The following is a 288,358-nucleotide window of genomic DNA, read 5'->3' on the forward strand; positions in this document are numbered from 1 at the left end:
TGATAAAGAACCTCAATCAGCTGCTCACACTTGTTGGAGGTGAGGATGGAGGAGACAGGGGAGTGGCAGAGCCCTTCAAAAGGACCTAATTGTGTTCGAGATAACATCGAGACTCAAGTGTCCGTCCAGCATGATGCTGACTTATTTGATTTTGAGGCAGAATATTTGAGGCAGACCACCAGTCAGGATCAGCAGAAACAGATCCCAATGATAAAGGTTCAGTCCTGGATGTGATTAGCAGGGAAATCCTCGTGAAATTTCTGGTGTGTCAGCAGGGTGGATGAATCACTGAAACCCATCCCACACTCAGATCAGAAGAACGGCCTTTCTCCAGTTTCAACTTACTGGTGTCTCAGTCGTTCAGATAACTGAATGTATCCCCTTCCCACACTTGGAGCAGGCGAATGTCTCTCTCCAGAGTGAACCAGTGGTGTATCACCAGGTTGGATAACTGAATGTCTCCCTTCGCACACTTGGAACAGGTGTATGGCCTCTCCCTGGTGTGAACTGACTGGTTTGTCATTCCTTCCCACACTGGGTCTCTCTCCACTGTGGCATCACCGATGAATTTCTATCACCATAAGACCATAAGACATAGGAGCGGAAGTAAGGCCATTCGGCCCATCGAGTCCACTCCACCATTCAATCATGGTTGATTTCAACTCCATTTACCCGCTCTCTCCCCATAGCCCTTAATTCCTCGAGAAATCAAGAATTTATCAATTTCTGTCTTGAAGACGCTTAACGTCTCGGCCTCCACAGCCCTCTGTGGCAATGAATTCCACAGATCTACCACTCTCTGGCTGAAGAAATTTCTCCTCATCTCTGTTCTAAATTGACTCCCTTTTATTCTAAGGCTGTGCCCCCGCGTCCTAGTCTCCCCTGCTAATGGAAACAACTTCCTACGTCCATCCTATCTCAGCCGTTCATTATCTTGTAAGTTTCTATTCGATCTCCCCTCAACCTCCTAAACTCCAATGAATACAATCCCACGATCCTCAGACGTTCATCGTATGTCAGGCCTACCATTCCCGGGATCATCCGTGTGAATCTCCGCTGGACCCGCTCCAGTGCCAGTATGTCCTTCCTGAGGTGTGGGGCCCAAAATTGCTCACAGCACTCCAAATGGGGCCTAACCAGTGCTTTATAAAGCCTCAGAAGTACATCCCTGCTTTTGTATTCCAAGCCTCTTGAGATAAATGACAACATTACATTTGCTTCCTTAATTACGGACTCAACCTGCAAGTTTACCTTTAGAGAATCCTGGACTAGGACTCCCAAGTCCCTTTGCACTTTAGCATTATGAATTTTGTCACCGTTTAGAAAATAGTCCATGCCTCTATTCTTTTTTCCAAAGTGCAAGACCTCGCACTTGCCCACGTTGAATTTCATCAGCCACTTCTTGAACCACTCTCCTAAACTGTCTAAATCTTTCTGCAGCCTCCCCACCTCCTCAATACTACCTGCCCCTCCACCTATCTTTGTATCATCGGCAAACTTGGCCAGAATGCCCCCAGTCCCGTCATCTCGATCGTTAATATATGAAGAGAACAGCTGTGGCCCCAACACTGAACCCTGCGGGACACCACTTGTCACCGGTTGCCATTCTGAGAAAGAACCTTTTATCCCAACTCTCTGCCTTCTGTCTGACAGCCAATCGTCAATCCATGTTAGTACCTTGCCTCGAATACCATGGGTCCTTATTTTACTCAGCAGTCTCCCGTGAGGCACCTTGTCAAAGGCCTTTTGGAAGTCAAGATAGATAACATCCATTGGCTCTCCTTGGTCTAACCTATTTGTTATCTCTTCAAAGAACTCTAACAGGTTTGTCAGGCACGACCTCCCCTTACTAAATCCATGCTGACTTGTCCTAATCCGACCCTGCACTTCCAAGAATTTAGAAATCTCATCCTTAACGATGGATTCTAGAATTTTGCCAACAACTGAGGTTAGGCTAATTGGCCTATAATTTTCCATCTTTTTTCTTGTTCCCTTCTTGAACAGTGGGGTTACAACAGCGATTTTCCAATCCTCTGGGACTTTCTCTGACTCCAGTGACTTTTGAAAGATCATAACTAACGCCTCCACTATTTCTTCAGCTATCTCCTTTAGAACTCTAGGATGTAGCCCATCTGGGCCCGGAGATTTATCAATTTTCAGACCTTTTAGTTTCTCTAGCACTTTCTCCTTTGTGATGGCAACCATATTCAACTCTGCCCCCTGACTTTCCTGAATTGTTGGGATATTACTTGTGTCTTCTACTGTGAAGACTGACGCAAAGTACTTATTAAGTTCCTCAGTTATTTCCTTGTCTCCCATCACTAGATTACCAGCGTCATTTTAGAGCGGTCCAATGTCTACTTTTGCCTCCCGTTTGTTTTTAATGTATTTAAAGAAACTTTTACTATCATTCCTAATGTTACTGGCTAGCCTACCTTCATATTTGATCCTCTCCTTCCTTATTTCTCTCTTTGTTATCCTCTGTTTGTTTTTATAGCCTTCCCAATCTTCTGACTTCCCACTACTCTTTGTCACATTATAGGCTCTCTCTTTTGCCTTGATGCATTCCCTGACTTCCTTTGTCAGCCATGGCTGCCTAATCCCCCCTCTGATAACCTTTCTTTTGTTTGGGATGAACCTCTGCACTGTGTCCTCAATTACTCCCAAAAACTCCTGCCATTGCTGTTCTACTGTCTTTCCCACTCGGCTCTGCTTCCAGTCGATTTTTGTCAGTTCCTCCCTCATGCGCCTGTAATTACCTTTATTTAACCGTAGAACCTTCACATCTGATTCTGCCTTCCTTCTTTCAAATTGCAGACTGAATTCTACCATATTATGATCACTGTTTCCTAAGTGTTCCCTTACTTTAAGATCTTTTATCACGTCTGGCTCATTACATAACACTAAGTCCAGAATAGCCTGTTCCCTCGTGGGCTCCATCACAAGCTGTTCCAGAAAGCCATCCTGTAAACATTCAATGAATTCCCTTTCTTTGGGTCCACTGGCAACATTGTTTACCCAGTCCACCTGCATATTGAAATCCCCCATGATCACTGTGACCTTGCCTTTCTGACATGCCCTTTCTATTTCGTGGTGCATTTTGTGCCCCTATCACTGATAGACAATGGTATCCCTTCCCATAATCCTCACGTTTCCATTGTTTATACCAGTTATAGAGGTCTACAGCATTGTAACAGGCCCTTCGGCCCAACTTGTCCATTCTGCCGTTTTTTTAAACCCCGAAACTAATCCCAAATGCCCGCATACCCATGTAACTATCTAAATGCTTTTTAAAAGATAAAATTGTTCCTGCAGCTTCTACTTGCTCTGGCAGCTCGCTCCGGACACTCACCACCCTCTGTGTGAGAACATTGCCCCTCTGGATACTTTGGTATCTCTCCCCTCTCACCTTAAACCTATGCCCTCTCGTTTTAGACTCCTCTACATTTGGTAAAATATATTGACTATCGACCTTGTCTATGCCCCTCACTATTTTATACACCTCGATAAGATCACCCCTCAGCCTCCTACGCTCCAGAGAAAACAGTCCCAGTCTATCCAGCCTCTCCATATTACTCAACCCATGAAGTCCCGGTAGCATCCGAGTAAATCTTTTCTGCACTCTTTCTAGTTTAACAATAGAGTTATAGAGGATAAAGTTGTGGCTGTATTTATCTCCTGAATGGTCAAATAATTGGCTGAATCCTCCTCCACACACACAACACGTGTACGCTTTCTCCCCAATGTGAATAGTGTTTTTTCCTTCCACGTTCAAAATCCAATGATATTCAGGTTACGATAAAGTGAGTGGCTCTGTCAGAACTTGATGTGACGCTGGGTTTCAGTTACCAACTGCAAATCCTCCCCTCCTAATACCCTGTGAAATTGATTGGAAACAGAAAAAAAAGGTGTGAGAGAGAACCCACAAAACCACACAGGCAGGATGTGAAATTGAGCTGAATGAATCTGGTCATTTGTGTGCGGCCAGCACGAGGAATAAATGGACATGCAAGCTGCTGGATTATTGTAAAACCCCAAGTGGGTCAGTAATGTCCTTCAGGGAAGGAAACCTGTGACCCGCTCTGAACCTACACAAGACTGGGACTTCAATGGGAGGATGGAGCAAGTGGGTGCGTTAAGAGAGGTGGGAGGAAAAGAGATGAAAAGAGGAATTTTATGTGTGTGCAACCAGATAGAATCTCTCAAAACCTCAACTTCCCCCATCCAGAACGACTAGGTTCGCATGTCTATGTGAACATCATTACCTCCAAGTCAGAAACCATCCTAACTGGACTGAGATGCAGTCCTGCATTTAGATATACTTCATCCATTTAAACAGTGAGAAACATGAAGTCAATATCTTCAGTCCGCGCTCCAAACTCTACCAACACCAGCTCACTCTTTGCCAACTGTCTGAGGCTGAATCAGAATGTTCACAACAATAGTGAAATATTTTTTTCGAAATCTGACTTTGGAGGGTATACAGGCTCGAGAGGTCAGATCACCGACGACTGCTCCTAGTTTTTATGATCCTGTGTTCTTAAGACCTTTTAGTAACTTTGTCGCTGTTTCAAACATCAGAGGGGATTTTAAATTCAACCAGATTGCTGTAGATCTGGAGATCAAAGTGGGCCAGGCCAGGGGAGGACAGCATTTTGTTTCGTCAACCGCATTAGTCAACCAGATGTGTTTTTGTCAATAACATCAACATTTAATCTTTCTCATCATTAGGCTTTCAATTTCAGACTGATATTAACTTCAAATTCCAACACATCCCGTGGCAGGATTTGAACCTGCGTCTCCAGAGCATTGTCCTGGGTCTCACCCCAAGATGGCTTTCCAACCCACACATCTGTGCCATCTCCAAGAATGGGTTTCCACTGTTGACGGGGCTGAGACCTCGCACCATAAAATACAATTGATATTGATAATGGATATTGGTGAAATCTTCAAAACTGGACAAAGACCTTTTTAATATCCTGAATTCATCTCTGTCTGTGATTTCTGAACGAGGGGAAATATCTGGCAGGAACAAGGACACACACTTCATTATCACTGAAGAGACATTTCCACACTGGATTGTGGAACCATGTGGAACACAATTCTTTTCTGTGATCTCTGCTCTGTAAATCTTTCCTTTGTCTGTCCAACATTTGTGTATGAATACAAAGCGACAATGCTGAAACCCTCTTGCTGCGTTTTCATTGCATGTAAATAAACACAGCCTTTGAGTTCACGCTATCTCAAGGGGTTGGGAAATATGCCCCCACTTATACAGGAGTCCTGAAATCAAAAAAATATTTCTGTTCACGGAGAGATTGCGATCGGAATAATCAATGTCGTTTAAATTAACTCCCCTCCTGTTCCTAACAAATCCCAGTAACATCCCACAACATGACCCTGCCCCAGCTCCTGTTTCTGAAACTTTCATTCATTCCTTTATTTCCTTGAGATTTGACTGGCCAGCCTCCCACATTCAACCTACGATGAATTTGAATCTATCTAAATTCCTGTACTCACTGACCTACACAGGCGCTCGTTAAAGAGCAAATCAATTTAAAATTTACATCCTTAATTTCAAATCCCTTCATGACACACTTACATTCGGGTTCTGATTAATTGAGTGAAGCCGTCAGGTTCCAATCTGATGTTTGGTTTGATTTTTAGTACTGATCTTCTAATAGCCTATTAAAAAAAAGAAGTCAACAACGTCAGTCCAAGATTGAAATTGAGAAGAGACGTAGAAATCTCTTGGTGTGAGTTTTGTATGTGTAAATGCTCCCCTTCTAATCGCCTTTAAAAATAGTTTACAAAAGCCATCAGTGAGAGTCAATAGTTTTATTTATCAAAGAGTTTACAAATACAAAATACATTACAATTTCAATTTACAAAACAGAACACAATATCAATCCACGATAATAAATTACAGAGATAACACACAATATAACACAATAATAAGCATGTCATTTTTATACAATAGCACAAACAACATAGCACAGCAACAAAGTGCTGGTGTGCATTGCGAGTATCCACAATGGGCCTTCCAAGGTTGCAAACACCTCATAACGACTCTAAACCAGCAAGCTATAATATGGACACAATAGTGACAGCGAACACACCGCCCCTCAACAAATAACAACCAACTCTGTTACGATAAGAAAGGGGATCATTGGAACTAATCTGCCACTTTCCAGGGCATTGCCCTCCATATTTTCCTCCTCCAAGGATTTCACCTCTGGGGGACTTCTCTCGGGATTGCACTTTCCAAGGCTGCACCTTCCAGGGGTTATATCATGAAATACTAAACCAGCAAACTTATATCAACACGATACAGCAAGTAATATTCCCCTCTTAACACAAGCACAACACCTCTTGTTACATAAAATGACCTTTGTGAGTTATCTGCAACCCTCCAGGGTTTCACCCTCCGGAGTTTCAGGTTCCGGATTTTCACCTGCTGGATTAGCTTGCATCTAACGAAGGCGTTACGCTGTCCAGGGGTTACTTTATCAGAGGGGTACACCGTCCGGGCTACAATCCACAATGATAAATCATAAAACAACACCTAATATTAACACACTGCGGACAAAATAATATACCTTCCTTGATGCAGTAACAAATAACTCTATTACACTGAAAAGTAACATTATTAATCATCTGCAACCCTCCAGGGCCTACCCTTTAGGGCTTTCCCCTTTAGCGAGGAGCAACCGATCAGAAGTACTCTGTCCGAGGGTCACACCTTACTGTACCTTATGAATCTTTGGCTGGGGTGGGGTGGTGGAGGGCCTCTGGATATCTCTGTCTGGGTGCAAACTTTGGGAGTTTTAACCGTGGGGGGGGGGGAGGGATTTCTGAGGTTACTCTATCTGGGGCTTCGCCTTCCTGATTTTTGCCTTGATGGAGGTTACACCCTCTGGGGTCATACTGTCTGAGGAGGGGGAGAGGCGGGGGTGAGACAGGGGGAAGGGGGGGCACAAATAATACAGAAATGAGAAAGTAAGAAACAACAAACTAATACAATACCAAAATGTAATAATGCAATAACAAACAATTACTTTTGCAACAATAGAGTCCATTATAATTAACAATCGAATCCATTCTCTGTTACAATGGAGTCCACTGTAAGTTACAAGAGAGTCCATTGTAATTGACACTCGAGTCCATTGTAAGCTACAATCGAGTCCACTGTAAGTTACAATAGAGTCCATTGTAAGTGACAATCGAGTGCATTGTTAGTTCCAATAGAGTCCATTGTTTGCTACAGTAGAGCCCATTGTAAGTTACAATAGAGTTCATTGTCAGTTACAATCGAGTCCATTGCAAGTTACAATAAAGTCCATCGTAACTTATCTTACAACCATCCGGAAGCTTCACCTTGCAGGACATTCGACTTCAGGGCTACTCCTGAGTTGCACCATTCCAGGATTGAACCTTCCTAACTTCCATTTTCCTGGGTACACCTTCCTGGGTTAAGTCTTCCGGAGTTGAACCATCCTGCGTTGCACCTTCTAGGACACACGGGTCTCTACTGAAACATCATTTCTCACACAAGTCCCAGCTGGGACGAAAGTTATTTCATGTGTCCCAAACAAGACAGCGGAAGATACCAGCAGCAGCCAGTCTTGTCGCATCACTCCTGCTTGTGCTGTCGAGCATGGTCTGGCAAAGAGCAAGTGAGCAGTAGTAATCAGGGAGTCGCTAGTTAGAGGCACAGACTGGCGTTTCTATTGCCGTGATCGAGACTCCAGGATGGTGTGTTGACTCCCTGGTGCCAGGGTCAAGGACGTCTCTGAGCAATTATAGGACATTCTGAAGGGAGAGGGTGAGCAGCCAGAGGTAGTATTTCACATTGGTGCCAACGGCATAGTTAGGAGAAGGTGAGGTCCTGAAGAGTGCAGGGAATAGAGGGATATGGGCCAAATGCGGGCAATTGGGATTAGCTTAGGGATTTAAAAAACAACGGGCAGCATGGACAAGTTGGGCCGATGGGCCTGTTTCCATGCTGTGAAAACCTATGACTCTATGAGTGAATATAGAGTGTTAGGCCGAAGGCTAAATTGCAGGACCTCGAAGGTAATCATTTCTGGACGACTGCCAGTACCACGTGCAAGTGAAAATAGGAATAGGAAGATTAGGCAGATGAATGCCTCGCTTGGCAGCTGGTGCAGGGGGCATCTTTTTCAGATTTGTGGATCATTGGGATCTATTCGGGGGAAGGAATGACTGTTCAAGAGGGAGGGCTTACACATGAAATGGAGGGGGACTAATATCTTGGCTGGGAGATTTGCGAGAGCCTCTCGGGTGTGTTCAAACTATGTTGGCAGGAGGGTGGGGCCCAGACCAGTAGGAAGACAGAAGATAAGGTAGAGGACAGCACAGAGGTTAAAGGGAGCACATTAAGTCGCAAAGACAGTGTAAGTAATCCGAGTACCAGTAAAATCAGGCAAAAGCAGGACTGAGAACAAGGGAAATCCAGAGCAAAACGGCATTCAATTTAATGCAAGAGGCCTGACGTCAAGGCACATAATCTCAGGGCGTGGATGGGTACATGGGACAGGGGTATTATTGCTAAGACTGAAACATGACTAAGGGAGGGACAGAACTAGCAGCTCAATGTTCTAGGGTAGAGGTGCTACGGGAAAGGTAGAGCAGAAGGCTAGAGAGAACGGGGAATTGCATTTTTGCTTCACCAAAACATCACGGCAGTATTGAGAGACGTTATATTTTCCTCCTACAGTCCAAAGATGTGCGGGTTAGGTTGAATGGCCAGGTTAAAAATTGTCCCTTAGAATCCTGAGATGCGTAGGTTAGAGGGATGAGCGAGTAAATATGTGGGGATAGGGCCTGGGTGAGATTGTGGTCGGTGCAGACTCGATGGGCCGAATGACCTCCTTCTGCACTGTAGGGTTCTATGATTTCTACGATTTCTATGATTATGAGCTTGTGCAATTCATAAGATATTTCAAGAATGTTTTTCACAGATGTTGCATCTGAATCAGAGAATCATAGAACCCCCACAGCGCAGATTGGGCCCATGAGGCCTATCGAGCCTGCAACAACGCTAAATCCCCACTCAGTCGCTGCTATTAGAACACACGTATTTTACCCTTCCAATCTCCCTGACAATAAAAGGCAAGTTACTTTGAGCAATCAGCCCCATACAGTGAGTCAAGGCAGGAATCGAACCCAGGTACTTGGCGCTCTGATGCAGCTGTTCAAACAACTGTGTCACTGTGGCGCCTCAGGTTTCTGTCTGTGCCTGATATCAGGAGCATAAAAATGAGACGTTAGCTCATAATTAGTTCTTTTACATGTGATGAGCGAACAAGAAGACTTAAAGGTCGAAGAAAAATGGCAGAACAATATTGGTCGCCACGAAGTGTTGTGCTCAAAATTGGGTCAACCCAGTTCAGATCGAACACATAGTTCCGTGGTGCACCTGGTATTTTCTTGTTTTTTTGTGTTAAGGAAGATTCTAAAGCGGCTGCCTAATTTTGTTCTCAAATATTTCTGGCACTTGAAACAGGATTCACAGGGTTAAACAGCTTTTTTTTTGTTTTCCATTCAGTTTTCGGTTGAGTGGAAGAACGCAAAGCGAGGGGCAGAATGAACGAAAGGCTGGTCGGTTGCAAAGAGAAGTTAGTGCTGATTCGATATAAAATGTGGACAACCAAAAATGTCCTTTAGTGTATTTACCGACGTCAGAATGTTCTGCACTCAATCCCCTGCATGTTAGTGGCAGAAATAGAAGAATTATTGTTTATTGCATGATTCCATTGCATGATTGACCTGCGCTGAGGTATTGGGCCGGAATATCTGAATTCATGAAGAATTCTTGGCGTTCCATCACGAGAACCAGAATATATCTTCTGGCTGAGGGGGTGATCTTATAGAGGTCTATAAAATAGTGAGGGCACAGATCAGCTGGATAGTTAATATATTTTCCAAAAGGTAGGGGAGTCTAAACGAGAGGGCATAGGTTTAAGATGAGAGGGGAGAAATACAAATGTGTCCAGAGGGGCAACGTTTTTAGACAGAGAGTATTATGTGTGTCTGGAACAAGCTGCCAGAGGTAGTAGTAGAGGCGGGTACAATTTTGTCTTTTTGAAAGCATTTAGACAGTTACATGGCTACGATGGGCAGAGAGAGATATGGGCCAAATGCGGGCAATTGGGATTAGCGTCGGGGTTAAAAAAAGGGCGGCATGGACAAGTTGGGCCGAAGGGCCTGTTTCCATGCTGTAAACCTCTATGACTCTAAATCAATTCGCCCTCTCAAAATCAGATCATGCAAATGATAGATTATTTTTCTTGTATGATGTCTGTCAGAAATTGTTGCAAATTAGCAGCAGATTCTGTTTCATCCCTTCATCTTGCTGCTAGTTAAGTTTACCCCCACAGTGAATCCGGCCTTCCCTGCCACTTGCGACTCTCCTCCCTCCAAGACACAACGACCACCTTTCTTTATAAATGCATGAGCCAAGGGAATATAATGAAGAAAAGGCAAACCTCAGCGTAGTATTACAAATAAATCAAAACGTGCTTCTGCAGTATGTGGGCAAAGAATAAATTTTCATTAGAAACATTGAAACAAAGAAAAACTACAGCACAAAAACAGGCCCTTCGGCCCCACAAGTTGTGCCGAACATATCCCTAACTTTTAGGCCTACATATAACCCTCCATCCTACTAAGTCCCATGTACTAAGTCCTGCGGAAAGGCACTTCGAGGGGGATCTGCACACTGAGGTAATATGGGCTGAGGTTAGGAATAGGAAAGGAGCGGTCACGTTGTTAGGAGTTTACTATAGGCCCCCAAATAGTAATAGAGATCTGGAGGAAGAAATTGCTAAGCAGATTATGGATATGTGTGGGGGTCACAGGGTAGTTGTCATGGGGGACTTTAAATTTCCAAATATTGATTGGAACCTTTGTAGGTCAAATAGTTCGGATGGGGCAGTTTTTGTGCAGTGTGTGCAGGAGGGTTTCCTGACACAATATGTGGCTAGGCTGACAAGAGGTGAGGCCACATTGGATTTGGTACTGGGAAATGAACCGGGCCAAGTGTTAGATTTGGTTGTGGGAGAGCACTTTGGAGATAGTGACCACAATTCGGTGTCTTTTGTTATGGAATGGAGAGGGATAGGGCCGTACGGCAGGGCAAGGTTTACAATTGGGGGAGAGGTAATTATGCTGCGATTAGGCAAGAATTAGGGGGCATAAGTTGGGAACAGAAACTGTCAGGGAAAGGAACGAATGAAAAGTGGAACTTTTTCAAGGAACAAATACTGGGTGTCCATGATAGGTATGTCGCTGTCAGGCAGGGAGGAAATGGCCGAGTGAGGGAACCATGGTTCACGAAAGAGGTGGAATGTCTTGTGAAAAGGAAGAGGGAAGCTTATGTAGGGATGAGGAAACAAGGTTCAGATGGCTTGCTTGAGGGTCACACGTTAGCAAGGAATGAGCTGAAAAAGGGGCTGAGGAGAGCTAGGAGGGGACATGAGAAGTCCTTGGCGGGTCGGATCAAGGAAAACCCCAAGGCTTTTTATTCTTATGTGAGGAATAAAAGAATGACCAGGGTGAGGTTAGGGCCGGTCAAGGACAGCAGTGGGAACTTGTGTACGGAGTCAGTAGAGATAGGCAAGGTGATGAACGTATACTTTTCTTCAGTGTTCACCAAGGAGAGAGGCCATGTTTTTGAGGAAGAGAAGGTGTTACAGGCTGGAGGAAATAGATGTTCGGAGGGAGGATGTCCTGGCAGTTTTGAATAAACTGAAGGTCGTTAAGTCCCCTGGGCCTGATGAAATGTATCCTAGGATTCTTTGGGAGGCAAGGGATGAGGTTGCAGAGCCTTTGGCTTTGATTTTTGGGTCCTCGCTGTCGACGGGGATAGTCATGATGTGGAGATGCCGGCGTTGGACTGGGGTAAACACAGTAAGAAGTTTAACAACACCAGGTTAAAGTCCAACAGGTTTATTTGGTAGCAAAAGCCAGATGGTAGCAAAAGCCAGGGGATAGTGCCAGAGGACTGGAGAATGGCGAATGTTGTTCCTCTGTTTAAGAAAGAGAATGGAAATGACCCTGGTAATTATAGACTGGTTAGTCTTACTTCGGTGGTTTGTAAATTGATGGAAAAGGTCCTTAGGGATGGGATTTACGACCATTTCGAACGATGCGGATTAATCCGGGATAGTCAGCACGGATTCGTGAAGGGCAAGTCGTGCCTCACGAATTAAATGGAATTTTTTGAGGAGGTAACTAAGTGTGTTGATGAAGGTAGGGCAGTTGATGTCATATACATGGATTTTAGGAAGGCGTTTGATATGGTCCCCCATGGTCGGCTTATGATGAAAGTGAGGAGGTGTGGGATAGAGGGAAAGTTGGCCGATTGGATAGGTAACTGGCTGTCTGATCGAAGACAGAGGGTTGTGGTCGACGGAAAACTTTCAGATTGGAGGCAGGTTGCCAGCGGAGTGCCACAGGGATCAATGCTTGGTCCTCTGCTCTTTGTGATTTTTATTAATGACTTAGAGGGGGGGGGGGGGCTGAAGGGTGGATCAGTAAATTTGCTGATGACACCAAGATTGGTGGAGTAGTGGATGAGGTGGAGGGCTGTTGTAGGCTGCAAAGAGACATAGAGAGGATGCAAAGCTGGGCTGAAAAATGGCAAATGGAGTTTAACCCTGATAAATGTGAGGTGATTCATTTTGGTAGGACCTATTTAAATGTGGACTACAGGGTCAAAGGTAGGGTTCTGAAGACTGTGGAGGAACAGAGAGATCTTGGGGTCCGTATCCACAGATCTCGAAATGATGCTAATCAAGTGGATAGAGCTGTGAAGAAGGCCTATCGTGCGTTTGCTTTTATTAACAGGGGGTTGGAGTTTAAGAGCCGTGGGGTTATGCTGCAACTGTACAGGCCCTTGGTGAGATCACATTTGGAATATTGTGTGCAGTTCTGGTCAGCTCACTGTAAGAAGGATGTGGAAGCTCTGGAAAGAGTGCAGAGGACATTTACCAGGATGCTGCCGAGTTTGGAGGGTAGGTCTTATGAGGGAGCTGGGGCAGTTCTCTCTGGTGCGGAGGAGGCTGAGGGGAGACTTAATAGAGGTTTATAAAATGATGAAGGGGATAGATAGAGTGAATGTTCAAAGACTATTTCCTCGGGTGGATGGAGCTATTACAAGGGGGCATAACTATAGGGTTCATGGTGGGAGATATAGGAAGGATATCAGAGGTAGGTTCTTTACGCAGAGAGTGGTTGGGGTGTGGAATGGGCTGCCTGCAGTGATAGTGGAGTCAGACACTTTAGGAAAATTTAAGCGGTTATTGGATAGGCACATGGAGCACACCAGGATGATAGGGAGTGGGATAGCTTGATCTTGGTTTCAGATAAAGCTCGGCACAACATCGTGGGCCGAAGGGCCTGTTCTGTGCTGTACTGTTCTATGTTACATGTTCTACTCATCCAGGAGTCTCTTAAAATACCCTATTGAGTTTGCCTCCACCACCACTGACGGCAGCCGATTCCACTCGCCCACCACCCTCTGTGTGAAAAACCTACCCCTAACTTTTCCCCTGTACCTACCCCGCCCCCAGCACCTTAAACCTGTGTCCTCTCTTAGCAGCCATTTCCACCCGGGGAAATGGCTGCAACGATCCATGCCGCTCAACATCTTATATACCTCTATTAGGTCTCCTCTCATCCTACGTCTCTCCAAGGAGAAAAGACCGAGCTCCCTCAGCCTATCCTCATAAGGCATGCCACTCAATCCAGGCAACGTCCTTGTAAATCTGCTCTGCACACTTTCAATCTTTTCCACATCCTTCCTGTAATGCCAGTGGCAGCATTCAGCCGTGTGATTGCATGTGTGTGTGTCATGGAAACGCACGAAATCCTACAGTGCAGAATGAGGTCATTCGGCTCGTCGGGTCTGCACTAACAACAATCCCACCCCAGGCGTTTTCCCCGGAACCCCATAAATTTACCCCGCTAATTCCTCTAACCTACTAATCCCGGGATATGTGTGTGCGTGTGTGTGTGTGTTGTGTGTGCGTGCGTGCGTGCGCGCGCGCGCGTGTTTGTTTGTCAGCAACCTTCCGGACTTTCATTGGGTACAAACAGCGCTAGATACCACACACAATCGACATTAGGCTTTTAATGACTTCTGCACAAGGAGAAACAAACGCACAGCCCTCTGCCAGTGTTTTGAAGTAACAAACAAGCAACTTGGCAAATATATTCAATTACAGCAAATTAGAAACAAGCAATTTTCCAATCCTTCATTTGCATACATATTCACCAATTAAATCCTAGCTTTTCGCATGTTTTCATTCGATCAAGAACTATCTGCTGCTAATCCTTCACTTGCATATCATATCCCCATTTCTTGACTTTGGTATTTGCTATGGAAACTCTGATATTGCTCATCCTTTGTTGAAGGCCAAAGAACAGAATGTTATGTGGCTAATGCAGATGAAGAACAGCCAGTAGATGCTGAATAGCAGACACTGGCCCCTTTCCAAGGTCTGTAAACTGATAAACATTTTCCAAACTGGACAGAGAAAGCATGAAACTTTACTTTGAACAATTTAACTGCCACACAAATTAACTTCCACACTATAAGACATCAATCTGAACAAGTTAACTTCTTCACTTGTGCGTGTGTACATTGTTCTGCATAATCCCACACGGAATTTCCACGTGAAATTTTAGCCAGGGGTTATCCTGCTGGGCCATGGCCCCTGGAGAATTATGGTGGGCTGGGAATCATCCAACACAGCGATTAAGTCGCTAACCTGTGTTGTTTCTGCCGGTTTGAGACTCATAGAATAGAATGAATGATTCACTACAGTGAAAAATGAGGCCTTTCGCCCCATAGTGTCCGCGCTGGCTGTAACTCGCCCTATCCCCGTAACCGCACGGGTTTTGCGCCCTATTCGCCTTAGCTATGTAGGTCTTTAGACAGTAAGAGGCAATTTTGCATGGCTAATGCACATAACCTGCATATTTTTGGACATCTGTGGTTAAGGGTGACACGATGGCAGACCGCGCAAACCCCACACAGACAGAACTGCTGCCTCAGCGCCATTTAAACCATAGAAGCCCGACACTGCAGAAAGAGGCCATTCAGCAAATCGAGTCTGCACCAAGAATTATCCCATCAAGCTTTGTCCCCGTAACGCCACATATTTACCCTGATAATCCCTCTAACCTACGCATGCAAGGACAGTAAGGGGAATTTAGCATGGCCAATGCAACTCATCCACACATCTTTGGACTGTGGGAGGAAACCAGTGCACCCGGAGAAAATACATGCAAACACGCCGAGAACGTGGGTATAACCTCACACCTATCCATACTGCATGTCATTTCCCACGGATTAGCCCATCTGAACAGCACATCCAAATCCTCCTGCATTCCAAGGCTTTCCTGCTCACCATTTGCCATGCTACAAAATTACTGATCAACCCTCCTGTCTTTAAATCCAAACTGTATATATAAATTACAGGCCGGAAGGGCCCATAATCACACCCACAATCCTGGGTGGGATTGTGGTCGGTGCAGACTCGATGGGCCAAATGGCCTCCCTCTGCACTGTAGGGTTTCTATGATTCTATAAATTGTAATACCCCAGAGTTGTCGAAGGTCGGTTTTCAAGGTGACACATGAGGTTCCAGTATGAGGCCATTTAGGAGTCGAGGAGACTCCAGCAAATATAAAGAATACAATTAAATTGGCCTGGAATGCATATGGATGTGTTTGTATTTTGCCGGATATGTCACATATGTCAGGCAACAGGAAAACCTGAAGCAGTAATCAAAGCAGCACCCTTCATACACATTCTGGACTGCGATAATCCTTTCAGTTTTGGCCTTGCCAAGGGTGCAAGGAGATATAACAATATGTGATGTATTTTAGCTCAGTAACATGTGAGAAATATCGAACAAATTAATCAACATAACAGAATTGAAGAAATGGCGTCATACACGGATTACGTAAAGAAATAAAGGATCTCCCATCCTTCATAAACACAGCATGACTCGAACCCACGGCACACCCAGCAAGCAAGGAGGGATTAGAACCTATAATGTTCCACTCGTGCTGCAAGCATAGCTTGGATTCTACAAAAATGCAGCATTGTGGGCGCTGATGCTTGTTCTGTCAGTGGGACATTTTGTTTGTGGAATAAATTGAGAATTCAAAGAGACTCGGAATTTCAAGGAGCGGTGAATTTGCAATTGAGTAATTACACTCAAATGCACAAATACTTCAAGGCATGCACCTTAAGCAAATTGCATCACTGACTACTTTTCTACAGAAACGTGACTTGTCACTGGATCAAATACACACCAATTACACAAATTCAAAGCTTATTTACACTGACCAGGAAAGCCTATAACTGCCAGAAATGTGTAAAATATTCTGTTAACCATTTCAATTGATTCAATTATTTTCAGGGTGAAGAGACGTGTTCTTCGTGCTGCACTTAACTGCTTTGTAGCACAGACTGAGGTGACACATTGTCAAATCCATTTATTTATAACCACATTAGCACTTCTGGGAGATTGCGGTTTCAACATCGCTCATATTTTTTTAGAGAAAGTACGATGATAATAAAGTAGACAGACGAAGATAACAAAAAATATTCAGCTCCTTCATGAAAGAGATTCGGAATATCATATGTGGGAGTGTTTGCTAATCAATGCACAACATTCAACCACATTCACTCTTCCTCACACACATAAGAATTCCATGTCGCAATGAAGCAAGACCTGGGTACTATCCAGGACTTCGGTGAAAAATGACACGGTCGGCAAGTTGGCACAGTGGTTTGAAGTTCTGCCTCACAGCGCCAGGGACCCGGGTTAACGTGCAGGTTCAGTCGGCATTTATTAAGGCAAATGCAAAGTTAGCATTCATGTTGAGAGGGCCAGAATACAAGCGCAGGGATATACTTCCGAGATTGTATAAGGCTCTGGTCAGACCCCTTTTGGAGGATTGAGAGCAGTTTTGGGTCCGTATCTAAGGAAGGATGTTCTGGACTTCGAAAGGGTCCAGAGGAGGTTCACGAGAATCATCCCTGGAATGGAGAGTTTGTCGTATGAGGAACGGTTGAGGACTCTGGGTCAGTATTCGTTGGAGTTTAGATGGATGAGGAGGAGAGCTTATTGAAACTTACAGGATACTGCGAGGCCTCGAAAGTGTGGACGTGGAGAGGATGTTTCCACGAGGCAAGAATTACTCTTCACGAATCCATTTTGACTATCCCGGATTAAGCTGCATCTTTCCAAATGTTCATAAATCTATTCCCTCTGGACCTTTTCCATTAACTTACCGACCACCAAAGTAATACTAACCAGCCTATAATTACCAGGGTCATTCGTGTTTCCTTTCTTCAAAAGCACAACAATATTCGCCACTCTCCGGTCCTCTGGCACTATCCCTGTGGGCAGTGAGGGCCCAAAAATCAAAGCCAAAGGCTCTGCAATCTCATCCCTTGCCGCCCAAAGAATGCTAGAATATATCCCACCTGGCCCAGGGGACTTATCGATCCTTTGATTTTTCAAAATTGATAATACATCTTCCCTCAGAACATCAGCCTTCTCCAGCCTATCAGTCTGTATCACACTCTCATCCTCAAAAATATGGCCCCTCTCCTGGGTGAACACTGAAGAAAAGTACTCATTCATCTCCTCTCCTATCTCTTGTCACTCCAAGCACATGTTCCCACTACTGTCCTTGACCGGCCCTAACCTCACCCTGGTCATTCTTTTACTTCTCACATTAGAGTAAAAAGCCTTGGGGTTTTCTTTTATCCGACCCGGCAAGGACTTCTCATGCCCCCTCCTAGCTCTCCTAAGCCCTTTTTTTTAGCTCATTCCTTGCTATCTTGTTACCCTCAAGTGAACCAATTGAACCTTGTTCCCTATTACTTACATGCGCTTCCCTTCTCCTCTTGACAAGACATTCAAACTCTTTTGTGAACCATGGTTACATCATTCGTCCATTTCCTCCCTCCCTGACAGGGACATACCTATCAATGACACGCAGTATTTTCTTCCTTGAACAAGCTCCTCTTTTCATTTGTGCCTTTCCCTGACAGTTTCTGATCCCATCTTATGCTCCCTAATTCCCGCCTAATCGCATCATAATTACCCCTCCCCCAATTATAAACCTTGCCCTGCCGTATGGCCCTACCCCTCTCCATTGCATTCGTTAAAGACACCGAATTGTGGTCACGATCTCCAAAGTGCTCTCCCACAATCAAATCTAACACTTGGCCCGGTTCATTACCCAGTACCAAATCCCAAGTAGCCCCACCTCTTGTTGGCCTATCCACATATTGTGCAGGACACCCCCCTGCACACACTGTACAAAAGCTGCCCCATCCGAACTATTCGACCTATAAAGTTACAATCAATATTTGGAAAGTTAAGGTCACCCATGACAACTACCCTGTACCCTCCACAACAATCAATAATCTGTTTTGCAATTTCTTCCTCCACATCTCTATTACTAGTTGGGGGCCTATAGAAAACTCCTAACAACGTGACCGCTCCTTTCCTATTTCTAACTTCAGCCCATATTACCTCAGTAGGCAAATCCCCTTTGAACTGCCTTTCTGCAGCCGTTAAACTATCCTTGATTAACAATGCTACCCCTCCACCTATTTTACCACCTTCCCTCATCTTACTGAAACATCTATACCCTGGAACTTCCAACAACCATTCCTGTCCCTGTTCAAACCATGTCTCCGTAATGGCCACAACATCGTAGTCCCAAGTACCAATCCAGGCTCCAAGTTCAGCTCCCTTATTCTGGATGCTCCTTGCATTGAAGTAGACACAATTCAACCCACCTTCCTGTCTGCCGGTACACTCCTGCGACTCTGATTCTCTCCTCAGTACCTCACTACACTCAACAGTGGCTTCTGTACTACAGCTCGTTTTCCCACCCCCCTGACAAATTCGTTTAAACCACCCCTCCTTCTCCCCCCCTCCCCCCGGCGAGCCGTAGCATTTTCCCTCCCAGAATGTTTGTGCCCCTCTGATTAAGATGCATCCCGTCCTGTTTGCACGGGTCCCACCTTCCCCAGAATGTGCTCCAATTATCCACGTAAATGAAACCCTCCCTCCTACTCCATATGATAAACCAAGTATTTGTATTTTGTCTGTGTTAGCTTCCCCAATTATCATTTTACTCCACTGATTCCTTGTTTTCTGAAAGAGGCATTTTTTCCTATCAATTTATAAGCTGCTTACAAGTCTCCTTCCACAATCCCGACATGTGGGTTGAACTAGCCCAAGTCGAGGCCAGAAAATACTAACTTTAACCCTTTAAAGTGATTACTTTCTTAATTTCACCAAACTCATCCTGGTTATCATCATTGCTTCCGCAGGTGCAATTGCATCTGAGTCTTCATTTTCATTGATGCGAACAATCAAAAGGAAAATGAATGTCATCTCATGTATATCATTAAATGGATGCATGGCAATACATATTCTCATATGCAGGAGAAGTGTTTGACAATTTAGTCATCTCCTTGTACTCCCGGATCGATGCCACCGCTTCTGCATTCCTCATTGACTTTGTGGCTAAGTCGCAACAGCAGTTGGACATCGGCACAAAGATGACCAGAATGAAAATGAAGAAAATTACTGTCCCCTGAGCTATACTCCTCACAGGTGAACCCATCCAGCCACTTGCCCAATCCCACAGGGGAGAAGGAATTGGTTGTTTAAGTTTCTTGACCTCCTTCTGAATGTGTGTGGCCAGATTAGTTATGTTCTCCAAAGTGTCTGGTATGTTTGTGCAATATTTGTTTCCAGTCAATGTTGATGTTCCACCCCGAGCTGCCAGGGTGAATTCTCATTCCATCCGATTCTGTCACACAGTAGTTTGCATTGCAACCATCACATGACTGATCTCCGTGAGGGCTGCAGCAGAATCGTTGGCAACTCGTTGCAAAATTGGGGCAATAGCTTCAATCGCAATTCATAGCCTGATGTATGAATTATTATTATACCAAGGAAATAGTCAAACTCCAAAGGCAAACCGCTGTCTCACAGTTGGTAGCTGGTAAATGATAAACATATGGAACTACATCGATCGTTACTGTGTGAATTCTGACAAATTTGTTTGGTTACATCGACTGTGTCTTGAAGCCTACGTTCCTAAGGGCGGCACGGTAGCACAGTGGTTAGCACTGCTGCTTCACAGCTCCAGGGACCTGGGTTCGATTCCCGGCTTGGGTCACTGTCTGTGTGGAGTTTGCACATTCTCCTCGTGTCTGCGTGGGTTTCCTCCGGGTGCTCCGGTTTCCCCCCACAGTCCAAAGATGTGCGGGTTAGGTTGATTGGCCATGCTAAAATTGCCCCTTAGTGTCCTGGGATGTGTAGATTAGAGGGATTAGTGGGTAAGATATGTAGGGATATGGGAGTAGGGCCTGGGTGGGATTGTGGTCGGTGCAGACTCGATGGGCCGAATGGCCTCTTTCTGTACTGTAGGGTTTCTATGATTCTATGATTCCATCCAGCGCCTCTTCCATGTTCAACACACAATATTCCTGGCGATTCCGATTCCGCTCCATTTAAAATGAAGAAGGGGAATGGGCCAGATTTGTTGAAGATCGGTGTGTTCCTCTTCATATGACCTGGCTGAACCGTACAGAATCTATTTCGATAGAGGTCTACTTTGTTTAGATTCCCGAGGAAATCCTGCTGAACTCGCCCCAGTATCTCGAAATAACTGAGAAATACGATCCAAAACAACCATATCTGCCAACGACATCGACACTGGCTGTTAAAGTATTCCTCCGTCAGCATATATATGAATTTGCAAACATACCCAACAAATAGATCTATAAAATAACAGCTTAAGCATATGTGCATACGATATACAGATACGTATTAAAATAGATCTTGTTAGAACAAAGAACAAAGAACAGTACAGCACAGGAAACAGGCCCTTCGGCCCTCCAAGCCTGTGCCGCTCCTTTGTCCAACTAGACCAATCGTTTGTATCCCTCCATTCCCAGACTGCTCATGTGATTATGCAGGTAAGTCTTAAACGATGTCAGTGTGCCTACCTCCACCACCCTAATTGGCGGCGCATTCCAGGCCCCCACCACCCTCTGTGTAAAAAACATCCCTCTAATATCTGAGTTATACTTCGCCCCTCTCACCTTGAGGCCGTGACCCCTCGTGAACGTCCCTTCTGATCTGGGAAAAAGCTTCCCACCGTTCACCCTATCTATCCCCTTCATAATCTTTTGCACCTCTATTAAATCTTCCCTCATTCTCCGTCTTTCCAGGGAGAACAACCCCAGTCTACCCAATCTCTCCTCATAGCTAAGACCCTGCATACCAGGCAACATCCTGGTAAACCTTCTCTGCACTCTCTCTAACGCCTCCACGTCCTTCTGGTAGTGCGGCGACCAGAACGGGACGCAGTACTGCAAATGTGGTCTAACCAGCGTTCTAGACAGCTGCATCATCAGACTCCAGGTTTTATACTCAATACCCCGTCCTATAAAGACAAGCATACCATATGCCTTCTTCACCACCTTCTCCACCTGTGTTGCCACCTTCAAGGATTTGTGGACTTGCACACCGAGGTCCCTCTGTGTTTCTGTACTCCTGATGACTCTGCCATTTATTGTATAACTCCTCCCTACATTTTTTCTTCCAAAATGCATCACTTCGCATTTATCCGGATTAAACTCCATCTGCCACCTCTCCGCCCAATTTTTCAGCCTATCTATATCCTGCTGCATTGCCCGACAATGCTCTTTGCTATCCGCAAGTCCAGCCATCTCCGTGTCATCCGCAAACTTGCTGATTACACGAGTTACACCTTCTTCCAAATCATTTATATATATATCACAAATAGCAGAGGTCCGACTACAGAGTTCTGCGGAACACCAATGGTCACTGATCTCCAGCCGGAAAAAGACCCTTCGACCACTACCTCTGTCTCCTATGGCCAAGCCAGTTCTCCACCAATCTAGCCACTTCTCCTTGTATCCCATGAGCCTTAACCTTCTTAACCAACCTGCCATGTGGGACTTCGTCAAATGCCTTACTGAAATCCATATAGACGACATCCACGGCCCTTCCTTCATCAACCGTTTTTGTCACTTCCTCAAAATACTCCACCAAATTTGTAAGGCACGACCTCACTCTTACAAAGCCATGCTGTCTGTCACTAATGAGATTGTTCCGTTCTAAATGCACATACATCCTGTCTCTTAGAATCCTCTCCAACAACTCCCCTACCAGGAACGTCAAGCTCACCGGCTTATAATTTACTGGGTTATTCCTGCTACCCTTCTTAAACAACGGGACCACATTCGCTATCCTCCAATCCTCAGGGACCTCACCCATGTCCAAAGAAGAGACAAAGATTTCCGTCAGAGGCCCAGCAATTTCATCTCTCGTCTCCCTAAGCAGTCGAGGATAGATGCCATCAGGCCCTGGGGCTTTGTCAGTTTTAATGTTCCCTAAAAAACCTAACTCTTCCTCTCTTGTAATGGAGATTTTCTCTAACGGGCCAACACCTCCCTCCGAGACACTCCCGGTTAACACGCCACTCTCCTTCGTGAATACCGATGCAAAGTATTCATTAAGGATCTCCCCTACTCCCTTGGGTTCTAAGCATAATTCCCCTCCTGTGTCCCTGAGAGGTCCAATTTTCTCCCTGACAACTCTTTTGTTCCTAACGTATGAATAGAATGCCTTAGGATTCTCTTTAATCCTGCCTGCCAAGAACATCTCGTGACCTCTTTTGCCCTTCTAACTCCCCTACTCTCCTACTCTCTCTGTATTCCTCCAGAGCTCCATCTGTTTTCTGTTCCCTGGCCTTAACGTACGCCTCCCTTTCCATTTTAATCAGATCCTCAATTTCCCTGGTTATCCACGGTTCTCGAATCCTACCTTTCCTATCTTTCCCTTTTACAGGCACATGCCTATCCTGCAGCCTCATCAATAGTTCCTTGAAAGACTCCCACATGCCAGACGCGGACTTAGCCTCGAACATCCTCTCCCAATCAACATCCACCAATTCCTGCCTAATCCGGCTATAGTCAGCCTTCCCCCAATTTAGCACCCTGCCCGTAGGACAGCACTCATCCTTGTCCATTCCTATCCTAAAGTTAACAGAGTTGTGGTCACTATTTGCCACATGTTTCCCTACCGAAACTTTGACGACCTGACCGGGCTCATTTCCCAGAACTAGGTCCAGTATAGCCCCCTCTCTAGTCGGGCTATCTACATCCAGTTCCAAAGAACATTCTCGTACGCATTTTACAAATTCCTCCCCGTCCGGACCCCCAGCTCTAAGCACTTTCCAGTCTATGCCAGGGAAATTAAAGTCCCCCACTACAACAACCCTATTTTCTCTGCACCTATCCAGAATCTCCTGACATATCCTTTCCTCCACTTCCCGTGGGCTGTTGGGTGGTCTGTAGTACACCCCCAGCATAGTGACTGCACCCTTCCTGTTTCTGAGTTCCACCCAGAGCGACTCAGTACATGACCCCTCTAAGTTGTCTACCCTCTGCACCGCGGTAATATGCTCCTCAACTAACATCGCTACTCCCCCACCTTTTTTAGCCCCTCCTCTGTCTCGCCTAAAACCCTTATACCCCGGAATATTCAGCTGCCAGTCCTGTCCTTCTTTTAACCAAGTTTCCGTCACCGCAACCACATCCAAATTCCGCATAAGCATTAAGACCCTAAGGACACGGATAATGCTCCCCGCATTGAAGCAGATGCACTCCAGACCTCCAGGCCCACTCAGGTCATCCTCCTCCAGAGTGCTCCTCTTCTTAGCTAGCCTTGCCCTGGCCCCCAGCTCGACCCCAGCCTCAGTATTTACTGACCTACTGTTTTGTTCCCCACCCCCCTGCCACACTAGTTTAAATCCTGCCGAAACACTCTAGCAAAACTCCCAGCCAGGATATTTGCTCCCTTCCAGTTAAGGTGTAACCCATCCTTTCTGTACCATCCTGTACCATCCTGTTGCCATCCTGACTTGAAGATTTCCCAGTTATCTACGAATTTAAAACCCTCCCTCTTGCACCAGTCCTTTAGCCGCGCGTTTAACTGTAGAATCTCCCTGTTCCGAGTCTCACTTGCACTAGACACCGGGAGCAGTCCAGGGATTGCTACACTGGAGGCCATACCTTTTAGCCTAGCACCCAACTCCCTGAATTTCTCTCGTATGACCGCCTTACTCTTCCTACCTACATCATTTTCACCAATGTGTATAATCACATCCGTTTGCTTCCTACCCTCTCGGAGACATCCAGTACCCCGGCACCAGGGAGGCAGACTACCATCCTGGATTCTCGTTCACTCTCACAGAACCGCCTGCCGTGCCTCTAACCATTGCGTCCCCCACAACTATCGCTCTCCTAAACCCCTTCCTTCCTTTCCGGACGCCTGAGACTGTCTCCGTGGAGGCGATCTGGTCCTCGTGTCTTACCCCTGGAGGGTCATCCCCCTCCACTGAATCCAAAACAATATACCTATTTTGGAGGGGGACAACCACAGTGGAGCCCTCCACAGACTGCTCACTCCCTTCCCTTCTCCCATCTGTTGCCCATCCCTTTCTTTTATGGGAGACTGCCACTGGGGTACTTTCTGGCACATCACCCTTCTGACTATTACCCCTCCTAACTGTGACCCACGTGTCTTCCTTCCGAGACCCTGGTGTCACTACCTGACTATAACTTTTTATCTATTAATCTCTCATTTCCCCTAACTAAACTGAGTTAATCGAGCCTCAGCTTCAGCACCCTTACACGATCCTTCAGGAGTTGCAATTCCACGCATCTGGCACAGATATGGACTTCCGGGAGGCAGGTTGTCTCCAGGAACTCCCACATCCCACACCGAATGCAGTATACTGGCCTCCCACTCATACCAGCCATGTCCTTTTTCGTTTTTCGGAGACAAAACAAAAAATGGGGTGTAACAGAAGAACAACAGACAACCTTCCTCGCCTTCGCAGAAGCCCTGTGAGCCAAAGCCCTTACAGCTCACACTCTGCACCCTGCTCACTCCACTGCCCGCTCCAGACGCTGCCCGCTCAAAAGTGCGGCCTGCTTTTAAACCCTCCAAAAAACCTCCCCAGGCTGCTCCTGGGCCGACTTCCTGTTTTGAAAAAAACCTCCGATTTTTAAGCCAAATGTAACTGAAAAATAAATAAATAAATAAAATGCAGACACAATCTCTCTTACCCTCAGCCTGCTCCTGTGGAACAATGAGGCTGAAACCTCCAAGGTCAGCCCTTTTTAAACCTTCCCCAGGCTGCTCCTGCGCCTACTTCCTGTTTTGAAAAAAACCTCCTTTTTAAATTAGCCCTTTTTAAACCTTCCCCAGGCTGCTCCTGTCTTTATTAAACATAGTAAACTCAACTTTAAATGAACATTGCGGTTTACAATCACTTTGATCAATCTCAATTGATAATATTAATAATCTCTCTTTTTAACTAACAATTGCTTGTCAAAATTGAAGAATACTCACACAACCACGTTGTAACTTTGTTGCCTTCAACCTTGAGTCTTCGACCATGGCAATAACCCGGGGGGTTGATTGTTGGCAGTCACTGTTCTTTCATCCTTCAGATTAACTTCGAGATAAATATCCTGCAGGTGAAAAAGTGGCCCTCAGGCCCTGAAATTAGTAATATAGTAGTTAAATTGTTTACGTTCACATATTCCAACATTCATTTGATAACAAACCCAGCATTCGACTGAATCTAATAATTTGAGAAAATACAATTAACCCTTTCATGAGTCGCGTGGCGACTGAAGCCATATTGATTCTCTATCAGTAAGATTATCCATTCTCTGAATCTGCATCATTACTGCAGGCGTCCTCACGAGGACATGGTTTTAGCTGTGTCTCGTATTTCCATCTTGGACCAGATTTCCCATCCACCAAGGCACATGTCTGCCCTGTCACAACAACATCTAAAGCCCCTCCTATCGTTTTCCTAACCCTTCCTATCGGTCATGAGTTGCATCATTACCTTATCGCCAGGTATCGGTAGTTTATGTGGACTTTCATTTGCCAATTCCATTCTCTCACTATGCTGCAGTTGAGCAATCACCAGTCATTTAAGAGAGCGCAAATGATCCACCAAGTTTCTCATACTGCCACCCGACCAATCTCAAGTTCTCAACCTCCTACTATCACATCATTTGGGAGGTGCACTGCACTACCAGTCATCAGTTTAAAAGGGGCTAATCCTGTTCCTCGGGAAAGAGCGGCGCTCTGCCCCATCGTGTTGCATGCGAGGCCTGTACCCAATTACTTCCATCACTCACAATGCTTTGTCCACGCTATTCTCCAGTGTTCCATTCATTCTTTCGACCGATTCACTAGCTCTGGGTGTGGAATCCTCGTGTGATCCCTAACTGTCTGCACGCTTCTCTGAGATCAGTCCCTGTGACGTGAGTACCCTATCTGAGTCTAGCTGAAGGGGGCATTCCCCACTTTGGTCTTGTCTCACTTGCCAATGTCAAACCTACACATTTGGCTTTGGCATCTTTATATGGGAATGCTTCAGCCCCTCTTGTAAACTCATCAATGATGACTTTGCTCTCTCACTCTTGTTAGTGGTTCTGTGAAATCCATTTCCAAATTTTCCCAAGCTCCTTTGTACCTAGGCTGGTTCCCCATCTTTACTTCACAGTGGCGATCTTGTTCCACTATGCACACAACATAGTCCTTTGACAGAATTATGCTGCTATTTCCCCCATTCCTTTCCAATACCAAAAACGTCCAGTTCGCTTGGTCATTTCGTCCCTGCTTGTGTGTGCTGCCCCTTGATCCATCTTTAACAAGGTATTTGGTACTACTTCAGGTGTTATTATCTCCACTTCTGTTCTCCATACACCATCTTGCCCTTTCTGCCCGCCTTATCTTTCCCATCTCTGCCTCTCCACCCCTGAAGCCTCCTGTTCTACTTTCTGACAAAAATGCCTGGATTACCTTGATCTTGTAGTGCTGCTACACCTGCTGATCGTGCTCCTTCCCAAGTTTTTCGCAGAATAAAAAACTTTGTCTGCGTCATCTGCTTTGCTGTCTCCTTCTTTGACCATACTTGTGAATTTCTTGTATGCCTGTGTTTTGATTACTGCTGCTGCTGAAGGAATGTGTGCTCTTTGGATTAAATCTTTTATCAAGTTTTCAAACTGTTTATGCTCCCCGTTCCTGGTAACAAAGCCTCGCCTTTTCCAAGCTGTCACGCAATCGTGAATTACCACAGCAGCATATTTGCTGTCTGTGTAAATGTTAAGACGTTTTCCTGCACCCCATTCCTAAATTTTAGATAAAGCCAATAACTCTGCTACCTATGCTGATTTACTTCTGGAAGCTGCTCTACTTCAATAACTGTTCTTTAACTGTTTACCTCTGTCCATGCGGTGTGGGGTTCGCCATTGATGTGTGCTCTCGCTCCATCCATATATTTATTGATCTCCCTTTCACCTGTGAGTGGTTCTTCTGATAACCCATCCCTCATTTATTTATTGACAGCTGCAACACATTCATGTTCAATTCTTACCACTGTCCACCTTCCTGCAGGATTTTCCCTTCTGTCTCTGCTGAATTCTACATGCCCGCCTCCAGGTGAGAGAATTTCCTCCCACTTTGAACTTCTATCATCAGACACCCGTTTCATTCTCCCTGCTTCTGAATGCTGCAAAATGGCATGTCGGCTGTGAAGAATTATTAAAGTGAGTGGTTCTGACACATTGACTGCCCACGATGGACATGCTCGGGCCCTCACACATTGATGCATACCTGTAGCAACTGACTTTAGTTGGGCTGAATAATACCATACTGATCTTAATCAGTCTCCATGTATTTGTGTTACCACTTTGGCTTGCATTCCATCAAATTCCTGACAGAAAATGTGAAATGGTTTAGTGCGATCTCATAAACAAATAGCTGAGCATCTACCCATAGCCTGTTTCAAATCTGAATAGGCCTGGTCTTTCTTTTTTTCTCTCCCCATTATACCCTGTCTCTGCTGGTCCTGCCTCCTTTGATTAAACCCTGTAAGTGTTTTGGATGCACGGGATAGAGTTCCGCAAAATTCCTGTAATCGTATAAAAATGCCTTCAACACTTGTCTGCGCACTTTTTTGGTGAAAAGACTTTATACAGAATGCATAACCTTCTTCTGGTCCTTTGGGATTTCTTTCTTACTGATTTCTACATCATAATAACTTCTTTGAAAGAAAAAACAAACATTTCAATTGGATTCCAGAATATAACTTTTTTCAGTTGCTCGTTCTTTATCTTAAATGCTGCGTTATGGTAGCTTGCTTGCAGCATATTTTCTTATGTCATATTTCTCCCAAACTCAGAAAATAATGTTTTAGGCTTTCAGATCTTTATCATGTCTATCTTATCACCCTAGTCACTTCCATCAATTTCCATTTATTCTGCTGGATTATTTCCCATTGAGCACGCCTTGAATCTGATACAATTTCCAACTTTCCCATTTTCAAAATTTGCAGTTAGGCGTTTCTTGTGCTCTGGGTTACTTCTCTCATTCTTGTGGCTGGTTCATGACATTGAAACATCCACCCCCCACAATCCAACCAGAATGCTGTTAGGTCACGATCATTGTCCAATCTTTAAAAGACGAAGGTGCATCCCATCTGGAAAAGAATGGGTCAACTCTCTTCTTGTTTCAAAAAGGAGCGGAGTAAATGTCCTCAGATGAGCGTCATGCCATCAATTGTTTTGGCTGTCATCCAATATCTCAGCTTTCTCAGAATCTAAATCTCAATTTTAACTTTTCATTGTCATTCTTTGTCAGGAAAGTTTTTTTTTAACTTAGCAGAAGATTTTAATCCAAATTAATCCAAAGCAAGATTTAAATTATATTTTCCGATTCTAAACTTTACATTTTTATGTTCAGTTGTGCTCCCAAATTCTGGACGACACAAAATCAAGTCAGCTGTTTCCTAAAATAGTTAAGTCCCCATGCAGCTTTTCAAACAGAACGGTATTAAATTTTGAAATTGATGCAGTTAATAAATTTCATTTTCCAACAGGTCAGAGTTCAAATCTCTGGCAAACGCTTATCCTCTCTGTTGAATATAATCGTGACCACCAACCATTTGCAAAATCAAGGAAGTTGAAGAATTCAACATTGTTCTCTTTAATTTGCGCATCAATTACACAAGACAACTCTCCGTTCTGATTTCATTGAAGCCACACCCGAGGAAACCACATGATAGCGCGGTTAACTATAAAATCTCACCCAGGCTTATGTTTTATTTTTTAACCCTTTCGCTTCCCTCTCTCTCTGTCTCTCTCCCTCTGTCCCTCTCTCTCTCTCTCTCTCTGTCTCTCAAAAGCAGCTTTTGAGGTTTTCTGCTGTTTCCCTGCTGTTAGTTTTCCCACTTCCCAATTTCCCAGACCTCACTTTTGGAAATGTACCAAGTCAAAACGTTCTGCCGGCGAAAAGTATAACTTTCTCTCTAACATCTTTTACAATTACTCTCCCTTCCCCGCCCCCTCCCCGACCTCACCCCCGCCCTCACACCCCCCCCCCCCCCCCTCCCCGCCCACCCTCTCAGGGTAACTAAACTTGTTCACTACTTGCAATGAAGGCTCCACAATGTAGCCTTATGTTACAGTCTCGCGGCAATCTTGGCGCTGCTTCCCCAGATGTTATCAAGATTGCATCCTTGATCCTGCGGATTAGTACACCCCAAAAACATTATGCCATAGCATACCGCACGGCACTTCGTGGCTCCACTAAATGGACTGTTAGTACCTCTTCCCACATTAAATGATAATTCTCAAACAGGTATATTGCCTCTGCCACCCCAAATGACTGGATAGGTCAATTCATGGATGCGATAACTTGACATGTTTATTCCTCTAAATAAATGGGTGAATCCTGAACTACCTTCACCCTCTAGGAGGCGTGTCGCATCCTCAGAGCCCGATGACTCTATCCCACCCTTGTTGACAAAAATAGACTGCTGACGGGAAATTTCAAAAGGTTGCCAAATTGTGTCTTAAAACTAAGACAATTGAAAATTCGCAAGGCAAATATCTCTGTGCAAAAAGACGTTACATTTTTAAATCATGAAACATAAGACAGAACAATACAAATGTACAGCCGACAGATGTCTTCTTGAAGGGTAAAACAGCTCTACCTAAAGAGCTACAGAACCTCTCTGGAAGAACTGAATTACAGCCCAAGTACACCACAATTATTATTTTTTTCATAATCAATAATTTCACCGTCCATGAGCTTAGAATCAATTCCCATTGAACTGTGAAACATCAATGCACTCGCTGGCCAATCACAAGAATGGCATGGTGACATTTTATTCATTCAACTCCCCTTGGCACTCCCAAATTTCCTGTTGCTAAGTAACAGCGATGCTACCACAATCGATTTTCTCACCAGCTCACTGCTGAGTTGAATAGCCACGTCTTTCTGCACTCAGGTTCCACATCTGTTTTGTGTCTTGGCAACAGATTCATTGAATCATAGAATCCCTACAGTGGCGAAGGAGGTTGTTCGGCCCATCGAGTTTACACTGACCACAATCCCACCCAGGATATATTCCCATAACCCGTCATACTTACCGAAGCTAGGTTAAATTAGCATGCCCAATCAACTTAACCCGCATCATTTGACTGTGGGATGAAACCGGAGCACCTGGAGGAAACCCACGCAGACACGGGGAGAATTTGCAAACTCCACACAGAGTCACCCGAGGATGGAATTGAACTGGTTCCCTGACGCTGTGAGGCAGCAGTGCTTACCACTGTGCCAACAATTGGAACGATTCTCAATGTTCCAAAATTCATTCCCTCTAAAGAATGCCCCCTGATTAATCTTTCTGACTGGTTTGTTCACAGACCTTTTGGCTTTGTACTATTGACTCCGACCGCCATGCCTTTCGGCATCCCATCTTGGCAAAAGTGCACATTCATATTTAAATACAGTTAAAATATCAGCATATATGTTTTAAAAGTATAATTACTTGTTTATTTGATTCATGTTCTGCATTCACAAATGTGTAAACTGTTCGTGTTAGCTTGCTCAATTAACATTTAACTCTTTACTGATTCCTTATGATCTGAAAGGCTGCATTCTGCCTATTAGCTCGTTATAAATCCACTTCCACATGCCCAAGACTGATACCTGCAGTACACCACTGGACACAGTGTTCCCGTCACAAACGAAATGTAATACGAGACAGAAGACCCCCAATCTACTCCTGGTATGCAAGCCTGGAAGCGAAAATGGAGCTAAGGAGTGCGGTGAAGAAGGGATGGAGGTCAAAAGAATTAAAGGTTCGTGGAAAAGGTTGAAGCAACTTTTCAATTTCTCTCCGACTATCGAAAATGCAGGAGGAAAGCCAGTGTACTGCGATTATTCCAAAAGGGAAGAAGTAATCAACCAGGAAGCTACGGGCCATGGTCAAACCTCAGTGGTGGGGAAAATATTGGAAGAAATTTGTATTTAAATTGAATTATCTGAAGGAACATTACAAATATTTCAAAACAGCCTTCTCACTAATTGCAATACTATTCAGGTTCTCGACAAACATTATCTTGCACTCTTGAGATACGTTAACAGTCAAAGAAACGTTATATATATATATATATATATATATATATATATATATATATATATATATATATATATATATATATAACGTTTCTTTGAAGAATATACATAGATACATATAATATATATATTACAAAAGGCCAAACCAAAGTGTGAAAAGGTATTTATTCCATCTGCATAGATCAAGTTTCACTCTGAAGTGCTTCAGTACATTTGTGATACATGTAATATTCACTGCATATATTCAATCTGAGTCATGCAAGCATTGTACAATTCCCTCCTTTCAGTTTTCCACTGACTGAAAGGTCTTCGAGAGACATTTTCCTCCATTGCGCCTTTGGGGCAGCTGTCCGAAGTTTTAGCTTGTCCCTAAGCACGTAGTCCCGGGCTTTTGAATGTTCCAGCCTGCAACATTCGTTTGAAGACAGGGGGCAGCAAGGGCTGAGAGTTCTTATCGCTAAACCATTAATCCAGGAACTCAGCTATTATTCAGAAGGCCCAGGTTCGAATTCCGCCATGGCATGTGCTGGCATTTGATTTCAATAAGAAAAAGTCTGGAATTCCGAATCTACTGGTGATAATGAAACCATTGTTGTTTCCTGGAAAACCCATCTGGTTCACTAATGTCCTTTCGGGAACGAAATCTGCCTTCGTTATCTGCTCTGAACCACATGTGACTCCAGAGCCACAGCAAACGTTGTTCACTCTCAACTGCCCTCAGCAACTAGGGATATGCAATAAAAGCTGGCCAACCATGTCCCATGAATGAGTGAACAAAAAAAAATCACTTGGAATGGAAGACACGATTTTGCAACAAAGTCAAGAGCTTCTATCACAGAAAATCCCCTTTGGCCCTTCGAATGTGCGCTGGTTAAAGACAAACCACCTATCTATTCTGATACCATTTTCCAACAATTGGTCCATAGGCTTTTAACATCTTTGCATCACAAGTGCTGGCTTCGCATCACAGGTGAATATCTCAATTCTCTTAAAGTGTTCCGAGGGACTCTGCCTCAACCATGATTTCATGCAATGTGTTTCAAACTCCCAACAACCTTTCGGTCAAAACGATTTCCTCCACGTCCCCTCTGAACTTCCTGTTCCTGCAATTAAATCTCTGCCCTCTGTTCATTGATCCTTCCACCATTTGCAAATGTTTCACCCATTGTGCTCTATCTATGATCCTCATAATGTTATATATGTCAATTATGTCCCCTCTCAGTTTCTTCTGCTCCAGCGAAATCAACCCCAGTGGACAAAATCTCCCTTCATAACTCAAACTCTCTATCCCAGGGAATATCCTGGTAAAAATCGTTTGCACCTTTTCCAGTTTGATCACACCCCTCCGATAATGTGGATTCCAAGACTGCAGACAATACTGTTGCTGTGGCTTAACCAATGATGTATATTCTTCCAGCGTAACATTCCTGCTCTCATGTCTCGGCAAATAAAGGCAATAACACATATTTTAGCTTCTTAACCCCTTTTCCCACCTGTCCAATAACCTAAAGCGGCCCGTGTACATGCACACTAAGGTCCATCTGATCCCCCGTCTTTGCCAATCATCATGTATTCCCTTGTCTTGTCTGTCCTGCCCAAAGGACAGGACTCACACCTATCCACACTGCATGTCATTTGCCACTGATTAGCCCATCTGAACAGCGCATCCATATCCTCCTGCATTCCAATGCTATCCTGCTCACTATTTACCACGCTACCAATTTTTGTATCATCCACAAAATTACTGATCAACTCTCCTGCATTTAAATCTAAACCGTATGTATGAATCACAGACAGGAAGGGCCTCAACACTGATCCATGTTCCAAGCCACTAGATGAAGTCCTCCGGTTAGCAACATACCACTGGACCATCACCATTTGCTTCCTGCCACTCAGCCAATTCTCGATCCAATTTGAAAATTTTCTTTGGAACCACTGGACTCTTCATTTTACTCTCAGTCTCCCACTTGGGATCTTGTCAACAACCTTGATGAAGACGAAGTACACACTTTCAAATGCATTTTCCTCAATTCACCTCTTGGACTGAATTACCCAGTAAGTCAGACATGACCGCCCCTGAGCAACACAATGCTAACTGTTCTTGATTCAGTCCTGCCTCTCCAAATGCAGTTTGATTCTATTTTTTTCACAAAAGCTTGTTAGGGAGAATGAAATTGAAGTACTCATTCTTAGAATGGCTTTTGTTCGGGAGAATGAACTTGAAAGGCTGCATGTCATTTGTGAAAGCATCACTCAAGCCTGATGCTTTCGACAAACGGTTTATTCAGCGATGCCAACGGGGAGAAGCCATGTGGGCTGACCACTTTCAACTCCACCAAACAAAGAAAATCATTTATTATTATACAGTTACTCAGTCCATTCCGACTGGAGACAATCCAATCATGACCGTTATTGATTCCATCCAATGCATATCGGCTCCAATTAAATCAGTATCATGGCTACACGATCAGCTCCTGGATCGTTATGGACAATTCCAAAATATTTAGCCGACCTACTATCAGCCGTCCCTGAATCTTCACAATGAATTTCTCATCTCAGGACATTCTTACCGCTGGCTTGTCCATACAGCCAGCAGTCTCACAAAGTAGCTGCCCATCTGCTCATACCAGAGGACCTGCTGGGCAAGTTGCGTCTTGACTTTGTCTTAAATGACTGACTAGCTATAGAAATGTTGTCAAGTCAGCTAATCCCAATTATGCTTCACAATGTAGTTAGTAATACACTATTTTGTTAACATAGAACAAACGGATATATGAATAGACATAACGCAGGTATGTCAGCCTTGGACCATTCTAACAAAGCCTATTGACTAGCATTCTTTTCACGGATTGGAAAGGCTGAGACCTCTCTTGATGCTCCTGTCAGTTATTTTTATTAGTAAAGGCAAGAACTGACATAACTGAATGTTTCACCGCGAACTTGAACTGTTCTCTGAACCTGGACTGAGTCGCCCCATAAATAAATGTGTTTGTGCAACAGTTTAAATTGAGCAGCATATATCCAACTTGCTGAAAGATATATTCAGAATTATTGTAACTTTCAGGATATCGTCCTGTAATACTGTAATATAAGAATTCCATAACAAAAATCAGCCACAAAAGAATGAAGCTGCCAGATATGCTGAAGAGTAAAACCACAGATTTTCTTCTGCTCTCCATCTCTGGGTCAGACTGATTATCTCTCTTGCTCTGACCCCTCAGTCCCTTACGGACTCGGTTGGCCACTAATATGAATCTGACTGTCAGAGCGTTGAGCAACAAAATTAAACTGAACGGGAGCAAAGGAGTTACAAGCTTATCAAACCAACCAAGTGCCACCCAAAATGGATCAGTGAAAATATGTGGCTTCACAACACAAAACCACGGTATGTTGTTGACTATCAACCGAGGTTTGTATATGAAATATAAAGGGACATTTTTTAAGCACAGCAAAATGCCAGTTGTTGCGAGAACGATAGCCGCAGTTTTCGGGGTGCAATATTTCCTCTTCAGATTCTGGCAGCAAATGGCCACAAATCGATCAAAGGAGAAAGTGACAGTGAACCAGACAGAACAATTTGCCGTTGCGCGAACCAGGACACTGATAATACTACACAGATACGTGATGTTCAGGTAAGAACCCGGGAAATAGTAATAATTGATTCGGCTGAGGATCACCTCTATGACAATGACAAGTAGATCGCTTATTGCCATGGCCACCAGGTAGCAAGTGGTGCATTGAGAGAGGCCGCACTTTCCCCGAGATAGGATCACAATCGCCACAAAATTAACTGTAGGGGAAAATGAAAAGTGAGAATGAAAATTACTGTTGGAACAAGATTTTATGACAGGTACTCAGATAATTTTAACCCACAGTGTCAAAACGTCACTGGTTCAGTGTCCCCACTAATCCCGAGAAGAGAAACAGCCTGTGAGAGTCTTTGTTCGCTCCTATTTATCATTTCCTATTGACCCTTCGTGCTTCCCATATCTGAACCATTTCGGAATGCCAAGACTTCAGCAGGTAATTTGGGTTTTTCAGTAAATTCTAAAAATTAACCCACATCATTAACCAGTCTCCAATCCCCACCCATCCTCCCAGTCCCTCTTTCTCAGACTCACCACCCCATGTAGGTTAGATTTGCAGTGCCTGGCCATGTTGCGGGTGTTTCCCACGGGCTTGATCTTTAAGATTAGTGTGGGTGACGGTGTAAGGGTGCCGTTTGGGCAATGGAGCTGTGTTCCAGGTACCTCCCCGGTTATGAGGTTTTGGATTAGTATGGGTGATGGTGCTCGGCTGTGGGGTTAGGTCTGCTGTTCCTGGTCGGGTTGCAGATATCTTCCACCGGCTTGAGGTTTCAGATTAGGGTGGGTGACGGTGGTATTGTGTGGGCCGGATCTGCAGCCGGGTTCCAAATGTCCTCCCGGGGCTCGAACATTCAGATTAGTGTGGTTGATCGTGATGGCCGAGGGGTCAGATTTGCACAATATCCCCTTACTCCCACCCATAGTCATTGAAGATCCAGAAACCATACGAAGGATAGAACATGACTAAGATTGGAACAAAGAATCATCCACACGCACATTGCAAAGACAAAATTAGGAGTTATACAAAATCAAATTGTGCCAGATTGTGAGATGTATTTAATGAATTTTTGTTTATCATGAATGCACTGATATCCACCAGTTATCTCATGCTGTATTAATCTGTTTTCTTTTTACCGAACTGATTCAAAATAATGAAGCAATTATTAAATGTTCATATCATGTCTCCAGAGTTATCTCCTGTTTATCCCTTATTTTAGATAGAGGCATTGGATTCCTTTGCTCTTCCCTTCCTATAGAATATAGTAATGTGTTTTCTATTCCTTGATTATTTGAGTTCATAGGTGCGCTCTGGAATCTTAATCTTTAATTGGTCTCTCTACTTTTTTTTGTATTTTTGTTGAGCGTGCACTCCCATATAAAAAATTACTTTACCCTCAATTTGTCTCCGTCCATTTTAATGAATCTCTGGATGCTTAATAATTGTTTCATTTCAATGGAACATATTGGCCTTGTATATTGATGAACGCTGTTTTAAATATTCGCCATTGTCGGTCTATATCATGGTGTGCCCATCGTGCCACCCATTTTGTTTTCCGAAGCTCTTCCTTGACTTTTTAATGTCTCCTACCTCCGCATCTGCATTTTTTGTGACAGGGTGTAATTCTTTCTCTCATCGCCTTGAAACTTGCTATGTTATTGTCAGTGTTGACGAAAGGATCCCTCCGTTTGGCTTTTCATACCTGTTGTGGTCCACTCCCCATGAATAGATCCAATAGTGAATATTGAATTGTTGCCTTTTCCCTTTCCCTTCACATTCTACGTCTTCATTAATCAGTAGATTATGAATTAACTTAAAGAAAGACTTCGGGATATATATTTAAATGACATTTGCAGCATGTCTATTTTCTTCTCTTTGACTGACCTCAACATTCCAAATCAGTAGTCGAAGCTTTTTTATTGCCCTATCATTGTAGAAAGACGTCAGCACATTTTTGTATAGTCTGCACATTGCAAAGAAATTACGAAGACAGAATGGCGAATGAACGATTATGTAAAATCTTTGGGAGATCAAAACTGAGAGCTGTACCATATTCGTTCAATGACTGAGAAAGGAATCACGCTATTATTTCCCTTCTTTTAATCTGTGATAAAAAAACCTCTTCCTCAAGTTTTACATTCCAAATTTAATACAGGAAAGTATACCTCTGATCTGGTGTTTCTATAAGAGAGACCTCTGGAACAACATGTAGCTGCAACATTCACCGAGCAAAGCTGAAGATCAGCGCACACACAGAATTCCACACCTTGAATAGTTGCAGTCACTCACCCGGTAAACCAATGATGGCCAGGATCGGGTAATATATTTTCTTGACGATATAAAATGTTTCAATCATTTCCATGTGAAGTGATTGGCTGCGTTGTGCTGCAGAGAATCTCTTGGTCTTCACCTGCCAGGCGATGCATTTGCAACGCCTTCAATTTATTCCAAGTTCCATCTCCCCAAGCGGGACATGGAGATTGCAACATTCTGACTTGTTTTTAACATGAACAAAAATATTGCCACATCGAGTTAAGTCAGTGACAAAAGAAAGCTCGTTGAGAGATTGAATCGGATAACTGGGCAATTCAATGCAGTATTGGAAATGGAAGCTACGTTCTCCAACATTCTACTCTCTGGCTTTGATTTTCATTCAGTGATGCCCTTCATTCAGTCATAAACTTCAACATATCAGAGTTTCTCTCTCAGCAATGTCATCCTGTACACTGTGATCTGGCTGTTCTCTTTAACTGTGGATAATTGCTGCACTGATTGATGTGATTGTGCACAATCGTGTTCAACCAGAAAGCAGCTGAAATTAATACATCAACAGAAACAGAAATTGTGTTTCATCTGGTTGAGCAGCTCAAACTAAAGAAACGCATAAAACAGGTCGCAGACATTCAGTTAAATACCTCCATTCAGTAGAGGCTAGTCGTATTGCCACTGGACAAGTAATGCAGAGACCCAGTGTTCGAATCCAACCACGGTACATTGTCAAATTTGATTTTTTTTTTTAAATCTGGAATGAAATGTCTAATGACGACCATGACGCCTTTACTAATTGTCATAAAAACCCCTCTGGTTGACTGATATCCTTCAGGCAGGGACATTTGTCGCCCTTCCATGGTGTGGCCTGCATGTGACCCCAGGCCACAATGTGGGTGATTCCTAACTGCCTCTCTGAAATGGCCTAAATAACCCCTCAGACAAATATCGACTGACCAAAAAATATAAACTCTCAAGTTGAAACTGATTCCAATCAATATACCCCTCAAACTGATACACAAACCAATTTTACAGCTCAAACTGATACAGACTCTAATCAATACAACCCCTCAAACTGATACAAACTCCAATCAATATAACCCCTCAAACTGATACATACTCGAACCAATATAAACCCTCAAATTAATACAGAGCCTCCAATCATCGCGGCACAACTTCAACTCCTACCCACCCTCCTCATCCCCGCACCAACATCAGCGCACCTGCAATTGCTCACTTGGCTTCTCCTACACGGTCACAAGCAAATTGCATTTAATTGGCTGGAATGCTTACCGAAGCTGCCTGCAACTGATAAGCCCTAACAAAGTTAAATCTCCATAAAGCCCCAAGGACGGACAGACAGACAGGTAGTTCAGCCAGCAATGGCAATGAGAAAGGGAGATCCGAGATTTTGCGAATCTAACCTGGCCAGGATGCTGGACGCAGTGCAGGCAAGGGCGGACAAACTCATCCATCCAGGAGGACATTGTGCCTGCGGAAGAGATGGAAAAACAGCCTGGGAGGCAATGGCCCCATCGGGCCAGGACAACCTGCTTGCAGTGTCAAAAGCTAATAAATAACCTCATCCGGGCAGTGGGAGTGAATGCTTTCTCCCATCTAGAATCTTCCCCCAAATGACCTCAAGTCCCCCCCCCCCCACCCCCAGCACCCCCATGCTTCCAGCCACTGACCCCACGCACATTCATCCTCCCACCCGCCCCTAGAGTATTACAGCACTTGTCCTCTGAAGCCCAAATCCTGGTACTCTTGTGATGATATAAACAGGGCCTAGTTTTAAGCCTGCTAAAATTGGATATCCAAATTAAAGAATTGGGCATATTAAAATCAAACACAGTCAAACCTCAGGCAGGCCAATTGTACAAATACACAAACATGCCTGGGCCTGACCCATCAACCACCCATCAGAGGTCGTTGCACTCTACTGATACTTAGCAGGAGATGATTGTGCCTCATTGAAACCGGCCTACTGTTAGAAGCCCAGATCGGGCCAGCCTTTCTGTCACCACACGCTCCTGCAGTTACATGTAAGCAACAACATGGAGATGGACACCTGGAGGGCGGACCCTGGTGTCCTTTCAGGCAGACATCAAGAAACACACTGGGTATTGGAACCCCCTCCTGGGACCTCATTGGCCAGAGAGGTTTCAGGAAAGGCAAGCAGCCAGGGGGATAAAGGAACACATTTTTAGACAGACGAGCAGCGACGACTCGACGGGAGAGAGGACGTTGACCATTCGGAATACTGACCAGAGAAGGAAGAAGCTGCCATCGAGACTCCCCTTCGTGACGACGGACCAGAGGGACTCAGAGAATCAAGCCTGCAGTATAACCAAACCATCTTGCGGGTAGTATACTTGAATCTAGGGTATCCTCTTGATTTTGTGGGTAATTTAAGGGTTAATAGTGCTGTTATTAATAAACTTGTCGAACCATTACTTGTGTTTTTGTCCTTTGTCCATCTTGCAAATAAGGGCACCGGGGTCAAACCTTATAGTAAGCAAACTGGTCGAAAGTATTTGAGAATTAACAGGTACAATATTCTGAAGGACTAATGCCATCAGTTTTTTATTTTCCATGGGTCCTTCTGTCCCCACAGGAAAATAATGTCCATAAGCGCCGGGAGAGGGAAAATACGGATTGGTGAGCCTGGCCTTCGAGCCCTCACATTCTTTGAGAGCGTGCGCTGGAGCTTGTGGGAGAGGCGGACATCCGGTTCATCAGTTACAACATTGTCGGACTGCAGTCGTGAAGAGAAAACTTGTCAAACCTCCACTCAATGGATAAATATCAAGTAAGCTCTCTGCAAACTAAATTACTCTCCCTCCCTTGCCGGGGGCAGAGAATCCTCACCACCAGTGGCAGGGTCCAAGCGATGGCCCAGTCATAGCAGGCCACAGCACGAGTCCCAGAGGTCTGCGGCTGAGTTACAGCAGGCCACAGCTGAGGGCCTCAAACAGGCTTCTTGATATTGTGTGCCCCTTGGCTGAAAGGCTCGTGATCTTGCAGTAGGTCCAGCGGGATAATATTGAGACACAGCGGGCTATGGCAAAAGTCCTTCAGAATGTGGCCCAGTAGCAGAGGGTCATGGCTAAGGGGCTGAACAGTGTTGCTCAGTTTCAAAGGGCACTTGCTGCTGCCATTGGCACGTGGCCCACAACTCAGTGCGTCATCGCAGAGGGCTTGAACACCATGTCCAGAACGCAGGTGGTCCACCAGGATTGGAAGGGCCAGATGACGCCGAAGCTCCTGGAGCTCACTGCAGAATGATCACCGTCCCATGGAGTGATTCGGGGGCCACAGGAACCCCAAGGGTGGGGGAAGAGCGGCAGCCCATGCTGGGGCCTTCCAAGCAGGAAACAGCGACTCTGGCGTGATCTTGACTCCCCACTTCCTGACACCGGGGCATATCAGGGACAATGGGATGAAGAGGGTGCCATGGAAACGTCGACACGTGTAAGTTGGCCAGAGTCTCCAATGTCCAAGTCCTTCAGAGCACGATCGCCAAGGGCATCACAGGCCATGGGGCATGGTAGGCAACTGGCTACCTCCATCTCCGATGTACATCCTGAGGAGACATCGAGATGTAGTGGTGTGCCATGTAAAGTTTGGAAATTGCAGCTGCACCAAATTTGCACGGTTGAAGGGCGGCACTAGTTAGATAGAATAGTTATGCACATTTTAGTCTCATGTTCACATGTTTGCATGTTATTATTTATCGATAAGACACTTTTAACAGCACGAGCAAATGTCATTTCAGCACCCACTTCTGACTATTTGTCTCAGATTCGTCTTGAACTGGGCTGTCCTTACCCCAGAGGGAACCTGCATGTTTATGACGTGGGGTAGGGAAGCCCACCAATTCTCTGTCGCTGAGAAAATCGAGGCACTCAAACAAATCACTGGCTGCGGTGGATGGCATGCACTGGCAGCAACGTGTACCATCTGCCATTGCATGTCCCGCACACGCTAGAGGTTCCTCCCCAACAGACATGCCCTGCGGGCTTCCAGGGGATGTAGTAATCCCTTACCCACTGCCCATCTATCTATCTATCGATCTATCTATCTAGCTATCTATCTATCTATCTATCTACCTACCTATCTATCTATCTATCTATCTATCTATCTATCTATCTATCTATCTATCTATCTATCTACCTATCTATCTATCTATCTATCTATCTATCTATCTATCTATCTATCTATCTATCTATCTATCTATCTATCTATCTATCTATCTATCTATCTATCTATCTGTCTGTCTGTCTGTCTGTCAGTCTGTCTGTCTATCTATCTATCGATCTATCTACCTACCTATCTATCTATCTATCTATCTATCTATCTATCTATCTATCTATCTATCTATCTATCTATCTATCTATCTATCTATCTATCTATCTATCTATCTATCTATCTATCTATCTATCTGTCTGTCTGTCTATCTTTCTATCTATCGATCTATCGATCTATCTATCTATCTATCTTTCTATCCATCCATCTATCTATCTACCCCTCTGTTTATCCGTCCAACTCATTTTCTTTCAGCCTCCCTGTTGTGCTCATGTGTAACTCCCAGGTACTTCTCATCTGCGGGTCTCTCTCTCTCTCTCTCTTGCTCTCTGAATATGTTTGTCGGTGTCCGTCCGACTGTACTGCCTGAGTAACTGGAATCATAGAGCATAAATGAACGATGTATCATAATGGAAGTGGAAGGAGCTGTTAAGGGAAACAGTGCAGAAATCACTAGCCGGATAGATGTTTTGTTTATACTGTCTGTTCGTCAGAGAGAAATGGACACAAAATCAAAATTTCAAAATGTGACAATTCAGATGTTTCATGGCCCCTGATCTTTGAAGAGGATTGTTGTGAACTTCAGGTAGACTTGGGCAGACTGAATGAATATGTGAAGAACCCGAAAGAAAATTGTGTATTTTAGCGGCAGCACGGTGGCACAGCGTCAGGGACATGGGTTTGATTCCAGCTTTGGGTTTCTGTCGATGTGGAGTATGCACTTTCTCCCCTTCACTCATCTGGGTAATTTAATGCCGTCGCACAGTCCATTGGTGCAGGTGTTACGTTGATTGGAGATGCTAAATTGCCCACGACTCACCTAAGATATATTGATCATCGTGATTACCACGTATTTACTTGCGTTAAAGAGATAGGGCAGAGGAAGAGGGTCTGGGAAATATAAGCTCTGAGAGAGTGGGTGAAGAGTCCCTGGGCCAAATGGTCTCTTCTGCGCTGTCGGCTTGAGACGATTCTATGAAATACTCTCAATCCGATGGTGTCTGCACAAAGCAGGTACAGAGGAATGGATTGTGTTGGTTAAACAATTGAGGAACAATGAAAATTCGTCGAAGCTTCTTGAAAATTGACATGAGGAAATTCTGTTACATTACATTGCGGAAGAATAGCTTGTTTATATTTCTGGCTAATGTTGTAGTGCAGGAAGATTCCATCGATGACATGAAAAGAAAATGGGATTGTTATGCAAAAGTAAACTAATTTTCAGTGTTGAGGAGAAAATACAATGGAATTAAATCGGTTGATCTATATTACCACAGCCTTGGCACGGACATGTCCAGTAAAAAGTGTCTTTGCTGTGCTCAATTTTACTATATTATGTGATTGCAATCAATGGAGCCACAGACTTTGAGACGGCGAACAGCATATAAACGTCAAAGAAGAAAACTCAGTTCAGTCGCCATACTTTTAAACCACATCAGATCGACGAGGGAAAGAAAACAATATCATAACAGTGATATGGTCTCCATAAATTACAGTCTAACAAAAGAGCAAATTACAAAGAAAGGTACAGCACAGGCACAGGCCCTTCGGCCCTGAAAGCCTGCGCCCATAATGCTGCCTGCCGTAACTAAAGCCATATGCACTTATGAAGTCCGGACCATTCCATTGCCAACCTATTCATGTATTTATCTGGTTGCCCCGCAAAAATGCCACTATCGTACCTGCTCATACCACCTCCCCGGCAGTCCATTCCAGACATTCACCAACCTCTGTCTAAAAAGCATGCCTCGCACATCTTAAAAATTTTTCTCACGCACCTGAAACCTCTGTCCCCTAGTACTTGACCAATCTGCCCCAGGGAAGAGCTTCTGACTATCCACTCTGCCCATGCCATGCATAATCTCGTAAAAATCTATCAGGTCATCCCTCAACATCCGGCGCTCCAGTGCGAACAACCCGAGTTGATCCAGCCTCTCCTCATAGCCAATAATCTCCAGACATGGAAAAATCCTGGTAACCCTCTTCTGTACCCTCTCCAACGCATCCATATCCTTCTGGCAGTGTGGCGACCAGAATTGTACACAATATTCTAAACGTGGCCTCAGTAAGGCTCTGTACAGCTGCAGCATGACCCACTAATTTGTAGACACAATTCTCCGACCGATGACGGCAAGCAGGCCGTGTGCTTTCGTGACTACCTTATCCACCTGCGTTGCTACTTTTTAGTGATCAGTGGACATGTACGCCCAGACTTCACTGCCTGTCTATATTCCAAATGGTACTCCCCTTTATTGCATAATTGCTACAGGCATTGGACCTTCCAAAATACATTATCTCACACTTGTCCGGATTAAATACCATTTGCCAATTTTCCGTTCAAGTCTCGAACCTGTCTCTATCTTCCTGGACACTCTGACAACCCTCTTCACCATCAGCAACTCCACCAAGTTTTATGTCGCCTGCAAACTTATTAGTCAGACCAGCTACATTTTCCTCAAAGTCAATTAGATATGCCACGAACAACAAAGGTCCAAGAATTGATCCCTGCGGAAGGCCGCTAGTCAGAGCCTACCATTTCGAAAATCACCCTTCTGCTGCGACCTTCTGTCTTCTCTGGCTGAGCCAGTTCTGTATCCATCTTGCCAGCTCTCCTCTGAACCCGGGTCACTTCTACTTTCGTACCAGTCGACCATAAAGAAAACAGGCGATGATCTCCAGGAGAAGAAGGATCTTGCTGTCTGCTCACAGCATTGAAGTGATGCACTGACTCATTACAACCCTCTGAACACAGACTGAGACAAACGGAAGTAAACATTCTCCAGGCTGATGCAAAGTGAATTTTTTGTTTCAAGAAAACAGCCCAGAATCGAAACGAGTCTCAACGTAATTACTTGCATACATCAACTCGCAGAGACGGCCAGGTACCTTATGAGGAAAATGGCAGTGCGATGTTCTGTCAAGCAGGTTCGAACTGTACACATCTGTTTTTGTCATTAACCGACATGATAGCGTACCAAGAACTCCAACAACTCCAATAAAAATGTCATAAACATGTTCCATTTGAATGATGACTGGCTCACTCATTTCTGTGAGTAGTACTGATTGCCCTTGATCGGCAAAACACACTGTCAGTTGTCACATACAATGGACGCTGATTTGTACAGGGGATATGTCTCCTCAGACACGACTCTGCCTCTGGTAAGTCTGGTCAGTTACACTCAGCAAAACAAACATTTGATGTTGACAGATTTGCCAAATATTCAATCAACTTTTGATAGTTTGGCAGATATATTAAGTGGACCTGGATGATATTTTACCCAGGTATTGATCTAGGTTGGGGGAGCAGTGTGGAAGTGGGTGGTGGGGTTGCGGGGGGGGGGGGGGGGTGGCGTGTTCACAGTTGGAGACTGGATTCACATGAAGTGATAAAAAATGATATGCGGGTTGTTTTTTCAGTATTAAATTAAATATGTTGATCTCTACTATAGAGTTTACTATAGGCCCCCAAATAGTAATAGAGATGTGGAGGAAGAAATTGCTAAGCAGATTATGGATACGTGTGGGGGTCACAGGGTAGTTGTCATGGGGGACTTTAACTTTCCAAATATTGATTGGAACCTTTGTAGGTCAAATAGTTTGGATGGGGCACTTTTTGTGCAGTGTGTGCAGGAGGGTTTCCTGACACAATATGTGGATAGGCCGACAAGGGGTGAGGCCACATTGGATTTGGTACTGGGAAATGAACCGGGCCAAGTGTTAGATTTGGTTGTGGGAGAGAACTTTGGAGATAGTGACCACAATTCGGTGTCTTTTGTTATTGCATTGGAGAGGGATAGGGCCGGACGGCAGGGCAAGGCTTACAATTGGGGGAGAGGTAATTATGATGCGATTAGGCAAGAATTAGGGGGCATAAGATGGGAACAGAAACTGTCAGGGAAAGGCACTGATGAAAAGTGGAACTTTTTCAAGGAACAAATACTGGGTGTCCTTGATAGGTATGTCCCTGTCAGGCAGGGAGGAAATGGCCGAGTGAGGGAAACGTGGTTCACAAAAGAGGTGGAATGTTTTGTGAAAAGGAAGAGGGAAGCTTATGTAGGGATGAGGAAACAAGGTTCAGATGGCTCGATTGAGGGTTACAAGTTAGCAAGGAAAGAGCTGAAAAAGGGGCTGAGGAGAGCTAGGAGGGGACATGAGAAGTCCTTGGCGGGTCGGATCAAGGAAAACCCCAAGGCTTTTTACTCTTATGTGAGGAATAAAAGAATGACCAGGGTGAGGTTAGGGCCGGTCAAGGACAGTGGTGGGAACTTGTGTATGGAATCAGTAGAGATAGGCGAGGTGATGAATGAATACTTTTCTTCAATGTTCACCAAGGAGAGGGGCCATATTTTTCAGGAAGAGAAGGTGTTACAGGGTAATAGGCTGGAGGAAATAGATGTTCGGAGGGAGGATGTATTGGCAGTTTTGAATAAACTGAAGGTCGATAAGTCCCCTGGGCCTGATGAAATGTATCCTAGGATTCTTTGGGAGGCGAGGGATGAGATTGCAGAGCCTTTGGCTTTGATCTTTGGGTCCTCGCTGTCCACGGGGATGGTGCCAGAGGACTGGAGAGTGGCCAATGTTGTTCCTCTGTTTAAGAAAGGGAATAGAAATGACCCTGGTAATTATAGACCGGTTAGTCTGACTTCGGTGGTTGGTAAATTGATGGAAAAGGTCCTTAGGGATGGGATTTACGACCATTTAGAAAGATGCGGATTAATCCGGGATAGTCAGCACGGATTTGTGAAGGGCAAATCGTGCTTCACAAATTTGATAGAATTTTTTGAGGAGGTAACTAGGTGTGTTGATGAAGGTAGGGCGGTTGATGTCATATACATGGATTTTAGTAAGGCGTTTGATAAGGTCCCCCATGGTCGGCTTATGATGAAAGTAAGGAGGTGTGGGATAGAGGGAAAGTTGGCCGATTGGATAGGTAACTGGCTGTCTGATCGAAGACAGAGGGTGGTGGTGGATGGAAAATTTTCGGACTGGAGGCAGGTTGCTAGCGGAGTGCCGCAGGGATCGGTGCTTGGTCCTCTGCTCTTTGTGATTTTTATTAATGACTTAGAGGAGGGGGCTGAAGGGTGGATCAGTAAATTTGCTGATGACACCAAGATTGGTGGAGTAGTGGATGAGGTGGAGGGGTGTTGTAGGCTGCAAAGAGACATAGATACGATGCAAAGCTGGGCTGAAAAATGGCAAATGGAGTTTAACCCTGATAAATGTGAGGTGATTCATTTTGGTAGGACAAGTTTAAATGTGGATTACAGGGTCAAAGGGAGGGTTCTGAAGACTGTGGAGGAACAGAGAGATCTTGGGGTCCATATCCACAGATCTCTAAAGGTTGCCACTCAAGTGGAGAGAGCTGTGAAGAAGGCATATAGTGTGTTAGCTTTAATTAACAGAGAGTTGGAGTTTAAGAGCCGTGGGGTTATGCTGCAATTGTACAGGACCTTGGTGAGACCGCATTTGGAATATTGCGTGCAGTTCTGGTCACCTCACTATAAGAAGGATGTGGAAGCGCTGGAAAGAGTGCAGAGGAGATTTACCAGGATGCTGCCTGGTTTGGAGTGTCGGTCTTATGAGGAAAGGTTGAGGGTGCTGGGGCTGTTCTCTCTGGAGCGGAGGAGATTGAGGGGAGACTTAATAGAGGTTTATAAAATGATGAAGGGGATAGATCGAGTGAACGTTCAAAGACTATTTCCTCGGGTGGATGGAGCTATTACAAGGGGGCATAACTATAGGGTTCATGGTGGGAGATATAGGAAGGATATCAGAGGTAGGTTCTTTACGCAGAGAGTGGTTGGGGTGTGGAATGGACTGCCTGCAGTGATAGTGGAGTCAGACACTTTAGGAACATTTAAGCGGTTATTGGATAGGCACATGGAGCACACCAGGATGGTAGGGAGTGGGATAGCTTGATCTTGGTTTCAGATGAAGGTCGGCACAACATCGTGGGCCGAAGGGCCTGTTCTGTGCTGTACTGTTCTATGTTCTATGTTCTATTTCTCTGGTCGGCATCTTGATAAATGTTCTTCTCAAGCCGCTCCACCCACACCAACTCCCGCTCCATTGCACACAGCAGATTGCGGTCCAACAATACATTGTTTACAATGTATCTTCCATTCCCCATTTAAACCAAGACAATATAAATGCACCAAGAACGTAACTATACCAGAGTCACTAGCCGCTGTAAGTGCACCTGGACTGGATTGTTTCATTTCAAGAAATCGATTTAACTCTAACAAGAGAATGACAAACACAAAGTCACCCTCGCCTCCAATGAAAACTTTCTTCTTGACAACGTAAATATGCAATATGTATCTCCCCAATGTATATGATAATCCATGGGATATTTACATTCTGGCAAATCACCAGATATTATTGGATTCAGATTATGCCATTTCCATCTCTCCTGGCAATGATCCACATTATCCAAATTATTGACATTTTGTCAGATTAATTTTATAACAGCTACTTTGAAGAAGGCAACATTAAATCCAAACAACCAAGAAACAAATGATGTTAGTTTTCTGAAATACTCATCCAAACAAGGAAACAACATTCCCCGAAACAAATTAAGATATTTTTAAAAATCAGATACAATTTGCTTCAAAACTGAATATCCACAAGCCAGGGTAATAGAGAACTCGAAAAAATGCCACGTCATTAATAATTCTGAGAAGTTGTAGATTTGCTGCACCTGAACCTGAGACAGTGAACGCTCTTCCTGGAATCCCACACTACCAGACGCATGAACTCCACGGTCCCGAATTTCCCGTCACGTTGAGCCGGTTTTCGGGCGTGAAAACTTGGTAAAGCCGGGCTCTCTGGTGGAGGGGAAGGGAGACAGGTCAGATGGTTCTCTGGTGTGGGGGAGGGAGAGGGGTCAGATGGCTCTCTAATTGGAGGGGCAGCGGCGGGGTCCACTGCTACTCTGAGTGTGAGCAGTGTGGGGAAAGTGGGGGTTCGCTGCAACTTGTGTGCGATCAGTAGGGAGGGTGGGACGCTGACACTCTGCGCACGATCGGTGGGGGGAAGGGGGAGGGGATCGCGATTGCTCTCTGTCGTGGGGGGGGGGGGGTGGAGGATATCGGGATCAGTTATGTTGTGGTGCTTGGGGCAATGTTTGTGGGGGCCAGGTGGAGGCAATATCCGGCCCGTGTGCGACGGCAGGGCAGCTTTTATTTTTATTTTTTACTGTGAATGTGCAGTTGAAGGCTCCGATCGGAGCTGCAGCGTTTTGGGCGCGATAAGCCACGCCCACGGGCTTTTGCAGCGCGAATCAGAAGAGCTGATTTTTTTATTGAGGCTGAGTGCATTTGGGGTCGCTGGAGAACGGTTCAAAATATAGGATCTGAAACACTCCCAGATTCAAGCCCGGCCAGCACGTCGAATCAAAATGAAAAATCGGGCTGTACGAATATTTTATCCATACCTTTTATCATCTTGTACACCTCAGTTTGACCTCCCCTCATTCTTCTAAATACCAGTGGGTACAAGCCTAAACTGTTAAATTTCTCTTCATGCAAAAAAACCCTCATCTCTGGAATCAATCTCTTGAAGCTCATCTGAACTGCCCCCAATGTCATGACATCTTTCCTCAAACAAGAGGACCAAAACTGTGCACAATACTCCATTTGCGGTCTCACCGATGCCTTGCATAATTTCAACAGTGCTTCATGACTTGTTGATCATTCTCTGCACCCTAGCTATGACTGCAACACTATGTTTTGAACTTTCTCCTTTCCTTCCCTATGCACGTTATATTTTGTTTGTTTAACACGCAAGAAACAATACTTTTGATTGCATACTGACATAAGTGACAATAATAAATCAAATCATATTAAATATTAGATGTGATATCCAGGACGCGCGGCATAACTTCCAACTTTGGTTTGGAAATTCCGGATATATCGCTTCACTCTGTAAAGCTTTTATCTCCTTGCTGTCAACGGGTGACTTGAATGTAGGCACGGTGTCATAGCCCTTGGCACTGTTCTCTCACAGGGCGAGGGATCTCAGTTTGATTGCCGGCTTGGGTCACTGTCTGTGGAGGAGTCAGCACTTTCTCATCATGTCTGGATGGGTTTCCTCTGGGTGCTCAGTTTTCCTCTCGCAGTCCAAAGGATATGCTGGTTAGGTGTATTGGTCACGCAAAAATCTTCCTCAGTGTACCCGAGCAGGTGCCGGAGTCTAACAATTATGGTATTTTCACAGTGTTAATGTGAGCTTACTTGTGACTAATAAATCAATTTTATTTTAAACTTAACTTTACTTTTATTGATAACTACTCAGTTCCAATGCAGAATGTTCTACATTCAGGCCCAGATGCCTTTTAACCAGGCACAATTTGAAATCTGAAACTCTGTCTTCCTATTTTTATCCATGCACTTAATGTACCTTTGTATGTTACCAGAAATTCTGTGTCATTCGCACGATTTCCTTCTGAGCAATTTTGTACTGTCAGCAACAAATCATGTATACTCACTTTCGCCAATTGTTTCTTACATATAGTTTGAAATATACGTACTGATCCATATGCACTCCCGTAAGTTATTTTCGAGATGGGAAGAGTGACCCATTTCCGCCTCATTTTGTTTTATTCCAATCTGTATCCATTATCACTCATTCCTCAGAGAGACGATGAGATGTTCTCTTCTGCAGTAACTCTGCCTTTCATTTAGAAACTAATCTGAATCATTTGAGAGATCAAATTGCAGTATATACATTGGTTTCCCTTGATCTGTCCTTGCCTGTTACGTATTCAACACACTTTCTTTCACACAACACGCCATTTTAAGATAACAATATTGACTAAGTAGTGTTTTACTGTGATTTTCTGAATATCCTGTCATGTCTTCCGTGGTGATCCATTCCAGAGGTGCCTGAGTGCAAGATAATAATCGAGCTAGCCTGTGGATTCCTGCTTCCACATTTTTCTTTCCTCAGGGAATGATTCATATTCGAAATTTCCCCATCACTGGTTATTTCCCAGAGTCAACATACAATTCTGGGGGAAAGCTACAATTCTGAAATCCAAATTTTCAGTATTTCTGGAGCCATTTCTTTGTGTCGTTGTTGAAGAATCCTTCTGGTTTGCAGAGACCTTCATCCATGAATCCCATTTTCGCAAGTACATATTTTGTGGTGACCGTTCTGTTTCGCTTATGCATTGACGTTTCTATCATTCATGACAAGAAGCACGTTCATTCAACAGTGAAAAAGATTTATTATTATTTCTCAAGTCTGTACATTGCAATTTGTCAGATTATTAATTTCTAATCTGATCCTGGAAGAGAGAAAAAATATTTTTACCATCTTCCCTCCATTTCCTGACACGCTAATGGAATATGTTACATTTACTTCTACTCTTTTTTTTTTGTTTCGCTCTCATAGTCGAATTCTGCACAGCCTTAATATAACATTTAGAGGTTTCTGAAGTATATATAATCTTCTGACCTCAGATTAATCTTTGTAGCAGGGTCAGCCTATTTGTTAAATCTGACAAGGGTCTGCTATGTGACCAATTTTCCCAGTTTGGTTTAGCCGACTCTCCATTCATACCACTGTCCACCATTGACTTTGCTTTACATGAGTGACTAAATTCATGCCCAGGACAGGTTTAGCTCCGATTTGGTCCGTATAATACTCACAATTCACTCGAGTATTTTTCACTGTGAGATCAGTAATGACTCAGGTGGGCAATTGCACATTCCCACTGAATTCAAAAACAGCCTGTTCCAGGGTAGATTCCAGAACAGAAAGTGCTGGAAACTGAACAGTTCTGGCAGCATATGTAGAGAGATACAATAGAGTCATAGTTTTCTTCAGATTGGCTTCTTTAGAGCTCTATAGAAAAATTAAAACAGTTAATATAATGGCTCTGAGATGTTTGTCACATCTATGAGAATCTGTGTATGGGACCACGTCTATGATCATTCTATTGTTCAACGGTTCATTTTTTTCCCTTGAAATTGAATAATTACTCGTCAAATTACTCATCTGTGTGTAGTTTATGAAGTCAATTTTGTAAAAAAAAATCAGAATTGAAATAATATCAATTTATAAATTGAATTTATAGTTATTACTCAGTTTTTGTGCAGTTCATCAATTTACTGTGACGTTATTGTCAATATAATGGTTAAGCAGACAATTTGAACTCACGCCGTTATTTATATGTAACAGCACATGGACTTATTCTCCAGTTTAGCAATTAAAGTTAGCTTCATAATATTGGACAGTTGTTGTCATTTCAATTTAATGTTTCACAAAATGGAATTATATGTGTTCTTGTAATTTTTTGAGCAGGGGAAATCCAAGATTAATGTATTCCACTTTGCAGTTTTATGAGCACAACCGAATAATGGAATGAAAATTTATCCCGCTGTACATTTTTACGTCGCATAATATCAAAATAACCACGAACATTATGCCCCAGACATTGATGTAAAGCTTATTTAAGTAACTATTTTTTACTTTATACACTTTGTCTTATTAAGCATGCTCAATGTAACAAGAAACTGAAAGTTCATTCAACAGTGTGCTGAGCAAGGTCATTATCACTTCATTGACCCGTGTAGAATTTCACATCTTCAAGTTAACATTGAAATACAAACCTCTTGAAGTGTAAATTGGCTATGAACCTTGTTTGGAATTCATTGCAACTAAAAACAAATGTCCGCACCTAATGTGTCCTTCACCGTAGGCAATTTTACAATTACTTGCAACTTGATGTTGTCATTTTCTGCCACAGAATTACACAAATTAACTGAAAGGTTGTGCGTCTGGAAGTGAGGACAACTGCCAAGCAATTTCAATCTGCTGTCTTCTGACGGAATACACCACTCGGTCTTTGATTCTAGACCGAGTGGAAGTCATAACCATTTGCTTAATTGCGAAAAAAAATCTTCGCATCGATCCATATGTCGATTTACCTGTCCTTTCCTCTTCAAGAAAAGCTAATATCACAATTACATCTAATTCATAACCTCCATGTCAGTAATAAAGACATATGCGAATTATGTACTGCATTACATCGTGTATATTAGTTTGTTTGAAACTAAGAATTAACTGAAAAGTAATTTGTCTATGGCTCACTTGTCAACGTGTATTTTATAATTCAATAATTGCATCAACAGTTGCATTTGTCACCTGCACAGAGCAATTACTCTTCGAATTATTTACCTATGTATAGTTCATGAGGTCCAACTTGAAAAATATCCAGCTTAAACATGCTTAATTTCAAAAGTTGACTGTACATTTAGTGGCCATTTTTGTCAACATGGATGAAGAATAAACAGTGCATATCAACCTCTGTCTTAGGTTTCAAGGCAAATATTTGTATTTAGTCATGAATCAGGAAGTGTAGTTTATTAATCAACCGTAACTTTATTTTCGGTAGCACTCGTTAAGCAGAAAAGAATAGCAAGTACCTCTCATTGCATGCAACAAATTATTAATTTTAATCCCCTATTTAACAAATACATATAACTTCGTAATATTGGACATTTCTTGCCATTTCAATTTTGTTCTTCAGCGTAACAATAAGTATATTTCTTGTGCAATTTCTTATGAGTACGATAGCATTTTACGAACAATATATCCCCGCCTGATTTTATATGAGAATACCTCAGCAATTCAATGCACATTTATCACTTTGCGTATTATCATGCACTATATCAAACAAAAACTAATAGAAGGTCTAATGTATTAGTATGAATCCCAATACAACAATTAATTGCTACGTTAACCTCGCGTATCTTATTAATCATGCACAATGTAACAATAAACTGAAAGTTTATTCAATTGTGTATAGTTAGCAAGATTATTATATCGCGTTAATTATCAGTTCATTGTTCCGTGGAGAACTGTGCATTCCCATGTCATCTTTGGAATGCAACTACTTCCACCTACATAATGTCTATTCAAGCTGGTTTGAAATTAACTGCAGTAAAGAAAAACAAATAAAGCAGTGTTACCATAGAACCATAGAAAATTACAGCTCAGAAACAGGCCTTTTGGCCCTTCTTGTCTGTGCCAAACCATTTTATGCCTAGTCCCACTGACCTGCACTTGGACCATATCCCTCCACACCCCTCTCATCCATGAACCCGTCCAAGTTTTTCTTAAATGTTAAAAGTGACCCCGCATTTACCACTTTATCCGCAGCTCATTCCACACTCCCACCACTCTCTGCGTGAAGAAGCCCCCCCCTTATATTCCCTTTAAACTTTTCTCCTTTCACCCTTAACCCATGCCCTCTAGTTTTTTTCTCCCCTCGCCTCAGCGGAAAAAGCCTGCTTGCATTCACTCTATCTATACCCATCAAAATCTTATACACCTCTATCAAATCTCCCCTCAATCTTCTACGATCCAGGGAATAAAATCCCAACCGATTCAATCTCTCTCTGTAACTCAGCTTCTCAAGTCCCGGCAACATCCTTGTGAACCTTCTCTGCACTCTTTCAATCTTATTTACATCCTTCCTGTAACTAGGTGACCAAAACTGTACACAATACTCCAAATTCGGCCTCAGCAATGCCTTATATAACCTTACCATAACACTCCAACTTTTATACTCGATACTCCGATTTATAAAGGCCAATGTACCAAAGGCACTCTTTACGACCCTATCCACCTGTGACGTCACTTTTAGGGAATTTTGTAACTGTATTCCCAGATCCCTCTGTTCAACTGCACTCTTCAGAGTCCTACCATTTACCCTGTACGTTCTACTTTGATTTGTCCTTCCAAAGTGCAATATCTCACACTTGCCTGCGTTAAATTCCATTTGCCATTTTTCAGCCCATTTTTCTAGTTGGTCCAAATCCCTCTGCAAGCTTTGAAAACCTTCCTCACTGTCCACTACACCTCCAATCTTTGTATCATCAGGAAACTTGCTGATCCAATTTACCACATTATCATCCAGATCATTGATATAGATAACAAACAACAATGGACCGAACACCAATCCCTGCGGCACACCACTAGTCACAGGCCTCCACTCAGAGAAGCAATCCTCCACAACCACTCTCTGGCTTCTTCCATTGAGCCAGTGCCTTATCCAATTTACTACCTCCCCATGTATACCTCGCGACTGAACCTTCCTAACTAACCTCTCATGAGGGACGTTGTCAAAGGCATTGCTGAAATCCAGGTAGACAACATCCACCGCCTTCCCTTCATCCACTTTCCTGGTAACATCCTCGAAAAACTCTAATAGATTGGTCAAACATTACCTACCACGCCATACAGAATTTAGGATTCGCACATAAGCTCAAGCCGAGTTTATCTGTTATCATATCCAGTGTTACAATTAATTGCAAATTGATCTTAGAATGTGTTCTCTCAACACGACGTGAATTAACTGAAATGCATGCCTGTCAGGAAGATCACCATTCCACAATTTCAGTCTTCTTCCACCGGAAAGAATACAACATTGGATCTATGAGTCTGTCTCAAGAATCAGGGGAAACCAGAACTACTTTGTGTTTTCGTTATTTCGTTCTTGCCCAGGACCCCTGTCTTTCACGGATCCATCAAGAAACGCCGGAGTAATTATGAAAACACCCACTATTTTTGCCCAAATACAGTGGGTGTTTTCATAATTACTCCGGCGTTTCCTGATCTTGAAAACTGAACAAATCCTCTTATTTTCTCTTATGTGGAGTGCGCTGTGAGGTTTTTGATAGAAAATTAGATCACTGCAAACTGATTGCTTGTGGGTAATACGCGACACAATATACAGAGAGAATGCAAAGAGTAAGGGAAACAGATCGTCTGGTGAAATGGTGCGACACAATAATCTCTCCCTCAAAGTTTGTCAAACGATGGAGATCTTCATCGACTTTAGGAAGCGGAGTGGAGGACAGGTTCTTATCTGCACCAACTCGGCTGAAGTGGAAATGGTCTGGACCTTCACGTTTCTAGGTCTCCGGATCATCAACAACCTGTCCTGGTCACTGCACGCTGATGCTATAGTTCACAAAGCTCACCTTTCCCTTGCATTCCCAGGGGTCTAAGAAAAACTGGTATGTCCGCTACGACCCTCACCAATTTTTATAGATGCAGGATGTAATACACCCGTTTAGGATGTGTCACAGCTTGACCTGGCTGCTCCTCGAACCAAGCCTGCAAGAAACTACCAAGGTTTGTGAATGAAACCCCGCCCATCATGCCAACCATCCTCCCATCCATTGACTTTGTCTGCACTTCCCGCTGACTTCGAAAACCAGTCTGCAAAATGAAAGACTCCACGCCACCCGCACGTACTCCGTTCCACCTTCTTCCTGCGGTCATAAAAAAACTGCGAAATTCTGATGTCATGTGCCAACCGACTCAAGAACATACACTTCTCTTTGATTGAGATCTCAGAGCACACACCACAGTCTATCGTCTCTCTTTTTAATATTCTCCTCTTTGATGTTCCTCTCTATTGCTGTACAATAGTTTATACGTTACATTTCGCACATTTGATTAACAATTTTCCCATTACTTATAGCTACTGTTATGAGACCGCTGATGTTCAATGCGAGCACATCCAAAATTGGTTTGGGGAAACGTGGAACACAGGTACAAAACTTTATGATTGCGAATTGGCAGAAATGTGACAAAGCACATCACACCCGTTGAGGAAAAGAGAACGGACCTTTTGTAAGTTATTCAAATAACCCAATGAATATTGAGCATTAAAACATACAACAAGAACGACACAGTGCTGATCAACATTTACAATTAACAGTAACTTACATTTACTATTCGCAATAAAGGGCGGCAAGATGGCACAATGGATAGCAATGGAGCCACACAGCATCAGAGAAAAGGGTCCGTTTCCGGTCTCAGTTGACTCTCTGTTTGGAGTTTACACATTCTCCCCGGACGTGCATGCGATTCTTCTGGGTGCTCTGGTTTCCGCTCCACAGCCTAACATACGCGAGTAAGGTGCAATGTCCATAATAATTTGCCCCTCACTGTCAGGGAAAAAAGCGAATTAATTAAGTTAAAGGCACTGGACCTGGGAGAGACTGTTTTCAGTGCCCTTCGGGCCTTCTTCACCATTCAATTTCATTATGGCTGATCATCACATTCAATATTCTGACCCGTCTTCCGTGTGTGTCCCTTGATCCCTTTCGCTGCAAGAGCTAAAATCTAACATCTAATTTATGTGTTGGCCTCAACTACTTTCTGTCGTATTGAATTCCACCAATTGACCACTCTCCAGGTGAAGAAATTTCTCCTTATCTCAGTCCGAAAAAAAACCCTTAACCTCAAACTATGACCACAAGTTATTGATACCGCCACCATCTGATCCGTTATTTGTGAATTTAAACTGTCTAAACCTTTTAGAATTGTATAAGCTTCTTTGATGACCCCTCCCTTCTTCTAAAATGCAATGATTATAATCCCAATGGATTTAGCCTCTCCTTATATGACAGAGCTGCCTTCCCAGTAACCAGCCTGATAAACATTTGCTGCACTTCTTCTATTTTATCAATCACGGACACCAAACCTGCACACAATATTCCAGCTGTGGTCTCATCAAAGTCCTGTACAATTGAAGCCCTGGACAACAGGGCTTTGTGAATTTATATTATCAGAGTTTGTTATAAATTAAACATCATTGATGATGGGGCCTTCACAGGGAGGGCTGTGCATGTACCTCACAGCCCTCCCTCCCACTCATCTTTGTACCATCTGCAATATTTGAAGATGGTACATTAGCTTTGCTCTTCTGCCTGCCAATCGTAAAACATCCCATTCATGGCAAACATGTGCTTCATATATGCTATCCAGCTTTCTATCCATCTCAAGAGCCGACTCACAATCCCATGTGCTTTAACGTTACACAGTACTCTCTTATGTAAGACGTTGTTCAAAGTCTTCTGAAAGTCAAAATAAACTACATCCATCCGTTATCCCTGGTCAACTCTGATAGTAATTACATCCTCCAAGAATTCGAATCGATTCGTCAAACATAATTTTCTCCTGGAATGCATGCTGACTTTATCTGATCATGCCATTTCGAAGATAGCATTTACAATTAACAGCAAATAACAACATTACAATTAATAATGAACAGCGTTTACAATTATGGCAAAAAGCAACACTTACAATTACCAAAAAAAGTGAACAGTTACATATAACAGTAAAGAACGCCATTTCAATTCACAATACGCAACGCCACTTACTCCATAGTACAATAATGTTTGCCCAGTCATTATATTTAAGTTACTTCCGCCCCACACTCCGAATTATGAATCTATCCACTGCGTGAAACTTTAAGAATACACCTTCCCCAAAACAGCATCTTAATAGGTTTTAACAAACGCACGAAATTAGTGCCACAAAGTGCAAGTGCTGTCCTTTGCAATCTTTCATCTGATCAAGAGTGTGGTCTCGGGGTTCAGATAGAGACAGATTATGTTATGTTTGCTTTTCTGTTAATCAAGCCTACGTTAACAATATGATATCCTTTTTCCGACATGATATGTGTTTATCTAATCAGTTGTTGTACTATCAAATTACGTTTGGCTGATTCTTGTATGAGGGCACCCAGAACCGCCTGTAACTCCGACTCCTGTAATAACAAACAATTTCATTCACAAATGCAGTATTTTCTAAATGTTTTCGAAATTGACCCGAAGCCTCACTAATTCGCCGGAGGTATTGCTTCAATATGTTTGGGAGAGCGTCCTGAGGAAGTTATCACTGAGCTCTTGGCTTGGTTGCGGAAACTTACTGCGAATTTGGAACATCTCTGCATGAACTGTTGTGGGAGAGATTGGTATGTGGTTTAAATGACTTAACAATTCACATAAAGCTGTTGGAAAAACCCAATGTAGACTTCGAAAAGTCGTTGAGTTCGTCTTATCAGTTGAGAACACAGAAAAAAAAAGGTTCAGCAGCTATAACGGCATCCGGCTGCGATGTATGAGTCCTTAATGCAGAGTGCTCGTGTTAGTCAGGTGGCAAAGGGCTCCATTCGATATTAAAACTCTCATATCAGCATCATGAATTGGTAATGCCGGCTCCAACATCCTTCGTAAAATTCTCCAGAAAAGCATTGTCGTTGCCTGATGCCAGATCATTGCAAGCACTGTCAAAGCATGCCGCTCAAATAATGGTGAAAAGTATGAGCACCATTCATGCCTTGAAGACGGAAGTGGACACAGTATATATATATATGTATTTAACACTGATGCGACATCTGAGTACTTCAAAGCCAGACTAGTCCCTTATTCCATGCTGGAGAAGGTGAGATCGGAACAAGGCGCATTGATAGCTTGGGTACCCTTGGGCTTGTGTCGTTTGCAGTATCCGCCGCCGTAGTCCCTGTTCTTATGCCTGAAAAATCAGCTTTTCCTTGTGAGAACTAGAAACTGACAGTCAATCAGGTCTCCAAACTCAATAGGTAAACATGCCCATGTTTGGAGATTTGTACGCTAAGTGAACAAGCGTCAGAACTCTGTCGAATTTGTAGATGAATCACGCCTAACGTCAGCTTGAATTGGACATGTCCAATTATATGTGACAATCATATATGTGACACTCAGCACACATAAGGGACTCTACAACTATATGTGTCTGCCCTTCGGGGTCTCATCAGTGTATGCCATCGGACTCGTCAGCATGTGCCATTTTCCGACAAGTTATGGAGAACACCTATCAGGGGCTACGAAAGTAGCGGCACACTAGTAGATGACGCCTTGGCCAAGGGAGCTTCTGAACAGGAACATCTGGCTAAAGGATTGTCAGAGATTGTCCAGAGCGGGAGGACACTTGATGAGGACACTTGATGAGGGAGGACATTTGATGAGGGAGACATGTATTTTCTAAGCGGCCAAAACAGCACTTTTAGTCTCCCAAGTAGATGATAAGTGGATATATCCAGTAGAAGATGAAATAAGGATTGTTAAGGAAGGACTGACCCCAAAGAATAGCACGGAGTTAAAATCCTTCCTGAGGTTTGGCAATAAATACGGAAAATTTGTCCCAAAGGTGACTTCCATGTTGGTCCCTTTGCACACTGGAGTACGGAAAAAAGCAAAGGTGGTCCTGAGAATCTTCGCAGGGAGAGGATGTTTCTAATGGTAAAAGTGAGTTCCTGGCAGCAATTTCTGACATTTTTTCGATCGTAAGAAATATTTTATTACAACTTGAGATGGCGGAGCGTTGTCACATCACTGGAAAGACAGGATGACAAATGGACGGTCATTCACACCATCAACAAGCAACAAGCGCCATTCATGGAGGTTAATCTGGCGTGACTTCTGTTTGATTCCAAGACCACACCACAGGCCACAATAAGTGTGGCTCCAGCAGAACTGTTAATGGGAATTTGACTTAGTACCTGACAGAACCGACTGTTCCAGAACTTGGGAGAGAGGGTGGAGTCTCGAAAGGAAATCCAAAAATATACGTCGATTCTGCAAGGGCAGAAAATAAACTTTTGCAATAGGCCATTTGATCCATAGAAGGAACTTCAGGGATGCTCCCTGATATTTACTGTTACTTAGAAGAGAGGACCCATATCTGACGAGGTCAAAGTTAAGGATAAAACTAACTAACGGGAGTGCCTGCATGAACAGTCCCACCTACCCGCCATATAGGGAGCTGCTGGCAGTGCCAGCCCTCAACTTGAAGCTGATCCAATTTGTCTGTTCCGATATTGAAGGTACGGACACCAAGGCGGAAGTGAAACCTGAGGCAGGACATGGCTTGGTAAATCTGCGATGCTGCCTCAATAAGAGAATGTCGGCTCCTTGCTTAGCACTGCCTTACCCAGTCCCTCCTTAAATGGACCTCTTTCCAAGCGGCAAATGACGGATGTGACCACCTCCCAATGGGGGTGCTGAAAGCGACACGAATTAAGGGAAAGGGGTTACAGCATTAATAACCACTTTGTTAGATATGTTCAAGAGGGAGATGGACGTGGTCCAAGCAGGTAAGTTATCAAGGTGTATGGAGAGAAAGCGGGAGTGGTTTCCTGAAAGTGTATAATCAGCCAGGATCTTACTGAATGTTAGTGCAGGCTCGAAGGCACGAGTAATTTACTCCTGCAGCTATTTTCTATGTTTCTGTCTTTCTAACAACCACCGAAACCACGAGGAACATCTTGGACTTCGGGGAGGCTCCCGCAATGTGACACACCCAGCGGACGTTGTTCAACCTATATCGTTACTTGTACCGGAGTTGCCAGTGCCACGATGAAGGCGACCTGAAAATAATCCACAGGAGGGGCCATTTCGCTCAGTGCACAATAAAGCGTGTTGGTGGCGTGAAACTGGAGGTTGCTGACTTAATGCAGTAACATCCCACCATGTGTTTTTCAGTTTCTTTATGACCTCACTCCATCTGACACTTCACTTCATCCAGTGTCATCAGCCACAAACACTATTCCTGATGTTCTCTAATAGTATCTTCGATTGCTTTGGGAAGGTTTCCTTTTTTATAATCCGTTCCTTGTGAAACAAAGGTCAACTGTTGACATCTCTATTACTTGTTGAACTTGTATGTTAGCTTTTTGTGATTCTGACGTGAGCACTCTAAATCTCTCTGTGCCGCAGCTTCCTGCAGGGTTCTCCATTTTATTATACCAACTGCCAATATTCCAACAGACTTCTCCAGTTTTACATTCCAAATACCAAGGTTTTATCTCCTCAATTAACCTGTATATATCCCTGCGTGAACACTTTGCGGCATCCTCACAACTTGACTTTCCAGCTATTGTGAAGTCAGCAGGGCAGAGCAGTAAAGAGATATGGAGAGTCAGAACCACAGACAAACCGCAGAGACGTGAAGAATGGAGGGAAGTTCAAGAAAGCAGGGATGACATTGGTTTCATATAGAAATGTAGAACAATCGAAAAAATAGAGTGCAGAATGAGGCCAATCGGCCCACCAATCCCTGCCAGACCAAGGACAACAAGGTTCTCGTTCCAGTCCAACATTTATGTGCCTGTCCCAGAGCTCCGTATCCTTCAGAGCCGAAGGTGCACATCACAATACTTTTAATAAAAACTCGAGTTTGGCGCCGCTGTCTCCAGCACCAACTGCGGCAGCAAATTCCAAACGCGCACAACTCCCGTCATAAAAAAAATTATTCATCATGTCTCTTCCACTCCTTTTGCCTATTGTCTTGAATCTCTGCCCTTTTAATCTAGAATTCTCCAACAGGGAAACAATTTTATTCCCACCACTCGATTTCTGCCCCTCATAAATATGAATATGTACATATGTATCATTTCACCCCTCAGCCTTCTTTGTTCCAAGACCAATAACCTCATCCTATCCAAACCCTCCTCATGACTACACTTTTACAGGCCAGGCAATGCTGTTGTAAAACTCTTCTGAAATCTCTCCAGAGCAATTACGTCCTTCTCAAGAGTATTGATAGGCAGAGGGATCTGGGTGTTCAGGTGCACATGTTACTGAAAGTGGCAACGCAGGCGGAGAAGGCAGCCAAGAAGACGTATGCATGCTTCCCTTCATCTTCCCGGGCATCGAGTTTAAATTTTGGCAAGTTATCAATCATGCAATATCATGGTGAAGTTGTACAACACATTGGTAAGGCCACAATTGGAATACTGTGCAATTCTGGTCACCCTATTATAGAAAGGATATTATTAAACTAGAAAGAGTGCAGAAAAGGTTGACTAGGATGCTACCGGGACTTGATGGATTGGGTTCTAAGGAGTGGTTGGATAGACGAGGACTTTTTTTCTCTGGGGCGTAGAAGGCTGAGGGGCGATTTTGTAGAGGTCCATAAAATAATGAGGGGCATAGATCAGCGAGATAGTCAATATCTTTTCCCACAGGTAGAGGAGTCTAAAACTAGAGGACATAGGTTTCAGGTGAGAGGGGAGAGATACAAAAGTATCCAGAGGGGCAATTTGTTCACACAGAGGGTGGTGAGTGTCTGGAACAAGCTGCCAGAGACAGTAGTAGAGGCGGGACAATTTTGTCCTTTCGAAAGCATTTAGATAGTTAAATGAGTACGATGGTATAGAGGGATATGGACCAAATGCGGGCAATTGGGATGCCCTTAGGGGGTTCAAAAAAAGGGCGGCAAGGAGAAGTTGTGCCGAAGGGCCTGTTTCCATGCTGTACACTCTATGACTCTATGAAGGGCAGAACGAGTCCATTTGGCCCGTCGAGACGGCACCGCCCATGACCCACCCAGGCGTTTTCTCCGTAAACCAACATGTTTGCACTGCTAATCCCCTGAAACTATCATCAATTTTGCATGGCCAATCAACCTAATACTCACACCTTTGGATTGTGGGAGGAAACCGGAGTACCCGGAGGAAACCCAGGCAGACAAGGGAGAACGTGCAAACTCGACACAGACAGTGACCCGAGGCATGAATTGAACCCGAGACCCTGGCGCTGTGAGGCAGCAGTGCTAATCACTCTTCCACTGTGCTGCCCAAGTTGTACATTATATGAACTTGGTTCGGCTGCACTTGAAGTATACTGTTCAATTCTGGTCGCCACACTGCCAGAAAAATTTGGAGGCTTTCCAGAGGGTACAAAAATATTCACCAGGAACTTTCCTGGTATGGAGGGCATTTGCTACGAAGAGAGATTAGAGAGATTTTGTCTGTTCTCACTGGATCCATGGAGGTTGAGGGTCGACCTGAAATAAGTTTCCAAGGTTATGAGGCGCATGGACAGAGTGGATAGTAAGAAGTTTTTTTTTCCCCAGGTTGGAAGAGTCAATTAGGAGGGGACATAGATTTATGGTGCGAGGGGAAATGTTTAAAGGAGACAAAATTTTCACATAGAGGGTGGTGGGTGCCTGGAACTCGCTGCTTGGGGAGAGAGTGGAAGCACATACGATAATGACTTTTAAGGGGCGTCTGGAACAATGCATGAATAGGATGGGAATAGAAGTATATGCTCTCCGGCAGACTGGGGATGTTTTGTTCAAACGGAGAGCATGTTCGTTGCAGGTCCAAAGGGCCTCTTTCTGTGCTGCTATTTTCTTTGTTATTTGTTCCTGTAATGTGGTGATCATAACTGCACACAACACTCCAGTTATTTCATAGCCAGTATTTTATATAATTCCAACATTATCCTTTACACTATCCACTGCTCAGCCAATCTTTGCGGCAACTGCAAGTTTCCCAAACGTGGAAGCGAGGCAGAATAAGAGGAAACATTATTTGGGAAGCAAGGATGGAGGTGGAAAGGAGAAAGGGTAATTGGGAAAATTGAATAATTCGACAGAAGGGAACTTTAATTTGAATACCGAATATGACATGGAGATTGTGAGAGAAGGGACGATGCAAACGAAAGCAGTGTCCAGTTCTCAAATGCATAAAACAGTGTTGATAGGCGAGGATTTGAAATGATCAACATCATACAGTTAATACAGAGTCAGCATGCAATCTAATCCCAAAAGGTTTATCTATTGTCTTAAAATCCCCGATGAGATCTACGGTGAGAGAGCAGGTGGTGTCAGCAGTGTGTTTGTGAATCAACGTGTAAGTAATAGCATTTGGGATGTACATATTTAACACGAAAGACCATCTACATAAATATAAAACACCACTTATTTTGCTTCACTGTCTCAGAGTGCAGTGGGATAGATCTTCTTCAACACCAGCACTTGTTCTCAACACTCAGAAGATGCGTCGTTCATCAATCACCCAGACAGCGGCTGTCTATTATCCAACACTCGCAGTCGTCGGAGTACCTGGTAAGTCACCTTGATGTCTCGAACTTTGGACTTCCTGGTTTACTTTCTCTGCTGGCTGAATATTACATTGGCCCCAATTTTGAGTGAAAAGTCGTTCTTTTACCTTCTACAATTGAATATTACGTATTCATCTGGTCTCGATTGTAATCTAATCTTGTCGGTTGTGACTGCATTATCGTTCTGATGTTGTCCTCGATCCTTACACTTTAACACATTGACATTGACGTTTGCTTCTGACAATTTCTATTTTTTTATATTATTTGAAACATTACTTGCGCCTCGCTTCTCATTTTCCTATCACCTAAAAAATTCATTTTTCATCATATATTGTCTTTTATGTAGAAATGCTTATTCGTTCTGCCCCTTTTACCTCATTTTTTATCGTACCTCCAGGGCCATTTATCCTGATTGCTCCGTGCTTTCCTGCTACTTGTATCATTCTTGTGTTGTTCTGTAGAGTTATGTTCATCATTGGTATTGCCTGCTCTCTCTTTAGCCGATCGTCCTGGACATTTCTTCGCAAATCCAATTCTCCATTTCGAAAAATATTCATTTTTCCACAAAATGCTGTGCTTGTCACAAAACATATTTTCACTTATTTATTCTCATCATTTGGACACCAATCTGGGACAGAATCCTTGAACTGCATACGAGCATCATCTGTTGTGCTCAGAAGAAGTGGTTCATTTGCAATGGCCATTCGATCAATGGCTGTCCATCTTTTGGCGCTTGGACAGATTTCCGTTTAAGGGCGGACTGGGTCAGCCGGTGCAAATCATTCGACCTTTATGGGGTCTGAGCCTTCGAACTCATTTTCTGGATTCAGACATAATTCTGTCTTTCCGGAAACATTGCCAGCCGCCAAATGGTGTCCAATTGGGTTGGTATCAGCCTTTTATTAATCAAACCTATGTAGTGAGTCCGAACCGTTATGTCTTGTCGAATGCAATAGCCTGTGGTTAATCCGAACCTATTCATGAAGGCCAGGATGGATTCCAGAGGTATTGCTTGTCCGGGTGGAAGGCCCTTCATACAATCAGCAATTTCGACCTTATACCGATATCTAAGATAGTCTTGGATAACTCCTAGATGACCAGCTGGGACAATATTTTAATGTGTTGTAAATCGCGTTCAACACCGGGCGCCATCCCGTAACATCACTCACGTGTCCCAGGAGTGCACCGCCAGATCATTTGCGTTTACTTCGAATACACTGTCAAGTTTGGTTGACTGCATGAGTTGGTGTATTGACCATAGCGGGAGTTCTGGAGAAGGTGATATGTCGACTTTCATTCTGATTTCATAAACTTCCAAGTGCTTCTGTACAGCATCCAGCAGCGTTGCGTCACATTTCTGCAGAATGTTTGGCTCTTCGTCTTGGCTTTATTGCCACCTCTGTTGGAGAGACGTAGGATGAGAGGAGACCTAATTGAAAAGAGGAGACCTAATTGTGGTATATAAGATATTGAGAGGCATAGATCGGGTGGACTCTCAGAGGCTTTTTCCCAGAGTGGAAATGGCTGCGACGAGAGGACACAGATTTAAGGTGCTGGGGGGTAGGTACAGGGGAAATGTTAGGGGGAAGTGTTTCACACAGAGGGTGGTGGGCGAGTGGAATCGACTGCCGTCAGTGATTGTGGACGCAAACTCAATAGGGTTTTTTAAGAGACTCCTGGATGAGTACATGCTACTTAATAGGATGGAGGGTAATAGGTAGGCCTAAATGGTAGGGATATGTTCGGCACAACTTGTGGGGCCGAAGGGCCTGTTTTGTGCTGTGGCATTCTACGTTTCTATGTTTCTATCACATCGAACATGGTTCTCGACTGCAACTTGAGCAGGTGACAGCAAATCAAATCCAGGTGTGCGCTCAACCCAACCTCCACGTGGCTAATGACCAGATACCGGAGAAAGGCGCTGCTGTCGCGCCGTGCAGATGCAGAAGAGGCCATTGCCTCATCCCGTAGCAGCGGTACCCACCAGCAGCATCAGTGCTGCCACCACGCCGACACTTCCCTGTGGCAGGGAGCCAAGGACCGGCCAGCTGTAGCCAGAGATAGAGACCCAGTGCGAAGTGACAACCGGGTGGAAGCCTGAGCGGCAGCAGCATAGCATTTGACCCATAGTTCACTCCAACTGTTGCTTAGGGAGCCGGGGACGCTGCCGACATTCTCTCCTCTTCTGCTCAGCTTTATGCTCAATTTTCATTTATTCATTTCGCATTTGCAAATCGCGCCACCTGAAGTTCACACATAACATGACAGCTGCATGTTGAGACACCACATCGTATCACCAACAGTGTGTACTGCATATTCAGGAGATTTATGCTGAATGCCAGGTATGTGAATTTCAGTATTTTGAACAGCATATAAAATGATTCTCTACTTTTAGTTTTGACCAGTTATTGCACTATTATTTCAGCATTTTTATCGCCTGATTGATTCACATTATTTTATTCTATTGCTCACAGTGAACATCCTGACAATCGCAATCATGTCTTTCAAAAATTGTGGCCTCTCCAAATCCATTACCCGTTACCTGGTTGCTATGGCCACAGTGGATCTCCTGGTTATTGTATTTAATGTAATCTTACGTCGCATTGCTGTAATTTATTGGCGTGAAACGTTTGTGCTCTACACTCCCGTGTGCAGATTCATCCTCTACATGTCTCCGGCAGCCATCGACATTTCTGTTTGGTTGACGGTCTCTTTTACGTTTGATCGCCTGGTGGCCATTTGCTGTCCAAAGATGAAAACAAAATACTGCACCGAGAAAAGTGCTACTGTGGTAATCAGCATTGTGAGCTCGCTGTTCTGTTTAAAGAACATTCCCTGGCCCTTCCTATATTCTTCTTATTACAACAATGCACGGTTTGGTTGCGTGTTATCAATATATGTTTATATGTTACCCACTTGGATAGCATTTTCTTGGATTGATCAGCTGTTCACCCCAGTGATTCCATTCTTTCTGATTTTACTTTTTAACATTGTTACGATAAAACGCATTTTTAGAGCCAATCGCTGTAGAATGAGCCTCCGGCAGCACAGCAATGATGGGAAGAAAAAGGATACTGAGCTGATGAACCGCAGAAGATCCATTGTGTTGCTATTTACAATATCTGCTAGTTTTATACTGCTCTGGGTGACAGCAGTGATTTATTTCTTATATAACAGAATTACAGCCGTTTTCAAACGCAGATCTACATTTATCAGCAATCCTGTTTTCCAAGAGGCTGGAATTATGCTGCTGCTTCTGAGCTCCTGCACCAACACAGCCATTTACACAATAACCCAGCGACAATTCAGAAATCAGCTGATCGAGGTGGTCAAGTATCCCCTTAATGTAATTAGGAAATTAGTGAAAAGTGGGATCAAACAGCAGTGAAGATGGAACTCCCAATCTCAGGCACATGATTCAACACAATTAAAATCAACTCCTCATTTCAACACATCGAAACAGCAGAGTATCTAAATATTTGTAATGTACGATAAAAATTCATTGGCTGTCAAGAGTTAGTTCAGTACGAAGTTCATTGGCACCAACAATTATATAGCTGGAAATCAGATTCTATGAAAATATAAAAACAGAGTAATTTATTCTGATCGTTTTTCAAATGAGAGATTAAAAGACTGAGGGAAATTTAATCGTCCGTATGGACTGCTGCATAGAGGCAGGATGTTAATTTCCAGGAAACCTGTCGAATCATGTAACCCAGCTTCCATCATGTTGTTCCTTAATCCTCTTCATTTCTGTGAGGCCTCCTTAACACATAATTCGCTGCCCATGATGATGTAACAATCGCTAGTCCACTGTAAACATTAAATGTATTATATTAATCAGACTGAGAACAGACAACCACTTTCAGCACAATGTTATTTCGGTATTGATAATCATTAATTACAGTTGAAGTTCATTTAAATGACAGAGGCAAGGAGTGGAAGGAGGAGTTTTCTCGGAGCTGCTTCAACTGGAATGCAGCAGTGTGTGTGTGTTTATTTTCAACATGAGTCGAGGAAACACAATGCGTACAACTCGAACAGTGTAAGGCCAGCTTGGCTGGAAACTTGGCCGCAGAGAGAGAGAATCATCAATTGATGAGGACTGGAGGGGGAAAGCATGAGGGAAATCAAAATGTGGGAGGTTGCTGGACTTTCACATGGCAAACAGTGGAGATCATCATCTGCAATACGGGATATAAATGAGCGAGAGGGCAGGGAGATAGTGAAGTGGAAAGGTGGGAGTGCCCCAACAGAAAAGAGAATTCTGGTCAAATACATAATTGCGAGGTGTTAACTGTTAGATGAGGTTTGATTAGAAAGTTTGAGAAAGGGTATCACAGAGAGTTGGAAACGGGATGGGTTTTGGTTGGTGAGGTGATTGGAGCTGGCTCCAGAGGCGGGAAAGTGAACAATAAAGTCATTGAAACGTTTCTGACACGATGGAAAATGTATCGGACTCGGGTATTTATTAGTGCAAAGGGAGATGCTTAAAGATTTGATGGATTGAAGTGGTGCAGGAATGGATGAGGGGAGGAGAGTGACAAGCGTAGCTTTGAGTGAAAGGTTGCTGTAGAGGAGATGGTTAGGGTGTGCTCAATAGTGTGGTTGATACGGGTGATTATATGGAGGGGTTAATGGAAAAAGTTGAAATTATAGAGGCAATGTGAACAGGTAGGCATGTCGTCTGACAGGGCTGATAAATGTGCTGGCTGCAGGCTTTGATTTGATTAGATTTATTATTGTCACATATATGATTTTACAGTGAAAAGCGTTGCTTCTTGAAAGCTATACAGAGATGGCATACCGTTCCTTGGGGAGGAAAATGTAGTGTTAAAACCATAGCTAAGTGTAGAGGAAGATCAACTTAGTGCGAGGTCGGTACATTAAACATCCGAAGATACTGTTCTTGACTCGTTTTGTACGCCACCTCAGATTGCTGTGTCTTTCTTCTGATGGAAGAAGTTGGAAGAGATTACGTCCAAGGTGCGTGTGGTCGTTAATCATGCTGTTTGCTTTGCCGAGGCAGCAGGAAATGCAGAAGGTATCAAGGGATGTGAGGCTGTTTTGTGTGAGGGACTGGGCTTCATTCACAGCGCTTTGCAGTTAGTTGCGGTGTTGGGCAGGGCAGGAGCCATATCAAGCCGTGATACAATTGGAAATAATGCTTGCTCTGGTGCATCTGTAAACTTTAGTGGAAGTCATAGCGCACATGCCAAACTTCCTTAGGGAGTGGAGGCTTTGCTGTGTTTTCTTAACTACACTGTTGGCAAAGGGGATGGGAGCACAACATGTTATTGGTGGTATGGAAACTGACAACGTGAAGCTGTCGACCATTTGAACTTTGTCCCCATTCATGTTAAATGGAGCATGTTCTCCACGATGCTCCCTGAAGTCGATGAATCGCTCCTTCGTTTTGTTGACACTGAGGAAGAGCTTTTTTCTGTCGCACCAGTTCACCAGATTCTCTATCTCACCCTTGTACTCGGTCTCATTACTGTTTCAGATCCGACTCACTCCGGCGGTGTCATCAGAAAATTTGAAAATTAAGTTGGAGGGGAATCTGGCCACACAGTCATTGGCGTAAAAAATAGAAGGGAAGATATTTTATTTGAGAGGTCTAGAATTGTGAGGCCATTGAGAAGCATGCGTGCTGGGACAGATCTGAAGGATTAAACTTGAGAATGACTGGGTGATAGTGGACTTATGGAGAAGGGAATAAAGGCGATGGAAGGGACGGGAGTATTGGACATGGAAGCACGGAGATGGTACTGAAATGATTGAAAATGTTTTGGAGCAGGAGCGTGCAGGTGCACATGGGGAAATAAGCAGCCCTGAACTGGAGTTGGGTTGGGCGGTGGTACAGGTCTGGAATTGTTTTTGAGGACCAGTAAAGTGGCGGCAATGTGAGACGTTCCCGTACAGGGTGTAGAAACGGAAGTCTCTTCAGCACTTTTCATAGAAATCATAGAAACCCTACAGTGCAGAAGGAGGCCATTCGGCCCATTGAGTCTGCACCGACCACAATCCCACCCAGGCCCTACCCCCACATATTTACCCGCTATTCCCTCTAACCTACGCATTTTAGGATTCCAAGGGGCAATTTTCAACCTTGCCAATCAACCTAACCTGCACATCTTTGGACTGTGGGAGGAAACCGGAGCACCCGGAGGAAACCCACGCAGACACGAGGAGAATGCACAAACTCCACACAGACAGTGACCCGAGCCGGGAATCGAACCCGGGACCCTGGAGCTGTGAAGCAGCAGTGGTAACCACTGCGCTACCGTGCCACAGGTGTTAGGAATATTTGGAAGCACAAGGTTGGGCACATGGTACAGAGAGTTAATGAAGATTGGGAGAAATGGAAAACACATACATGAAAGGTGAAGCGGTTGAAGAGGTGCTTTAAGTGACTGGCGCAGAGAGGAATTTGGTCGGGGAGGTGACTGAGATTTTAGGGAGGGCGTTTTTGTTGAAGTGTCACGGGATTAGATGTGACCTTTCAAATGTTTCAGTGGGTCTGGAATATGTTGTGACATCTATCAATCACATAATGTTGGAAAATAAGAGGGCGCTCTGACAGGAATGTCAAAAGTATTTGAGGAGACTAGATTGAGTGACTTAATTGTCAAGGAGGTTAATGATATTGGGAAACAAGCAGCAATTTGGAGCTAATGTCACAAAATGATCAGTAACGATCTGTTCGAATGATTGAGCTGGCTAGACCGGCTGATTGGCAGCGCCCTGCTCATATTCCTTCTCAAAGTGTGACAAGCAAGAAGTTAGATTGTTTGTCCCATTCTCCAGCTGAGACTGCAGATGAGAGTTTTTTTTATTACGCCAAAAGAAGCAAGAGTTGCAGTGAAGCCGGTCAGCTTATCAAAGGAATAGGCATTATACAAAGAATTGATGTCAGATGGGAAAATGTGCCCCAGTGAAAGTGTTTTTTTCGTGACATAAAGTTACCAAATCTTCCCCTCCGTCATGCGAGTTTCTCCCCAGATAGATACCAGACTCTGGAAATTTCTTTCCCGTCCAAAGGTATTGGCAAAGAAAGACTGAGGACATAAATATTTTTGGACACGATTGGCAAAATAGGAATCTGAATATGAGAAAAAAGAAACGCTAAATTCACAATCCCAATAATCTTCAAAGTGTGACAAGTCGAGTTCCACGGGTTATTCCGCCCGGATGCATTTCTTCTCCAAAGTGCTCAGCAAAGCGATCAACCAGTCGAGGTCTGGTTTCTCCGTTATTGTGCAGCCGCACAGGGAGCAAGAAACTCACCTTAAAATCGCTGATTATATTTTACTAAATTTCCTATACAGCTTTTCATAGAAACATAGAAAAACGACAGCACAAACAGGCCCTTCGGCCCACAAGTTGTGCCGAACACATCCCTACCTTCTAGACCTACCTCTTACCCTCCATCCTATTAAGCTCCATGTACTCATCCAGGAGTCTCTTAAAAGACCCTATTGAGTTCGCGTCCACCACCACTGATGGCAGCCGATACCACTCGCCCACCACCCTCTGTGTGAAAAACTTACTCCTAACATCTCCCCTGTACCTACCCCCCAGCACCTTAAACCTGTGTCCTCTCGTAGCAGACATTTCCACCCTGGGAAAAAGCCTCTGAGAGTCCACCCGATCTATGCCTCTCATCCTTCGTCTCTCCAAGGAGAACATTTCATTAACAAAATAAATAATAAGTTCCAAGTCGATTTGTCTTGCTGCATTATTTCCTAACAGGTATTTTCAGCATTTCTTCACTTTTTCATTCGGTAAGTTCAATGCAATATCCGACAAAAGTTGACATTGACACATTGGTACTCAGGGATATTGTTAAAATTTCCCTGTTTAAAAGACGTTCTCCGATAATTGGGTTTAACATATTAATCAGTAAATGAAACAGTGAAATGATTTTGCAATATTGTTGAAACAAACTAAAGATCAAATATTCTCCTGCACTAATGACAGATATCTTAACGTTTGAATTAACATTATTTTGCAGTTTTATTCGAGCTCAGTTATCACAGCTTTCTCTTCCTATCCGCCTGTGTCTTTGGGAAAGTTGAACGCACTGTCATGTTGTAACAGCTCTTATTACCGTTCTGTTGGGCCGATCCTGTCCTTGAAGATCACATGCCTATTTATTGAATTTCTTTCAAAAAGTCTCTATCAATTACTTTTATTCCTGTTCTTCACCTTTTCGTTTGGCAATCCCAAAGATTTTCTTTCTTTCAAGTAGACATCATTTTTGTACACATCCTGTCACGGGCAGAAGGGAGACAAGTTATCTTCATTATATTCTCAACATCAGAAGGTCTTTGTTCGAGTCCTACGATGTGGAGATGCCGGCGTACTTCCAGTCCTACCCCAGGAATTGATGGCCAACGAAACTGTTTCCATAATCCGGCCGAACAGTCTGAGTGCCAAACAGGAAAATATTTTAAACTGGCCATTAAGTGTGGGAGAGACTCATCAGGCTTGATATGGAGTGACCCTCATTCTATAATCCTCTGGAGGCAGTGTAGCAACCTGTTCCAGGAACAAATAGTTCTGGAAACAGATGGATGTCTGCCATAGAACATCACAAATGGCAGGAAGAGAATGGGATTGGAATGTTGGAAGTAATACACACCAAACTCTGCTCATTATTACATAGGAAGTCTAATCTCCATCAAACTCGGAACTGTGGAATTTTGGGTGATGTCTCAGACACAGTTTCCGTAAGGGCAGGGTTGCGGGGAGCGGGTGCGGGGAGAGACAAGAAATTTGGGGAGAGATAAGAAACCTGCAGATTTTACAACTATGGAACCAATGAATGAAATAAACACAGAAATGTATATTACTTCGAGTCATTTCAAAGTGTGACACGTTGAATTCCTGGGGTTATTCTGTCAGAATAAATTTCCTCTCCAAAATGCTCAGCAAAGCGATCAACTAGTCTTGGTTTTGTCTCTCCTATACTGAGTGGACCACACAGGAAGCAGCGAATGCAATAGATCAACTTGAAAGAAGTGAAACTGAAACGTTGATTAACCTGGAATGTGTGTTTGGGATCTTGGATGGTAAGCATGGAAGAGTTACAGGGGCAGGTGTTTCAAACTCTGCGATTGCATGGGACATTGCCAGGGGTGATGGGAGAGATGTTGGGTATAATACAGGAGTGAACTAGGTTATCTCAGAGGGAGCAGTCTATGTGGAATGCTGACAGAGGTAATGAAGGGAAGGTGTGTTTCGTTGTGTTTCGTTTATCCCTTCTTTCTCTCCTTACAGGTGCTGCCAGACCTGTTGAGATCATACAGCATTTTCTCATTTGGTTTCATATTCCATCATCCGCAGTCATTTGCTTTTATAATATTCCCTCTGCCTGTCGACCAATACCTGGGAGTCTGCGATTCAAAGTCATTGAGGAACGATATTGGTAGGACGGGAGCAAATACATCATTCACACTCAGAGTAATTGGGTATTGAATCGCCTTCAAGAGAACACAAATGGGAGACATTAATTTCATGAATAATTTGATCTGGAAATTTTAAATGAATTTGAGTCTGAGAATCTTATACACGCTGAATAAAATTGAACAACATGGACAATGAAGATAAACAAGGCTGTAAGGTACAAGCACACAATCTCACACAATGATGCTGAAGTAAGTACGCACAGACAGGCACAATACAACTATAATGAGACAAAAAGACTCTTGAAATTTACAGAAAATAAAAGAGTTAGAAAGAAGTCTGCCAATAATTTAGCGATTTAACATGTTTTTCTTCACTGATTAATGTCACAAGTAGGCGCACATTGACAGTCCAATGATGTTACTTTGAAAATCCCCTCGGCATCTCACTGTGGTGTCTGTTCGGGTCACATGAGGGAGAATTTAGCATGGACAATGCACCTAACGAGCACGTCCTTTGGACTGCGGGTGGAAACTGGCCTCCCCGGTGGAAACCAATGCGGACACAGAGAACGTGCAGACTCCGGACAGACAGTGAATCGACCTGTGAATCGTATCCGGCTCTCTGGCTCTGAGATTTGCTGTATTGATAGCAGCAATTTTGTGAATAACAATGATAAATGCTGCTGCTGAAAAGTGGGGTATATCATTCTACCTGAGACATGATTCGGTCCAAAAGGACGAGGTGAAAATTGAAAGTGAAATGAGAAATGCGAAATATGCAGTTGGCACCTTCGCAGGAAAACCCCACTGGATTTCGAGTCCACCGCCTTAGCAGGTGGCCACGAGTACACATGTGTGGACAAGTCAATTCACACTGATCTCCACTCAAGATATATTTTAAAAACAGCATCTGCTTGTTGTGGTCATGGCTTCTTGTGCTGGATATAAATGAATTTAATCCCTCCGCTGATTGTATGTATCTGTATTAATTCCCCATTTCAGCTCAATTTGATCTGTCCTGCAAATTTGATTTTATTCACAAGCAACAGAATGATAGAAAAATAGCAGAAAATCTATTGGCTGGCATCACACTGTTACCCATATATGTTGATACATTCAGCACCTGATATAACGCGAACTTGAGATTCCAAAATACCTCCGTTAACTGTGCAAACGGAAAGCCCGTTTTTATTTTGGAAATATGCTGCAGTAGTAGAGGATGTATGGATCAGGAATTCACTCCGGCTCTCCCACATGATTAGTTTCATTTGTTGCTCCTGAGCCAACAATGTCCGATTTTGAATTGAATTCACAATTTTCCAAACTCCACTTTTTCTTCCTTTAATTTGATCAGGGCAACAATTCACCAATGGAAATAAAGAAAAAACACAAACTGCTGTTCGTGCTGGATGTTGAATCATTCAGAAAATGCTGGAGACATACTACAGGTCCGTCATTATAGAGACAGAGGCAAACGCCAAGATATGATTTAAGGTAAGAACGGCTAAACCAACTGGAGAAACTCAGTTGCAGCAGCAAGAGGTGGCGGTGGGGGGGGGGGGGGGGGGGGGGGGGGAGGGGGGGGGATGAGAGAGAAATAGCGTTCAGGTTCCGTTTCGTGACGTGCAAACATTCTTCCTCTCGAATGCAGGGTCATAAAACTAATTCAAAAGTAAAAATAAAGCACTCACGATTAAAACCACGTAAGAGGCAATAAAAGGATTCCAACTGACACCACCCTGCCACAATGAGAGCTGAGAGCTACAGAGAACATGATTATTTAAAAAATCTCTTAAAGACACATTAACGTTACACTCGTAAATTCAGCATTTATTAAGAACGTGAAAGCAAACAATTTTGAAGAGGCTGTAGACCCTTTGATCCTCAGGGACTGTGGGCAACGGTATTCCATTGCTTTCATGAAGAAAAACGAATTGCATTTATAACGCAGCTTTGCTACTTGTTGGAAAAGTGAAGGAGCAACTGCCAGTGTTAAGAGAACACGGCACAGTCGCACAGTGGTTAGCACTGCTACTTCACAGCTCCAGGGTCCTGGGTTCGATTCCCGGCTTGGGTCACTGTCTGTGTGGAGGTTGCACATTCTCCCCGTGTCTGCGTGGGTTTCCTCCGGGTGCTCTGGTTTCCCCCCACAGTCCAAAGATGTGCGGGTTAGGTTGATTGTCCATGCTAAAATTGCCCCTTGGTGTCCTGAGATGCTGAGGTTAGAAGGATTAGTGGTAAAATATGTAGGGATATGGGGGTAGGGCCTGGGTGGGATTGTGGTCGGTGCAGACTCGATGGGCCGAATGGCCTCTTTCTGTACTGTAGGGTTTCTATGATTTCTATGATGAACACAACCGTTCTGAATTCCAGATCCAGTGCACAACCGGAAGTGAATGTAATTTTGTTGAAAGTGTGTCTTACGTGTTGGGATTGAGCAGCTGCAAATGCTAATGCTGTCAGTCAGAAAAGCAAGGTAAAAGTGAAAGAGTGGTTCACCTTGCATGATCAGGTGTACTGGCCAGACGCCTTTTCCAAGGTACTGCCCTCCTTCTCTTCATTTGACCCACTGTCAAAATGAGCCAGGTACAATTCTTGTATGTCTTTGTCGTTGAGTATGAAATCGGGAACCACGCTGGAATAAATTGTACGCATTCATTTATTATGATGTATGTCAGAAATCATTGTCTTTCTAATCAACAAGACCAGCTTTATGCAATAGTAATAAATTGTTTCAATTGCCAGAAGTTTGGTGAAGCTTTCCTTTATTCTGTTTAACAGTTACAAAGATAGACAATTGCTGATGGAATCACAAATTTCCACATTTGAAGCGCCCTGTGGAGTAGTGGGCCGGGATCAGCAGCACGTTCCTCACATCCCGGTAATACCAGTGGCCAACTCAATCTGTGGTCAATTGCAACAACCACATATGTGTCTGCCGTGAAATGGCCACGCCATTTAATATGATGGGCTCGGTTGTCTCTGTTTGAAATGTTCGTTGCTTGACACCTGTCGGGCCAGTGTGGTAATGTTAAAGTTCATTTAAACGTCAAAAGTAAGGCTTTCATTAACACTGCAATGAAGCCACTGCAAGAAATTCCCCTTGTCGCCGCAGCCTGGAGCCTGTTCGGTTCAATTTGCCTATCAAGCACGTTTTTATAGATGCACTGTAATGCAGAAGGAGGCAATTTGGCCCATCGAGCCTGCACTGACCACAAGCACACCAAAACCTTTCCCGTAACCCCACATATTTACCCTGCTAATCCCCCTGACATTAGGGTCAATTTGGCATTACCAGTCAGGTTAACCCGTACATCTTTGGATTGTGGGAGGAAACCGGAGCGCGCGGAGGAAACCCACGCCACGCAGACACGGGGGGAATGTGTAAACTCCACACAGACAGTGACCCGAGGCCGGAATTTAATCCGGTTCCCTCGTGCTGTGAGGCAGCAGTGCTAACCACTGTGCCGCCGTGCCTCACCAACGTCTTTCACAACGTGGGAGGAAACCGGAGCATCCGGAGAAAATGCACACAGATACGGGGAAAACGTGCAGATTCCGCACAGTGAGTGACCCAAGCCAGGAATTGAACCCATAAGACCGTATGACTATAAGACCAAGAAGCCGAATTAGGCCACTTGGCCCACCGTGGCCGCTCCACCATTCAATCATGGCTGATATTTTTCACATCCTTATTCTCCTGCATTCTTCCCATACCCACTGATTCTCTTATTAATAAAGAACCTATCCAGCTCTGTCTTAAGGACACTCAATGGCCTGAACTCCACAGCCTTCTGCGGCAAAGAGATCCACAGATTTCTCATCTCTCTGGCTGAAGAAATTCTTCCTCATCTCTGTTTTATAGGATCGATCTTTTAGCCTGTTGTTTTGCCCTCTGGTTCTAGTTGTTCCTATTAGTGGAAACATCCTCTCCACGTCCACACTGTTCAGGCCTCGCAGTATCCTCTAAGTTTCAACAAGATCTCCCCTCATCCAGCTAGACTCCAACGAATACAGACACAGAGTCCTCAACCGTTCCTCATACGACAACCTCTCCATTCCAGGGATCATTCTCGTGAGCCTCCTCTGGAACCATTCAAAGGCCGGAACATCCTTCCTTAGATACGAAACGCAAAACGGCTTGCAATGCTCCAAATGGGGTCTGACCAGAACCTGAGACAATCTCAGAAGTACATCCCTGCTCTTGTATTCTACCCCTCTCAACATGAATGCTAACTTTGCATTTGCCTTCCGAAATGCCGACTAAACCTGCACGTTAACCCTAACGAGCACGTTAACCCGGGTACCTGGCGCTCTGCGGCAGCATTGCTAACCCCTGTGCCACGGTGCAGACCGTGTCATTTTGCATCGAAATCCTGGATAGTTCCCAGGTCTTGTCTCATTCGGACATGGACTGCTTATGCGTGTGAGGAAGAGTGAATGTCGTTGAATGTTGTCCAATCATTAGCAACCAACCCCACTTATGATATTCCGAATCTTTTTCATGAAGGAGCTGAATATGTTTTTATTATCATCGTCTGTCTGTTTACTTTCTCTTAAAAAGTGAGCGAAGTTGAAACCGCAATCTCCCAGAGGTGCTAATGTGGATTGGAAAACGGCTAATGTTACGCCGCTGTTTAAAAAAGGAAATAGACAAAAGGCGGGTAACTGCAGGCCGGTTAGCTTAACGTCTGTAGTTGGGAAAATGCTGGAATCCATCATTCAAGAAGAAATAGCAGGCCATCTGGATAAGGATGGTTCGATTAAGCAGACGCAGCATGGGTTCATGAGGGGAAAGTCGTGCTTGACGAACTTGTTGGTTTTTATGAAGATGTGACTAGTGTGGTTGATGGAGGGGAACCGGCGGATGCGGTGTTTTTGGATTTCCAAAAGGCCTTTGATAAGGTGCCTCACAAAAGGGTGCTGAAGAGGATTGGGTTACACGAAGATGGGGGGAGGGCGTTTGCGTGGATTGGGGATTAGCTATCCGAAAGGAAGCAGAGAGTCGGAATAAATGGGTGCTTTTCTGGTTGGCAGATGGTAACCAGTGGCATGCCGCAGGGAGCGGTACTGCGGCCTCAACTATTTACCATTTATATAGACGATCTGGAGGAGGGGACTGAGTGTGGGTTAACAAAGTTTGCAGACGACACAAAGATAAGTAGAAACATGAATCGTGTGGAGGGCGTAGAAGGTCTGCAGAGAGATTTAGACAGGCTGAGTGAGTGGGCGAGGATCTGGCAGATGGAGTATAACGTTAACAAATGCGAGATTATTCACTTTGGAAGAAACAATAGCTAATTGGATTATTAGCGAAATGGAAAGAAATTACAACATGCTGCTGTGCAGAGGGACCTGGGGGTCCTTGTGCATGAGACGCAAAAACCCAGTCTTCAGGTGCAACAGGTGATCAAGAAGGCAAATGGGATGTTGGCCTATATCGCAAAGGGGATATACTATAAAAGCAGAGTTGTCTTGCTGCATTTGGACAGGTCATTGGTGAGGCCGCAGCTGGAATACTGTGTGCAGTATTGGTCCCCTTATTTGCGGAAGGATATATTGGCCTTGGAGGGAGTACAGAGAAGGTTCACGAGGTTGATACCAGGGATGAGGGGTGTTGAGTATGAGGAGAGACTGAGCAGATTGGGTTTGAACTCGTTGGAATTTAGAAGGCTGAGGGGGGATCTTGTTGAGACCTATAAGATAATGAAGGGGCTGGCTAGGGTAGAGGTGGAGAGATTCTTTCCACTTAGAAAGGAAACTAGAACTGGAGGGCACAGCCTCAAAATAAAGGCGGGGCCGGTTTAGGACAGAGTTGAGGAGGAACGTCTTCTCTCAGAGGGTGGTGAATCTCTGGAATTCTCTGTCCACTGAAGTGGTGGAGGCTTCCTCGTTGAATATGTTTAAATCACGGATAGATGGATTCCTGATCGGTAAGGGAATTAGGGGTTATAGGGATCAGGCGGGTAAGTGGAACTGATCCACTTCAGATCAGCCATGATCTTATTGAATGGCGGGGCAGCCTCGAGGGGCTTGATGGCCTACTCCTGCTCCTATTTCTGATGTTGTTATGTTCTCATGTGGTAATAAATTAATGGATTTGACAATGAGGCACCTCAGTCTGTGCTACAAAGCAGTTAAGTGTAGCACGAAGAACACATCTCTTCACACTGAAAATAACGGAAGCATTTGAAATGGTTCAGAGAATATTTAACACATTTCTGGCAGTTCTAGGCGTTCCTGGTTCGTGAAAATAAGCATTGAATTTGTGCAATTAGTGTGTGTTTGATTCAGTGACAAGTCACGTTGCTGCAGAAAAGTAGTCAGTGATGCAATTTGCTTAAGGCGCATGCCTTGAAGTATTTCTGCGTTTGAGTGTAATTACTCATTTCCAATTTATAACTCGTTTTAATTCCGAGTCTCTTTGACTTCTCAATTTATTCCACAAACAAATGTTCCACTGACAGAACAACCATCAGCGCCCACAATACTGCATCTTTGCAGAATCCAAGCGATGCTTGGCGGCACGAATGGAACAATATATGTTCTAATCCCTCCGTGCTTGCTGGGTCTGCCGCGCGTTGTCGTCATGCTGTGTCTATGCAGTATGGGAGATCCGTTTTTTTCTTTTAATAATCCGTGTATTCTGGGTACATGTATGACTCTGCTTCTTTCATTCTGTGATTTTGATTAATTTGTTCGACATTTTTTAAATTTTGCTTTGAGCTATAATATATCACATATTGCTATATACCCTTGCACCCTTGGCAAGGAAAAAAACTGAAAGGATCATCACATTCCAGAATGTGTATTAAGGTGCTGCTTTGATTACTGTTTGAGGTATTCCTGTGACCTGACATATGTGACATATCCGGCAACATTTAAAGACATCCATATGGATTCCCGGACAATTTAATTGTAATCTTCATATTTGGTTGAGTGTTCCTGACTCCGAAATGGCCTCATACTGGAACCTCATGTGTCACCTTCATAACATCCCTTCCACAACTCTGGGGTATTACAATTCGATGAACTTCTGCCCATTGTTCATCTCTCCGAATATGTAAATATCTCCCCTCCTGATTAAGGCATTATATATAATACAATAACAATCGGGTATAAATTCAAATTATTCTCATGCGCATTCTTTCTGATATAGATCTCTGTATTTTTCTGTTGAAATTCTACCAATTTTTCTGAATTAAAGATATCAACTGGTCCAGAATCGAGGAGCATCCAATTCATTTGAGATGCCTGTTCTGGAGCGCGCCCCATGTACGTCCTCAGGGATCTTTGATAGGGAATGATGTCTGGTATTGAGGGCAACTCAATTTTGTTTTTGTCAATTTTGATGGAGAAATGCAACCGAGCTTAGGAAGATCAGACATGTGGATTCGATCACCCTTTGGGCGGTGTCAGAGCACGTTTTCTCCTATTGTGCACGGTTCAGATAATGAACAGAATCAATCATGGCGCGGTTTGGAATTTTTACGATGTTTCTAATGCTGGCACTGGTACTTTTGGGGAAAAGAGCACTTTTCTCTGCAGGTTCGAACTCTGGAGATGTTCTATTCCTATGAGTTACACCCGCTGGGAATATCTGAACCTGCTCAATGACGAGACATGTGGAAAGCGTGTCTTGCTTTGTGTCGGTATCTCTATCATGGTAACAGATCTGACCTCACGATGAGTTTGCCAATCCATGGGGACTGCAATAAACGTGATGTGTGTTCAGCCCTCCAAAACGTCCAGTCGCAATATGAGTCCAAAACACAACAGGTTTAATCTAATTGGGTGGGGGGATATTCTGATGCCATTCTTGAGTGTCGTACGGAAGTTTGTGGGTGGCTATAGAGACAGGAGGCCGTTCAAAGACAAACAAATTAGCAATATGCTCTTCTTATTAAAATATTTGCAATCGCAAACAACTCCTGGGAGTGGCAGTATGTCTGATCCCAGTGCAAAGAGCGGCGTGGTGGCACAATGGTTAGCACAGCTGCCTCTCTGTGCCAGGGACACAAGTTCAAATCCGGTCTCGGGTTGCTGTCCGTGTGGAGTTAGCACATTGTCCCCGTGTTTGCGTGGTTTTCCTCCGGGTGGCTGTTTTCTTCCCACAATCCAAAGATGTGGGGATTTGGTTGATCGGCCATGTTAAGTTGATGGTGGTGGCAGGGGGATGAGCTGGATAAATATGCGGGGTTACGGTAATAGTGTCTGGGTGGGATTGTGGTCAGTCCAGATTCGATCGAACGAATGGTCTCCTTCTGTACTGCAGCGATTCCAGTCAACCTGGAACTTGTGTGGAATGGACGTGGGTTTTACCGGGATTCAGGTTTTTTTTCAGGATAATTTGGACCATACACACCGTTTGCTGTGAAAATATTCCCTGTGTACCCTGGAAATGTTAGGAGAATATTAAATCAATAATCCTGAATGTTTCGTCCCATCTGCGTGTTACAGTTTATTTACTCGGTATTATTATCCTGCCTCGGAGAAAATCTGGCCTCTCCATCTGCGCCACTCGTTATTTGGTGGCCATGGCATCGGCGGATCTACTGGTGGCAATCGTTGTGCTCATACTGAACGACACGAATCGTTATTACTTCCCAGTCACCTTCCTGTACATCACTCATGTGTGTAGCATTCGCATTGTCCTGATCGTTGCAGCAAGAGATTGTTCTGTCTGGTTCCATGTCGCGTTTGCCATCGATCGACCTGTTGCAATTTGTTGCTCGAAGGTGAAACCAAAATATTGCACAGCGAAAGTTTCTGCTGTGGTTCTGGCAATAACAGATATTCTACACTGTTTGAAAAATGTACCTGTCTACTTTACACAGCAGTATTTATTCATATTCTAGAATGTGCCCTGGGGTTGTCTAACAAGGGTAAGCCTGTTCACTGAGCTTGGATGGATTGCATTTGCATGGTTCGATCGTGTTTTCACCCCATTGATCCCATTTGGTTCAATTATTTTGCTAAACGCCCTGACAGTGAGCCACATCTTAATAACCAGTCGAATCCGGAAGGGACTGCGAGGTCAGATTAACACAGAGAGACAGAATGATCCAGAGATGCAGAGCAGCCGAAGGTCTATGATTCTCCTCTTTACTATGTCCGGCCCCTTCATTCTCCTTTGGTTAGTCAATGTGGTAGAATTTATATATGTTAAAATTATAGGAGTATTTTCCATCACCGTGTCTGCCTCTACATTGCAATATGTCGGATTTATGCTGATTAATTTAACTGCTGCACAAACACATTTATTTATGGGGTGACACAGTCCACGTTCAGACAGGAAATCAAATTGGTGGTGAAATATCCGCTTCAGACAATTGGTCGGAGACTCAGGCAATCAGGTGGTTCCGGCCACAGATGGAAAGCAAAATGCGCCAATAGATAGCAACATGAGCTCACTCATGGCCCATTCAGACAACGAGCAACATTTACCCTGTCACTCTTCATGTATCTGTCCCACAATCCCACGAATCGCTCTTGTAAGCCTTCTCTGCACTCTATTTATGGCAAGAACACCCTTACATGTCTAACGAAACCCGAACTGCACGCAATATTGCAGGTACGGCCTCACCAAGATCCTGCATAATAGCATCAAGGTACCACGACACGTATCCTGTCGCTTTAAAGACTAACATACCATTGGTTCGCTTTGATGCTTGTGACACTTGCAGGATTATACATCGAAATAATATGCAGGAAAGAGATCTCCCAAAGGGCGAAAGCAAATTCAGTCGACTCTATCCATTGGAGAGATTGGAAAGTAAGTTCAGAGCTGGGGAAAATAGAGGAACAAGTTTCAAATGCATATTGGATATGGAAACTGGGAACGGGAAGATTCTTGTGTGAGAAACTTACAGGCAAAGGTTCCGACACAAGATTGAGGTGTATTATTGCTATTCGGAGAGGGGACACATGTTGCTGCCAGAACAAACGTGCCAGCCTTGAGTCACAAACGGAAGTTGGTGCAGGGAGAGGACAGTGAGTGGCCTCAAAAAAGAGGACGTGAATAGAATTCAATGGACACCTGAACATGCAGAGATCCCGAAGTGGGAATAGATCAGGCGAGGTTCGAAAGGGAAGTGGCCACGTGATGCACATGGACAAGAACTGTTTAAACGGAGAGAGGAAGCAGTGAGCCACCAAAGTCGGCGTGGAAATATCAAGGAAAGGTTAGAATCCATAAGGGCGAAAGAACAGGGAGGGCTTCAGAGCTCATGTCATGAGAGCGAGAAGCGACCCAAAAGTACTACCATCCATCGAGAACAGGGAACAGTGCACTGTACGGATTCGATGAAAGACCTTTGCATGTTCCTGCCCTGACCCATTACGAGTGGGATGGGAAAATTCCGCAGTCGGTGTCAACTTAACACAACCAATCCATCTAACCTATTTATCTTTGGACACTAAATGGTAATGTAGCATGGTCAATTCATCAAATCTTCACATTTGTGGACACAAAGGAACAATTTAACATGGCCAATCCAACCAACATGCACATCGTTGCATACTAAGGAGCAATTTCGCATGGCCAAACCACCTAACATGCAGATATTTGGACATTAAGAGGCAATTTAGCATGGCCAATTCGCCAAATCTTCACATTTTTGGAATCTCCGGGGCAATTTAGCATGGCAATCCACCTAACCTACATATTATCTTCTGTTTCTCTCTCTCTCTCTTTGTACGTGTATGTGTGTGTGTGTATATATATATATATATATATATATATATATATATATATATATATATATATATATATATATATTTATATATATAATGTACATTTATGTGTCTCTATCTGCTTCTCTCGCACTCTCTCTGAATCGATTTGTTTGTGTCTCTCTGTCACTCACTCTCTCTCTGAATATATCTGTGCATGTGTTTTGCAGTCTCTCTCCTTTCGTCACTTTCCCTCTCCCTCCCTCTGTCTCTCTCTCTTCTCTCCTCACCCTCCACCACCCATCTCGCTATATGTTGGTCTATACATCTCTATATGTGTGTGAGTCTTTGTGTGTACCTATCTGTCTTACTGTCTTTCTCTCTCTCTCCCTGTATATTTGTGTGCGCCTGTCTGTGTGTTTTACTACATATTGCTGAGTATCGAAGAATATCTGTCGCTGCATATATCGCAGCATACCTCTGTGTGTGTCTCCATATGTCGATGTGTCTGTATGTATAGATGGAAGCATAGTGGTTCGCATGACTGCTGCACAGCGCCAGGTATCTGGGTTTAATCCCTGGCTTGGGTAGCCGTCTGTGCAGAGTCTGTACGTTCTCCCAATATCGGTTTGGGTTTCCTCCGAGTGTTCCGCTTTCCTCACGCAATCCTGAAGGCATTGGCTGTGCGACATTCTCCCTCAGTGTACGTGAGCAGGCACCGGAGTGTGGCGAATAGGGGATTTTCACAGTCACTTCATTGCAGTGTTAATATAAGCCTTCTTGTGATACTAATGAATAAACTTGAGAGAAAATAAACTTTATATATTTGATAGAGAGGTTAAGATCATTCCATTTCATATTTTCCTGCTTTGGGGAAATGGGAGTTATCTTCGCTTTTACAAGGAGATGGGGAGGAAGATGTTTGAATGGACATTCAGCTTTTTGGTTGATTGAAGTGTCAATTTATTTACAGGAGCTGTTTACAGTGATTGTCCCGAGAGATTGAATTGTTTCAGTAAGGTCTACGTCTGCAATACTTCAGTCAGAGGAAGGAAGCAATATACAAAAGGAAAGATTGAGGGAATCACTACATTGAAGGTGTGAGGCCTCATCACATACTGTCTGATGTTGTTTTGTAATCTTCACATTTTTAAACACTGAAACCTCTTGACCTTATTGGGAATATCACTGCGGTTTGAGAAAATCGAACACTGATCCCACACTAAACACCCCCCGCCAACACAGGACTGAGCCGAGAGTGTGAAATGGAATTGCTCTCAGAGTGGATGATTTTTATATATGGATAAGAAACACTCCTCCATTTTCAAACCTGTCTCCTGTTTCAGGAGCATTGCGGGCTCCCCGGTGTCCCTATCTCTCCATGTCTGGGGCAACTTAGCATGGCGAATCCTCCACTCTACACAGGGATCGACAGAAAGAGACACATACACACAGACATACGGTGAGAGAGAGACAGACAGACAGAGAGAAATCGAGAGACAGACAGACGGAGAGAAATAGAGACACAAACAGACACACAGACAGAGAGAGAGAGAGAGACACACACAGACACACAGAGGGAGACAGAGACAGACACAGAGAGACAGACACACACACACACAGACGCAGAGAGAGAGACAGAGTGAGAGATCCAGAGACAGACAGACAGAGAGAGAGACACAGAGAGAGAGAGACAGAGAGAGAGACACACACACAGCGAGAGAGCCACACAGAGAGAGAGAGAGCCACACAGAGAGAGAGCCACACACGGAGAGAGAGAGAGCCACAGAGAGAGAGAGAGAGACAGAGACAGAGAGAGAGAGAGCCACAGAGAGAGAAAGAGAGCCACACACAAAGAGAGAACCACACACAAAGAGCGAGAGAGCGAGAGCCACACAGTATGTAAATAGACCAACAAGAGGAGAGGCCACATTGGATTTGGTTCTGGGTAATGAACCAGGCCAGGTGTTAGATTTGGAGGTAGTTGAGCACTTTGGTGACAGTGACCACAATTCGATTACATTTACCTGAGCTATGGAAAAGGATAGGTATATACCAAAGGGCAAGAGTTATAGAACAAAGAACAAAGAACAGTACAGCACAGGAAACAGGCCCTTCGGCCCTCCAAGCCTTTGCCGCTCCTTGGTCCAACGAGACCAATCGTTTGTATCCCTCCATTCCCAGGCTGCTCATGTGACTATCCAAGTAAGTCTGAAACGATGTCAGCGTGCCTGCCTCCACCACCCTACTTGGCAGCGCATTCCAGCACCCCACCACCCTCTGTGTAAAAAACGTCCCTCTGATATCTGAGTTATACTTCGCCCCTCTCACCTTGAGCCCGTGACCCCTCGTGATCGTCACCTCCGACCTGGGAAAAAGCTTCCCACTGTTCACCCTATCTATACCCTTCATAATCTTGTACACCTCTATTAGATCTCCCCTCATTCTCCGTCTTTCCAGGGAGAACAACGCCAGTTTACCCAATCTCTCCTCATAGCTCCATACCAGGCAACATCCTGGTAAACCTTCTCTGCGCTCTCTCTAACGCCTCCACGTCCTTCTGGTAGTGCGGCGACCCGAACTGGACGCAGTACTCCAAATGTGGCCTGACCAGCGTTCTATACAGCTGCAACACCAGACTCCGGCTTTTATACTCTATACCCCGTCCTATAAAGGCAAGCATACCATATGCCTTCTTCTCCACCTTCTCCACCTGTGTTGCCACCTTCAAGGATTTGTGGACTTGCACACCTAGTGCCCCTCTGTGTTTCTATACTCCTGATGACTCTGCCATTTATTGTATAACTCCTCCCTACATTACTTCTTCCAAAATGCATCACTTCGCATTCATCCGGATTAAACTCCATCTGCCACCTCTCCGCCCAATTTTCCAGCCTATCCATATCATGCTGTATTGCCCGAAAATGCTCTTCGCTATCCGCAAGTCCAGCCATCTTCGTGTCATCCGCAAACTTGCTGATTACACCAGTTACACCTTCTTCCAAATCATTTATATATATCACAAATTGCAGAGGCCCCAGTAGAGAGCCCTGCGGAACACCACTGGTCACAGACCTCCAGCCGGAAATAGACCCTTCGACCACTACCCTCTGTCTCCTATGGCCAAGCCAGTTCTCCACCTATCGAGCCACTTCTCCTTGTATCCCATGAGCCTTAACCTTCTTAACCAACCTGCCATGTGGGACTTTGTCAAATGCCTTACTGAAATCCATATAGACGACATCCACGGCCCTTCCTTCATCAACCGTTTTTGTCACTTCCTCAAAAAACTCACCAAATTTGTAAGGCACGACCTCCCTCTTACAAAACCATGCTGTCTGTCACTGATGAGATTGTTCCGTTCTAAATGCACATACATCCTGTCTCTAAGAATCCTCTCCAACAACTTCCCTCCCACGGACGTCAAGCTCACCGGTCTATAATTTCCTGGGTTATCCCTGCTACCCTTCTTAAACAACGGGACCACATTCGCTATCCTCCAATCCTCAGAGACCTCACCCGTGTCCAAAGAAGCGACAAAGATTTCTGTCAGAGGCCCAGCAATTTCATCTCTCGTCTCCCTGAGCAGACGAGGATTGATGCCATCAGGCCCTGGGGTTTTGTCAGTTTTAATGTTCCCTAAAAAACCTAACACTTCCTCTCTTGTAATGGAGATTTTCTCTCACGGGTCAACACCTCCCTCCGAGACACTCCCAGTTAACGCGCCCCTCTCCTTCGTGAATACCGATGCAAAGTATTCATTTAGGATCTCCCCTATTCCCTTGGGTTCTAAGCATAATTCTCCTCCTTTGTCCCTGAGAGGTCCGATTTTCTCCCTGACAACTCTTTTCTTCCGAACGTATGAATAGAATGCCTTAGGATTCTCCTTAATCCTGCCTGCCAAGAACATTTCCTGACCTCTTTTTGCCCTTCTAACTCCCCGTTTGAGTTCTTTCCTACTCTCTCTGTATTCCTCCAGAGCTCCATCTGTTTTCAGCTGCCTGGACTTAACGTACGCCTCCCTTTTCATTTTAATCAGATCCTCAATTTCCCTTGTTATCCACGGCTCTCGAAGCCTACCTTTTCTATCTTTCCTTTTAACAGGCACATGCCTATCCTCCAAACTTATCAATTGTTTCTTAAAAGACTCCCACATGCCAGACGCGGACTTACCCTCGAACATCCTCTCCCAATCAACATCCACCAATTCCTGCCTAATCCGGCTATAGTTAGCCTTCCCCCAATTTAGCACCCTGCCCGTAGGACCGCACTCATCCTTGTCCATTACTATCCTAAAGTTAACAGAGTTTGGTCACTAATTGCCACATGTTCCCCAACCGAAACTTTGACGACCTGACCGGGCTCATTTCACAGAACTAGGTCCAGTATAGCCCCCCTCCAGTCGGGCTATCTACATACTGTTCCAAAGAAACTTCCACTACGCATTTTACAAATTCCTCCCCGTCCGGACCCCCAGCTCTAAGCACTTTCCAGTCTGCGCCAGGGAAATTAAAGTCCCCCACGACAACAACCCTATTTTTTCTGCACCTATCCAGAATCTCCTAACATATCCTTTCCTCCACTTCCCGTGGGCTGTTGGGTGGTCTGTAGTACTGGGGGAAAGGAAATTATGATGCAATTAGGCGAGATGTAGCTGGCATAGGTTGGGGAAGGAAACTGCAGGGGATGGGCACAATTGAAATGTGGAACTTGTTCAAGGAACAGCTACTACGCATCCTTGATAAATATGTACCTGTCAGGCAGGGAGGAAGCAGACGTGTGAGGGAACCGTGTTTTACTAAGGAAGTTGAATCTCTTGTGAAGAGGAAGAAGGAGACTTATGTAAGGATGAGACATGAATGCTCAGTTAGGGCGCTTGAAAGTTACAAGTTAGCCAGGAAGGACCTAAAGAAAGAGTTAAGAAGAGCCAGGAGGGGACATGAGAAGTCTTTGGCAGGTAGGATCAAGGAAAACCCTGAAGCTTTCTATAGGTATGTCAGGAGTAAAATAATGACTAGGGTAAGATTAGGGCCAGTCAAGGACAGGAGTGGGAAGTTGTGCGCGGAGTCTGAAGAGATAGGAGAGGCACTAAATGAATATTTTTCGTCTGTATTCTCATTGGAGAGGGACAGTGTTGTCGAGGGGAGTACTGAGATGCAGGCTGTTGGACTGGATGGGATTGATGTTCATAAGGAGGAGGTGTTTGCAATTCTGGAAAGGGTAAGAATAGATAAGTTCCTTGGGCCGGATGGGATTTATCCTAGGATTCACTGGTAGGCTAGAGAGGAGATTGCAGAGGCTTTGGCTTTGATCTTTGGGTCGTCATTGTCTACTGGAACTGTGCCAGAAGACTGGAGGATAGCAAATGTTGTCCCCTTGTTCAAAAAGGGGAGTAGGGACAACCCTGGTAAATATAGACCGGTGAGCCTTACTTCTGTTGTCGGCAAAGTATTGGAAAGGATTATATGAGATAGGATTTATAATCACCTGGAAAGGAATAATTTGATTAGGGATCGTCAGCACGTTTTTATGAAGGGTGGGTCATGCCTCACAAACCTTATTGAGTTCTTTGAGAAGGTGACCAACGAGGTGGATGAGGGTAAAGCGGTTGATGTGGTCTATATGGATTAGAGCAAAGCATTTGATAATGTTCCCATAATACACAGCAGGTACTCCTGCCTGAGTACTGTTGTGGGGGGCAGCCCATCTAGGGGAAGCAGCAGTGGCCGTGTCTCCGGGGTGGAGTCCGGCCGTATAACTCAGAGGGCTAAGGAAAAGAGGATGAAGGCAGCATTAATCCGGGACTCGACAGTCAGGGGGACGGACAGGCGATTTTGCGGAGGCAGGCGGCAGTCTCGCATGGTGATCTTTCTCCGTGGGGCTGGGATCCAGGATGTCGCTGGGCGAGTCCCAGAAATCCTGAGGGGGGAGGTAGGGGAGCCAGAGGTAGCGGCACATATTGGTAGCGCTGATGTGGGTAGGAAGGGGGAAGGGGTCATGAAAAGAGAGTACAGGGAATTATGGAGGCAGCTGAGGAGGAGGAAAGCAAAGGTAGTAATCTCAGGATTGCTGCCTGTGCCACGGGAAGGTGAGGACAGGAATGGAGTGAGGTGGAGGATGAACGTGTGGCTGACGGACTGGTGCAGGGGGCAGGGATTCAGGTTCCTGGACCATTGGGACCTCTTCTGGGGCAGGTGCGACCTGTGCACAAAAAACGGGTGGCACTTGAATCCCAGGGGGGCCAATATATTGGCAGGAAGGTCGGCTCAGGCGACTGGGGAGAGTTTAAACTAGATAGGTTGGGGGGAGGGGATCAAAATGTGGTGACTGAGAGTGAGGAAGGTAGCTCGCAAACAGAGAAGGGTTATAGGTAGTGCAAGAGGGCGGATGGACAGGGAATAGAGAAAGGGAGAGATCAGACCAAAGGATTGAGATGTGTTTACTTTAATGCCAGGAGTAGAGTGAATAAAGGGGATGAGCTCAGAGCGTGGATCGATGCCTGGAAGTGTGATGTGGTGGCCATTGCGGAGACTTGGATGCCTCAGGGACAGGACTGGATACTCCAGGTGCCGGGATTCAGATGTTTCAGGAAGGACAGGGAGGGAAGCAAGAGAGGGGGTGGAATGGCACTGCTGATCAGGGATAGTGTCACAGCTGTAGAGAAGGTGTATGCTGTGGAGGGATTGTCCACCGAGTCTCTGTGGGTGGAAGTTCAGAGTGGGAATGGGCCGGTCACTTTGCTGGGAGTTTTCTATCAGCCGCCCAATAGTAACAGGGAGCAGATTGGGAAACAGATCCTGTAGAGATGCAGTATTAGCAGAGTTGTGGTGATGGGAGACTTTAATTTCCCAAACATAGATTGGAATATCCCTCGGGTAAGGGGTTTGGATGGGGAAGAGTTTGTTAGGTGGGTTCAGGAGGTTTTCCTGACACAGCATGTGGACAAGCCGACAAGAGAAGAGGCTGTACTTGATCTGATACTGACCAATGAACCTGGACAGGTGTCAGATCTCTCAGTGGGAGAGCATCTTGGGGATAGCGATCATAACTCTATCTCCTTTAGGCTTGCATTGGAAAAGAGGATCAGGCAAGCTAGGAAAGTGTTTACAAGGAGTAAGAGGAAATATGAAGACATTGTATGGCAAATTAGAGGAGTAAATTGGAAGGAGGTATTCTCGGGGAAATGTACTGGAGAGAGGTGGCAGTTTTTCAAGGAATGTCTGTCTAGTGTTCTACAGGACAACGTTTCGAGCAGACAGGGAGGTGTTGGTCGGTTAAAGGAACTGTGGTGCACGAAAACTGTGCGGGACCGAGTCGAGAAGAAAAGGAAAGAGTACAAAAGGCTCAGGGAGCTTGGCGAAGATAGGGATTTCGAAGAGTATACGGCTTGTAGGAAGGGACTAAAGAAGGAAATTAGGAGAGCCAGAAGGGGTCACGAGAAGGCCCTGGCAGGTAGGATGAAGGAGAACCCTAAGGCGTTCTATAAATATGTGAAGAGTAAAAGGGTGAGACGTGACGGAATAGGGCCTAAAAAGGTGAAGGCGGGAAAGTCTGTACGGAACCAGTAGAAATGGCAGAGGTGCTCAATGAGTATTTTGCCTCGGTTCTCACAGAGGAGAAGGACCTGGGTGGATGTACTGCGGTCGTGTGGTGGACTGAAAGGATTGAGTATGTGGACTTTCAGAAAGAGGTTCTGCTGGAATCTTTGAATGGCATTAAGATAGATAAGTCGCCGGGTCCGGATGGGATGTACCCCACGTTACTGTGGGAGGCGAGCGAAGAGATTGCAGAGCCTCTGGCGATGATCTTTGCGTCGTTGATGGAGACGGAAGAGGTGCCGGAGGATTGGAGGATTGCAAATGTGGTTCCTATTTTCAAGAAGGGGAATCGGGACAGCCCAGGTAATTACCGACCGGTGAGTCTAACCTCAGTGGTTGGTAAACTGATGGAGAAGATCCTGAGGGACATGATATATGAGCATTTAGAGAGGTTTAGTATGCTCAAGAATACGCAGCATGGCTTTGTCAGGGGCAGATCGTGCTTTACGAGCCTGGTGGAGTTCTTCGAAAATATGACTAAACACATTGACGAAGGGAACGCGGTCGATGTGGTTTATATCGATTTTAGCAAGGCGTTCGAAAAGGTCCCCCATGCAAGTCTTCTAGAAAAAGTGAGAGGGCATGGGATCCAAGGAGCTGCTGCCCGGTGGACCGGCGTATAGATGGGTCTTTTTCTAAATGGAGGTCGGTCACCAGTGGTGTGCCCCGGGGATCTGTTCTGGGACCCTTGCTGTGTGTCATTTTCATAAATGACCCAGATGAGGAAGCGGAGAGATGGGTTGGTAAGTTTGCTGATGACACGAAGGTTGGTGGGGTTGTGGATAATCTGGAGGGATGTCAGAAGTTACAGAGGGACATAGATAGGATGCAAGACTGGGCGGACAAGTGGCAGATGGAGTTCAACCCAGATAAATGCGTCGTGGTCCATTTTGGCAGGACAAATGGGATGGAGGAATGCAATATAAAGGGAAGGACTCTTAGTCCGTTAGAGGATCAGAAGGACCTTGGGGTTCGGGTCCATAGGACACTGAAATCAGCCCCGCAGGTGGAGGAGGTGGTTAAGAAGGCGTATGGTGTGCTGGCCTTTATCAATCGATGGATTGAATTTAGGAGTCCGGGGATAATGATGCAGCTATGTAAGACCCTCGTCAGAACCCATTTGGAGTACTGTGCTCAGTTCTGGTCGCCTCACTAGAGGAAAGATGTGGAAAAGATTGGAAGGATGCAGAGGAGATTTACAAGGATGTTGCCTGGATTGAGTGGCATGCCTGATGAGGATAGGCTGAGGGAGCTCGGTCTTTTCTCCTTGTAGAGACGAAGGATGAGAGGAGACCTAATAGAGGGGTATCAGATGTTGAGAGGCATAGATCGGGTGGATTCTCAGAGGCTTTTGCCCAGGGTGGAAATGTCTGCTACGAGAGGACACAGGTTTAAGGTGCTGGGGGGGTAGGTACAGGGGAGATGTTGGGGATAAGTTTTTCATACAGAGGGTGGTGGGCGAGTGGAATCGGCTGCAGTCAGGGGTGGTGGAGGCGAACTCAAGAGGGTATTTTAAGAAACTCCGGGATGAGTACATGGAGTTTAATAAGATGGATGGTTATAGGTAGGTCCAGAAGGTAGGGATGTGTTCGGCACAACTTGTGGGCCGATGGGCCTGTTTGTGCTGTAGTTTTTCTATGTTTCTATGTTTCTAACGTCACATTTAAGGTATTGAATACCATTGTTACAAAGTTTCTATCCTCTGTAAAATGATTTATTCTTTCTCTGAGTATAGTTGCAAGAAGCGTATTATATGTTTCCCCGTTGATTAATCCCGTTCCCCCAACTACAGTCCTGAGAAGCATGATTCCTAAGTGTTGCGTTTTAGCATCGGTATTTTTCTCCACTTTTTGGTGTCCAACTTACACAAGGTTTGTGATTGCTCTTCTATAACTGACAAAGTGTTTCAACATTGTTCATGTTAATGTGCCACAGGGATTCAACAGATAAAATTTACTAATGTCTGACCGGATCTTCGTGAGTTTTGTCCCTGTGAATTGAGATATTTCGAAATGAGGTAGAAGCGCGCAGGTCCTTATAATTCAGGTAAACATGCAAGTAATGACTGATATTAATCAACGGTTAATAATGAATGAACAGTTGATCCACCTCAGCTCTGTAGTCATGTGGCCTTAACAGATTACACAGTGGAATCATATAATCCCTACAGTACGGAAGGAGGCCATTCAGCCCATCGAGTCTGCACCAAACACAATCCAACCCAGGCCCGACTCCCGCGACCTCATGCTTTTGATCCCCCTGACACTCGGGACAATTTAGCACAACAATTCCACCTAAACCGCATATCTCTGGCTTTGGACTGTGGGACGAAATTGGAGTACCCGAAGGGAACGCACGCAGACAAGGGGAGAATGTGCAGACTCCACACAGACAGTGACTGAGGCTGGAATTGAACCCGATAACCTAGCGCTGAGAGGCTGCAGTGCTAACCACTGTGCCACAGTGCCACCCACTAGCGCAGTTCTATTAATAGCTGTTTTGTTGCACAGGCAAGGAATTGCATCCAGTATCCTATGGGTTCTAATCTTGGACCTGTCCGGTTCAATCTCACCTCTTTGTGTCAATCTCCAATTCCGCTCATGTTGAAATGAATCCCAGTGCTTCAGATAGAACATAGAACATCGAACAGTACAGCACAGAACAGGCCCTTCGCCCCACGATGTTGTGCCGAGCTTTATCTGAAACCAAGATCAAGCTATCCCGTTCCCTATCATCCTGGTGTGCTCCATGTGCCTATCCAATAACCGCTTAAATGTTCCTAAAGTGTCTGACTCCACTGTCACTGCAGACAGTCCATTCCACACCCCAACCACTCTCTGCGTAAACAACCTACCTCTGATATCCTTCCTATATCTCCCACCACGAACCCTATAGTTATGCCCCCTTGTAATAGCTCCATCCACCCGAGGGAATAGTCATTGAACGGTCACTCTATCTATCCCCTTCATCATTTTGTAAACCTCTATTAAGTCTCCCCTCAGCCTCCTCCGCTCCAGAGAGAACAGCCCTAGCTCCCTCAACCTTTCCTCATAAGACCTACCCTCCAAAGCAGGCAGCATCTTGGTAAATCTCCTCTGCACTCTTTCCAGCGCTTCTACATCCTTCTTATAGTGAGGTGACCAGAACTGCACACAGTATTCCAAATGTGGTCCTACCAAGGTCCTGTACAGCTGCCACTTGAGTGGCAACCTTTAGAGATCTGTGGATATGGTCCCCGAGATCTCTCTGTTCCTCCACATTCTTCGGAACCCTACCTTTGACCCTGTAATCCACATTTAAATTACTCCTACCAAAATGAATCACCTCACATTTATTAGGGTTAAACTTCATTTGCCATTTTTCAGCCCAGCTTTGCATCCTACCTATGTCTCTCTGCAGCCTAGAACAGCCTGCAACAGCCCTCCATAGTTATGATTTGCGAAAAGTGTTAACGTTTTTATCCTTTCAGCATCAGTTCCTATGAACCAGTAAACCCCTCACAACAAAGGATAATTCGAAATATTAGTGATCAGATCAAAATCAACAATGTGGCGGTTTGCTTCAGCGGCAGTATTTGATCATTAAAATTGTCACTGCACAGGCAAAGTAGTTTTGTTCTGCCCATTCGAGAGATCTCACCTTCACTTGCTCAGCTAGCCTTTAATGTCCATCCCTTATTACCCCTTGAGGAAGTGCAGAGATCCCTTCTTCACGCATTGCAGTTGCGGAGGCTGCTGCTAATGCTTTCAGTTATTGTCTTTTAATCTTTCCCTGCATTCAATGCCCTCTCAATTTGTACATGTCTGCAATGTTTGAAATTGTGTTTTTGGCTCCCAGTTCCACATCTTTGTTGTAAACGTTGAAGGACAGTAATCCCATCACTCATTCTTCTGGAATATAACGACTCAATGGTCAACAATCTGAGTCAAACGACCAGTTGCCTGTTTTCTGTATTTGCAAGCAAATCTTGTCCATTCTTTTGTTTGCCTTCGGGCCCCACTTACACCCAAATAATAAAGCTTCTGCGTTGTCCAGCCTTCTCAAGAAAACATTGAAAATTCTCATTGTCTTAATATTCTGATGTAAAATGTCTGATGGTTCATCAACAAGAAAATAAGATCGGTCAAGTGTCACCTCGTTGTTGAATTACATGCTTCCAAGCGGGCTATATTCTCTATTCCTAAAGTCATTTCCTTGGGTACCTCCGGGTGCTCAGGTTTACTCCCACGGTCCAATGATGTGCGGGTTAGTTGCATTAGCCATGCTAAATTGCCCCTTAGTGTCTAAGGATGTGGAGGTTAGGTGGATTGTTCAAGCTAAATTGCACCTTCGTGTCCAAAGATGTGTGGGTTAGGCGGATTGGCCGTGTTAAATTGCCCTTCGTCTCAAAAGATGTGCCGGTTGGGTAGATTGACCATGCTAAATGGTCCCTTAGTGTCCAAAGCTGTGTGGGTTAAGTGGATTGGACATGGTAATTTACCCCTTCGTGTCATTGGGATTGACTACGTTGATGCATGGGGTTGTGGGGATAGCGCCTGTGTGGGATTGTGGTCGGTGCAGATTTGATGGATCGAATGTCCTTCTTCTGCACTGTATCATTCTCTGGTTCTATGATTTCGACCGCAAATGTTTTCGTTTTATACCTTTTCATCCATTGCTGATAAGCTAATTGGCCTGTAGTAATTTGAGGTTGCTTTATCTTCCATTTTGAGTGAAGGAATGTCACTGTCTGCCTATCAGTCCTTTGGTAGTATTCTGATCATGTATATTCAGTGCATTAATCGTCAATCCTTCCTTTTGCATGTTTGGATCCAATCCTCCTCAGCCAGGAGTTTGCAGCTCGCTTTGCTGTATTTACAAAATGTTTTTTTCTTGTGTTGAAGCTATTGTTTGGTTTTATTCACTATTTCATGACAGGGAAGTCCCTTCCCTCAGATACTCATCCCCCTCTTCCAGACTCAGGCTTCGCATCTGCTTGTTCATTCCAGCCCGACGATGCCACAGGTCGAATGTTTTATTTATTTTATCTTTTCAGTTCGGTGGAGTACACCACAACTCGATTTTGTTTGCTGTCCTCTCCGTTCACTGAGTCAGCAGACCCCAGCTTGGCCGGCCTTTCCAGTGGTTGCGAGTTTTCTCTGATGGGCAGCATGAGTCTGTTTTCTGATCGGTGCTTTGATCAGGACGGTATGGTGGCACTGCGGGTTAGCACTGCTGCTTCATTCCGCCAGAGATCCGAGTTCGATCCCTGCTTTGCGTCTGTGCAGAATGTGCATGTTCTCCCCATGCCTGCATGGGCATTTTTCTGGATGCTCCAATTTCCTTCCACAGTCCGAAGAACGTGCTGGTTCAGTGCGTTGGGTATGCTAAATTCTCCCTCAAAGTCGCCGAACAGGTGCCGGAGTGTGGCGATTTGGGGATTTTCACAGTAACTTCATTGCAGTGTTAATGTAAACCTACTTGAGACTTATAAGTAAATAACCTTTTATAAGACTCTCCTTTCTGAGTGGATTTGTTTAGTTTGATTCATGCTCCAACTGAACCTACCCACTTCCGAATTGGCAGAGTTCCAGGAGTGGAACCCACACTTATTCCTTATGATTATCCTTGCCAAGAACCGTGTTGAAAATAATGTGTGTTGTTAACATTCAGATATTCCACTCACAAACTGCGAGCTTGTATGTACCACACTTATATTTGAGCTGTGTAGATGGCATGGAATATTCTCTCCTGTAATGATATCCCTGTCCCCTTAAGCAGGTCGTTGTTTCCTGTACTTTAACCACTGTGCAATTTCCTTGCTTTGCCATGAGGCGCTTTTGTCTTCACATGGTCCTTCACTGGCACTTCACTTCACTTCCTCGGATTATCTAACCCCATGATGGAGAATTCGGTGACCAGCGATATCTACCCTGAGCTCACCATCTCCCACATCTTCTGATTCGTTTCCTATAAACACACTGTTCCAATCAATGCTACTTTATCCATCGCTGTTCAATCTGCTGTGCCGGTGCATTCACAAACAGCATTTCTTCAGAAAAACTTCAAATATTTTTGAGCGAAAGTTACCCCCTCTCCCGTAGCTCAGCTTTGAACGTGTTCACACAATTTCACACGTTATGTTTTCACTCCTTCTGCAAGGAATATGATAAAATTTCCCTTGTCCTCACTGTCAAGCCAGAAGGCTCTATTTTGCGAGCATCATTCTCCAATGTATCTGTCAAATGCAGCTAAGTGCAGGCAGTAAATCCAGCCAGCCAGCCAATCTGCCAGCCAACTTAATAATCCCTGTTCATTCCTCAAGCGTGCACAACCTCCCCTTATCTCCATATCCGTCTACACTTGCAGATGTAAACCATATGAAGAAGAATAACAAAGAAAATAACAGCACAGGAACAGGGCTTTCGGCCCTGCAAGCCTGCACCTTCGACGCTGCCCGACTGTACTAAAACCCCCGACCCTTCCAGAGACCGTATTCCTCCATTCTCATCCTATTCATGTATTTGTCCAAACGCCCCTTAAAAGCCACCATTTGCTTCCACTACCTCCACCGGCAGCAATTCCAGGCACCCACTACCCTCTGTGTAAAAATCTTGACTCGTAAATTTCCTTCATACCTTGCCCCTCACACCTTAAACCTATGCCCCCTCGTAATTCACCCTTCTACCCTGGAAGAAAGCTTCTGACTATCCACTCTGTCCATGCCCCTCATAATATTGGAGACTTCTATCAGGTTACCCCTCATCGTTCCAATGGGAACAAACCACATTTCTCCAACCGCTCCTAATAGTTCGTGCCCTCCATAGCAGACAACATGCTGGTAACTTTTTTTCGGTACCCTCTGCAAAGTTTCCATCTCCTTCTGGTCGGGTGGCGACCAGAGTTTCCCTCTGTGCGCTTTTGGAACCTGCAAAAGGCATAGACCTCACCTCGCAATCTTAAGTAAGTGTGTGTGAGGTAGTAGGAAGCTACTGGCATTGGTAAATTGAAGCAGGATTTGACACTTTCTATCTTGAACAATTAACAGGCCTTTATTTTAGCACTGTTGACAAAATGATTTACAGAATTAACAAACTGAATAAACTCCCCAATAGAATGCTGTTCCAATTGCAAGACTCATTCAAGAATACTGAAAGAATTCATACAGAATATCGTCACTCTCAATAATAACATAGCACCAGGTGTCTGTTGGAAGTATCAACTTTCTTCCGATGCTTCGTTCTGGAATACGTTCTGAGTTGGTTTCTCCTTCTATTTAGATGGTGATTTGATGAAGCTATACATATTACTGCAAAATAACAAATGAGAGACTCGGCGCTCCCTCCTTCAATCTAATGAGCTGGCAAGGTTGCTCCAACTGTCACCTCCCCTTGTCCGTGCTTAAGTACCTGGAATTATCTCACATTATTGCTGCACTTTTAGTTGTTCGAGGCTGTCAAACACACTCAAATTTGAATTCAATTGGTTCTATGTTCTTGAATGCTTGCTTGAAACTCATTGCTTCGATTCAACAACTTATTTTGCTTTGCTGGAACTCTGGCTGCTACTTCAGACAAAAATGTTGCAAAGTTGGCTTCTGCTGCCTGCTTTCTGCAGTTCAAAATCCCAATCACAAAGCCACGTGTTTTTAAAGAGAAAATGCTATTATGATTTAGTTTGGTTTTCTCAGTATTTCTTTTCAATATTTTCACTTTTCAAACACGACATTTTTAACCTTATCAATGCTTCGTAACGATATCCTTCAAATTTGACAACTGCATTCACTGCTCAGGATGAAGGCTCTTGTGCATTGGAAGGGAACCACATGCAGATCATCGACCGTAGAAACGCTGCAGTACAGAAAGAGGCCATCCGGCCCATCGAGTCTGCACCGCAAACACAATCCCAACGAGGCCCGACATATTTACCCAGTAATCCCTCTGACCGACACATGTTAGGACAATTTGGTTTTTTTTAGCATGGCCAATCAACCTAACCCGCACATCTTTGGACTGTGGGAGGAAGCCGGAGCACCCGGAGGAAACTCACGCAGACACGAGGAAAATGTGCAACCTCCACACAGACAGTGGCCCAAGCCGGGAATCGAACCCAGGTCCCGGGTGCTGTGAAGCAGCAATGCTAACCACTGTGCTACCGTGCCGCCCTTGATTGTGTGATAATGTGCTGACATTCTCAGTTCAGTCTGAGAGGGTGACCCTGAGCTTCCAATCACACTTGAGTGAAAGTCGACATTTCACCCACACTCTGAAATATCAGACATCGAACCGCTGAATGTCAAACAGCAGCTACACTTTACTTTTTGATTCTACTTTTCATTTCCTATCAGGTTCAGCTCTGATATGAACAGCTTCCGGTTTTCTATGTCCTTGTTTTCATCTTATGGGGTGGCACAGTGACACAGTGGTTAGCATTGCTGCCTCATAGCGCCTGCGACCCGGGTGCGATTTCCGGCTTGGGTCACTGTCTGTGTGGGTTTGCACGTTCTCTCAGTGTCTGCGTGGGTTTCCTCCGGCGCTCCGGTTTCTGAAAAGCTTGCTGGTTAGGTGCATTGCCCGTGTTAAATTCTCCCTCTGTGCACCCGAATAGGCGTCGGAGCGTGGCAACTCGGGGATTTTCACAGTAACTTCATTGCAGTGTTAATGGAAGCCTGACCTGTGACTAATAAATTGTGACCTCCCCGCTTTTCCATGCTTGCTTACCCCTTCCGGCTTTAGTACCCTCCTGTAAACTTTCACAATTTCCCCAAAGAGTGTCCGATTCCCAATCAGAAATATAGTCTCCGACATTTGGGTGACCCGTATGTCCTGTGTTGGGGTTAGCTAACTGGCTGATCCAAGGGAAATGACTGCCCTTGTTCCTGAATGTTTACTCCTGAAAGTGTATCATTTTGGGATATGGCAGCGAGAATTCCCCTGACCTCTGTCCAATCCTGGAGAGAGTCTGCAGCTGATGGATGCCTGCTCCCGGGCTATGGGTCTAATTCTGAGGGCAGCCTGATTATGGAAATTGCTGTCGTCCTAACGGAGGTTCTGGTACTGATGGAAAACTGGTTTCAGAGTATTAGAGTCTGACCCTAAGGGAGTCTGATCCTGCGTGGCATGATATCACGGGTAACTGGCCTGGTTCCTTGTACTCTCTTATATCGGGGAGTGAGAATTGCAAGGAAGATGTGTTTGATTTAGGTGGCTGTTGGGTCTGACAGAAAGAGCAATCTGGTGCTGGAGATGTGAGTCTGATCTGATTCAGGTGTAATCAATGTTCTGTTGTATAAATCTGCGTTCTGCCAAGCCAAAGAAAATATCCCAGCTGAGGAGAGCTGCACAAATCCTGGGCAGCGTTGAATCCCAGCCCAGTTCAGAAAATGGGATTTTCATGATCATTTAAGGAAAGGGGGTGGCACAGTGGCACAATGGTTAGCTCCGCTGTCTCACGGCGCCAGGGACCCGGGTTCATTTCAATAGTCAGTTCACCATCTCCGTGTCGTTTGCACATCCTCCCCGTGTCTGCATGGGTTTCCTCCGGGTGCTCCGGTTTCCTCCCACAGTCCAAAGATGTGCGGTTTACGGGGATTGGTTATGATAAATCGCCCCTGAGTCTCAGGGGCTTCAACAGGGTAAATGAATGGGGTCACAGGGACAGGGCCTGGGTGGGATTGTAATCGGTGAATGCTCAATGAGCCAAATGGCCTTCAGAAGGGATTATTTGACTCTATAAAAGCAACACTGCGCCAGAAATGTTGAATGCTGGAAATGGTCAGTCCTTGAGATGTGGCCGAGCCGGTAGAATTATCTGAACATGGAGCGGGGCCGTCCCTGAGCTGTGCTCGAAAATGGAGAGGGGCTAAATATCAGCTGCACCTGACCCGAGGATTGAGCAGATCATGAGTTCTGTCTCAATCCTGAAGGGTCCGAATCCTGGGAGGCGAAAGTTACTTGAGTATATATTGAATATAAAAATTGGCAGGTCATGCTGCAGCTGTACATAATCTTAGTTAGGCCTCTTTTAGAATATTGTGTTGAATTATGGTCGCCACATACAAGAAGGATGTGGATGCTTTGGAGAGGAGAGGGCAGAAGTTTCCCAGGATGTTGCCTGGTCTGGAGAGTATTAGCTATGAGGAGAGTTTGGCTCAACTCGGTTTGTTCTCACTGCAAAGATGAAGCCTGAGAGGCGACCTGATAGAAGTCCACAAAGTTAGAAATGGCATGGGCTGAATGGAGGGTCAGATGCTCTTTCCTCGGGTAGAAAAGTCATGTACTATGGGGACATAGTTTTATGGTATGTGGAGAAAGGTTCAGAGGTGATGTGCAAGGCATTTATTTTTCAAACAGAGGGTGGTGAATATCTGGAACACGCTGTCCAGTGAGGTGGTGGGAGAAGGTACAATAGTGGCATTTAAAGGGCAACCAGACAAATACATGGAAAGTGTGGGAATGGCAGGATTTGGACTGTGTAATTGCATACAGTTTTCTACTAGGCAGGCATCATGATTGGCGCAGGCTTGGAGGGCTGAAGGGCGTGTTCCTGTGCTGCACTTTCCTTTGTCCTTTATTCATTGACTCCGTAAGTGCATACAGTTTTAGTTTAGTTAGGGGATCATGATCGGCGCAGGCTTGGGGGGCCGAAGAGCCACTTCCTACGCTGTATTTTTCTTTATTCTTAGTTCTTTGAGTGTTTCCAATTACTGGTTCAATCAGCCTCCCGGGAGCTGTTGTTTTCTCGATTCCTTGCTCCGGTTCATGTCAGTGCTGAAATGAACGGGTTGAAGCTCGGTTGCGAAGATTCCTGAGTTTTACAAGAGCGGGCCTCTGGTTTGATCCAACTGTTTTTGATGGTAAACACACTTTCCTTACTTTTTGTACATGGAAACTAAAACGTTTGATCGGTATATTTATTTTCCATTTCTTCTCTTATATTTAATTTACTGGCAATTGTGATCCTCTGCCAGGGAAAATGTGCCCTCTCTGAATGCACCACTCGATATCTGGTTCCCATGGCCTCCGCGGATCTGCTGGTCATTATCACTGAGGTAATTTTGAATCAAATCAGTTATTATTTCCCAATATCTGCCCTGGACATCACGCCTGTCTGCAGCTTTAACGTGGTCCTGCGAGCTGCAGCGATGGACTGTTCTGTCTGATTCACCATCAATTTCTCCTTTGATCGAGATGTGGCCATTTGTTGCCAGAATCTAAAAATAAAGTATTGCACTGGCAAATCCCCTTCTGTGGTGCTCGCTACAACTTGCATTCGAATGTGTTTGAAAAATGTCCCCTACAACTTTACATATCAACTGTGACAGATAATAAACAATGTACCCTGGGGCTGTTATTATAAGCCGAGTTATTATGCTGAGCCTGGATGGGTGGGATTTGCCCGGTTTGACAGGGTTTTAACACCAGTTCTCCCATTTGTTTTAATTCTGTTGTTCAATGTTCTAACAGTCAGACACGTTTTAGTTGTGAGTCGAGTCCGGAAGGGGCTCAGGGCTCAGAACAAGGGAGAGAATCGCAGTGACCCAGAGATGGAGAGCAGAAGGAAGTCTACAATTTTACTCTTCACCATATCTGGCAGATTCATACTTCTGTGGTTGGTATATGTCGCAGATGTTTCATCTTATATGGGTATCGGTAGAAGTCCCTGGGATTCAAATGATTCTGCATTTATATTTGAACAAGTCGTATCTGTGCTTCTCAATTTAAGTTGCTGTACAAACACATTCATCTAGACAGTAAATCAGTCCATGTTCAGACAGAGGCTGAAGGACGCAGTGAACTGTCTCTTTTTTATGAATTATTAAATCAATGAACAAACAACACAACTGAGGATAAAGTTTAAACGGCTCCCAATGCTTCCAGTCCCCGATGGAATCGTTATCCTTAAACTCACAAAGGACACAAACGAATAGGAATACATCAACAGAAAGAGTCAACAAATGGCTGAGCGGGCAGAAAGTGGGCAGGGCTGCAGTCAGAGCGCACCCTGAAGTGGACATGAGTGGAAAACAAAAGCCAGAATCGCTCCTCCAAATCCGTGGCTTTGAATTTGAACTCTGCAGCTCAGGAAAATCAACTTTTATTTGTACAAAAGTCAATATTTCAGTGATCCTGAAAATCCTCTTCTGTGAAAAGGTTACTTGTCGTGGATTTTTTTCTTGGATATACAACAACGCGTCCACATCATTCGGTCTCTCAACCCCTGGCTGCTGCTATGTATCAAAATCGCGTTTTTACCTGAAAGTAAAAATTTATTGATTCATCACAAAGTAGATTTACATAAACACTACAATGAAGTTTCTATGAAAATCCCCTCGTCGCTCCACTCCGACGCCTGTTCGGATACGGAACAGAATTTAGCACGGCCAATCCACCTCACCAGCACCACTTTCGGAACGTGGGAGGAAACAGGAGCACCAGGAGGAAACCCACTCAGACACGGGGAGAACGTGCAGACTCCGCACAGACAGTGACCCAACCTGTTAATCGAACCTGTGTTCCTGATGGTTTGAGGCAGCTGTGCTAACCACTGCACCACCATTCCACCCATGAATTAGCGTAGATTGATAGTAGGGGAGCTTGGGTGGCATATTTGGTGCTGCCAGAATGGAGGGGGATAGTTTGGAATTGAGAGAAGCCCTGTTGAAGTTCTCGGTCGGAAAGAGGATTTTTGGGGTGGGAGGAGGTCACAATTAGACATTTAGTTCCAGAGTTTATAAATGAATTATTATTGAGTTCAAGTTTCACCATCCACATGGTTAATTATAAGTAAGAAGTCTCACAAAACCAGGTTAAAGTCCAACAGGTTTATTTGGTACCACGAGATTTCAGAGCGCTGCTCCTTCATCAACTGATTATAACAAGCGTAATTCATCGAATAATTCCATCAGCATACCCTTGGCTTCTTTTTTTGTAAATGAGCAGATTTAAGCCTTTCATCTGTAAATAGAGCAGGGCATGCGTTGTTGCAATTCCATAGAAATCATAGAAACCCTACAGTACACAAAGAGATTATTCGGCCCAACGAGTCTGCACCGACCACACTCCCACCCAGGCCCTACCCCCATATCCCTACATATTTTACCCACTAATCCCTCTAACCTACACATCTCAGGACACTATGGGGCAATTTAAGCATGGCCAATCAACCTAACCCGCACATCTTTGGAATGTGGGAGGAAGCCGGAGCACCCGGAGGAAACCCACGCAGACACGAGGAAAATGTGCAAACTCCACACAGACGGTGATCTAAGCCGGGAATCGAACCCAGGTTCCTGGAGCTGTGAAGCAGCAGTGCTAACCATTGTGCTAACGTGCCGTCCGTTGATCAGCGCATTGGTGAGCTCACACCTGGAATATTGTGTGCAGTTTTGTTCTCCTTTTCTGAGGAAGGAAGTTCTTGCTCTCAAGGGTGTGCAGCGAAGGTTTCCAAGGCTGATTCCAGCGATGCTGGGAAGGATGTATGTGGAGATATTGACTAGGTTAAAGTTGTCTTTGCTGGGGATGAGACGAATGAGGGGGATGGAATCTCACAGAGACTTATAACATTCTGACAGGCGTTGGCAAGGTCGATGCAGGGAGGATATTCCTGATGGTGGCGGAAATACAGAACCAGAGGTCACAGTCTGAGGTTTCAGGGTAGACCATTTAGAATGGAGAAGGGGAAACATTTATTCCCCCAAAGATTGGTGAGCCTGTGGAATTTATTACCACAGTAAGTAGCTGATGCCAAAACATTGAATGTATTCAAGAGGCAGCTGCATATCGCACCTGGAGCGAATGGGATCAAATGTTCTGGGGAGAAAGCAAGATTAGGCTTTTGATTTGATGATTAGCCATGATCGTAATGAATGGCGGAGGAGGCGCGAAGAGCCAAATGGCCTCCTCCTGCTCCTATCTCCTCTGTGTCCTCGTTTCAATGTAGCAAGGCTCAGCTCCGTTCAACGACAATTTGGCACATTGATTTATAGCAATCCAATTCTGTACTTCTACCAATTTTATTCGGCGTCCAGTGACCTGTTCTCCACCTGACAAACTATCTCGGGTGAGCCGTCACCTTTGTGACGACACCAGCTGATCTTACTACTGAATGAGTCTGATGACAAGCTGGAACCCGACATGTTAGATCCCAACCTTTAGCTTATCTCCTAAAATGTGGATGGCGGCTGGGAGTGATCTGATAGATTATAACAAAATAATAAAGGTTCAGTCTAAATCAAAATATGAATGGTTGTACATATCTCCTTCCCCCACTGTACATGTTTGGATATATACAAAATACAAAGTACGACAGAAGTTCCAAAATATATCTGTGAGCCTAATGTTCAAAATGAAGTTAATTCATTAGTGTCACAAGTAAGCTGAGAGGAAGACTGCAATTTAATGAAAATCATCGAGTCTCCACACTTGGGCGCCTGTTCGGGTACACTGAAGAACAATTTCGCAAAACCGATGCACCTAACCAGCACCACTTTCGCTGTGTGGGAGGAAACACTTGCAGACACGGGGAGAACGTGCACACAGACAGTGTCCCAAGCCGAAAATCGAACCCGTGTCACTGGCGCTGTGAAGCAGCAACTCTAACCAGAGTTCATGTCAACAAATTGTTGACCAGAGAGAACCAGCACAATCTGAAATCAGGTCCCGCAGGCTACCCAAAGCAACTTCGATGGATAGTGTGTCAACTCCCCACAGCACCTTCTCACATTGTGATTCATCTGAAGTCACGACAGCTCTGTCATTCGCAAACCACCTCCTTCCCTTCCATATTCCTCCTCCTCCCCTTCCTGTCTCTCTGCCTATCTCTCCTCCTCTCCGACACCTCACCACTCGCTCCCCTCTCTTCACTCCCCTTCCCCTGCCTTCCCTCCTCTCCCTGCCGCTCCTTCCTCTCTTTTCCCTGACCCACCCCTCCGTATCTCTCTTCCTTCCTCTCTGCTTTCCGTCGTTGTTTATGGAGTTCTGTCAAAGTTAAAAAAAGATCGTTCTGTAAAAGAGAAACATTTCATTTTAGTATCAGTGACTTGAGAAAAAAATCAATGAATTAAACGTAGTATCATGCACTGCTAAATTTCTGTTTAGTTAAATGTTAACACTGTATCAGGTTTTTGTTCTGAGATATGGGTTTTATGAAGAAATGTTTTGCATTAAACTTCACAAAATGCTTCAAATGCATTGTTGAAAAAGATTCACCCATCGTACAAGGGCCTCGGATATGCTTCATGCGCTTTTAATATCATGAATATTCAAAAAAGAAGTAACTTATGACATTGTAGAGTTAAGCATTTTCTCTCCTTTCACAACTTCACACTCGATGCTGTATCATGACAAAAATTACGTTTTGATTTGATTTGTTTTGACTTGATTTATAATTCTCGTATGTGTGAACACAGTGAAAAGAATTGCTTCTTGCGCGCTCTACAGACAAAGCATACCGTTCATAGAGTACAGAGGGGAGAAAGAAAATGATTCGTTTTGATTTATTATTGTCACGTGCATTCGGATACAGTGAAAAAATATTGTTCATTCTGCGCTCTACAGACGAATCATACCATTCATAGAGTACAGAGGGGAGAAGGAAAAGTATTTGATTTGATTTATTATTGCCATATATATTGGGATACGGAGAAAAATGTATTTTCTTGCGCGCTATACAGACAAAGCATACCATTCATAAAGAAGGAAATTAGGGACGGCAGAATGTAGTGTTACAATCATAGCAAGAGTGCAGAGAAATTTCAACCTAATGCAAGGTAGTACCATTCAAAAGTCTGACGGCAGCAGGGAAGAAGCTGTTCTTGAGTCGGTTGGTACGTGACCTCAAACCTTTGTATCATTTCCCAATGGAACACGGTGGAGGAGAGAATGTCCGGGGTGCGTGGTGTCTTAATTCTGCTGGCTGCTTTGCCGAGGCAGCGGGAAGTGTAGACAGAGTCAATGGATGGGAGGCTGGTTTGCGTGATCTATTGGGCTATATTCACGACATTTTACAGTTTCTTACGTACTTGGGCAGAACAGGAGCCATACGAAGCTGTGATTCATCCAGAAAGGAAGCTTCCTACGGTAAATCTGTAAAGTTTGGGGAGAGTCGTAGCCGACATGCCAAATGTTCTGAGTCTCTTAGAACGTACAGTAAGAAGTCTCACAACACCAGGTTAAAGTCCAACAGGTTTATGTTGTCGCAAGAAAAGGACTTCTTACTGCATCCCAAAACGTGTGACAATAGTACCAAATCAAATCCCTTTCCTTCCCCCCTCTGTACTCTATGAACGGTATGCTCTGACTGTACAGCGAGCAAGAAACAATACTTTTCATTGTATCCCAATATATGTGACAATAATAAATCAAAACAAATCAAACCAAAATTCGGATTAATTATGAATGATACCAAGAAACAACACCAGACAAAGCTACAGTTACAGGCTTGTGATACGGTCACCCGCCAGTAATGGCAAGGTCGCTAAGACATAACAGGCTACAAGATGAAGGCATGTTTAATCGCCACCAACAATACACTCTTCCCAGATGAGCTCAAAGCATTCTATGTCCGTTTGAGGATGAGGTCGGTGATAGGACGTCTTTCACTCTTCAAGCCTCGGCCGAACATGTATCTGAAACCACCATCGCACATAATGGATCAGCCCTCTTCAAAACTAAACGAAGGAAACCGACTCACAAGGATAGCGTGCCGGGACGATCACGAAGCTCCTGCTTGAACCAGCTGGTGCGGGTAATCGCAGACATCGTTAAACTCTTGGTGCATTGATATGAGATGCGTATCTGCTTCAAGAATACGGCCACCATCCCTGCACGAAATAAAAGCCAGGCAGCGTGCCTTATTTATTATCACCCGATGGTTGACATCCATCATTATGACGGGCTTCGAAAGTTGAGTGATGGCACGGATCAATTCCGGCCTCCTGGACTGCCTGGATCCACTACAGATCGCCTACCCGCCACAACATGTCCACAACAGATGCCATCCCCCTGGCCCTGCACTCAACCCTGTATCACCTGGATAACAAAGGCACTTGTGTCAGGCTCCCACTAAGTGACTGCAGCTCAGCTTCCAACACCATCATCCCTGAAGAAACTCATTTCGAAACACAGTGGGCTCGGGTTCAGCTTCCCCCGGTGTTACTGGATCCTAGAGTTCCCAACGTAGAGACCACACACAGTAAGCATTGACAATGACACCTCCTCCACGATTCTCCTCAACACGGGTGCCACACAAGACAGTGTCCTGAACCCCTTACTGTTCTCTTCACAAAATTATGACTATGGTTCAACAACTGGTCCAACTCCATTTCCACGTTGGCTGATGACATCGCTTCAGTGGGCCAGATCTCAGAAAATGGCGAGATGGCTATTCGGAAACAGGGAGAGAATGTGGTGAAATGGTGCGACGAAAATAATCTCTCCCTCAATGTCAGTAAAATGAAGGCGATTACCATGGACTTCAGAAAGTAAAGTGAAGGATGTGGTCCTTTCCATATCTATCGGGATCATGTGAAAATAGACGACAGCATTAGGTTTCTAGTTGTACGGATCATTAACAAACTGCTGTGTTATCTCCTCGTCCCACGAGAGTTTAGAACGCTCACCAAATAACTTACATTCTCAGGAGGCTAAGAAAATTGGGCATGCCCACTTGGGCTCTCACCATTTCTCGACATATCCATCATAGAAAGCATCCTTTCTGCATCCATCACAGCTCACATCTTGGTTCGGCTCCTGCCCTGACCAAGGCTCCAATAAACTACAAAGTGTTATGAATGTATCCCAGTCCATCATGCATACTAGCCTCCCATCCTTTGACTCCTTCCACGCTTCCCGCTGCCTCGGGAAAAAAGAACAGCCAGCATAATCAAGACATCCATACACCCATACACTCTTCTACTTTCTTCTGTTGGGAGAAAGATAGAAAAATATGAGGATAAGTATTAACTGAATCAATAACAGCTTCTTCGCTGCTGCCATCAGATATTTGAATGTACCTACGTTATATTAAGTTGACCTTTCTCGCCACCCTAACTGTGAATATGTACTCTATGAACGATACTCTTTGTATAGGGCGCAAGAAAAAATAATTTTCCATGTATCCCAATACATGTGGCAAGAATAAATCAAATCAAATCCTTTTCTTTCTCCTGTCGCAGGTAAAGATACCTCTGTGTCTATTCGTAGATCAAAATACTTTGGTTTATTTGCACAAATGTGGGAGACCGGCCGATGCCTCACATGGCCTCAGATGTCTCAGCAAATACAGGCTAAACACATACATCTTTACCCCACCTTGCATGCACGCAGTTTCCCAGTCTCACAGGTTTCCAGGCGGTTTCACATCTTCCTGTGTGAACATTGCTGCCTTGGCGTTTTCTTCACGGCTATCGCAAGGCCTTGAGTGTTGTTGTTCTCTGTGAACACAGGTGGGGTATCTTTCTAACGTACAAAGTTACAGTCTTCGCACAAACAAGTTAATTGGCATACAACAATTTATATACGTTCGTAGGTATTTGTTCACTGTTTATCGGTAAGGTATCATCAAACGTCACAAAAGAGCTAGATATAGGCTTCCATTGTTACACAGCAACACATAATTAAAGAATACAAAATGGCGGATTAGCCACATTCTTGAACAGAAAAAACATACAACAGCTGTGCTCGTATCTGTTCTGGAATCATGAGCATGAAAACACCCTAAATTAAACATGAGTTCTACAGTATTTCTCACATAAGCTCTGAATATCACAGAGATCATTGTGACACTTCGAGTATTGGAGTTCATTCACCCATTCCCGACTTCCCTCCCCCCTTTTGGTCGGGTGCCAGGTGGTCCACACATGGCCCTATGACCAATTCTATCGGCGAATGGGCCTCGCTCTAGCTCCTTTGTCGGGGGGCCTGCCCCCTATGCCTGCACACTTGGAACTAGCATAATCCGCGCTGTTAAAGTTTTGCAACCGGCGTTCAATACTGCCATACAAACACAGCAAGTAATTACAATTACAATTACTACAAACAATCCATGCACCAGGTACGCACCCCACGACCCGAACCATTGCCCTAGCCATCCCGGAGGGTAATAATTGTGATATTGGTTCCCCTCATCCTGTATTGTTTTCGACACGTGTTTAAAAGGAGCTGCTCAGCGAGTTATAGTCTCCGAAGCATCGGGAATATACATACAGCATTCTGAGCCAATTATGGCACATGTTCCACCTTGGGAGGCTAGCACATAATCGAGTGCCAATCCCTTCTGTAACGCCACAGTCCGAGTAGCTACGACCTCTGCTGATATTTCAGAGATGGCCGTGCTCACCTCCTCGAACCCATCCTTAGTCTCGTTCGCAATTCACTCTCGGGTCGAGGCCATCCGTATAAGTTCCTGTGCTGCCTTTGCTGTCCCATGAAGTGGGTAGGTTATCATGAAGAACCGTTCTGTCTCACTAATGGCTCGCTTAGCCCTACGCAGTTATATCTCGGGGTGGTACCGTAAATCAGTGTGATGGTGAATATAAGGCACCACATATGCCAAATAACACGATCATTCCCAATTCCATGGAAGCCACGGATAGGCATTGCTTCCACAGAAAAAATAGGTACTATTATCTGCAGTCATCTCGCTACATAAGCAGAGGAGAGGCTAACCGGGACGGTGACCTGTATCATGGCCCAAACGTCTTTCGTGATATCAATCTGCTGTACACAGTAGCTACGGCTAACAGGTATTGTTCCATTTTTAATCAGGCAGATAGATCCCCTCTGCGTATTTTTCACAACGATTTAGGGTGGGGATCCTGATCTGTCGTAGCTGGGCTGGTGATGTTTCTTAAAGGACGAGAAAGTGCACCCTCCGCCCCCTAGCTTTCATGCAGCATCATTGTTGCTGATATTAAGCGTACCCTTCATAGTGGTACACAATGGGGTTTTGAATGTCAGTTGCCTTGACCCTTTCTGGGTTCCATTCTGTTTAAAACCCATTCAATTACTTCCGGAGCTGATAGAGGGATAGCGAATAAGGGAATCCCTCCCTTTCCTCCGTGCATGGGAATGTGTGAACAGACCCAGCACATGCTCAGATTCGATTGTGATGCACACAGATAAGACATACACACAAAGGTGTTCATACAATAGACAGAATCATCGTTACAGAGATGATCACTGTACTTCACCCCTAACTCCTCATAATTCAATTTACACTTTCCCCCGATGGCTAACAGGGCCATGGTCGTGAGTATCAGCATGAGAAACATCTTATCACTTACTAATAACCCGCGCGACCGTTATACAATGGTCCAAAGGTTATACCGCCCACGCGCAACAGCGCGCACCCGTTCAGCTTGCTTGGAGGTCAGTCGTTGTCTGTACATTCCTGCAATGGGAGTATATTACATATTTGCCCAATTAGTTTCAGTATATTCTTTCAACTGAGTTTCATGACCTTTCCCCCTGATGTCTATACAGGCACAGGTATCTTCACTAATTATGACTTCATACGGCCCATCCCATTTTAGTACAAACCCTGATTTGTCAGATCGTGTTTTCACTTGGATGTCCCGCTGTTGGGATGTCAGGGAGCATTTCAGGCTCTCTCTCTGCGTCTCTTATCTCCTAATTGTCTTTTACCAATTTACGCATCCCTTTTAGTTGGGTGCTTAGTTCCAAAACATATCTCCTGATTTTATCTTTTAGTGGACCTACATCGGTCCCACCTGTTATGATGCTTTCTCGTAATGCATCACCCGTCTTGTCATTAGCTCATAAGGGGTTAATCCGGTTGTTCGGTTTGTGGCAACCCTTAATCTTATTAGTATGGTGGGCAATACCTTTGGCCACAAAAGCCAATGCATTATATATTTAACTACATACCCCCTTCCATAGAAAGCTTCGTATAAATCAAAAACACTTTGCATATCCATTCATTTGGATATAATCTTATCAAAAGCCATCGCTTTCCTGAGTTAAATCACATACCTTCCAGCACCGATCTTTGTATGATCTATTCTTACATTATATCTAATTTGATCATTTGTTTGAGCAGAAATGACTCTTCTATAGACAGATTGTTTCCGTGGTCACAGCTGCCAATATTTAATGCTGCCAGACACAGCTCTTTAAAAACACAGATAACCGAATGAGCTATCTGTTGTGTTCAGTTGAATGCTGCAAGATTTTAAAGTCTGGTTGTAAGGCCAGTCACCAACCCTTTATTTATCTCTCTCTCTCTGAAGTAATCCGGTTTCCCCTCCTGTCGTGTTAATGTTAATTGTGCAAGTTATCACAAATTATGGCAAAGAATGGTTAAATGTTTGGAATAAATAGCCTTTTCTTTCACAGTATACATCAGTATATAAAATTAGTTCAGGCTCTCCAGGATTTGATTCTCTCGGGTATATCCAAACCCTCTTAATTTAAGTCATTTTTATTTTAAAACAGCTCCAGGTCAGAATCCCTGCATTTTTAGAACAATAAACAAGCACAATATATATAACAATAACAATAGTTACTTGATTAGAAATGTTTTGGTTTGATTCCTTGCTGGATAGGTTTTAAGCTTTGCAGTGTTTTTACTTCTGGAAAACCTTGAACAATAGATGGCACATGCAATTCCAACGGCAGCATAAAATTTTACAGAGCTATCAACAATGTTAGATGATTTAAATGATGTAATTTGTTGCATGTTATCGGAATATCACACAAGTCCTTAATTTCATGTTATTATCACGTTATTTAAAAATAACTAACTGGTAACACAAGTTGCAACAATTCATGATGTTCGATGGTTGGCATCAAATGCAGGTTAAAAATACTCAAAGGCAACATCTTTATTTGTATTCACAACTTGGGGTAATCAGAACTATGATTCATTTCACGAATTCTATACACTTTAAACTGACACAGATACAGTATGTTCATCTTATTATTTTGTTCCTGCTTTTTTGCTTTCACAAAATTACCTTTTTTTAACTTTTCAACTACCCTCTTATAATTTCAACTTCAAGACAAGGAAAGAGTACCTGGTCCTTCCAAGGTTTAACTCCACTCTCAGCATTGAAACATTAAAGTGAACAACAACAAAACATTCACGCAATCCCGTTGTTAAACACAGAGATACACATGGAAGCTTCCAACATTTATTCAGACTTAACATCTTAAATTTGGGATGAAAGTAAAACACTTGAGAATACAGACCGTTGATTAACACTTTCATTCTGCTGTTTTCCAAACAGTAATTCAACTGAAAACAGAAGTAAATTCAATAAATCTGATCACTTTAGTTTCGAACAGTTTGTAACAAACACTTTCCCAGCATTTTCTGAACTCAATTATATGGATTTGTCAATTTGGTAATATAGGCGGGCACTCCCTTTTTGCCTGTCTGGCATTCAATACAGTTTCATGGTTGATCCATGTAACACATTTTAATTAGAATGCATTATGGCCATATAATGATTCCCAGCATTACACACACACACCCATTCTACCTTATGTAACTCCCTTCTCTGTTAAGTTTTGATTCTATATCTTAAGATTACTGCAAGTCTTATAACACAAATTTCCTGTCCCGGAAAGGATGGATCAGTTCTTTGCTCGTTTCAGCAGAGAGGTGGAGGGGTAAGTTCACTCAGCTAAACATAAACAAGTGATTAATCATCACTTCAAATACGCAGGAATGATTCTTTCCATTTATCTTTCATTGTCAATTCTACCAAGAGTACATTTTGTAACAAAAGCCTGTTCGGAAAAAATCCAATCATTTTCATCACTATTAAATATATCCATTAATTACGACGTGTATACTTTCTCACAGACTCTGTGGTTTAAGCTCAAGATGCGCGCATAATTAATCATTTCTCTTAAATGGTTAACTCTCCTTACAACTCTTCAGCTGCAATGTAATGCACGATTGTAAACTTTCAACTGGGGAGAATAGTTGATTAAACTTTTATCTGCTACACCCGATTCCAACACAGGTGACTCTCGACCGCACACCTTCACCCCTCTCTCTCTCTTTCCCTTGTCAAGAGAGAGAGAGAGAATCGTACAGCCTGTCGGTGTTTAACCCTTTACTATCCCGCTTCAAATTAACCAAGTAAGCCTAATTTGAGTTCCTTCTGTCGTTGCAGTGACACCGGCGCTAGTGTCTGTCATATTTATCGGGGCAATGATGGCTACGTTAGATTGCTGGTCATTATCTACACCACCTCGAGTCCACCACTCCTCTTCCTGTTCACCCGTGTCGGGATTTTGGAAGAACATTGGCAAGCCAGATACCTCGTTACCTTTCCTTTGATTCTCCCATACACTGATCCTTTTTCTGTGTGCATTCTTCCCCCTCTTAATTGTTTTGTTGTGGTATTTCTGCTCCCATAAGTGGGGGCATTCCCTAATACTCTCTGAATCTCCCCTCTGAATCTCCGTTTTACATTGGGTGAGCGGTTTAGAACTAGCTTTTGGCCACGCACCAGTTCCCCTCCGGGTTACTGGCGCTAAGTTGCTTTCCAGCGCTTCCCACACCTCTGGACGAGCGGTTGGTCCCTGTGTGGACTCACGAGGAGGGAGAGGAACAGTTTCCTCTCTCCACTGTTTTTCTTCTAAGACTTGGTTTCGTTTCTCCAATTTTCTTATTCTGGATTCGAACTCTCTAAATTTTTCTTGACCTTGCTCAATTAGTCCAGCGAACTGATCAAAGATCAAAGAACAAAGAACAGTACAGCACAGGACACAGGCCCTTCGGCCCTCCAAGCCTGTGCCGCTCCTTGGTCCAACTAGACCAATCGTTTGTATCCCTCCATTCCCAGGCTGCTCATGTGACTATCCAGGTAAGTCTTAAACGATGTCAGCGTGCCTGCCTCCACCACCCTACTTGGCAGCGCATTCCAGGCCCCCACCACCTTCTGTGTAAAAAACGTCCCTCTGATATCTGAGTTATACTTCACCCCACTCAGCTTGAGTCCGTGACCCCTCGTGATCGTCACCTCCGACCTGGGAAAAAGCTTCCCACTCTTCACCCTATCTATACCCTTCATAATCTTGTACGCCTCGATTAGATCTCCCCTCATTTTCCGTCTTTCCAAGGAGAACAACCCCAGTCTACCCAATCTCTCCTCATAGCTAAGACCCTCCATACCAGGCAACATCCTGGTAAACCTTCTCTGCACTCTCTCTAAAGCCTCCACGTCCTTCTGGCAGTGCGGCGACCAGAACTGGACGCAGTACTCCAAATGTGGCCTAACCAGCGTTCTATACAGCTGCATCATCAGACTCCAGCTTTTATACTCTATACCCCGTCCTATAATGTATTAATACCACTCCTACCTTCGTTGTATTGTTTCTCTTTTCTTCATCTCTCCACGTTTTCTGCTGCTCTATGGTCTGGGACGTATCCCAGCCATCCTTTTGCATCCTCTATATTAATGTTTTTTTCTTTGACATGTACAGTTTAATGAGCGATTCAGCAGATTCCCCAATTGCTTCATTATCTGCCATTTTGCAGACTTCACGATCCCCGTTCGGAGCCCTGCAATCTCGGGCGAAGTGACCTGGTGTCTAGTGGCCAATTGGTGAACTAACAGAACTGCAATTTTCTTAGTTCTGTCTTTCTTTTCTTTTACCAACAAATGTCTTTGTTGGTCGAGTCGGTGGTCTAAATTCCATCCCCCTTTGTTCATCTGTTTAATAGGTTTGTCTCTCTTAACCATATATACATTTATCAGGGACCCCGGGACCCACCGTCTTTGTCCCGCCATATCATTGACAAGGTTATACTCAACACCTTGGAGTCTTCCAATCTCCTTTCTCGCTCTCCCCCTCCTAGGTTTCTCTTATCCGAGTGCGGTGATACCTATCAGGGGTGATCAGATCCCTCCATACCACCACTTACACAATATTTTTAATAAGCCGGCTTTCACATGAAGGCTTTTCCTCCAACTCTGGGACTACTCAGACAGTCTCTATCTATTGCACATCACTGAGGTCTGAACATCACACTTCAGGCTGCCCTGACAACCATTTCAAATCCGGACATCAGCGTGGGAGATTCCTCCCTTAACAGTCAGTTTACGGCAGCGTATCAGAGGCAATTGCCTCCTCGTCCATAAGTGCTCAGTTCAGACGTTTTCCATCAGTTCAGACACTCTCGCATCACAGATGGTCAGGCAATGCATCTTGATCCACTTCATCAAGTTCAGTAACCATTCCGGTGTCCCAGGCATGGCCATTCGACTGGACCCGTAAACAGTCCCGGGTTTTCGCAGGTAAAGATACCTCTGAGTCCATTCGTAGGTCAAAATACTTTGTGGTTTATTTGCACAATTGTGGGAGACCGCCCGATGCCTAACATGGCCTCAGATGTCTCAGCAAATACAGGGTAAACACGTTTATTTATACCCACCTTGAATGTACGCAGTTTCCCAGGCTCACAGTTTCCCAGGCAGTTGCACATCTTCCTGTGTGAACCTTGCTGCCTTGGCGTTTTCTTCACGGATATCCCATGGCCGTGAGTGTTGTTGTTCTCTGTGAGCACAGGTGGAGTATCTTACTAACGTACGAAGTTACAGTCTTCACACAAACAAGTTAATTGGCATACAACAATTTATATACGTTTGTCGGGATTTGTTTAATTTACATCGGAAAGGTATTATTATATGTCACAAAATACATAGATATCGGCTTCCATTGTTACACAGCAATACATAACTAAAGAATACAAAATGGCGGATTAGCCAAATTCTTGAACAGAAAAACATACAACAGCTGTGCTCGTATCTGTTCTGGAAACATGAGCATGAAAACACCCGAACATAAACATGAGTTCTACAGTATTTCTCACACAAGCTCTAAATATCACAGAGGTCACTGTGACACTTCGAGTATTGAAGTTCATTAACCCATTCCCGACTTCACTCCCCTCTGTACTCTATGAACGGTATGCTTTGTCTGTATAGTGTGCAACAAACAATACTTTTCACTGCGTACCAATACATGTGGCAATAATAAATCAAATGAAGTAATTTTCCTTCTCCCCTTTGTACTGTGTGAACGGTATGCTTTGTCTGTATAGCGCGCAGGAAACAATACTTTTCACTGTATCCTAATACATGTGACAATAATAACACAAATCAATGTTTTTTAAGTCAAAACTTAAATTCAGCATCGTTTCTCTCTTATCAGCCTCGTCCTTTTCATTACATGCAGCAGAATTTCATTCCGAAATCCTTTTCATATCGTAACCTGAAGTTGAGATTTAGCAAACTGAAAATCGCACTTTTGAGAATTGACCTTTCATTTTATTTTTGGCACAGTGGTTAGCACTGCTGTCTCACCGCACCAGGGATCTGAGTTCGATTTGTGGCTTGAGTCACTGCCTGTGTGGTGTCTACTCGGTCTCCCCGTGAGTGCATTCGTTTCCTCTGGGTGCTCCGGTTTCCTCCCAAGGTTCGACGATGTGTGGGCTAGGTTATTGGCCATTGTAAATTGCCCCTTAGTGTCAGGGGAAGTAGTTAGATTAAATGCATGGAGTTACGGGGATAGAGCCTTGTTGGGATCGTTGTCAATGCAGACTTGATGGCCCGAATGGCCTTCCTTCTGCACTGTCGAATTCTATGATACTATGTTTTCTCCCTCAGTCAATGTCTTTGTCTTTTTTGAACATGGTTTCTCACGTTGATGTCAGATTGTTAAAGGTGTGTGAATAACACCCAGTTGAAAATGCTCCCAGAATATAACTTTGCCTAATACAGGCGAACTATGTTTCTGAATTAAGTACGCATGTGGCTCAGTTGATTCACAAATTTACGAGAGAATGCAGGGTATTCTTTAACACAAATCACAAAACGTTAATTTTATAAACATCAAACAATGATCGATATTACACGAGACAACCAGGCTGATACTATATGCAGAATGCATTGGAACTCTGTACTGACCCACCCAAAGTCAGACAACCCTCATAACATGGTTGTTACAGGAGGCAGTGGCTCAGTGTTCAGCACTGCCGCCTCACAGAGCCAGCGATCCGGTTTAACTTACTGACGTGCGTGACCGTCTCTGAGAAATTTGTACGTTCTTCCCGTGGCTGCATGGGTTTCCTCCCGGTGCTCCGGTTTCCTACCACACTCCAAGGATATGTGGATCAGGTGGAAGAGCAATGCTGAATTGTTCCTTGGTATCCAAAACATGGGTATGTCATGTAGATTAGGCATGGTAAACTTGCAGGTTTAGGATCATGTCGGAATGGCCGGCATGGGCCAGATGCTCTTTCTGAGAACTGGTGCAGCCTCTATTGGTCCGAATGGCCTCCTCCTGCCGGATTCTGCGGATTTACGCTTCTACATCTGACACACTGAACGTGCGAGACTCTCCCAATGTTGAGCCTTCGACAGTGCAGCACTCTCTCAGGACTATACCAAGGGCCCCACAGAAGGTAAATGCGAAGGTGTTGCAAACCCCAGCAGTTCTAAGTGGTGTCCCAATCCATTTGAGTGGAATGTGAGAAAACATATAGAAAATAGGACTGAACATTTCAGTTCTTGTGAGATCAATTAATAAAGAATGTTTATTCACGTAAAACAAGAAGGACTAGAATACAGTTCATTGTTGATTCCATGGAATATGACATGAAATTACAGATTAGAGTCAGAGTCATACAGCGCCACCGTCATGTTTCGGCCCATTGAGTCTTCCATCACTAACGTCGTGCTAATCCCATTTTCCGGCGCTTGTCCATATTCCTTGACTGTTATGCTGTTGCAATTTCTCATCCAGAAACCTATGTTATAGGTTGTCTGGCTTCCGACATCCTTTAACTTCCGAGGCAGTGCATTGCACACTCCCACCACCCTCTGAGAGAAATTAGTTTTTCTCAAATCTTCTCTGAATCTGCTGCCCCTTACCATAAAAATATGACCACGAGTGATTGTGTCTTCAAGCAAGGGAAACAGTTGCTGACTATTCACCTTGCCCATGCCACTCATAATCGTATAAACCTCAATAATGCCCACCACCCAACCCTACCCCCCTCACTCCACCCCCCTCCCCCACCACCAACTCAGTCTTCTCTCTTCCAAAAAAGAATTACAAGTCTATCCAGCCTCTCATTTTCGCTGTTTTTTTCCATCCCAGACAACATCCTGGTGAATCTCATCTATCCCCCTCCCGTACAACCTGGTGAGGCGACCAGAAGTGCACCCAGCACTCCAGGTGTGGCCCATACAATGATCTGTACAGCTGCACCATTATGCCCTTGCTCTTATATTTTGCCCCACGACTGACAAAGCATGTGTCTCACTTGCCGTCTTGACTGTCCTATTCAGCTGCTTTGCCCGCATTCCGGGCTGTGTGCACAAGCACTCCAAGGTTCATCTGTTCCTCTGAGCTTCCTCGTGTTCTGCTATTCATTACGTACTCCCCTGCCTTGCTTTTTCTTCGACATTACATCGCCTTGCACTTGTCCAGGTTAAATGTCATCTTTCACTCATCATTCCATCTGCCCAACACGTCTGTATTTAACCGATGACCTCCTTCTTCACTCTTAACCACCCTACTAACCTTAGTGCCATCTGCAAATCTGCATATTAATCCACCACCCCTTCCCGCCTCCCCATCCCACCACCGATCCCCCTCCCCCCCACCCTCCCCCCGCCCCCCCTCCCCGCCCCCTCCGCGCCATCCGGACTTTCTCATTGTCCTCTATATCAATTATGTGTATAACATGGAATAAGCGTCCAAGCACTGAAGCGTCTGATGCTTCACTGGATACCGTCCCCAAGTCAGTCAAAAGCCACCTAGCACGAGTCTTTGTGACCTATTGCTAAACGAGTTATGGATCCTTCTCCTCAAGATTCCTGAATTCCATGTGCTTCAACCCGCTCAATCAGTCTCCAATATTAGACCTTGTCAACTTCTTTGCTGAACTCCATATAAACAACATCAACTGTACTTCACTCATCCACACACTCGATCAAATTTTCGAAAAAAAATCTATCCAATTTAATATGCATTACCTCCGTCTGACAAAGATATTTCCAATTTCGCTCATTAACACATGCCTTTCCAAGGAGATTAACTATCTCCTTGAGAATGTTCTCCCGTTGTTACCCCACCAATGTCATGATGCACAATGGTATCCTTGTGTAACATTGGTTGTCAGTAAGCATACAGGTACAACAGGCAATAAAGAAGGACAATGGCATGTTGGGTTTCAGCGCGACAGGTTCCGGGGATTGGAGCAGGGATGTACTGTTGCAATTATACTGGGCCTTGGTGGGGCCACACCGAGAATATTATGTGCTGTTTTTGTCTAAATTTTCTGAGGAAGGATGCTCCTGCTCTCAAGGGAGTGCAGCGAAGCTTTACCAGGCTGATTCCGGGGATGACGGGACTGATGTATGCGGAGTCATTGACTAGGTTAGGATTGTATTCGCTACAGTTCAGATGAATGAGGAAGATCTCATAGAGAATAATAAAATTCTGACAGGGCGAAACAGGGTCGATGCAGGGAGGATGTTCCCAATGGTGGGGAGTCAAGAACCATGGGTCACAGCCTGAGAATTCGGGGTAGACCACTTCGGATGGATGTGAGGAGACATTTCTTCACCCAAAGAGTTGTGAGCCTGTGGAATTCATTACTACAGGAAGTAGTTGATGCTAAAAAAATGAATGTATTCAAGAGGCGGCTGGATATAGCACTTGGGAGCCAAAGGGATCAAAGGTTATGAAGAGAAAGCAAGGTTACGCTATTATGTTGGATGATCAGCCATGATGGTGATGAATGTTGGAAGAGGCTCGAAGGGCCATGTGCCCTCCTCCTACTCCTATCTTCTATGGTTCTTTGTTTCAAGCAACGACGATTTGGGGGCCTTGTTGTAGCGTCTTTAAATTTCGCAAGAAGCTCATTCATTTTGAATCATTGTCATGTATCTTTCTTTTTTAGCAGGACATAACATTTGCGAGACTCGTGCTGCCTACAAACACACGTATAGTAAAGGAGGGCTGAACAACTGTGCCCACTGTCTGTGCTGTGGCGGAAATTCCTTCCCTGAGTCACACTCATAAACCCTGTCCAGAGCGTGTTGATGTTTATCTTCATAATTGTGCAGAAGGTTCTGGAAGTACAGAATCATACCATGCAGAAGGAGGACATCCGGCCCATCGCGTCTGCCCCACCACCGTCCCTCCCTTTCCACATAACTCAATGCATTTTCACCAGCAACACGCCCTGGCAGTCTAGCATGGCCAATCCACCTAACCCGCACATCATTAGACAATACGCAATAAATTAGCATGGCCAGTCCGCCTAACCACGCATCTTAAGACACTCAGGGGCAATTTAGCATGACCAATCCATCTAACCGACACATAATTAGATAGAAAGGAGCAATTTGGCATTGCATATCCACCTAACACGCACATCATTGTACACAAGAGGCAATTTAGCATGGCCACTCCACCAAGCCTGCACATCATCAGAGAGTAAGAGGCAAGTTCACCTGGCCATTCCACCTAACCCGCACATCTTTAGACACGGAGGGGCAATTTAGCATGGTCATTCCACATAACCCGCACATCGTTAGGCGCAAAGTGCCAATTTAGCATAGCCAATCCGCCTAACGTGTCCATCTTTAGACAAGAAGGGTCAATTTAGCATTGCTAAACCATCTAAGCCGCACATCTTTAGACTGTGGGAGGAAACTGGAGCACACGGAGGAAAGCCACGCGGACACGTGGAGAACGTACCACTCCACACAGACAGTGGCCCAAGCCAGGAATTGAACCTCGGCCCCTGGCACTGTGAGGCAGCACTGCTAAACGTGTCACCCATTAGTAGTTGTGACATTAGGAGAATGAAACGGGTTAACACAGCATGTTTGTTCAGCGGTGCCAAATAATGTCAGTCTATGTGGATTTTAGTTGTCCCTCTAGAGAGTGTCCCTCTTCTATTAATAATGGATTCATAACAAAGTGTGTCAGTGTGAGTCTAAGCACTAACACTCTCATGATCAGCGGCAGCAGAGAGAGCGAGGGGTTAGCTTGTAATTAGAGGGACAGAGAGTGGAGGAGAATTGGAGAGCGATGCATTCGAATGTTAGAACAATGGCTCCGGACCTGGAAGCAATAGATTGGAATGTCACAGCAATGCACAGGAGTTTCTTGGCGACAATTTACGCTGTTGCTGCATATTATGATGTTTTAACAACAGAAGATAGGATTTTCTTTATAATCTTCGTAATTCAAAAGCTTTACTGTCCCATCCTGGCGGCTGTTGCTGTCCCTGGTAAGTCGTTTAACAAATATATTTAATGTACTACTGTTTCTGTTAGAAAAAGATGTGCTGTCTGAATGCATTGATTGGTGTTTCGGGAAAACGGCTCTCAGTACGTAGTGATGACAACATCTCTTCCAGGCCATTTTCTCAGCTGTCCGGGACTATTATCAGCACGCATGATCGATTCGATCTTGAGCCTACTTCTGACCCCATACTATTCTCCTTCTAAGCCTGCCACTATTTAAAGTATTTAAAAATTTGACTTACTAGTTTCAGGAGCAGGATTGCGTGAACACTGCAATGAGGTTATTGTGAAAACTCCCTCGTCGCCACACACCAACGCCAATTCGGGTACACTGCGCCAATGCACCTAACCAGCACATATTTGTACACTACAGGACAATTTCGCTTGGCAATTCCCTAACTTACACATAATTGGACGCTAAGAGACAATTTAGCATGGCCAATCCGCCTAACCTCCACATCTTTGGACACGAAGGGGCAATTTGGCATGGCGAATCCACCCAACCCGCCCATCTTTGGACATTAAGCGGCAAATTAGAACAGCTAATGCACCTAATCAGCACGTCTTTCAGACTGTGGGAGGAAACCCGAGCACCCGGAGGAAGTCCACGCAGACACGGGGAGTCTGTGCAAACTCGACACAGGGAATGACCCAAGCTGGGACTCGAACCCGTGTCCCTGTGTCTATGTGGCCGCAGTGTTCAAAACTGTGCCACCGTGCCACCCCAAATTGTTTATGCAGATGTGGTTACTTTAGCATCACCTATAATTTCAAAATAAGCTCGTTTCCTTTGGATTCAAAACTGTTATTTCCGTTTGCTGGATTAAAAAAGCATTGGCTGGTCATCGAATCTGAGCCGAGTAGCTCATCGAGATGTCTGTCATTTGTAAAGAGGACTGTTGATCGATTTCGGTTTAGATTATTGGAATTAATTTGATTTGATTTATTATTGCCAAACGTATTGGATACAGTGAAAAGTACTATTTATTGCGCACTACACAGGCACACCATACCGTTCATAGAGTACAGCGGGGAGAAGATAAAGGATTTGATTGGATTAACTATTGTCACGTGTATTGGGACACAACGAAAACTATTGTTTCTGACACACTATACAGACAAAGCATAACACTGGTCTGGAAGGAAAGGCGACATTGCAGAATGCAGTGTTACAGCCATGGCGAGGTTGTAGAGAAAGATCAACACAAACCAAGGCAGGTCTATTCAAAAGTCTGATGGCAGCAGGGAAGAAAGTATTCTTGAGTCGATTGGTACGTGACCTCAGACTTGTCTATGCTTTTCCTGACGGAAGACGGTGGAAGGGAGAATGTCCGGGGTGTGCGGGGTCCTTAATTATGCTGGCTGCTTTTCCTGAGGTTGCCTCAGGAGGTGGAGACAGAGTCAATGGTTTTGGGAGGCTGTTTTGTGTGGTGGGACTGAGCTATGTTCACGACCCTTTGTAGTGTCTTGCGGTCTCCGGTAGAACAGGAGTCATACCAAGCTATGACACAGCAGAAATAATGCTTTTTATGGTGCATTTTTGAAAAGTTGGTGAGAGTCGTAGCTGACATGCTAAATTTCCTGAGTCTTCTCAGAAAGTAGGGGCCTTGTTGGGCTTTCCTAAATGGAGCGTCGGAGTGAAGGGACCAGGACAGGTTGCTAGTGATCTGGGCACTTAAAAGCTTGAAGCTTCTGACCATTTCTACATCATCTCGTTCGTTGTACACTGTTTAAGCGAGCTTTGTGTCTCAGTGTGACAAATGAAGCGGCCAGAATTCTTCATGAAATCGCAATTTGAATTAGAGCACACTTCTCACGAACGGAATGCTGATACACATTTTCTGTGAAAAACAATCTGAGAGCAAATGCACACAGGCAGACTTACATGCATAAGGTAACAGTGTCACTCTGAATTCGTCTTTAAATTCATCCTAATTCTGAATGCCAGATGATGGGATGAATAATATTTTGCGTCTGACCTGCTGACTCTGACAGTGCGGTGTCGGGTCTGCATGGTGGCGCAGTGGCTTAGCACTGTTGCCTCACAGCGCCAGGGTCACGGGTTCGATTCCTGGCTCAGGTAACTGGTAGTGTGGAGTCCACATGTTCACCTGTGCTTGCGTGGTTTTAATCCAGGAGCCTCCCTTTCCTCCCGCAGTCCGAAAGATGTGCGGGTTAGATAGATTGGCCACGCTAAATTGTCTCTTAGTGTCCAAAGATGTGAAGGTTAGGGGGAATTGGTCATGCAGTTTTGCCCCTTAGTATCCAACGATGTGTAGGTTAGGTGGATTGGCGTAGCTAAATGGCCCCTTAGTGTCCAAAGATGTGCAGGTCAGAGGGATTGGCCAGGCTAAATTGTCACTTCGTGTACAAAGATGTTCAAGTTATGCGCATTGGCCGTGTAAAATTCTCCTTCAGTGTACCCAAACAGGTGCCGGTGTGTGGCGACTGGGGGATTTTCGCAGTAACTTCATTTCAGTGCTAATGTACGCTTACTTGTGACAATGAATAAAACAGTTCTTCCTATAGAAGGAGCTAGGATTGTGAGTTAAGATAACCTTACCAAAACTAATAGATTTATGCTTTTCATCACAGTTAACCTAGTGACGATTTTTATTCTGTACCAAGGAAAGTGTGGTCTTTCCAAGTGTGTCACTCGCTACCTGGTGGCTATGGCAGTAGCAGATTTACTGGTCGTTATTTTCGATCTCATAATGAGGCACATTCCGATTGTTTATCCGGACGAGTTTGTTTTCTTGGAGTCCGTCCCTGTGTGTAACATCCACGCTGTTGTGATATATGCCGTCACTGACCTTTCCGTCTGGTTTACCGTCACGTTCAGCTTCGATCGATGTGTGGCCATTTGTAGTCCGAAGCTGAAGAGTACATATTGCACTGAGAAAACGGCCAGTGCGGTTCTCGCAACAGTGACTGTCGGGAGCTGTTTAAAGAACATCACCTGGTATTTTACACTAAAAGGACAGTATTCGCTAATGAACTTTCCCTGGTTCTGTGATCCAACAGGTAGTTTTCTGTCTTCTCTTGTGTGGACGTTAATTGATCTGTTGTATTTCATCATCACGCCGGTGGTTCCATTTGCCTTAATTCTTCTACTCAACGTTTTCACCATTCGGCACATTTTAGTGAACAGCAAGGCCCGCAGGAGACTCCGGGCTCACAGCAAATGGGAAAGACTCAGAGACCCGGAAATGGAGAGCCGAAGGAAATCAATCATTTTACTCTTTGTTCTCTCGGCAAATTTCATCCTGTTATGGTCATTAATGACGTGGTATTTTTTGTGGTTTCGGATTACGGATTTCACGAAGACGAATATAACTTTATCTCAGTTTGTGGTAGAATTGGGATTCATGCTGCAGCTCCTGAGTTGCTGCACAAACACATGCATTTATGCAGCAACCCAAACTAAGTTCAGAGAACAGATGAAGGATCTGCTGACATATCCCATTCATGCATTTGTGCATTTCAGAACTAAATAATTGAGAGCTTCCCAAATTTTATTATTTTATTTCACATTTCCAGCGGGGTCAGCTGATGCTGAATGTTGTTCCAAGCCAGGTCGGAGACCTCAAGGTGTTCTATGAAGCTCGCCTGACCTGTAACGTTTTACCTCGAATTTGGCGAGGATGAGCATGAGAGTTTTCACGCCAGGTGTGATTCAACTGACCCACGAGGAGCTTTTATCAGAAACAAATTTTAATTAAGAATATTGCCGACATGTATATTAAGACACTTAACAAGAACTTTTAACAATTACAAACAAGGAACACAACAACCACGATAATGTATAACTCTGACAGAAATATGTCCAATGTGTTCCAAACAAAACCAACATCCAATCCACAAAACCCTCCAAATCAGCGCAATGCAGCATAGGTTAATGACTACTTGTTACAGGAATCCCAGGCTCCTGGGTAGAGTGCTGAAAATTCCTCATGAAGTAACTCAGGAGGGGTTGTAGTAGAAGCTGTTTCCCAAAACACAGAACCAAACAAGTAGCAAGAAAGCAGGGAGAGAAAGAGACCGCTTCTTAGTTTGCTGCTAAAATGCTTCCCAAAATAAACTGCCCAAAAGCGAAACTGAAAGGCCAAAGGATAAACCCCGATCACCTGACTGCGAGACACTAAACTGAAAGCCCTGTCACCTGGCTGTCACAGGTTAGCTCGACTCTCCACAATGACATCGCTTAAGTTGCGTGACTTTAAAAAAAAACGTTTTTAAAGATGCACTCACTTGATCATGTGATTCGTCTGGGGTGTGGTCTTATTGCGATGGGTTGGGCAGAACATGTTGATATGGATATGGGCATATTATGGTCCACTGGCAAAGATGGCGGATCTTGGAGGGCATATCACTATGATTTGAGTGCGGTACTTGGATTTCCATCTGCTGAAAGAACTGTTGTTCAAACAGTTGTAACATGAATAATTTTTTTAAAAAGTTTTTTCAAGTTTAAAGTTGATTTATTAGTGTCACGTGTAGGCTTACATTAACACTGGTAGGGTGTTATGTACGTTCAAGACTGAGAAGACAAAATTGAATCGAGGGTTTTGCATTCAAGCCCGGACAGTGGAATTGAGGATTGCCATGTATGAGCACTGAACTTACTGAATTGCTGCGCAGACTCGATGGGCCGAGTGGCATACTTTTGCCTCTACATATGTAGTTTCATGAATAAAAAGGTGTCCTTGCGAGTGAATGATTGTGTGTATAAGAGTGCAGGCATAGCAGGTGTGGTATGATGCTCGCCATAACTGATGTGCTGTTTGATTCCCCCCACAGCCGATGTGTTGTGTGATCCACCATAGACAATGTGCTTTGTGACTCCCCCCAGAGCTGATGTGCTGCGTGATTAACCCGTTAAACAATGTGCTGTGATTCCCCCCATAGCCGATCTGCGGCGTGATTTCCCACACAGCAGGTGTGGTATGATGCTCCCCATAACCAATGTGCTGTGTGATTCCCCCCAGAGCTGATGTGCTGTGTGATTTCCCCCCATAGCCGATGAGCTCGGTGGTTCCCCCATAGCCGAAGAGCTGTGTAATTCCCCACATACCGATGTGCTGTGCTTTCCCCCATAATGTGGTGATGCCGGTGTTGGACTGGGGTAAACACAGTAAGGAGTGAAACAACACCAGGTTAAAGTCCAACAGGTTTATTTGGTAGCAAACGCCACGAGCTTTCGGAGCGCTGCTCCTTCGTCAGTTGAGAGGGAGATCTGGACTTAAACGGCAAACAGGGCATATAAAGACACAAACTCAATTTGCAGAAGAATGAATAATGATTGGAATGCGAGCCTTTACAGCTAATCAAGTTTTAAAGGTACAGACGATGTGAGTGGAGAGAGCATTTGCACAGGTTAAAGAGATGTGTATTGTCTCCAGTCAGGACAGCCAGTGAGACTTTGCAAGTCCAGGCAAGTTGTGGGAGTTACAGATAGTGTGACATGAACCCAAGATCCCAGTTGAGGCCGTCCTCGTGTGTGCGGAACCTGGCTATCAGTTTCTGCTCAGCGACTCTCGCTGTCGTGTGTTCTGAAGTCCGCCTTGGAGAATGCTTAGCCGAATATCAGAGGCCAAATGCCCGTGACCACTGAAGTGCTCCCCAACAGGAAGAGACCAGTCTTGCCTGGTGATTGTCGAGCGGTGTTCATTCATCTGTTGTCGTAGCGTCTGCATGGTTTCCCCAGTGTACCATGCCTCGGGACATCCTTTCCTGCAGCGTATCAGGTAGACAATGTTGGCCGAGTTGCAAGAGTATGTACCGTGTACCTGGTAGATGGTGTTCTCACGTGAGATGATAGGATCCGTGTCGATTATCCGGCACGTCTTGCAGCGGTTACTGTGGCAGGGTTGTGTGGTGTTGTGGTCACTGTTCTCCTGAAGGCTGGGTAGTTTGCTGCAGACAATGGTCTGTTTGAGTTTGTGCGGTTGTTTGAAGGCATTCCGCCCTAAACACTTTAAAGAAGCCATCCCCTAAGGACAAGCCCTCCGAATACACAGGATCTGCTCCGATGAGGAGGATCGCAACAGACACCTCTGGACGCTGAAAGATGCCCTCATAAGAACAGGATATGGCGCTCGACTCATTGATCGATAGTTCCGACGCGATGCAGCGAAAAACTGCACCGACCTCCTCAGAAGACAAACACAGGACACGGTGGACAGAGTACCCTTCGCCGTCCAGGACTTCCCCGGAGCGGAGAAGTTACGACATCCCCTCCGGAGCCTTCAACATGTCATTGATGAAGACGAACATCTTGCCAAGGCCATCCCCACACCCCCACTTCTTGCCTTCAAACAACCGCACAATCTCAAACAGACCATTGTCCGCAGCAAGTTACCCAGCCTTCAGGATAACAGTGACAATGACACCACACAACCCTGCCACAGCAAGCGCTGCAAGATGTGCCGGATCATCGACACGGATGCCATCATCTCACGTGAGAGCACCATCCACCAGCTACACGGTACCTCCTCTTGCAACTCGGCCAACGGTGTCTCCCTGATACGCTGCGGGAAAGGATGTCCCGAGGCATGGTACATTGGGGAAATCATGCAGACGTTACGACAACGGATGAATGAACACCGCTCGACAATCACCAGACAAGACTGTTCTCTTCCTGTGGGGGAGCACTTCAGCGGTCACGGGCATTCAGCCTCTGATATTTGGCTCAGCATTCTCCAAGGCGACCTTCAGAACACACGACGCGCAGAGTCACTGAGCAGAAACTGTTAACCAGGTTCCGCACACATGAGGATGGTCACAACCGCCATCTTGGGTTCATGTCACACCATCTGTAACTCCCACAATTTGCCTGAACTTGCAAATTCTCACTGGCTGTCCTCTCTGGAGACAATTCACATCGCTTTAACCAATACTAATGCCCTCTCCACTCACATTGTCTGCACCTTTAAGACTTGATCAACTGTATAGACTCGCATTCGAATCATTATTCATTCTTCTGTAAATTGACTTTGTGTCTTTGTATGCCCTGTTTGCATGAGCAGATCTCCCACTCACCTGACAAAGGAGCAGCGCTCCGAAAGCTAGTGGCGTTTGCTGCCAACTAAACCTGTTGGACTTTAACCTGGTGTTGTTAGACTCCTTACTGTATTTCCCCCATAGCCAACGTGCTGTCTGATTCCCCTTAACCAATGTGCTGTGTGATTCCCCCCACAGCCAATGTGCTGTCTGATTCCCTTCAACCAATGTGTTGTGTGATTCCCCCCGTAGCCGATGAGCTGTGTGATCCCCATAGTCGATGTGCTTTGTGATTCTCCCATCGCCGATTTGCTGTCTGACTCCCCCCAAAGCTGATATGCCTTGTCTGTTTGATTCCCCCCATTGCCGATGTGCTGTGTGATTTCCCCCCATTGCCGATGAGCTCTCTGGTTCCCCCATCGCCAGTGAGCTGTGTCATTCCCCACATACCGATGTGCTGTGCTTTCCCCCATAGCCAATGTGCTGTGTGATTCCCCTTAACCAATGAGCTGTGTGATTCCCCCCAAAGCCGATGTGCTGTGTGATCCCCCATAGGCGATGTGCTTTGTGAAGCCCACCATAGCCGATGTGCTGTGTGATTCCCCCCATAGCTGATATGCTGTGACTTTGTGATTCCCCCCATAGCCGATGCACTGTGATTCCACTCATAGCCGATTATCGATGTGAATCCCCCTCATTGCTGATGTGCTGTGTGAATCCCGCCATAGCTGATCAGCTGATCGGCTGTGGTGAAACCACCATAGCCGATATTCTCTGTGACTTCCCCCATAGCCGATATGCCATACGATTCACCCTTTAGCCGACGAGCTGTGCGATTCCCCCATATCTGATGTGTTGTGTGATTCCCCCCACAGCTGAGGAGCTGTGAAATTCCTCCCATAGACGATGTGTTGTGTGCTTCGCCTGTAACAGATGTGCTGTGTGAGTTCCCCCTCCGCCGATGAGCTGCTTGGTTTCCCCCCAGAGACGATGTGCGATGTGATTCCCCCCATTGCCAGTGTGCTGTGCGATTCCGCCACAGCCAATGTGCTATATGATTCCTCCAAACCTGATGAGCTGGCTCTTTGTGATTCCCCCTATAGCTGGTTTGCTCTATGATTCCCCACATAGCTAATGAACAGGCGCTGTGTGATTCACCGCATAGCAAATGTGCTGTGTGATTCCCCCCATAGCCAATGTGCAGTGTGATTCCCCCATAGCCGATGTGCTTTGTGATTCCTCCCACAGCTGATGCGCTGTGAGATTCCTCCCATAGGCGATGGGCCGTGTGCTTTCCCCGTACACGGTCTGCTATGTCATTCCCCCATAGCCGATGTGATGTGTGAGTCCCTCCTCCGCCGATGATCTGTTTGAATTCCCCCCAGAGTCGGGGTGCCGCGAGATTCCCCCCAATGCCGATGTGCTGTGAGATTCCCCCCCGAGCCAATAAGCTGTATGATTCCTCTCAGAGCCGATGATCTGGCTCTGTGTGATCTCCCCACCTATAGCCAATGTGCTCTGTGATTCCCGCCATAGGCAGTTTGCTCTGTGATTCCACCCATCGCCGACGAGCTGTGCGTTTCCCCCAAAGGCGATGGTCTGTGTGATTCCCTCCATAGCCGATGAGCAGTGTATTTCTCCCAATGTTGGTGAGCTATGTGATTCCCCCCATAGCCGATGAGCTGGATCTGTGTGATTCCCACCATCACCAATGTGCTTTGTGATTACCCCATAGCCGATTTGCTGTGTGATTCCCCTCATAACCAATCAGCTGGGTCTGTGTGATTTCCCCGTAGCCGATCAGCTGGGTCTGTGTGAGTCCCCCCACAGCTGATGGGTTAGGTCCGTGTGAGTCCCCACCAGCCGATGAGCGGTTTGACTTCCTCTCATAGCCGCTGGGCTTTGTGATTCCTCGCATAGCTGATGAGCTGGGTATGTTTGATTTCCCCCCATACCCGATAAACTGGCTGTGTGTGTGAATCCTCCCATGGCCGATGTGCTGCGTGATTCGGCCCATAGCCGATGAGCTGGCTCTGTGTAATTCCTCACATAACTGATGAGCTGGCTCTGAGTGATTCCCCCACTTTGCCGATGAGCTGTGTGATTCCCCCCTTAGCCGGTGAGCTGGCTCTGCGTGATTCCTCAGGTGGCCGGTGAGCTGGCTCTGTGTGATTTCTCACATACCCGATGAGCTGGCCTTGTGTGATTTTCCCCCCCTTCGCTGATGTGCCGCTCTGATTCAGACAATCGCTTCGCCCATCGACTTCTGACCCGTCATTGACTCCGCCTTCTGGCCCCGGGTGGCCGGCCGGCTCCGGCTGCTCGTGGCGGCATAGACCCCGCCCACTTCCAGAGACTGACACCCGCCCTCGGTGCAAGCTCTCCCCACCCACTAGTGACAGCATCACCCCCACCTTCAACATCAGAATGACATGTTGCCAACGTCACAGTCCCCGCCCCTTGACGCCTTTCGCTGCTTCCAGGCTCTGCGTCCTGACAGCTGGAAAGCTCCGTCTGATGACAGCTTCGCCACCTGAGGCCAGGCTGGGCCACGCCTCCTGCTGCCGGCATGAATCCCACCGGCAAGAATCCCACCCCCGAATGTTCCGAACCCCGCTCATTGATGCGGCAGATACACCCGCCTCCTTCTGACATCTGCACCACGCCCCCTGTTGACGCACGGAGCCTCCGTCGGGTCGTGGCGGGATTTGGCAGCAGTTCAGAGCGTTTCTCCCCTGCCAGTGTTCCCACCCTCCCCGTTCAGCCCACACTGAACATCTATACTCACTGCGCCTGCGGCTCTCTCCATTTGATCCACACGACGGATGCAGCATCTCTCCCCTCTGTCCGCACTGCGCGTGCCGCCTCGCTCCCCTTTGTCCGCACTGCGCCTGCGGCTCTCTCCCCTCCATTCGCACTCCGCATGCGGCCTCTCTCCCCTCTATCCGCACTGTGCATGCATGCGCGTTCTGCCACCACCTTTCCCCTGGTTTGCAGCTGAGAGCAACTTAGCATCACCCGCTGGGCACCGCAGGGTTTGGGGTGCATTATTGACCCTAATAATCACATTTTAATTTGATGTTTTTAAGTTTCCTTTGTACTTTGATTTCTGTTCGGGCTGTTCCCCCTCCTTTTTGGGGAGCTTCCCCTTTTACTTTGTCCTGATTTAATTTGAGTTTGTTTATTTGGTTTGACCTAAAAAGAGGGCAACTTAGCATCAATTATTTTTTAAAACCCTCTACCAGATTCTGGAAGAACAAGAGAGAAGAGTGGACAAATACAATGCCTGGTGGATAATAATGGGAAACAAGGGAATTGACGGGATTTGGAAGAAGTGTGTTCATCATTGAAAACAGTCAAAGATGCAAAAATAAGATCAAGGCTGAAGAGAGTGAGGAATTGAAAGTAAACACTGCCAGCACTGCTGGATATGGATGTCAACTCTTTCAACAGGGAACAGAAAATAAATAACAAAGCAGATGTTATTTATATATGAAGATTCTTCGAATCTGCAGTTCAGAGAGATGGACATTTGGACCATCCAGTCAGCACCGACAACAATCCCACCCAGATTCAAGCCCGTTATATTTCTCCTTCGAACCCCCTGACACGAAGAACAATTTAGCATGGCCAATCAACCCAACCCGCACATGGTTGGACTGCGGGAAGTAACCGGAGATCCCAAAGGACAAGCACGAGGAGAATGTCCAACTCCACACAGATAGTAACCCGAGGCCGGAATGAACCCCCCTTGGCGCTGTGGGGCAACAGTGTTAATCACGAGGGATGTAACAATGCCTTTGAAATGCTTACATTCATTGCTCACACTTAATTGCCTCTTGGTAATTAGTGAGTATGGGAATTTCCAATTTAAATAGTTAAAGATGCAGTTACTGGCAGTAACCGCCAGGCAGAATTATCTCCTCACTGTGTCCTCACCCCCTGTATCCTCAACATGTACTGCTATTGTCACTCTGTTCTAAACCGCTGTATCATCAGCACGGACTGCTATTGTCACTCTGTTCTAAACCGCTGTATCATCAGCACGGACTGCTATTGTCACTCTGTCCTAAACCGCTGTATCCTCAGCACGGACTGCTATTGTCACTCTGTCCTAAACCGCTGTATCCTCAGCATGTGCTGCAAGTGAGGACGTTGCTGAGGGCGGTAACAGTAACATGATTAACACAAACATTTTCGATGATTTGCTTCCAGCTTTGCAGTTTGGAGCTCAGAGTCAGGATGCGGAGTCTCCATCAGCTGAAAGGAAATACTTTCCTCTTTCAGAACAGACTTCCCGCCGTGCTGCTTCTGAACAGAATCCAGCTGCTCAAATGACATGCTGCTGTTTCTGGGTTCTTGCTGTGCATCAAATCAGCGCTGATGTTCCCTGCGCTACAACAATGATCACGCGCTGAAAGAGAACAGGGACAGATTACCTTTACAATCTCACATAAGAACAGCGACTCGGCAGCTCTCCCTGTGTTAGCAATGTCAGTATTTCCCATCCCTTCACATACACACGCAAACCCTTCTGCTATTCCCCTCTCCCTCAGATAGAACCATACCTGGCATTTCCCTGACTCCTAAACAAAACTTCTCTCTAATATTCACCTCTCGCTCACACTGTCCCGATCGGGTATCTTCTCAATCTCACACACAACTTCTCCGATATTACTCTCTCTCTCACAAAAAAAGGCTAACTGATAGAATGATAGAAGATAGGAGCTGGAACAGGCGTTTTGGCCCTTCGAACCTGTTCTGCCATTCATAACGGCCATGGCTGATCATCCAACTCAATAGCGTAATCCTGCTTTCTCCGCATAGCCTTTGATCCCGTTCGCCCCTAACTGCTAGGTTCAGCCAACTCTTGAATACATTCAATGTTTTGGCATCAACTACTTCCTGTGCTAATGAATTCCAAAGGTTCAACACTCTTTGGGTGAAGAAATATCCCCTCCCCTCCGTTCTAAATAGAACATAGAACATTAGGGTTCTGAAGAATGTGGAGGAACAGAGAGATCTTGGGGTTCATATCCATAGATCTCTGAAGGTTGCCACTCAAGTGGATAGAGCCGTGAAGAAGGCCAATAGTGTGTTGGCGTTCATTAACAGGGGGTTGAGTTTTAAGAGCCGTGGGGTTATGCTGCAACTGGACAGGACCTTGGTGAGACCACATTTGGAATATTGTGTGCAGTTCTTGTCACCTCACTACAAGAAGGATGTGGAGACACTGGAGAGAGTGCAAAGGAGATTTACCAGGATGCTGCCTGGTTTGGAGGGTAGGTCTTATGAGGAAAGGTAGAGGGAACGTGGGCTTTTCTCTTTGGAGCGGAGGAGGTTGAGAGGAGACTTGATAGAGGTTTATAAGATGATGAGGGGGATAGATAGAGTGAACGTTCAAAGACTATTTCCTCGGGTGAATGGAGTGGTAACTGGGGGGCATAACTATAGGGTTCATGGTGGGAGATATAGGAAGGGTGTCCGAGGTAGGTTCTTTACGCAGAGAGTGGTTGGGGTGTGGAATGGACTGCCTGCAGGGATAGTGGAGTCAGAAACTTTAGGAACATTTAAGAAGCTATTGGATAGGCACATGGAGTACTTCGGGATGATAGGGAGGAAATAGCTTGATCTGGGTTTCAGACAAAGCTCGGCACAACATCGTGGGCCGAAGGGCCTGTTCTGTGCTGTACTGTTCTATGTTCTATGTTCTATTACAGCGCAGTACAGGCCCTTCGGCCCTCGATGTTGCGCCGACCAGTGGTACCAATCTAAAGCCCCTCTAATCTACACTGTTCCAATATCATCCATATGTTTATCCAATAACCACTTGAACGTTCTCAGCGTTGACGAGTCCACCACTGCTGCAGGCAGGGCATTCCACGCCCTTACTACTATCTGAGTAAAGAACCTACCTCTAACATCTGTCCTATATCTCTCACCCCTCAATTTAAAGCTATGTCCCCTCGTCCTAGCCAACATCATCTGAGGAAAAAGGCTCTCACTATCCACCCTATCTAATCCTCTGATCATCTTGTATGCCTCTATTAAGTCACCTCTTAACCTTCTTCTCTCTAACGAAAACAACCTCAAGCCCCTCAGCCTTTCCTCATACGATTTTCCCACCATACCAGGCAGCATCCTACTAAATCTCCTCTGCACCCTTTCCAACACTTCCACATCTTTCCTATAAAATGGCGACCAGAACTGTACGCAATACTCCAAATGCGTCCGCAGCAGAGTTTTGTACAGTTGCAGCATGACCTCCTGGCTCCGAAACTCAATCCCTCTACCAATAAAAGCTAACACACCGTACGACTTCTTAACAACCCTATCAACCTGGGTGCCAACTTCCAGGGATCTATGCACATGGACACCCAGATCCCTCTGTTCATCCGCACTACCAAGTATCTTACCATTTGCCCAGTACTCTGTATTCCTGTCACTCCTTCCAAAGTGAATCACCTCACACTTTTCCGCATTAAACTCCATTTGCCAGCTCTCAGCCCAGCTCTGCAGCTTATCTGTGTCCCTCTGTAACCTCCCACTTCCCTCCGCACTGTCTACAACTCCACCGACTTTGGTGTCATCCACAAATTTACTAATCCATCCTTCCACGCCCTCATCCAAGTCATTAATAAAAATGACAAACAGCAGTGGCTCCAAAACAGATCCTTGACTTACACCACTAGTAACTGAACTCCAGGATGAATATTTCCCATCAACCACCACCCTTTGTTTTCTTACAGCTAGCCAATTCCTGATCCAAACCACTAAATCACCCTCAATCCCATGTGTCCGTATTTTCTGCAAATGGTCTATCCAGAATCCTCAGGCTTTGACCTCCTGGTTTTGGGCTCTTCTACAATATGGGATATCGTCCCTGCACACAATACTCTAGGTGTGGACTCACCAAGGTCCTGTATAATTGCAACAACACATCCCTGCGACTGTCCTCGAAACCTCTCGCACTGTAGGCCAACATGCCACTTGCCTTCTTTACCACCTGCTGCACCTGCGTGTTTCCTTCTTGTGCCTATTTTTTGCTTCCAAAGTGAATAACCTCATATTTATCCAAATTGTATTGCATCTGCCATTGATTTGTCCATTAACCCTATCTGTTCAGATCATTCTGAAGGATCACTTCATCCTCGTCGAGTTCACACTCGCACAAAACTTGGTATCATCTGCAAACTTTGAAATGTCATATATTGTTCCCTCATCCAAATCATTGATATATATATATATATATATATATATATATATATATATATATATATATATATATATATATTGTGAATAGCTGGGGTCCCTGCACCGATCCCTGTGGCACCCCACTAGTTCCTGCCTGGCAATTTGAAAAGCACCCATTAAGTTCTACTCTTTGTTTCCTTTCTGCCAACCAGTTTTCTGTCGATCTCAATACACTTCCCCCAATCCCATGCACTTTAATCTTGCACGATAAGCTCTGGTGTGGGATTGTATCATACGCTTTCTGAAAGCCCAAATATACCACATCGACTGGCTCCCCCTTATCAACTCTACCAGTTACATCTTCAAAGAATTACAACAGATGTCGAGCATTATTTCTCCTTCATAAATCCATGCCGACTCTGTCTGATCCTGCCACTGATTTTTAAATGCTCTGCTTGAAAGTCCTTGATAATGGATTCGAGAATTTTCCCCACTGACGGTATTAAGTTTACTGCTGTATAATTCCCTGTTTTCTCTCTAACTCCCTTTTTGAATATTTGAGTGGCATTCTCTCCCTTCCAATCTGCAGGGACTGTTCCAGAATCTATAGAACCCTGGAAGATGACGACCAATGCATTCATTATTTCTAAAGCCACTTCCTTAAATTCTTTGGGATTTAGATAATCAGGTCTTGGGGATTTATCCACCTTCAATGCCATCAATTTTCCCAGCACCATTTCTCTACAAATATTGATCTCCCTCAAATCTTCCCTCTCACTAAAACTTGCATTCTCCAACATTTCTGGCATCTGATTTGTGTCCTATTTTGTGAAGACAGAGCCAATGTAAGTAGTCAATTGTTCAGCCATTTCGTTGTCCCCTATTATACCTTCCCCTGTTTCTATCGGTGGGGGACTGCATTTGTCTTCACCAACCTCTTTCTCTTTGTGTATCCGTAGGAAATCTTCGTGTCATCTTCCTGTTCCCTGGAATTTTACTTTCGTACTGTATTTTCCCCTTGGTCCTTCTTTGCTGAATTATCACCGACCCCCAAGCCACAGACCTATTATTTTTCTTGGCCAATCTGTGTGCTTCTTCCTTGGAACTATCCTGGTCTATTTTCTCTATTTTCCTTTATAAGCAATGGATTGGCCCTCTTACCCATTTTGTTTTTGTGCCAGGCAGGAAGAAACGGTTGCTGCATTTCCCCCAGGCATTCCTTGAATGTTTGCCATTGCCTATCCACTGTCATCCTTTTAAGTAACTCTCCCCAATCTATCAAGTCCAACTCACGTCTCATATCCTCATATTTTCCTTTAATAGGATTCAGCACCCACTTCTCCGATTCAACTACTTCACTCTCCATCTTGATTTTTAAAAATTATATCATGATATTCTCCTCTCTCACACACACAGTTTGTGATTTATATAAACGATCTGGAAGAAGGTGTAACTAGGGTGATCAGTAAGTTTGCGGATGACACGAAAATGGCTGGACTTGCAGATAGTAAGAAACATTGTAAGAGGCTGCAGAAGGATATAGATAAGCTGGAAAGTTGGGCAAAGAAATGGCAGATGGAGTTCAATCCAGATAAATGCAAAGTGATCCATTTTGGTAGAACTAGCGGAGGACAGAGCTATACGATAAATGGCAGAACCATAAAGGGTGTAGATTCGCAGAGGGACCTGGGCGTGCAAGTCCACAGATCCTTGAAGGTGACGGCACAGGTGGAGAAGGTAGTGAAGAAGGCATCTGGCATGCTTGCCTTCATAGGACGGGGCATAGAGTATAAAAGTTGGGGTCTGATGTTGCGGTTGTCTCGAGCGTTGGTTCGGCCGCATTTGGAATACTGCATCCAGTTCTGGTCGCCACACTACCAGAAGGACGTGGAGGCTTTAGAGAGAATGCAGAGGAGGTTTACCAGGATGCTGCCTGGTATGGAAGGGCTCAGTTATGAGGCGAGATTGGGTAAACTGGGGTTGTTCTCACTGGAAAGACGGAGGATGAGAGGTGACCTAATAGATGTGTATAAAATTATGAAAGGCATAGATAGTGTAAACGGTGGGACGCTTTTTCCCAGGTCGGTGGTAACGTTCACGAGGGGTCATAGGTTCAAGGTGAGGTGGGAGAGGTTTAACACGGATATCAGAAGGACGTATTTTACACAGAGGGTGGTGGGGGCCTGGAATGCGCTATCGGGCAAGGTGGTGGAGGCGGACACACTGGGAACGTTTAAGACTTATCTAGATAGCCACATGAACGGAGAGGGAATGGAGGGATACAAAAGAATGGTTAGTTTGGACCAGGGAGCGGTGCGGGCTTGGAGGGCCGAAGGGCCTGATCCTGTGCTGTATTGTTCTTTGTTCTTTGTTCTTTATTCTGTCTGATATTCCCTCTCTCACACACACATATTCCCTGTCTGATATTCCCCTCTTTCTTTGCTTTGTCTCGATAACATGCAACAAACAATACTTTTCACAGTATACTAATACATGTGACAATAATAAATCAAATCAAATCAAAAACAAACCCTGTCTGTTGTTCCACTCACTCTCACACACAATCCCTGTCTGATATTCCTCTCTCTCACACACGCAATCCCTGTCTGATAATCCCCTCTCTCTCTCACAAAATTCCTGCCTGATATTCCTCTCTTTCACACACACAATCCCAGCCCGATACTCCCCTACCTCACACATACACAAAACTCCTGTTTATTATTCCCTCTCTCTCACACACAGCATCCCAGCCTGATATTCCCCTCTCTCTCACACACACACACACACACACAAACACACAATCCTTGCCTGATGTTCCCCTCTCTCTCTCAGATGCACAATCCCTTTCTGATAATCCCCTCTCTCAGACACGAACCCTGTCTGATATTTGGGCACTGCCATTTCCCAGGGACTGAGCAATGCCCTTGAAATGCCGACACTCATTGCTTACCCTGAATTGCCTCTTGATAAGTAATGAGAATAGGAATTTTCAACTGAGTCAGGTAAAGATGTAGTTCCTGGCAGTGACCACCAGGCAGCATCATCTCCTCACTGTGTCCGATCCCCCGAAATCCCCAGCATGTTCTACTATTGCCACTGTGCCCTAACCCCCTGTATCCTCAGCATGTACTGCTATTGTCACTGTCTGATATTCTCCCCTCTCACACATAAACCCTGTCTTGTAATCCTCTCCCTAACACAAACATGTTCCCTCTTTCTCTGTATAGCATGCAAGAAATCTTATATTTCGGTGTATCCAAATACACATGACAATAATAAATCGAATAAAATCAAAAACAATCCATTGCTGATACACCTCTCCCTCACACACAGACAAACTATGTCTGATATTCCCCTCTCTCTCACACACAATCCCGATCTGATATTCCCCTCTTTCACACACACAATCCCTGTCAGATATTCCCCTCTCTCTCTCACACACACACACACACACACACAATATCTGCTTCATATTCCCTCTCTCTCACAGACAATCCCTATCTGATATTCCTCTCTCTCACACACACAACCCCCGTCCGATATTTCCCTCCCTCACACACACAATCCCTTTTTGATATTCCTCTCTCTCTCCGACACACAATCCCTGTCTGATATTCCCCTCTCAGTGATACACACTCACAAAATCCCGATCTGATATTCCCGTCTCTCACACACACAATCCCGGTCTGATATTCCCCACGCTCTCACACACACAATCCCTGTCTGATATGTCCGTCTCTCATGCACACACAATCCCTGCCTGATCATCCCTTCTCACAAAAACCATGCCTGGTATTCCACTCTCTCTCACCCACAAACCGTGTCTGATATCCCCTTTCGCTCTCACACACACATGCTGTGTGATTCCCCACATAGTCGATGTGCTGTGTAATTCCCCCCAAAGCCGACGTGCTGTCTGATTCTCCCCAGGGACCAAAGAGCAAAGAAAATTACAGCACAGGAAGAGGGCCTTCAGCCCTCCAAGCCTGCACCGACCATGCTGCACGACTTAACTAAAACCTACACTTCCGGTAACCATACCCCTCTCTTCCATCCTATTTCTGCATTTGCCAAGGCGCCCCTTAAAAGTCACTATCATATCTGCTTCCACGACTTCCCCCGGCAGCGAGTTCCAGGCACCAACCACCCTCTGTGCAAAATATTTGCCTCGTACATCTCCTTTAATACCTGCCTCTCGCACCTTAAACCTGTGCACCGTCTACTTGACACTTCCACCTTGATAAAAAGCATCTGACTATCTACTCTGTCCATGCCTCTGGTAATCTTTTTGACTTCGATCAGTTCGCCCCTCAACCTCCGTCGCTCCAGTCAGAACAAACCAGGTTTCTCCGAACTTTCCTCATTGCTCATGCCCTCCGTACCAGGCAACACCTTGGTAAATCTTTTCTGTACCCTTTCCAAAGCCTCCACATCCATCTGGTCGTGTGGCGATCAGAAATGAACACTATATTCCAAGTGCGGCCTCACTCAGATTCTATAAAGCTGCAATATGACTTGCCAATTTTTATACTCAGTGCCCCGGCGGATGAAGGCAAGCATGCTGTATGCCTTCTTGACTACCTTCTCCACCTTCATTACCACTTTCAGTGTCCTGTGTGCCTGTGCAGCCAGATCCCTCAGCCTATCAATACTCTTAGGAGATCTGCCATTGACTGAATATTTCTTATCTGTATTAGACCTTCTAAAATGCATTACCTCACATTTGTCCGGATTAAACTCCATCTGCCATCTCTCCGCCCAAGTTTCCAACCGATCTATATCCTGCTGTATCCTCTGATGGTTCTCATCGCTATCCGCAAATCCACCAACATTTGTAACGTCCGCAGACTTACCAATCAATCGAGTTACATTTTCCTCCAAAGCATTCATATATATATCAAAAGCAGCAAAGGGCCCCTCACAGATCCCTGAGGAACACCACTTGTCACAACCCTCCATTCAGAAACGCACCCTTCCACTGCTACCCTCTGTATTCTTTGAAGGAGCCAGCTTTGTATCTACCTTGCCAGCTGCCCTCTGGTCCCCCGCGTCTTCACCTTCTGCCTGATGAGCTATGCGAACCCCCTACTCCCCCATATCCGATGTTCTGTGTGATTCCCCCTCTGTCCGATGAGCTGTGTGATTGCACCTCCAGAGCCGATGTACTGGCTCTGTGTGATTACCCCCACAGCTGATGAGCTGTGTGATTCCCCCCATAGCTGATCAGTTATCTCTGTGTGATTCCCCCCATTGCTGATGTGCTGTGTGAGTGTCCCCATATCTGTGAGATTCTCTCTATAGACGATGAGCTGGCTCTGTGAAATTCCCTCCAGAGCCATTGCTTTGTGTCATTCCCCCCACAGCCGATGTGCTGTGTGCACCCCCCCCTCCCCCCCCCCCCATCGCTGGTGAGCTGCTTGATTCTCCCCACTGCTGATGAGCTGACTCTGTGTGATTCCCCCAAAAGCCGATGAACTGACTCTGTGTGATTCCCCCCTTAGTTGCTGAGCTGTGTGATTGCCCCCATAGCTGATGTGCTATGTGATTTCACCCCAGAGGGGATGTGCTGTGTGCTTCCCCCCAGAGACGATGTGCTTTGTGATTCCCCCCATAGCCGAACTGCTGTCTAATTCTCCCCACAGCAAACGTGCTGTGTGATTACCCCATTGCCGTTAAGCTGTGTGATTTCCCCCATAGCCGATCAGCGGTGTGATTCCCCTCACAGCCGAAGTGCTGGCTCTGTGTGATTCACCCCATAGCCAATGTGCTGCGTGATTCCCCCGCGCCCCCCAGCTTGCCGATTAGCTGTGCGATTCCCCCCATAGCCGATGAGCTGTGTGTTTCCCCCCATAGCCGATGAGCTGGTTCTGTGTGCTTTCCCCAATAGCCGCTGTGCTGTGTGATTCCCCCCATAGCCGTTGAGCTGTGTGCTTTCCCCAATAGCCACTGTGCTGTGTGATTCCCCCCAGAGCCGATGAGCTGTGTGATTTCCCCATAGCCGATCAGCTTGCTCTATGTGATTCCCCCCACAGCCGATAAACGGTCTTATCCCCCGCATCAACAATGAGCTATGTAATTCCCGCCATACCCGATGTGCTGTGTGATTCCCCCCATCGCCGATGTGCTAGCACTGCCTGATGGCCCCTCGCCCCCGCCAATAGCAGATGAGCTATCTCTGTCTTATTTCCCCTATAGCCGATGCGCTGATTGCCTCCATTGCCGATGAGCGGTGTGATTCCCCTCATAGCCGACGAGCTGAGTGATTGCCCCCATCGCCGTTGATCTGGCTCTAATTGTTTCCCCCCAGAGGCTATGTGCTGATTCTGTATGATGCCCCTCATAGCAGATGAGCTGGTTCTCTGTGATTCCCCCATTGTTGTTGAACTGTGTGATTCCCCCCATAGTCGATGCGGCTCTGTGTGATTCCCCCTATTGCCGATGAGCTGTCTGTGTGTGACTCCCCACATAGCCAATGAGCTGTGTGAGTCCTCCCATATCCATGGAGATTGTTTTGTGTGATTCCCCCCATAGCAGATGAGCTGTGTGATTTCCCCCCACAGCCGATCAGCAGTGTGAATTCCCCCCACAGCCCGAGGTGCTGGCTCTGTGTGATGCCCCCCCCCCCATAGCGGATGAGCTGCCTCTCTGTGATTCCCCCCATTTGCCGATGAGCTGTGTGATTCCCTCCATAGCCGATGAGCTGTGTGATTTACCCGACAGACGACAAGCTATGTGATTCCTCCCACAGCCGGGGAGCTTGGGTGACTCCCCCCCAAGACCGATGTGCTCTGTTATTAGCCCCATAGCGAATGTGCTGTGTGATTCCCTGCATAGCTGATGTGATGTGCGATTCCCCTCAAAGCCGATGATCTCTGTGATTCCCTCTGTAGACAATGAGCTGGTGCTCTGTGATTCCCACCATAGCCGATAAACTGGCTCTCTGTGCTGCCCCTCATAACCGATGAGATGGCTCTGTGTGATTCCCCCATTGCCGATCAGCTATGTGATTCTCCCCATTGCTGATGAGCTGTCTGATTCCACCCACAGCCAATATCGGTGTGATGCCCCCCATAGCCGAAGAGCTGTGTGATTCCCCCCATAACAGAAGAGCTGTGTGATTCCCACATGGCCCTTGGGCTATATTATTCCCTCATAGTCGAAGAGCTGTGTGATTCCGCCATGGCCGATGTTCTGCATGATTCCCTACACAGCCGAAGAGGTGTGTAATTGCCCGCATAGCCGACGTGCCGGTCTGAGCTAGAGAATCGCTCCGCCCACCGACGCCTGATCCGTCATTGACTCCGCCTCCTGGCTGTGCATGGTCGGCTGGCCGTGCCTCCAAATGACGGCATAGACCCCGCCCACTTCGGCAGGGTGACCCCGCCCCGTGTTGATGATTAGACTCCGCCCCCTGGCGATAGCTGGCCCCGCCCACTGATGACAGCCTCACGCCACCTGCGGTACGTCACAAAGCCTCCCTGAGGACGTTATCGTTCCGGCCCCCTCACGCCTGTCGCTGCTGCCAGGGTCTGCCTCCTGATGGCTGGAAATCTCTGCCTGATGACAGCCCCCCCCACTGAGGACAGGATTGGCCCCTCCTCCTGGTGGCGTCATGAACCCCACCCGCTGATGATCGGAACCCCGCTCCTTGAGGCCGGATGTACCCACCTCTTTCTGACATCTAAAGCCACGCCCCCAGATGACGTGCGGTGCCTCAATGGAGCAGAGCCGGCATTTGGCAGCAGGTAGGCGGGTTTACTCCCTTCCAATTTTCATGCCCTTTCCATTAACCCGCACTGAGCCTCTCTTCCCTGCATCAGTTCTGCGCATGCGGTCTCTCTCCCTGCTCGCCACACTGCTGGTCCTGCCGTTTTGCTAGTAGTATGCATGCGCATTGTGCCGCCAGTTTTCCCGCGCTGAGCGTGCACTTTTCCCTGGTTCAGCAAGTGAGGTTTGAAATTGAATGGAACATGTGGAGAGAGCTGCAAAGATTGAGAGGCTGCTGCATTGCAGCAATGTTGGAATGAGGCAAAGCAGCACTGAGTATAATTCAATAGGAAGACATTGGAGCTGAGAGAAACTTGGGATCAACTGTCGATAAAAACTGTACAAGATTCAGGAAGTGTAAAATAGAAAAGTAGATTTGTGTGGCATGGTGGCACAATGGTTAGCACTGCTGCCTCACAGCGCCACGGACCCGGGTTCAATTCCCGGCATGGTTCACTGTATGTGTGGCGTCTGCACGTTCTCCCCGTGTCTGCGTGGATTTTATCCGGGTACTCCGGTTTCCTCCCACACTCGGAAGATGTGCTCAGTAGGTTGGTTGGCCGTACTAAATTGCTCCATACAGTGACTACCTGCTTTCTGCAGTTCAAAATCCCAATCACAAAGCCACGTGTTTTTAAAGAGAAAATGCTATTATGATTTAGTTTGGTTTTCTCAGTATTTCTTTTCAATATTTTCACTTTTCAAACACGACATTTTTAACCTTATCAATGCTTTGTAACGATATCCTTGAAATTTGACAACTGCACTCAGTGCTCAGGATGAAGGCTCTTGTGCATTGGAAGGGAACCACATGCAGATCATCGACCGTAGAAACGCTACAGTACAGAAAGAGGCCATCCGGCCCATCGAGTCTGCACCGACCACAATCCCAACGAGGCCCGACATATTTACCCAGTAATCCCTCTGACCTACACATGTTAGGACAATTTGTTTTTTTTTTAGCATGGCCAATCAACCTAACCCGCACATCTTTGGACTGTGGGAGGAAACCGGCGCACCCGGAGGAAACTCACGCAGACACGAGGAGATTGTGCAAACTCCACACAGACAGTGGCCCAAGCCGGGAATCGAACCCAGGTCCCGGGTGCTGTGAAGCAGCAGTGCTAACCACTGTGCTACCGTGCGCCCTTGATTGTGTGATAATGTGCTGACATTCTCAGTTCAGTCTGAGAGGGTGACCCTGAGCTTCCAATCACACTTGAGTGAAAGTCGGCATTTCACCCACACTCTGAAATATCAGACATCGAACCGCTGAATGTCAAACAGCAGCTACACTTTACATTTTGATTCGACTTTTCATTTCCTATCAGGTTCAGCTGTGATATGAACAGCTTCCGGTTTTCTATGTCCTTGTTTTCATCTTATGGGGTGGCACAGTGACACAGTGGTTAGCATTGCTGCCTCATAGCGCCTGCGACCCGGGTGCGATTTCCGGCTTGGGTCACTGTCTGTGTGGGTTTGCACGTTCTCTCAGTGTCTGCGTGGGTTTCCTCCCGGCGCTCCGGTTTCTGAAAAGCGTGCTGGTTAGGTGCATTGCCCGTGTTAAATTCTCCCTCTGTGCACCCGAATAGACGTCGGAGCGTGGCAACTCGGGGATTTTCACAGTAACTTCATTGCAGTGTTAATGGAAGCCTGACTTGTGACTAATAAATAGTGACCTCTCCGCTTTTCCATGCTTGCTTGCCCCTTCCGGCTTTAATACCCTCCTGTAAACTTTCACAATTTCCCCAAAGAGTGTCCAATTCCCCAATCAGAAATATTGTCTACGACAATTGGGTCACCCGTATGTCCTGTGTTGGGGTTAGCTAACTGGCTGATCCAAGGGAAATGACTGCCCTGGTTCCTGGATGTTTACTCCTGAAAGCGTATCATTTTGGGATATGGCAGCGAGAGATTCCCCTGACCTGTGTCCAATCCTGGAGAGAGTATGCAGCTGATGGATGCCTGATCCCGGGCTATGGGTCTAAATCTGAGGGCAGCCTGATTATGGAAATTGCTGTCGTCCTGACGGAGGTTCTGGTACTGATGGAAAACTGGTTTCGGAGTATTAGAGTCTGACCCTAAGGGGGTCTGATACTCCGTGGCATGATATCACGGGTAGCTGGCCTGTTTCCTTGTACTCTCTTATATCGGGGAGTGAGCAAGCATGTAAGATGTGTTTGATTTAGGTGGCTGCTGGGTCTGACAGAAAGAGCAATCTGGTGCTGGAGAGGTGAGTCTGATCCTGATTCAGGTGTGATCAATGTTCCTTTGTATAAATCTGGGTTCTGCCAAGTCAAGGGAAATGTCCCAGCTGAGGAGAGGTACACAAATCCTGGGCAGCGTTGAATCCAAGTCCAGTTCTGAATATGGGATTTTCATGATCATTTAAGGAAAGGGGGTGGCACAGTTGTACAATGGTTAGCTCCGCTGCCTCACGGTGCCAGGGACACGGGTTCAATTCCAAAGTCAGTTCAACATCTGCATGTAGTTTGCACATCCTCCCCGTGTCTGCTTGGGTTTCCTCCGGGTGCTCCGGTTTTCTCCCACAGTCCAAAGATGTGCGGGTTACGTCGATTGGTCATTATAAATTGCCCCTTAGTCTCAGGGGCTTCAGCAGGGTAAATTAATGGGGTCACAGGGACAGGGCCTGGGTGGGATTGTAATCGGTGAATGTTCGATGAGACAAAAGGCTTTCTGTGGGGATTCTTTGATTCTATAAAAGCAACACTGCGCCAGAAATGTTCAAAGCTGGAAATTGGCAGTCCTTGAGATGTGTCCGAGCCTGTAGAATTATCTGAACATGGAGCAGGGCCGTCCCAAAGCTGTGCTAGGAAATGGAGAGTGGCTAAATATCAGCAGCACCTGACCCGAGGATTGAGCAGATCACGAGTTCTGTCTCAATCCTGAAGAGTCCGAATCCTGGGAGGCGAAAGTTACTTGAGTATATATTGAATATAAAAATTGGCAGGTCATGCTGCAGTTGTACATAATCTTAGTTAGGCCTCTTTTAGAATATCGTGTTGAATTATGGTCGTGTGGATGCTTTGGAGAGGAGAGGGAAGAGGTTTCTCAGGATGTTGCCTGGTCTGGAGAGTATTAGGTATGAGGAGAGTTTGGATAAACTCGGTTTGTTCTCACTGCAAAGACGAAGGATGAGATGCGACCTGATAGAAGTCCACAAGGTTGGAAGTGGCATGGACTGAATGGAGTGTCAGATGCTCTTTCCTCGGGTAGAAAAGTCATGTACTATGGGGACATAGTTTTATGGTGTGGGGAGAAAGATTCAGAGGAGATGTGCAAGGCATTTCTTTTAAACAGAGGGTGTTGAATGTCTGGAACACGCTGTCCAGTGAGGTAGTGGGAGAAGGTACAATAGTGGCATTTAAAGGGCAACCAGACAAATACATGGAAAGTGTGGGAATGGCAGGATTTGGACTGTGTAATTGCATACATTTTTAAACTAGGCAGGCATCAAGATCGGCGCAGGCTTGGGGGCCGAAGAGCCTCTTCCATGTGCTGCATTTTTCGTTGTTCTCCGTTCATTGAGTGTTTCCAATTACTGGGTCAATCAACCTCCTGGGAGCAGTTGTTTTCTCGATTCCTTGCTCCGATTCATGTAAGTGCTGAAATGAGCGTGTTGAAGCTGGGTTGCGAAGATGCCTGAGTTTTACAAGAGCTGACCTCTGGTTTGATCCAAAAGTATTTGATAGTGTCTTTCCTTACTTTTTGTACAAGGAACCTAAAACGTTTGATCGGTATATTTCTTTTCCATTTATTCTCTTATATTTAATTTACTGGCAATTGTGATCCTCTGCCAGGGAAAGTGTGACCTCTCTGATTGCACCACTCGAAATCTGGTTGCCATGGCCTCCGCGGATCTGCTGGTCATTATCACTGAGGTAATTTTGAATCAAATCAGTTATTATTATTTCCCAATATCTGTCCTGGACATCACGCCTGTCTGCAGCTTTAACGTGGTCCTGCGAGCTGCAGCGATGGACTGTTCTGTCTGGTTCACCATCAATTTCCCCTTTGATCGATATGTGGCCATTTGTTGCCAGAATCTAAAAGCAAAGTATTGCACTGGCAAATCCGCTTCTGTGGTGCTCGCTACAACTTGCATTCGAATGTGTTTGAAAAATGTCCCCTACAACTTCATATAAGAACTGTGACAGATAATCAACAATGTACCCTGGGACTGTTATTATAAGCCGAGTTATTATGCTGAGCCTGGATGGGTGGGATTCGCCTGGTTTGACAGGGTTTTAACACCAGTTCTCCCATTTGTTTTAATTCTGTTGTTCAATGCTCTAACAGTCAGACACGTTTTAGTTGTGAGTCGAGTCCGGAAGGGGCTCAGGGCTCAGAACAAGGGACAGAATCGCAGTGACCCAGAGATGGAGAGCAGAAGGAAGTCTACAATTTTACTCTTCACCATATCTGGCAGATTCATACTTCTGTGGTTGGTATATGTCGCAGATTTTTCATCTTATATGGTTATCGGTAGAAGTCCCTGGGATTCAAATGATTCTGCATATATATTTGAACAAGTCGTATCTGTGCTTCTCAATTTAAGTTGCTGTCCAAACACATTCATCGAGACAGTAAATCAGTCCATGTTCAGACAGAGGCTGAAGGACGTAGTGAAATGTCCCTTTTTTATGAATTATTAAATCAATGAACAAACAACACAACTGAGGATAAAGTTTAAACGGCTCCCAATGCTTACAGTCCCCGATGGAATTGCTATCCTTAAACTCACAAAGGACACAAACGAATAGGAATACATCAACAGAAAGAGTCAACAAATGGCTGAGCGGGCATAAAGTGGGCAGGGCTGCAGTCAGAGCGCACCCTGAAGTGGACATGAGTGGAAAACAAAAGCAAGAATCGCTCCTCCAAATCCGTGGCTTTGAATTTGAACTCTGCAGCTCAGGAAAATCAACTTTTATTTGTACAAAAGTCAATATTTCAGAGATCCTGAAAATCCTCTTATGTGAAAAGGTTACTTGTCGTGGATTTTTTTCTTGGATATACAACAACGCGTCCACATCATTCGGTCTCTCAACCCCTGGCTGCTGCTATGTATCAAAATCGCGTTTTTACCTGAAAGTAAAAATTTATTGATTAATCACAAAGTAGATTGACATAAACACTACAATGAAGTTTCTATGAAAATCCCCTCGTCGCTCCACTCCGACGCCTGTTCGGATACGGAACAGAATTTAGCACGGCCAATCCACCTCACCAGCACCACTTTCGGAACGTGGGAGGAAACAGGAGCACCAGGAGGAAACCCACTCAGACACGGGGAGAACGTGCAGACTCCGCACAGACAGTGACCCAACCTGTTAATCGAACCTGTGTTCCTGATGGTTTGAGGCAGCAGTGCTAACAACTGCACCACCATTCCACCCATGAATTAGCGTAGATTGATAGTAGGGGAGCTTGGGTGGCATATTTGGTGCTGCCAGAATGGAGGGGGATAGTTTGGAATTGAGAGAAACCCTGTTGAAGTTCTCGGTCGAAAGAGGATTTTTGGGGTGGGAGGAGGTCATAATTAGACATTTATTTCCAGATTTTATAAATGAATTATTATTGAGTTCAAGTTTCACCATCCACATGGTTAATTATAAGTAAGAAGTCTCACAAAACCAGGTTAAAGTCCAACAGGTTTATTTGGTACCACGAGGTTTCAGAGCGCTGCTCCTTCATCAACTGATTATTACAAGCGCAATTCGTCGAATAATTCCATCAGCATACCCTTGGTTTATTTTTTTGTAAACGAGCAGATTTAAGCCTTTCATCTGTAAATAGAGCAGGGGATGCGTTGTTGCAATTCCATAGAAATCATAGAAAACCTACAGTACAGAAAGAGGTTATTCGGCCCATCGAGTCTGCACCGACCACACTCCCACCCAGGCCCTACCCCATATCCCTACATATTTTACCCACTAATCCCTCTAACGTACACATCTCAGGACACTATGGGGCAATTTAAGCATGGCCAATCAACCTAACCCGCACATCTTTGGAATGTGGGAGGAAACCGGAGCACCCGGAGGAAACCCACGCAGACACGAGGAAAATGTGCAAACTCCACACAGACGGTGATCTAAGCCGGGAATCGAACCCAGGTTCCTGGAGCTGTGAAGCAGCAGTGCTAACCATTGTGCTAACGTGCCGTCCGTTGATCAGCGCATTGGTGAGCTCACACCTGGAATATTGTGTGCAGTTTTGTTCTCCTTTTCTGAGGAAGGAAGTTCTTGCTCTCAAGGGTGTGCAGCGAAGGTTTCCAAGGCTGATTCCAGCGATGCTGGGAAGGATGTATGTGGAGATATTGACTAGGTTAAAGTTGTCTTTGCTGGAGTTGAGACGAATGAGGGGGATGGAATCTCACAGAGACTTATAACATTCTGACAGGCGTTGGCAAGGTCGATGCAGGTAGGATATTCCTGATGGTGGGGGAAATACAGAACCAGAGGTCACAGTCTGAGGTTTCAGGGTAGACCATTTAGAATGGAGAAGGGGAAACATTTATTCCCCCAAAGATTGGTGAGCCTGTGGAATTTATTACCACAGTAAGTAGTTGATGCCAAAACATTGAATGTATTCAAGAGGCAGCTGCATATAGCACCTGGAGCGAATGGGATCAAATGTTCTGGGGAGAAAGCAGGATTAGGCTTTTGATTTGATGATTAGCCATGATCGAATGAATGGTGGAGGAGGAGCGAAGAGCCAAATGGCCTCCTCCTGCTCCTATCTCCTCTGTGTCCTCGTTTCAATGTAGCAAGGCTCAGCTACGTTCAACGACAATTTGGCACATTGATTTATAGCAATCCAATTCTGTACTTCTATCCATTTTATTCGGCGTCCAGTGACCTGTTCTCCACCTGACAAACTATCTCGGGTGAGCCATCACCTTTGTGACGACACCAGCTGATCTTACTATTGAATGAATCTGATGACAAGCTGGAACCCGACATGTTAGATCCCAACCTTTAGCTTTTCTCCTAAAATGTGGATGGCGGCTGGGAGTGATCTGATAGATTTTAACAAAATAATAAAGGTTCAGTCTAAATCAAAATATGGATGGTTGTACATATCTCCTTCCCCCACTGTACATGTTTGGAAAGTACGACAGAAGTTCCAAAATATATCTGAGAGCCTAATGTTCAAAATGAAGTTAATTCATTAGTGTCACAAGTAAGCTGAGATGAAGACTGCAATTAAGTTAAAGTGAAAATCATCGAGTCTCCACACTTGGGCGCCTGTTCGGGTACACTGAAGAACAATTTAGCAAAACCGATGCACCTAATCAGCACCACTTTCGATGTGTGGGAGGAAACCCACGCAGACACGGGTGGAACGTACACACAGACAGTGTCCCACGCCGAGAATCGAACCCGGGTCCCTGGCACTGTGAAGCAGCAATTCTAACCAGAGTCCCTGAAAACAAATTGTTGACCAGTGAGAACCAGCACACTCTGAAATCAGGTCCCGCAGGCTACCCAAAACAATTTCGATGTATAGTGTGTCAACTCCCCACAGCATCTTCTCACATTGTGATTCATCTGAAGTCACGAGAGCTCTGCCATTCGCAAACCAACTCCTTCCCTTCCACATTCCTCCTCCTCCCCTTCCTGTCTCTCTGCCTATCCCTCCTCCCCCCCGACAGCTCACCACTCGCTCCCCTCTCCTCCCTCCCCTTCCCCAGCCTTCCCTCCTCTCCCTTCCGCTCCTTCCTCTCCTGTCCTTGACCCACCCTCCGTATCTCTCTTCCTCCCTCTCTGATTTCCGTCGTTGTTTATGGAGTTATGACAAAGTTTTAAAAAGATCTTTCTGTTAAAGAGAAAGTTTTCATTTTAGTATCAGAGACTTGAGAAAAAAAAATCAATGAATTAAACGAAGTATCATGCACAGCTAAATTTCTGTTTAGTTAAATGTTAACATTGTATCAGGTTTTTGTTATGTTTTATTAACAAATGCTTTTCATTAAACTTCACAAAATGCTTCAAATGCATTGTTGAAAAAGCTTCACCCATCGTACAAGGGCCTCGGATATGCTTCATGCGATTTTAACATCATGAATATTCAAAAAAGAAGTAGCTTATTACATTGTAGAGTTAAACGTTTTCTCTCGTTTCACAACTTCACACTGCATGCTGTATCATGACAAAAATTTAAGTTTTGATTTGATTTGTTTTGACTTGATTCATAATTGTCCTATGTATTAGTACGTAGTGAAAAGAATTGTTTCTTGCGCGCTCTACGGACAAAGCTTGCCGTTCATAGAGTACAGAGGGGAGAAGGAAAAGGATTTGATCTGATTTATTATTGTCACATATATTGGGATACAGTGAAAAGTATTGTTTCCTGCGCGCTCTGCAGACAAAGCATACCGTTCATAGAGTACAGAGAGGAGAAGGAAAATGAGTTGATTTGATTTATTATTGTCATGTGTATTCGGATACAATGAAAAAATATTGTTTATTGCGCGCTCTACAGACAAATCATACCATTCATAGAGTACAGAGGGGAGAAGGTAAAGTATTTGATTTGATTTATTATTGCCATATATATTGGGATACGGAGAAAAATCTAGTTTCTTGCGCGCTATACAGACAAAGCATACCATTCATAAAGAAGGAAATGAGGGACTGCAGAATGTAGTTTTACATTCATAGCTACAGTGTCGAGAAAGATCAAACTAATGCAAGGTAGTTCCATTCAAAAGCCTGATGGCAGCAGGTTTTCCAGTGGAATACGATGGAAGAGAGTCTGTCCGGGGTCCGTGGGATCTTAATTATGCTGGCTGCTTTGCCGAAGCAGCGGGAAGTGTAGACAGAGTAAATGGATGGGAGGCTGGTTTGCGCGATCTATTGGGCTACATTCACGACCTTTCACAGTTTCTTACGGACTTGGGCAGAACAGGAGCCAGACCAAGCTGCGGTTCATCCGGAAAGGATGCTTTCTATGGTGCATCTGTAAAAGTTGGGGAGAGTCGTAGCTGACATGACAAATGTTCTGAGACTTTTAGAAAGTACAGGCGTTGGTGGCCTTTCCTAACTATCGTGTTGCCATGGGGGGGACCAGGGTAGGTTGTTGGTGATCACGAAACCTAAACGCCTGAAGCACCATACAGTTTCTATCTTCTAAGTAAATCAACTCCATTAAACATACCAGGATTGGCAGAATATGTGAATCAGTGCTTTATCAGAATTCAGTCTCTGTGTGTGGATTAACTGGAAACCAGAATGAACAGAGATACACAGTGCTCACTGAAGTCCAGGTATGAGGTGGTCAGTTGACCTTTACCTTTGGGACAAATCCACATACAATCCATAAAGAAACTAGCCTCCCATCCGTTGAATCTGGCTACACTTCATGCTGCTTCAGCAAAGCAACGAGCTTAACAAAGGATCTCATGCACCTCAGACAACGTATCTTCCACCTTCCTCCGTCGGGAAAACGATACAAAGTCTGAGGTCGAATCATAGAATCCCTACAGTACAGAAAGAGGCCATTCGGCCCATCGAGTCGGCACCGACCACAATCTCACCCAGGCCCTACCCCCATATCCACCCATTAATCCCTCTAACCTCCACATCTCAGGACACTAAGGGCATTTTTTTTTTTTTTAGCCTGGCCAATCAACCGAGCCCGCACATCTTTGGACTGTGGGAGGAAACCGGAGCACCCGGAGGAAACCCACGCAGACACGAGGAGAATGTGCAAACTTCACACAGACAGTGACCCAAGCCGGGAATCGAACCCAGGTCCCTGGAGCCGTGAAGCAGCAGTGCTAACAACTGTGCTACCGTGCCGCCCGTCATGTACCAACAGACTCAAGAACAGCTTCTTCCTTGCTGCCAGCAGAATTTTGAATGAAACTACCTCGCAGGAAGTTGGACCTTGTCGACACCCTCGCTGTGACTGTAACAGTACATTCTAATTCTCTCATTTCCTTCTACAGAGCGCTGTGTTTTAGCTGTATAGTGCGCAGGAAAAGTACTTTTCACTGTATCCCAAAACATAGGAAAATAGTAGCAAATCAAATCCCTTTCCTTTTCCCCTCTGTACACTATGAACGGTATGCTCTGTCTGTACAGCGAGCAATAAATAATACTTTTCATTGTATCCCAATACATGTGACAATAATAAATCAAAACAAATCAAATCAAAATTCAAATAAATTATGAATGATACCAAGAAACAATACCAGACAAAGCTACAGTCCCAGGCTACTGATATGGTCACCCACCGGTAATGGCAAGGTCTCTAAGACATAACAGGCTACAGGATGAAGGGATGTTTAATCGCCACCAACAATACACTCTTCCCAGATGAGCTCAAAGCATTCTATGACCGTTTGAGGATGAGGTCGGTGATAGGACGTCTTTCACTCTTCAATCCTCGGCCGAACATGTATCTGAAGCCACCATCGCACAAAATGGATCAGCCCTCTTCAAAGCTAACTCAAGGAAACCGACTCACAAGGATAGCGTGCGCGGACGATCACGAATCTTCTGCTTGAACCAGCTGGTGGGGGTAATCGCAGACATCGTTAAACTCTTGGTACACCGATAAGAGGTCCATATCTGCTTCAAGAATACGGCCATCATCCCTGCACGAAATAAAAGCCAGGCAGCGTGCCTTATTTACTATCACCTGATGGTTGACATCCATCATTATGACGTGCTTCGAAAGCTGAGTGATGGCACGGATCAATTCCGGCCTCCTGGACTGCCTGGATCCACTACAGAATGCCTACCGCCACAATCATACAGTGCAGAAGGAGGACATGCGGCCCATCGCGTCTACCACACCACAATCCCACCCTATCCACATAACTCAATGCATTTTCACCAGCAACACCCCCTGACACGAAGGGGCAGTTTAGCATGCCCAATCCACCTAACCCGCACATCATTGGACAATAAGCGATAAATTAGCATGGCCAGTCCGCCTAACCACGCATTTTTCGACACTTAGGGGCAATTTGGCATGACCAATCCATCAACCTACACATGTTTAGACAGAAAGGAGCAATCTCGCATCGCCAATCCACCTAACACGCACATCATTGTACACAAGAGGCAATTTAGCATGGCCACTCCACCTAGCCTGCACATCATTAGAGTGTAAGGGACAATTTAACATGGCCAATCCACCTAACCTCACATCTTTAGACACGGAGCGGTAATTTAGCATGGCCATTCCACCTAACCCGCACATCATTTGAGAATAAGCGATATATTAGCATGGCCAGTCCGCCTAATCTGTCCATCTTTAGACAAGAAGCGTCAATTTAGCATGGCTTAACCATTTAATCCGCACATCTTTAGACTGTGGGCGGAAACTGGAGCACCCGGAGGAAAGCCACGCCGACACGTGGAGAACGGACAACTCCACACAGACAGCGACCCAAGCCAGGAATTGAACCTCGGCCCCTGGCACTGTGAGGCAGCACTGCTAAACCACTGTGCTCAACGTGTCACCCATTAGTAGTTGTGAGATTAGGAGAATGGAACGGGTTAACACAGCATGTCTGTTCAGCGGTGCCAAATAATGTCAGTCTATGTGGATTTTAGTTGTCCCTCGAGAGAGCGTCCCCCTTCTATTAATAATGGATTCATAACAAAGTGTGTCAGTGTGAGTCTCAGCACCAACACTCTCAGGATCAGCGGCGCCAGAGAGAGCGAGGGGTTAGCTTGGAATAAGAGGTACAGAGAGAGGAGGAGAATTGGAGAGCGATGCATTCGAATGTTAGAACAATGGATCCGGACCTGGAAGCGATAGATTGGAATGTCACAGCAATGGACAGGAGTTTCTTGGCGACAGTTTACGCGCTTGCTGCATATTATGATGTTATAGCAACAGAAGATAGGATTTTATTGATAATCTTCGTAATTCAAAAGCTTTACTATCCCATCCTGGCGGCTGTTACTGTCCCTGGTAAGTCGTTTAACAAATATATTTAATGTACCACTGTTTCTGTTAGAAAAAGATGTGCTGTCTGAATGCATTGATTGGTGTTTCGGGCAAATGGCTCTCAGTACGTAGTGATGACAGCATCTCTTCCAGGCCATTTTCTGAGCTGACCGGGACTATTATCAGCACACATGATCGATTCGATCTTGAGCCGACTTCTGACCCCATACTATTCTCCCACTAAGCCTACCACTTTTTAAAGTATTTAAAAATTTGACTTACTAGTTTCAGGAGCAGGATTGCGTGGACATTGCAATGAGGTTATTGTGAAAATTCCCTAGTCGCCACACTCCAGCGCCTGTTCGGGTACACTGAGATAATTCAGCATGGCCAATGCACCTCATCAGCACATCTTTGTACACTACGGGACAATTTCGCTTGGCAATTCCCAAACTTACACAGCATTGGACGCTAATAGACAATTTAGCATGGCTAATCCGCCTAACCTCCACATCTTCAAACACTAATGGGCAATTTACCATGGACAATCCACTGAACCCGAACATCTTTGGACATGAAGGGGCAATTTGGCATGGCGAATCCACCCAAACCGCCCATCTTTGGACATTAAGCGGCAAATTAGAACGGCTAATGCACCTAATCAGCACGTCTTTCAGACTGTGGGAGGAAACCCGAGCACCTGGAGGAAGTCCACGCAGACACGGGGAGTCTGTGCAAACTCGACACAGGGAATGACCCAAGCTGGGACTCGAACCCGTGTCCCTGTGTCTATGTGGCAGCAGTGTTCAAAACTGTGCCACCGTGCCACCCCAAATTGTTTATGCAGATGTGGTTACTTTAGCATCACCTATAATTTCAAAATAAGCTCGTTTCCTTTGGATTCAAAACTGTTATTTCCGTTTGCTGGATTAAAAAAACATTGGCTGGTCATCGAATCTGAGCTGAGTAGCTCATCGAGATGTCTGTCATTTGTAAAGAGGACTGTTGATCGATTTCGATTTAGATTATTGGAATTAATTTGATTTGATTTATTATTGCCAAACGTATTGGGATACAGTGAAAAGTACTATTTATTGCGCACTACACAGACACACCATACCGTTCATAGAGTACAGAGGCGAGAAGATAAAGGATTTGATTTGATTAATTATTGTCACGTGTATTGGGACACAATGAAAACTATTGTTTCTGACACACTATACAGACAAAACATAACACTGGTCTGGAAGGAAAGGCGACATTGCAGAATGCAGTGTTACAGCCATGGCGAGGTTGCAGAGAAAGATCAACACAAACCAAGGCAGGTCTCTTCAAATGTCTGATGGCAGCAGGGAAGAAAGTATTCTTGAGTCGAATGGTCCGTGACCTCAGACTTGTCTATGCTTTTCCTGACGGAACAAGGTGGAAGGGAACATGTCCGGGGTGTGCGGGGTCCTTAATTATGCTGGCTGCTTTTCCTGAGGCAACTGGAAGTGAAGACAGAGTCAATGGTTTGGGGAGGCTGGTTTGTGTGGTGGGACTGAGCTATGTTCACGACCCTTTGTAGTGTCTTGAAGTCTCCGGTAGAGCAGGAGTCATACCAAGCTATGACACAGCAGAAATAATGCTTTCTATGGTGCACTTTTTAAAAGTTGGTGAGAGTCGTAGCTGACATGTTAAATTTCCTGCGTCTTCTCAGAAAGTAGGGGCCTTGTTGGGCTTTCCTAAATAGAGCGTCGGAGTGAAGGGACCAGGACAGGTTGCTAGTGATCTGGGCACCTAAAAGCTTGAAGCTTCCGACCATTTGTACTTCGTCACGTTCGTTGTCCACTGTTTCAGCGAGGTTTGTGTCTCAGTGTGACAAAGGAAGCGGCCAGAATTCATCATGGAATCGCAATTTCAGTTAGAGCACACTTCTCACGAACGGAATGCTGATACACATTTTCTGTGACTGACAACCTGAGAGCAAATGCACAAAGGCAGACTTAGATGTATAAGTTAACAGTGTCTCTCTGAATTCATCATTAAATTCATCCTAAATCTTAATGCCAGATGATGGGATAAATAATATTTTGCGTCTGACCTGCTGACTCTGACAGTGCGGCGTCGGGGCTGCATGGTGGCACAGTGGCTTAGCACTCTTGCCTCACAGCGCCAGGGTCAGGGGTTCGATTCCCGGCTCAGGTAACTATTTGTGTGGAGTCCACATGTTCACCTGTTCTTGCGTGGTTTTAATCCAGGAGCCTCCCTTTCTTCCCCCAGTCCGAAAGATCTGTTGGTTAGATAGATTGGGCATGCAAAATTGTCCCTTAGTGTCCAAAGATGTGAAAGTTAGGGGGAATTGGCCATGCTATTTTGCCCCTTAGTATCCAACGATGTGTAGGTTAGGTGGATTGGCGTAGCTAAATGGCCCATTAGTGTCCAAAGATGTGCAGGTTAGAGGGATTGGCCAGGCTAAATTGTCACTTAGTGTACAAAGATGTTCAGGTTCGGTGCATGGCCATGTAAAATTCTCCCTCAGTGTACCCAAACAGGTGCCGGGGTGTGACGACTTGGGGATTTTCGCAGTAACTTCATTTCACTGCTAATGTAAGCTTACTTGTGACTATGAATAAAAGAGTTCTTCCTATAGAAGTAGCAAGTATTGTGAGTTAAGATAACCTTACCAAAACTAATAGTTTTATGCTTTTCATCACAGTTAACCTCGTGACGATTTTTATTCTGTACCAAGGAAAGTGCGGTCTTTCCAAGAGTGTCAGTCGCTACCTGGTGGCTATGGCAGTAGCAGATTTCCTGGTCGTTATTTTCGATCTCATAATGAGGCACATTCCGATTGTTTATCCGGACGAATTTGTTTTCTTGGAGTCCGTCCCCGTGTGTAACATCCACGCTGTTGTGATATATGCCGTCACTGACCTTTCCGTCTGGTTTACCGTCACGTTCAGCTTCGATCGATGTGTGGCCATTTGTAGTCAGAAGTTGAAGAGTACATATTGCACTGAGAAAACGGCCGGTGCGGTTCTCGCAACAGTGACTGTCGTGAGCTGTTTAAAGAACATCACCTGGTATTTTACACTCAAAGGACAGTATTCGCTAATGAACTTTCCCTGGTTCTGTGATGAAACAGGTAGTTTACTGGCTTCTCTGGTGTGGACATTAATTGATCTGTTGTATTTCATCATCACACCGGTGGTTCCATTTGCCTTAATTCTCCTACTCAACGTTTTCACCATTCGGCACATTTCAGTGAACAGCAAAGCTCGCAGGAGACTCCGGGCTCACAGCAAAGGGGAAAGACTCAGAGACCCGGAAATGGAGAGCCGAAGGAAATCAATCATTTTACTCTTTGTTCTCTCGGCAAATTTCATCCTGTTATGGTCATTAATGGCGTGGTATTTTTTGTGGTTTCGGATTACGAATTTCACGGATACGAATATAACTTTATCTCAGTTTGTGAAAGAATTGTGATTCATGCTGCAGCTCCTGAGTTGCTGCACAAACACATGCATTTATGCAGCAACCCAAACTAAGTTCAGAGAACAGATGAAGGATCTGCTGACATATCCCATTCATACATTTGTGCATTTCAGAACTAAATAATTGAGAGCTTCCCAAATTTTGTTATTTTATTTCACATTTCCAGCGGGGTCAGCTGATGCTGAATGTTGTTACAAGCCAGGTCGGATACCACAAGGTGTTCTATGAAGCTCGCCTGACCTGTAACGTTTTACGTTGAATTTGGCGAGGATGAGCATGAGAGGTTTCACGCCAGGTGTGATTCAACTGACCCACGAGGAGCTTTTATCAGAAACAAAGTTTAATTAAGAATATTGCCGACATGTATATTAAGACACTTAACAAGAACTTTTAACAATTACAAACAAGGAACACAACAACCACGATAATGTATAACTCTGACAGAAATATGTCCAATGTGTTCCAAACAAAACCAACATCCAATCCACAAAACCCTCCAAATCAGCGCAATGCAGCATAGGTTAATGACCACTTGTTACAGGAATCCCAGGCTCCTGGGTTGAGTGCTGAAAATCCCTCATGAAGTAACTCAGGAGGGGTTGTAGTAGAAGCTGTTTCCCAAAACACAACTTCTTTAAGGCAGAACCAAACAAGTAGCAAGAAGGCAGGGAGAGAAAGAGACCGCTTCTTAGTTTGCTGCTAAAATGCTTCCCAAAATAAACTGCCCAAAATCGAAACTGAAAGGCCAAAGGATAAACCCCGATCACCTGACTGCGAGAAAGTAAACTGAAAGCCCTGTCACCTGACTGCCACAGGTTAGCTGAAGTTGCGTGACTTTTAAAAAAACGTTTATAAAGATGCACTCACTTGATCATGTGATTCGTCAGGGGTGTGGTCTTATTGCGATGGGTTGGGCAGAACATGTTGATATGGATATGGGCATATTATGGTCCACTGGCAAAGATGGCGGATCTTGGAGGGCAAATCACTCTGATTTGAGTGCGGTACTTGGATTTCCATCCGCGGAAAAAACTGTTGTTTAAACAGTTGTAACATGAAGAATTTGTTATAAAAGTTTCTTCAAGTTTAAACTTGATTTATTAGTGTCACAAGTAGGCTTACATTAACACTGGTAGGGTGTTATGTACGTTCAAGACTGAGAAGACAAAATTGAATCGAGGGTTCTGGATTCAAGCCGGGACAGTGGAATTGAGGATTGCCATGCATGAGCACTGAACTTACTGAATTGCTGAACAGACTCGATGAGCCGAGTGGCATAATTTTGCCACTACATATGTAGTTTCATGAATAAAAAGATGTCCGTGCGAGTGAGTGATTGTGTGTATAAGAGTGCAGGCATAGCAGGTGTGGTATGATGCTCGCCATAACTGATGTGCTGTGTGATTCCCCCCACAGCCGATGTGTTGTGTGATCCACCATAGACGATGTGCTTTGTGACTCCCCCCATTGCTGATGTGTTGCGTGATTACCCCATAAACAATGTGCTGTGATTCCCCCAATAGCCGATCTGCGGTGTGCTTTCCCACACAGCAGGTGTGGTATGATGCTCCCCAAAACCAATATGCTGTGTGATTCACCCCAGAGCTGACGGGCTGTGTAATATCCCCCAAAGCCGATGAGCTCGGTGGTTCCCCCATAGCCGATGAACTGTGTAATTCCCCACATACCGATGTGCTGTGCTTTGCCCCTTAATGTGGCGATGCCGGCGTTGGACTGGGGTAAACACAGTAAGGAGTCAAACAACAGCAGGTTAAAGTCCAACAGGTTTCTTTGGTAGCAAACGCCACGAGCTTTCGGAGCGCGGCTCCTTCGTCAGTTGAGAGGGAGATCTGGTCATAAACAGCAAACAGGGCATATAAAGACACAAACTCAATTTGCAGAATAATAAATAATGATTGGAATGCGAGCCTTTCCAGCTAATCAATTCTTAAAGGTACAGACAATGTGAGTGGAGGGAGCATTGGAACAAGTTAAAGAGATGTGTATTGTCTCCAGTCAGGACAGCCAGTGAGACTTTGCAAGTCCAGGCAAGTTGTGGGAGTTACAGATAGTGTGACATGTACCCAAGATCCCGGTTGAGGCCGTCCTCACGTGTGCGGAACCTGGCTATCAGTTTCTGCTCAGCGACTCTGCGCTGTCGTGTGTTCTGAAGGCCATTGTAGTTTCTTGGAGAATGCTTACCCGAATATCAGAGGCCAAATGCCCGTGACCACTGAAGTGCTCCCCAACAGGAAGAGACCAGTCTTGCCTGGTGATTGTCGAGCGGTGTTCATTCATCCGTTGTCGTAGCGTCTGCATGGTTTCCCCAATGTACCATGCCACGGGATATCCTTTCCTGCAGCGTATCAGGTAGACAATGTTGGCCGAGTTGCAAGAGTACGTCCCGTGCAGCTGGCGGATGTTGTTCCCACGTGAGATGATAGGATCCGTGTCGATGATCCGGCACGTCTTGCAGCGGTGACTGTGGCAGGGTTGTGTGGTGTTGTGGTCACTGTTCTCCTGAAGGCTGGGTAATTTGCTCCGGACAATGGTCTGTTTGAGGTTGTGCGGTTGTTTGAAGGCATTCCACCCTAAACACTTTAAAGAAGCCATCCCCTTAGGACAAGCCCTCCATATACACAGGATCTGTTCGGATGAGGAGGATCGCAACAGACACCTCTGGACGCTGAAAGATACCCTCATAAGAACAGGATATGGCGCTCGACTCATTGATCGACAGTTCCGACTCGATGCAGCGAAAAACCGCACCGACCTCCTCAGAAGACAAACACAGGACACGGTGGACAGAGTACCCTTTGCCGTCCAGTACTTCCCCGGAGCGGAGAGGTTACGACATCTCCTCCGGAGCCTTCAACATGTCATTGATGAAGACGAACAACTTGCCAAAGCCATCCCTACACCCTCACTTCTTGCCTTCAAACAACCGCAGATCCTCAAACAGATGATTGTCCACAGCAAACTACCCAGCCTTCAGGAGAACAGTGACCACGACACCACACAACCCTGCCACAGCAACCGCTGTAAGACGTGCCGGATCATCGACATGGATGCCATCATCTCACGTGGGAACACCATTCACCAGCTACACGGTAAATACTCTTGCAACTCGGCCAACATTGTCTACCTGATACGCTGCAGGAAAGGATGTCCCGAGGCATAGAACATAGAACATAGAACAGTACAGCACAGAACAGGCCCTTCGGCCCACGATGTTGTGCCGAGCTTTATCTGAAACCAAGATCAAGCTATCCCCTCCCTATCATCCTGGTGTGCTCCATGTGCCTATCCAATAACCGCTTAAATGTTCCTAAAGTGTCTGACTCCACTATCACTGCAGGAAGTCCATTCCACACCCCAACAACTCTCTGCGTAAAGAACCTACCTCTGATATCCTTCCTGTATCTCCCACCACGAACCCTATAGTTATGCCCCCTTGTAATAGCTCCATCCACCCGAGGAAATATACTTTGAACGTTCACTCTATCTATCCCCTTCATCATTTTATAAACCTCTATTAAGTCTCCCCTCAGCCTCCTCCGCTCCAGAGAGAACAGCCCTAGCTCGCTCAACCTTTCCTCATAGGACCTACCCTCCAAACCAGGCAGCATCCTTGTAAATCTCATCTGCAGTCTTTCCAGTGCTTCCACATCCTTCTTATAGTGAGGTGACCAGAACTGCACACAATATTCCAAATGTGGTCTCACCAAGGTCCTGGACAGTTGCAGCATAACCCCACGGCTCTTCAACTCCAACCCCCTGTTAATAAAAGCTAACACACTATAGGCCTTCTTCACAGCTCTATCCACTTGAGTGGCAACCTTTAGAGATCTGTGGATATGAACTCCAAGATCTCTCTGTTCCTCCACAGTCTTCAGAACCCTACCTTTGACCCTGTAATCCACATTTAAATTAGTCCTACCAAAATGAATCACCTCACATTTATCAGGGTTAAACTCCATTTGCCATTTTTCATGGTACATTGGGGAAATCATGCAGACGCTACGACAACGGATGAATGAATATCGCTCGACAATCACCAGGCAAAACTGTTCTCTTCCTGTTGGGGAGCACTTCAGCGGTCACGGGCATTCGGCCTCTGATATTCGGGTAAGCATTCACCATGGCGACCTTCAGAACACACGACAGCGCAGAGTCGCTGAGGAGAAACTGTTAGCCAGTTGCGCACACATGAGGATGGCCTCAAAATGGGATATTGGGTTCATGTCACACTATCTGTAACTCCCACAATTTGCCTGGACTTGCAAATTCTCACTGGCTGTTCTGTCTGGAGACAATTCACAGCTCTTTACCCTGTGCTAATGCTCTCTCCACTCACATTGTCTGTACCTTTAAGACTTGATTAACTGTATAGACTCGCATTCTAATCATTATTCATTATTCTGTAAATTGAGTTTGTGTCTTTGTATGCCCTGTTTGCATGAGCAGATTTCCCATTCACCTGACAAAGGAGTAGCGTTCCGAAAGCGAGTGGCGCTTGCTGCCAAATAAACCTGTTTGACTTTAACCTGGTGTTGTTAGACTGCTTAATCTCTTTCCCCCATAGCCAATGTGCTGTTTGATTCCCCTTAACCAATGAGCTGTGTGATTCCCCCCATAGCCAATGTGTGGTGTGATTCCCCCCATAGCCCCTGAGCTGTGTGATCCCCATAGTCGATGTGCTTTGTGATTCTCCCATCGCCGATTTGCTGTCTGATTCCCCCCACACCTGATATGCCTTGTCTGTTTGATTCCCCCCATAGCCGAAGTGCTGTGTGATTTCCCCCCATTGCCGATTAGCTCTCTGGCTCTCCCATAACCAGTGAGCTGTGTCATTCCCCACATACCGATGTGCAGTGCTTTCCCCCATAGCCAATGTGTTGTGAGATTCCCGCCATAGTCGATGGGCTGTGTGATTCCACCCAACGCCGATGTGCTGTGTGATCCCCCATAGGCGATGTACTGTGTGACTACCCCATAGCCGATGCACTGTGATTCCCCCCATAGCCGATTATCTGTGTGATTCCCCCTCATTGCTGATGTGCTGTGTGAATCCCGCCACAGCTGATCAGCTGATCAGCTGATATTCTCTGTGACTTCACCCATAGCCGATATGCCATATGATTCCCCCCTTGGCCGATGAGCTGCGAAATTCCTCCCATAGCCGATGTGCTATGTGCTTCCCCTGTAACCGATGTGTTGTTTGAGTCCCCCCTCTGCCGATGAGCTGCTTGATTTCCCCCCAAAGACGATGTGCTATGTGATTCCCCCCATTGCCGGTGTGCTGTGAGATTCCGCCACAGCCAATATGCTATTTGATTCCTCCTGGACCCGATGAGCTGGCTCTGTGTGATTCCCCCTACAGCTGGTTTGCTCTGTGATTCCCCACATAGCTAATGAACAGGCGCTGTGTGATTCACCCCATAGCCAATGTGCTGTGTGATTCCCCCATTGCCGATGTGCTTTGTGGTTCCCCCCACAGCTGATGAGCTGTGAGATTCCTCCCATAGCCGATGGGCTGTGTGCTTCCCCCGTAAACGATCTGCTATGTCATTGCCCCATAGCCGATGTGATGTGTGTGTCCCCCCTCCGCCGATGATCTGCTTTATTTCCGCCCAGAGTCGATGTGCTACGAGATTCACCCCATGCCGTTGTGCTCTGAGAGTCCCACCCACCCCCGCCCCCCCGAGTCAATATGTTGTAAGATTCCTCCCAGAGCCGATGATCTGGCTCTGTGTGATCTCCCCACCCAAAGCCAACGTGTTCTGTGATTCCCACCATAGCCAGTGTGCTCTGTGATGCCCCCCATAGCTGATGAAGTGTCTCTGTGTGATTCACCCCATAGGGGAAATGCTGTATGATTCCAACCCCCTCCCCCCCCAAACCACATTGCCGAAGTGCTGTGTGATTCTCCCTCAGCAGATGTGCTGTCTGATTCCCCCCATAGCAGATCATTTGTGTGATGCCCCCATAGCTGATGAGCTGTGCGATTCCCCCTATACCCGATGCACTTTGTGATTCCCCCCATAGCAGATCAGCTGTGTGATTCCCCCCATAGCTGATGAGCTGTGTGATTCCCCCTATACCCGATGAACTTTGTGATTCCCCCCATAGCCGATGAGCTGCATGATTCCCCCCATACCGATGTGTTTTATTTCCCCTCACAGCCGAGGTGCTGTGTCATTCCACCAATCGCCGATGTGCTGTGTGTTTCCCCAAAAGCCGATGACCTGTGTGATTCCCTCCATAGCCGATGAGCTTTGTGTTTCTCCCAATGTTGGTGAGCTGTGTGATTCCCCCCATAGCCGATGAGCTGGATCTGTGTGATTCCCGCCATCGCCAATGTGTTTTGTGATTACCCCATAGCCGATGTGCTGTGTGATTCCCCTCATAACCAATCAGCTGGCTCTGTGTGATTCCCCCGTAGCCAATCATCTGGGTCTGTGTGAATAGCCCCATAGCCGATCAGCGGTGTCTGTGTGATTCCCCCCACAGCTGATGAGCTAGGTCCGTGTGAGTCCCTATCAGCCGATGAGCTGTTTGACTTCCTCTCATAGCGGCTGGGCTTTGCGATTCCTCGCACAGCTGATGAGCTGGGTATGTGTGATTTCCCCCCATACCCGATCAGCTGACTCTGTGTGAATCCTCCCATGGCCGATGTGCTGTGTGATTACCCCCATAGCCGATGAGCTGGCTTTGTGTGATTCCTCACATAACTGATAAGTTGGCTCTGTGTGATTCCCCGCCCCCCCCCCCCCCCCCATACCGATGTGCCGCTCTGATTCAGACAATCGCTTCGCCCATCGACTTCTGGCCCGTCATTGACTCCGCCTTCTGGCCCCGGGTGGCCGGCTGGCTCCTGCTGCTCGGTATGGCATAGACCCCGCCCACTTTCAGAGACTGACACCCGCCCCCGGCGCAAGCTCTCCCCACCCACCGATGACAGTATCACCCCCACCTTCAATGTCATAAGGACATGCTGCCAACGGCACAGTCCCCGCCCCTTGACGCCTTTCGCTGCTTCCAGGCTCTGCATGCTGATGGCTAGAAAGCTCTGTCTGATGACAGCCTCGCCACCTGAGGCCAGGCTGGGCCACGCCTCCTGCTGCCGGCATGAATCCCACCCCCTAATGTTCGGAACTCCGCTCATTGATGCGGCAGATACACCCGCCTCCTTCTGACATCTGCACCACGCCCCCTGTTGACGCTCGGAGCCTCCATCGGGTCGAGGAGGGATTTGGCAGCAGTTAAGTGCGTTTATCCCCTGCCAGTGTTCCCACCCTCCCCGTTCAGCCCACCTGAACATTTATACGCACTGCGCCTGCGGCTCTCTCCATTCGATCCGCACGACGGATGCAACCTCTCTCCCCTCTGTCCACACTGCGCATGCGGCCTCTCTCCCCTCTGTCCGCAATGCGTATGCGGCCTCTCTTCCCTTCTTTCCGCACTCCGCCTGCGGCCTCTCTTCCCTCTATCCGCACTGCGCATGCAACTTTGCTTCTTCGCATGCGCGTTCTGCCGCCACCTTTCCCCTGGTTTGCAGCTGAGAGCAACTGAGCATCAATTATTCAAAAAAATCTATACCAGATTATAGAAGAACAAGAGAGAAGAGAGGACAAATACAATGCCTGGTAGATAATAATGGGAAACACGGGAATTGACGGGTTTTGAAAGAAGTGTGTTCATCATTGAAAACAGTCAAAGATGCAAAAATAAGATCAAGGCTGAACAGAGTGAGGAATTGAAAGGAAAGACGATCAGCAATGCTGGATATGGATGTCAACTCTTTCAACAGGTAACAGAAAATAAATAACAAAGCAGACGTTAAATATATATGAAGATACGTAGAATCTGCAGTTCAGAGAGATGGCCATTTGGACCATCCAGTCAGCACCGACAACAATCCCACCCAGGTTCAAGCCCGTTATATTTCCCCTTCGAACCCCCTGACACGAAGAACAATTTAGCATGGCCAATCAACCCAACCCGCACATATTTGGACTGCGGGGAGAAACCGGAGAACTTAGAGGACAAGCACGAGGAGAATGTCCAACTCCACACAGATAGTAACCCGAGGCCGGAATGAACCCGGGTCCTTGGCGCTGTGGGGCAACAGCGTCATTCACGAGGGACGTAACAATGCCTTTGAAATGCTGACATTCATTGCTAACACTTAATTGCCTCTTGGTAATTCGTGAGAATGGGAATTTCCAATTTATTTAGTTAAATATGTAGTTACTGGCAGTAACCGCCAGGCAGAATTGTCTCCTCACTGTGTCCTAACCCCCTGTATCCTCAACATGTACTGCTATTGTCACTCTGTCCTAAACCGCGGTATCCTCAGCATGTGTTGCTATTCAGGACATTGCTGAGTGCAGTAGCAGCAACATGATTAACACAAACATTTTTGATGATTTGCTTCCAGGTTTGCAGTTTGGAGCTCAGAGTCAGGATGCGGAGTCTCCATCAGCTGAAAGGAAATACTTTACTCTTTCAGAATAGACTTCCCGCCGTGCTGCTTCTGAACAAAATCCAGCTGCTCAAATGGCATGCTGCTGTTTCTGGGATATTGCAAAGCATCAAATCAGCGCTGATTTTCCCTGCGCTACAACAATGACCACGCGCTGAAAGAGAACAGGGACAGATTAACTTTACAATCTCACAGAAGAACAGCGACTCGGCAGCTCTCCCTGTGTTAGCAATGTCAGTATTTCCCATCCCTTCACATGCACACACAATCCCTTCTGCTATTCCCCTCTCTCTCAGATACAACCATAGCTGGCATTTCCCTCACTCCGAAACAAAACATCTCTCTAATATTCACATCTTGCTCACACTGTCCCGATCTGGTATCTTCTCAATTTCACACACACCTTCCCCGATATTACTCGCTCTCTCACAAACAAAGCTTGACTGATAGAATGATAGAAGATAGGAGCTGGAGCAGGCCTTTTGGCCCTTCGAACCTGTCCCGCCATTCATAACGACCATGGCTGATCATCCAACTCAATAGCCTAATCCTGCTATCTCCCCATAGCCTTTGATCCCGTTTGCCCCCAAGTGCTGTATCCAGCCACCTCTTGAATACATTCAATATTTTGGCATCAACTAATCAATTCCACAGGTTCAACACTCTTTGGGTGAAGAAATGTCCCCTCCCCTCCGTTCTAAATGGTCTATCCTGAATCCTCAGACTGTGACACCTGGTTTTGGGCTCTTCTACGATCGGGGATATCCTCCCTGCACGCAAGACCCCAGGTGTGGCCTCACCAAGGTCCTGTTTAATTGCAACAACACATCCCTGCGACTGTACTCGGAACCTCTCGCACTGAAGGCCAACATGCCACTTGCCTTCTTTACCACGTGCTGCACCTGCATGCTTCCTTCTAGTGCCTATTTTTTGCTTCCAAAGTGAATAACCTCATACTTATCTAAATTGTATTGCATCTGCCATTGATTTGCCCATTAACCCTATCTGGTCAGATAATTCTGAAGGATCACTGCATCCTCGTCACAGTTCATCCTCCCACAAAACTTGGTATCATCTGCAAACTTTGAAATGTTATATATTGTTCCATCATCCAAATCATTGATATATATATATATATATATATATATATATATATATATATATATATATATATATATATATATATATATATATTGTGAATAACTGGGGTCCCTGCACCGATCCCTGTGGCACCTCACTAGTTACTGCCTGTGAATTTGAAAAACACACTTTAATTCCTACTCTTTGTTTCCTTTCTGCCAACCAGTTTTCTGTCGATCTCAATACACTTCCCCCAATCCCATGCACTTTAATCTTGCACGATAAGCTCTGGTGTGGGATTGTATCATACGCTTTCTGAAAGCCCAAATATACCACATCGACTGGCTCCCCCTTATCGACTCTACCAGTTATATCTTCAACGGATTACAACAGATGTCGAGCATTATTTCTCCTTCATAAATCCATGCCGACTCTGTCTGATCCTGCCACTGATTTTTAAATGCTCTGCTTTAAAGTCCTTGATCCTAGATTCGAGAATTTTCCCCATTAACGATATTAAGTTTATGAGTCTATACTTCCCTGTTTTCTCTCGAACTCCCTTTTTTGATTATTTGAGTTGCATTCTCTCCTTTCCAATCTGCAGGGACTGTTACAGAATCTATAGAACCCTGGAAGATGACCACCAATGCATTCACTATTTCTAAAGCCACTTCCTTTAATTATCTGAGATTTAGATAATCAGGTCTTGGGGATTTATCCAATTTCAATGCCATAAATTTTCCCAACACCATTTCTCCACTAATATTGATCTCCCTCAATTCTCCCCTCTCACTAAAACTTGCATTCTCCAACATTTCGGGCATCTGATTTGTGACCTATTTTGTGAAGACAGAGCCAATGTAAGTAGTCAATTGTTCAGCCATTTAGTTGTCCCCTATTATACATCCCCTTGTTTTTATCTGTCGGGGACTGCATTTGTCTTCACCAACCTCTTTCTCTTCACGTATCTGTAGGAACTCTTAGTGTCAATCTTCCTGTTCCCTGCAAGTTTACCTCCGTACTGTATTTTCCTCTTGGTCCTTCTTTGATGAATTAACACCGACCCCCAAGCCTCACACCTATTGTTTTTCTTGGCCAATCTGTGTGCTTCTTCCTTGGAACTATCCTGGTCTATTTTCTCTATTTTCCTTTATAAGCAATGGATTGGCCCTCTTACCCATTTTGTTTTTGTGCCAGGCAGGAAGAAACGGTTGCTGCATTTCCCCCAGGCATTCCTTGAATGTTTGCCATTGCGTATCCACTGTCATCCCTTTACGTAACTCTCCCCAATCTATCAATTGTCCCATGTCCTCATATTTACCACGTCCCATGTCCTCATATTTTCCTTTATTACGATTCAGCACTCACTTCTCCGATTCAACTACTTGACTCTACATCTTGATTTTAAAAAATCTATCATGATATTCTCCTCTCCAGCACACAAAGTTCTGTCTGATACTCCCTCTCTCAAACACACATAATCCCTGTCTGATATTCCCCTCTTTCTTTGCTTTGTCTGAATAACAAGCAACAAACTATACTTTTCACTATATACTAATACATGTGACAATAATAAATCAAATCAAATCAAAAACAAACCCTGTCAGTTGTTCCACTCAATCTCACACAAAATCCCTGTCTGATATTCCACTCTCTCACATACGCAATCCCTGTCTGATATTCCCCTCTCTCACACACACAAAATTCCTGTCTGATATTCCTCTCTTTCACACACACAATCCCAGCCCGATACTCCCCTCCCTCAAACACACACACAATTCATGTCTAACATTCCCTCTGTCACACACACAGAATCCCTACCTGATATTCCACTCTCTCTCTCACACACACACGCACCATCCCTGCCTGATAATCCCCTCGCTCTCTCAGATACACAATCCCTTTCCGATAGTCCCCTCTCTCAGACACAAACCCTGTCTGATATTTGGGCACTGCCAGATCCCAGGGACTGAGCAATGCCCTTGAAATGCCGACATTCATTGCTTACCCTGAATTGCGTCTTGATAATTAATGAGAATAGGAATTTTCAGCTGAGTCAGGTAAAGATGTAGTTCCTGGCAGTGACCACCAGGCAGCATCATCTCCTCACTGTGTCCGATTCCCCAATATCTCCAGCATGTACTGGTATTGTCACTGTGCCCTAACCCCCTGTATCCTCAGCACGTACTGCTATTGTCACTGTCTGATATCCCCCCTCTCACACATAAACCCTGTCTTATATTCCTCTCCCTAACACAAACATGTTCCCTATTTCTCTGTATAGCATGCAAGAAACCCTATATTTCGGTGTATCCTAATACACATGACAATAATAAATCGAATAAAATCAAAAACAATCCAATGCTGACACTCCTCTCTCTCTCACACATACAAACTCTGTCTGATATTCCCTCTCTCTCACACACAATCCCTCTCTGATATTCCTCTCTGTCTCTCTCACACACAAATCCAGTCGGAGAATCCCTCTCTCACACAGAAATAATCCATGCCTGATATTCCCCTTTCTTCACACTCACAAAGCCTGCCTGATCTATCCCTCACACACAAAGAAACCAAGTTTGGTATCCCTCTCAATCTCGCACACAGACCGTGCTTGGTATTCCTCTCTTCTCACACCCACAAACACAATCCCTGTCTGACATCCCCCTCTCTCACACACACACAATCTCTGCCTCACATTCCCTCTCTCTCACACACAATCCCTATCTGATAGTCGCCTCTCTCACACACAAAATCTCCGTCTGATATTTCTCTCCCTCACACAAACAATCCCAGTTTCATATTCCTCTCTCTCTCCCAGACACACAATCCCTGTCTGATATTCGCCCCCCCCCCCCCCCTCTCTCTCTCTCTCTCTCTCTCACACACACAAAATCCCTGCCTCATATTTCCCTCTGACACATACACACACACAGTCCCTGTCTGATATTCCCCTCGCTCTCGACACAGAATCCCTGTCTGATGTTACCCAATCACACCCACATTCCCTGTGTGATATTCCCGTCTCTCATGCACACACAACTCCTGGCTGATAATCCCCTCTCACAAAAACCATGTCTGGTATTCCTCTCTCTCTCAGCCACAAACCGTGTCTGATATCCCCTTTCTCTCTCACATACCCATGCTGTGCGATTCCCCACATAGCCGATGTGTCACGATCATATCTGCTTCCACGGCCTCCCCCGGCAGCGAGTTCCAGGCACCCACCACCGTCTGTGCAAAAAGCTGCCTCATACATCTCCTTTGAACCTTGCCCCTCGCACCTTAAACCTATGCCCCGTCTCATTGACACTTCCACCCTGGTAAAAAGCTTCTGACTATCTACTCTGTCCATGCCTCTGATAATATTTTTGAGTTCTATCAGTTCCCCTCTCAGCCTCCGTCGTTCCAGTGAGAACAAATCAGGTTTCTCCAAACTTTCCTCATAGCTAATGCCTTCCATACCAGGCAACAACCTGGTAAATCTTTTCTGTACCCTTTCCAAAGCCTCCACTTCCATCTGGTGGTGTGGTGAATAAAAATGAACACTATATTCCGAGTGCGGCCTCACTAAGGTTCTATAAAGCTGCAATATGACTTGCCAATTTTTATACTCAATGCCCCGTCCGATGAAGGCAAGCATGCTGTATGCCTTCTTGACTATCTTCTCCACCTGCGTTGCCACTTTCAGTGACCTGTGTACATGTACGCACACATCCCTCTGCCTATCAATACTCTACAGGGTTCTGCCATTTACTGTATATTTCATACCTGTATTAGACCTTCTAAAATGCATTGCCTCACATTTGTCCGGATTAAACCCCATCTGCCATCTCTCCGTCCAAGTTTCCAACCGATCTCTATCCTGCTGTATCCTCTGATGTTTCTCATTGCTATTCGCAAATCCACCAACATTTGTGTCGTCCGCAAACTTACCAATCAATCCAGTTACATTTTCCTCCAAATCATTTGTATATATCACAAACAGCAAAGGTCCCACCACTGATCCCTGAGGAACACCACTTGTCACAACCCCCCTTCCACTGCTACCTTCTATCTTCTTTGACTGAGCCAGTTTTGTATCCACCTTACCAGCTCCCCTCTGATCCCACGCATCTTCACCTCCTGCCTGATAATCTGTGTGGTCTCCCCCATATCTGATGTTCTGTGTGATTCCCCCTATGTCCGATCAGCTGTGTGATTTCACCCCCATCGCCGATGTACTGGCTCTGTGTGATTCCCCCGACAGCTGATGAGCTGAGGAGGAAACCCTCCGAATGTGCGGCACTCCCTCAGAACTGACGCTCTGACAGTGCGGCACTCTCTCAGTTCTGAGCCTTTGACAGTGCAGCACTCCCTCAGCACTGACCCTCCGACAGTGCGGCACTCCATCAGTACTGAGCCTCTGACAGTGCAGCACAGTCTCAGCACTGACCATCTGATAGTGCAGCGCACCCTCAGTATTGACCATCTGAACTTGCGGCACATCTTCAGTATCGACCTTCTGACAGTGAGGCACTTCCTCAGTCCTGACCCCCTGATAGTGCAGCACTTCCTCAGTACTGACATTGCGGAAACGATGAGGACAATCACAGGATACAACAGGAACTGACACACCGGCACACCCTAAGTACTGAAACTTTGACAGTGCAGGACTCCCTCAGCACTGACCCTCTGACAGTGCAGCACTCCCTCAGTACTGACCAACTGACAGTGCGGCCCTTCGCCAGTGCTGACCCTGTGACAGTCCAGCACGCCAATAGTTTTGACACTCTGACAGTGCAGCACTCCCGCAGGACTGACCCTCTGACCGTGCGGCACTCCCTCAATCCTGAACTTCTAACAGTGCGGCACTTCCTCAGTACTGACCCTCTGATAGTGCAGGACTCCCTCAGTACTGAACTTCTGAAAGTACCACGTTCCCTCAGTACTGACCATCTGACAGTGCAGCACATTCTCAGTCCTGTCCCTCTGACAGTGCTGCACTCCCTCAGTACTGATCTTCTGAAAGTGCAGCACTCCCTCAGCACGGACCCTCTCAGAATGCGGCACTCCCTCAGTCCTGATCCTCCGAAAGTGCGGCACTCCCTCAGTGGTGAATCTCTAGCAGTGCAGTACTCCCTCAGAACTGACCCTCGGACAGTGCAGTACTCCCTCTAGAGCAACCCTCTGACAGTGCGGCACTCGCTCCGTAATGGCCGTATGACACTGCAGCACTCCCACAGCACTGACCCACTGATAGTGTAGCACCCCCTCAGTACTGACGGTGTGACAGTGCGGCACTCCCTCAGAACTGGCCCTCTGACAATTCGGCACTCCCTCAGTACCAAACCTCTGACTATGCAGCTCTCCCTCGGTGCTGACCCTCTGACAGTGCTACACCCCCTCAGCACTCCCTCAGCACTGACGCTCTGACATTGCAGCACGGCCTCAGTACGGACATTCTGACAGTTCAGCACTCCCTCAGTACTGACCGCCAGACAGTGCGGCACTCCCTCAGTACTGACCCTCAGATAGTGCAGCATTCACTCAGTGTTGACCATCTGACAGTGCAGCACACCCTCAGTACTGACCCTCTGACAGTGCAGCACAACCTCAGTACTGACCCTCTGACAGTGCAGCACTCCCTCAGTGCTGACTCTCTGACAGTGCAGCATCCCTCAGTACTGACTCTCTGGCAGTGCAGCACTCAGTCATTACTGAGCCTCCGACAGTGCAGGACTCCCTCATTACTGACCAGCTGAAAGTGCGGCACTCCCTCATTACTGCCCCTCTGACAGTGCAGCACTCCCCCAGTAATGACCCTCTGAAAGTGCAGCACTCCCCCAGTACTGAGCCTCTGAAAGTGCGGCTCTTCATCAGTGCTGACCCTGTGACAGTGCAGCACGCCCATAATTTTGACACTCTGACAGTGCGGCCCTCCCTCAGGACTGAACTTTTGAAAGAGCAGCACTCCCTCAGTACTGACCATCTGACTGTGCAACACACCCTCAGTACTGACCTCCTGACAGTGCAGCACTCCCTCAATACTGACTCTCAGACGGTGCAGCACTCCCTCAGTACTGACCCTCTGACAGTGCGGCACTCCCTCAGTACTGACCTTCTGACAGTGCGGCACTCCCTCAGTACTGACCCTCTGACAGTGCAGCACTCCCTCAATACTGACTCTCAGACGGTGCAGCACTGTCTCAGTACAAACCCTCTGACATTGCGGCACTCTCTCAGTACTGACCCTCTGACAGTGTGGCACGTCCTCAGTACTGACCAACTGATAGTGTGGCTGTGCGGCTGTCCCGCAGTCATGACCCACTGACAATGCAGCGTTCCTTCAGCCCTGTCGCTCTGAGAGTGCTGCATTCCCTTCGTACTGACCTTCTGACAATGCAGCACTGCCTCAATACTGACCCTCTGGTAGTGAGGCGCTCCCTCAGTCCTGAACCTCTGACAGTGCAGCATTCCTTCAGTCCTGACCATCTGACACTGCAGCACTCCCTCAGTGCTGACCATCTGACACTGCAGCACTCCCTCAGTACTGACCCTCTGACAGTGCAGCACACCATTAGACCTCACCCTCTGACAGTGCAGCACTCTCTCAGTACAGACCCTCTGACGGTGCAGCACACCCACTGGACTGACCCTCTAACAGTGCTGCACTCCCTCATTCATGACCCTCTGACAGTGCAGCACTCCCTCAATACTGACCCGCTGTCAGTGCAGCACACCCTCAGTCCTGACGCTCTGACAGTGCGGCACTGCCTCATTACAAACCCAATGACAGTGCAGCATTCCGTCAATACTGACCCACTCACGTTGCAGCACTACGTCAGTACTAACCAAATGAGAGTGCAGCACTCTCTCAGTCCTGATCCTCTCAAGTGCAGCACTCCCTCAGTATTGACCCACTGATAGTGCAGCAGTCCCCCAGTACTGCCCACCTGACAGTGCGGCACACTCTCAGTACTGACCCCCTCACAGTGCGGCCCTCCATCAGTCCTGACCCGCAGACACTGCAGCAGACCCCATGCACTGACCCTCTGACAGTGCAGCGCACCCTCAGTCCTGGCCCACTGACAGTGCAGCATTCCCAAACTACTGACCTCTGACAGTGCAGCACTCCCTCAGTACTGACCCTCTGACAGTGCAGCACACTCTCAGCAATGACCCTCTGACAGTGCAGCGCACCCTCAATATTGACCATCTGAACGTGCGGCACATCTTCGGTACCGACCTTCTGACAGTGAGGCACTTCCTTAGTCCTGAACCCCTGATACCCCAGCAGTCACTCACAACTGACTTTGCGGATAAAGATGAAGACCATCAGAGGATAGAGCAGGATCTGGATCAGTTCGAAACTTGGGTGGAGAGATGGCAGGTGGAGTTTAATCCGGCCGAATGTGAGGTAATGCATTTTGGAAGGTCTAATACAGATAGGAAATACACAGTCAATGGCAGAACCCTTAAGAGTATTGATAGGCAGAGGGATCTGTGTGTACAGGTACACACGTCACTGTAAGTGGCAATGCAGGTGGAGAAGCTAATCACGAAGGCACACGGCATTCTTGCCTTCAGTGGCCGTGGTATTGAGTTTAAAAATTGGCAAGTCATGTTGCATTTTTATAGAAGCTTAGTTAGGCTGCACTTGGAAAATAGTGTTCTATTGTGATCGCCACCCTGCCAGAAGGATGTGGAGGCTTTGGAGAGGGTACATTAGCTTTGAGAAGTGGTTGGAGAAATTTGGTTTGTTCTCACTGCAACGATGGAGTTTGAGGGAAGAACTGATAGAAGTCTACAAGATTATGAGAGGCCTGGAGAGTGTCGCGAGTCGAAAGCTTTTTCCCAGGGTGGAAGAGTCAATTATTGGGGGGCACAGGGTTAAGGTGCGAGGGGCAAGATTTAAAGGAGATGTACGAGGCAGATTTTACACAGAGGGTAGCGGGTGCCAGGAACACCTTGTGGCGGAGGTACTGGAAGCGGATACAGTCGGGACATGTAAGAGGCGTCTTGACAAGTAAATGAATAGGCTGGGATTAGAGGGACAAGGTCCCCGGTAGTGTAGGGGGCTTTCGTTCAGATTGGCAGCATGGTCGGTGCAGGCTTGGAGGGCCGAAGGGCCTGTTCCTATGTTGTAATTTTCTTTGTTCTTTGTTCTTTGAACTGACCCTCTGACAGTGCAGCACTCCCACAGTACTGAGCCTCTGACAGAGCAGCACTCCATCAGTAGTGAGCCTGTGACAGCGCGGCACTCCCTTAGCACTGACCCTCTGACAGTGCAACACTCCCTCAGTACTGAGCCTCTAATAATGCAGCACTCCATCAGTACTGACCCTCTGACAGAGCAACAATCCCTCAGTTCTGAGCCTCTGCCAGTACAGCACTCCCTCTGTACAGACCCTCTGACAGTGCAGCAGAACCTCAGCACTGACGCTCTGACAGTGCGGCACTGCCTCATTACAGACCCAATGACAGTGCAGCATTCTGTCAGTACTGGCCCATTGACGATGCAGCACTACCTCAGTACTGACCAAATGAGAGTGCAGCACTCCCTCAGCACTGACCATCTGACAGTGCAGCGCTCCATCAGTACTGACCCTCTGACAGTGCGGCACTCCCTCTGTATTAACCCACTGATAGTGCAGCAGTCCCTCAGTACTGGCCACCAGACAGTGCGGCAAACCATCAGTACTGAACCCCTGACAGTGCAGCACTCCCTCAGTACACACCCCTTCACAGTGCGGTCCTCCATCAGTCCTGACCCGCAGACACTGCAGCACACCCTCAGCACTGACCCTCTGACAGTGCAGCGCACCCTCAGTACTGACCATCTGACAGTGCAGCACTCCCTCAGTCCTGGCCCTCTGACAGTGCAGCTTTCCCAAACTACTGACCTCTGACAGTGCAGCACTCCCTCAGCACTCATTCTCTGAGAGTGCCGCACTCCCTCAGCACTGACCCTCTGACAGTGCAGCGCAACCTCAATATTGACCATCTGAACGTGCGGCACATCTTCGGTACCGACCTTCTGACAGTGAGGCACTTCCTTAGTCCTGACCCCCTGATAGTGCAGCACTCCCTCAGTACTGACTTTGCGGATAACGATGAGGACCATCAGAGGATACAGCAGGATCTGGATCAGTTCGAGACTTGAGTGGAGAGATGGCAGATGGAGTTTAATCCGGCCGAATGTGAGGTAATGCATTTTGGAAGGTCGAATGCAGATAGGAAATACACAGTCAATGGCAGAACCCTTAAGAGTATTGATAGGCAGAGGGATCTGTGTGTACAGGTACACACGTCACTGTAAGTGGCAATGCAGGTGGAGAAGCTAATCACGAAGGCACACGGCATTCTTGCCTTCAGTGGCCGTGGTATTGAGTTTAAAAATTGGCAAGTCATGTTGCATCTATATAGAACCTTAGTTAGGCTGCACTTGGAGAATAGTGTTCTATTGTGATCGCCACCCTGCCAGAAGGATGCGGAGGCTTTGGAGAGGGTACATTAGCTTTGAGAAGTGGTTGCAGAAATTTGGTTTGTTCTCACTGCAGCGCTGGAGGTTGAGGGGAGACCTGATAGAAGTCTACAAGATTATGAGAGGCATGGACAGAGTCGATAGTCGAAAGTTTTTTCCCAGGGTGGAAGAGTCAATTATTGGGGGGCACAGGGTTAAGGTGCGAGGGGCAATGTTTAAAGGAGATGTACGAGGCAGATTTTTTACACACAGAGTAGTAGATGCCTGGAACACGTTGCGGACGGAGGTAGTCGAAGCGGACACGGTAGTGAATTTTAAGGGGCGCCTTGACAAGTAAATGATTAGGATGGGAAAAGTGGGACATGGTCCCGAGAAGGGGAGGGGGCTTTAGTTCAGATCGGCAGCATTGGAGGGCCGAAGGGCCTGTTGCTGTGCTGTAATTTTCTTTGTTCTTTGCACTGACCCTCTGACAGTGCAGCACTCCCTCAGTATTGAGCCTTTGATAGTGCAGCCCTCCCTCAGTATTGAGCCTCTGACAGTGCATCAGTCCCTCAGCACTGATACTCTGACAGTGCGGCACTCCCACAGCACTGACCATCTGACATTGCAACACTCCCTCAGTACTGAGCCTCTCATAGTGCAGCACTTCATCAGTACTGACCCTCTGACAGAGCAATATGAATAGTGCAGCATTCCCTCAGTACTGACAATCTGACAGTGCAGCGCTCCCTCAGTTCTGAGCCTCTGACAGTGCGGCACTCCCTCAGTTTTGACCCTCTGACTGTGCGGCACTCCGTCAGTAGTGACTCTCGGATGGTGCGGCACTGCGTCAGGACTGACCCTCTCATAATGCAGCATTCCATCAGTATTGAGCCTCTGACAGTGCAGCACTCCCTCAGTACTGACTTTCTGAGAGTGCGGCGCTTCCTCAGTCCTGACCCTCTGACGGTGCAGCATTCCCTCAGTACTGACAATCGGACAGTGCAGCGCTCCCTCAGTACTGACCTTCTGACAGTGAAGCACTCCTTCAGTCCTGACCCTCTGATAGTGCGGAGCTCCCTCAGTCCTGACCCTCTGATAGTGCAGAGCTCCCTCAGTCCTGACCCTCTGACAGTGCAGCATTCCTCAGTACTGACCCTCTGACAGTGCGGCACTCCCTCAGTACAGACCCTCTGACAGTACAGCACTCCTTCAGTACTGACCCTCTGACAGTGGGGAACTCCCTCAGGACTGACCCTCTGACAGTGCAGCACTCCTTCAGTTCTGACCTCTGACAGTGGGGCACTCCCTCAGTACTGACCCTCTGAAGTACGGCACTCCGTTAGTGCTGATCTTCTGACAGTGCAGCACACCATCTGCACTGACCCTCTGTCAGTGCAGCACTCCCTCAGTACAGACCCTCTGACAGTGCAGCATTCCAACATTACTGACCCTCTGACAGTGCGGCACTCCCTCTGTACTCACTCTCTGACAGTGCGGCACTGCCGCAGTTCTGACCCTCTGACAGTACAGCACACCCTCAGCACTGACCCTCTGACAGTGCGGCGCACCCTCAGTTTTAACCATCTGAATCGGTGGCACATCTTCAGTACCGCCTTTTTGACAGTCAGGCACTTCTCAGTCCTGAACCCCTGAGAGTGCAGCACTCCCTCAGTACTGAATTTGCGGATAACGATGAGGACCATCAGAGAATACAGCAGGATCTGGATCAGTTGGAGACTTGGGCAGAGAGATGGCAGATGTAGTTTAATCCGGACGAATGTGAGGTAATTCATTTTGGAAGGTCCAGTACAGTTAGGAAACATGCAGAAAATGGCAGAATCCTTTCAGAGTATTGATAGGCAGAGGGATCTGGGTGTACAGGTACACTTGTCACTGTACGTGGCAATGCAGGTGGAGAAGCTAGTCAAGAAGGCGTACAGCATTCTTGCCATCAGTGGCCGGGGCATTGTGTTTAAAAATTGGCAATTCATGTTGCAGCTTTATAGAAATGTCGTTATGCTGCCCTTGGAAAATAGTGTTCTATTGTGATCGCCACACTACCAGAAGAATGTGGAGGCTTTGGAGAGGGCACATTAGCTTTGAGAAGAGGTTGGATAAATTTGGTTTGTTCTTACTGGAGCGATGGAGGTTGAGGGGAGACCTGATAGAAGTCTACAAGATTATGAGATGCATGAACAGAGTGGATAGTCGAAAGCTTTTTCCCAGAATGGAAGAGTCAATTATTAGGGGACATAGGGTTAAGGTGCGAGGGGCAAGATTTAAAGGAGATGTACGAGACATGTTTTTTATACAGAGGGTAGTGGGTGCCAGGACCACGTTGCGGCGGAGGGACTGGAAGCGGATACGGTCGTGACATTTAAGAGGCGTCTTGACAAGTAAATGAATAGGCTGGGATTAGAGGGACAAGGTCCCCGGTAGTGTAGGGGGCTTTAGTTCAGATGGGCAGCATGGTCGGTGCAGGCCTGGAGGGCCGAAGGGCCTGTTCCTGTGTTGTAATTTTCTTTGTTCTTTGTTCTTTGAACTGACCCGCTGACAGTGCAGCACTCCCACAGTACTGATCCTCTGACAGTGCATCACTCCCTCAGTACTGACCCTCTGACAGTGCAGCACTCCCACAGTACTGATCCACTGACAGTCCATCACTCCCTCAGTACTGACCCTATGACATTGTGGCGGTCATTCTGCCCTGACCCTTTGAAAGTGCAGCATTCCCTCAGTACTGACCCTCTGAGCTTGCGGCTCTCCCTCAGTACTGACCCTCTGACAGAGCAGCACTCCATCAGTATTGAGCCTGTGACAGCGCAGCACTCCCTCAGCACTGACCCTCTGACTGTGCAACACTCTCTCAGTACTGAGCCTCTGTTAGTGCAGCACTCCATCAGTACTGCCCCTCTGATAGTGCAGCATTCCATCAGTATTGAGCCTCTGACAGTGCAGCACTCCCTCAATACTGACCCTCTGATAGTGCGGCGCTCACTCAGTCCTGACCCCCTGAAAGTGCAGCATTCCCCCTCTACTGACCCTCTGACAGTGCAGCACTCCTTCAATACTGACCCTCTTACAGAGGGGCATTCGCTCAGTACTGACGCTCTGACAGTGCAGCACTCCTTCAGTACTGACCCTCTGACAGTGCAGCACTCCTTCAGTTCTGACCCTCTGGTAGTGAGGCGGTCCCTCAGTCCTGTCCGTCTGACAGTGCAGCACTCCCTCAGTTCTGACCCTCTGACAGTGCAGCATTCCCTCAGTACGGAACCTCTGACAGTGCGGCACTCCCTCATTACTGAACCTCTGACAGTTTCAGTACTGACCCTCTGACAGTGCGGCACTCCCTCAGTACTGACCTTCTGATAGTGCAGCACTCCTTCCATAATGACCCTCTGATAGTGCGGCGCTCCCTCAGTCCTGACCCTCCGAGAGTGCAGCATTCCCTCAGTACTGACCCTCTGTCAGTGCGGCACCCCCTCAGTCCAGACACTTTGACAGTGTGCACCCCCCCCCCGCCCCACCCCCGCCTCTCCACCTCCTCGGACAGAGTAACCCCAGAGGGTGTTACCTGCAGCAAGGCAAAAATCAGGAAGGCGAAGCCCCAGATAGATTAACCTCAGAAATCACCCCCCACGTTTAAAAATCCCAAAGTTTGTACCCAGACAGAGATACCCAGAGCCCCCCCCCCCCCCCCCCCCCCCCCCCACCACCCCACCCCAGCCAAAAATTCATAAGGTGTAGCCCCCATACAGTAAGGTGTGAAACTCGGACAGAGTTCCTCCGGCGGGTTGCTCCTCGCTGAAGGGGAAAGTCCAACAGGGTAGGCCCTAGAGGGTTGCAGAGTTTTCATAATTTAACTTTTCAGTGTAATAGAGGCAGTTGTTCCTGCATCAAGTAGGGTATATTATTTTGTTCGTATTGTGTTAATGTTAGTTGTTGTTTTATGATTTATCATTGTGGATTGTAGCCCGGACGGTATACCCCTCGGATAAAGTAACCCCTGGAAAGTGCAACCCCTTCGTTAGAGGCAAGCTCATCCAGCAGGCGAAAATCCAGAATGTGAAACTCCGAAGGGTGGAACTCTGGAGGGTTGCAGATCACTCACAACCGTCATTTTATGTCACAAGACGTTTTGTGCTTGTGTTAAGAGGGGTATATAACTTGCTGTGTGGGGTTGATATAAGTTTTTTGATTTATTATTTCATGATATAACCCCTGGAAGGTGCAGCCTCGGAAAGTGCAATCCCGAGAGAAGTCCTCCGGAGGTGAAACTCTTGGAAGAGGAAGATATGGAGCGAAAAGCCACGGAAAGTTGCAGATAACTTGCAATGATCCCCTTTCTTATCATAACGGAGTTGGTTGAAATTGATTAACGAGCGATGTGTTCGCTGTCAGTATTGTTTCCATATTATAGCTTGCTGGTTTATAGTCGTTATGAATTGTTTGCAACATTGGAAGCCCCATTGCGGATACTCGCAAAGCATACGAGCTCTTTGTTGCTGTGCTATGTTGTTTGTGCTATTGTATAAAAATGACATGCTTATTATTGATACGGTGTTATATTGTGTGTTATCTTTATAAATTATTATCGTGGATTGGTATTGAATTCTGGTTTGTAAATTTAAAGTGCAATGCATTTTGTATTTGTAAATTCTTTGATAAATAAAAATATTAACTCCAACTGATGGCTTTTGTAAACTCTTTTTACAGGCGATGAGAAGGGGAGCATTTGCACACACAAAACTCACACCAAGACATATGTACATCTTTTCTCAATTTCAATCTTGGACTGACGTTGTTGACTTCTTTTTTTTACAGACTATTAGAAGATCAGTACTAAAAATCAAACCAGACATCAGATTGGAACCTGACGGCTTCACTCAATTCATCAGAACGCGAATGTAAGTGTGTCATGAAGGGATTTGAAATTAAGAATGTACATTTTAAATTGATTTGCTCTTTAACGAGCGCCTGTGTCGGTCAGTGAGTACAGTAATTTAGATCGAAACAAATCTATCGTGGGTTGAATGTCGGAGGCTCGCCAGTCAAATCTCAGGGAAATAAAAGAATGAATGAAAGTTTCAGAAACAGGAGCTGGGGCAGGGTCATGTTGTGGGATGTTACTGGGATTTGTTTGGAACAGGAGGGGAGTTAATTTAAACCACATTGATTATTCCTATCGCAATCTCTCCGTGAACAGAAAGATGTTTTTGTTTTCACGACTCCTGCATATATGGGGGCATATTTCCCAACCCCTTGAGATAGCGTGTACTCAAGAGCTTTGTGTATTTACATGCAATGAAAACGCAGCAAGAGGGTTTCAGCATTGACCCTTTGTATTCATACACAAATGTTGGGCAGACAAAGGAAAGGTTTGCAGAGCAGAGATCACAGAAAAGAATTGTGTTCCACATGGTTCCACAATCCAGAGTGGAAATGTCTCTTCAGTGATAATGAAGTGTGTGTCCTTGTTCCTGCCAGATATTTCCCTTCGTTCATGAATCACAGACAGATATCAATTCAGGATATTAAAAAGGTCTTTGTCCAGTTTTGAAGATTTTACCAATATCCATTATCAATATCAATTGTATTTTATGGTGCGAGGTCTCAGCCCCGCCAACAGTGGAAACCCGTTCTTGGAGATGGCACAGATGTGTGGTTGGAAAGCCATCTTGGGGTGAGACCCCGGACAATGCTCTGGAGACGCAGGTTCAAATCCTGACACGGCATGTGGTGGAATTTGAAGTTAATGTCAGTCTGAAATTGAAAGTCTAATGATGAGAAAGATTAAATGTTGATGTAATTGATAAAAACACATCTGGTTGGCTAATGCGATTGAGGAAAATAAATGCTGTCCTCACCTAGTCTGGCCCACTTGAATCTCGAGATCTACAGCAATCAGGTTGAATTTTGAATACCTTCTGATGTTTGAAACTGCTCCGAAGTTACGAAAAGGTATTAAGAACATAGGATCATAAAAACATAGGGGCATGAGTTGGTCATCTGTCCTCTCGAGCCTGTATACCCTCCAAAGTCAGGTTTAGAAAAAAATATTTCACCATTGTTGTGAACATTCTGATTCAGCCTCCGACAGTTGCCAAAAGGTGAGCTGGTGTTGGTAGAGTTTGGAGCGCGGACTGAAGATATTGACTTCATGTTTCTCACTGTTTACATGGATGAAGTATATCTTAAAGCAGGACTTCATCTCAGTCCAGTTCGGATGGTTTCTAACTTGGAGGTGATGATGTTCACATAGACATGCGAACCAGGTTGTTCTGGATGGGGGAGGTTGAGGTTTTGAGAGATTCTATCTGGTTGCACACACATAAAATTCCTCTCTGTCAACTCTTTTCCTCCCACCTCTCTTAACCCACCCACCCATTGAAGTCCCAGTCTTGTGTCGGTTCAGACCGGGTCACTGGTTTCCTTCCCTGAAGGGCATTACTGACCCACTTGTGTTTTTACAATAATCCAGCAGCTTTCATGTCCATTTTGTCTTCGTGCCGGCCCCACACAAATTACCAGATTCATTCAGCTCAATTTCACATCCTGCCTTTGTGTTTTTGTGGGTTCTCTCTCACACATTTTTTTCTGTTTCCAATCAATTTCACAGGGTATTAGCAGGGGAGCATTTGCAGTTTGGTAACTGAAACCCAGCATCACATCAAGTTCTGACAGAGCCACTCACTTTATCGTAACCTGAATATCATTGGATTTTGAACGTGGAAGGAAAAAGCACTATTCACATGGGGGAGAAAGCGTACACGTGTTGTGTGTGTGGAGGAGGATTCAGCCAATTATCTGACCATTCAGCAGATATATACAGCCACAACTGTATCCTCTATGACTCTATTGTTAAACTAGAAAGAGTGCAGAAAATATTTACTCGGATGCTACCGGGACTTCATGGATTGAGTTATATGGAGAGGCTTGATAGACTGGGACTTTTTTCTCTGGAGCGTAGGAGGCTGAGGGGTGACCTTATCGAGGTCTATAAAATAATGAGGGGCATAGACAAGGTCGATAGTCAATATCTTTTACCAAAGGTCGGGTAGTCTAAAACTAGAGGGCATAGGTTTAAGGTGAGAGGGGAGAGATACAAAAGTGTCCAGAGGGACAATTGTCTCACACAGAGGGTGGTGAGTGTCTGAAACGAGCTGCCAGAGCTAGTAGTAGAGACAGGTACAATTTTATCTGTTAAAAAGCATTAAATAGTAACATGGGTACCATGGCTATAGAGGGATATGAGCCAAATGCGGGCAATTGGGATTAGTTTAGGGGTTTAAAAAAACAGCGCAATGGACAAGTTGGGCCGAAGGGCCAGTTTCAATGCTGTAGACATCTATAACTGGTAGAAACAATGGAAACGTGAGGATTATGGGAAGGGATACCATTGTCTATCAGTGCTAGAAATTCATCGATTGTGCCACACTGGAGAGAGACCCAGTGTGGGAAGGAGTGCACTCAGTCAGTCCACCTACTGACAAACCAGTGAGTTCAACCCAGGGAGAGGCCATACACCTGTTCCAATTGTGCGAAGGGAAACATTCAGTTTCCCAACATGGTGATACACCACAAGTTCACTCTGGAGAGAGACATTCACCTGCTTCAAGTGTGGGAAGGGGATACATTCACTTATCTGAACGACTGAGACAACAGTAAGTTGAAACTGGAGAAAGGCCGTTGTCCTCCTCTGAGTGTGGGATGGGTTTCAGTGATTCACCACCCTGCTGACACACCAGAAATTTCACGCGGATTTCCCTGCTAATCACATCCAGGACTGAACCTTTTTCATTGGGATCTGTTTCTGCTGATCCTGACTGGTGGTCTGCCTCAAATATTCTGCCTCAAAATCAAATAAATCAGCTTTATGTTGGGCGCACACTGCTGAGTCTCGATGTTATCGCGAACACAATTAGGTCCTTTTGAAGGGCTCTGCCACTCCCCTGTCTCCTCCATCCTCACCTCCAAAAAGTGTGAGCAGCTGATCGAGCTTCTTTATCACTACGATCGAGACAATCCCAACAGCTGTCACTGCTGCTTCCTTCCCTTCCACGACCCCACAGGGATAAAATGTCTCGAAAGGTCCCATTTGCCATAACCCAAATCTTTCTCCTTTTTCTTTCCTATCTCACCTCCTCCTTTCTCAGTTCACCTTGTCAATGAGACACCTCACCTGCTCCGTTGACTCTATTTTCATTAATCTGTTGAATACTAACCCTTCCCATGTTCATTGATATTGTTGATAATTCTCTCCCTTGAATTAATGTCTCTCACACACACAAATCTTCATTCATTATCCCATCCCCAAAACTAAAACTGTTACCCCTTCAACCTTGCAAACTACTGCCGCATCTCCACCATCAGACACTGTTCAAGATGCAGCACCCACGCAAACACTGACATTCTCAGTATGGACATGGTGGGATGTGTTTGGAAACAGTATGTCCCAGTGCCCGACCCTGGGATTCTCAGTGTGATGTGTAGATGCCGGCGTTGGACTGGGGTAAACACAATAAGAAGTCTCACAACACCAGGTTAAAGTCCAACAGGTTCATTCTGAAGCAAAAGCCACTAGCTTTCGGAGAGCTGCTCTATCATCGGGTGAGTGAGAGTTCTGTTCACAAACAGGGCATATAAAGACACAAACTCAATTTACAGTATAATAGTTGGAATGCGGGCCTTTACAGGTAATGAACTCTTAAAGGTACAGACAATATGGATGGAGAGAGGGTTAAGCACAGGTTAAAGAGGCGTGTATTGCCTCCAGCCAGGACAGTTAGTGAGGTTTTGCAAGCCCCGGCAAGTCGTGGGGGTTACAGATAGTGTGACATGAACCCAAGATCCCGGTTGAGGCCATCCTCATGTGTGCGGAACTTGGCTATTAGTCTCTGCTCAGCGACTCTGAGCTGTCGTGTGTGGTGAAGGCCGCCTTGTAGATCACTTCCCCGAAGACTCGCATTCAAACCATCATTTTGTAAATTGAGTTTGTGTCCTTCGATGCCCTGTTTGTGAACATAACTCCCACTTACCTGACGAAGGAGCAGCGTTCCGAAAGCTAGTGGCTTGTGCTGCCAAATAAACCTTTTGCACTTTAACCTGGTGTTGTGAGACTTCTCACTGTAATCATCAGCGAGTCAGTCTGAGGCTGTGGCCACGGCCACCATCTGACACCGTCACAATGCCCGGATGATTGACGGCAGCTCCGGACCAATAGGAGGAGAGGGGACGGGGCTGGATGACCGAGCGGGAGCGGCTGGTCATGCAACCATTCGGAGTGAATAAGGGGCGGGGCTGGGAGGGGTGCATGCGCAGTGTGAGGAATGGCGATGCGGTGACGGTGATCTGATGTCCAATCAGTCAGTGAATGGAATTGCGTCTCGGAGGGATCGATGGATCCGGCGGGTGGACGGAGAGGATTCATAACCCGATACTGTAAAGCGGAAACTCAGAAAATGAAATCCCCGGTTCCCCGTTTGTAACCAGCAGAGATCAGAATTGTTCACCGTTTCTGCCCCGGGTTCACGGCCGCCATGTTTCCAGCGGGTCTGTGCGCCTGCGCCGCCTCCATCTTTGTGAGGTGCAATGTGGGGAGAGCGCATGCCCAGTGCCATCTTTGGGTTTGACAAAAGGGCAGAATTTAAAGATGAGGAGTGTTTCAGAGGGGATATGAGGAAGGAATGTTTAGCAGACTTTGTTGGAAATCTGGAACTCGCTGCCTGAGAGCCTGCTGGAGGCAGGGACTCTCTCATTTAAGAAGCATATAAACAATCACATCAATAGACAAGGTATAGTCGGTGATAGTTCAAGAGCAACGCAATTGATTCACATCAATTGGTATTGAAGGGGCGAGTTGTGGGGGGAAGTGTGGCAAGGGACTGCGGGGAGGGGTTGAAAGGTGCGAGAGCTTGTGGGGAGGGGATGAGGGTTTCGGGGGGTAGGGGATGAGAGGTGGCGGGGGAGGTAAGTTTCCTGACGACACAAAGGTTGGTGGACTTGCGGATAGCGATGAGGACCATCAGAAGATACAGCACGGTATAGATCAGTCCATGACTTGGGCGGAGTGGTGGCAGATGGAGTTTAATCCGGACAAATGTGAGGTAATGCATTTTGGAAGGTCTCATACAGATAAGAAATGTACAATAAATAGCAGAACCCTTAAGAGTATTGATTGGCAGAGGGATCTGGTTGTACAGGTACACAGGTCTCTGAAAGTGGCAACGCAGGTGGTGAAGGTAGTCAAGAAGTCATACAGCATTCTTCCCTTCATCGGCCGGGGATTGAGTTCAAAAATTGGCAAGTCATGTTGCAGCTTTACCGAACCTTAGTTCGGCTGCACTTGGAATATAGTGTTCAATTCTGATCGCCACACTACCAGATAGATGTGGAGTCTTTGGAGAGGGCATAGAAAATATTTACCAGGATGTTGCCTGGTATGGAAATCAACCTCCCACCATTCATTTGTTTATTTATTTCTATGATTCAGGAATCCCAGTGGGTTGTGGCTGAGGCGTTTTTCCAAAGACTGAGCACTGAGCCCACACTGGAGACTGTGTATTTTTTCAGTCCCTGACTGCCCCCCCTCCCCCCCTCGCCCCCCCCCCCCCCACCACCACCTTTGCTATCAATTTCCTGTGTTTCCTCGCACTCTTTCCTGTCCCCGTCACTCTCTCTTTCTCCCTTTCACTCTCACTCCCTCGTACTCTCAATTTCTCTCTCCACCCCTTCATCCTCCCCCTGCTTTACTCATGTCCTTTGGAGAACGAAATCTGCCATCCCTACCTGTTCTGGTCTCCATGCCATTCCAGTGCCACAGCAACATGGCTGACTCTTAACTGTCCTTCGAAATTGCATAGCAAGCCATTTTTCCAAGGGCACAGTGGGCCGCACGGTGCCACAATGGTTAACACTGCTACGTCACAGCGCCAGTGAATTGCGTTCAGTTCCCGGCTTTGGTCACTGTCTGTGTAGAGTTTTCACGTTCTCTCCGTCTCTGCAGGGGTTTCCTCCGGGTGCAACGTATAATCTGACCACACTATTGTAATGTTGGAATTCTGCAGTCACCCTGTGCATACAAAGATCACCAAAAGTGTGGTAATTTTAAAATTCAGTGCAGGCTTTCTCATCGGGGATCTCTCTCTCTCTCTCTCTCTCAGATTCTGCACGATTGCTGTCATGTCGAAAGTGACAGCAGGCATATAAATTGCTAATATTTTATCATTGAGGAAATGTTTACAGACACCCACACCGAGAGAGAGAATGAGGCAGAAAGAAAGAGAATGCGACAGACAGAGTTAGAATAAGACTGAGAGAGAGATTGAGGTTGACAGAGAATGAGACTGAGAGAGATTGAGAGAGAGACACGATCCCAACACGACCCTCTGAATTAAAATGGAGGGTAGATCCCTCATAGAAGCCCCGCTCCCACTAACAGCCTCAGTTTAACCCACCAAATCCAGTTGTTTTCATATCCGCCTCGTTTCTCCTCTACCTCTTTCTGTCTCTCTCCATCTGCTCCTGCTGCATTTGTTGTCATGTTGGAAGGTGTGAAGAAACCACATCTCCACCACTATTTTCACAATCTCTCTCTTTGTCATCTTTCCTTAATTTCCTTCAATCACAAAGATATTTAAAGGGATGAAGAGAGAGAGAGCAAGTGAGGAAAACCCTTAATAAAATCCCAAAAGAAGAATTAAAGTGGCTGCTACAGTTTTTGCTGAATCATTGATCCCATCCAATTTAGCACAGACACTGTTTGGGAATGAAGCAAATGGAAAAGGCATCCTGAGGGCTCTATGATATTAGGGCTTGAATTGAGGCCTTGTCACAAAGGCTGCATTAAACCTTGGGGCAAAGAGCAGGAACCGTTCCACTCCAGTGAAACACAGCAACCCTGAAAGCTTGAGTGACAGAGGCAGTAATATTAAACCCCTGTCCCGAACCCCTGCCCCTGGCACTTCTCCAATTCATGCCATCCCATCTAAAAACACAATCAGGACTCTGGAATTGGAAACAAGTCATTGCCAAGGCCAGGGAATTTTAATTTCATCCATCCCTCTTCCTTCCCAAGTGTTTTACAATCGCTGAGCCAGTTCCATTTTAAATTTGCGTGCTTCCAAGTTGCAGTTCAGGAAAGGCAGCTGGTTATTGATGCGCAGCCAGATCCCGTGGGCAACAATTTGACGATATCCGTACGGGACAAAGGGGAGAAATTTAATTCTCCCAGCCTCACGCCTGGTGTAATCCTCCCACCCAGCAACTGAACGCCATGTATATTCCGAGTCTGAATAGACAACATCTCAGTCACAGACAGAGATGAACTCCCTTCTTTAAACTGGAAACAAGCTGTGTCCATTCCTTGGGGAAACTTTTTAAAATCAGCCTCCAACCATTTATTTATTTGTACATAGAGTTGTTTATTTCTGTAAATCAGGAATCCCAGAGGGCTGTGACTGAGTTTTTTCTCCAGAGACAGGGGGCTGAGCGCTGACCCAACACTGGACACCCCCCAGATCCTGCGCCTCATCCCACCACCTCACTTCAACCCACACCTCTCTTTTGCTGTCTGTGTTTCCCTCAACCCCGCCCTCGATTTGTTTGTTCTGTAACTCTCTCCAACGCCCTACCATTAACTGAGTAAGTCCTGCCCTGGTTCAATCTACCAAAATGCATCACCTCACATTTACCTAAATTAAACGTCATCAGCCATTGGTCTGACCACTGGCCCAATTGATCAAGATCCGGTTGCAATCGGAGATAACCTTCTTCGCTATCCACGATGCCACCAATCTGGTGGCAGCTGCAAACTTACTCACCATGCCTCCTAAATTCTCATCCAAATCACTGTAAAACGGGAAATGGAGAAATCAGACATTGATATAGATAATGCTGGTATTTAGCTTCATGCTTCACCGCTGCGATCTTTGTTGACCTGAAATAGATGCTCTATTCAGAAATTATTTGAAACAAGTGTATTCCTGGAGGAACAGACGGGCGTTGCGCAGTGAAACTTTGTGCTGTTGATGGCAGCCGAGAATCAGAAAGATTGAAGGAACTGTCAAGATCAATCCTATTTTTAATGTGAGTGGGGTGAGAGAGAGAGAGAGCGTTCAGGTGAAGGGGTATTTTGAGGTGAAAGGGAGTGTGTTGATGTGAGGGGTGTTGCTGTGGACGGTGAGAGCTGACGTGAGAAGCGGTGTGCTGAGGTTAGAGGGAGCTTGTTGATGTGAGGGGGGAGCTTTCAGATGAGAGGGGAACAACATGATGTTATATCAATATACACTGATCCAACAAACACTCCCAGAATATTTGCTGCAGGGATTCAGTGCAACGTCGATCTGTCCCCTCACGCTGCCATCCAGAGTGCGGAGGGCACAGTGACAGCCCTTAAACATAGAGCAAACATCATCTGCAACATCCCATCAAACACTCCAATGTTAGCACCAGAGGTCGAGTGTCAGGCTAATGTCTCTCACCCCCCACCCCATCTCAACTGTATGACCAGGCTGTCCCGTAGCTGGTAAAGTGAAGTTAAACTCCGAGGATTAGTCCGGCAACCTTCAGGCTAGATATCCCGCAAACGTGCCCTCATCAAACATTTACCAGGGTAATCGGCCTCTACATTCTCCCATCAAATACCCTAATTATAGATGCAGCACAGGCCTAGATTCACAAAGTATCTCCCTCTAAACTGTCCAAACTTTTATCACCAGTGCAGGTATAGCAGAGGGTGAGATGCAGTGTGTGCAGGTGAGAGGGGGAGCGTGTTCAGGTGAGAGGTGGGACAGTTGAGGTAATAGTGGGAGTGTGGAGGTGAGAGGGGAATGTTGTGGTTTGCGGGGATGTGTTGCGTTGAGGGGGTGGCAGAGTAATACATTGGTTGACACTGCTGCCTCATGGCACCAATGACCCAGGTTCGTTTCCAGCTGCGGGTCACCGTCTGTGTGGAGTTTAAACGTTCTCCCCTGTCTGCATGACTTTCCTGTGTGTACTCTGGTTTCCTCCCACAGTCCAAAGATCTGGGAGTTAGTTGATTGGTCATGCTAAATTGAGGTGCGAATGGGAACTTTGAGGAGAGGGGCAATGTACAGGAAAGGGTTAGATATAGAATATATTTCCCTCTCCAATGTCCCCATCAAACACTCCCAGAACAGCTACAACACGGGGGGAGATACATAATATACGTCTTTACATTGTCCTCATCAAACACTCCCAGAATAGGTACAGGACGTGGTTAGATGCAGAATAAATCTCCCTCTATATTGTCCCCATCAATCTCTCCCAAGACAGGTACAGCACGTGGTTAGATGCAGAGTAAATCTCCCTCTATACTGTCCATATCAAACTCTCCCAAGACGGATGCAGCACGGGGTTCGATACAGCGTTAAGCTCCCTCTGTCCCCATCACAAATTCCCAGGAAAGCTACAGTACATGGACAGATGGAGAATAAAGTTTATTTTACAGCACGCATATAGAAATAGGGGAAGTATTAGGCGATTGCTCCTCCAATCTATTAGATGATGGCTGATTTGATGTGTCTCTCCCTCCTGGCCGCTGTAAATATTGTCCCTTCAACTTCCCATTCAATTTCCTGCTGAAGTCCCAGTTGGAATTTGCTTCCACCTCAGGGTCAGCCAGTACATTCCAGATTCCACTCATCACTACTTTACAAAAGTTCCTTCATGTTGCTTCTGTCTCCATGCGCATTAAATTAGCATCCTCTGGCTGAGAGGAGGAGTGTGCAGCTGAGAGAAGACATGCTGCAGTGAGAGGGGAGTGTTGATGTGGGAAGTGAGTTAAACTGACGGGGAGTATTTTGTGGTGAGGGGGTTATGTGCTGAGTAGTAGTTTTGATTTGTGAGAGGGGGTCGTTTTGAGGTGAAAGTGTGTTATTGGGAGGGAAAGGGATGTGTTGAGGTAAGGGGTTTATCTTAATCTGAGTGGGGTGATGTGCTGAGGGGAAGAACATGGAATTGTATCGCTCTACACTCGTCCACCAGACACTCCCAGGGTATTTGCAGCAGTGTTTAGATGCAAAGTGAATCTGCCTCTTTGGTGTGGAAACCAAAGTGATGTTGCGATTTCCAGAAACCTCCCTCCACACTGTTTCACCAAGAAGACCAGTGAAGGTGTAGCAAGATTGAGATGCACAAAAAATATCCACAAACACTATTCAAACACTAAAGACCCGTGCAGGAGCAGCACAGGGTAAGGCACAGAGAACATCTTTCTACAATGTCCCATCAGGAACTCGAGCGCATTTGTGCACAGAGATACATAAAGTTCTGAGCTCCCTGCGTATTGCCAGCAGAAAATCCCAATTATGGGTGAAGCAAAGTTCAATACAGATACATCTCCTCCTGATACTGCCCTCTGAAACCCTCCCAGAACAGTTACACACGGGATTGCATACAAAGCAAAGCTCACTCTGCAGTGTCCCTTTGAATAGTTCACTGCAAAGGGCGTTTACTCTGTTTCGAACCCCATTCTGAATCATGTTTCTGAATTTGCCATTGGATTACTGTAAATTGTGCTTCCATTGAATACTTGCAAGGATAGGGACAGCATTGGGTAAAGTATATGGTCTTGCTGCACTGCCAATTCAAACAGGCTGATAAAAGGGACGTGTATGTTCGTTATAAAATACGTTTCCATCACTGTACATGAAGTAATCCCAGGGCAGCCCCATTAATATTGATATTTTCCCCTCGTGCTGTCATAATAATGGTCTTCTGCTAAAATTCATTGCAGAAGTTTGTGAAATACTCCTTCAGATCTTTGCTAAATCGTTCAGACACTTTGGAATTCTAATGAATTAATTGCAAACATTTTCTGTTGTATGTGAAGAGTGCCCCAGTAAAGTAAATCAGACTGACCGACTGATTGCAATCAATGCCAAATTTGGAATAATTGTCCTGTGAAGAAGTGAGAACCCGTTCCGTATTGTGGTTGTTTGCAATATTGGGACAATGAGATGATCCTATCCAACACAAGAACACTTTGCAATATCTCCCAGTAACAGTGAATCTGTGTGTCAGCATTAACCAAGCGTGATGACATTCCCGGAGGTGCTGACATCTCACGCAGAGTGAGAACCAGAATTCAATTGTTGGGGATTGCCTTGTTAAAATCAGCTGGGGATTTATTGAGGGAATTTGTGAAAATGCATGTGGAGATCTTATACAATCTAATTGGAAAAACATTTCGAAATCCGTTTCTCCAACTGACTGTACAGAATGAAGAGGCACATTTACAGAGATCTCAAGGTGTATAAAATTACTTCCAGTCACTGAACACCAGCAGTAACTTTTTCATGCATATCATTTCATACATTTTTCACAAGCAGCGAATATATTTATTTTAATTCCGGTCTCTGAAAAGTCAGATCATGATACAGATAAATCTGATATTTAGTACCATGCTCCCACACTGCGACCTCTGCTTGACCGGAAATAGATGCTCTGTTCAGCAATTATTTAAAGCAAGTGTATTCGTGGAGGAACAAACTTACATTCTGCATAAACAAAATTATGCTCTTCATATCAGCCGAGGATCAGAATGATTGAAGGAACTGAAGGTTTTTGAGACAGTTTGTGTAACGCTTCTGCTCTGTTGCCTTTCTTCGTTTTGTAATGTGGGGGTCGCAGGGAACGAGCAGCGACAATAAGAGTGAGGGCAGTGATGTATTTGTCTGGCAGTTGTTAATAAGAATGAAGTCGGTGATACACCTGGAAGGTAAAGGCAGTAGGAATGAGGTTAGAAAAGCATCTGGATGTGTATTGACAATCGGAGCAATTCAGTAATGCAGCTGTGCAGGTCGTGAAAGGAGAGTGCGTTCACTGTTGATCCTAAATACCTGGTTGCAATAAGAATCATGTTAAACCTGCATATGCAGGGACAGGTGTAGCATCGAGGAAGCATCACAAAACTCCATCTGTAATTTCCCCAGCAAACACATCCAGGACAGGGACTGCGGGCGGATGTTTGGGCTGTATGTGGAGTGCGGGGTTGCCTACAGAATAAAACGCTACACTGTCCTTATATATCTCTCCTGGGGTAGGTACAGCACCAATTGGACACAGTATACTGCCTCTGCACTCTTCCATTAATTGGGAGACAATATTAGATCTCTTCGCGTTCCGAAAAGGTACAACACGGGGTTAGATACAGAGTAAAACTCCCTCTACACTGTCCCCATCAAACACTCCCAGGACAGGTACACCACGGTGTTAGATACAGAGTAATGCTCCCTCTACACCGTCCCCATCAGACACTCCCTGGACAGGTAGAGCACTGGGTTAGATACAGCGTAAACGTCCCTCTACACTGTCCCCATCAAACAATCCCAGGACAGGCACGGGGTTCGATACATTCTAAAGCTCCTCCTGCAATATCTCAACTACACACTGCGAGGACCGGTAAAGCACATGTTCCCATCTGGAATAACATCTATTTTACGATGCCCACAGAGAAGTATGATCAGAAGTGGTTCCTTATGCACCAGGAGACCGTTCGTCCAGTCCAGTGTGGATTTGATGTATCTCTTCACGTGCAACCCTGTAAGTATTTCCTTTCATTTTCACAATCAATTTTCTCTTGAAGCCCCTGATAGAATCGGAGAGCACCTCAAATTCAGACAGTTCATGACAGATATGCGCTGTTCACTGTGTTACAAACTGTAAGTGTTTAGTTGAGAGGGGTCAATGAAATGAGGGGCGAAAAGTGGAGCCAGATGTGGAATTGTCAAGTCAGATGGAGTGTGATCAGATGATGGGGGAGTGCGCGTGCGAGAGGGGGGTGTGCGGGTGCGGGAGGAGAGTGCGGGTGTTTTAGGGGGTAGTGCGGGAGGGGGAAGCGCGGGTGCAAGAGGGGGGAGTGCGGGTGTGTGAGGGGGGAGTGCGGGTGCGAGAGGGGGTGTGCAGGTGCGAGAGGGCGGAGTGCACGTGCGAGAGGGGGGAGTGCTGGTGCGGGAGGGGAGTGCGGGTGCGTTAGGGGATAGTGCGGGAGGGGGAAGCGCAGGTGCAAGAGGGGGGAGTGCGGGTGTGCGAGGGGGGAGTGCGGGTGCGAGAGGGGGTGTGCAGGTGCGAGAGTGGGGAGTGTGGGTCCGGGAGGGAGTAGTGCTGGTGCTTGAGGGTGGAGTGCGGGTGAGAGAGGCCAGAGTGCGTGTGCGGGAGGGGGGAGTGTGGGTGCGAGAGGGGGAAGCACGGGTGCGAGATGGGGGAGTGCGGGTGCGAGAGGGTGGAGTGCGGGTGCGAGGGGTTGGAGTGCGGTTGCAAGGAGGGGAGTGTGGATGCGACGGGTGGAGTGCAGGTGCGAGGGGGAAGTGTCGGTGCAGAGGGGGCAGTGCGGGTCCGGTGGTGGGAGTGCGGGTTTGTGAGGGTGGAGTGCGGGTTTGGGATGGGGGAGTGAGGTTGCGGGAGGGGGAGTGTGGGCGCGGGAGGGGACGAAGTGCGGGGCGAGAGTGGGAGGGTGGGAGGGGGAGTGCCAGAGGCGGGAGCGTGGGTGCGGGGGGGAGGTGCGGGCGCGGGAGTGGGGACTGCGGGCGCGGGAGGGGGGAGTGCAGGCATGGGAGGGGGAGTGCAGGCATAGGAGGGGGGAGTGCGTGCGTGGGAGTGGGGAGTGCGAGCGTGAGGGGGGAGTGCGGGCGCATCATGGGAGAAGTGCAGGCGCATGGGGGGAGGAGTGCAGGCGCGGGAGGGAAGGAGTGCTGGCACGGGAGGGGCGTTGCGGTTGCGGAAGGGGAGAGTGCGTGTGCGACGGGGGAGTGCGAGTGCAGAAGGGGGGAGCGCGGTTGGGTGGGGGAGTGCGGTTGCGGGGGAGACTGCGGTGCAAGAGGGGGTGAAGTGCAGGTGCAAGGTGGGCAGCGCGGGCGTGGTGAGGGGGAGTGCAGACGCGGTGGCTGGGAGTGGGGGTGGTGGGAGGTGGTGTGGTTGCAAGGGGGAGAGATTTGAGATGAGATGGGAATTTTATTGTGGGGGGATAATTTAGTGCTGAAAGAGAAATATTGTAGCGGTGAGAGGGGGAGTGTTGAGTTGCTTGGGGCTGCCGAGGCGAGAGGGGGCGTGTTGAGAAATAACAGAAAGTCTGTTGAGGGGAGAACGGATTACTGAGATGAGATGGCAGGTGTTTTGAGATTAGGGGGAATGTTTGGACCTGAGAGGGGGAATGTCGACAGGACGGAGATATGGAGTGCAGAGGTAGGTGGGGGATGCTGAGGGAGATGTGCTCAGGTTAGCAGCGAGTGAGTTGAGATGAGTGTGGGTGTGTTGAGGTGACAGTGGGAGAGTTTAGAGTGGGGCTGTTGAGGTGAGGGTGCAGTGCTGAGTTGAGGGCAGTGTTCAGCTGAGAGGGGAAACTTCGAAATTGGAGTCAGCAGGTGCAAGTGAGAGTGGGTGAGTTTTGCTGTGAGAGGGGATCTTGTTGAGGACAGAGTGGGTGCCTGTTGAGGTGATACGTGGTGATTATTGATGTGAGGGATGAGTATTGAGGGTAGACGGAGTGGATTAAGGTGAGAAGGAAATGTTGAGGTGAGAGGGGTGCATTGTCGTGAGGGGCAGAGCGTTGAGGTGAAAGGGGTGGGCGAATGTGAGACAAAATGTTTTAAAGTGAGTGGGGGAGGGCTTTGTTCGGATTGTTAATTTTGAGATGACAGGTGGAACTTTGAGTTAAGGCGGGATTGTTAACGTGACGGTCAGAGAATGTTGAGGTGAGACTGGGTGTGTGGAGTGGGAGGGGGAGAGCTGAATTGGGAGGGGGAGAGTGAATTGAGGTGGGAGGGGGAGCGTGTTGAGGTGAGAGAGGGAGCGCTGAGGTGGGGGGGAGTGCATTGAGACGGGAGGGGAGCGCTGAGGTGGGGGGAGCGCGTAGAGGTGCGGGGGAGCGTGTCGAGGTGGGGGGAGTTGGCTGAGGTGGGAGGGGGCGCAGAGATTGGAGGGAGAGAGTTGAAGTGGGAGGGGAGCGCTGAGGTTGGAGGGCGAGCGCATTGAGGTGAGGCAGTGAGAGTGTTGAGGTGGGGCGGGGAGAGTGTTCAGCAGAAGTAGGGAGTGTTGACTTGAGTGTAGATTGTTGAGGTGAGAAGTGGAGAGTGCAGGTTAGAGCGAGGGTGCTGCAACGGGGGTTGTTGAGGCGAGGGAGTCTATTGAGTTTGGAGGGGGAGTGTTGATGTGAGGAGGGGGAGTGATGGGGTGAGGGTGGAAAATGTTGCGGAGTGGGTCAGTGTTCAGATGTGAGGAGACAGTTAGAGGCGAGATTGTTGAGGTGTGAAGGAGGAGAGTGGATCAGAGGCAGACTGTGTTGAGGTGATTATGGGAGTGTTGCGGCGGGACAGAGATTGTTCAGCTTCGAGGTGGGAGTGTGGATTTGAGAGCGAGACCATCGCCCAGACGGGGGAATGTTAAGATGAGAGGAAATTGCTGATGTGAGGGAGAGAGACTGTTGAGGCGAAAGGGGCGTGTGAAAGTGAGAGGGAGAGTGATGAGATATGGGGGGGGGGGGTGCATTAAGATGAGGGGGGTTTGTTGAGGTAAGAGCGGGAAAGTTAAGATGAGATGGCGGGAGCTGAGGTGAGGCAGAGTGCTGAGATGAGAAGAGAGAGCTGAGGTGAGAGGGGGAAAATGTCGTCGTGTGACAAAGGGCAGGGTTTGGCCCCCGTGCTCACCCCTGAATCGGATAATCCCGCCAGAGGGAACGGGATCTTTACAGGGTCTGTGCCCGTCTGCTCTGACTCCCATGCGATGTGAGACGGGAAATTTATCTCTTTGGGATCTTGAGGTGAGAGTGTGAAGCTGGGTGCGGAGTGTAGAGATGAGATGGGTAGTGTACTGGTGCCTGGGAGAATGTAGAGATGAGCAGGGAGGAGTGATGTGAGGGGGGAACATGTTAAGGTGGGAGGGGGTTGACTGTGTTGAGAGGGGGAGTGGTGAGCTGAGTGGCGGTGTTCTGGTGAGAGGGGTGATGTTGACCTCAGTGAGAAAATGGAGATGTGAGAAGTTGTGTGTTGAGGTTTGAATTGGCCCGTAGCGATGAAAGGGGATGTGTTGAGGTTTGGGAATGTCTGTTGAGAATTGCGGAGGTGTGTTGAGGTGGTGGAGCGTGCTGAGTTGACGGGAATTGTTTTTGAGTGGTGAGTGTGTTGAGGCGAGAAGGGGAGTTTTGAAATGAGAGAGACATCGTTCCATTGAGGCACAGCAGTGTTGAGATGACGGGGAATGTCGAGCTCAGAGGAGGAATGTTCATGTGAGAGGGCTGTCTTGATGTGTGAGAGGGAGTTTTAAGGAGAGTGGGGAGTGTTTAGATAGGAGTGGTCGCTGAGATCAGAAGAGGTGGGTATTTGGGATAAGGGAGGTGTAGGTCGCAGGTGGTGAATTTGGATCTGAGGAGGCGAATTTAGATGTGAGACGCATACTGTTGAGGAGAAAAGGGTATCATATCTATTGATAGGGGTTGCGCAGAGAGGAGAAGGGGACTGTGGAGCTGAGCGGGAGTGTGTTGAGATGAGGGTGTGTGTTCAAGTGACAGGATATTGTTGATGTGTGAGGGAAAGTTTTGCGGTAATGGGGGGTGCTGAATTGAGAGCTTGAGTGTTAATGTTGTCATGTGAGTGTACCCTTAAGATTTTTTTAAAATCATGCAGCTTACATGGAGGTGGAGCTAAGCTGAGGCAGTCAGGTGATCGTTTTGTATTTCCTGTTGGTCTTTTAGTTTAGTTTTGGGAAGTATTGCAGCAAGCGAAGAAGCAGTATCTATCGCTCTCCCTCTCGTTCTCTTTTTAAATTTGTGTTTTGCCAAACCGATTCGACTGAAACCTTTTCTGAATTTCTTCTCAAGGGATTTTGAGCGTTCAGCCCAGGAGGCTGGACACACTCGAGATATTTCTTTCAGAGTTGTGCATTATCGTCGTTGTTGTGTTTCTTGTTTGTAATTGATAAAAGCTCTTGCTAATTGTCCTACTATTCATGTCAACAGTATTCGTAATTAAACTTTGTTTGGAATAAAAGTTCTTCGTGGGTCAGTTGACTAACAGCTGAAGTGAAGACTCTCATGCTCCTTCTCGCCAAATTCAAGATAAAGCGTTACAGGTTACTCGCGCTTCATGGAATACCAGGAAGTATCCAACCTGACTTATAATAATTGGGGGCTCCGGGATTGAAATCTGTATTTCTTGATTGATTTGGGATGAGTGAACTCAAAGATAGTGAGTGGTGTAAAGATTTGTGTTTCCTTTTCACGCGTCGTGTTCAAGTTTAAATAAGGAGTGTGGTTTGGATTAATGGCTCTTTCAGAGGCTCTGAAATTTCTGGAGGTGGAAGTAGTCACTCAAGTTACCTTGCAGAAAGTGACTGAAGCAAAGCTTTTGGAACTGACAAACACATTGCAGTTGACATTGGCTGAAAGAACACGGAAAGGAGAGATAATTGTGGCGATAGCACAGCATTTGGAATTGTCAGAAGCACAGTCAGAATCGTTGGAAATGGCGAGACTTCAGTTACAAATGAAACTGACTGAAATATGAATACTAATTAAAGCTCTTTGAATTGCAGGCAAAGGACAAGGAAAGCGAGGAACCGCAAGCAAAATAATTAAATCTATTCGAATTTCAGGCAAAAATAAATAAAAGGAGGCAAGTGAAAGGGAAAAATAAAGGGACCTTGAACTTTGGAAACTGGCCTTCAAATGCAAACATCGGGTACGATTGGCGGAGGTAAAGGGCAAAGTACAGCCTGAGGGTAGTGATGAGGATAATGAGAGAACGTGGGGCAGAAAATAAATCAGGAGATAGAAAAGGCAACATTACAATAATCATGGGGGTCTTCAATATGCAGGTGGACTGGGAAAATCATGTAGGTCGTGGATCCCAAGAAAAGGAATTTGTGGAATGTCTAAGAGATGGTTTTTTGAAGCCGCTTGTGACAGAGCCTACGAGCGAACAGGCAATTCTGGATTTGGTGTTTGTAATGAGGCAGACTTGATTAGAGAACTTAAGGTGAAGGAACCCTGAGGGAACAGTGACCACAAGATGATAGAATTTACGCTGCAGTTTGAGAGGGAGAAGTTGGAATCAGATGTAACGGTCTGAAAGTTAAATAAAGGTAACAACAAAGACATGAGGGAGGAGCTGGCCAGAGTTGATTGGAAAGGGAGCTTAGCAGGGGAGACAGTGGAACGCCAATGGCAGGTGTTTTTGAGAGTTATTCGGGAGGCGCAACAGAAATTCATCCCAAGGAGGAGGAAACATGCCACAGGGAGGACGAAGCATCCACAGCTGACGGGGAAGTCAAGGACAGCAGAAAACCAAAAAAGAAAAAAAAAACTACAAAGTGGCAAGGATTAGTGGGAAGGCAGAGGACTGGAAAGCCTTTAAAAGCAAGCAGAGGACAACTAAAAATGTAATAAGGGGACAGAAGATGAAATGTGCGTGTAAGCTCGCTAGTAATATAAAAGAGGACAGGAGGACTTTTTCCAAGATATAAAATTTGAAAGGCACAAATAGCCATTGGACCATTGGAAAATGAGTCTGGAGAAGGAATAAGAGGAAACAAAGAAATGGCAGAGGAATTGAATAGTTATTTTGCATCAGTTTTTACGGTGGAAGACAGCAGTGGGATGCCAGAGCTCCAGGACAGTCCAGGGGCACAGCTGAGTGTACTGGCCATCGCTAAGGAGAAGATTCTGGGGAAACCGAAAGATCTGAAGGTGGATAAATAACCTGGACCGGATGGACTACACCCCAGGGTTCTAAGATTGGAGATAGCTGAGGAAATTGTGGAGGCATTGGTGGTGAACTTTCAGGAATCACTGGAGGCAGGGACGGTACCAGAGGACCGGAAAGTAGTTAATGTAACACCGCTGTTTAAGAAGGGAGGGAGGCAGCAGACGGGAATTTATAGGCCGGTGAGCCTGACTTCGGTCATTGATAAGACTTCAGAGTTCATTGTTAAAGATGAGATCCCAAAAGTGCATGATAAAGTAGGACTGAGTCAGCACGGCTTTGTCAAGGGGAGCTCATGTCTGACAAATCTGTTAACGTTCTTTGAGGAGGTAACACGGAAGTTAGATAAAGGAGAACCTGATTTATTTCGATTTCCAGAAGGCCATTGGTAAGGAGCTGCATAGGAGACTGTTGAATAAGTTAAGTGCCAATGGTGTTGAGGGTAAGATCCTGGCATGGACAGAGGATTGGCTGGCTGGCAGAAGGCAGAGAGTGGGGATGAAGGGATTTTTTTTCAGGATGGCAGCCAGTGACGAGTGGTGTGCCTCAGGGGTCGGTGCTGGGAACACAAAATTTCACAACATACATAAATTATTTGGAAGAACGAACTGAAGGCAATGTTGCTAAGTTTGCAGATGATACAAAGATAGGTCGAGGGACAGGCAGTATTGAGGAAGCAGGGGACTGCAGAAGGACTTGGACAGGTTAGGACAGTGGGCAAAGAAGTGGCAGATGGAATACAATGGGGAAAAGTGTGAGATTATGCACTTTGGAAGGGGGAATGGAGGCATAGACTATTTTCTAAATGGGGAAATATTTAGAAAATCAGATACACGAAGTAATTTGGGAGTCCTTGTTCAAGATTCTCGAAAACGTAACCTGAAGGTTCAATCGGCAGTTAGAAAGGCAAATGGAATGCTGGCATTCATGTCGAGAGGGCCCATATCAGGTTCAGGCCCACACCAGGCCGAAGCCCGCAGCAGGCTCGGGCCCGCACCAGTTCAAGACCCATTCAGCTTCAGACAGAGACGCGGTTCAGATTCACACATGGTTTGGACTCAGACGAGGCTCAGAGTTACACAAGTTTCGGACTCAGACCATGTACAGACTCACACCATGTACAGACCCAGCTCAGCTTCACAATCATAGAAACATTGAAATATGGGAAAAGGAGGAGCAGGCCATTCAGCCCTTCGAGCCTGTTCTGCCATTCAGTTTGATCATAGCTGATCATCAACTTCAATATCCTGATCATAGAAACATAGAAACATAGAAAAACTACTGCACAAAACAGGCCTTTCGGCCTCACAAGTTGTGCCGAACATATCCCTATCTTTTAGGCCTATCTTTTAACCCTCCATCCTATTAAGTCCCATGTACTCATCCAGGAGTCTCTTAAAATACCCTATTGAGTTTGCCTCCACCACCACTGACGGCAACAGATTCCACTCGCCCACCACCCTCTGTGTGAAAAACTTCCCCCTCACATTTCCTCTGTACCTACCACCCAGCACCTTAAACCTGTGTCCTCTCGGAGCAGCCATTTCCACCCTGGCAAAAAGCCTCTGAGAGTCCACCCGATCTATGCCTCTCAACATCTTATATACCTCTATTAGGTCTCCTCTCATCCTACGTCTCTCTAGGGAGAAAAGACCGAGCTCCCTCAGCCTATCCTCGTAAGGCACGCCTCTCATTCCAGGCAACATCCTTGTAAATCGCCTCTGCACCCTTTCAATCTTTTCCACGTCCTTCCTGTAATGAGGGGACCAGAACTGAGCACTGTCGTCCAAGTGGGGTCTGACGAGGGTCTAAGATAGCTGCATCATTATCCCCGGACTCCTGAACTCAATCCCTCGATTGATAAAGGCCAGCACACCATACGTCTTCTTAACCACGTCCTCCATCTGCGGGGGCGATTTTAGTGTCCTGTGGAGCCGGACCCCAAGGTCCTCCTGATCCTCTACCATACCAAGAGTCTTTCCCTTTATATTGATCCTCCCTTCCTCCCATATCACGTGATCACTTTAGCCCCAAGAGCTATAAATCATTTATTCCTGAAATCACGTAAGGTTTTGGACTCAACTACTTTCTGTGGCAGTGAAGTCCAAAGATTATCTGTGTGGAGAAATTGCTCCTCATCTCTGTTTTAAAAGTTTGATGCTTATCCTCAAACAATGAACCTTTGTCCACAACTTCCTGAAATCGGGAACATTCTTTCTGAATCGCCCCTGTCTAAACCTGTTCCAATATTTTATGTTTCACCCGAATAAACTCGAATGAATAAAACCCTAACCAACTTAGTCTCTCTTCATATCATCGGATTGCCATCCCAGGAATCAGCCTGGTAAACATTTGCTGTACTCCCTCGAAAGCGAGGGCATCCTTCCTCAGATAAGGACACCAAAACTGCACGACTCGGACTGTGGCCTCGGCAATGCCCTGTACAACTGCAGTAACACATCTCTATTCTCGCAGTCAAATCTTCTCCCTATGAAGGCCAGAATACCAGAGGCGTTCTTTACTACCTGTTGTCCAGGCACGCTTACTTTCAGTTACTTTCAGTCATGTGGACACCAAGGTCTCGCTGAGTATCCACCTCTCTCAATTTACGCCCATTCAAATAATAATCTGTCTTCCTATTAATGCTGCTAAAGTGTATAACCTCACATTAACACACATTTTACTGCAACTGCTTTGCACATGCGCACACATTGAGCCTTGTCAAATCACACTGAAGCATGTCTGCATGTTTCTCATAGCTCACCCTCACCCATATTTTATCATCTGCAAATTTGGAGATCTTACATTTAGCTCCATTTTCAGAATAATTAATATATAATGTGAACAGTTGGGGTCCGTGCACAGATTCCAGCAGCACCCCAGGAGACACTGACTGCTAATCAGAAAAAGGCCCATTTATTGCCAACTCTTTGCTTTCTGTCGGATAACTAGCTTTCTGTCCATCGCAAAGCATTGGCTGCAATCCCATGCGCTTTAACTTTATACGGTAGTCTGTTGTGTGAGACACCATGGCGAATGCCTTCTGAAGGTCTCAATAAACCCATCTGCTCACATCACTTTCTGAACTGTAATGTCTGGGGGACACTTGCCGGCACCGGGAATGGTCGTTAGGGACCGGATAGTAAGGGACACAAGGCACAGCAACATCACCGCATCCACTTCACTGAAATCCCATACTTACCCCAACTCTCAGTGTTTCATTCTTTGCAGTTTGGAGCTCCCTGTGGAGCTCCCTGAGTGGGCAGATTTAGTAAGAAGTTTAACAACACCAGGTTAAAGTCCAACAGGTTTATTTGGTAGCAAAAGCCACGCAAGCTTTCGGAGCTCTAAGCCCCTTCTTCAGGTGAGTGGGAATTCTGTTCACAGACAGAGTATATAAAGACACAGACTCAATTTACATGAATAACGGTTGGAATGCGAATACTTACAACTAATCAAGTCTTTAAGAAACAAAACAATGTGAGGGGAGAGAGCATAAAGACAGGCTAAAAAGATGTGTATTGTCTCCAGATAAGACAGCCAGTGAAACTCTGCAGGTCCACGCAACTGTGGGGGTTACAAATAGTGTGACATGAACCCAACATCCCGGTTGAGGCCGTCCTCGTGTGTGCGGAACTTGGCTATCAGTTTCTGCTCAGCGACTCTGCGCTGTCGTGTGTCGCGTTTCCTCTCAGGGTATAATGAGTTGAAGAATTGAAGTAAGGGGATATTTCAGTAGATTTTTTAGCTGCTGTCTAAAGTGAGTCTGTGTCACAGCATAAATGGCAGTGTTTGTGCAGCAACTTGTGAGTTGCAGCATGAAACCCAATTCCATAACATAATAATCTAACCATACCGAATCATAGCGCAAATTATACATCCGACTCCATATTGAATAAAACATTAATATTGACCATAAGAGGATGAAATTGGCTGAGATAACAAACAGTAAAATGATGGATTTCCTTCGACTCTCCATCTCTGGGTCTCTGGGATTCTCCCCACTGCTGTGAGCCCGGAGTCTTCTGCGGGCTCTGCTGCTCACTAAAATGTGTCTGACGGTGAAAGCATTGAGCAGCAGAATCAGCACGATTGGGACACACGGGGTTAGAATGTTGTGGAGGAACTCGATTGTACCCCAGACCGGAGAGTACACAACATCCTCTGTGAAATCGCAAAACCAGGGGACGTTAGCCAGCCGATATTCATTTAATAACATAAAATACCAGAAAATGTTCTTTAAACAGCTCAGCACCGTCACTGTTCCCAGAACCACAGCCGCTGATTTCTCACTGCAATATTTACTTTTCAGCTTGAGGCAGCAAATGGCCACAAATCGATCAAAGGTGAAAGTGACGGTGAACCAGACAGAACAGTCAGTGGCTGCATAAAGCAGGACGGCGTGGATGTTACACATGGGGACCGAGCGCAGGAAATCAAATTGTTCCGAATAAACAATGGGAATGTGTCTGAATATCAGGTCGAGGATAATGACCAGCAGATCCCCCACTGACATGGCCACCAGGTAACGAGTGACACATTTGGACAGACCACAGTTTCTGCTCATCAGTGTCACAATTGTGATTATGTTCACTGTCCGGAAGAAAATAAGGCATGAAATTAGACATGACTCAGGGGAAGAAGTTATCATTTAGACTGAGGATGGGTTAAAATGAAAAAATGCACACGCACACAGAATAATTACATCTATTCATTTTTCTAATCAAGCACGCCTTTTGCAGTGTGAGAGGAAAGTGGAGCTTCCGGAGGAAACCCACGCAGACACGAGGAGAAGGTCCAAACTCAACACAGACAGTGACCCAAGCCTGGAACTGAACCGAGGACCCTGATGCTGAGAGTCAACAGTGCTAACCACTGTGTCACCCTGCTGCTCCATGGTAGCGACACAATGGTATACATTTGGGAGAGAGCTTTCCAGAGAGTCCTCAACATTGTCCCTCACTCAGCTACAGGTAAGTAGCCCCTCTACCTTGTGGGGGATTTGGAGAGTAAGAATGCTGAGGGAGTAAAACCTGACAGAAAATCCTGAGTGGAGTCCTGTAGGTGGTAATCTGTCGTCTCTCAGACAACTTACTGACAGCCCCTGCAGCAGAGCTGGTGGCAAAGAGTGCTGATTTCACCCTTTCCTCTGGGCAATATTAACAGGTGGCAGAGGGATCTGCTGATGCCTCAACAGTTCCGACTCTATTGTACTTACACAGAACTGTACCCTGGAGAGGAGACCCCAGCATTTTGGCCACCATTGGCACAACACAGGAAGACACAGAAATCTCACACTCAAATGGCACAGAACACAAGTGCCAGGGTTTGCTTTCAACAGTGGGAGAAAGCTACAGATTTATGTGAATGGCGAACGTCCATAGTGCCCAGTGCGTTTGTTGCTGCCCCACTATGGCCTACTGGACCAAAGAAGCTCAGTGAGTCCTCTCTCGGCAGGAAAGTTGCTAATCTACGCAGCAGATAAGAAAAACTCAAACCAAGGCCGGTACCTTAGTCTGTGTCTTTATAAGCTCTGTTTGTGAACAGAATTCCTACTCACCTGAAGAAGGGGCTCGGGGCTCCGAAAGCTTGTGTGGCTTTTGCTACCAAATAAACCAGTTGGACTTTAACCTGGTGTTTTTCAACTTCTTACTGTGTTTACCCCAGTCCAACGCCGGCATCTCCACATCTTAATGACTATCGTCAGGTGACTCCGAAAATCAATATTATGAAATGCATCAAAAGGCAAGTCATAGCATGAATCAATTCTGGCCTCCCAGATTGCCTGGATCCACTACAGTTCACCGACCTCACTACAGACGCCGTCTCCCTGGCCCTACAATCAACCCTGGAACACAGACTCGTGTTTATCAACTGCAGCTCAGCCTTCAACACAATTTGTCCCATGTAACTCATGTGAGGACATGTACTCACCGACTCATAGAATCAGAGAAACACTGCAGTGCAGAAGGAGGCAATTTGACTCAGAGAGTCTGCACTGACAACAATCCCCAAAGTCTCACAGTAATCCCTCTAACATACACACCCCGGGACCCGAGGGGGCAATTTAGCATGGCCAATCAATCTAACCTGCATATCCTTGGACTGTGGGTGGAAACTGGAGCATCCGGAGAAACCCACGCAGACATGGGGAGAATCCACAAATTCCACACATACTGTGATCCAAGCCGAGAATTAAATTCAGGTCCCTGGAGACGTGAGACAGCAGTTCTAACCATTGTGCCACCATGCTGCCGACTGAAGAACAGTTTCTTCTCTGCTGCCATCAGACGTTTTACTGGACCTACATCGCATCAAGGTGTTCTTTTTCTACACCCTTGCTCTGACTGCAACATTACATGCTGCACGCTCCTCTATGTATGATATGCTTTGTCTCTATAGCACTCAAGGATCAATACGTTTCACTGTATATTTATGTGTAAGTATGCTAATATATGTGACAATAATAAATCAGTTCAATTCAAATCAAATCAGTCTTTCACATCTGAAGCTGGAACGTCGGCACGATGTGCCCTGGCCTTACCAATGACCTTATGCAGGTTGATGATGTACAAAGGACTGCATTGATCGAGAATGAATTTACAAGGCTCAATGTGGACACTGGGGAGCTGTGAGAAACTGGACTTGCTCAAAGTGGATCCTTTCCTGTGAAACACCACACGTTCTTGGAACAGGAGAAATCCCAACATGCAATATGTGGGAATCGAGCTGGTTTCAAAGTTTAAAAAAAAGCTTCACTGGTGATGATGGAATCCCGGGTATTAAACCGGGGTCCCTGATGCTGTGAGACAGCAGTGCTAACCACTGTGCTATACTGCCATCTTGCAGTGTGCCCTGGAGACATCCAAGATCACGCCCAATACACCATCATCGCCATATCCGTGGGAGGGAAATGATTGGAAAACAATCTGAGGGACAGAATCAATCTCCACTAAGGATTTAGGAACAATAGTCAGCATGGCTTTGTCAGGTGGAGATCATGTCTAACAACTTTCTGGAATAGATTCAGGAGGGGACTGGATGAGTAGATGAGGGACGTGCAGTCGATGGAGTCTGCATGGACTTCAGAAACGCTTTTGACACATTCTGCATGGGAGGCTGAACAAGGAAGTACTAGCCGATGGGATTCAGGGTAATTTGGCAAATTACATCCAAAATTGGCTGCGTGGCAGGAGGCAGAGGGTGATGGTCGAAGGTTGCTTTTGTGACTGCAAGCCTGTGTCCAGTAGGGTTCCACAGGGATAGATGCTGGGTTCATTGCTGCTTGTCGTGCATATTGCTGGTCGAGACATGAACATGTGAGCTTTGATCAGTAAGTCCACAGATGATACAAAAATTGGTGGCGTGGTAAATATTTTGGATGAAATCCTTCAATTACAGGAATCATAGAATCCTACAGTCCAGAAGGAGGCCATTCGGCCCAACGAGTCTGCACCGACCACAATCCCAGCCAGGCCCCATCTACATAACCCGATTCATATACCTTAGCGAGTTTCCCTGACACTAAGGGCTATATGGCCTGGCCAATCCACCTAACCCACACATCTTTGGAATGTGGGAGGAAACTGGAGCACCCGGAGGAAACCCACGCAGACGCGGGGAGTATGTGCAAAATCCACACAGACAGTGACAGAAGCCAGGAATCGAACATGCATCTCTGGCGCTTTGTGCCACCGTGCCGAGGAAACGGACAGGCTGGTCAGATGGGCAAATGGAACTTAAACCTGAAAAATATGAAGTGATGCATTTTGGGAGGAGGAACAGGGCAAGAAAATGCACAATGAACAGTAGAGTATGAGAAACTGAAGAGGACCAGAATGAATGTGAGCTGCATATATGAGGATCCCTGAAGGCAGAAAGACAGGTAGATGAGATGGTTAAGAGGACATGTAGGATAGGTGCATTGAGCAGCCGCAGCATAGAATAAAAGAGCTGGGAGGTAATGATTGAAGTGTATAAAATGCTGGTTAGACCAGTGCACGAGTACTGTGTGCAGCTCTCGTCAACACACGACAGGAAGGATGTATTTACACTGGAAATGGTGGAGAAGAGTTTCACCAGGATGCTGCCTGTGCTGGAGAGTTTCAGCTCTGAAGACAGGCTGGTTAAGCTGGATTATTTACCTTAGAGCAGAGATGGCTGGAGGGGGAGCGGGTGTCGTGGGTGGTGTTGTGGGAGTGCCTTCAGGTGGGGGGGACCTGAGTGATAAATACAAAATTATGTGGCACTTAGATAGGAAGAAAGTGTTTCCCTTTAGTGGAGGTGTCAATAACCAGAGGGGCGTGGATTTAAGGTAAAGGGCAGATTTTTGTATGAATTTGAGGAAAAACGTTTCCATCCACAGGGAGCTGGGATCGGCAGCTCACGGCCTGAAAGGATGGTAGAAGCGGGAACAACCACAAGAGGCATTTAGGTCAGCAATTCAAACGACAGAGCATGCAAGGCTGTGGATCGTGTGCTGGAAATGGGATTTGATTAGATAGTTGTTTGATGACCAGTTCAGAAACAATGGACCGAAGGGCTGTAAAAACTCGATGGCTGTTAGACCACCCTCAGCAGTGCCCCCAACACTTGCAGCTCTCACAGCGCTGGCTGGGATACCGACCATGTACCAAACATATTTGGTTGCAAATTTGCAATTGCAGCCAGCAGTGTGCTGCCTGATCTGAGAGAGACATCTGTCAGCTCTCTGCTGCTGCAGCTAATTTCAACACAGCAGCTTCCCCCAGATAGTGTGAGGGCCTGCAGCTCTTCATGAGCGGCCCCCGACTGGATATTGCGCCCCTCACTAGCACCAACAGGACCAACTACCTATCTTCCGCATTCCAATTGCATGCAGAGTGGCTGTCGGAATCCCTACCTCCCAACAATCACTTACAGAGTGGCTGCGGGGACCACGCCACCCCACAGACAACGTGCAGAGTGGCATTGGGATGCTCTCCCCCCAACAACTACATGCAGAGTGGCAAAGGGGCAACCTAGTTCACCAACCGCATGCAGGGTGGCAGTGGGACCATCTCCCCCGACAACTACGTGCAGAGTGGCCGCGGGGACGTCCTACCTCACCAACCAAGCGGAACTTCCTACTCTCCAACAATCGGGTGCTGAGTGTTAGTGGGCACCCTCCCTACCACACTGTTCATGTGCAGAGTGGCATCTGGGCCCCCACACTCTCACCGATCGCATGCAGAATGGCAGCAGACCCACGACTCCCATCCAACCAATTACGTGCAGAGTGGAAGCGGGGCCTCGCCCCCTACTCCATCGATCGCATGCGGAATGGCATAGGGGGCCCCCTCGCCCACCACCAATCACGTGCAGAGTGGCATTGGGCCGCCCTCCCTACAGGATTGGCTCACTCCCCAAGGGCCAAGCTGCCTTCAGGCCCTTTCATGTCCCACCCTACAGGACACCACCCGTAGACCTCGCTACCTCATGACCCGCCCCTGGTACTGCCCGGTGGGGACTGCCACGTGGGCAATGCCCAAGGGGCTCCGACCTTTGCCCTCGACCTTGCCCGATGTCCTCAATGGACTTCAATTCTACCGGCGAGGTCATCACGACTGGTCTGCGTACGTGTGGGACAGCTGTTTTCCTCACCGGACACAACATCTCCCGGTGAGGCTGCAAAGGCAAGTGTGCCACACAATTCCATCGCTCGCTAATTTTATTGAAATTTAAAAAAAAATAAATGTCAATAATTTATTCAGCCTCTTGCCAGAAATGGACAGGAGACTGAATCCGCTGTATATCCACTGCCGGTAAAAGTCCCAGGAGGCGGGAAATCGGGCGTAGCTGTCTAAGCTGTCACGTGGTTTTACTTGATCACCCTGCCATTATTGGGCAGGGAGTAGTTATAAATCCGCTCCCCCTCCTCCCGTGTGTGTGTTTATCGAAATTGTCTGGACCATTATGTGTGTGCGTGTGCGTGTGTGTGAGCGTCTAAGCAACAGAGTACTTGACGACTTTTCGTAAGTGTGCGTTATTCTGGAGTGTTACAGCAATTTTGTTCATTCTTGAATTTGTGTGTGTGGGAATATGTTAGAATCTCGTTGCATGGATCAGAAAATGTGTGTATTGTAATTTATGTGCGTTTGGGGGTGCCTGTGTGTTTGTGTTCATGTAACTCTAGGAGAGCTTGCGATGGCTTGTGTTGGAAGTCACATGTCCGTGGAAAGTCACAGCACACAGAAGACACCCTGGCCCATAGACCCTGAGACAATTATCAGTGGCTGAAATAAATAATAACTGGATAAAGAGATTCAGCAGAAACACCAAGAGCAGCAAACCGAGTGCAGTAAATGACAAGAAAATCAATACAGTTAAACAGCCTTTGTGGAATTAGGCACTGGACATAGGGGAAGGGATTTTACAGCCTGACTCTTCCCAAAGCTGCAAATTCCCGTCCGAGGTCAACAGACCTTCCCATTCTCCGCCCCTCGCCTGCTCCGATTCCCGTGACAGTCGAGCCGGTACAATTCCAGCCAGGGTCTTACCTGGAACACCAACAATCGCCAGGAGGGGATAGTAAAAACATTGAATCACGCGCAGTAGATATTCAAATCGAAAAGCTGATGTTATCCACCAATAATCTGCAGTAAACATAAAAATCCAATGGAATAAACTCCTGTCCTTGGTTGGAACGTTCCAATCCATTGTTCCCAGATTCTGATCCATTGTTGGAACATTACAATCCATTGTTCCCAGCTTCTGATCCATTGTTGGAAGATTCCATTCGATTGCTCCCAGATTCAGATTTCTCTTCTCCCTCCCCCTCTCTCTCCACAGCCGCTGATCTCTGTTAGTGTCGGAGTTGTCGCTCGCGCTGACTCAATGGGACAACACGTTGAAGGGATTCCCTTATTAATAGAAGAAGGAAATCCCTCCAGGCATACTTAGCGGATCCAAGGAGACTCACATCAATTCCAGCCACTAAACAAACAACTTCACTTAACCCCGTTCAATCCAACACTTTGTACACCCAAAGTAGAACATTTACAGCCGAGGTAGGGTGTTGAGGGTCAGGGAGGTATGGAAGTTGGAAATAATGGAGGGCCATACACGGCAGTGCAGAAGGAGGCCAAAGGACCCATTGATTCTGCACCGACTCTCCGACAGAGCATCTTACCCGCATTGGAATGATCCGGGTACAAGTTTTCTTTTAAGATCAATGTTAATATTTAAATACGGAGACCTGAACGCGCCTCTCAAAGCACAAATATTGTTGGTTTCCACATACTTTACAGTTGAGGATATGCCCCAAAATATTACTGAAAGGGTAGCATACGTCATTAAACTTTTGCCATTAATCTCCTCCAATATATTCGTGAGACGATTGATTAAGCGCTAAAATAATTCACCAAGTTTTTTTTCAGACTTTAGAGTAAGAACAAAGAACAAAGAAAATTACAGCACAGACCTTCGGCTCTCCAAACCTGCACCGACCACGATGCCCGATTTAACAAAAAAACCCGCCCCTTCCGGGGCCATATCCCTCTATTCCCATCCAATTCATGTATTTGTCAAGACGCTCCTAAAAGTCACGAACGTATCAGATTCCACTACCTCCCCTGGCAATGAGTTCCAGGCATCCACCACCGTCTGTTTAAAAAAAACTGCATCGCACATTGCCTGTAAACCTTGCCCCTCGCACTTTAAACCTATGCCCCACAGTAATTGACTCTTCCAACCTGGGAAAAGGCTTCTGACTATCCACTCTGCCCATGCCTCTCATAATCTTGTAGACTTCTATCAGGTCACCCCTCAACCTCTGTCGTTCCAATGAGAACAAACCAAGTTTCTCCAATCTCTCCTCATAGCTGCTGCCCTCCACACCAGGCAACATCCTGGTAAATCTTTTCTGTACCCTCTCCAAAGCATCCACATACTTTTGGTAGTGTTGCGACCAGAATTGAACACTATATTCCAAGTGTGGCCGAACTAAGGTTCTAAAAATATACAACATGACTTGCCAATTTTGAAGCTCAATGCGCCGGCCCTTGAAGACAAGCATACTGTATGCCGTCTTGACTACCTTCTCCACCTGCATTGCCAGTTTCAGTGACCTGTGTACCTGAACACCCAGATCCCTCTGCCTATCTATACTCTTGAGGGTTCTGCCATTTACTGCGTATTTCCTATCTGTATGAGACATTCCAAAATGCATTACCTCACATTTGTCCGGATTAAACTCCATTTGCCACCTCTCCGCCCAAGTCTCCAAGTGATCTGTATCCTCTGATGGTCCTCATCGCTATCTGCAAATCCACCAACCTCTGTGTTGTCCACAAACTTACAAACAGCAAAGGTCCCAGCACTGATCCATGAGGAATGCCACTTGCCCTCCATTCAGAAATGCATCCTTTCACTTCTACCCTGTGTCTTCTTTGATCGAGCCAGTTCTGTATCCACTTTGCCAGCTCACTTCTGATCCCATGCCACTTCACCTTCTGCACCAGTCTGCTATGAAGGTCCTTGTCAAAGGCCTTGCTGTAGTCCATTTGGACAACATCCACTTCCCTACCCTCATCAATCATCTTCCATATCGAAACATTCGATCACGTTCGTGAGACACGACCTCCCCGTCACAAAACCACGTTGCCTCTCACTAATACGTCCACTTACTTCCTCGTGGGAATAAATCCTATCTCGAAAAATCCTCTCCAACAATTTCCCTGTCACTGATGAAAGGCTCACCGGTCTGTAATTACCTAGATTATTCTTGCCACTTGAAGCATGGAGTGCAAAATCACAAGAGACTTCTTTGGAGCAGCACTGTGCTACCTCGCACTGCCAGGGACCCGGGACCGACTGCCGGCTTGGTGCACTGTGTGGAGTTTGCACGTTCTCACCCGTGTCAGCATAGGTTTACTCCCGGTGCTCCGATTTCCACCCACAGTCCAAAGGATGTGCTGGTTACGTGCATTGGCCATGCTAAATTCTCCATCAGTGTTAACCGAACAGGCGCCAGAGTGTGGCGACATGTCGGTTTTCACAGTAACTTCATTGCAGTGTTAATGTAAGTTGCCGTGTGACATTAATAAATACATTTATGCCCAGCTATTCCTTGTCTCCATCCAAACCAAAGCTATATTCCAATATCCTCAAAACAAGTTCGGGAATCAATGGCCTCGTGGTATTATCGCTGGACCATTAATCCAGAAACTCACGCAATGTTCGGTGGACCCGGGTTCGAATCCCGCCACAGCAAATGGTGGAATTTGAACTCCAGAAATAAAATCTGGAATTAAGAATTTACTGATGACCATGAAATCCATTGTTGATTGATGGAAAAACGCATCTGGTTCCTTTACGTTAGGGAATCTGCCGTCCTCACCTGGTCTGGCCTACATGTGACTCCAGATCCACAGCAATGTGGTTGACTCTCAATTGCCCTCTGAAATGGCCTAGCAAGTCACTCAGTTCAAGGACAACTGGAGATGGGCAATAAAGCTGGCCCAGCCAGAGACGCCCATGGCCCTTGAATGAATAAAAACAGTGATCGCTAACTGTTCCAATAATGCTATCTTGATGAAAGGTGATCCCACGAGAATGGAAACCAAGATTGGAAACACAAGTGCCAACATTTCATACTCAAATGTCACTCAGCACAGTTATCTCCTGAATTGCCAAGCTGAAAATGAACCCTGCTGTTAAATCCCATTCCTGTTTCAATGATTCATGTCGGGATGAATCATGAGAGAAACCTGAATTACACGTGGAAAGATCAAGATGCTGCCAAAACAACCCGACGAGATCATGGTCTTTCTATCAATAGAATCACTACAATGCAGAAGGAGGCCATTTGGCTCTTCAGGTCTGCGCAGACCACAAACACACCCAACCCCTGTGCTGGTAGTCCCTATTTACTCTTTCTAGTGCCCCCTGGCACTGAGGGAGAATTTAGCATGGCCAATCCACTTAAACTGCCCATCTTTGGACTGTGGGAGGAAACTGGAGCACCCGGAGGAAACCCACGCAGATACGGGGAGAACGTGCAAAATCCACAAAGACAGTAACCCAAGCAGGGAATCAAACTCGGATTCCTGGCGCTGTGAGGCAATAGTGCTGACCACTTTTCCGCGTTGTCTCGATCTCTGCATCTGCGTGTGTTTCCTCTGGGTGCTCCGGTTTCCTCCACAGTCCAAAATATGTGCTCTTTCTGTGCATTTCCCATGCTAAATTCTCGGTCGGTGTTTCCGAACAGGCGCCGGAGTGTGGTGACGGGGGGATTTTCACAGTGATTTCATTGCAGTGATAATGTAAGCCTACTTGTGACACTCATCAATAAACTTAAACTTAAAATTAAGATCACACCGATTTCGTGAAGCCCTTTCAACCCCAGCAAGTCACTTGCAGTTATTTTATTTACCAAACGGCTGCTGTTTCGCTGTTTGAGACATTAATATTCAAAAGACGACACGAATAAATTTACCTCCCTGTTGCGAGGGTCTGAGATTTAGTATTGATCTAAAACGTAAGTAAAAATAAAGGTAATTTGACAAGAAAACCAAATGAATAGGAAATCAAATATTTTTTTTCCATAATTCCCGCAGACTCACAATTCACAAAACCGTGGTTATATGATGCAGTCGTGTAACAACGTGAGTTTTAAATTGTATCTCTGCCGCCCATCTTAACATGGATTGTTCATCCACACAGACCACGATTCCAGCTATGGGAGCTCTTTTAATTCATACTATTCATTCTCTCTTTCTATATTTGTTTCCCCAAAAATAATAACATCAGAGAGTCTGAGACTGGGTGTCAGAGTGGTTAGCGCTGCTGCCTCACAGCGCCAGGGGCCAGAGTTCGATTCCCGGCTTGGGTCACTGTCTGTGAGGAGTCTGCACGTTCTCCCCATGTCATCGACGTTTTCACCATGGAAGGAGTCCCAACTGGTTCCTGCTGCCCTTTTGTTAACCATTAACTTGTCGCAATTGCCCGCATTTAGCCCATATCCCTCTATACCCATCTTACTCATGTCACTTTCTCAATGCTTTTTAAAAGACAAAATTGTACCCGCCTTCACAACTACCTTTGGCAGCTTGTTCCAGACACTCACCATCCTCCATATGAAAAAATTGCCCCTCTGGACCCTTTTGTATCTCTCCCCTCTCACTTTAAAACCTATGTTCTCTAGTTTTAGACTCCCTTACTTTTGGGAAAAGATGTTGACTATCCAGCTGATCTGTGCCCCTCATTATTTTATGGATCTTCACGCCGAAGCCTCCAACGCTCCAGGGAAAAAACTCACAGTATATACAACCTCTCCTTATAACTCAAACCGTCAAGTGCCGGAAGCATCCGAGGAAATCTGTTCTGCACTCTTTCTAGTTTAATAATATCCTTTCTATAAATGGGTGACCAGAACTGTACGCAATATTCCAAGTGTGGCCTTACAATGTCTTGCACAACTTCAACAAGAAGTCCCACCTCCTGTACTGAATGTTATGATCAGTGAAAAAAGCATGCTGAATGCCTTCTTCACAACCCTGTCCACCTGTGACTCTACGTTCAAGGAGCGATGAACCTGTACCCCGAGATCTCTTTGTTCTATAACTCTCCCCAACGCCCTACCATTTACGAGTAACTCTGGCCCTGGTTCGATCTACCAAAATACATCACTTTGCATGTATCTAAATTAAACTCCATCTGCCTGTCTTGTATCCTCCGCTTGCTCAGGTTTCCGCCCACATTCCGAAAGACATGCTGGTTCGGTGCATTGGCTATGCTAATTGTAGTAGTATACAATGAAAATTGTTGCTTCTTGTGTGCTATACAGACAAAGCATACCGTTCATAGAAGAGGACAAGAGAGAGAGAGAGTGCAGAATGCAATGTTACAGTCATAGCTAGGATGTAGAGATATATCAAATTAATATGAGGTGGGTCCATTCAAAAGTCTGACGGCAGCAGGGAAGAAGCTGTTCTTGATTCTGTTGGTACGTGACCTCAGACGTTTATATCATATTCCTGACAGAAGAAGGTGGAAGAGAGAATGTCCGGGGTGTGTGGTGTCCTCGAATATGCTGGCTGCTTTCCCGAGGCAGCAGAAAGTGGAGACAGAGTCAATGGATGGGAGGCTGGTTTGCGTGCTGGACTGGGCTTCATTCATTCCCCTTTATAGTTTCATGAGGTTTTGGGCAGAACAGGAGCCATACCAAGCTGTGATAAAGCCAGAACGGATACTTTCTGTGGTACATCTGTAAAAGTTGTTGTGAGTCGTAGCGGACATGCCAAATTTCCTTAGCCTTCTAAGAAAGTTGAGATTCACCGTTGAATGAACCAATGTACTAATTATTTATTACTTATCCTTTTGAGCTATTATTATTCAAAAGAGAAATAATTGAAAAGACATTACTGCTGGTTGCGGGTGTCCGAATGTTAGTCGCAAATTGAATTATTTTCTTATTCATTCGTGGGTCATGGGTGTCGCTGGCTGGCCAGCATTTATTGCCCATCCCTCGTTGCCTTTGAGATGGTGGTGGTGAGCTGCCTTCTTGAATCGCTGCAGCCCACGTGCTGGGGGTTGAACCACAATGCCCTTAGAGAAGGAATTCCAGGATTTTGACCCTGCGACTGCGAAAGAATGGCCGATATATCTGCAAGTCAGGACGGTGAGTGGCTTGGAGGGTACTTGCAGGTGGTGTTCGCATGTTTGTGCTGCCCTTGTCCTTCGGGATGGATGTGGTCGTAACTTTGGAAGGTGCTGTGTAAGGACCTTGGGTGAATTGCTGCAGTGTAACATATAGATGGTAAACAATGCTGCTGCTGAGCATCGGTGATGGAGGGAGTGGATATTTGTGGATATGGTGCCAAGTAAGCGGGGCTGCTTTGTCCTGGATGGTGTCGAGCTTCTTGAGTGCTGTTGGAGCCGCAGCCATCCAGGCAAGTGGGGAGTATTCCATCACACTCCCTGTGTGATGCGCTTGTGCCCTGTAGATGGTGGATAGGCTTTGGGGAGTCTGGTGATGAGTTACTCGCCGCAGTATTCATAATCTCCGATCTGCTCTTGCAGCCACTCTGTTTATGGGGCGAGTCCAGTTGCGTTTCTGGTCAATGGTAACCCCAAGAATGTTGATATTGGGGGATTCAGTGACGGTAACACTACTGAATGTCAAGGGGCGTTGGTGAGAGCGTCTCTTATTAGTGATGGTCATTGCCTGGTAGTTGTGTGGCACGAACGTAATTTTAAGGGACATAAGGGAAATTTGTAAATCAAACCTCGTGAAGGGAGAATCAAATGGTGTTTACATTGCTTCACATAAGCCATAATGAACAAATCCATGGTTGTATCATGCAGAAGTATTAAAATATGAACTTTAACTGTATATTTGCAGATCATATTGACACGGCTTGTTCCTCCCACAGGCAATGAAAATTACCACAGTTATGGGAACTTATTTCATTCACACTATTCATTATGTTTTTATACATTGCTTCAGTGAAAACAATAAGAATCGATAGTCTCTGCTAAAAGCGCACAGACCTCTTAGATTGGTTGTTAATTTTTTAATTGACTTTTAGATATTTGTTACGAATTTTATTTCTACCCATATCCAGTAATTGTTAACTGTTACACTGATGTACTTTCACGAGAGCACAAAACTCAACAACATCGTTCAGCTGATAAAGATCGATTCGGAAAGAATGTTCCCGATGGCGGGGGAATCCAGAACGAGGTGCATAGTTTGAAGATAAGGCATAAACCTTTTAGAGCTGAGGTGAGGTGAAATTTCTTCACCCAGAGGGTGGTGAAGGTGTGGAATTCACGACCACAGAAAGCAGCTGAGACCAAAATGTTGTCTGATTTCTATAGAAATTAAATATATCTCGAGGGGCTAAAGGGATCAAGGGATATGGGGGGAAGGGGGGGATCAGGATATTCAATTCAATGATCAGCCTTGACCATAATGAATGGTGGAGCAGGCTCGAAGGGCCGAATCGCCTCCTCCTGCTTCTAGATTCTATTCTGTGCAACTCACTTAAGGTCTATAATTTGTATAGAAAAAAGGGCTCCATGTGTTCGCAATTTTTTTCCTGTTGTAAGTTTAGATTCTTCTTTTAACATGTTGAGTACAAGAAATGATTACATTGTAATAATGTCTGAAAGACGTGCTGGTTAGGATGCATTAGCCATGCTAAATGCTCCGTCAGTGTACCCAAACAGGCGCGGGAGAGTCGCTACCTGGGGATTTTCACAGTAACTTCATTGTAGTGTTAATGTCAGCCTACTTGAGACACGAATAAATAAACTTCAAAGTGGGATCTGGGCGTGCTCAAAAAGGTAAGTCATTTCAAAAATCTAACAGCAACATTGAAGAAGCTGTTCTTGAGTTGGTTGACGCGTGACCTCAGACTTTTGTGTGTTTACCCCGAAGTGAGAAGATGGAAAATGTCCGGGGTGCGTCGAGTCCTTCATTATGCTGGCTGCTTTGCCGAAGCAGCGGGAAGTGCAGGCAGACTCAATGGATGTGAGACTGTTTCATATGATGGATTGGGCGGCATTCCTGACCTTTTGATGTTCCTTGCGGTCTTGGGCAGAGCAGGAGCCATACCAAGCTGTGATACGACCAGACAAAATGTTTTCTATGGTGCATCTGTAAAAGTTGTTGAGAGACGTAGATGACATGCCAAATGTCCTGAGTCTTATGAGCAAGTAGAGGCGTTGGTGGGCTTTCTTTACGATAGTGTCGGTGTCGGGGGGATTAGGATAAGTTGTTGGTGATCTGGACTCCTTAAAACGTGAAGCGTCTCGACCCTTTCTACTTTCTCCCCGTTGATGTAGACAGGGGCATGTTCTCCTTTATGCCTCCTGAAGTCGATAACAATCTCCTTCGTTTTGTTGACATTGAGGGAGATATTATTGTTGCTAAACCAGTTCACCAGATTCGCTATCTCATTCCTGTACTCTAAATCATCACTCTTTGAGATCTGACCCACTATAGTGGTGTCGTCAGCAAACTTGAAAACCGAATTTGGGCCGAAACTATCTATCTATCTATCTATCTATCTATCTATCTATCTATCTATCTATCTATCTATCTATCTATCTATCTATCTATCTATCTATCTATCTATCTATCTATCTATCTATCTATCTATCTATCTATCTATCTATCTATCTATCTATCTATCTATCTGTCTATCTGTCTGTCTGTCTGTCTGTCTGTCTGTCTGTCTGTCTATCTATCTATCTCTCTATCTCTATATCTATCTGTCTATCTATCTCTCTATCTCTCTCTCTATCTCTCTCTACCTATCTGTTTTTCTATCAATCTGTCTATCGATCTATTTTTCTATCTATCTGTCTATCTATGTATCTATCTATCTATCTATCTATCTATCTATCTATCTATCTATCTATCTATCTATCTATCTATCTATCTATCTATCTATCTATCTATCTATCTATCTATCTATCGATATATCGATATATATATATATCGATCTAATTGTCTGTCTATCTATGTATCTGGCTATCTCCCTCTCTCTCGCTCTCTCTCTATCTATCTCTATCTATCTATCTATCTATCTATCTATCTATCTATCTATCTATCTATCTATCTATCCATTTCTCTCTCTATCGAACTTCCCTCTCTCTCCAGTTTGGGTCTGGCTCTCTGGTTGATTTCGCCCGTATGATCCACTCTATCCTCTCTTCCTCTGTCCCTATATATCTATTTTACATGTTGTTTCGCTCTATGTTTTTCATGATTGCTAACTGCTTTTTCTTCCCACTGCTTGTCTGTTTTCATCCCACGGTAAAGCATTGTTTCCTTCCATCTATTGAGGAGGTGCAAAAATGCCAATTTGAATACGTGAGCAGTTAAATATTTACCTCCGAAATGCAATTGACCTCTAATCGATCGCCATCCTTTGCGTCATTGTTTCGCTACTCCGAGGAACAAGTACTCGTGGAGGAGGGGTAACCCGCTCTTTTCTTGCCTTTGGGTACAGTACACGGGCATTCACCTCACAATTCAATAATTCAACATGTGTGCTGACATATTGTGTAAAGATGTTTTTTGGCCTGAAATCAGAGGAGAAAACAAATATCACCACGTATCATTTGTCAACAGAAAAGACAGTGTGCAGACATCGTCACATTCATGTAACGTGATCGATTCAGGTAAGATCAATATTTGCTGCCAATCACGAAGTTCACTTGAGATAGCGCTGAACAAACTGCCCATTTAACTTCTGCAGCCAATGTTTTGCAATCACCTCTGCACTGCTGTTTGAGGGGCAGTTTAAACATTCTGACTGGGCTGCACTGAATTGATTGTTTTAGAATTGCATTTGGGATGTTAAATGGAAGATTGCTTGCTTGAGCTTTCTTTTTTCGAATACATCAGATTGAGCTGCCAATCTAGGAATTGGAGACCATGGCTTTACAACGTTCTGTTGAATTGTATTGGGTTCTTCCCTCTGTAAACGCAAAGTGCGACAGTGGGTGATTCATCTCCATTTTTCTGCTGATGTCAAGAGATTTATTGGCAATCTTAGCAAATGTTAACTGCTCCCTGAGCCACGGTCTCCTAGTTGCATTACCCTTTGCTTGAACCTCTGTTGTGACAGTTTGAAAATATCAAGCTCAGAGCTCATGCAATCATCAAATCCGCCGGGACAGAACTCATATACAGGATATGTTAGATAATGTGCATGTTTTACAGGCATGATTCGGGAATGCCAGTTATATTGCAGTGAGAGATACCATATGAGTCCGTGCCTGTGTGTTTGTACACTGTTGTTTGTGATGCAGTGTCTGCATGTTTTATTGTTTTATTGCGCGACCTCACCAATCATTCTCAGGTTCAGTCGAGTCCCGTGTTACATAAAGCGTAACGTCACTCCGAACAATTGCATTAGACACCAAATAGGGAGTAAAAATCAATCAGTCTAGTGGCATCGAAAATAAACAGGCTCAGTACAACAGGAGATTGCAACGAGTATAAACGTATCTATTTTTTTTATCTTTGAACCATCCCAGATTGGAGAAACCACGATTAGAAAGAGAGTAGTTATCCCTGGAAAACAACGTTGACGCCAACAACACATTCGAATCCTGGCAGTTCAAGGGAGTTTGGAAATGTGGTGTAGTTTCAAATACATACGCGTGAATGTTGATTTAATTTTGGAACGTAGTTCTAAATTCAAGTGAAAATCAATGCAACTGAATCGACAGAGTTGGGAAAATTACCAGCTCGAAATGTTACATAATACGAGGAACTCACGGGTCTGGAGCAGTCTGTTAGAAAAGTGTTAAGTGGAACGCAATTCGAGCTTCGTAAGAATACCCATTGACTCTACATCATGTTGTCTTTTGAAATAAATATTCATTTCAGCAATGCAAATTGAACAAAACACAGCGGACCTTTTTAAATAGATGCTTAGAATCCTTATGCTCCACCACATTACTCCCTGCTAAAATATAGTGTAATCATTGTATAATCGATAGTAAAGAGGGTAGGATGAATCTCCCAGATGTGTTAACGAGTAAAATCAGAGTTGCTTCCCAGAGCAGAGAGTCATAGAGTCATCGAGGTTTACAGTATAGAAAAGGGCCCCTCGGCCCAACCTGTTTGTGCCGCGCCCTTTTAATCACTAAACCAGTTCCAATTGCCTGCGTTTGTCCCATATCCCTCTATGGCCGTCGTGCACATTTAGCTGTCTAAACGTATTGTAAAAGACAACATTGTACCCGCCTCTACTACTACATTTGGCAATTTGTTCCAGACACGCACCGTCCTCTGCGTGAAACAAATGCCCCTCTGGATTATTTTGCATTTCTCCCCTCTCACCTGAAAACTATGCCCTTCCCCCCAAATTTGGGAAAACATGTTGCCATCTAGCAGATGTATGCCCATCATTATTTTATTTACCACTATTAGATCACCCCGAAGCCTCCTACTCTCCAGAAAAAAAAATCCCAGCCCATCCAATCTCTCCTTATAGCTGAAACTATAAAGTCCCAGTAGCATCCTTATAATCTTTTTCTGCACTCGCTTTAGTTTATTGATATACGTTCTATAGGAGTGTGACCAGAACGGTACACAGTATTCCAAGTGTGTCCTTAGCAAAGACTTGTACAACCTCAACAAGACGTCCTAAGTCCTGTTTTCAATATTCTGACCAATGAAACCAAATATGCTGAATGGCTTCTTCACCAATTTGTCCACCTGTGTCTCCACTTTCAAGGAGTTATGAACCTGCACCTCTATGTCTCATTTTTCTATAACTCTCCACAACGCTCTACCATTAACTAAGTAATCCTGCCCTGGTTCCAAATAACAAATTGCATCACCTCTCCCACACTGGGTCATTGAGTTGCACACCCTTTTCTCTGCTTTCTGGCCTTGATGGAGTTGACCAGTGAATAAAATGTGTCTCAGAACCAGAGAGTTGAACAACAGAATTATACCAAATGTTAACAATCGGGTTAAAGTTTTGTCAAACCGTTCAATGTGACTTCCCCTGGCTCAGTAAAATAGATTGGTTTCACAACACAAAACCAGAATACATTATCAATTATTTCTCCAAGTTCAAGCAGACAGTGGCGTTTTTCAAACACACATCGTGGCTGTTGTTGTGAGTTTCGCAGCCACAAAGTTGTTTGCGCAATATTTTAACTTCAGATTCGGACAACAAGTAACCACAAATCGATTGAAGCAGAAGGCAGAGAAGTCTGTGACTGCACGAGTTATGAGAAATATAGCAGTCCACATAGGGGTTACACAGATTGGATCCAGGGAAGTTATAATAATTTCTCCAAAGCAGTATGATACCCGTGACAATGAACAGTAGGTCCGCAGTCGACACGGACAGGAGTAACAGCTGGTGCAGGTGGAGAGACCACATTTTCTATGAAACAGTATCCCTATTGTCATTAAATTAACTGTTTGAGTACGAGGGGCGGGGTGGGGGGGGGGGGGGGGGCGGTGGGGGATACACTTAAACTGACATCTTAATAATTAATTCATTTTTACCCTCAGAGTACGTGCTGGATTTTAGCAGAGTGGAAAAAATGTTGATTAGAGCTGGGTTAGGGTGCTTTCTCCTGGGTCAGAAGGTCAGAAAAGTTGTCAATCAGAAAGCTGCGTCCAAGAGGGTTGCAGGGGCTTTGATAAATCGAATAAAGGTGTAACGTAGCAAATGAGGGAAATGTACAACAGCGTGCAACAGAGCACAGAGATGTTCGGTATCGTGCAGCTGAATGTAACATTGTGAACAAGAGAGTGGCATTGAACACAGTGATGTTCCTCTGCAATGTAGCTGTATGTTTAACTGAATAATTGAGAAGAATTGGACTGAGGGATTGGCTTCCGGGGTAGAACACAACGTGGTATTGCTAATAAAAGGGGATAATGTAACCCAGATCATCTCCAGCTGTTCACCGCAATGTGTTCCTTTGACCAACGGAATGCGATTGAAGAGATATGTGTTCATTTATACAAAAGTTGGATGTGTAACTGTGATCAACAGCACGGAATTTGACACATTGATGTTCTTCCACAATACAGCCGAGCATGTTATTGCAAGCAATAAAGTAAAATGGTGCCGATAACATTCCATCTATAGTGAAATTGAGAGTAATGGTGCCGGACGGCATTCGTCGCAAGTCATAATGCATTTATTGTTGCGAATTATGGAGTGGATTTTCGATACTAACTGTCATATTGCGGTAGAACCTGATGTTCTATTATGAACAATAATTTGGTATGAACGACACCTTTGTTCTGCGACAATTCACTTGCCAGTTTTACTGTGAAATGTAGACTCGAATTGAACACAGAAGTGTTCGTTAAGATTTCAAAATTGGGGGGAATAATTGTGCACAAAGGAAAATAATTGAAGGCACTTATGCTCCTGAATAAGTGAATTTGGATGTATAATTTCGAAAAAAATAGTTAAATGTCAAGACAATGATTTCCTGCAGAGTACAGATGTAGTTTTAAATTTAGGTTGATTCATTAGTTTACCACCTCTTGTCACAGGTAGGCTTATATTAACACCGCAGTGAATTTACCATGAAAATCATTTGGGGGGGCCACACTCCAGCGGCTGTTCGGGTACATTGAAGGATAATTTTAGCATGACCATTGCTCCTAACAAACACACCTTTCAGAGTGTGGGAGAATACTAAAGCACCCGGAGGAAACTCACGCAGACACGGGGAGAATGTGCAGGCTATTCACAGGCGGTGACCCAAGCAGGAATTAAACCCAGGTCACTGGTGCTGTGAGGCAGCAGTGCTGACCACAGTGTCAACGTTAGATGTGGAATTCTAAAAAGAGAGAAGCCAGGAAAATAGCAATGTTCAATCATGGACATCAGAAAGAACACAGTGATGTTTCATACAGTCTTGCTGGGTGAGAAAATATTGGAATATAAAATTCTGATGTTCATCAATCGTGCAACTTGTGTATGTTTCAGGGATAGTGTCTTAGCTGGAGAGAAGATGGAAGCCGTGGAGGGATTGTCTACCAAGGCTCTGTGGGTGGAATGTCGGAGCGGGAAGGAGTCGATAGCTTTGCTGGGTGTTTTCTACAGGCCGCTCAATAGTAACAGGGATGTTGAGGAGCAGATAGGGAAACAGATCCTGGAGAGATGTAGGAATGATGTGGAGATGCCGGCGTTAGACTGGGGTAAATGCAGTAAGAGTTTTAACAACACCAGGTTGAAGTCCAACAGGTTTATTTGGTAGCAAATACCATTAGCTCCGAAAGCTAATGGTATTTGCGACCAAATAAACCTGTTTGGACTTTAACCAGGTATTGTTAAAACTCTTATTGAGATGTAGGAATGACAGGGTTGTCGTGATGGGAGACTTTAATTTCCCAGACATCGATTGGAATATCCCGAGGGAAAGGGGTTTGGATGGGGAGGAGTTTGTTAGGTGTGTTCAGGAGGGTTTCTTGACACAGCATATGGATATGCCTGCAAGAGGAGAGGCTGTACTCGATTTGGTACTGGCTAATGCGCCCAGACAGGTGTCAGGTCTCTCAGTGGGGGAGCATCTTGGGGATAGTGATCATAAATCTATCTCCTTTACGCTACCATTTGAAAGACATAGGATCAGGCAAGCTAGGAAAGTGTTTATCTGGAGTAAGGGGAAATATGGCGCCATCAGGCAGGAGATTAGAGACGTAAATTGTGTAAAGGGGAAAATACAAGGGAGGCACACTTTAAAATGGCAATACAAGAAAGCACACTCTAAAATGGCTGCCTTGGACATACAGGGTTAACTGGGAAAGAAGCCAGAAAAGCAGACACAGGCTCCCGCTGTTTAGAAATCACGTCAAGCCAAAACCAAACAGACAAGCCACTTCCAAAGTACAGACAGTGACTCATAGCAAACAAACACCTCAGGAAGCCAAGCCAAGGGTCAAAACATCTTTTTAAGATAAGGAAACCCCAAAACAAAGAGCTTAGATTAACGTTAAAGGAACGCGGGAAATATGAATGCGAGGGATCCGATTAGCACCTGAACAAGACGAAACTAGCCATTGATAGATGCAGACATAAGGAGATGTACCCATTCATAAAGTGCTAAATGTCTATACCTGTTTGTACTTTTGTAAACATGAAGGAAATGTACCCATTCATAAAATGTTAAATACTTGTACTCACTTAAACAATGTGATAATGTTCGAATCACCGGTTTACCCATTGTGTAAAGGGTATAAAAATGAACCGCTCCCGACATACTATTGAGAGAAGGTTTGCTACAGACATGTGCCTTGTCTCCACGGAGCTCCGTTTAATAAATCGTATTTTCTGAATCTCGAAGTCTGACTACTAGTGGATTTTTCCCACAACAAATGGCGTAGTCGGCTAGGATCCTATTACTGGTGAAACCGATTGGCCACGGTCGCAACCGGGGTAGAGATCACGGAATCTGTGAGAGTCGGACTGGATCGGAAAATACGGTTTATAAGGGGGAAATATTTGTACTGTGTATTTGTGATAGTATTTGTTATAGTGATAAGTACTAACTGCTGATAGGAATAAATAACTGTGATTTGTGCTGATCGACCAAAAGGACAAGGTAGTGCCTGTCTCAAAATCTCTGCCTTAGACTGGCTATTAAGAGCAGAAATCTGCCACGTGAAGGTCAGGAATTGAAGTAAGTGAGAGACACCAAGGGCACTAAAGGATTGTGAAGCACAAAAGGGCAGAAGTCGGTTTAACATCACCCTCTGTAGTGGCGAACAGACGCAGAGGTGCCAGCTGATTGCATGAATGTATTGAAAAGTTGGGAACTGTACTGTCAATGTTGTGAAAAGCGGGGCGGAACAGGAGTTTGATCAACTCTGACCTAAACTGGAATCCGGTGGAGAAGCACATTGCCGAAGTGGTAATCGTGGAAGCCGTGAGTATAACTTGAAACCCTGTAACGGCAGTGAAACACGGTGTGAGAATAGCAATAGTGGCCGGGGGTAGTGAATTCCCTACGGTAGAGAGCACACTTTGCTAAGAGTAGTAATAGTGGCCGGGGGTAGTGAAGTCCCTACGGTAGTTAGCACACTTTACTAAAGAATAATCGTGGCCGGGGTTATTGAAGTCTGCGAAATGGCAGACAGTGAAGTTAAAAGGGGATCTGCAGGTTCCCTGATTGAAATCTACATGACAGACAGGAAGGAGTTAATAAAGAGAATGCAAACGGATGGCTGGGATACTTCTCAAACCTTAGAGCAGCAGAGAAAGTGGATAGATAAAGAAAAAAGAAACAGAACGAAGAAAATAGGAATAATGTTAACACATCAGTTAGCAGGTCTAATTGAACAAATAGTTTCCTCTACGAGGAAATGGAGGGAAGATAAAGAAAGAATTAGAGAATCAGAATCCCGAGTGAGGGAACTGGAAAAACAAAATCAGGTTTTAGAAAGGCAAGGGGGAGGAGAAACTGATCCTCTACCTTCTTATGAGTCTACCCAGCAAGGACCAACCGCACCCTCAGAAAAATGGGAACAGCTGGAACACAACTTAGCGCCCATAACTAGAGGGGGGACAGCAGCGCGAACAAAGGCAAATTATAAACCCTTTACCCCAGGCGAGAGACAGCAGATAATGGCTTCCCTGGGCAAACTACAAACTAGAAGCGCGAACACTACATTCCTGGAAGAATTAGACACAATCTGGGTAGGACACCAATTATACCTAAGAGACGTACACCAGCTGGTCAGGGCAGCCTGTCCAGCGGATAAGTGGAGGCAGGTAGCGGGGGGACCCGTTGCCCCTATAGCACAGGATTATAGTGGGGGACGGTGGACACATGTAATCCCCCTAACAGCAGAAATAGATGCCCAACAGGCACCCTTCTTACAGTTTAAAGAAGAAATTCAGAGGGTCTTAGGGAATGCTCCCACTAACTGAAGCAGGATTACCACCACAAGACAGCTAAAGGGAGAAGGAGCCTCTGAGCACGGGGAACGATTGTTCCGACTATACCAAGAGTGCTCAGGACAAGGGAATCCAGGGCGAGGAGATCGAGCGTTCATCCAAGCTTTTAAGGATGGACTCTCTAGTTCTCACCAGGTCATCCTAAAAATGGGAGTGATTATGTCCCAAGATTACGATGAATTGGTAGAATGGGCTAGTGGCATAACTGGAGATGGATAGGAGAGATCCTAGTTTTTGTATTTCAGTGTGTTTGTGAGATCTGGTAGCTTGTCGAATGTAGGTGGTTGTTGTTGTAATTAGATTGAGAGCACGGAGCTGCAGAAGCCTCTTTGTTCCTGTGGAATGTTTGCTGCAGGCAGTGGGTGCAGTGATTTGCACCTTGGTTTAGCCTCAGGGGGCTGGGAGAGTGTTAAAACTGTTAAAGATTAAAGTGATAGGATTTCTTGAATTTACTTCTGTTTTGAGTCAATTACAGTTTGGAAGAAAGAAGAATAAAAGCGACTGTCTTAATCAATGTTCTGTATTCTCTTTGAATGTTTTACACTCATCCCAGTTTGAAATGATAAGTTTGAATGAAAAAGGATGTGCTGTGGAATGACTTTTGGAAGCTTCCATGTGTGTGTGTGTGTTTAAACAAAGTGGTTGCGTGGATGCTTTGTTGTTGTTTGCTTTAATGTTTTAATGTTAAGAAAGAATTTAAACCTTGGAAGGAAGCATGTGCTCTTTCCTTTGTCTTGAAGTAGAAATTATAAGAGTTGGTTGAGGAGTTAAGAGAAGAAAATAAGTTATTTTGTGGAAAGGTAGAAAAGCAGGAACAAAAGACTAAGGTAAAGGCTGAGGTCTATGAGTCAGTTTAAAGTATATCAAGTCAGTGAAATACAGTATTAATTGCAGAATATCGCGATTTACGAACGTCGGATAGTTTAGTATTCTGAACTAGTTAAAATTATGTACTGCCGTCGGAATTTCATGTGCCATTTATTGTTCAAGGTTTGCCAAATATAAAAACACTGCAAAGCTTAAAATCTAGCCAGTTAAGAAACCAAAATGTTCCTAATCAAATAACTGGTATGTATTGTACCTGCTTTGATTTTGATTCGGCGCCTGTTACTTTTCCTAGAGTGCGGGGGTTTCGATCTGGAGCTCAGTTTAAAAATAGAAACGGCTTGAATTAAAAGGGTTTGGATATCACGGTTACGATGTGTAAAGTGGTATGATGCAACTGCCGCTTGATTATTTTTATTATACAGTATAGCACTGCTATATAGACACAAGAATAACATCAAATCCTGAAAAGCCTTAACCAACTTTGTATGATATATTCATATACTATATTGGGTATTGATAAGGACATAATTATTTTGTGAAGTACTGTGGTGCGGCGCTTGCACGCAAACAAATGATCAAATTAGAGATAATGTAAGAGTACTCATATAAAAATCGGAACTGTATGGCATGTGATTTTAATGGGGAAAGCGATGTCTTTTGATAAGATGACATACAAATGAATGGATGTCCAACTGCAGCCAAAAAAGGCCAGTACAAAGTGTTATTTAATTCACACTAAGCTTGCTATGGAAGGGGGATATATAGTTAAAATGTATAATGCACCAGCTAAAGACATACAAACATCAAGGAGAAGGTGGACAGAGATATTGCCCACTATTTTAAAGAAATTAAGAGCGACCACAAACCGGACAACCGGATTAACCCCTTATGAACTAATGACAGGACGGGTGATGCAATTACCAGAAAGCATCATAACAGGTGGGACCGATGTCGGTCCACTAAAAGATAAAATCAAGAGATACGTTCTGGACCTGAGCACCCAGCTAAAAGGGATGCACAAATTGGTAAAAGACAATCAGGAAATAAAAGACGCAGAGAGAGAGCTTGAAATGCTCCCTGACGTCCCAACAGCGGGAAGTCGCGTCCTCGTAAAAACACTACCCGACAAACCAGGGTTTGCACCAAAGTGGAATGGGCCACATGAAATTATAATTAGTGAGGACACCTGTATAGACATAAGAGGGAAAGGTGTCTGGAAGCACTGGACGCAGCTGAAATTATACAAAGGAGATAAGTAGCTAAATTGATGAACGAACAGAACTGCTTTCCTCAACACAGGCAAAGACTGCAAGCAAGAGCCGGCGTGCGCGGGTTAATAAATGAAATAACTGTAAAAAATTGAATTGTAGTGTTAAGTTTTATAACTGTTGCGAATATGTATGTAATCGCGTATGTAATTGTATTATTTTGCGTTGTGGCAACTGTAAATCTGACTGGGCTACAAGATAATTTGTTTTACAAAGCTCACATACATTTACATGGGAATCGGACTGTATGTTACCCGTTAACCCAATCTGTGGAAGCCCTATTTGTAGCCACCCCTGGGTGGACCCCTAATGACTTATATACTGTAGATACATCAGAGACCCCCTGTAAGGGACAAATTGGCAAATATAAAAGAGGTTTACAGGGGAGATGTGTGGAACCTGTAAACCCCACAAAACCTACATGCGAGGGGTCCCAAAAGGAGGGAGGAAAAGCTTGCCCAGATACGGCAAGCGATCCGTTTTGTTTCACGGGGCAGGGATGGGGATGTGCCTGTGCCATAGTCCCGAAGAATGATTCTTGTGTACAGACATAGTCCCTTGTTAATCCGTCAACATTGTCGGATTAACAAGGGACAGATTACTTGTATTTGTGACGAACGGAAATGTTTAAATATAACCGCGGGAAGACAGCTTATTTGCGAGCAATGTCATGGAACTCACGTTATCTCAGCCAAATGGACATACCCCTTTGATACTTACCAGGTGGTGGGATCAAACGGAAGCCAAATAAACTGAACAATTGGCAGCATGAGAAAACTCACAATCGGGACACTAAATGTTACCGGGCAAAGAAGAGGTATGTATTCCTCTTCAATGGTACCGACATGACAGAAACACCAAACCTCCCAAACCGTTTTGCGGTAGGAACAATCGGGCCACTGACTGTTCCATGCCCTCAGAAGGGGTACATTCGGAGGAGAATAGTAACCCGGGCTAATAGCAGGGAATTCTGCGCTGACTGGGAAGCCCCGGGTACACTGGGATCCTCACTGGGGTATGGTTTCCTCGGAGCTTTATCTCTACGGGGGTCAGCCGGGGTAATTGGAGCAAAGAATAGAAACCATATTGTTTGTGGACTAACAATCCTGGGAAACAGCACTTAGAACCATAGAACCATAGAAAATTACAGCTCAGAAACAGGCCTTTTGGCCCTTCTTGTCTGTGCCGAACCATTTTATGCCTAGTCCCACTGACCTGCACTTGGACCATATCCCTCCACACCCCTCTCATCCATGAACCCGTCCAAGTTTTTCTTAAATGTTAAAAGTGACCCCGCATTTACCACTTTATCCGGCAGCTCATTCCACAGTCCCACCACTTTCTGCGTGAAGAAGCCCCCCCGTAATATTCCCTTTAAACTTTTCTCCTTTCACCCTTAACCCATGCCGTCTGTTTTTTTTCTCCCCTAGCCTCAGCGGAAAAAGCCTGCTTGCTTTCACTCTATCTATACCCATCAAAATCTAATACACCTTTATCAAATCTCCCCTCAATCTTCTACGCTCCAGGGAATAAAGTCCCAACCTATTCATTCTCTCTCTGTAACTCAGCTTCTCAAGTCCCGGCAACATTCTTGTGAACCTTCTCTGCACTCTTTCAATCTTATTTACATCCTTCCTGTAACTAGGTGACCAAAACTGTACACAATACTCCAAATTCGGCCTCACCAATGCCTTATATAACCTTACCATAACACTCCAACTTTTATACTCGATACTCCGATTTATAAAGGCCAATGTACCAAAGGCACTCTTTACGACCCTTTCCACCTGTGACGTCACTTTTAGGGAATTCTGTACCTGTATTCTCAGATCCCTCTGTTCAACTGCACTCTTCAGAGTCCTACCATTTACCCTATACGTTCTTCTTTGGTTTGTCCTTCCAAAGTGCAGTATCTCACACTTCAAAAGCATTAAAACATAGAACATAGAACATAGAACATTACAGCGCAGAACAGGCCCTTCGGCCCACGATGTTGCACCGACCAGTTAAAAAAAAAAAAACTGTGACCCTCCAACCTAAACCAATTTCTTTTCGTCCATGAACCTATCTACGGATCTCTTAAACGCCCCCAAACTAGGCGCATTTACTACTGATGCTGGCAGGGTATTCCAATCCCTCACCACCCTCTGGGTAAAGAACCTACCCCTGACATCGGTTCTATAACTACCCCCCCTCAATTTAAAGCCATGCCCCCTCGTGCTGGATTTCTCCATCAGAGGAAAAAGGCTATCACTATCCACCCTATCTAAACCTCTAATCATCTTATATGTTTCAATAAGATCCCCTCTTAGCCGCCGCCTTTCCAGCGAAAACAATCCCAAATCCCTCAGCCTCTCCTCATAGGATCTCCCCTCCATACCAGGCAACATCCTGGTAAACCTCCTCTGCACCCTCTCCAAAGCCTCCACATCCTTCCTGTAATGTGGGGACCAGAACTGCACACAGTACTCCAAGTGCGGCCGCACCAGAGTTGTGTACAGTTGCAACATAACGCTACGACTCCTAAATTCAATCCCCCTACCAATAAACGCCAAGACACCATATGCCTTCTTAACAACCTTATCTACTTGATTCCCAACTTTCAGGGATCTATGCACACATACACCTAGATCCCTCTGCTCCTCCACACTATTCAAAGTCCTCCCGTTAGCCCTATACTCAACACATCTGTTATTCCTACCAAAGTGAATTACCTCACACTTCTCCGCATTAAACTCCATCCGCCACCTCTCGGCCCAACTTTGCAACCTGTCTAAGTCTTCCTGCAAACTACGACACCCTTCCTCACTGTCTACCACACCACCGACTTTGGTGTCATCAGCAAATTTGCTAATCCACCCAACATTGGAGGCTGTTAACCAAGAAATGGCTGAGCTAAGATTGTATGCTCAGCAGACACGATACGCAGTGGACTACCAGTAAGCACAACAAGGGGGAGTATGTTCAATCATAGCCAACAAATGCATAACCCATGTCACAGATGAGTCTTACAATATTACACAGGTCATCAATGACATCAGGACGCAACTTGATAACTTTAGACAGTGACCCAAAAGAGGACGTAGTTGGCTGGCATGGCTGGTGGGAGAACCCTGGGGAATCATACCTGTTACATGGATTGATCACACTCATTGTCATTATACTTGTCTGTTGTCTGACTGTGGGATGCCTTAAAGTCTGTTTTAAGATAATGTTGACAAGAATTGTGTCAGGAGCCAGTGTGTACATCGAAGAAGAGCCCCTAATGAAGATCCCCGAAGACGTCAGAAGAAATGAAGATACTGGAAGAAAAAAGACATCAAAAGAAGCAAAGAAGGAGAGAAGAACGAAGACCTGTATATGTGAATGTATGATTGTTGGTCTGAGGATTGTCCAAGCTATAATCCGACCAAAAGGAGGGACTGTAAAGGGGAAAATACAAGGGGGGCACACTTTAAAATGGCAATACAAGAAAGCACACTCTAAAATGGCTGCCTGGCACATACAGGGTTAACTGGGAAAGAAACCAGAAAAGCAGACAAAGGCTCCCGCTGTTCAGAAATCACGTCAAGCCAAAACCTAACAGAGAAGCCACTTCCAAAGTACAGACAGTGACTCATAGCAAACAAACACCTCAGGAAGCCAAGCCAAGGGTCAAAACATATTTTTAAGATAAGGAAACCCCGAAACAAAGAGCCTAGATTAACGTTAAAGGAACGCGGAAAATATGAATGCGAGGGAACCGATTAGCACCTGAACGAGACGAAACGAGCCATTGATAGATACAGACATAAGGAGATGTACCCATTCATAAAATGCTAAATGTCGATACCTGTTTGTACTTTTGTAAACATGAGGAAATGTACCCATTCATAAAATGTTAAATACTTGTACTCACTTAAACAATGTGATAATGTTCGAATCACCGGTTTACCCATTGTGTAAAGGGTATAAAAATGAACCGCTCCCGACATACTATTGAGAGAAGGTTTGCTACAGACATGTGCCTTGTCTCCACGGAGCTCCGTTTAATAAATCGTATTTTCTGAATCTCGAAGTCTGACGACTCGTGGATTTTTCCCACAACAATTGGAAGGAGGCATTCTCGAGGAAAGGTACTGAAGTAAGGTGGCAGATTTTCAAGGAATGTTTGTCTGGAGTTCTGCATGACAACTTTCCGACGAGATAAGGAGATCTTGGTAGTTTACGGAAACTGTGGTGCACGAAAGCTGCGCGGAACCTAGTGAGAAAGAAAAGGAAAGCATATAAAAGGTTCAGAGTGCTCGCGATGACAGGGATCTAGATGAGTATTCAGCTTGTAGTAAGGGACTTAAGACAAAAATTAGGAGAGCCAGAAGGGGTCACGAGAAGGCCTTGGCAGGTAAGATTAAGGAGAACAGTAAGGCGTTCTATAAATGTGTGAGTAGTAAAAAGATGAGATGTGAAGGAATAGGACCTCTGAAAGGTGAAAGTGAGAAAGGCTACAGAACTGGAAGAAATAGCAGAGGTGCTTAATGAATGTTTTGCCTCAGTATTTGTGGTGGAAAAATACCTGGCTCGTTGTACTACAGGATTGAGGCGGACTGAAATGATTGAGTATGTGGACATTAAGAAAGAGGATGTGTTGGAAATTTTGAACAGCTTCAAGATAGATAAGTTGCCGGGACCAGATGGGATGTATCCCAGGTTACTGTCGGAGGCGAGGGAAGAGATTGCAGAGCCTCTGGCGATGATCTTTGCGTCGTCGATGGAGACAGGAGAGGTACCAGAGGATTGGAGGATTGCGGATGTGGTTTCCAAATTCAGGAAAGGGAATAGGGATAGCCCAGGAAATTACCGACCGGTGAGTCTAACCTCAGTGGTTGGTAAGTTGATGGAGAAGATCCTGAGGGACAGGATTTATGAACATTTAGAGAAGTTTAGTATGCTCAAACAAATCAGCACGGCTTTGTCAAAGGCAAATCGTGCCTTACCAGCCTGGTGGAGTTCTATGAAAATGTGACTAAACACATTGACGAAGGAAAAGCGGTAGACGTGGTTTACATGGGCTTCAGCAGGTGTTCGATAAGGTCCCCCATGCAAGACCTTTCGAGAAAGTGCGAGGGCATGGGATCCAAGGGGCTTTTGCCCTGGGGATTCAGAACTGGCTTGCCTGCAGGGATGTTGGGTTTATGTCACACGATCTGTAACCCCCACAGCTTGCCACCTGGACTTGCAGAATCTCACTGGCTGTCCTGTCTGGAGACAATACACATCTCTTTAACCTGTGCTTCATGCTCCCTACACCCACATTGCCTGTATCTTTAAGATCTGGCTGGCTGTAGGGATTTGCATTCTAATCAGTATTCTGTAACTTGATTTATGTGTCTCTGTGCCCTGTTGGAGAGCACATTTCCACTTCATCTGACGACGGAGCAGGGCTCCGATAGCGAATGGTGTTTGCTACCAAATAAACCTGTTGGACTTTAACCTGGTGTTATTAAAACTCTTACTATTGCCTGCAGAAGGTAGAGTTGGTTGTAGACGGGTCTTTTTCTGAATGGATGTCGGTCACCAGTGGAGTGCCCCAGGGATCTGTTCTGGGTCCCTTGCTGCCTGTCATTTTCATAAATGACCTGGATGAGGAAGTGGAGGGATGGGTTGGTAAGTTTGCCGACGACACGAAGGTTGGTGGTGTTGTGGATAGTTTGGACGGATGTCAGAAGCTGCAGCGTGACATAGATAGGATGCAAGACTGGGCGGAGAAGTGGCAGATGGACTTCAACCTGTATAAATGAGCAGTGATCCATTTTGGCAGGTCAAATGGGATGGAAGAGTATAATATCAATGGTAGGACTCTTATCAGTATAGAGGATCAGAAGGACCTTGGGGTCTGGGTCCATTGGACTCTTAAATCCGCCTCGCAGGTGGAGGAGGTGTTTAAGAAGGCGTATGGTGTGCTGGCCTTCATCAATCGAGGGATTGAAATTCGGATTCGGACGACAATGATGCAGCTTTATAAGACCCTCGTCAGACCCCACTTGGAGTACTGTGCTCAGTTCTGGTCGCCTCATTACAGCAGAGATGTGGAAATGATTGAAAGGGTGCAGACAAGATTTACAAGGATGTTGCCTGATTTGGTTTGCATGCCTTATGAGGATAGGCTGAGGGAGCTCTGTCTTTTCTCCTTGCAGAGACGAAAGATGAGAGGTGACCTGATAGCAGTGTACAAGATGTTGAGAGGTCTAGATCGGGTTGATTCTCGGAGGCTTTTTACAAGGGCTGAAATGGCTGCTACGAGAGGACACAGGTTTAAGGTGCTGGGGAGTATGTACAGAGGAGATGTCAGGGGTAAGTTTTGCACTCAGAGGGTGGTGGGTGAGTGGAATCGGCTGCCGTCAGTGGTGGTGGAGGCAAATTCGATAGGCTATTTTCAGAGACTTCTGGATGAGTACATGGGACTTAATAGGATTGAGGGTTATAGGTAAGCCTATATATAAGCATAAGTAGGTAGGGACATGACCGGCGCAACTTGTGGGCCGAAGGGCCTGTTTGTGCTGTATTTATTTCTCTGCTCTATGTTCTATAATTGTGAACAATAGAGTGGAATGAAATGGAAATTGTCCACAGAGAGGCTGTATATGACTTTGAGAACAACAGAGTGCAGTGCAAAATACGTCTTTCCTACATTACAGCTGGCTGAACTTATGTGGTCAATAAAGTCACATGGAACACAGTGGTGTTCTTTGACAGCAATTTGAGTTGTTGTGGACAGCAGAACGTCATGGAACAGCTGCATGATTTGTTGTAAACAATCGAGCGCTTCGATACAAAGGAGTTTTCATTGCAATGGAAATTGATGCGTTCTTGTCCAAAGGAAAGCTCAATGGATAGATTGTTATTCTGATGAATTATTGTCAACAAAAAATAGAGGAATGTTACTCAAGGTATTATTTTACAGCAGACCAGACTGTATAAATGTGAACAACTGAGTTGAATGGAATATAGATGTTCTTCCATCGCACCGATATATGCGCTCTTTTGAATAACAGAGCCGCACAGAAAAGAGGGTTGTAGATCGATCATGTAGCTTGATATTTTATCGTGACAAACATAGCTGAATGCAACACAGAGGAAATGTACAACTGTCGAGCTCGGTGTGTTAGTCTGTGAAATCAAGTTCTTTGGATCGCAAGAAGATAATTGCAGAGTGCAACTAGACTCCTAATTCCAACAATGGAATCCCGTGGAACACAGATCCTTCCAATGTGCCGAATTCGGTCATTCGACTGAGTGACCTGGTTCCACGGTTGAATATTATTACGGCTGGTCTGTATTTGCTGACTTCCAAATTTCCCGTCTACCTCAATGACCTTTGTTTCACTTCCCTAACTAAAACATACCTCCCAACTCAGTGAACAATGCAACTCATTTTCCTGTCCCTCATTTCAGGATAGGGCCACAAGAGAAAATACAATTTCCATGTTAATATCATCACAAACATTCAGGATTTAACATAGGTTAATCATGCCACTCATAAATTATACAGCAAGTATGTTCAGTTTTCAAAATCATCCTCATTGCATGGGTTAACCATGGATTAACCTGTTAAAATGCCTCTGAATCGCCTCGAATGGATGCAAAATCTTCCTTCATTCAGAAACCACAAACAACGCACAATATTATTGATGCTTTCCAATTAATCCGCTCTAAAAATAGAATGTAACAACCTTACATTCACGTTCATTTCCTCACATCACAAAGGATAATATTCCTTCGGCCTTCTTGATTCCAGGCTGCAGCTGCAAACTCATATATTGTGATTCCTGAACGAGAACACTTAATTTCCTGCGTTTGCCTTCCTCTTTTCTTCAAAAAAATGCTTACATTTGTTACTTTTCAGTCTGCAGGAACACATCCAGAATTGAGCAAATTTTGGAAAATTCAGTAGCAGTATCCCCTGCTTTATTTGTCACCTCAGTAATGTATTAGTGCCTCCTCGTCGGTCTTTATTCCTCTTCAGATTTTACTGTTCCACCTATTTGTGTATATTAGCACTAGTTTGTCAACAAATCTCTCAGTCTACTCATCTAAAAACTGTATAAAAATTATTCAGAATTGAGGCCCTAGTTCCCATGTGGAACACCACGCTTGGGGTCCTTCCCTCTCGAAAAAAAAACGTTAATGCCAGCTCTCCATCTCCTGTTCACGAGCCAATCTTCTATGAAAACCAATATATCCCCACGAAATGAATTGACTTGTTCACTTCATTTGAGTGAAACTAAATAAAATGCCTTCTGGAAATCGAACAACAGCATATCAAGAGAATCACCTTCATCCAGAGCAAATGTGACGCCTTCTAAGATATCCATCCAGCGGTTTAATCGAGCTGATTAAACATTTTTTCCCTTGCACAAAACCGTATTGAATCTTCCTCATTTGCTTGAATTTTTACAAGTGCCAAACTTTAGTATACTTAACAATGGTTTCTAACATTTGCCCTATCATGGGGTTCGGCCAACTGGATTATATTTTCACGCTTCGTATTTCCCTTCTTTATGGGGTTCAATATTTACATTTTATGCCTTCTAATCCAAATGCACCGTCCCCCAAATAAAGGATTTTTTGAAGTTCAAGACGAATGCATCAACTGTCTGAAAAACAATTTTTCCCAAGACATTTGGGTGAAGTCCATCCAGACCAGGGAATGTGTCAGAATATATACCCAATTATGTGCTCATTACAACTTCTCTGCTCATTGTAAAATTCCTGAGTTTCTCCCTCCCTTCCATTTCCTGACCTTCACGTAATGTTTAAATGTTACGTCTGTCCATGGTAGGGACCTCAATGGAAAATACTTGCTTAATTCATCTACCAATGATTTACATTCCATTACCATTTCTCGTGACTAATTTTCGATGTCACAAATTCACACTTTGTTAACGCCCTCCGTATTAAATATGTGTATAAATAAAGAACGTTTTTTTATTCGTGGCTCGTTTTTTTCATGTAATTTTGTTGATCCCGGCTTATCAATGATTTTGTCATTATTTAACTTTCCTTTTAGGATTGCGAGTCAATTGAACTGCCACTTGCCTTCAGACAATTATATGTGTTCTCTTTAGGTTTAAAAGTTTTAGTTATTCACAGCTGGTGGGCTCTTTCATTTGATCTTATGATTCATCTGAATTTGTCTTACGCTCACATTGAAAACGGAAATAATCTTCAATTGTACCGCAGGGTTGCTGGTTTGAAACAATGTCATGCAATCTAACATAGAGATGTCCTTCGGCAAAAATACTAGACATGTAATTCTGAAGTGTCGATGGCAGTGGAACCCAGAAATGCTCTTTTGCCCAGCTGACAAAGGTTCTGTTCCGAACAGAAGAGCGAATAATCAAATAATAATAAAACACTTGGGTTGTTGTTTTTTTTTCTGCAATGCATAATAATGTCTTACTTTAAACAATGTGCAGTGGAATACAGAGGTGCACTTTCAAAGTGCAGCAGGCAGCGTTATTCTGAATACTAAAATGGGAATGAACACAGGGGTTTTCTTCTGCATTGCAGATGGCTATTATTCTGCAACGAACTGGATGTGTTATCGTGCACGATAGTCTATAACGGAAAAGAGAGAAGCTATTTTGCAGTACAAACAGTTGTGGTGTTGAGAACAATATGGTGTTGTCTTTTCCAGCACAATGGAATTACCCTTTTGTACAGTAGACTGCATTGGGGCACAAATATTTTCTTACGCCTGGATGTGATATTGCAACGTTAGAATGTGATGGAGCGCATTGGTGTTCGTCAACTTGCAGACTGTCGTACAGACATTTACTTCAGTCACAGGGTTGTGCATGTCGTAATGAAGAACGTTAAAATAATACTGCACAACATTATACTTTGACTGTACAGCTGAATGTGTTTTTGGGAAGAATAGAGTCGAACAGAAAAACGAGTGGCTGTCATGCATAATGTTTGATGTATCATTGTCGACTCTCGAGTGGAAATGTACATGGGGGTGTTATTCCACAGTACACATACATATGTAATTGTGACTAGGAGGGTAGAATACCTTTTAAAGATTCAGTGGATTGGAAAAATATATGCACGTCTACATTGTGATGTTCTCCAACACGACAACTACATAGATATTGTGAGCAGAATATTATCAAGCAATACACAGATATTCATTAGCAGGAGAACCGGAATGACTTTTTTGATGGTATATGATGCAATGACACGCGGATTTGGTGCTGACAGTGTGATTTTGAACAACCTGCTTGACTGCAAGTCAGAAATATCCTCTGTGGTACAGCTTGATCTAATATTGCGGACAACCGAGTGGGCTGTAATATTGCGATGTTCCTCTACAATACAACTGAATGTGTTATTTTCAGAAATAGAGTGGAACGAAAAGCGACATCTGTTTATCAAGTACACTTGGACTTACCATTATGCATAATCGAATTAAATGGTTTTGACATTGTTTTTGTCCTATCTGAGTGTGTAACTTCGAATAATATGATGCCAAGTAACAAAGTGATGTTCATTTTCCAGCGCATCACACGTGTTCTTGTAAAGACTTCAGTTTAATCTAACACAGACCTGTTCCTGTGGAGCACAGGTTGTTGCGTTATTATGAACGTTGTGTTGAAGAAAATATAGAACTGTTCTCCAATACATAATAATTTGTTGTTGTGAACTGTGAAATTGAACACATAAATATTCTTCGATAGTAGGGCTTGGAAGTTAGAGTGAACCAAACAGAACACATGGAACATAAGCATTTTCAGCAACAATACATCCGGATGTGTTGCTGTGAACAATAAAGTGTAATGGCACACAAAGATGTACCTGTCAGTACATCTGGAAACTCCCTTGTGAAGGTGGAGTGGAATGGAAGACAGACATGGTTTTCTGCAGTGCAGCTGGATCCATTGTTGCGGACAAAAGCGTGCAATAGTGCAGAGGAAGACACATGTGTGCTACAGATGAATGTGCTGAGGTGAACAGAGATCTATTTTTTCCAGAGCAGGAACATAAATCTTACTATAGATGTTAGTTGCAGAATGAAACACGAATATGTTCTTCTACACTACAGTTGAATCTGAAATCGTATACAAAGTAGTGTAATGAAACAACAATATGTTATTCTACAGTGCACTCGGACGACCTGCTGTTAATAACTGAATCGAAATGATGACAAAAGGGATTTTTCGACTGTGCACCAGGATGTGTTATTCAGATCAATAACGTGGTTTCAACACAAATCTGTTCTCTCTATTGCCTGAGGTGATTCTGCGTTGGATAGCCAGAATAAGACGCCGAAATGTTTTCATTTTCTCACTGCACGACACCTGCATGGATGGCTTTGAACAAATAGAGTGAAGTGCAACCCAAATATTGTTTTCTACTGTAGAGCCCATTGTGCTATTTTGAACATTAAACATAAACGCTCCACAGGTGATCAAAACATTGTCAAGTAACAGATTAATATTTAGAATTACAGGGTGGAATGGAACACACATATTTTCTTCTACAATACTTTTGGTTCTGTTGTTCTGAAAATGGTGCAGTGGGACACGGAGATGTTTTTAATCAGTCCAGATTGACTGAATTTTGTGAGTCATATCGTGATGTTCATCTCAGTATGATTGAATGTGCAATTCTCAACAAGATAGCCCACTGGAACACAGAGCCTTTCCACTACAACACAATTAGAATCGTTATTCCTAACAGTAGAGAATGAATAGAAACAAATACATTATCCCATCATATGACTGTATGTGTGTCCAGAACAATAAAGTGACATAAATCCCAGGCGTGGCCATTTATATAAGGCAAGTTATGTTGCTGGGCAGGAAAAAAAGGTGGAATGAAACACAACGGTGTTCTTCGAAAGTAGAGCTCGTTATGCAGCTTTGAAAAGTAGAGTGGAGTGTAATACTAAGATTTAATTCGACAGTATTGCGGGATTTTATGTGAGCAAATAATCTGAACGGTCGCTGAGATATTACTGTGGAGTGCACATGTGTGAAGTCTGCACGATCTCCCTGTGTCTGCGTGGGTTTCCTCCGGTTGCTCCGGTTTCCTCCCACAGTACAAAGATGTGCGGGTTAATTTGATTGGCCATGCTAAAATTGACACTCGTGTCAGGGGATTAGCGGTGTCAATATGTGGAGTTACGGGGATAGAGCCTGGGTGGCATTTCGTTTGGTGCAGACTCAATGTTCTCAATGAACTCCTTCTGCACTGTAGGGATTCTATCACACTATTATACCGCTTGATGTGCTACCTTGTGCAATACATTGGAAAGAGAAACATAAATATTCCTCTACTTAACAACTGGTCTGGTTTATAAAACAGCAAAGTGTATTGGAGCTCAAAGGTCTACTTCTACAGTTCACATGGACATGGTACTCTGAATGATATCGTGTAACTGAATCGGGTGTTATTCTGATTATTAGAGTGCAATGACTTACATTGTTGTGGTTCAACGCTACTGTTACATGTGGCACCTTGATCAAAAATGAAAATGTAAAAAACATACGTTCTTCTGCCGAGCACCTAGATATGACATTTCAAAACATAATGTCCATTAGAACATAGGAACGTTGTTTCCGAATTCGGTTGAATGACTAAGTTGGTACACTAGCGGAAACTGTAAAACATAGTTTAAAAAATATATATACTGTAATGATGTGTGTGTGCTGCTGCGACCGATAGAAAAGAATGGAACATTGAGATTTTATACTTCCGACTTGCTGGATTTGTTTTTATCAACAGCGGAGTTTAACGAAACTCAGACATTTCTTTCTACAATTCCCTGTGATGTGTAATTGTTGAAAAAAAGGCTGGAAGGCAGAAACAATGCTGAACAGATCACCTTCATTCTGGTTCGGTGAACAATAGAGAATCAATTAATATAGGAGCTTTCTTATTCCACTGTATCACTAAATGTATTATTGTGAGCAGTGGAGTGTAATGGTGCACTGGGATTTCTTCCATACGACAGCTGATTTTTATTTTAAGTTGCAGTTGAGCAGAAATAGATTATCCGACAGCACAGCTCGATACATTCTCTTGGGCAATAGTGCGGAATAGGATTGTCATACGTTTTCTACAGCACAGATGTCATTTTCATCGGAACCATGGAACACCTAGTTTTTAACTATTTGACATGGAAAACATGGATCATTATTCCACAGTTCACTCCCTACGTAAACCTGAATACACCACCTGTAAGGAGTACACCAATATGCTCACCATTCACTCTATTTGGGTTCACAAATACCAAATCAATCAGGAAATAAAGATTGTAATCCCGCAAGAGAGCCATCTAGTTTTATGGTTCAGATTATAAACTCCAAAGTGTTTCATGAAGCCCGGCTGAATCATAAGTGTTGCAATTTGAATTTGGCTAAGATAAGCATGATATGACTCACTTAAGTTATGATACAAATGACCCACGACAGAGCTTTCATCCTGCAAAGTTGAATTAAAAATATAGCTGACATTTATGATAAGAAAATTATCAGTAACGTTTCTCAAATTACAAACAAAAACTAAACAACCACAATTATATATAAACCTTAACAAATACATCGAATAAAGTCAACACCAAAACTTGCTTTTGACAAAACTCTTTTCACAGGTTTAACTGAGCAAAGAGTGAAGCTCAAGTAATACTGGAACTGACTCACTTGGATGAAATCTGCACTTGCCCTGACAGACTCAGAACAGTTTGCCATCAGTGAAACTTTCCAGAACTTCAGGAAGATACTTTGGTTAAACCACCAAGGACAGATACCCCCCTTCAGAAACGCAAGACCTTGATTTCTGATGGCTAGCAGAATTTCCAAACAAAACAGGGAGGCAGAGAAACACTTCTTTTCAGCTCGCACTTCGAAAGGAACTGGAACCTGCAGCTGCAAGCTGAAAATGAAAGAGCTGCTGTCACCTGACCTTCCAACTAGGTTTCTTCCTACCAATGTAGGACGACAAATATCAGATATTTGTCAGATACATGAGGGCCTCAGGTGCATCAAATATACTCGAGGCCCACATTTCAGCCACCGAAGGAGCAATAAATTGACATCTGGTCGACAGCTCGGCAGCAATGAGAAACACGCAAGCTGTGAGAGCTCCAGAGATCATGAATACTCAAGAAAAAAATTCTTAAAGCTACACTGACGTCACACATGTAACACATCGATCCGATCTTCTTCAGCAGCGCAGCTGGATGGGTTATATTAAACAATATTCTGGAATGAAACACAGAGATTTTCTTCTCCTGTGCAGTTGTGCATATTATTTTCAACTATAGAATAGCATGGAGCACAATGTCTTTTTCATGCACATTTGGGAGAGTTCATGTGAATAATAGCGTGGAATTAAACACAGAGGTTATCTTCAAGCTTGCAGAATGCCAGGTATTGAGAATAATGGAGCGGAGTGGAATACAAAGATGGCCTTTCGCATTGCAGCTGAATGTGCGATATTGAAAAAGAACTGTGCTGAATAGAAACCAGAGTCCCCCTGTTATCGCCAAAGTCTTAGAGAAATTTGGCCTCGAAATGAACAAGCGGCTTATGATTCGGCATCACTAGCAGAAGTATTTTTGTTGAACCAATGTGTGTTGATTTACAGCATAGAGTAACTCATCGAGCGAATAGCTGGAATATGTGACTGTGCAAAAGTGAGGTAGGTGGGAGAAGTCGAGATAGGTGGAGGTCTTGGCTCGATTTGGTGTCGGGTGTTCAGTGAGTTGTCGGGAGGTCAGAAGGGAAATCAGATAATCAGTGGTGGTTGGGTTGGTGAATCGAATTACGTGAACAACGTGCATTGGAGGGTCAAATGCTGCTCCATTTGAGAACTCGTTTTCAGCGGTGCTTCTGGTGCTTATCAGAGGGGTCGCTATGTCATTCAGACTCATGTTCTCAGTGAGAACGTCAAGGGTAAGCTGAAAGTTCAGCCGGGATTCAGGTGCACAGTAGATGGACGGATTGTCTAGGAGAGGTCGTGTGGTCAGTGTGGACATAGGTTACAAGGGTCTTAACGAGTAATTGATAGCTCATGCTGTACCTTTAGGATGGCTGAACAATGCAGAATTGGAATAGTCAAACCAAGTAAGGTGGTTACACCGGGAGAAATGTAGCAGGTTAAATGTTTTCCAACGTTTAAGTATTAGTGACACAAGTAGTCTTACATTGACACTGCAATGAAGTTACTGTGAAAATGACCTAGTCGTCATACTCGGGCGCCTGTTCGGGAATGCTGAGTGAAAATTCAGCATGGCCAATGCATGGAACCAGCGCGGGTTTTGGACTTTGGGCGGAAACTGGAGCAGCCGGAGGAAACCCACACAGACATGGGACAGAATTGCAAACTACGCATTGACAGTGACCCAAGCCTGGAATTGAATCTGGGTCCCTCGCGCTGTGAGGCAGCAGTTTACGAGTAGAATAATCAGGGGATGTGTGCTCACTTGGGGTATTGCTCTGTCTGGATGTTCAAGATTTTAGTGGTTTTGGAATGTTCTGTGTCGAGTCTTATGGTTTGTGTTCATGCAAGTTATTTAGTGCGGATTAAGGTGATCATTGGCGTTTCAGTTGGTGTCCTGATTCTTGTTTTTTCGTGCGATTTCCGGTGGTGAGTGCAGTTCAGGTGTTCAGTTGTGGTATGTTGGTCAGTGAGATGTCATTGAGGCAGTGAGAAGTCAAGTTCACATTAGGACATTCGTAATCAGCTGCGAGGTCATGTGGTCAGTGGAACATTCAGTTCATCATCGTGTCTTCTGGTGTTCAGCGAACATGGAAAGGTCAATGCGGCATTTGAGTAGATTTGGGGCAGTCCGTTTTTACGAAGGCAATCGGTCATCTTTTAGATTACTGTGCCCTTCTGGATTTTTGGGTGATTTGTGAGTTTGTTGGCTTCTCAGTGCAGTCAGTGAGTGTCGTGTCATTATCACGGGGCCAGTAATGCAGAGATTCAGGATAATGTTGCGTGGGCAGTGTTCGAATTCGACCATGTCAAAGGGCGAAATTTTAATTCCATTTAAAATGTGGAATTATGACTCTAATAATAACCATTGTCCATTGTCCAATTACCCTTCTAGTTCGTCAATATCATTCATTAAATCATTCAGGCAAGGTGATCTGCAATCCTGTATTGTTCTGGGTTAAATTTCTCCAGAAATATTGTTGGCTCTTCAATAGCCTCTGAATGGCTAATCCTATGGTTGATTGAACTATGGACAATAAATGCTGTCCCAGCCAGGGGCATCCACAAACAACGAGTAAGAACAGAAAATCTTAATCGCCGCATGCCTTATCTGACAGGTAATTTTAAGCGGGGAATGTATCAAATTGGCTTCAAACTGGCCAAAGAAAACTGAAAACAGGTAGTTAGGTTTGAAGGATGAATACATTTCTCGAACAACATGTATCCTGTTCTGCATTCGGATCAATACAATACATTTCCAAAAATATTTTGGGCAATAATTAAATGTGTTCGAGTGTTTTCGGGTTGAGAAGAACAGGTTTTCATGCAATGAAGACTTCCACACTGATGAAGCGAACGTTAAACAAATCCAGTTCAGTTCGAGAGAAGTAGAAGTAATCTAATAATCCCAATGATTATTGGAATACTGTAAGGAGCGGGTTGATTCAAAATCAGCATTTAGATAACCAGTGGTTCTCTTGCAGAAGCTCAGTGGAGAAAAATACAAATATTCATTGCTTTGAAATTCTACATTCAATGAAATAAAACGTTTGCACCCAAAAGAGAAGCTGCTTCACTTTGCAAATTGAAACACTGGTAAAAGGCAAAGGCAGCTCCACGGAATAGAGAGATCTCACGGTCTTTAAAAAAAGACAAATACGTATATTAGAAACATCGAAACATAGAAAGAACTCCAGTACAGAACAGGCCCTTCCTCCCCATAAGGTGGGCCGAACATATCCGTACCTGTTACGCCTACCTATAACCCTACATCCTATTAAGTCCCATGTACTGATCCAGGAGTCTCTTAAGAGACCCTATTGAGTTTGCCTCCACCACCATTGACAGAAGACTCGCCCACCACACTCTGTGTGAAAAAATTCCCCCTAACATTTCCCCTGTACCTACCCCCAGCACCTTGAACCTGTGTCCTCTCGGAGCAGCCATTTCTACACTGGGAAAAAGCCTCTGAGAGTCCACCCGATCTATGCCTCTCAACATCGTATACACCTCTATTAGGTCTCCTCTCATCCTTCGTCTCTCCAAGGAGAAAAGACCGAGCTCCCTCAGCCTATCCTCATAAGGCATGCCAGTCAATCCAGGCAACATCCTTGTAAATGTCCTCTGCACTCTTTCAATCTTTTCCACATTCATCCTGTAATGAGGCGACGAGAACTGAGCACAGTAGTCCAAGTGGGGTCTGACGAGGGTCTTATATAGCTGCATCATTCTCCCCGGACTCCGAAACTCAATCCCTCGATTGATAAAGGCCAGCACACCATACGCCTTCTTAACCACCTCCTCCACCTGCGGGGCCGATTTTAGAGTCCTATGGACCCGGACCCCAAGGTCCTTCTGATCCTCTACAGTACTAAGAGCCTTTCACTTTTTATTGTACTCCTCCATCCCATTTGACCTGCCAAAATGGACCACTATGACTTTATCTGGGTTGAAGTCTATCTGCCACTTCTATGCCCAGTCCTGCATCCTATCCATGTCCCTCTGTAACTTCTGACATCCCTCCAGAATATCCACAAGCTCACCACCCTTCGTGTCGTCGGCAAACTTACCAACCCATCCCTCAACTTCCTCATCCAGGTCATTTATGAAAATGACAAACAGCTAGGGTCCAAGAGCAGATCCCTGGGGGCACACCACTGGTGACCGACCTCCATTTAGAAAAAGGGCCATCTATATCCACTCTCTGCCTCCTTTGCGCAAGCCAGTTCTGGATCCACAGGGCAGCAGCCCCTTCGATCCCATCCCGTCTCACTTTTTCTAGAAGCCTTGCATGGGGGTCCTTTTCGAACGCCTTGCTAAAATCCATATAAAACACATCTACCGCTTTCCCTTCGCCAATGTGTTTAGTCACAGTTTCGAAGAACGCCACCAGGCTCGTAAGGCACGATCTGCCTGTGACAAAGCCTTGCTGAGTATACTTCAGCATACTAAATCTCGCTAAATGCTCATAAATCCTCTCCCTCAGGATCTTCTCCATCAGCTTACCAACCACTGAGATTAGATTTACTGGTCGGTAATTTCCTGGGCGCTCCCTATTCCCCTTCTTCAAAATAGGAACCACATCTGCAATCCTCCAATCCTCCCGCACCTCTCCAGTCCCCATCGACAACGCAACGATAATCGCCAGAGGCTCTGCAATCTCTTCCCTCGCCTCCTTCCGTAACCTGTGGCACATTCCATCCGGACCTGGCGACTTATCTACCTTGATGCCATTCAAAGATTCCAGCACAACCTCTTTGTTAAAGTCCACATACTCAATCTTTTCAGTCCACCGCAAGCCCGCAATACATCCACCCATTTCCTTCTCCTCTGTGAAAACCGAGGCAAAATGCTCATTAAGCACCTCTGCAATTTCTGCTGGTTCCATACAGATTTTCCCGCCTTCACTTTTTATCGGCCCTATTCCTTCACGTCTCATCCTTTTACTCTTCACATATATATAGAACTCCTTCGGGTTTTCCTTAATCTGCCAAGGCCTTCTCGTGACCCCTTCTGGCTCTCCTAATTTCCTTCCTTCTTATTGTCCATAATATAAATAACTCATTACATTACACCTTTTGATCCTCACTCATAACAAACTAAACTGGCAGTCATCCATATTCATACATGTCCACTGTGTTCAGGAACTCGACACAATTCTATGACTTAAACTTCATAAAAATCTATACTGACAGGTAGTGTGATCAACAGACTGGAGCTAGATTTGAATGTTACAATGAGATTAGTTCTCCGCCCCCCCCCGGCCCCCACTCACCACCAAGCTGACACCCCCCGCCCCCCACGCCCCTCCCCCCACCAAACCTACCCACCTCCTCGCCGAATTAGCAGGATTTAAGACTGACAGATGAGCTCAGTGACATGTGGCAACTAGTGCCAGAAATTCACACTCAGATTCCACACTGGATTATGACTCACTAATTGGATTCCACGTTGACACTCATTCTGTGCAATGTGGGGTAAGGACATTCGTGATTGCAGTCTGACCAGTGAATGTGCAGACTGTAAAATTTCACAAATCTTCACACAAATCCAAAACTTGAAGTGCACACGCTCACTTGGCTTATGTATTCAACGCCCATCAGGGACCAACAATCTGAATGGTTTTGGAATCAATCTCCAAATCACTTCTTCAGACCGTTTGCCTTCACTGAGGACTGCTTAGACATCACATGATTTTGCGCTAAATATCATGATGGTTAACAGAGTCACTGCGTTGGAACCAAAGCAGTAATGTCAGCTGATGAACGCCTTTTGTTTCTTTCATAAGTAGTTTCACTGACAATAGGTCTTTAGAAAAACGGCCAATAGATCAGTATACAATATCATGGACCGTATATTAAAATCAGACAGCCACTCATACATAACTCAGCACAATTTGTAACCACTTACCACGGACAGTAATTGTATCGATGGCCTTGGAGAACATTTTCTGGAGCGTACCAACTGTTCAATGCATTTTCAAGGTGCTGTGTCGCCTCGTGATGCAGCAATCACTCAGCGTGACAGTCTGTGCTGAAACATTCACGAAGCTTTGCTTATTTCTGCTCTGGTATCATCTGTAGGATATTGAGATTACAATATTCTTGAAATTGGCTTTTATTTGAATTGACCTGAGCGATTACAGAATCGACGGCAGTTGTAGAAAATATGTCGGAATGTCAGTCCTACCTCAGCTATCATTTTGTAACTTGACTGTGACCATTGTCTCTGACCATTCAGGAATTAAATTCCAAACTCCATCTTCTCGTTCAGGAATGTTACCATCTGCGGTACGATGTTCGAGCTTTTTTTAAATATGAACATTCAGCAATGTGATTGAAGTCTGTTATTAGCAATTATTCATTGAAACATTCAGGCAATATCGTGTCCAAAACTAGTTTAACAACATCGTAATTATTTCAGATCTCAATCTGGCGGAATGTTGTAATCACATTGTGCATTTTTAGAGAGTTAGCAGGTGCGAGCTACAGGTGGTCATTGTGTTGCCGCTACCCTTACTCCTGATATGGGCGCCACGGTGGAACAGCGCTTTGCACTGCTGCCTCTCAGCGTCAGGGACCTGTGTTCTATTCCCAGTTTGGGTCACTATCTGTGTGGAGCAGGCACATTCTCCTCATACATGCGTGGATTTCCTCCAGGTGCTCCAGTTTCCTCAAACAGGTTAGGCAGAATTGAGAATGTGTGTGAGGGAGATTGAGAAGAGGAAAGGGTTAAAATTTGGATGGATAACTAGGAATTAGTTGAGGATAAACTGGTTATGGAAAGGACCTAAGGCGAGGGCGACAAGGCTCACCAAAAGTAATGATCACGTTAAAGAAACTGCGAATAGATAATTGTGCTTCCAGCTTCGGAGGGCAGGGACTCATCGATTGCCCTTTTGTTCTTGAAAGTAATCTAATCAGAAACTTTAAGAGCCCTGTCCTTACGTGGGTATCGCCTTTTGTTCTTGAAAGTAATCTAATCAAAATGGAACAATACAGCTACGCCCTTATTGGATAACAGAAGTATCTGGATGTATCTCCGTCGTGTCTAAATGAAACTGTTTTATAAGCCAGAGACTCACATACCCATGCTTGATGCGCATGGTCTAGCGATCTCTCCTCTGATGCAATAAAGAAGGGTTGTGGAGAAACCAGTGTCTCATCAGTTTTTGATCCGACTTTCGAAAGCGAATTACACAATTGGCGAGCCAGCCAGGAGTGCAAATGCCTAGTACTGGTCGACCGGCATCAGCGATTGAGACGGGCGAGGAAGGGCAGAGACGGACAGCGCCACAAGGTAAGATAAACCTTGGTCCCTCTCTACCATCCTGTGCTTCTATCTCAATCCCTTCGGTGAACTAGTAACTATCCTACGGCCTCCTCGTATCTGGACATAAGACAGTCAGAGGGACATTGGTAACAAGAAAGTGGAGGGTTCAAGCCCCACATGTGCCTGGAGGTTCGAGTCCACAGGTTTATTCAGTACAATTGGCGAGCTAATACCAAAGGATTCGAGTCGCTCGTAAGAAATATTTGCGTTAACAAGAGAGAGGTTCGAGTCCTCAGAGAATTTGGCAGTTAACTTCGCGATCGTGGGGGTTCGTGTCCCTGATTGAAATCTAATAGAACTGCACGTACGAAACTACGCATCCCTCCTGCCTTTGCTAATTGATCACTTACATATGGACACTTACCTTGGAAAGGAGGGAATGTGTGGACTCCTTCCAAGGACATGGTGGAGTCTGCAACTCAGTGAGGCGGCAGAACAAGGAACAAAGAACTGTCTCATATGCCAGAAAGTCAAGCCCGGCAAATCTATTGGCTGCAACAAGGAGAGTACACCAATCCCAGCCAGTCCCTTTGATACTTTGCAGAATGACTTCATCGAACTACCCAAAGTGCATTGTTATAAGTATTGCCAGGTAATTGTTGATGCGTTTAGCAATTGGATCGAAATATTCCCAACAACCAACAACAAGGCTTACACAGCAATGCAGGTCCGTTTAAGGGAAATAATCCCGAGGTTTGGGATACCACGAAGACTTTCTTCTGATAATGGGCCACACTGTATTGGAAAGATCAACCAAGAACTATGCTCTGTGCTTCAAATTAACCAACAATTCCAGTGCTCCCAACACACAAGGGCCGCGGCGATGGTAGAATGCACAAATGGAATCCTTAAAGATAAGCTGACTGAACTCACTTTTGAGACAGTACTGAATTGGCTAAAGGTGCTCCCATTGGCACTCTATCATATGCGCATTACCCCCCATACCGGAACCGGTTTAAATGCCGCTGAGATAATATATGGGCGCCCACAAAGAACCCCATGGGATAGCCCTACACCTCCTCCTGCCCAGATAGATCTACATGTCATGTCTGACCAACCCCGGCAATATTTTAAACAATTGACTATGTCTCTTAAGTTTTAACACACTCAGGTGAAGGAATCTACCAGGCCTCCACCTGACAAGGACTAGTTTGAGTCGTTCCCAGTCACGAATCAGCACCCAGTCCCCGGTTTCGACTCCGGAGATTGGGAAGGAGTCGAAACCGGGGACTGGGTGCTGATTCGTGACTGGGAACGACTCAAACTAGGCCTCGCTGGACACGACCATTCCAAGTTCTGCTACAGACCCCAACCGCGGTGAAGGGGAAAGGGCAGGAAAGATGGATAAATCTGAGTGACTGTAAGCGTTGGACAGCTTGATCACACCTAATGCAGAACGACTAATGAAGAAAGACCTGTCAACTTCAAAAACCAGAATCTCAGACTTTTTCTGGACTTTCTAACTGTTCTTCCCCAGAGCTTTTTGATTGTTATAAAGTGAGATATTGTCGTTGCTCTCGCCCTCTATGCAAGATCTGTTACCTTGATAACCAGTCTTGTTCGTTCACAAAGCCGAATGCGATCCCCTAACCCCTGCCCTTGACCCATTCAAGGTCACTGAGGATTGTCATGAAATGACAAGAGGATGGAATGAGAATGGGTATAAGGTAGATTGAGAAGTGGAAAGGGTTAAAATTGGGATGCGTAAATAGGAATCAGTTGAGGGATAAACTGGTTATGGAAAAGGCCTGAGGCGAGGGCGAGAAGGCTCACCGAAACTAATGATCATGTTAAATAAACTGCTCATAGGTAATTGTGGTTCTGGCTTCGGAGGGCAGGGCCTTATCGATTGGCCTTTTGTTCTTGAAAGTAATCGAATCAAAATCTTTAATAGCCATGCCCTTACGTGGCTATAGCCTTTTGTTCTTGAAAGTAATCTAAACAAATGTAACAATACAGCTATGCCCATATTGGATAACAGAAGCATCTGGATGTATCTGCGTCGTGTATAACTGAAACTGTTTTGTAAGCCAGACAGAGACTCACGAAACCATGCTTGATGTGCATGGTCTCGCGATCTCTCCTCCGATGCAATAATGAGGGTTTGTGGAGAAACCTGTGTCTCATCAGTTTTTGATCCGACTTCCGAAAGCGAATTCCACAACCTCTTATTCTTAGACTGTGACCCCCTGGTTCTGGACTTCCCAAACATCAGGCCGTTCTTCCTGTTTCTAGACTGTTCAGTCCCATCAGGATTCTATCTGTTTCTATGAGATACCTCTTATTCTTCGTAGAGGAAATGGAACAGCGAAGGATATTAGTGATTGGTTGGGGTATGATACAGACCTCAGAAAAGCAGACACAATGTAGGAATGTGTTTAACGAAAACACATTTACAAATGTTTATTTGAACTGCACTGAATTGATCATAGGTTCCTTTAATTGTCATGTAGATTGGATGACTGGTGCCAATGACATCGGTAAAAAAGTTCCTAAAAGCTGAATTCAGGGGGTTGCATGATACGTTTAGAAGCAGGACCTCTATGTTAATGATCTCAGATGTCGCCCACTGTCGAACACTAACGAAAGCAGAAGAAGGATAGGTAGGATGAGTGCTTGGCTGGAGAGAGATGGTAGGTTCACCCAATTTGGAAAGGCAGTCAAGGAAATGAGTTTGTCGAATGTATTTGGGATTTTTTTTGGAAGAACAAGTGATGGAGCTCTCTACAGATCAGGCTACTTTAAATTTGGTGATGTGTACTGTAGGTTTAATAATGATCCAAAGGTTAAAGTTTTCCCAATAAGTAGTGATCACAGCATGATTGAAAATAACAGTCAGATTAACTGTGAGGGATATGGGACTGAAATGTCAGAGTTGTAATTAAATGAAGGGCATTAGGAAGCTGTAATGATGGAATAGGCCAAACTCTCTTGCTTTACTCCCTGTGAGCCCTTCCCTTTTCAACTAGCAAGAAACTTAGGTCTCCTGTCAATTAATTTCGAGAGATGTGCGTGGTGAACAGAAAGAATTACCAATTACATCGGAATGATATCCAGATGTTTGATAAGGTGCCCCATGCAAGGCTCATTGAGAAGATGAAGGGGCATGGGATACAAGGGGATATTGCTTTGTGGATTCAGAACTGGCTTGCCCACAGAAGGCAATGAGTGGTTGTAGATGGGTCTTTTTCAGCATGGAGGTCGGTCACCAGTGGAGTGCCCCAGGTATCTGTTTTGGGACCCTTGTTCTTTGTGATTTTTATAAATGACCTGGATGAGGAAGTTGAAGGATAGGTTGGCAAGTTTGCTGATGACACAAAGGTTGGTGGGGTTGTGGATAGTGTAGGGGGATGTCAGAAGTCGCAACGAGACATCGATAAGATGCAAGACTGGGCAGAGAAGTGGCAGATGGACTTCAACCCTGATACGTGTGTGGTGGTTCATTTTGACAGGTCGAATGGGATGAAATAATATAATATTAAGGGTAAGACGCTTGGCAGGGTCGAAGATCAGGAGGATCTTGGGGTCCGGGTTCAAAAGACGCTCAAAGCAGCGTCACAGGTGGAGGCTGTGGTTAAGAAGGCATATGGAATACTGGCCTTCATCAATAGAGGAATTGAGTTTAGAAATCGGGAGATAATGCTGCAGCTGTATAGGGCCCTGGTCAAAAACCACCTGGAGTACTGTGCCCAATTCTGGTCGCCTCATTACAGAAAAGATGGGGAAGCCATAGAAAGGGTGCAGAGGAGATTTACAATGATGTTGCCTGGATTAGGTGGCATGCCTTATGAGGATAGGTTGAGAGAGCTACGTGTTTTCTCCTTGGAGAGGCGAAGGATGAGAGGTGACCTGATAGAGGTTTATCAGATATTGAGGGGTATTGATAGAGTGGATTCTCAGAGGTTTTTACCCAGGGCTGAAATGGTTGCCACAAGAGGTCATAGGTTTAGCGTGCTGCGGAGTAGGTACAGAGGAGATGTTAGGGGTAGGTTTTTCACTCAGAGTGTGGTGGGTGCGTGGAACCGGCTGGCAGTAGTGGTGGTGGAGGCGGATTCGACGGGTTTTTTAAGAGACATTTTGATAAGTTCATGGAAGTTAGTAAGATAGAGGGTTATAGGTAAACCTAGTAGGTAGGGACGTGTTCGGCGCAACGTGTGGTCCGAAGGGCCTTTTTGTGCTGTAGCTTTTCTATGTTCGATGTTCCAAGTCGTTCTTTCCACTGAAGGCCTATTTCAGTAGTGAGGTCAGGAAATATCTTACTGTGTTCAATCAGTGTAAGGACGTTGAATGATTAACAGTTAGATATGTGATATTAATCATTTATTTATTTCAATAATTCGAGTAAAGGGATATTTCAGCACATTCTTCAACTGCTGTCTGAATTTCGTCTGGGTCACTGCGTAAATTGCAGTGTTTGTGCAACAACTCAGGAGCTGTAGCATCAAACCCAATTCCTGAACATATATGGCAAGAAATAGAGAATCATACCCCAAATCATACATTCGACCCCATATAGAGTAAACCATTAACGTTGACCATAAGAGGATAAAATTGGCTGAGATAGCAAAGAGAAAAACAATGGATTTCCGTCGACTCTCCATCTCAGGGTCTCTGGGACTTTCCCCCCTGCTGTGAGACCGGAGTCTCCTGCGGGCTCTGCTACTCACTACGATGTGCTTCACGGTGCAAGTATTGAGCAGTATAATGATTATAAATGGAACACATGGGTTTAACATGTTGTGGAGAAACTCGATTGCTGCCCAGACTGGCGAAAGAATAAGATCTGATGTGCGAACACAGAACCAGCGGTTGTTGCTTAAGGAGTAAACACTTGATAACATAAAATACCAGACAACGTTCTTTAAACAACTCAGTCCAGTCACTGTTCCCAGAACTACAGCGGCCGTTCTCTCACTGCAATATGGAATTTTCAGCTTCGGGCAGCAAATCGACACAAACCGATCAAAGGTGAAAGCGACGGTAAACCAGACAGAACAGTCAGTTGCTGCATAAAGCAGGACAGCGTGGATGTTACACACGAGGATGGATTGCAGAAATGCAAACTTTTTTGGATAAGCAACAGGAATCTGTCTCAATATCAGGTCGAGGATAACGACCAGTAGATCCGCCAGTGACATTGCCACCAGGTAGCATGTGACACATTTGGAAAGACCACAATTTTTGCACTTCAGGATAACAATTGAAATTAAGTTCACTGTAAGGAAGAGTAGTAAATAACCACATTATACATCAGATTGCGGGAAAAGTTACCCGTTAGATTGACGACCGACTGGTACTTCCAAAATTGTCATTGCATGCTGTAATATGCCGAAGTCCATAACCCAGAATTTAAAAATAACAAACAACGAGGTTTGTGATACTCTGGAATGAAGAAGATATTACATTAGAGATGTTGGAGGTGAGGAGGAAAAGGGGGAATGAAGGGGTCCTGTGGGCTGGGATGGGATAGCAGGAAAACACAGGTGAGAAGTGGGAACCGGGAGTAACAGGATGAATCTAAATATCACAGGACTTTTATAAACCGGGTGATTTTTCATAATGTCTGTATATTTCCCACGTCTGCACTTGTTGCAACAGGACTAGATTCTGTGAAAGAGTGATTGACATTTCTAGTGTTTTATTATTATTTGTAAGAATAATTGCAAGATTGCTTCGCTTGATAATTCAAGAATCGACTGAAAGGATACACACTTCTTTATTACAAAGCCAGAACTGTTAAAGGTAATATGCACTCACTCTTCAAACACACATTTCACGCAAAATAAATAAAAACAACGATGAATGCTGTCTGCACTGTTATTATCATAAATGTGGAACAGAAGCATTGCAGTTCTTTACTGTCCTTAAAACGGTGTACGAAGACTTTGCCGCATGAAGAATTCTCTCCTTTTGTGAGACACAATTGAGGTTTAAAATTACGTTAGAGCCTCTGCAGCGAAGAAAAATAGCAGCTGAGTGAAACATAGACACATGCATATCATTTACAAACCTGGGACCCTCCTCAAAGATGTTAATCAACTTTGTTAGGCATGACCTCCCTCTGACAAAGTCATGCTGACGATCGTTGATCAAGTCTTGCCTGTCCAAGTGCAGGTAGATGTTCTCCTTCACGGTGGCATGGTAGCACAATGGTTAGCACGGCTGCTTCACAGCTCCAGGGGCCTGGTTTCGATTCCCGGCTCGGGTCACTGTCTGTGTGGAGTATGCACATTCTCCTCGTGTCACCGTCGGTTTCCACCGGGTGCTCCGGTTTCCTTCCACAGTCCAAATATGTGCAGCTTAGTTTGATTGACCATGCTAAAATTGCCCCTGAGTGTCCTGAGATGCGTAGATTAGAGGGATTAGTGGGTAAAATATGTCGGGATATGGGGGTAGGGCCTGGGTGAGATTGTGGTCGGTGCAGACTCGATGGGCCGAATGACCTCTTTCTGCACTGTCGGGTTTCTATGATTCAGAATTTTCTCCAACAGTTTCCCTCCCGCTGATGTAAGGCTCATTCTTCCGTAGTTCCCTTGGTTATCTCTACAACACTTCTTCAATGGCGAAAATACATGAGCTGTTCTCTAGTCCTCTGGCACCACCCAAGTGATGATGTGGCGATGCCAGCGTCGGACTGGGGTCAGCACAGTCAGAAGTCTCACAACACCAGGTTGAATTCGAACAGGTTTATTTGGCAGCACAAGATTTCGGTACGCTGCTCTTTCTTCAGGTGAGTGAGGGCTTGTTCTCACAAACAGGGGATATGCAGACACAAACCCAATTTACAAGATAATACTTGGAATGCGAGTCTTTACAGGTAATCAAGTCTTAAAGGTACAGGCAATGTGAGCAACTGGTGCTTGGCCCCCTCTCCACTCACATTGTCTGTCCTTTGAAGACTTGATTCCCTGTGAAGACTCGCATTCCAAAAATAAACTTGTAAATTGAGTTTGTGTCTGTATATGCCCTGTTTGTGAACACGAGTACGCACTCACCTCATGAAGGCGCAGCGCTCTGAAAGTTTGTGGTGCCAAATCAACCTGTTGGAATTTAACCCGGTGTTTTGAGTCTTCTTTCTGTGACAAGCCGAGGAGCCACAAATTAATTTTAAAAATGGGGGCAGAAACTATGCAATCTCCTCCCATGTCTCTCACAACAGCCCGGGATACAATGCAGTCGGAGCTGGAGATTTGACCACATTTAAGCCTGCAACAGCTCAAGCAATTTGCACTCTCCGTCTCACATTGTTCACTAAAGGACCCTCATCTTTCCATGTTTACATTTTCCGATTCATATACTTCCAGAATATGTTGGGGATTTCACTACTTTTCGCAGCCAAAGCTTTTTTCAGATCTCATTTTCTGTATGTCTATAATTCTTCCGCTGATATGCTCCCCTTGCTCCTGCTAAAAGTCTTTCTTTTCCTTTTCATCGAATCCTGAACATCTCGGGTCACCCATGGTTCTCTGGGAATGTTACTCCTATCGATCACCTCTGAGGATCATGCTGTGCTTGTACCCTCCCCAGTTCCTTGTTGAAGACCATTTGCTGCTACTCTAAAGAACAATGCACCAGTAACTGATGTGGAGTTGCCGTCGTTGGACTGGGGTAAACACAGTAAGAGCTTTAACAACACCAGCTTAAAGTCCAACAGGGTTATTTGGTAGCAACTACCATTAGCTTTCGGAGCGCTGCTCCTTCGTCAGATGGAGTGGATATCTGCAGATAACCAAATAAACCTGTTGGACTTTAACCTGTTAAAACTCTGACTAGTAACTGATCCCAGCCTACTTCGGACAGATTCTGCCTTATCCAAAGTCCACTCACCCAAATCTGGTTTTGCGACGTTTCTATTTCTATTTCTTTGTCGATATCAAGCTTATTTAGTACGATGTTGACATCGTTTTCACTAGAATGCTCCCCCACCCACCACTGCAAACATCTGTCTGGATTAATTATTGTTATTATTCTTATTATTATTAACATTATTGTTATCGATTGTTATCAATTTTACGCACTTCCTTGACATGTGCCATTTCTGCTTTTCAATAGCCGTCAATCTATCTGGGGATCTATGGTAAACAACAAACAATGTGGCTGTCCCTTTTTCATTCCCAATTTCTTCCCACAAAGCTTCATTTTATGCCCCCTCAAGGATGCATTCCTTTCTGACTGCACTCAGCCCTCAACCCACTTGAATTTTCACACAGCTGCCCTCCCTCTGACTTGATTGTTTTACTGCATAATAATGTGCCTTTTTCTGCTAAGAGTATGTGCCCCCTCCCCCAAGCCACACCCCTCCGAATTCGTTCAAAATCCTCTGAACAATAGCAGCAAAACGTCCAATAAAAATGTTCGTCCCTCTGTGGTTCAGATGTAGACCATCCACATGTCCCGTTTACGCCTTCAGCAGAAATGTTCACAATGTTCCAGGAAATTACAAAACTCTAAGCCACGCATCATCTGCACGCGGCTCCAATTTCTGTGGCCGCTGGCAGGTGGGACTGGGACTAATCCCCGGACGGCAAAATTTAGGAGTCCTGCTTTTCAGTCTGCTGTGTCGCTCGTGGAAGTCTTGATGCATGACACCATCACTTTTTCTAAATCTGTCATTTTTACAAACAAGTACCATGCCTTATTACTCTCTCCCTTCAGGATGCCCTGCAGCCGTTCAGGGACATGCCGGACCAGGGAGGTAACACACTATCCTGGAATCAAATTGACAGCCAAATTAGAGCCTGTCTCTCAGTTCCCTTATTACTGTTATCCTTCATCACGTTTTCCCCATCATTCCATTAAGGCTGGCTGAAGCTTGGCTCCATCTGTGATCCCTGGACCAATCAGTGTCTTCATCAGCCTCCAAAATGGTTTTCCAATTTGCCAGCCAGTATAAGGGGTCTCCGGAACTATCTGCCCACATATTCCAGACAGCCTGGTGACCACCCATTCCCTCCCCTCATCAGGTTCCTTCAGCTGCGGTGTGAACACCTCTCTGAACATGCCATCAACAATGCTGTAAGAGTTTTAACAACACCAGGTTAAAGTCCAACAGGTTTATTTGGGAGCAAATACCATTAGCTTTCGGAGCGCTGCTCCTTCTTCATATGGAGTAGAAATTTCCACTCCACCTGACAAAGGAGCAGCGCTCCGAAAGCTAATGGTATTTGCTACCAAATAAACCTGTTGGACTTTAACCTGGTGTTGTTAAAACTCTTACTGTGTTCACCCCAGTCCAATGCCGGCATCTCCACATCATCAACAATGCTGCCAGACTCGCGGATGGTCCATTGTTTTCACAGCCACTGTTCCAGCTCTGATACCTGATGTTCCAGGAGCTGGAGCTGGGCACTTTTCATGCAGAAATGTTGGCCCCGGGCATCGAAATTATGGCCGGCCTCCCAGAAAGAGCAAGAAGAGGAAAATATGGCTTTGGCCTCTCCTGCCTTGACGAAACCATTTTTTTAAATACAAAAGTATTCAAAGACTTTAAAAAATATATGAATCGACTATTTCCCTAACTTGTCTGAAACAATGATTCATAAATTGATTTAATTTAGAAATGGCCGCCAGGACTTACTCACCAAGCAGCAGCGCCCATTGATCAATTGCACCAATAAATTGGTATCTGCAAGGACATTCTTCCCTAACCTCTGTTTCTTCTTCCATTTCTCACTCACACACAGTAGCCCACTCCCAAAGACTCTCTCTCTCTCTCTCTCTCTTTCTTTCTCTCTTTCTCTTTCACAAACAGAAGCATCAGTAAACCGACATTCAGGTACACAATCATACATAATAATTATGACTCGTCCACATGCATTGAATGATAAGAATATGCGGAAAGACACGAGCTTCAGATGCACAGGTAAGAAACACTGTCTCACCATATGTAAACACGCATTCAATCATGCAAACAAAGGAAGTTATCTGAAGAGGGAAGCAACACATACAGGCATATACACAAAATGCACACATGCATTGAAATGCCTTCACACAGGGAATCACAAAAGCAACATTCACATGTCACATCAAACATTCTGTGTCGAACACATACGCAGGCACACACTTGATCAGACACACAAAGATTCTCAGATACAAACACACTTGCAATGAGCCAAATACATAGGGCCCTTTTTACCATTTTGATTCGAAAGTGCTCGGCGGACTTGAAACTGGGAGTGTTTCAGATCCGACTTTTAGACCCGTTCTCAGGCGCCCCTGTCAGAACTCTGCTTGAAAAAAAATTAGCAACAATTCCGAATCGCGCTGGAGAAGCCTATGGATGGGGCTTTACGCGTCCGTAATCCTGCAGCTCTGAATGGCGCCTCCACTTCTGCTTGCACAGAAAACATCAATGGAATGTGGCTAAAACTGACACATTGCTCCCGAGCCTGATCAGGCTTTCCGACGGCCCACACAGACATTGCCCTACCCGTACAACATTGCTAACCCCAGGGAACACAGAGGCCGATGGCGGGCCCCTACCCGCTTCCCCCCACTGGTCTCAGGCAGAGCAGCAGCAGAACCCCACTTCCATCCCACTGATCTCAGGCAAAATTGCAGGGGACTCCACCTTCCCTATCACTGATCACAGGCAGAGCGGCAGCGACCCCTCCTTCACCCTCCCTGAATTCAGGCAGAATTGCAGCGGACCACCCCGCCCCCCCTCCACCGCCTTTCCCCATCACTGATCACAGGCAGAGTGGCAGCGGACCCTCCTTCACCCTCCCTGATTTCAGGCAGAATTGCAGCGGACCCCCCTTTCCCCATCACTGATCACAGGCAGAGTGGCAGCGGACCCCCCTTCCCCCTCCCTGATCACATGCAAGATGGTAGCATAACCGCACTTCCCCATCACAGATCATACGCAGAGTGGCAGCGAACCGTCCTTCACCCTCCCTGATTTCAGGCAGAGTCGCAACGGACCCCCATTCCCCCTCACTGATCTCAGTCAGAGTACAGTAAGAAGTCTCACAACACCAGGTTAAAATCCAACAGATTTATTTGGCAGCCTGAGCCACAAGCTTTCGGCGCGCTGACCCTTCATCAGTTGAACGCACTCATCAACCCAACAGATTGATCACGACCTTTGATCCGGACCTTTAGAGCACCCTCTGTGCTCTCATCCCACGTACTCCCCGCGTTGGAGATCTCTACTGCCTCCCGAAGACACACAAGGTCAGCACACCCGGCCGTCCCACCGTATTGGGCAATGGGACCCTGTGCGAGAACCTCTCCGGCAAGTCGAAGGCATTCTGAAAGCCATTGTACAAAGAACCCCCAGCTTTTGTCGCGAGACTACGGAGTTCCTACAAAAACTCAGCACACGTGGAGTAGTTGAACCAGGAGCACTCCTGATCACAATGGATGTCTCGGCACTCTGCACCAGCATTCCCCACGACGGTGGCATTGTTCCAACTGCCTCAGTACTCAACGCCGACAACTGCAATCACCAGATGCAATTTTACAACTCATCCACTTCATCCTGGACCACAAAGATTTCATCTTCAACACCAGTTCTTCATCCAGGCACACAGAACAGCCATGGTGACCAAATTCGCACCTCAATATGCCAACATCTTCATGCACAGGTTCGAACAAGACGTCTTCACTGCACAGGACGTTCAACCGATGCGATACACTCGATACATCGATAACATTTTCTTCCTTTGGCGTCATGGTTAACAATCACTGAAACAACTTTATGACGACATCAACGAGTTCCATCCAATGTTCAAACTCATCATGGACGACTCTCCGGAATCGGTTGCATTCTTGGGCAGACGCATCTCCATCAAGGACAGTCTCCTCAGCACTTCACTCGACCGCAAGCCCACGGATAACCTCACGATGCTCCACTTCTTCAGCTTCCACCCAAAAGACGTTAAAGAAGCCATCCCCTACAGATAAGCCCTACGGATACCCAGCATCTGCTGAGATGAAAAGGTTCGCAACAGACACCTCCAGGTCCTGAAAGGAGAACAGTGACCACGACACCACACAGCCCTGCCACAGCAACCTCTGCAAGACGTGCCGGATCATCGACACGGATGCCATCATCTCACGTGAGAACACCATCCACCAGCTACACGGTACATACACTTGCAACTCAGCCCACGTTGTCTACCTGATACGTTGCAGGAAAAGATGTCGCGAGGCATGGTACATTGGGGAGACTTGCAGACGCTGCGACAACGAATGAATGAACACAGCTCGACATCAACAAGCATGAGTTTTCTCTTCCTGTTGGAGACACGACCGCGGTCACGGGCATTCGGACTCTGATCTTTGGCTAAGCGTTCTCCAAGGCGACCTTCACGACACACGACAATGCAGAGTCGCTGAGCCAAGACTGGTAGTCAAGTTCCGCACACATGAGGACGGCCTCAACCGGGATATTGGATGCATGTCATACTACCTGTATGCCCCACGACTTGTCTGTGCTTGCAAAATCTCCCTAACTGTCCTGGCTGGAGACAATACTCATCTCTTTAACGTGTGCTCAACCCTCTCTCCACTCACATTTTATGTATCTTTCAGACTTGATTACCTGTGAAGGCTCGCATTCCAACCATTATTTTGTAAATTGAGTTTGTGTCTTTATATGCCCTGTTTGCGAACAGAACTCCCACTCACCTGCAGCGCTCCGAAAGCTTGTGGCTTGTGCAACCAAATAAACCTGGTGGACTTTACATTTGTGTCGTGAGACTTCTTACTGTGCTTCCCACCGTCCAACGTCGGCCCCTCCACACCTCAGTCAGAGTGACAGCGGAGCACCCCTTTCCCCTCACTGTTCTCAGTCAGAATGTCAGCGCACCACCGCCCTTTCCCTTTCACTGATCTCAGTCAGAGTGGTAGCAGGGCCCCCCTTCACCATCACTGAACTCAGTCAGAGTGGCAGCGGACTCCTTTTCCCCTCAGTGGCCTCACCCAGAGGAGCAGTGGACCGCCCCGCCCTCCCTTCCCCCTCACTGAACTCAGGCAGAGTGGCAGCGGACCTCCTCCACCCACTAATCACAAGCAGAGAGCCGTAGGAAGCTCGGCACTTACCTCCTCACTAGCTGTAATGTCTGAATCGGACTTTTGTTGAGCATATCTGTTTCGCGCTGATTCTGGATGGTCAAACGCGGTGGTAAAGGGTGAAGCGCCCATAAGGTTGGGTGTGCAGTCCATTAAGTCAATTTAAATGCGTGCAAATGCATTTTAATGGCCGTTGCATCCGTTGTTGTGTGGTCCCGAGTGCGGCCATTATTGGGCCTTGATAAAGGGGGACCTGGTGCGGAGGCCGGCGGGGATCATGCTACTCATCTCACGCCCGAAAACGGCCGCTATTTGAATGGTAAAATCGGGCCCATAATCGCTTTCTCTTTGGCGATCTGCTTCTCCTTCTGTTTCGCTCTTTCTCTTCCACTCACACAGAGAAAATACATTGCAGTTGCTTTCATGTGAAGTCACGCACACACAAACATATCCAAATAATTTCAGTCACAAACCAGGTAACACAAGCAGTTTCTCCCTGATCTCCGCTTCTCTCTCTGCGTCACACACACACACACACAGCACAGAGATTGCCTCTGAGGAAAGGCAGAAGACAAGACACATCCCAGTTTGCTTAACTGACTGACAAATCCGAAGGTAAAATTTCCTTGACTGAGAGCCAATGTATGTCACTGAACAGAGGAGTGAGAGGGGAACATGACTTGTTGACAACCATGACACCAGCAACTGGATTCTTTAATAAGTCTATTTTGAAGTGGATAGAATAGGGGAAAGTAACCAAAAATGTGTTTGAACTGTCAGATGTTAACGTTAAAAAGGCATGGATGAGGATTTCTGGAGCTCAGCCAGGCAACAGTCAGGTGATGTGATGCAGGTGTGAGTCGGCGGTCTTAGTGATGGGTTTAATATATGAAACACAGTCTGTGAATGTATGGCGTTCAGCGCGAGACAAATGCCGTGAAGGAGGATTGAGCTCGGAGCTGTGCTAACATGTTTTGAGTGAATGATGAGAACAGTGATGTCAGTCTCCTAATAATTAATTAGAATGACAGATGTGTGACGGTCAGGAGGGTGAAAGTTGAGATGGAATCCAAGCTGAATGACGCACATTTGTTGGAAGTACAGTGGTAGATCGACCAAAGAGCACTTGTAAATAAAACTATGATCGTGACATGACAGTTGAACAAAGCTGTGAAAGGGGCAAATGGATCCTGAATTTTAACTTGCAGACACAGATTACTAAAGACAGGAAGTCATGGTGAACCTGCATGAAAAGTGTACTTTGATCCCAGATGGAATATTTAGTCCAATACAGAGCCTCAAATTTCAGGAAAGGTGTGAGAACTTGGCAAGGGTATAGAGAATGTTGAGGAGACGATTCACAGAGAGGAGGCATTATATCAGCTGGGCTTTTTCTGTGTAATGCAGAGAAGAATAATATATCGAGTTGTTGAACATGATGAAACATTCTGTTAAATTAAATAGAGACAACATTCTTCGATGGGTGCAAGTTCGAAAACCACCTGGCACATATTTAAAGTGATTACTGAAAGAAGTAAACGTTGAATGAGACATGTCTACTGTACCCAGCCACTGATTTGCAATTGGAGTGCAACCTCATATCCGGTGGTGTATCCAAATTCTGGAATACAATTGATATTGGAAAATAGTAAACACTTGAAGGAGAACACAAGCGAAAAGGGGAAGTATTTCGAGTGTGGAATTGATTTGGATGTCCGAGGGAACGAATACATAGTGGATCGGCTGAAAGAAATCCTTTCGTATTGTTTGATCTTGTTATTCGAAGCTTGTTCCTGCCAGGGCATTGCAAACTTCCTTATCCTTTCAAGAATTGGTGGATGAAGTGTCACACAGCAGACATGCTGTCAAAATTGAAACGCATGGGATTAAAGCTGTCGATCAGAATTTGGGAGGGAGGTTTCTTTAATGCTTTCCCATTGGGCGATATTGCTATTATGCAATGTATTGTTGCAAAATACAATAAATGCAGGTCTGCTGAGCAAATGCGTGTGCGAAATATATGGCAAAATGATGAATTGCATTTTGCTTACTGTAATGTTCACTGTCAGTGCTCCTGAAAAATGTTTTTCTAATTTAATGGTCCAAATTGTTCAATGAAATGTCAGATCCTTAAGATTGCGTGGCTTCGAACTTTATATAGTTACAGATATTGGAAAGAGATGGAGGATGGTTACTTTTTCAGATGACAGGGAAAGTTCCGGGGAGAAAAATGGCATCAGTGTTTACTCCTCCACTCCGCTGATGGCTGTTAATGCAATGGTAAAATTTACCTGGTTATCCTTTCAAATCTTTGAGATGACAGCAAATTCTGAACTGTTAATAGCCAATGAGAATGCCGATAACAGATTTCAATGAGAGAATAGGCAATTCATTCATGCAAATTGAAACTTGGAACTTTGAAATGGTTCGTTTTGGCAGGAAACAGGATGTAAGACAATTCAAGTCAGTAAAAATCATTTTGAATTCCGTGCACGTGGCGAATAATATTAAAGAGCAGTTTTCTTTAACAAATAGAGAAAATGATGGACAGGCTCTGCAGTATGGAGAGAGAAAAACAACATTTTGAATCTGTATTAATATTTTCAGAGCTAAGAAAATGGAGTGCTATGATGGACGTAATGTATAAACGGGGAGGGGGGCGTGGACTGGAGCAGCGGAGATGGCTAGCGATTAATCAAAGCAAGGATGTATTGCAACCAACATGTATAGGTCCCGAGACAGAGGTGTTAACAGCATCGTTTCTGAATTGGGCACGTCCCACCTTTGGAAACTTGGTCCATCCCTTTCATTTGATTGTATTCAGATCTTCATGTTGAGGAAACCTAGACGGGATAAGGGAGTGCTATGGAGCCAGGAAAAAAAACAGAAAATATGCGGTGCAGAAAGAGTCAATTCAGCCCATCCTGTCAGTGTCAGATAAGAAGAGGAAGCAGAAACTAGCGCCCATTTTCTTCCTATTTTCCTGCACCTGGTCGGTAGATATACACGTGGCATCACTTCAGACCAAGATCCAGATACCAGTTAAATGCTTTGAAGCTTTCAGCCTCAGCAACCACCGACTGCAGTGAATACTAAAGGCCCATGCTTGAAAATATTTACCTGATGTCCTCTCCTCTAAAGCTTTGACGAAGGATCACCTGTGGATTCGAAACGTCAGCTCTTGTCTCTCCTTCCAGATGCTGCCAGACCTGTTCTGGTTTTCTGGCACTTGCTCTCATTCCAGCATTCGCAGTAATTTCTTTTTATTTCCATATTTTATATTGCTGTAATTGTCAAGCTATCAAAACAATCTTGAAAGCCACGTCTGCACGCTCTCCAAAAAAATATATTTCTCCTTTAGTCTGGTGACCAGAAAGGTACGGAGAACTCCAGCTGTTTGCCTATCTCATGTTTTTTTTTCATTTTTGATGATTGCATCCTTGTTTTGCATTCAATACCACGCCCGAAAAATTGACGTGTTCCGTGTGCTTTCTTTACCACATTTGCAGCTGCCCTGCCACCTTCGCAGACCTGTAGACAGGCTTTCCAATATTTATCACTTCTTCAGCCATCGTCAATATCTTCCTGTTCCTGTTCATTCCTTTGCGTTGATTGCCCTCCACAAATGTAATACCTCACAATTCTCTGCATTGACTTTCATTTGCCACTTCGCTGACCAGTCAAAAAATTGATATAATTCTGGTGTTCACAGCTGTCCTCTTCACTCTCAGCCAGACGGCCAGTTTTTCTGTCATCCACAAATGTCCTAACGATGCGAACAACATTTACATTCAAATCATATATATATATATACTTGGCCCCATATTGTGTTCCGTGGAACAGGACTAGAAGTGTTTTGACATTTATATAAACGTCCATCGACAATCATCCTTTGCAATAATCACAACCATAGCGTCATACAGCGCAGGTAAGGCCATTCGACACATCAAGACTACACCGACAAAGTTGCACAAATCCAATTTTCTGCACTTGCCCTATATCCTAGAATGCACGCATGTTTCAGCTGATCATCAAAATGCATGTTGAAAGTCATAAGAATTTCAGCATCCAGTCCCTTCCCATGATTCACACTACCCGCTGAGTGGAAAAATGTTTTCTCAAATGTCCGCTGAATCTCCTGTCCCTTACCCTAAAACTAAGTTCCTTCGGTTTGACCCGTCAACCAAGAAGAACATCGACTTCATATTCATGCTGTCCAGACCTATAATATACCGTATACACCGCAATCATGCACCCCCTCAGCCTTATCTGTTCGAGAGAAAACGATCCAAATCGATCCAGTCTCTCCTTATAGATCAAATGTTCCACTCCAGCAAAATACAGGTAAATCTCCTCTGTAACCCATCTAGCGCAATCACATCCTTCCGATCGTGAGGTGATGAGAATAGCACATAGTACCCAGCTTTGGGCTCACCAATGTTATCTGCAGCTCCAACATTTTCTGCTTGTTCTTATGCTCTACGCCACGTCTGATAAAAGCAAGCGTCCACATGCCTTCTTAACTACGCCACTCAATTGCCCTTCCGTCTTCAGAGATCAGTGAAAACGGACCCCAATATGCATTTGTTCCTCTGAGCTTCCCAGTATGCTGCCACTCATTAAATTCACCCTTGTCTTGCTACTTCTTCTTTCGTGCATCAGCTCACACTTATCAGGGTTTAATAAGGTCTGGAAACGTTCAGTGCATATGACAAACCCATGTATACTTGTCTGAAAGTCCAAGCTTCTTTTCTCACAATTAACCACCCACGCAACTTTGGTGTAATTGACAAACGTGCTTATCATTCCCCCACATTATCATCTCCATCATTGATATATATATATATATATATATACATAAAACAAGCAATAAACGTCCAGTACGGAAGCTTGTGGTATACCACAGGACACTGGCTTCCGGTCACTAAAACAGCCGTCTATCATCACTTTTTGTGTTCTATTCCTGAGCCAGTTTCGGAACCATCTCTGCCAAATTTCCATGAATTCCATGTGTTTCAACATATTCAGTTAGACTCCCATGTGGGAAATTGGCGAAGGCTTTGCGAAAATCTGTATAAACGACATCAACTGCAATTCCGTCATCCATGCATTGATCAAATTTTCGAAACGCTATATCAACTCCGTTCGGCATGACTTCCCTCCGACAAAGGCATGCTTACTGAGCTAAATAATCCATGCTTTTCTCAGTGGAAATTAATTACCTCCTTCCGAATCATCCCCAAGCGTTTCCCAACAACTGACGAGAAATGCACCGGTTTGAAATTTCCAGGTTCATCCCGACCACCTTCTTGAAAACTGGAACAACATGAACCACCCTCCAATTCTCTGGGACTTACGCGTGGACAGAGAAAAATGAAAAAAAAAATGTTTCAGAGCCCCTGCTATTTCCTGCTTCGACTCCCTCCTGGGATGCAACTATTCTGGGCCATTTGTCAATTTGTCAGAGCCTATAATACCTCTTCACTTCCGAAGACAAACTGGGCAACTTCCTCACAGTCCCTTTTGCCAAATTCTATTTCGATATTTTTCTTTTCCTGAGTGAATACTGAATACCCTTCCAATGGCCTATGTCTTCACACGGACTGTCCTATTCTTTCGCTGGTTCACCTCTTCCCCATCGTTTATTCATGAAACACCTGCGGATTCTCCCTAATATTAGCAAAATGCTGCAGATGTTGGAATCTGAAAAAGAAACAGAAAATGCTGGAAAATTGAGTCAGGCCTGACAGCATCTGTGGGGAAAGAATAGAGCCGACGTTTCGAGTCCAGATGTGCCTCCGTCGAAGGGTCATCTCGACTCGACACATTGGTCCAATACTTTCCCAAAGATGCTGTCAGACCTGCTGAGATTTTCCTGAATTCTCTATTTTTTTTGTTTTAACTCATATTGTTCACAAATCATTTTTCATGACCGCCTTTTGCTCTTGTATGTTTTTTATTCTAATTTACTACTTCAAATTCCTCTATTCCCCTCGGGCCGTAGCTGAATATAAAACCTTTAGATTTGTTAAAAGCCCTTCTCTTCTCCCTGAATTCAGTCCTGAATTTTCCTATATATGCAGGTTTTCTGAAATTATTGCACCTGCATTTCCCCCAACAGGGAACATGTTGGAATTGTATTCTCTTCAGTTTTCATGAATGCCTGCTCAGCTGTCGACGTACCTGTGAGGGGATGTTCCCAGTCAACTGTGGGCATATCCTGCCCCACTGCCACATTGACCACTTCTCTGGCATTGTTCTCCAGATCCAGATCCAAAATTGTGCCATCCCTCGTTGTGCCTTATATATAACGATACATAAAAATCCCTGGATACTTTTAAGGAAATCCCCCCTCTCTATACCCTTTACGTTACGATTGTCCAATTTCCTGCTGGGGAAGTTGAAGTCCCTTAATATAACTACCAGATCATTATTCGTGTACACCTCAGTGAACTGTCTGCATATTCTGGTGCGGTTCTGGTCAGCACTGGTGCGTCACAGCTCCAGAGCCGGTTTCAATTTTGGCCTCTGATCACTGCCTCTGTGGAATTTGACTTTCTCCCTGTGTGTACGCAGGTTTCCTTTGGGTGCTCCGGTTTCCTTCCAGAGTCCAAAGATATGTGGTTTAGCTGGATTGGCCATACTGAATTGCCCGTTAATGTCAGGGAGATCAGCAGAGAGAATATGCTTGATTATGGAGGTAGGGCCTGTTGTCTGCACAGGCTCGAAAGGTCAAGTGGCCCCTTTCTGCACAGTAGGGATTCTATGATTCTGAGATATCTGCTTCTTTATTCCCCACTGAATCCTGAATGGGCAATAATACACCCCCAGAAAAGCGGCTATCCCCTATATATGCCTATGTTCTATCCACAAAAATTGGTTTAAAGACCCTTCCATTGGATCAACCCTCCGTCGTGCAATAATTGACTCATTACCTAATAGTGCGCGAACACCTCCTAGTTTACCCCATTATCTAATTGGCCGGGAAATCCTTTACCGCGGAATGTTGAGTTGCCAGTCTCACCCTTCTCTCAACCATGTTTCTGTGAAGGCAACAATACCAAACTTCCATGTGTCAATCGATGTCTTTAATGCACCAATCTCACTGACAGCATTCCGAGCATTAAAGTCAAAACCAACCAGCCGAGCTTAATTGTCTTGACACTGAACAGAGCAAAACTCAGTCTGTCTTGCTTATTTTAAAGTAGCATGATGTGTCTCTATTTTGCTATAGTTCTGCGCCCCCTTTGTCATTATGGGGCACAGGGCCAATGTAACTGAAACAATTATGGAGTAATCTGCCATCACTGTATCCCAAGTGATGATATTTTCTTCCCAGTCTGCACGTGGGTCCTTGTTAAAAACCTTACTTAAATTTATGTAGCCAATTCTCAGCGCAGTCCTCTCAGCAATGTTCCATGTTGCTTTTTTCAAAATACTTCTGCTAAGTTGTTAAAAATAAACAAACGTTATCTTCCAAATACAGGTTGACTATCTCCGATCAATGTGTGCCTTTCTATGTGACCGTTGATACTTTTTCCAGAAGTATTTCTTGAACTTTGCCCTCAACTAAATTCAGGTTGACGATAATTTTATTTTGGCTTATCCCTCGCACAATTATTTATTTTTTTGGTCATGGTGAAAAGTTCATGTAACTCCAATGAACTGGGATATCAGTTGCATTTAATGGATTTGTAAAATTATCCTCAGTTCATCCATTCTTCCTAATGCCCTAGCATCCTTCAACAGCCGAGGGTACATACGATCTGCCCTGCAAATGCATCCTCCTTCAAGTAAACCATTCACTTGAGTACTTTGGTGTTGGTTCCGGATTGTGCCATTTTAGGATGTGCTCAGCCTCGTCCCCGGAATTGCTAATTCCGACGTTCGATTCTGTGCCTGGGATGTGGGTACCTATGGCGAGTACAGCTTTTGCCGCTCGTTCACAATTACCATTGAACTGAAAAATGGCCATGATATTTCACAGGGCAGTTAGGCGTCCACCACATTCCTGCTGGTGTGGAGTCATATGCAGATCAGATTGGCCAGGGGCGAGAGATTTCCTTTCATGTGTGAACCGGACATTTGTGAATTGGATGCGTTCCTTCTCCCAACAATTCATGATTGTTACTTGGCCACAATGACTGAAATTAGTTTTCAATTCAAGGTCAACAAACATAAGAAACATAAGATCGATGATGAGCAATAGTCCATTTGGCTCCTCGAGCATGTTCCACCATTCAATAAGATCCTGGTTGATTATTTCGTGGACTCAACTTCACCAAGGTTGTTTCATTGGATTGGAATTCCACCAGCTGCTGTGCTGAGACTTCAAAGTGTCCCGATGACATGATCCTGTAATTCACAGTTCTGTGTCTCTGTGTGGCAATTTCTGATCTTTTTACTGTAAGTTTACTGTTGATCTCACTGATGACTGAAGCACTGTTACCCTGTGAAAGGTGGTGGATAATAACATTTTCATTTATATTCTCATAAGTTATTTTTGTGTCTTGCTGTTCAATTCCAATGTTAACCATTGAATGCAGACAGGAAGGAGTTGGTAGGTTAAAGGGACCGTGGTGCACGAAAGCTGTGCGGGACCTAGTCAAGAAGAAAAGGAAAGCGTACAAAAGGTTCAGAGAGCTTGGCGAAGGTAGGGATCAAGATGAGCATACGGCTTGTAGGAATGGACTAAAGAAGGAAATTAGGAGAGCCAGAAGTGGTCACGAGAAGGGATTGGCAAGTAGAATTAAGGAAAACCCTAAGGCGTTCTATAAATATGTGAAGAGTAAAAGGATGAGCCGTGAAGGAATACAGCCTATAAAAGGTGAAGGAGGGAAAATCTGTATGGAACCAGTAGAAATGGCAGAGGTGCTTAATGAGTTTTTTGCCTCGGTTTCCCCAGAGGAGAAGGACCTGGGTGGATGTACTGTGGGCTTGCAGTGGACTGAAAAGATTGAGTATGTGGACTTTGACAAAGAGGTTGTGCTGGAATTTTTCAATGGCATCAAGATAGATACGTTGCCGAGTCCGGATGGGATGTACCCCAGGTTACTTTGGGAGGCGAGGGAAGAGATCGCCGACCCTCTGGCGTTGATCTTTGCGTCGTCGATGGAGACGGGAGAGGTGCCGGAGGATTGGAGCATTGCGGATGTGGTTACTATTTTCAAGAAGGGGAATAGGGATCGCCCAGGAAATTACCGACCAGTGAGTCTAACCTCAGTGGTTGGTAAACTGATGGAGAAGATCCTGAGGGACAATATTCATGAGCATTTAATAGAACATAGAACATAGAACATTACAGCGCAGAACAGGCCCTTCGGCCCACGATGTTGCACCGACCAGTTAAAAAAAAAAAAAACTGTGACCCTCCAACCTAAACCAATTTCTTTTCGTCCATGAACCTATCTACGGATCTCTTAAACGCCCCCAAACTAGGCGCATTTACTACTGATGCTGGCAGGGCATTCCAATCCCTCACCACCCTCTGGGTAAAGAACCTACCCCTGACATCGGTTCTATAACTACCCCCCCTCAATTTAAAGCCATGCCCCCTCGTGCTGGATTTCTCCATCAGAGGAAAAAGGCTATCACTATCCACCCTATCTAAACCTCTAATCATCTTATATGTTTCAATAAGATCCCCTCTTAGCCGCCGCCTTTCCAGCGAAAACAATCCCAAATCCCTCAGCCTCTCCTCATAGGATCTCCCCTCCATACCAGGCAACATCCTGGTAAACCTCCTCTGCACCCTCTCCAAAGCCTCCACATCCTTCCTGTAATGTGGGGACCAGAACTGCACACAGTACTCCAAGTGCGGCCGCACCAGAGTTGTGTACAGTTGCAACATAACGCTACGACTCCTAAATTCAATCCCCCTACCAATAAACGCCAAGACACCATATGCCTTCTTAACAACCTTATCTACTTGATTCCCAACTTTCAGGGATCTATGCACACATACACCTAGATCCCTCTGCTCCTCCACACTATTCAAAGTCCTCCCGTTAGCCCTATACTCAACACATCTGTTATTCCTACCAAAGTGAATTACCTCACACTTCTCCGCATTAAACTCCATCCGCCACCTCTCGGCCCAACTTTGCAACCTGTCTAAGTCTTCCTGCAAACTACGACACCCTTCCTCACTGTCTACCACACCACCGACTTTGGTGTCATCAGCAAATTTGCTAATCCACCCAACTATACCCTCATCCAGATCATTAATAAATATTACAAACAGCAGTGGCCCCAAAACAGATCCCTGAGGTACACCACTTGTAACCGCACTCCATGATGAATATTTACTATCAACCACCACCCTCTGTTTCCTATCCGCTAGCCAATTCCTGATCCAATTTCCTAGATCACCCCCAATCCCATACATCTGCATTTTCTGCAGAAGCCTACCATGGTGAACCTTATCAAACGCCTTACTAAAATCCATATATACCACGTCCACTGCCTTGCCCCCATCCACCTCCTTGGTCACTTTCTCAAAAAACTCAATAAGGTTAGTAAGGCACGACCTACCTGCCACAAAACCATGCTGACTATCACCTATCAATTCATTACTCTCCAAATAACTATAAATCCTATCCCTTATAATTTTTTCCAACATCTTGCCGACAACAGAAGTGAGACTCACCGGTCTATAATTCCCGGGGAAGTCTCTGTTCCCCTTCTTAAACAATGGGACAACATTCGCTAACCTCCAATCTTCTGGTACTATACCAGAGGCCAACGACGACCTGAAGATCAGAGCCAGAGGCTCTGCAATCACTTCTCTTGCCTCCCAGAGAATCCTTGGATAAATCCCATCCGGACCAGGGGATTTATCTATTTTCAGACCCTCCAGAATATCCTGCACATCCTCCTTATCAACTGTAATACTGTCTATTCTACTCCCTTGCAACCCAGTGTCCTCCTCAGCTATATTCATGTCCCCTTGCGTGAACACCGAAGAGAAATATTGGTTCAATGCTTCACCAATCTCCTCCGGTTCCACACATAACTTCCCTCTGCCATCTATAACTGGCCCTAAACGTGCCCTAACCAACCTTCTGTTCTTGACATACCTATAGAACGCCTTAGGATTCTCTTTAACCCTATCCGCCAAAGTCTTCTCATGTCCCCTTTTAGCCCTTCTAAGCTCGCTCTTCAACTCCCTCTTAGCCAATCTAAAGCTTTCTAGTGCACTACCCGAGTGCTCACGTCTCATCCGAACATAAGCCTCCTTTTTCTTTTTAACCAACAAAGAAACTTTTTTGGTGCACCACGGTTCCCTAGCCCTACCAATTCCTCCTTGCCTGACAGGGACATACCTATCACAGACTCGCAGTAGCTGCTCCTTGAAAAAACTCCACATGTCGGACGTTCCCAGTCCCTGTAATCTCCTAGTCCAACCTATGTTTCCTAATTCTCTCCTAATAGCCTCATAATTACCCTTCCCCCAGCTAAAACCACTGGCCCGAGGTTCATGCCTATCCCTTTAGAGAGATTTAGTATGCTCAAGAATACTCTGCATGGCTTTGTCAAAGGCAGATCGTTCCTTACGAGCCTGGTGGAGTTCTTCAAAAATTTGACTAAACACATTGACGAAGGGAAAGCGGTAGATGTGGTTTATATGGATTTTAGCAAGGCGTTCGATAAGGTCCCCCATGCAAGGCTTCTAGAAAAAGTGAGAGGGCATTGGATCCAAGGGGCTGCTGCCCTGAGGATCCAGAACTGGCTTGCCCAAAGGAGGCAGAGAGTGTGTATCGATGGGACTTTCTCTAATTGGAGGTCGGTCACCAGTGGTGTGCCCCAGGGATCTGTTCTGGGACCCTTGCTGTTTGTCATTTTCATAAATTTCCTGAATGAGGAAGTGGAGGGATGGGTTTGTAAGGTTGCCGACGACACGAAGGTTGGTGCGGTTGTCCGGAGGGATGTCAGAAGTTACAGAGGGACATAGATAGAATGCAATACTGGGCGGAGAAGTGGCAGATGGACTTCAAACCAGATAAATGCGTAGTGGTCCATATTGGCAGGTCGAATGGGATGAAGGAGTACTATATAAACGGAAAGACTCTTAGTACGGTGGAGGATCAGGAGGACCTTGGGGTCCGGGTCCATTGGACTCTAAAATCGGCCCCGCAGGTCGAGGAGGGGGTTAAGAAGGCGTATGGTGTGCTGGCCTTTATCAATCGAGGGATTGAGGTTAGGAGTCCGGGGATAATGATGCAGCTTTATAAGACCCTCGTCAGACCCCACTTGGGGTACTGTGCTCAGTTCTGGTCGCCTCATTACAGGAAGGATGCGGAAAAGATTGAAAGGGTGCAGAGGAGATTTACAAGGACGCTGCCAAGATTGAGTGGCATGCCTGATGAGGATAGGCTGAGGGAGCTCGCTCTTTTCTCCTTGGAGAGACGTAGGATGAGAGGAGACCTAATAGAGGTGTATCAGATGTTGAGAGGCATAGATCGGGTTGACTCTAAGAGGCTTTTTCCCTGGGTGGAAATGGCTGCTACGAGAGGACACAGGTTTAAGGTGCTGGGGGGTAGGTTCAGGGGAAATGTTAGGGGGAAGATTTTCACACAGAGGTTGGTTGGCGAGTGGAATCGGCTGCCGTCAGTGTTGGTGAAGGCAAACTCAATAGGGTCCTTTAAGAGACTCCTCGATGAGTACATGGGACTGAACAGGATGGAGGGTTATAGGCAGGTCTAAAAGGTAGGGATATGTTCGGCACAACTTGTGGGGCTGAAGGGCCTGTTTTGTGCTGTATTTTTCTATGTTTCTATGAATACACTTTTTAAGTAACTTCTCCTTCTCATCCCGAAATAACATTGGCATTTAACGAATCATGATGTTTCATATCACAAACATTTGCCAGAAACCACACGAGAACATTCCATCCGCTCCACTCATCGTTGACAGCTCTGTCCCTCTGACACCGATAACAACCATTGGTATACATTACGGTTCACACAAGGCAGCACACTTAAAAAACGTGTATCCTTTCCCCCTTATATCCTTGTGGAAGGACAACAAACCAAGCGACGAAAGTCTGAAAAAGTCCTTGGGAACTACTTGTATTGGTGACATCGCTGATGACTTGGTACTCTGTCATTGATCAACAATTCTGGGGATTGCAAGCCTGTGCATTGTGCAGGAAATTCCATGCCTAATAATAATTGTTACTGGCTTGGGGCTTCATTATGGCATTACTCAAAAAATCAAAGTAGTTAAAGCAAGTATGGATTTATGCTGAACTCAGGGACACACATTCATCACATGACTTGTTCTGAGCAGCAAACTAAAACGTGACATGGGAGAAAATAAACCTTGTCCTTCAGCGACTGGCGCAGTGCGACAAAGGTTGAATAATTCATGGCCTGGAAGTATCCCCCTCCCTCGCAAATAAAACTGAGTTCAATTCTCTTAATTTGGAGATATATTGTGCAAGAAAAAAAAGTGTTAACATTCAGTATGGTAAATTAAATTAACTTTAATCTGTGATGTTTAAAATCAATCACTTTTTCACATTATTTAATCATATTCGATTTTGTACATTCAGACTTAATTTCTGCTGAGCTTTTGTAACACTATAATTGTTATAAAAAATAATATCAGTTAGTTGACTGTGTGGAAATAATACTGAACACAACAATGACTTTCAAACCTGATGGGTTCCGTTGTTTACTGTTAAGTTAGATTTTGTATTCGTCACAAGCAAGGCTTACGTTAAGACTACAATTCATTTACTATGAAATTCGCCTGGTCGCCACACTCCGGAGCCTGTTTGGGTCAATGTACCGAAGCAGCACGTCTTACAGACAGGGGGAGGAAACTGGAGCACCCGGAGAAAACCCATGCAAACATGGGGAGAACGTTAAAACTCCGCACTGACGGCGACCCAAGCCGGGAATCAAAACCGGGTCTCTGGGCTGTGAAGCAGGAATGATAACCACGATGCCAATGTGCCGGAGACTTTTGTACAATTTCGGAAAGTTCTTACGTTTAAAAAAAAATTGTCTGCATTTTCACTTGACGTATTCCATCCACTCAAATGTCCAATCATTAATATCCTATATTCTCAGCAGATTTTCTTTGTTCTTTGTTCAGATGGTACCTAATTGGTGGCATAGTTGACAGTGAAGGAGATTATCTAGATTACAACGGGACCTTGATCAATTGGGCCAGTCGGCTGACGAATGGCAGATGGAGATTAATTTAGAAAAATGCAAGGTGATGCATTTGGTAGATCGAACCATGACAGGAATTAATCAGTTAAGGGTAGGGCGTTGGAAGAGTTGTCGAAACAATTGATCAAGGGTGACGGATGCATAGCTCATTGAATGTGGAGTCACAGTTGGAAGAGTCGTGAAGAAGGCATCTGCAAGCTTGGTTTCATTGGTCAGAACATTGAATCCAGGAGCTGGGATGCAATGTTGAAGTTGGATAAGACATCGGTCAGGCTAAACTTGGAATGCTGTGCACAGTTCTAGTCACCCTATTATAGAAATTATATTATTCAACTAGAAAGAGTGCAGACAAGATTTACTGGGATACTAGAGGGACTTGATAGTTTCAGTTCTGAGGACAAGCTGGATAAACTGGTACATTTTTCTCTGGAGCGGAGGAGGCTGAGGATTATCTTCTCAAAGTCTATAAAATAATGGGGGCCAGCAAGATAGTCAAAATATTTTCGCGAATGTAGAGGAGTCTAAAACTTTAGGTCAGAGTTTTAAGGCGAGAGGGGAGAGATACAAAGGGGTCCAGAGAAACTTTTTTTTTACACTGAGGGTGGTGAGTGTCTGCAACAAGCTGCCAAACCTTGTAGTATAGGCGGACACAATTTTGTCTTTTAAAATGCATTTAGAAATATACTTGGGCAATTTGCTTTTGAGTGATATGAGCTAAACGCAGTCAATTGGGACTAAGGTAGCGTTAAACAATGGAGCGGCATGGAAAAGGTGGGCCGAAGGGCCTGTTTTCATGCTGTAAACCTCTATGACTCTGTGACTCAAAATCTGTTTCGAAGTGCCCGTTCTAATAACGTTCAACACAAAACAGTAAAACCGACCAAAGAATAAGACATCTCATAAATAAATGTTCCCAAGTATCGCATGCTGGCTCACCTCAAAATCAGACATAGACACCATTCTGAATTATATTAAGCATATATTTTACATTAACACTTTGTTCAGAAGGCAGCCGGAGATCCAGAGAGAGAACAGAGAGTGTGTCAACTTGCAATGAATGCTCAAAGAAATGTACCAGTCATGTCCCGCCCTCTCTTTAATAACAATTAACATTTCATGAGTTACTTCAGCAATCTGTCTTCTTTTGACTACATTGTCAAAGTCTCAATGTAATCTGATTCAAATTTAAATTCAAATAAGAACTAAACCTGCACATGCCAATCCTCCCTCATATTTCACACACAGAGCTGTACTTCCCACTCAACAAAGTTACATTCCGTGTGGCTAACGATGGGGAATATCATGAGTACCACAGAGTTTGACTCATGTGCCTTCTATGCACTTAAGCCAGGATGTCAAAAAGGAAAGTCGGCTGTATCAGCGGTAGACAGCTGCTCCCACTTCACGGAGCACGACCAGGACAGAGTGGACAAACACAGGGAAATCTTATTCCAGAAGATTCAAGGTTCTCTACGGCAAACACACAATACGCTTATTCGAATAAAATTGATGTCATTCATTGCGCTGGTGACGACCAATGGAAAAAAAAACATACAGTGTTGTAAATGCTTCAATGACATTCTGCATTCCGCCAGGTGAGCGATTGTCCCTATTGTGCATGGAGTCTGGCGTCACTGCATGCAGAACACCAGGCATCTGGTGGACATGAGGTGCATGATGCTCAGCAGGCGTACAGCAGGATGTGTCCATGGCCATGGTGAACAAAACAATGCCAATGATGAAGGGTAGAAATGAGATGAATAATTGTAAAATCTTGGAACAATCGCCAATCTCTCTGGCTTTTCACTGTTTCTTGCAAGAGAAGAGCTTGCACATAGTCTGAGCCCTGCGGAGGAGAGGTTGAGGGACATGAAATCTATGTGTTATTCGGTCTGTAGCGGAAAGGGCAATCCCATTCTTTGAACACCATCCAGGGAACGTGTGGGGGACAGCCTGTCCTGCCTCCCAGTTTCAGATGGGCATGGTGTTAATGTCATTCCACAGGTGGACATGTACTTTCGGGAGGAAGGGGAGGGTGAGGGCGAGGAGCGGGAGGGGGGGGGGCGGGGGGGGGCTATCTGTCATTCCCTGCCAAGGAGGCAGGGAATGACAGATAGCGAGAACTTTGGACAGCTTTGGAAGAATGCCACTATGTATAACCTCATCTTTTAACATAGTTGTGTTCCCCTCACATTTCCAGTCGCTGCAGTCCAACTTCCCATAGAGGAGTAAGTACTCCGACATGGGGAGAAGTTAGACGTGTCCTTGGATGTGCCAATACCACCGTCTCACTGAGCAGACACCAGCCAGAGACTTGAAATCACGTTGGTAAATGTGTAGACGTTAAATAGCGAACACTTAGCAATTAACATAGAACCGTGTTACCATGGTCAGAGGCAGTGTTTGTGCACAATTATTGGCGTGGTGAGGACAGACACAGCGATCTCTCTCGGCGCAATAAGAAAGAGCCTCTGCAGTCTTATTTTGAGAATCACTATTTGCAACAGCAAGTGAGCAACACATTGGTTGAGTTCCTTGAGGCAGTCAGAGCTCATGCACTCTGGCAGGGAGAGTTGATAGCGGTCATGACATCCCTGTGCCTGTTTTTGGAGAATGGATGATGTTCAGCCATGAGTTAACAGCAGACCTCATGCTGAGAACATGCAGCAGGTGTTGGATCACTTGCGCTGTGAAACTAGCTCCACTGCAGTGGTGGGAACTGAACAGGACAATCACCCGTATAGGAGATTGGTTCCTTTAGGAGATGGAAGCTGTACCGAATCAGCGTATCCAACTATACAGACTGCAGGCCCAGAGCTTATCCATCTGAGAAAGAGTGTTGGTGATCCACCAATACTGTGGTGATCTCGCCCTCTTCTGATTTATCGGCCCCTGAGGTAGAAGAACTATCTTATACCAAGGACTGAGTCAGGGTAGATGGACGTGCACAGCGAAATGATAGGGAGGATCACAACCAGTTCCGGGAGAACGAAGTTGAACACCACGGTGCTTTCGCCAGATCGTCAGAAAGGTGAGCAGTCTCTTTCCACTCCCTCTGAGGTATTAGGGAAACGCAATATAATGATGTTTCTGAGCAGAGGACACCGCGTTCGGTCTTATATGAATTGGCTGACAGTGTGGTTTTCATACTTTATGCATTGTCCAGAAAATAATCCAGCATCTACATGTTGTGATAGAAAAACAACCTCATCTGAAGATACGTCAAACTATTTAAACTGAGTCACGGTAGATGCTTGTGCACAGTGAAATAATAGGGAGGATCACAACCAGTTCCAGGAAAACGAGTTTGAACACTACGATGCTTTCGCCAGATAGTCAAAAATGTGAGCAGTCTTTTTCCATTCTCTCTGAGGTATCAGGGAACCGCAAGATAATGATGTTTCTGAGAGGAGGACACCGCGTTAATTCTTACACGAATTGGCTGACAGTGTTATTTTGATACTCTATCCATTGTCCAGAAAAGAATCCAGCATCTTTCTGTTGTGACAGAAAAACAACCTCATCTCAAGATAATTTAAACTATTTGAAAAACATTTACGAGATGCTGAAATCACTATGTGGTCAGAGGGCATCAGTCCCTCACTGACAGCCTGCGGGCAGAATCCAGTCAGCCCCGATAACGCATGACAGATCATCAGATGCATGATAGACCAAATGTCAAAGAGTCATAGAGTGACAGAGGTTTCGAACATGGAAACATGCCCATCGGCCCCACTTGTCCATGACGCCCTTTTTTGTTTTAAGCCCCAAGCGAGCCCCAATTGCCCGCATTTGGCCCATATCTCTCTACACCCATCTTACCCATATTGATGTCGAAATGATTAATAAAAGGCAACATTTTTCCCACCTTTACTACTAACTCTGGCAGCTTGTTCCAGACGCTCACCACCCTCTGTGTGAAAATGAATTGCACCTCTGGACCCTTTTGTATCTCTCCCCTCTCACCTTAATCCTATGCCCTCGAGTTTTCGACCCCCTACCTTTGGGAAAAGATATTGGCTATTCACATTATTGATGCCCCTCATTATTTTACAGACATCTCTCAGGTCACCCCTCAGCCTCCTACGCTCCAGAGAAAAAAGTCCCAGTCTATCCAGCCTCTCCCTTTAATTCAAACCATGAAGTCCCGGGAGCATCCTAGTAAATCTTTTCTGCACTCTTTCGCGTCTAATAATATGTTTCCTATAATAGAGCGATCAGAACTGTACACTGTAGTCCAAATGTAACCTTACCAACTTCATGTCCAAATTCAATAGGATGTCCCAACTACTGCATTGAATGTTCTGATCAATGAAAGAAAGCATGCTGAATGCATTCTTCCCCAGTCTGTCCACCTGTGACTCCACTTTCAAGGAGTTCTGAACCTGTATGCCGAGATCTCTTTGTTCTGTAACACTCCCCATTAACTGAGTAAGTCCTGCCCTGGTTCAGCCTTCAAAATTGCATCACCTCGCATTTATCTAAACTGAACTCCATCTGGCATTCGTCAGCCGACTAGCCCAATTGAACAAGATTCCGTTGCAGTCCGAGATAACCTCTTCACCCTCCACTATTTCAAATATCGTGGTGTCCTCTGCAGACTTACTAACCGTGACTCCTTTATTGTCATCCAAATCATTGATATGAATGACAAATAACAGTGGACCCAGCACTGATCCCTGAGGAACATCACTACTCTCTCCACCCACTGGCTTCTGTCATAAAGGCAACTTTGAATCCATTTAGCTAGCTCACCCTGGATCCCGTGAGATTTAACATCACATAACAAACTACATGCGTTCCCTTGTCAAAGGCCTCACTAAAGTCCATGGAGACAACATGAAATGCACTGCCCTCATTTAGCTTCTTGGTTACCCTGAAAACAACTCACTCAAATTTGTGAGTCATGATTTTCCACTCACAAAACCATGCTGACTGTTCCCAATCAGTTCTGGCATCGCTAAATGCCTGTAGAACCTATCTCTCAAAATACCTTCCAACAACGTATCCACAACAGATATGAGGCTCACTGGCCTGTCGTTCCCAGGCTTTTCCCTGCAGCCCTTTTTAAACAAAGGCACAACATTTGGCACCCTCCCATCTTCAGGCACCTCACCTGTGGCTATCGAGGATTCAAATATCTCTGCTCGGGGACCCACAATTTCCACCTTAGCCTCCCACAATGTCCGGGATATACTTCATCAGGACTCGAAGATTTATCTAACGAGACCTGATGAAGAGCACCTTTCGTATTGCTAGCCCCCTTCCAGCTCTTGGTTCACCCATTTCCTCACGTTCCTCCGCTTGCAGTGACAGATATATTACGAATTCCAAGTAATGGAATATGCACAAATCTGTAGTCATATGGAAAACACGGGTAGGTCTGCACTCTAGCGACGATACTGTTCATGTGAGGTATCTGCCCCATAATCTGAGCCAATGGCCGATATAGTGAGAATGCTTCCACCGAGGGTGACTTTCACTCGACCAGAAGGGGCGAACAGCCGACACAGAAGTTCACATATCTCCGTATATCTATTGCTGCAACACGCACAGCTATTCGACAAAGTAATAAAAGTGCACAGACAATTTCAACCGACGCTTCCTGAACAGTTCAAATGCTGAGAAGTATTTTCATAACACGATGAAGGACATTAGTTTTCAGAATTCTTGACAAATCTGCGATACCAGTGAAGAAGGAGAAATGAAAAGGAGCTTTCACCTCTGCTTCATCAGGACAATTTCGACAACATTGGCCGTGCACATCGGCGTGCACATGGCTCATAGCTTAAACACCCCCTTGTCTCTCTTCCCATCCACAAGAATGTGATGTGTGAGCTAAATTAAACACAGCACATTAAAGAAAAACTTCAGTGAGCGACTCTTGATGACAATCTGGACTGAATCGCGGGAGCTCCTGCTGCGGACAGTGAATACTGGAATTCATGGAATCATAGAATCCCTGCATTGCTGAAGAAAGCCTTTCGGCCTATCAAGTCTGCATCCACCTTCCGACAGAGAATCAGACCAAGGCACAGACACACAAAACCATGCCCAGTAGCACACCCCACGAATTTACTCGCGAATCCCCCGAACCGACACACTTTGGGATGCTAAAGTGCATATCAGCATAGCCAATTCACCTAAACTGCACATTTTCTTTCTTGAGATCATGTAAATTGAACACGAGAGTGCGGGAAAACTCCAATGTTCACCGACCTGGGCAAGAGGCAAGAACAATAAGAAAATTATAGAGTCCATGTTTTAATGTACAGACGAGGCTGAATAATCTCAAGGGACGCCAAAGGCAGTGGGAGAGAGGGACATGGAGTTAAAATATAATATCTGGTCCGGAGGATGTAGCAGCTGATCACGAAGACGGTTATTGAGCTCACAAGGGTGGGAAGTGCCTGTGAGTTCATCTCCACATGGCATCTCTGACCCGCAGAAGTCAGTAATTCTCACTCTGATCAATGGAACAAATGTCCATCACTTACCGTTCAACAAACCAAATACACGGAGCACAAACGTAAAAGTCGTAGAGCCAACTGCACTCTCACACTCCTTACAATGTTACAAAGACAACAACAATATATTTATGAAGTCTCTGTATCTGAACATCCAAAGCGTTCATAGCAAAATAATTGAACTGATAGCACAAATTGAATCAAACAATTATTATCTGAACGCAATTCTGGAAATCTGGCTGCAGGTCGACAGGGAACACCTTCTGAATGTTGATGAAGATAAGACTTTAAGAAAAAATAGGAAGCTCAGAAAAGGAGGGTTATCAATTATGTCAGAGGATGACATCAATGCAAAGATGAGGGATAACCTATCTTCAGGAGATCAATATATGGGAGCGGTTTGGGTGGACAAATGGAAACTTTGGAGAAAATGGTCACTTGGGGCAGTGGGCCTCAGGCTTGTAAGAATTCCCACAATCTAAGGCAGACCATAAATGGATGCATAATTTTGTGCATGTGAAAATGCAGCAAAAGTCTTTTTTTTTTAGTGAATGTATAAACTCTA

At 45.3% G+C, this 288,358-nt stretch overlaps 1 pseudogene; it reads right to left on the reverse strand.

Moving 5' to 3' along the window:
• Positions 1 to 65,312: 65,312 nt before the first annotated feature.
• LOC144481781 (iron-sulfur cluster assembly factor IBA57, mitochondrial-like) lies at positions 65,313 to 66,442 on the reverse strand (annotated as a pseudogene).
• Between the last annotated feature and the right edge of the window lie 221,916 nt (positions 66,443 to 288,358).

This window comes from Mustelus asterias, chromosome 32, assembly GCF_964213995.1.
Source record: "Mustelus asterias chromosome 32, sMusAst1.hap1.1, whole genome shotgun sequence".
Classification (NCBI taxonomy): domain Eukaryota; kingdom Metazoa; phylum Chordata; class Chondrichthyes; order Carcharhiniformes; family Triakidae; genus Mustelus; species Mustelus asterias.